This window comes from Apostichopus japonicus, chromosome 9 (genome assembly GCF_037975245.1).
Source record: "Apostichopus japonicus isolate 1M-3 chromosome 9, ASM3797524v1, whole genome shotgun sequence".
Taxonomy (NCBI): domain Eukaryota; kingdom Metazoa; phylum Echinodermata; class Holothuroidea; order Aspidochirotida; family Stichopodidae; genus Apostichopus; species Apostichopus japonicus.
Window position 1 is genome coordinate 5,820,666 of NC_092569.1, and position 267,876 is coordinate 6,088,541.

General features: G+C 37.4%; 12 protein-coding genes, 6 long non-coding RNA genes and 1 other non-coding gene across 27 annotated transcripts; 10 read left to right on the plus strand and 9 right to left on the minus strand.

Annotated features, from left to right (window-relative positions):
• The first annotated feature begins 237 nt into the window (after positions 1-237).
• LOC139973567 (2-iminobutanoate/2-iminopropanoate deaminase-like) lies at positions 238-12,431 on the plus strand. The gene is made up of 7 exons (XM_071980349.1): positions 238-396; positions 1,654-1,764; positions 6,826-6,931; positions 8,018-8,072; positions 8,493-8,561; positions 9,537-9,592; positions 10,741-12,431. Exons 2-7 carry the CDS (start codon positions 1,697-1,699, stop codon positions 10,792-10,794), a joined length of 408 nt encoding a protein of 135 aa, XP_071836450.1. The 5' UTR covers positions 238-396; positions 1,654-1,696; the 3' UTR covers positions 10,795-12,431.
• A 6,767-nt stretch (positions 12,432-19,198) lies between these two features.
• Positions 19,199-44,768, minus strand: LOC139973504 (uncharacterized). Its single transcript, XR_011795232.1, has 3 exons — positions 43,563-44,768; positions 20,260-20,290; positions 19,199-19,495 (listed from the first exon to the last, which is right to left on the minus strand). It is a non-coding gene; the product is annotated as an uncharacterized lncRNA (long non-coding RNA).
• Positions 20,189-24,265, plus strand: LOC139973503 (uncharacterized). Its single transcript, XR_011795231.1, has 3 exons — positions 20,189-20,344; positions 22,155-22,291; positions 22,985-24,265. It is a non-coding gene; the product is annotated as an uncharacterized lncRNA (long non-coding RNA).
• Positions 30,478-41,816, plus strand: LOC139973502 (uncharacterized). The gene is made up of 3 exons (XR_011795230.1): positions 30,478-30,667; positions 35,560-35,657; positions 38,775-41,816. It is a non-coding gene; the product is annotated as an uncharacterized lncRNA (long non-coding RNA).
• An 825-nt stretch (positions 44,769-45,593) lies between the features above and the next one.
• Positions 45,594-57,511, plus strand: LOC139973501 (organic cation transporter protein-like). The gene is made up of 10 exons (XM_071980234.1): positions 45,594-45,858; positions 49,108-49,653; positions 50,222-50,452; positions 52,082-52,278; positions 52,669-53,013; positions 53,516-53,650; positions 54,233-54,318; positions 54,676-54,796; positions 55,304-55,376; positions 56,167-57,511. Exons 2-10 carry the CDS (start codon positions 49,321-49,323, stop codon positions 56,392-56,394), a joined length of 1,749 nt encoding a protein of 582 aa, XP_071836335.1. The 5' UTR covers positions 45,594-45,858; positions 49,108-49,320; the 3' UTR covers positions 56,395-57,511.
• A 7,828-nt stretch (positions 57,512-65,339) lies between these two features.
• On the minus strand, positions 65,340-69,571 carry LOC139974052 (uncharacterized). Its single transcript, XR_011795376.1, has 3 exons — positions 69,200-69,571; positions 68,181-68,395; positions 65,340-66,106 (listed from the first exon to the last, which is right to left on the minus strand). It is a non-coding gene; the product is annotated as an uncharacterized lncRNA (long non-coding RNA).
• A 2,744-nt stretch (positions 69,572-72,315) lies between these two features.
• LOC139973867 (G-protein coupled receptor moody-like) lies at positions 72,316-81,159 on the plus strand. 2 transcript variants are annotated; one of them, XR_011795344.1, is made up of 5 exons: positions 72,316-74,321; positions 75,499-78,839; positions 79,287-79,366; positions 80,080-80,317; positions 81,022-81,159. XR_011795344.1 is itself a non-coding variant. In XM_071980751.1 (2 exons), exons 1-2 carry the CDS (start codon positions 73,585-73,587, stop codon positions 75,830-75,832), a joined length of 1,071 nt encoding a protein of 356 aa, XP_071836852.1. In that variant the 5' UTR covers positions 72,316-73,584; the 3' UTR covers positions 75,833-79,252. The 2 variants fall into 2 exon arrangements, 1 of the variants encoding a protein (XP_071836852.1); XM_071980751.1 differs by lacking the exons at positions 79,287-79,366; positions 80,080-80,317; positions 81,022-81,159 and having other exon boundaries at positions 75,499-79,252.
• On the minus strand, positions 80,535-84,389 carry LOC139973868 (uncharacterized). Its single transcript, XR_011795345.1, has 3 exons — positions 83,671-84,389; positions 82,751-82,944; positions 80,535-82,237 (listed from the first exon to the last, which is right to left on the minus strand). It is a non-coding gene; the product is annotated as an uncharacterized lncRNA (long non-coding RNA).
• Positions 84,390-91,920: 7,531 nt separating this feature from the next.
• On the plus strand, positions 91,921-101,404 carry LOC139974056 (G-protein coupled receptor moody-like). Its single transcript, XM_071980971.1, has 2 exons — positions 91,921-92,906; positions 94,660-101,404. The coding sequence occupies exons 1-2, from the start codon at positions 92,170-92,172 to the stop codon at positions 94,991-94,993; spliced, it is 1,071 nt and encodes a 356-aa protein (XP_071837072.1). The 5' UTR covers positions 91,921-92,169; the 3' UTR covers positions 94,994-101,404.
• Positions 101,405-103,427: 2,023 nt separating this feature from the next.
• On the plus strand, positions 103,428-113,501 carry LOC139974111 (G-protein coupled receptor moody-like). Its single transcript, XM_071981036.1, has 2 exons — positions 103,428-104,248; positions 107,199-113,501. The coding sequence occupies exons 1-2, from the start codon at positions 103,512-103,514 to the stop codon at positions 107,530-107,532; spliced, it is 1,071 nt and encodes a 356-aa protein (XP_071837137.1). The 5' UTR covers positions 103,428-103,511; the 3' UTR covers positions 107,533-113,501.
• Positions 113,502-114,632: 1,131 nt separating this feature from the next.
• Positions 114,633-120,121, plus strand: LOC139974112 (G-protein coupled receptor moody-like). Its single transcript, XM_071981037.1, has 2 exons — positions 114,633-116,676; positions 118,253-120,121. The coding sequence occupies exons 1-2, from the start codon at positions 115,940-115,942 to the stop codon at positions 118,584-118,586; spliced, it is 1,071 nt and encodes a 356-aa protein (XP_071837138.1). The 5' UTR covers positions 114,633-115,939; the 3' UTR covers positions 118,587-120,121.
• A 545-nt stretch (positions 120,122-120,666) lies between these two features.
• On the plus strand, positions 120,667-138,863 carry LOC139973853 (solute carrier family 22 member 13-like). The gene is made up of 9 exons (XM_071980727.1): positions 120,667-121,272; positions 130,354-130,688; positions 131,455-131,685; positions 133,052-133,248; positions 134,043-134,177; positions 134,774-134,859; positions 137,148-137,268; positions 137,872-137,944; positions 138,618-138,863. The coding sequence occupies exons 3-9, from the start codon at positions 131,521-131,523 to the stop codon at positions 138,861-138,863; spliced, it is 1,023 nt and encodes a 340-aa protein (XP_071836828.1). The 5' UTR covers positions 120,667-121,272; positions 130,354-130,688; positions 131,455-131,520.
• LOC139973209 (octopamine receptor beta-2R-like) lies at positions 138,650-144,587 on the minus strand. The gene is made up of 2 exons (XM_071979727.1): positions 142,937-144,587; positions 138,650-138,786 (listed from the first exon to the last, which is right to left on the minus strand). The coding sequence occupies exon 1, from the start codon at positions 144,083-144,085 to the stop codon at positions 142,979-142,981; it is 1,107 nt and encodes a 368-aa protein (XP_071835828.1). The 5' UTR covers positions 144,086-144,587; the 3' UTR covers positions 138,650-138,786; positions 142,937-142,978.
• A 6,963-nt stretch (positions 144,588-151,550) lies between these two features.
• Positions 151,551-153,071, minus strand: LOC139973211 (galanin receptor 2b-like). Its single transcript, XM_071979738.1, has one exon. It carries the CDS (start codon positions 152,816-152,818, stop codon positions 151,679-151,681), a length of 1,140 nt encoding a protein of 379 aa, XP_071835839.1. The 5' UTR covers positions 152,819-153,071; the 3' UTR covers positions 151,551-151,678.
• A 1,363-nt stretch (positions 153,072-154,434) lies between these two features.
• LOC139973210 (organic cation/carnitine transporter 2-like) lies at positions 154,435-175,415 on the minus strand. Of its 8 annotated transcripts, none has more exons than XM_071979733.1 (11): positions 174,573-175,405; positions 173,834-174,033; positions 169,595-169,948; positions 167,901-168,131; positions 167,444-167,640; positions 165,285-165,746; positions 164,205-164,339; positions 163,504-163,589; positions 158,746-158,866; positions 157,845-157,917; positions 154,436-157,002 (listed from the first exon to the last, which is right to left on the minus strand). In XM_071979733.1, the coding sequence occupies exons 3-11, from the start codon at positions 169,907-169,909 to the stop codon at positions 156,757-156,759; spliced, it is 1,866 nt and encodes a 621-aa protein (XP_071835834.1). In that variant the 5' UTR covers positions 169,910-169,948; positions 173,834-174,033; positions 174,573-175,405; the 3' UTR covers positions 154,436-156,756. The 8 variants fall into 8 exon arrangements, with proteins under 8 accessions (XP_071835836.1, XP_071835834.1, XP_071835831.1 ...); XM_071979730.1 differs by having other exon boundaries at positions 173,834-174,064; XM_071979729.1 differs by having other exon boundaries at positions 174,418-175,405.
• On the plus strand, positions 168,064-189,783 carry LOC139973212 (uncharacterized). The gene is made up of 3 exons (XR_011795161.1): positions 168,064-168,183; positions 188,689-188,784; positions 189,133-189,783. It is a non-coding gene; the product is annotated as an uncharacterized lncRNA (long non-coding RNA).
• A 19,339-nt stretch (positions 189,784-209,122) lies between these two features.
• Trnar-ucu (transfer RNA arginine (anticodon UCU)) lies at positions 209,123-209,196 on the minus strand. The gene has a single exon. It is a non-coding gene; the product is annotated as a tRNA-Arg (tRNA).
• A 1,458-nt stretch (positions 209,197-210,654) lies between these two features.
• On the minus strand, positions 210,655-214,223 carry LOC139973699 (galanin receptor 2b-like). The gene has a single exon (XM_071980533.1). The coding sequence runs from the start codon at positions 213,158-213,160 to the stop codon at positions 211,949-211,951; it is 1,212 nt and encodes a 403-aa protein (XP_071836634.1). The 5' UTR covers positions 213,161-214,223; the 3' UTR covers positions 210,655-211,948.
• A 6,592-nt stretch (positions 214,224-220,815) lies between these two features.
• On the minus strand, positions 220,816-265,368 carry LOC139973494 (voltage-dependent calcium channel subunit alpha-2/delta-3-like). The gene is made up of 21 exons (XM_071980224.1): positions 264,933-265,368; positions 263,217-263,580; positions 262,494-262,643; positions 261,466-261,632; positions 257,803-257,955; positions 255,743-255,907; positions 254,991-255,119; positions 253,964-254,092; positions 251,912-252,137; positions 250,832-251,085; positions 248,343-248,487; positions 245,442-245,651; positions 244,035-244,140; positions 241,012-241,240; positions 238,837-238,992; positions 235,423-235,628; positions 234,368-234,569; positions 233,787-233,997; positions 231,661-231,799; positions 224,960-225,122; positions 220,816-224,648 (listed from the first exon to the last, which is right to left on the minus strand). Exons 2-21 carry the CDS (start codon positions 263,424-263,426, stop codon positions 224,435-224,437), a joined length of 3,564 nt encoding a protein of 1,187 aa, XP_071836325.1. The 5' UTR covers positions 263,427-263,580; positions 264,933-265,368; the 3' UTR covers positions 220,816-224,434.
• Positions 265,369-267,876: the final 2,508 nt, after the last annotated feature.

The window sequence follows — 267,876 nt, forward strand, 5'->3', positions numbered from 1 at the left end:
TGAAAACTTCGCCATTTCTGTCTATTTCCTCCTGTCCCTTCGGTCTCAAAACATCTCGCCTCACATGGCAAAGTTTGTGCTGCTAACATTTCCCACGTGTTTTACGTAACTTACCTTTGAAACCCAGTCAACGAACCTCCGTGGCAACAATGTTGAACTTTCGCGATTATAGTTTGTCGAAATACCTTGCTTTGCTTCCTTGGAACGCTCGATTGTAACCTTTCATCAGGTTGTTATGTAACTCCCTGCTGTCATACCGATGTGGCCGGTATTAATTTTTAATCGGTCTGTCTGCCAGCTTCAACCCTGTGGGATAACCGGGCCTTGTGGGGATAGTCGTCAGCACAATTACATATTTCTCAACCCTTGACGCTGCATCTGGATTGAACTTTTAAGGTAATCTGGACGGGATTGGAGGAAATCCTTTTCTGAAAAGGAAAATTTCCGGCACAATGGGCCTTGCACGGTTGAAAAACCCAAGCTCCAACCAATTCGCTAACGCTAACAAATTAGGCCTAGCATAGGCTAGAATTATTCACATTTCAAAACTGATTAGGCCTACGGTCGATCACAACCTAAGTCAAGGTTACTTACGTAATTAACATCTATAGGTCCTACGCCATATGGTTTTGATAAAACAATTTGGCAAAATTTCTCCTGGCGTTACGGCTTCAAAACTTCAAATACGTTAGTTCTTGCGTAGAGGTGTAGGCCTCTAGGCCAAATGATCATTGACCTGAGAACTAACTAATTGGGTCATATGTGGTCATAGTTGAGAATGTGGGTACAATTGGGGAGGGGTGAGGAGGCTGATGGAAGGGAGAAAAACAAAAACAATAAATACTATCAACCTTTAGTAGAATAGACATTACTGCAAGAGCCTCTTAGTGTCCTAAAAGTAAGGTCATAAGGGATAAACACCAGCACCTGCACGATTACGTTTCAGAGATTTTTGTTTAAACTTAACTCCTTAAACTGGACACAAAATCGAGGGAAAATAAGCTGCCAATTGACGTGGATATGAAAACTTGTTCATACTCTGTGCCATTTTCAGCGTGCAGGGATTAATTGTATCCAGTATCGTTTAGCAAAGTGCAATGTAAGAGGGTCAAATTTACTATACAATTTGCTATAGCCTATATATTGATATACTGTATATAGCAATCCTATTTGTAAAAAGGAACCATATTATTCTACAAGGGACTCAACAAATTTCAGATCCTTCAAAAACTTCTACACAAAGTTGAACAATATAAATTATCAGGGTGTGAGGGTTATATATATCACGATACATATGTTATTAGTTTATTATGTGCCATGTGGAATGCGAAGACTAACACAGTATTTGTAAGTCCTATCTGCTCAATACGTACTTCAGAGGGTGGCCTTAGTTTTTAAATTAATTTGAAAGATGAATGTGGGAAATTTTCATTAATTACATATTTGAACAGAGACACTTTTTTAAACATACAACATACTGTAGATTTGAATGGAAGTGCTCTAAGAAAGTTAAAGAACCCTCAAGGCTTAACAAGTAGAAACAACATTGGTTAATCTCTCTTTGGGATATACATATATCTAAAATACAAACTACTTGTTTATAAGATATCAGATGGGTATAATTGAGATGTCAATTTCTTTTTCCAATTGCAGGTTTTACGATCCAACTTTTGACACATTTCAGAAATCAAAGATCATGGCTTCCAGGGTAGTTAGAACAATTATCAATACAGCCAAGGCTCCTAAGGCCATTGGACCATACAAGTAAGTCAAGAAATCAAGAAGTCAAAGAAAGTATCTAGAAGTATTTGCGGTAATAAAACTTAAATTTATATTAAAAATCTGCTTTCATTTCTTCACGATGAAGGGATCTTTTGATAGCTAAAGCTGTATGTATAGCACATTTGCTACATCTTTAACATTTCCTACATCTTTGAATGTAAACCACATACTCAAAGCATTTTGCCTTGTGAAGGTATATGATTTTATCCAATTTGGGTATATTTTGTGAATGTATCTGGGAATAGTCACAATAAGTTCTCAGGACAAGCCAATAGTGTCAGGATATCCCAATGACCCAAATAGCATATAATTTATAAATTTTTACACAGAATAAATTTTTTGTTTTAACACGGGAGTTTTCTACCCACACAGCTACCCACACCAAGAGTCTAAATTCTAATAATGCTCAATGGCTTGGAATAAATTTGAGGATCAGACCATCTAGAGAAAGTGCTTTTGAAAAGTGCCAGCTATATATATGGGCAAGTTGGCACAAAGCAATGCACAACATAACGCAATGTCCATGAAAAAAGCTGAAGCTTCAATTGGTACTCTTGACGATGCATGAAGTAGTTAACACTTGCACGACATTCGGAAACGCATCATTGACGATGTTTAGCATGAAAATCTCTGTTATGGAGATGTTCTTAGCTCTGTACTGAAGTATCACAACTTGCGGTTGATTTGTTGATTCTTCATTTTGCTGTATAGTACACTATACAGGGGACCTGCATCTATGACGCTTTGCGTTTGTGTACACGTGTACAGTAGTCTTTTTTAATACATTGAAATAGAACTTCTCAGTCTTGTCTTTCCTGCCCTGCATTTAGTGATATCAGCATGGTATTTACTGGCACATAATTACTGTGCCTATACAATTGCCGGTATAGTGAAGTAGTACTTCTACTAACCTTTGTTAATTTGATAGTGTACTGTAGGTAGCATAGCACCAGACGTCTTTACAGTACGTGTTGCACAGTATGTGTTGCTCAAACTTTTGGCAGGCTATAATATTAACAGTCCATTGTTATGTTGTAAAGTGCTATTAGGGTGCCTGGAGGGGCTACCTTTAGAGGTACAAGCCACGCAAATGACAATGGAAAACCATCCAAGTTGTTTAACTGCAATCTATTCCACAAATGGAAGACACACACGAACCAAGATGAACATGCAGCATACCAAAGGGTACAAGGAGCAGTAACGGAGCAGCCCCCCTAAATATGATAAAAATGAATAAGTAAACAATTAAACAATATACAATAAAACGATATACAATTTGATATCTTGCAATTTAACCCGGCTATATATTACCCAACAACACTCTGTATATGAAATAGTTAAGAAATAGCAACCAATCTTCCCAGTGAAATATTATCTCAAAACACCATATTGCATTAGAACCCCACCATTTTAACACTTGACATTCGTTTGAACTGATTTGACTGTCCACAACATTTATATGATATACTCAATTGACTAAGTGGAAACATAATAAAATAATTAAAAATAACACAGCAGATCACCACCGTTTTACTCACATCCTAATAGTCACAAATGAAGAATACAAGTACCTTTACCCGACTCGATCATACACCTTTAATATAAATTATGTCAAGTCATGATGAATACAAACATGAATACCAAATCAAATGAACAACTCTGCCTAATTCACATTAATCACTACTCATCACCAGAATTATCTTTGAATACAAGTCGGGTATCCCTTCATTTCACTTGCATCATGAGTTCACATGAAATTTTCTATACACAAATCTGTATCTTCACTGCATACTGCTTGAATGATGAGTACTAATGAGCGACCCCTATAATTACAATTAAGCTTAATGAGTTAACAAGTAGACGATAAATAAAAACCCAAATACATCAGAATATGTCCTGACATGGTACTCTCAACTCACCGGACCACAAACAAGTGAACTACTTTAATGTAGATACATTATAATGAGACGCTTCTCGTCTACGACCCTCCGAACAATCAGGAACCTACAACAAAATTATAATAATATTAACCAACAATTGTACTAGCTATTTACACCATAACACAAGTTACACAACTAGACACCAATCTGCAGCTTTGCCAAAAGTTGTAACAAGCTGTGTTGAAATCCTGACACAAATATTTACAGTAACATTAAAGAAAATAAAATAATCAATCAAAATACAATTAAAGAAGTAATTAAAGAACAAAGATGGTACATGGCAAAAGGGTCTATTCTTAATAGAAGTAGTACAGTTCAATTCCTAACACAAACTGGTAACACAGAGCCTGTATGCACTGCTCCACCTAGTCCTGGCCAAGTCGTTTGTAATACTCTTTTTCTCGCGTGTAAACTGTACATGCTTCAGAGTTTATTTCTGCCTACCACGATTGTGCTTGCCCAATGTATTTTGCATGCCCGAGGATCTGTCCGATACTAAAATTTCTCCAAAGAGGGGCTTGAACTTATGCAAACTACAAAATCTGTATTCAAATTAATGTTACAAAATTGCTTGTCATGTGAGATCATGTTTCTTCCACGGCAATTAGCAGCCGTCTCGCAGTGTACAAACCATTCTAAGGCCAAGTGATTGCTCACTGCGGGAGGCAGGGCTTGAATAAACATTTTTGGGGGATGTGGGTCCAGTTTGTAAACCTAATTGGCTTACTTCGCTTTTCCAAAGCAAATCTGCTAAAATCAAAGGGAAACATAAGATAGCTTGGGAGAACATGTGCAAGACCCTAGTATCAATCTAAAGCGTTGCCGGGGCGTTCTCTGGGCAGAACAGTAAATAGATATGGTAAAATAGCTTTGTGTAAAGGAAAGCCGGTACACTAGGCTGTACATACTAGGGTCTTAAGTTTTTCTTAACAAGACTATGCTCCATCTAGCACGAAGGGTGTTACAGAATATTTAGTTCTACTATCCTGCTTTAATGCTGGCATGATAGACCAAACACTATTGTATTGATTAACAACAACAAAGGGCCACATTGTATAGTACTAGCTTTCCACTGCAACTGCCCAGCAACCAATACCAGCATATATCTAACTCAACATAGATCCATATACAGAAATTATGAATAGAATGAAACACTGTTAAGGTCTACCTTAAAGGTACACACTTCCTTTAAACATTTTGAGATCCCCCTCACACTGAACACCACATTTTGGAAATTACTGACTCTTTAACCTCTCTATAGAATTAGGAAGTAGCATTACTGATAAAAGCCACACCATGAGTCAGCCATGCACTTAACATGGTTAAGTCAACTATAGGCCTCCAATATACACTCATAAACCCCAGAAACTAAACTCTTCTCACAAAGTAATAATATTAACAGTTTAATGAACAATTAGATGGCTGGAGGCACTCTGATCGAGTAATTGGCCTCGACATTCTTTATAAGCATATATATCACTTTAAGCCACTGTACGTGTGCCTTATCCTACACACACAATACACACTGCAATGCAGTATAGCACATGTCAGCCCTCACTTTGCAGCAAGGATAAATTAGACTTTAAATAATGACAATTTTAATTAATTAACCAAAATACTGTTCAGTAAATAAAATACAGAGTCAATTAACTCACCAGTTGGTCAACTTCTCCCACAAGGATGTAAGTTAATTTTACCTCCATGATTCAACCATGGAGGTAAAACCATGGAGGTAAAACAGACCCTCCATGATTCAACTTCTTGAACTCCTTTCACTAAGAACAATGACCTCTCAGTAGTAGCGCTAATGATGAAGTGATGAAACAAAGGAAATGGAAGCAGATCGATGTTGCCCAACCTACTCACTAGCACACTAATACTGGTCATCTTAGAGACAGTGAGCAACAAGTACAGATACATATGCATTGGGTGAGAAGTAACCAATCAAGGACAATCATTCCACCCTGGTTTACTTTACCTGGCTCAAGGACACCATACTCTAATGGGTACAGCTTAGCAATGGGAGAGCACCTGTCTTGACCAGTCACATCCTGTTATTATAGGACTTCCCTGAGAGGAGCTCTGTCTCTATGCATGGTGCTCTATGGGAGGCCGATAGGGCACTTAACTAAGGCAGGCCATATTGGGAAAATATGCAAAACTACACATTACCACAGTAAGAAGCCAAATTAAGTTGGGCACGGATGTTCAATGAAGTGTGTTTCTTCACATTAGGTAAATCTGATAGGTTTGCTGCTACAGTAGTTATTCTGTAAGTACACATGTGTATAGCATTTAGTAGATTGCAAATTTTAAAATTGGTCAACATTAAAAAGCTAAAATAAAAAAATAAAAAAATATATATATATGTTCATACTATTACGTGGGCTCTTAATATTAGCTTATAGACTGTGTACATTACACCAACCATACTGCTTCAAACGCTTCAAAGAGTTTGAGTACTTAAATATTGGGTATGTGGTCGGGGGGGGGGGAGTGGGTGGATTTGTAGCTGGAATGATTCAAGTGGAACGCTGTAAATAATTGTGTACATAGTCTGTGTACCTTGTACAGGAGGGCATTTAAAACAATTCTTTGCACCAGACCTGTACTAATTACAGACCCAGGTAATAACCCACAGTCAGAGATTGATAAAAAAAATGAAAAGTACAAACAAAACAAAAAAGTGGATAAAATATTGCAAGAAATATTGTGAAATGTCTTGTTGGTTCCTCTATATTTGACATGTGATCACCCTTGCAACAACACGCTTGTCAGTGCTTGGTGGCAGGTGTCAATCTGAGTCATGTATTTGTGGCCAGTAGTGGAGAAAAGTTTCGGACAGGGGTGTCACAAGCTTGCCTAGCATTGCCTTCGACCCTGTTAAGACTAAAGTCTATAACTTTGTGTTCTTATCTACTCATATTCGATGTTGGAGTTATTTTATTTTAGTGTTAGCCACTACAGAATTTCTATGTAGTGTTACATGGTAATTAAGTATGGTTCTATGATATGACAACCATTATCACAGTGTGGGAACACTAATGTTGTCAGCATGTTTGGGCTATTAACTCTTTGTTTTATGATTTTTTTTCATTTGTAGCCAAGCAGTAGCAGTCGGTAGTACGGTATACCTCTCAGGTCAAGTGGGAATCGATCCTGGTACAGGTACCATGGTAGAGGGCGGTATTGAGCCTGAAGCGCATCAGGTCAGTCCAAGTACCATATTTGAGATAAAGCATGAGTCACAGATTAATTATTTTTGTGTATCATATAGTAATTTTCTAGCATTATCTAGAGTTTTTGGTATTTAACCAGCAAATGAAATAATTTTGTGATTACTTGCAATAGGAATGCAAAAACTAACGCATAAAGTCAAGGTGGTGTGCATTTGTTTTGCTATCTGACCGAGGACTTGAACAAAAGAATTTCAGGCCCTCGGTAGTGTTTTCTAAAGAATCACCACGTCCTCGGATGAATTCTATTGTATGGGGTATTGTTAAGGTTAGGGTACGTGGATCTGAACAATGGAAAATACAATGGGGTCCTCAGTTGGAATGTAAAACCAACATGTGTGTGTGTGTGTGTGTGTGTTTGTTACCCGGTCTTGTAAATATGATAATGCTAAAGTACATGACTGAACTGGATACTTTGTACATGTGGATCTGTATTAGTGAATACAAGACGGCTATTAAAACTTATTGGAGATCGAAGGTCATTTACTTTTGTGTAGAGGTCAAGGGTTGTTTGATACCATTAGAGGTTTAAGTCTAACAACCTTGTAAAATACCATTTCTTTGGAAATTGAAGCTTGGACGTTCAGCTCATTTATGGTATGTGGATGCACTTTAGTGGGCTCTAGAACCATTTTGTTCTTTTAGGAGGTCAAAGTTCATATGAGGTCAACAGTGGTCAAAGTCTGAGAATCATGTTAATCTGATATAACTCAAAGCTCAAAATCTTGGATGAAGTTTATACTTGGTATGTAGATCATAAAAATACATCTTTAAAACTTAAATGAACAACATACTTACTTTGTTTGAAATTCACCAAAAGTGAGTACAAAGCCTGAAAAACCTTGTTAATGCAACAAATCAGTTTATAGTTACAGTTATTAAGATGAAATTCATACATGACTTGTAGGTTTCACATAAGTGCAGGTATCTTGCATACATGTAACAGTAGTAAAAACTTGAAAATCATATTGTTTGCAGTATCTTATTAAATGTTCTGATATAGAGCATGTGATATAGAGCATGGCAAGAAATCACGGCTTTCTGGTTAAATTTCCTCAGGTATTCAAGAACATTTCCGAGGTGTTGACTGCCGCAGGACTCACCTTCAAAGATGGTCAGTACACATGCCTTCACATAAATGATTATATATTCAACTTTCATATTCTTGTCATTGGCCAATTCACTGGGGCTAAAGGTGGGTGGGTGGGGAGGGTGGTTGGGGGAGGAAGAAGAGGTAAAATGAACCACTTATATAATCTGGTCTGTGTCACTCCCAGTGGTAATATACAGATGGAGAACAAAGTCTTTTAATGAATTAAAAAGTACAATAGAAAACTTGAATTACTGTAAGAGAATGTCATTTTTACTGACCAAAGCCTATCTTTTAGTTAGTGAGATGTATGGCAATTGTCCTTCTGGCCCCTCCCTCCCCCTCCCGTATATGGGTTTGCTACTTATACCATATAAATGGTGGGGTTTTCATAACAATGAGAGCTTTGTTATTTGACACCTCTTGATATTTTATTTCACACAGTCGTAAAGTGTACAGTTCTCTTGGCTTCGATGGATGACTATGCGACGATAAATAAAATCTACGGAACCTGTAAGTAACCTACCGTAGCTTTCTCCACCAAACTGACTTTTGGGTCGAGTCTCGGAAAACCTGTAAGGTCTGCCAGGTTTCTATTAAGTTCTGGGAATACTGAAGTGAACTTTAGCAATGATGGTTAAACACATGTTGTCAATATTGCAAGAACTGTAATTTTGGATGTACTTGCAAAAAAGAGGAAGCAGAAATTCTGCGAAGACTGCGAAAACATGTAATTAGTACCTTGATTGTAACTGTCTATTGGTAATTCACACACAAATGCAGGTTATGTCACATACGATAACTTAACTGATTATAGATGTAACAGTTGAGTAGTTAAAGGGAGATATATAACATCAATTCAGAATGTTTGGCCGTGAAATTGATTAATGACCCCATTTATTTTCAGTGTTGGTTGTATAACGCCTGGCCCATGTCATCGCTACAAACCGCCCTACTCCATCTAGGCATGCTTGCAACTTTGCTTTAGCAGGTCGCAAGGCAGATCATTAATATGGCTTTAAAATGTTCATGACATGAACCCAGCGTTGCCTTTATTTACTAACATAGCTCGAAATCAGATAAAACCTGGGGATCTTTAAAATTTCAGCTCACAATCATCTCTGTAGACTGATCTGCTAAAATTGTTCAAAGAAGAAAAACGAAAAAAAAAGAAATCATTCAAAACATTGCACAAAATTCAACCATGTGCAGTTGTTCATTCAGGCCCGTAGCCAGGTTAGTTAATCAGGGTGGGCAACCACAGAATCGGGGGGGGGGGGGGGCAGAGAAACAAAATCCTGGTAGTGTGAACTATGATATCAGGCAAAGTCTTATGAAATGCCATAGTTCTGCCACTTCATAGCTCTGTACATATTTAAACTTGGGCGAAAGTATAGGCGAAACTTGTGATAAGGCCGCAGAGTGTAATGAAATTGAACAAGTTAAACTAGAGTGCATCCTGATATATACATTTCTCCTCAATCCCAGATTTCACGGACAAGTTCCCTGCCAGAGCAGCATATCAGACAGCAGGTCTCCCAAAGGTAGGATACTTCAACTCAGGCTCTACGACTGTCATGGACGTTGAGTAGAGAGAATTTCAAATTAGAATAAAACAAAAACTGTTACCAAACTGCTTATCCACTAAAGAGCCCGTATGAGAGAATGTGTTAAAGTAAGCGGGCCTGACGTTTCGAACCTAGCAGGATCTTCTTTAGAGGCTGAATGACATGAGAGAATGAAGTTAGATTAAGTCAGATAAGACAAAAAGTTTATTCTTCATGACATTGAAAAATAACGTCAGGTCTTTGTATTTAGTATTTTAATATGAAATAAGCTTAAACCTAAAAGCAGAATCCAATTTTGTTTTTGTTTTTTGTAATTGTCACATGTCGAAACTGGTGTGAAGAGAATATGTTGACTTCAATCACCTAAGTACACTAGCATGATCAGAAGGTGTGTGTCATGTGGAATCCAGCATGACTGGGTTGATGACTCTAATCATACTAAAACATTAAATACTCAAGCTATTATGTTTGGTAATCATTTTGAATATTATTTATTGTTGTTATTCTTTACACTACGGTATGTATGTTGGATAGGTTAGGGTTACGATACACATACATAATGTATTTAGGTGAATTTGAACGTTTATATTTTATTGATGGAGAAAACAGATATTTAAGTAGAGGAAAACAGTTTCCAAAATCTCAGAAAGATTACAAAAAAAATATGAATACATACTTCGTCGCGCTTAGAAATAAAACCTTATTTCTTCTCTACGAGTAAATACATTTGAGCAAAGTGATTTTTCCCCCTGTTAAATATTCAGAGTGAGTATTTGTGTGCAACTTAAGGTAACACTATGACTGAAAGAGAGTGTGTATTGTGATGAAAAATTGTGCATCCAACATGAATCAGTTTTATGTCTTACCAGTGGCGGGATGCAAAGAAATCTTTCCTTCTATGAGTCTCAAATGAAAACTATAATATAATATAACACCTTAAAGAAATAATTCAATAAAAATGAAATATGCATTCCTATGGGGTGCCTCTTAATTTCTTGCTTTCAAATTTGCAGAGTCATGTTTGAAATATTTGAATTGCTTGATCTTTAGTTCTTTTGATCTAGGTCTAAGGTAGTGTTATCACAGATGCCAGTGAACCTTCTTCATTTTTTTGTATTCTTCAGAACGCTAGAGTGGAGATTGAATGCATCGCAGTGAAAGGTATAGAAGACCAGTGAAATGACTTGTTGCAGGATACTCTCCTAGACTGACTAGAACTACCAAAAAAATAAGAAAACTCCGCAGAGAATTTAAGCAGAATGAGATCAAGTACACCTTTCTATGGTTTTCCATCCCTGACAAGAGACGTTCCCCGATAGTCAACAATTTGGTCGCTGGCCCTGTCCCATTTTGGATGGATTTACTCTACTCTACCACGGTGCTGTAGTAGAAGTAGTTGGTTCATACACACTGCACCATTGCTTTGACCACACATTCTCCTCTTGTTCTTGAACAGTAACACATCATATGACCATTGAAATGACCTACACATCCATGGTTCCTGAATATTCATGGCCTGAATTATTCATGTTTCCTGAATATTCATGTTTCCTGAATATTCATGGATCCCTGCATAACCTACACGTGCTTGAACCTGCTGAAATATGCATGGACATACCTGAATATTACTACTAGCCCCGTACAAAGTAGCCTCAAACAGTATAAGGGCTGATAAATGTTACAGCAAATTTAAGAAATCATTGACAATCATGAATACGTCACATTGTTTTAACATGTATTATAGTGCTCAAATTTAATGATCGTCCGAAATGGCTAAAAATCACGTCAGATAAACCTAACGCCCTGCTTAGGTTTCCGACAGACGACTAGCATATTTGCCGTAAGTGTTAAACACTTCGAATAAAATCTGGAATCCTTATTTCTTTAAAATAAAAATTCGCCCCACGAAAAAAATTATAGTAGCTTGTTGGTATCGCCCTCGATTCATATTAAAAACAAAGAAAGAAATACATCAGATGTTGGTATGTTCCGTAATGAGGGGAAAATCCTACACTACAGTTCTATCCAAGATTTGTCGTTTTCCGTAAGACTAGTCACTGAGAGTAAGACTTCAGCCTCAGGCTGATAGACTAGGCCTGCATAGCCTAACGTTACAGTACTCACAGCCACAAGGCTAATTCGATACATTTTAGTATTACTTTTGCACAGCTCTCATGCAGGACGCGCCACATTAAAAGTCCAAGTGATTTCGTTTGGATAACCAAAAACTACTACAATCTATAACATGTATATACAGTACAACCTAAGCAGTGGAAAAATTCTTCAACCTTGTTACAAAAGTTGCAAAGTATATCACCATTTTTGCATCTGACCAATTACCCTCCATTTTACCAAGTATTCTCAAAGGAATGGGATAACCCCCCCCCCCGGACATCACATCTTAATCCCCCTGCTATAACAAACTTGTGGTTGCACCCCTGTGTGGCTGAGACAATTTTAACTATCATGTTTATCAAATGTTTTATGTTGAGAGCAAGGATATGCAATATTGGCAAGTAATAGTTCAGTTTCCATATTATAGTACTTCAAAAGTAACTATTATTTAAAAATCATTTGCAGCTTAATAAGATAATTACATTTGCAGCTTAATAAGATAAATATAATTCACAGAGGACAGATACAATGCTTAAATTTAAGGTAGAGAAATTATTCTCTGGTACAGAAATTATGTTCTTCTGCCCAAATGCTCTTTCAGAAATAGTTTTAACTTCCCTCTAGCAGAGATCAAAGTGACTTCTATTTATGTTTTGTCCTAGGTGTGAATCAAAATACAATTAGATAACAGAATACAAAATACTTGTTTTGACTTGTTTCATTTCTGCATGCTTCTCTCTTGACTAATTGGCTACTGGATGTTGAAGTTAGGTTTCCTTTATTATTTATTTCAACCCCCCCGTCCCCCCCCCCCCCATCCCCACTTCGTCCCTGTTCTCTCTCCCATTGCATCACAAAATAGTATTTTAAAAGGCTTGAGCTTGTTTCTTGTAATTAAAAAAGATAACAAAATAAAATGTAGCATTTAAAGATATGTTTTTTTAATCGGTTTTAGGGCATTTGGGGATACAGTAGTCGATGAAGATGCGTCAGTCGGGGTGGGGACGGGGGGGGGTGGTGGAGGGGGCATTCAATCGGGCAAGAAGGATCTTTGATTAGCACAACTTAAAACTAGGCTCCGGCAGTCTGAAGACCTTTCATGCAAAATAATCATTCCCACTGTAAAGCAATCATGAACGTTAGAGTGTATATGAATCCAATTGTCTTTCAGTGAAGTTCAGGGTTCATTTGAGGTCAAGAGGTCAACATGAAAATTTGAATTCAGCAGAGGTCAAAACTCGCCGATCTTGTCTGTTGCCGTTTTACATTACATATTCTCATATGAAATATGAGTGTCTATCTGTCTCATGGATCAGCTACATATACTGGACGCGCTTGCCGCACGACTTTGACTTCAGTTGTGCAGGCACGTATAATGTTGATCATGTGGACTATAACCGTATTTTCGTCTGGGATACAGAGATGAAAAAGAAGCCAGAAATTACCTATCACTCAGCCGTATCGCACATCCGCGGAGATCAAGAGCGGCCTTCGCAATCTATTGCACAAATAATAATTATTTCTCGTGCAGTATGATTTCATTTATTGCTCATGATGTGTGACACTTTTGGTCAACTCTAAAACCTTGCATGTTTATGCCCCTTTTGACCCACACATGAATGGATTCTCAATGATCCCGTATCATTGTTGCTCATCTGGTAATCTTTCGGCAGCCTACACTCACCCCATCCAAAAAATCGAACGGGGAAGCAGATTGAAATAAAATTACTCACATGGTTTTATGTATCTGTGGTTTGGTGATGTGGTCTTTAAGTACCCTATGCTACAAAGTAATAGTTTCACCAGCAGGGTGCCTCACTATTGCTTACCCAGCACAATCATCGACCATAGATAACCTAGCCTCGGCGCGAGGCTACTTACCGTTAGTACTTTTAGGGCCCAATTGTGGCATATAGGATTTGTAAATATTATATAAGCTAAAGATTGTTGACCCTAGTTTCCTCATTAAACCCGATTGCTTTATCTACAAGTGCGATGTGAAGCATTAATTGCAGTAGACAAGATCATCCACTAAAATTGATCTATGATGTAATTCAAATAGGACGCCCTCAAATTGTTAAAAAACGTGAGTAGTATTGCGAAAGTAGTATCATTGATGTATGTATTTTACATTTTTAGATATTTTTAGATCCTCCTGCAAGCAGAAACTCGCGAAGAAGCCTCACCGGCCTATCAAAGCCGCAAGCCGACCGAAGTCAGTCTCTTACATTCATATTTAACGTCCATGATTATGAATTGTTAATTGTCAACAGCTCTGTAACTGGACGAAATACATTAATCTGGGAGTGACTCCAACCGGGGACCTTATGATTGAAAGGCACCGGCGTTAACCACCGAGCTAACACTCCTATTGATTGATGTTGTGTTTGTTGATCCATTTGGCATTCATGTTAATTTAAATGTTCAACGTAGCCCGTGCTGATAATTCCTCCCTAAAGAAACAGAATCGATTGAAGCTGAATGAGTTTGAGAAAGTTAAGTGTTCTCGTTATAATATAATGTAATATGCGTTTGTTTGGGTGTGAATGAGCATATTTGCCAAACAGTATTGGTTCCACTGTATCTTACAAGTTACAAAAAAAAAGTGGAAAGTAATTTCATCACCCCTTCCGATTCGGCAGTCCCGGACAACCACAGTCAGGCACATCCAAACCAACGAAACTAGTTTCTTTTGGCAGCAAATGATCGTATGTATATGTGTTGCATACGAGCGTACGAGCCTTACGCGTTGATTAAAGGAGGAAGGCGGCAATGTATATATTTCGTACGAAGTATATAATAAGCTACAAGTATGACAAGGTGAATGATCGATCGTGTCCGTTTCGTACGAAAATACCACGGAGCTCACGTCACTGACGAAGAGATGACGGAATGTTTATATTTATACACACACACACGCACGCACACATATCTATATATCTATACCTATATATCTATATATATATATATATATATATATATATATATATATATATATATATATATATATATATATATATACAAGGGCGTAGGAACCGGGGGGCTGGGGGCTGGGACCGGTAAGGTCGTAATTCCACTGTAGGCGTTTGCCACCTGTATCGAACAATACTACTTCTGTTTTGGTGACATATTTGCCTTACTCTAGCGATCAAACATTTATTATTCATATTACTTCACGAATGTACATATGGTGTCATTTTAGTTACTACATACGCCCTAATTTCACACAGATATCTACACAGCGCGCTTCGCCGCTCTACGACACATGTATACACACCATACAAAACGTAACACGAACTTCATGTTTGACTCCAAAATGTCCTCCGGCTCTCTAAATGTCAATGAAACTCGTTGAAATTCGGCGTGAGCACTCCGTGTGGATATATAATACCGTGATGTAATCTCCCGTTCGATTTTTTGGATGGGGTGTAGGATACCGTAACGATATCGCTCATCTGTAGAACAAGCGTAATAGACTGAACACTAATAATCTGTTCACTAAAATGGCACTTTGCAACTACCGTAGTATTAAACGACTGTTTAGACGACTGTTTAATATACATGCAAGCACCGTACGCAACTACGAAAAACGCGAATATTTAAAGAAAAAAAAAACTTTTAAACGGCTAATATGTTAATGCCATGGTCTAATCATTATGTGACAAGGTTTAATCGCATATGTTTCATTTCGCGGAGTGGGAATGTTCGACTGCGCGTTTAGGGGCACAGGGCCCGTTGCCCTTCGTCTCATATACCCATATGCTCAATAACAGAACCCGAGCGCATTTGGCATATTTTCTTCTGAACCCACGAAGCTAGTTTACTACTTGTTTTCTTCTTTTTGTCACACTTGCTCTCCTCTCCCTCCACCTCCACCTTCACGTGTTTCTGCACTACTCATCTTGTGGCCATCCTCTTACCCCCCCCCCCCCCCCAAAGATACACAATGCCCGGCTAATTATTTAACTAGACGGGTTGTAGCAACACTAATTATGCATACAAGGTCTAATGATATTGTAATAGACTTTACGCATTGCTATATATAAACCGAAGCCCACATTATATATACAGTACGGTACAACACAAGAAACCAACACCCCCCCCCCTCACATACACACACAAACAACCATTCTATCCATCATATCCACTCGTGACATATAACCAGCAATAGAACAACAACAACAAAAACAACAACATCAATGATGGGTTCTCGACCTTGCTAGTTCTAGGGCAAATTATTTACTTTTAATGCAACCTTCTTTACACTGATAAGTATGGGCGGCCGTTTGGGAAAGAAATAAAACCACGAAACAAATAAACAAAATCAACAGGAAAGAAAAATGAAAGAGAGGAAATATGCAAAATGAACAAACATATATATAATATCAATGTTGAATGTGAAAGGCACAATTAGAAAGAGAAATAAAAATAATGAAGGGAATCAATTGTAACAAATTCAGTAGAAGGAATCTGAAAACTTAACAGTGTACGTACACCAAGGAATCCCAAGGAAAACAGTCATATGCTACGATACGTTCGGTCGCAAAACATTGGTGTCATATGGAACTGATTAAAAAGACAAACATATCAAACACATACAACCAAAGGATAAACAAGGAGCAATGGGAAGTCAAAATTGATTCACTTGTCAGAACAAAAAGAACAAGGGCCACCTTATAAACGAAGCAAAGGACGTTCGCACTAAATCAAAACGAACGTTCACGCGAAACGAAGGAGTGCTAATGAACTAAAACAACAGATGCCGCTTTTTGGTTTTCCTTGACCATGTTATAAATATGTTATTACGAAATGTAGTTACGTCATCTTGTATGCACGACAAGTCGACACTTCTGTCCAACCACGCTGCACCGTGCTTCACAAGGTCAGTGAACTGTGTGGGCTAATCGTGTTGTTATTGTGCCCACAGGGCAGTTTTTAACCGGACCAGAGACAGACGAGTGTCACATTGTCTTCAAGCAGTATAGTATGAAAAATCAAGATCGAACCGCTGCCATTGAACAGCTGCGCCAGGTATCAGCTTTGTTCAGTACTGCATTCACCAACCTAGGGCAGTCAGTTGATGTGATACAGTTAGAAGGCCCACGTTACTAATATCTACTAATACTATAGTAACGTGGGCTTTCTAGTAACGTGGGCCTTCTAACTGTATCAGATCAACTGACTGCCCTAGGGTGGTGAATACAGTACTGAGCAAAGCTGATACCTGGCGCAGCGTAACAGGCCTTCTACAAGTACAAGCTCTTCGAGCTAGTGCTTTTACCAATGCAAGTACCACTGGGCATGTTGGCCCAGCCAGCGCTTCTAATAGACCAAAGGGGCCGACGTCGATCAGTGCCCACAGGGCAGTTTTTAACCGGGCCAGTGGCAGACGAGGGACACTACCGTACTGATTATCATAGACAGGCCTAGTCACCGTGACCGAGTATATATGTGATTGATGATATGACGCCAAGAGACAAAATTGCTATGCAGCAAGATCCGGTTCGAGCTGCGCCGTTACCGTGTGCTGAAGGCATTCCTAAAATTATCAAAGAGGTGTGCTTAGTAAATCGCCCTCTGTTTGTTTTGATTTTGCCGGCTGTTCGTTTTTGCCCTCTGTTCGGTTTGGTTCTGGCCCAATGTTCATTTTGATTCTGGCCCAACGTTTGTTTTCATTTTGGGGAAACTTTCTAATGTAAGAGCGATCTTTCATTTAGTTCGCGCAGTCATGTCGTTTATCGGTGGCGTGGTGTAGTTTAATTTGGTCGTTTTTTCAGTTTCCTTTTGGTTCATCTTTTTCTTATCATGGGAATATCTAGCTTTATATTCGTTCTATCACTGTGTGGATATATATATATATATATATATATATATATATATATACTCATTACGATTTTCATTTATATATATTCATTTGCCTTTGTCGTTTACCTCCATTGCATTAACATAAAGTCTGTTCAAAGTATCTCTTTCGAGATCCGGCTTTAGGAATCACAAATGATTTTCGAGTTGGATAGCATCATGTTTGATTTCTAGAGTAGGGCAAAATATGTCACCAAAAACAGAACTAGTATTGTTCGATATAGGTGACAAACGCCTACAGTGGAATTACGATCTTCCTTACCGGTTTCGAACCTCTGGACATACAATCAGCGTCCATAGGTTGGACGGTTGGACGTTAGTTAAGGTGTCCGCGTACAAAGCGGGAGGCCCGGGTTCGAGTCCCGGTGGAGGCTGGAAGTTTTTTCACTGTTCTGGAGTTTCCTTTTCATTACTGGGGAGTGACTCTCGCTACGGGGGGGGGGGGAGGGGACTCTCGTAGTATGGTGACCGGAACTCCTTTTCTGGGAGAGGGAGTAAATACTATTCGTCTGTGTGTATGCGCGAGTGTGTGGGTGTCTGTTACATCTGTTACAATTATTTAGTTTTATCTAAATGGCCTGGCCGAGTTTCCTCAAACTCGATATGAGGTGCACGTCAAAGGTCAGAGTTAACAGGTCAAATTAAGCGAAAAGCGATTTGTTGCTATAATTCCAAGGTGAAACATTGAAATGATGTGCAACCTTCACATGCATAATAAGGATGTTAAGTAACACATTTGTTTATCATGGCAAGTGTGGTAAAAGGTCACGAGTTATACTGTCAAATGTATATTACGTTAAATGGTACAGATGACAAAAGCTACCCGAGCTAGGTCCTGGACACAAAACCTGTACCGGACTGATAACTTCTTAGCCCTAGTTCCTTTTCATCGGGGACTGTGACGACTTGACAGGTGCATTACCACGACCTATACATCATGCAAGAATGACAAGTACAGTGTTTTGATTGAAAATATTTCAAAGCAATTGATCCGCTATACGTCTATATATGTGCTTCGTCATCATTCTGTTGTATACGCTTAACGTACAAACACAATGCCTGTCACCTTTATTCGCTATCTTTATTTTGCTTACATTCTGTGCTGACGTAATCTGAGATCCTAGTTACCAAGTGCATGTACCAAGTTATTCATAACCCTCCGTGGTAAAATAAGTTTTATTTACGAGTAAAACCGTAGTCTATAACGCTATAAGCTATAATGAAAAACTTCCGCCTTCCATAAGTGAGGTAACTTTCAGTTAAAGGGGTTATACTGTGTGCTAACTAATAACTGAACCTACAGGTTATTTGATATGAACGGTATGTGTACATCTCAGGACAATCAGTGATTATAAATAACCATTGGTCGCTAATGAATGTCCTACTGAGTGCCCCAGCCCGGGTGCAGCAGATGAAAAACTGCTGGGGTGGGGTGGGGGGGGGGGGGTTAGGTGGGGTGGTTTGATACGAACTTAGATGGCCAGTGGGACGTGTGACTGTCATTTGGAGGGGTCAAGCTAGACAATTAACAAATCACTTCACACGTGAATATTCAGTGAATACCGTATAGCACAAATTCATTTGCGATTGAAGTCCAACAAAGGGCATTTTTCATGAGAGACAAAGCACTTCTTGATAATAAAAAAAAAGATGGAAGCGGGTCCTTTATGTTATCAAAGTGTGGATGGGTTAGCTGCCCCTTGTGTCCGACCAGGCCCGCGGTCTCATCCACTGGTCCCTGCCTCTCAGCGGGCCCTGCATGATGTACTTACTTCTCTAACATTAATGTTGGCTTCGACCAATCTATTGCGCGTAGCTGGCATACATGTTATAAGTGCACTTGCATCAATTTCTGTACAAACGTAACTGGAAACCGAGGGACATCTGTTGAAGATTTTGACTCTGATACGAAGAAGAAAGTAACAAAAGTAGATTGTTTGCATGAAAAGGCAAATCGACTTGTAGTAAGTCTGTATAGTGACGACAACTTTCAGCTATTGTTTGCTTTGTCTAAATATAGATGACAAACTGGGAAAGTTTCTTTAATGGTCATAAAATATAGATTAAAGTGCACAAATTGAGACATCAGTGACCGCTTGATTCAACTTGGATCGTCCACGGTTCACGATGATCATGCACGTGGAGGGGTCGTGTGGGGTGGGGTAGGGAGTGGTTGGAAGCTGTGCCCTTAGAGGTAAACATTTGTTTCATTTTCAGATCATAAATCGTCATCTTTATGCCATTTCTGTGTAACATGATTATAATGAATCAATACTAAACTCACTTGGGTTTGTTGATTTTCGTTAATATAGGTTATTATCATTGTTTCGTTAAGAGATCCATGCTTCCGTGGATCAAGTTGGGTAGATGTATGTGGGTGGGGTGGGTAAGGCATCAGAACATATTTTCATATCATAAGAATCGTTTTGAATATGGCTGTAACAAACTTGTTTGTACCTGGTCGTCCTCTTTAACCACAATTCACGCACTTACCAACAGTATCCTCACATAGACACACTGTTGTCCTGTTTGACGCATTACTCATACAATTTGACCAATTATGAATTTCCCGGATGTCAATCGTCCATGATGTCGATACGTTAACGTACAATCTCTCTCTCTCTTCATATAAATATATATAATTGTATCTATAACAACAGACTAACCTTAAATAACGTCGTTTCAAGAACAGGATTTCTTCGAAATTTAAAGTGAGGAAAATATAATCGTCTGCATGGAAACTAATATATTGTGAGTATTAACTATACTAAGTATATGTCATATAAACATTTTATTTAACTTTTTTATATGAATTGTGAGTTATAAATAGATAATGGTGTGTCTTCTTTGTTCGCGCATGGTCAAAATGTAGTATAGTTGTACGATAAAGCTACAGTAATGAATTTTTTGAGCATAGTTACTTGAATAATTCTTTATGGTTTTATTAAGATCAACATGACCCAAACTTGTGCTGTTCAAAGAAAAGAAGAGGTTTTCTTTTATTTACATATTATTATTATTTATTATAAATTTTATATATCATATAAATGGCTTATGTATGGAATGTAGAAAAGTTTTAAAGAGAAATGGTCTGGGGCTTATTAATTCTGGTAACGCCTTCGGTCACCCCCCCCCCCCCCACTAATGTGTCACTTCTGGTGTACGTCCTTCCTATATGTATATTGTAGTTTGTATTCTCTTCGGACTTGTTTTTGTTCCCAGTGTATGGAGTATTTATTTGTTGTTGTTGATGATGTTATTTATCACACATCGAATTAGTATTAGCCTATAGCTTTACGTCTATTTCTAATACTGTCTGTACTTTTGTATAGCTGTGGCATGTTTGCCACAACTTGCCATTTAAACTGTGAGTTTCCCTTCAATGATTTTCACGAAAGGTGCAAAATCACGGACAAGTTCTTTATACATGTCCTACATGATTGTACTGGCCAGATACGTAATAATGAGAACTAGGGATAATGATAACAGGGAGTGTTATGGAACAACTCCCTGGTTATAATGTGTCAGACTAGCCCTGCAAAAGGATTACTCTAGCGTGTTGTAGGGGATAAAAGAACAGTTGCAGAGTGGGGACATTTGGACTTGTATAGAAGGGGAACTTAAACTCCTAGCAGGCTGGTTTTAGTTTCAACCAACTCCTACATGCCGTTTTCAAATATGGCAACCTGTATAGTAGTAGAAATAGTCTATACATATATCTATAGATATACATAAACAAAACATGTTTGTTTCAAATTGGTTTGAAAACAAAAATGGCTTTGGAGTTCCTTCCCTGCCAATCGTAAATATACCTACGACATTTTTCCTGTAAAAACAGAAAGACGGCTATATTAATTATACACAATAAATGATTATTTAGATCTTCCAATTATATTTCTTCTTTCTCGCTTATCAATGTTATATGCTTAGAATTTGTTTGCGAGCTATACTTGGGTAAAATTTATCTTAATGTTGTTTTTTGACATATTGTGCTTGATTAAGACGAAAATAAGGAATACACAAACCTAACTATCATTATTGGTCTGTGATATAGAGATAACTCTTTTTCCATTCGGGAGATATCGCACAGTTTGTGTTTCTTCCCAAACAAGGTAGGAGACTTGATCAAGTCTAAATATGACACATGTGCTTCAAATTGTTTATATTTTCTCTTTGTTTTTAACAACAAATAATCTGTCATGGAGATGGGTTTCGCTAATGCTTAATGAAATATATTGAACCTCTAAGTTTATGCCAATGTTATTTTTTTTTGTTAAACTATAATTCCTCACTGTTTGCGTTCGTCGCAAAGATTTCTGTCACATTATTGAAAGGTGATGATGGTTCGGTCTCTTTTAAACAAATAAAAGGAATAATCAATTTGAGAACAAGATAAAAAACAAATTCACAGACATGAACGAGAGCACAAAGTATACAGAAAATTATACGTTTCGGTGAAATCGTATAATGTTGTTTTGTTGTAAACTTATTTCACTGTGTTGCTTTAAAAACGAAAGATTACTAAACGTAACTTCATTGCATTTGTTTTGTTTATTTGCAGGTTTTATTGACTTTTTGTGGACATATATGTGCACGTATTTTAAAGTTTTGATTAGCTTCCTGGTGTACGCCCAACTTTAAAGACGAAAGTTAGAGAGAAAAAATAACTTCATTGATGTCTCAAGATGATGTTTGAGAGTAAGTTCCAGGATATAAAGTTAATGTTTATAAACTTCAATATTTCGTAGAAGTCAACATCTTATTGAATGTTGATAAGCAGTTTAGCGAGACATGCAAACACATATTTGGTAAGCTTTAAATCAAGAACTCTTGGTCTCAGACGGGACGATCCTTCAAACAATCGAATTAGAAAAGGAGACTTGAAAGGCGCGGGAGGGGGAGGGGTAGGAGGATGGGGTGGGGGGGGGGAGGTAAGGTCTGGTGCGATAACTATATGTGATTCTCACAACTGCAGTCCGTAATGACAAGTACAGTAGCGGTGTTGATGGAGAGGTCGCAGGGTGCATGGGAAAGTATTCTTGTGCTTGATTTCCGTACTACACAGAAATTCTGGGATTCAGCAGACACTATTCGGCGAAAACCAACAAACAAATGGATTCAAACTTCGAGCGCGTTTATTCGTTACTTTGAGGGTCAGGGAGGAGTGCATGGAGGGGTGGGGGGGGGGGCGCCGAGGGAGTGGGAATATTCGGTACGATATTAATACAGTTGCAATAACATGGGAGCAAAGTTCTACCTTTTATAGTAGTAGATAAGGAGCAAGATCAAGAGAAATGAATCATATGAACTGAATGATTTATGTCGATTTCTCTGATTTGCATCACCATAGTAACTCTCCTTTCTCTCTCTCTCATTTCTGTTTTATTGCAGATGTGCCTGTCATAGGCAATCTAGTACCATGGCTTCTATCCGTTCTCATAGCCCTAGCCGTTATTGGTATTCTAGCGTGGATATATTGTCTCATGAAAACATGTAGCTTAGTTCGTCAAGAAGCTAGTATCCCGCTTCGAGAAGAGGAAAACTTGGACACTGGACAAGAGAATATTAGTCCTGCTAATAGGACAAACTTTACCTCTTCTCAGTCGTTTCGTGTTAAAGCACCAACCTATGCCTCATATGACTTCCACCCTCACCCACCTCCTTCATATGATGAAGTGATTTCGACTTGCGGGAGGGGGAGAATCTGGCCTCAAGAAGGAGAAATATTTCATCATCAGGTGGATTGTAGTACTCAAGCAGAAGCGATTAATTTATCTGGTACAATGGGACCCGACAACACAAAGTTAACCACAGATTAGTATGGATATATACATATATATACTCTGTTCCACTGACATTATTTTATACGGACACAACGGTTTTCTACTAACATATAAAGTGTATCACACTACCCTGTTCTGGTGGTATACTAGTGCACAGGGACGCAGGTCGGGGGTGGGGGTGGCCGAGGATGGGAGGGAACCGCGCCCCATCCGTTTTTTGGAAAACCACAAAAGTAATGAAAGTGTAATGAAAAAGTTATTTGAAAGTGATTTTTGGTTGAGAAATTTATGAAAACTCTAATTAGAAAGAGAAATTTTGTTGAAAAAAAAAGAAGAAAAGCAATAAAAAGGTGCTGTTTAAAATAAACGATTAAATACTGGAATTTATAGAGCAGGATGCCCACAGGGTTCATTGTTTTCGGGAAGATTTGAGGTGATGTTGCTGTTTTTCCTCAAATCGCATGTCCCACTGCATGCCCTTCGAAGTTTTTTTGCCCAACCCCCTCCATTCTGGACTGAACCCCTCCCGTCACCTTTAACAGCGGATAACGTTCGGAGGAAGCAACGTACTGGGCATGAGGTATATTATTTTAGTAGAAGAGTGTATGACTTATATGATGAGAAAACCTACTATAGATGAGGGTAATGATTTTCAGTAAAAAAAAATATATTAAAAAAAATACTTTACGAAAATACCTATAATCATGACATCGCAGTTAGTTTACAATACTGTTATCAGTTGCACATCAGTCACATACCAACTTGGTTATACCATAAACGATCGTAAAAGTGAAGTAGTTGAAAACATATCTCGTTTTATTTAAAGTCACCTACTTCATACCAGGAATTGTAAAATCAAGGTTAGGCAATTAATGTTTATTTCCGGGTTTTACTGGATTCGATTGGTCCAGCCAAATCTAGCCACGATCTAAGCACGGCATACTAGTTCAGTGGTAGAAAACCTGACTTGTATACCCGAGGTCCCTGGTTCGAATCCCGTTCTATCGGATACTTTTAGTTATTTTGCTCCTTTCACTATTGTATGTTTGTATGTATGTATGTATTTTAGATCCTCCGGCAAGCAGGAACTCGCGAAGAAGCCATCATTGGCTTATCAAAACCGCAAGCTGACCGAAGTCAGTCCCTTAGATTCATATTTTAACGTCCATGATTACGAATTGTCAATTGTCAACAACTCTGTAACTGGACGACATACATTAAAATCAGGGCTCGAAATAAGCGGCGGCCAGCGCGGCCATGGCCGCGGGTGCCCTCGCCACTGGCCGCGATGCCCAAGGGAAAATTACTACTATCAAGGCCAGTACTGGCCTTGCCCTTTTTACCCATTGGCCTCCGTGCCTTTTGCAGGAATAGGCATTGGACAAATGCGACTTTGAGAATGAAAAAAAAAACGAATCATATGTTCCGAAAAAGCATGGCTATTATTCGCGGAAAATGATGAAGAGCATGCTAGCGTATCGCGGTCACAGGACGTGAATAACGAACTGTGATCGAAAATTGAACATCATCACAGTACTGACCTTGGTAGTTGGTGTGAAAACGTATATGGCAAGCCATGTGGGACAAACACCGCATAATATATCCGCGTATTAATTCGAATATATACGCGTATTAATTAAATATACATGTGTTGTACATGCGTATAGTTTCGCTTTTTGAAGCGATTTCGCGAGCCCGCCAAAATGTTTATCGTTGATATATGTACACAGCAAGAGCGGAAATGTGTTTTCGTGTACATTCGAATTAATCCGTGCATAAATTGGATTTAATCCCCATATGTATTCTATTTAATACGTGTATATATTCGAATTAATACGTGTCTATATTCGAATTAATACGTGTATATATTCGAATTGATATGCGGATATATTTAAGCCATATGATTGGCGAATAATATACGCGTATATATTCCAATTAATACGAGTATAAATTCCAATTAATACGCTGATATATTATGCGGTGTTTGTCCCACATGGCTTGCCATAAACGTACCGCATTCTAACGGTACACGAATGTGAGCCTATCCAACTGATTAATATACGACCGCTCCGCGGGCTATCATTGCATTTTCGTAACGTAGTTCAGTGGGAAATTCAGTCGTAATGCAATACAGTGTTTCTAGAATCGCGAAGAAATTATTCCAGGGACAACAATGTGAACAAAATCATCATATTCCGAGAGAGAACATGTTTAGCTTCCTAACCATATCATTCACGTATATGTATGTATAACATACCTGTATTTATCGTAAATTGAAAGAAAGTTCGAAAAAGTTTACAACCAGTAGCAGCTACGGTCAAACCACACCTGCACGCAGTAGTACCATTATACAGCTTTGGCTGATTGACGTCACAGAATCGTGCTCGCTTATTGGCTTAACAACTACATGAATGCGAGGTGATTGGTAGAATCTGGGAAATTCCCAGTAGAGTCAAGTTACACAGGATTATTTCGGGAGGGTGTGTCACTATTGGCAATTACAAGTACACCCAATTTCAGGCGGGAGTCGGAAGACCGAATAATTATGTAGTGGAGAGTTGTACACTGGAAGCATATGCAGCTAAGTTGTATTATCGACAGTGTTTCGGCGTTGTGTATGAATTTCATAATAATAATGCTGTTTCATGGAGGAGTGTTACGCGGCGGTTTGAGGACCCAAACCGTAGCGGGTCCGGGTATGATCATGAAAGTTCGAGCATATTTTCGCCGATGATGTTTTTTTTGGGGGGGGATGATGCTTTTTTTGGGGGGGGGGGGCCTGCGTGTATTGGGAAAAAAATCATTCCCGGTGGTACGGGTGATATCGCCTGTGACATCGGAGTGTTATAAACTTCTGTAAAATCGAGTGGGGCTAAGTGCAAGGCGCCGATGGGAAAAAAGTACTACTGTCTATGGGTGGGGGGTGGGGGGGCACAGTGACGTTCTGTATAAACTAAAAAATTAATCGAAATCAATTTTGCTGAGGAAAATAAAACAGGTTACAAATTGAGACATTCTTCGCATCATTTTTCAAAGTGGCCTTGGTGCCCTGCTCACAATTTCAGCGTTGGCCTTGCTGCCCTCCCCACTGGCCTTGATGCCCTCCCCAAAAACATGTATTCCAAGGCCCGTTGGCCTGCCCTAGAAATTACGAAATTCGAGCCCTGATTAAAATCTTGGAGTGACTCGAACTCGGGACCTTATGATTGAAAGGCTCCGGCGTTAACCATTGAGCTAACATTAGGGAAAATATTTCCTGCTTCGGATTAAATGGTCAATAACAGCATTATAAGACAAATAGTAGAATCACGTTAAAGGTTTTGTCATGTTGACTAATATCTTTGATGTCGTCACGTGGTTGTGTTGATGAATCGAATTCTAGAGTGGTCATAAGGACACTCACTGACATCGAGGCCTTTCGGCTAAGATCATGCAGGTGTAGTTTCTATTCCCCTTTCCAAGGGATTCGTGGTACACATTTGACGTAACATCGTCGTGATCATATACTGTATACACTCTCGATGTGTGGGCACTGGGGCTGAGAGTGGATTAGGTTGTTTGGTTTAGTTTTCGTGCCCAGGCGCTAGCTTGGGTTAATTTTTCTTTAACAGTATCTGAGTACATGCATGGCTGCGCAATATAACAGCCCGAAGAAAGGAGGGCAAGGGGTTGAGGCGGGCAAGGGCAAATAGGGGGGGGGGGGGTGGTGGAAGGGTAGGAGTACTAATTCTATACTTAGACTAAAGTTTCGAGGAACATTTCCCGAAAGAAAATTGTAAAGGTCGACCTCCAGAGTTTCATTGTTCCACAACCATCTATATTACTGTTGTACTACTGAGGCATACGCCTCGTGTTTATGGACGTAACTGAAACTAAAATATGTCTTTACCTTTAATATTCTCACACATACAGAGCGGTTCATAAAGAGCCGGTGGCATGGGGCCAGTGGCGTGCGCAAGGAAGTCTTTGGAAAGCCACGCCCCCACCTTCCATCGTCATTCAACCGGAGAAAAATTAGATCACTGCTATAAGTACTTATAGTAGTATATAGTAGCACAACCTTGCATATAGACCTAATTTATAGTCTAAATATACCACATAATGTACCATTTAACGTCATCATTGTTGTTCTCCTTTTTTGTGGGGTGGGGTGGGTTGGGGGGGCGTCACCATAACTCCATATACGGGAGTCTGAATCAATGACCCAGGGCATCAGTTCCCTCTTTACAAAATCATACATTCGCATTGGGTCCTCACATCAGATCTCTACCTAAAACAGTCGGGGGGAAATTTTGATTTTTTTTTTCCCCGCTACCTACCTTTCAAATGCTGTGCACGCCACTGAAGAAAAAGGCACTTCTTTGCTCTTTCTGTACAGAATGACTTTCCCATGCATGCACTGAGCAGTTATATCTATACTTAAGTATGTGTGTGTGTGTGGGGTGGGGGGTGGGGTGGAGGAAGGACTTATTATTTTGTGTTTATATTACTACTACTGCTCTCCAAGAAGTGATTTTCACACGTCATATCCATACACATTTCCTCATACTTTGTATTTGCCTTTTGAAATGACGTTTGAACCAAAAGAAAGAAAAAAGAGAGAAAAAATAATAATAAAGTGAACCGAACCAAAAGTTTCTATGACCCGTGAAATCTACCCACAGTTCCACTCACCCTTTCTATGTTAGTTCCTGATTCTTGTTCCTGGTTCTTTGTTTTGTCACTTGAAATGACGTGCGAACCAAAATATAGAGAGAAAAAGACCCCCCCCCCAAAAAAAAAAAAACAAATACAAATACAAAGGTGAAACTGATTTGAAGAGTTGCGAATTCAAATGATTATAAGAATATCATGTAAAATTACATTAGTTGGGTCATCTTTTAGACTTGCGTATAAGCGTTACCACTGGCGGCAAATAACCTTGATTTCTATTGTCTAGAAGATTTACATACCCCACTAACTTTAACTTCCGTAATCACATTTTTTGAAGGTATACTATATTCTACCCCCCAAATAGGCTATTTTCTTTCACACTGTTTAATGTTTCTTTTTTTATACTAAATATGTAATAGGTATTAAAATTCGGGGGAATAAGTTCTCTTGGCAAAGTGTGAACTTGTCCCCCTCTGTTGGGGAAAGTTGGGAATAGTTTTATTGTTGTTGGGGATAGCTTTATGTCTCAGACGTTTCAAGAAGTTAAAGGTGATGAAGGTCACAATAACATCCGTGTTTCAAAGTCAAGTAAGCATTCATTTATCATGCAGATGCCAAATTGGGCGTATACAGGTTACAAACAATAGTTCGTGACGTCATCAGTTGTCCAGGGTTGGCGTTGCTAATACGCGTTTTCACAATTATTTTGAGGTTATTATAGCTTCCATATAGGGAAGGTGAGATATTGTAGTGCCTTTGCCAGTTAGGCCATATACAGCTATGCCAGTTGTCATGGTCATGGTTAATATTCCCAAGTAGCTATTCTCGGGGCGTCACCCATAGTGGGGTTCACCAGGGTGACCGGAAGTACATGACTGATGGAGGGGTCAAAACGTGGGTGTGTTTGTCTGTGTGTGTGTGTCCAAATTTGTGTCAAAAACATCTCCTAAGCGGCTGGGCCGATTGTCTATAAACTTGGTGGGGAAGTATCCCATGGTGAACCCTTGTGTCTCGCAAACCCTCGTAACTAAAGGCCAAAAAGGTAGAGGTTAAAGGTTAAATTGAGTGAAAATCGAGTTTATGCTGTACCTTGCAGGAGAAACATCGAATTGACATTAGACATTCACAGGTATAATGGAAATGTCAAGTACTATCAAAATATGTGATTGCCATGGGAGCCGAGGTCAAAGGTTACACATTGAACGATCTGTAGGTGAACGTCTGTAATATTATAGCATACCATAGGTTAGTAGCAACACACTTTATGAGTCTTGCTTAACCATGCACATAGTCACATATCACAGACCTCGAAATTCGGGCTATTTTACTAATCAAATGCCAATGAATTTCGCCGTTTGCCAAAAGAAGGAAAAAAGGGGAGGGGGAGGGGGAGGGGAGGGGGAGGGGGAGGGGAGGGGGAGGGGGAGGGGGAGGGGGAAGTGTCATTTGTCTGCCAGTAGACATGAATAATCACTTGTTAAGTCATTTAACAATCATCGGTATATATAAATTGGTATGATTTCCTAATCTTATTGGCCTATAAGTTCTGTGTTATTGCTTGTCATCAGCAAATATTCTTGAGCTGCTCCCATAAGCCATGTACAATATTGGAACCATGTGTGTTGTACTTCAGGAAAATGCCAATGCCAATTTGATTTTAGCCGTAGATTTTTTTGTAGCTCTGTGAAGCATTTTCTAGTAAGTGATTAAAATCAGTCAACAAAACGTCGGACATGTCCCGATTAGAGCATGAACGCTGCTTTCAGAGCATGGACACTGCTTTCAGAGCATAGACACTGCTTTTAGAGCATGGGCACTGCTTTCAGAGCATGGACACTGCTTTCAGAGTATGCACACTGCTTTCAGAGCATGGCCACTGCTTTAGAGCATGGACACTGCTTTCAGAGTATGCACACTGCTTTCAGAGCATGGGCACTGCTTTTAGAGCATGGACACTGCTTTCAGACCATGGATACTACTTTCAGAGCATGGACATTGTTTATAGAGCATGGACACTGCTTTTAGAGCATGGACACTGCTTTCAGAGCATCGCCTCCATTTAGTGTGACTCTAACATGGTATTCCAAAAATTTCTCAGTGAAAAAAAACCCTACAACTTCATCTCATGGGATCCAGATGCCTATTGTGGTGACCCAATCAGTGTTTTACAAGTTTCATTTCTAGATACTTCTTCTCCCCATATATCATTAAAAGCAAGAAGAGAAGAAATGTTGGTGAACATTGTGGAACATGTTGGCATCCATACATATCCATACATAGATGATAAGCTCGGGAGTATGCGGGTTAAATTTCCTTTTGTTCCCACTATACGTTGAATTCATTGGAACTGGGGAGGGAAGAAGAAACTAAGGCGCATATTGGCATCCGTATATAATTAATTCATTTCCTCATTTGTGTTGCTTTCACAAGTTTCCTCAATAACTATTATATTTTTTTCCCAGACGCATGCTTCATTCGCCAAAGAATACTTACTGCAGTCAGTTGAACTTGGAGTTGAGCTCTGTTCATGAAATCTAAGCTCTAAATTTGATACTGATATAGTCTGAAAGTTAAAACTAATTGACTTCGAGAGTCCATTTCTGCTCCAGTTTATCATCTTCCCGTTCATCAGATTTCCGTAAGTATGCGTATTTTATTTCACAACACGCAAAGCATGTTTTTCTACGTTACTCTGTTCGTCGCAAGGGATACGGGGTGGGGTTCGCGTGCATGGGGTGGGTAGTGAGGGAGGTGAGAATAGAATGGTCAGGTATACATGCAGGTGCCATGTTTCACTCGCTTTGCAGTGAAAGGTAATCAAGGGATATTTATCCATGTTCTACCATGTCTAACCATGCACTTTCATTGCCCTTCCTCAAGTTAGGAAGACACTTTACATAACTAATCTTTATTAAAAACAATGGAAATATATCCTCATACGTATTGCTTAATATAGTTTGAACGCCAGTCTTTTTTATTTAATCCCCCCCCCCCTATACAAGCAAAGCACCACCCCTCACCCTCCTCTGGGTCTTCCCCATGGGCTTTAAAATTAAAAGAAATTGGCCCTTCTTTAATTGTTGCTGCCCCTCCGACTCAGGCTCCGGGACTTACATCCTTACATTTGTAACGTTACAGGAAATATTTGCCTGTACAGCAGTGAACTTTCACTTACATGTTAAACATAGTGGATGTCATGTAATCGTGTCACCTTGGACTTAGTTCAAGTTCGAAGGAAATATCTCTGTTTTAGCCTCGGCCATATATTGCTTACTAGCTTAAAGTTTTCTAGTCTGACATTACGACCAATGCCTTCTCACCCGAATTGACATCTTCAAATACCACACCCTTGGTCACTTACACAATATAGACCAGGCTATGAATGAGCTAGGTATCACCTGGAAGGAGGATTTATCTCATGTGATTTTTCTAGACCAGAATTTCATAACGAATAAGAATATCTTGGGTAAAAGCCCAAAGCCTGAACGCACCCCCGAAAATGGGGTTCTTTCTTGGGAGGGGGGTCCATTTTTTTAAGGAAAAAACACCAGAGGTTACATTTACACACAAATAGGATAAAATGTGGTTTTTCTAGACCATTATTTTCATAAGGAATAAGAATAACTTGTGTTAAAAGCTCAAATCCTGAACGCACCCTCCGAAAAGCATTTTTCGGGGATGGGGGTCCACTTTTTAAAGAAAAAAATCCATAAGTTCCATTTACACACAAATAAGATAAAACAAACTCTTATTAACCTCAAAATTTAAACCCAGTTAGTAAATTAAGCCTTATATAAAGGACCCCCTGTTTAACCTTAACTGCACGGGGGGGGGGGGGGGGAGCATTATGACATATTTTGACACGGATTTGAACCGTTTGAGATATGAACTAGATTCTTTCATGACTTTTCCCCAGGTCTTGCGCACATTTTGACACCATTTTTGTCGCATATAGGACCCCTGTAGGGTGAGTTATGTACCAATTTGTGATGACGTCACAGAATTTTTTTTCAATTTTTACATTGACTTGTGTACAAAAACGTTAGTTTAAATAGGATACAAACACTCTAACTTGGGACAAATTTAAAAGTCTGTCTGCTTTGAAGTACATAACAACTATGCTTTCTTAATCTACATCCAATATATAAGGCTTAATTAACTAACTGGGTTTAAATTTAATGAGGTTAATAAGAGTTTGTTTTATCTTATTTGTGTGTAAATGTAACTTATGATATTTTTTCCTTAAAAAATGGACCCCTCCCCCCTCCCGAAAAGGTTTTTTTTTCGGTGGAGGGTCCATTTTTGCGTTCAGGATTTGGGCTTTAAACACAAGATATTCTGATTCCTTATGAAATTATGGTCTAGAAAAACCACATTTTATCCTATTTGTGTGTAAATGTAACCTCTGGTACTTTGTTTCCTAAAAATTGCCCCCCAGAATGAACCCCCCCCATTTTCGGGGGTGCGTTCAGGCTTTGGGCGTTTTACCCAAGATATTCTTATTCCTTATGAAATTCTGGTCTAGAAAAACAACATGATATAAATCCTCCTTCCAGGTGATACCTAACTCATTCATAGCCTGGTCTAATACGACAAATCATCCGACGTATCCGCTTCATGGGGAATTCCCTGCCAGGGTTCAACCACAAACCGGGCATACGATACTATATCTATATAAGTTACATTGCAGGTCCCCATATATAGGCTACACCCGGGTATAGAAAGGTAATGAAGATAACGGGCCTTTGCCCAAGGATACAGTGACCGAACCTGGCAATCATTTAGATAGTCAAGTCCATTGCCTTAACTTCTATTATTTTAGTCATGCTGAACGATCCCTTTCAATGAAAAATTATAAATTGTTAAGTTTGATCGGTGGCACATCAAAGATCTTCGAGCTTTTCCCTTATAATGTATCAATTTGAGGATTTCAGTTTTACATTTTCTGGAATGTTTCTGATTATTCTCTGACGTCATAATAACTATATTTTACTATAGGAGTTTTCGCACAAGAACTGGTGTGTAATGGTGCAGTACAGAGGCTATTTATTAGTTGTTACACGTTATATATAACCAATGTTAGATACCGGTTATATAGTATTTTTCCGTTCGAGATTTATCTTTGTAAAATTGATGACCATTAAAATAACGTCGGTGTGTATAGATTACATTCTTTCTGTCACGCGGTTAGTATAGATGAATAAACCTGTTAAATGTCATAGGCTCATCAGTGAATATATCTAGCATATCGTCCGCTTCAAAGGATCAACACAACATTTTAACAGGAAACAATATCTTGTTTCGATGGCTGTCACAATGAATGACTATATAGCCTGTTCGTCGAACATAACTGTTGCCTGTTTTGTTTATTTAAAGAGCTGTGTTGTTTATATGAAATGAAAACAAACAAACCTGTTTTTCATTGTTACCTGAGATCACTCAAACTTAAGTCGTTCGAGAAAGGTGGGGGGGGGGGGAAGGGAGTGTCCCATTCCCTTTGAGAAATTTGATAAAATCTAGTGTGCTTAGGTTCAAAATTATGCGATATAATATTTGCAAATTTTTGAACGATTTTGAAGAATTTTCGACTGTTTAGGCTGTACCGCACATACATATTATATATGTAAATGTACTGTACACAAGGAAGTTTGGTCATATTGTCTGTCGGAGGTAATTAGAGAGACTCATTTCCCTTAGTTATTTGCAGGAGGGCTCCACCCTTTAGAAGCATACATGGTTACTGGGAATTAAACCTATATGAGCTAAAGAAAACTGTGTTAAGGTGTAGACAGCCTCATAAATAATAATAATAATAAATAATAATATGATAATTATTATTATTATTATTATTACTATTATTATTATATTACTACTCCTCTTTTGTCCTCCGTTTATTTATCGATTATCATTAATGTGATCAGAAACTTGCACATGATCTGTAACATCAATTCTTCATTTTTTCAGTATATTACACGGAACAACACTTTGCGAGTACATGTACAAGTAGCAAAACAGATAGGGTTAAGGAAAGATAATCGAAAAAAGCCTAATTGAATAAATCAGGAAATAAGGAAAAGGCTTTCCACATCTGCACAAAGGTAACTTTATGGTTTCCTAATCTGCAAGTTCTTAAATAGTTGAACCTTTCAATAGTAATTATGAATTCGATAATTGGATTTCGTTCATTTTGTTTGCAATCATATATAAAGTTTGTCATATGAAGTATCAGAAAATTGTAGGGATGTCCCTTCCCGTTGTTGTAACCAATAAAGATAACCTGCTTTGAAAAAAAAAAGAATTACCATATTTTGAACATCTAAACTAAAAGAGGCAGTAACGGGACATTTCCAAAACGAGTGCTCAATATTCTCAGTTTCAATGTTACAAAAAGTACAAAGATCGGAATCACTTTTACCCATCAATGAAAGAAGCCTACAATTCATTATGTATAAATTTGAATTGAAAAAAAATAGAAGTTTAGCCTCAGAGACAGTGAAACACCGCATTTGAAAAAAAAAAAAAAAAAACGATGACAGTCTTTGAAGGTAAATTGGTGAAGGTCGCATTCCACTTTTCAATTGCGGTTGGTATGCCCGACAGACGAATTGCGCTTAAAAACTACCGTAGTTGAGAGACTGTTGAGAGAACTTCATTTAATAAAATGATGTTGTCATGATCAATATAATTTCTAACGCCAGCAGCCCCTCTCCAACTCTTCGGGATATATACTATCACTTAAAACCCCAATATAGGAGTAAAAGGAAAACGCTTAATATGGAATTTACGCTTGAAACACTCAAACGGAAGAGGTCTCCCGCCATTATCAAAAAGGTCCCCAACATAATAAAACATTCTTCATCAGTAAATTCTTATTCAAAATGATATTATTGTTAACACGTATGTGGGAATAATTTGATTTCCAAAGTTACTATTTCGGGTTCATGAAAGAAATTTCACACCACGCTCATTTCTATATATAGCGCCCACTTCTATAGAAACTATAAGCAGTGGCGCTTTACAAAAAAAAACAAAAAAACCCCCAAAATCAGTACTAGTGAATTGCAACCCGGAAAAGATGTGTTTTAAGTTGCTCCTAAAACTCGTGAAAACAAAACCCCACCTCATACAGGTAAATAAATAACAACTGTACCATACTACAAAGTCTCGGGTGGACTTCATTTATACACTTTACTTTGTAAAAACCTCTTACCAAACCAAAAGCAGAGTTTGAAGTTTTCCCTTTATTCATGTATGTCCATGTTCACCTCACTGGTAGTCCCTGGTCAAACAGAATCGTTCTGCCTTGTAGTCTAAATCAAAGTATTGTTTCTTGTTTCGACGGAGCTTCGCCCGCGTCTTTATTTATGTGGGTACCCAGGGAAAACCAGAATTGCGAGGATTTGAATTAATGAGTTAATAAACTTGATAACTTATGCAGGTCGCAGTTCTTAAATTCCATCTCTGCTCCAATTCTTTCTACATCAGACGCAAGACTGGTGTAGTTGTTTATGTCTATTATTCTTCTTACAGTGTTATCTTGTGTGGGACCAGGTATTATAACAACCCGACATTATTCTTGGTTTTGTGAATCTTGAATCTGGACTTCAGAGGTTGAAGCAAAATGGCAGGTAAGGAATCATAATACACGTCTTATAGAATATTTATATTTAATATTAGCATTCGGTCTAGTAAATATATAAAAGTATTTTATATAATATATAAAAGAAAACAAATGATATTGCTCTACCATCTTTACAATGTGTTGCTCTACTTCCATTTTGCTCTTCGAGTAAGTTTGTTTATTTCTACCCCTCAGGTGGCTTTACTAAGCTCACGATGTGGTCCCTCTATATAGTTGAGACTAGTGGAACACTATAGTAGTTGTAACTCAGAGTTTCACGCGTTGAGGGATCATCAGACAACTCTTGTTTGCGAGTAGTTTAAAAAAAAAATTGTCGAGGCCCGATGAAAATGATATATATGAAAATATAAAACAGTTGAAACATTGTTTATGACTTGCTTTGTGAAAGTGACCACAAAAATAAGCAATGGCATGGCTGACCATCTGTAACTTTCCCTGGACATGACATGAGACTACTGTATCAGTGTATGTGTTAGTATTGTTAACAAGTTAAAGGTAACGCTTGGTACTGACAGTTATTATTATTATCGATCGATTACTGAGTGTCCGACTTGCAGCTTTCACTGGTCTGGTCTCGAGAATTATCAATTTTTGGGGACTAAAAATTAATCCAATAAACTTCCTGTTGTTTATTTCAGTTTGTTGTTTTCCATTTTGGTTACACCTATCGTGTATCATTTAGTTTTAGAGATTAGTATCAAATTAGTTTCGAGCTGGTGAACAGAACTGTTCCTTAGGACATACTTGTAACAGTGCACTTGATAATTCTACTGTGATGTTTAACATTAGGCTTTTGTTGATTGGCTCACAAGTTAATAGTAAGCCTATCGTATAAAGGCAGTGAGCAAATGAGCCACTCGCCAAAATGTCGAGCGTAATGCATTTTTTGCTCGCCAGTCGCAAAAATCTTGTCGCCATTGGCGAGTTGGTGACCGTATATATATAAATCTAGATATATAAATCTATATATATCTATATATATATATGTGTATATATGTGTATATATGTGTATATATATAAATCTATATAAATCTATATAAATCTATATAAATCTATATAAATCTCTATAATTCTCTATAATTCTCTATAAATCTCTATAATTCTCTATAATTCTCTATAATTCTCTATAAATCTATATAAATCTATATAAATCTCTATAATTCTCTATAAATCTATATAAATCTATATAAATCTATATAAATCTATATAAATCTATATAAATCTATATAAATCTATATAAATCTATATAAATCTATATAAATCTATATAAATCTATATAAATCTATATAAATCTATATAAATCTATATAAATCTATATAAATCTATATAAATCTATATAAATCTATATAAATCTATATAAATCTATATAAATCTATATAAATCTATATAAATCTATATAAATCTATATAAATCTATATAAATCTATATAAATCTATATAAATCTATATAAATCTATATAAATCTATATAAATCTATATAAATCTATATAAATCTATATAAATCTATATAAATCTATATAAATCTATATAAATCTATATAAATCTATATAAATCTATATAAATCTATATATATATAAATGCAAATCGTAATGAGTTGGAAAATCAAGAACAGTGAAAAAACTTTCAGCCTCCACCGGGATTCGAACCACGGGCCTCCCGCTCTGTACGCGGACACCCTAACCACTGGGCTATGGACGCTGATTGTATGTCCAGAGGTTCGAAACCGGTAAGGAAGATCGCAATTCCACTGTAGGCGTTTGTCACCTATATCGAACAATACTAGTTCTGTTTTTGGTGACATATTTTGCACTACTCTAGAGATCAAACTGATGCTATCCAACTCGAAAATCATTTGTGATTCTTTAAAATTATATATATATATATATATATATATATATATATATCATGAGTATATATATATATATATATATATATATATATATATATATATATATATATATATATATATATATATATAGATTTATATATATAGATTTATATATATACGGTCACCAACTTTTTCCCGACTTGCATTACCAGCAATGTTTACGTACGGCACTACTTCACATGCGTGCACCATCACTGTCATAAATTTCCTGATATGCATTGTGTATACTTTAGTTTATATTTACTGCTTGGACTTCAAAGGATGCATTTTGGTTCAAAAAATATCAGGTGACATTTCAAGTCACAGCCGGTGTGTTATTACAAACGTTTCCTGCAGGTTATTAACATAGTAGTTAATATAACGTTGAGATGGAATTTCCCTCGTCATACAATATCTATGCTTACATTGTATGTAAAAGCAGGAGATGATGGCTTGTAACATTACATTCAAAGCAGGCTCTCGGTCTACGATCTTGACATGGGTTTGAGTTTGAGTTTTACTTTACTTTCGTGTCCTTATAAGGAGGTATGGGAATACTGAAACAACTACATACGACAAACAATCATGGGTGTGGAAAGAAATACAAAAATCATACTAAGAGTGACGATAAATGTTTAATCGGAAATATTAAGAAACGATTTCTTTTAGGAGGGAGGTAATTAATTACTGCCAGTATCAGCTCATAACAGGTGGTGTGCTGGGCAGGGGGGGGGGGGAGCAGGGGAGAAGTGGTAGATAAACCAAAGATGAAAGCAACACAGATATTTCAAGCAAGGTGCGATTAGGTTACCGATATTATTACATTATTAAGCAACATATAAGAAACTTATCTTCTCACTTGTGAATTAAATAAATGGATAGAATTGGGCACAAATGAGTATCTGTAGCGGGCCCTAAGTGTACCAGGTGGACATAAACGCAGTATCGAGCGGTTGTGATTGTAGTGCTCAAACAGAAGGTGCGTTGGGTCTTGCATGATTTGTTTCAATTTATTGCAGACTCTCTCATGATACAAGCACCCCAACGAAGGTAAGTGAGCACCGATTATCCGCTGAGCAACTTTCCTACATTGCTCAAGCATCTCTACATGATCTCTTTGTACATATTGTTAATGAATAGGCAATGCATTTATCTTCCGCCCTCTTTTAAGTGATTTATGCGCAAGCAGTTCATTCCACGCATGTGCGGTATGACGTCTCTTTTGTTCTCTCTACAGAAATGCTGCCCTGGTGGGTATTTCTTGTGATGATAGTCTGTTTCATATTTTTGCAGTATCTTGTCAGATGTTGCATTAAAGAATATTGTTGCAAGAACAAGAGACAGAATCAAATCATAGCTTCGACTAATGCGAGAAACGACGACGACTTAGAATCAAGCCCAGAAACGGTAGAGGCCGCCGACGCCCCACCTGCTTACACAGAGGTCATTTCAGACAAGGATAAAATCTATTTACCGTGCATAATATCCGACGAACTACCTCCGCCCTCGTATGAAGCTGCTCTTGCTTATGATTCGATGAGAAACCAACAAATTGTAGACGAAACGAGAACAGAACGTGTCATTTATACATTGCCAGATATGACGTCATTGAATGAAGGAAATATATGAACCAATTCGGTTTTGTGAATATAGATGTATGTATATATCCCAAGGACTGATGCTATACTGCGTGGGGCTATTCTGGATTTACGCCACACCAAAGACGGTGGCGAATGGATGATGCTACTTCAGATGTCTATACTTACTTTGGAGTTAGGCCAACTAACATGCAAATGTATTGCCATATATTAAGGTTACACTATATATATTTCTGTTTACTAATGGTTGTCTTATTACAATAAGATTGATAATAAGGATGGTCATATCTAGCAGATAAACGCACAGTGATTCTGTTATGTCATAAGTATGCCATAAGTACGTCAAAGTATGTCAGAAGTATAGGATCCATAGTTAAATGCATTATAGCATTAACCAATGCACAGTGCTTCTGTTATGTCATAAGTGCAGATTCCGAGTAGTTTACAGCATTACAGCATTTACGTATTACAGCATTAACCAATGCACAGTGCTTTTTGCTATGTTATAAGTACAGATTCCATAGATAAATACATTATAGCATTAACTAATGCACAGTGCTTCTGCTATGTCATCTAAATTTGACCCCTGGTGACTCCAAATGACATTTGACACCCCCCCCCCCCTTTTACTCAATGTGGTACTTCTATACACCAAATATGAGATTGCTCCAAGCTCCCTCTATGTATTGAGATATCTTGGTTACAAAGTTTTCACAATTTGACCCCTGAAGAAGATCGTTACTTTAAATAAATTCCTATTACGAGTTATGATGGAGTAATTACAAACATTAGAATGGCTCACAACAGCAGAAATAACATTTCGGTAACTTGTTATTGCAATGATTATAAACAAAACAATACATTCAATAGTAATAGATTTCCTTTATCATAAGCAAATCAATTTCTCTGTATAAGAGGTTAGTCGGATAACGTCTATAGGCTTGTTCATAAGAAGCTTACATTAATCTATTTTGTAATGTATGATTCGGTCTTAAATATGACGATTTGGCAGTGCCGCAAATTTTGATGGCATATCTTAGCTTAGAGTAAATAAAAGAATAGTAGACTTAAGATGCTTAGATTGTAAAAAATACCAATATACTTAACCAGGGATTTACAGAGATAGTTAATGTGGTTCACCCACGAAAGCTTATCATCAACAATAAATCCTAAATACTTCGTACTTGACGCTTTGCAGATTGTAACACCATTATAAATCAAATTGTCATGAAAGGAGTGACTTGTATAATTTCCATGAAAAATGATGTATTTAGTTTTCCCTATAGGTGGAGGGTAAGCTTATTGCAGTCAAACCAATTCTTAAGGTGTCTAAGGGTCTGAGTGGCAGTATCGATTAACTGTTTACAATAGTTACCAAGCATGAAAACATTAATGTTAGCTGCAAAGAAAAGAGTAGAGGGCACAGCAGTATGAATATCTTTGACATAAATTAGACAGAGCAGGGGTCCCAGTACGGATCCCTGGGGGACACCGGTATTAACGTTTAAATAATTAGAGCAAGTATTATTAACATAAATGCATTGCCTTCTGTTGTGTAAATAGCTAGCTATAGGGATCATGTGCAGTTAAACGAACACTATAGTGATATAATTTGTTTAAAAGAATAGAGTGATCGACGGTGTCAAAAGGCTTTCTTATGGTCAACATATAAACCTAACAAATAATTACCCACATCAAGCTGAGAACGAATAGTATTAACAGTTTCTAGCAAAGCATGAGTTGTTGAATGACATTTCCTAAACCAAACTGGAAGTCATAGAAAAAAATGTATTATAAGAAATTGCTTTAGTCTCTTTTCAATAGCACTCTGCAGTAGTTTGTTAACACAAGATAACAAACTTATGGGTCTGTAATTCTCAGGGAGACTATAATCGCTCTTCTTCAGTACAGGAATGACTTTGGCAACCTTTACCGCATCTGGGAAGGTTCCAGTTTGAAAAAAAAACACTGTTAAATTCATGAACAAGAGCAGGAACTAGTACGTGGTCAGCAGACTTAATAAGCTTAGAAGTAATTCCGTTGATAAGCTTGTAGACTTCGTCGGCAGAAACGGGAGATAGGAAAATAGTTGGGGAACCGAGTTTCTCAAGTACTCTAAAGGACTGACGGAGGATGACAGACTTTGGCCGCGAGTGTGCCACCAATAGAGGAAAAGTATTTATTGAAGGTATTAACAACATCATGATTATCTGAGTTTTGAAGGCCTTCGTAGCAGATATAAGTAACAGGTGAAGATTGGGTCTTCTTTTTTACCTTTCATAAGGGTGTTTATAACAGACCATGCATGCCTAGAAGAGGTTTGTCTCCTGGTTAATATACTTTAATAAATCGTGGATCGTGTTGACCTGATGATGCGATGTAAAATACGACGATATGAAAAAAGTTTAGCTTTAAGAAAAGCAGTGGGCTTCTTACAGTAATTTACGATACAGCATAGCATAGTTGAAATGGATTGCTTGATGACAGGTGTAATCCATCGCTTGCCATGGAATTTTTTTCCTAGACATTCTCACCAGAGGAAAGTGAGTCTCATGTTGAGACTGGACAATAGCAATGAAGTTATTATAAGTAATACTAACGTCAGTATTATTATAGACAGATGACATATCTAAATATTCCATTGTTTGGATAAAACTGTTGAAAATTATCTTGATTGTTAAAACGAATAAAAAGGTGTACCTAATTTGATATTTCTTAGGCCATCATCTATACAAAAACTAGGAGGATGATACAAATTCAAGGTCATAACCTGTCAGTATACTATTCAAATAGCTTGCATAAGTTTGTCCTATTTCAGATAACGTTACTACATCAAACTTGAGTGTAATGGAATCAAGATAAGCAACAAGATTTGGGTAATTCTTAGATTCTAAGGTGAAAAATTGAATTGTGAGAATTTTGGCCTTTAACTTCATCATCAAATTCATGCAGTCTCAATGTAATATTTGCTTGAAACATTGCTGGATACATAATTTTCATTTTACAAGTTTATCAAGGTATTCTTTAAAGGATATATCATCACAAGAGTATACAATCACAGTTAAAAAGATAATTAAGTTGCTTATCTGTATAAGATCATTGAAAGGGTAAGTTTAAACAATTATCGGACAAGAAGTCCATTCAAAATAGAGAGAAAGTGGAGAGAAGCAGGAAAAAGGAGTAAGAGGAAAACAATATATTAAAAGAAGAAAAAGAACGCTAAGAACAACAATACACGTATAGGAACCTTTTGTATATAAGAGTATTAACATAATTAGTTATTACGGTATTTACAGAATGGCGTGTGTGAGGAGACGACTTGGCTGACATCACTTTCGATCGAGGTCGCTTTTCTTGATTATACGCTCCGTGTGGTCAGTCAGTATTATTATTACTTTTATTTAGGTTTACAGCCTTGTTCAGGGCCAAGGCCCTCTCACACGACTTTACAATTTAACCCTGGTCATTGGTAACTTGTCACACCTATACACACCAAAGTGTGCACAATTCAACCAATCTCTCCTGGGGCAACACAGTGCACCACAACCACGTGTCCCCCGGGGGACTTCCCATAAGGTGCAGCCACAAACCGGCGCACGCGACTATATTTACAAGTTTCCCCGCAAGTCCCAATTTATCCACCTGGGTGAAGAGAGGCAATGGAGATAAAGCGCCTTGCCCAAGGACACAACGCAATGATCTGGCCAGGGATCGAAACTGCAATCCTTAGATCACAAGTCCACTGCCTTAGCCACTTGACCACAACGCTCTCATCATTTACATTCACACGTATACTAGAATTCTGCCGTCATGGGTGGATATCCAGTTGTGTGGAGCAAAGTAATGACTTATTTTGTAACTTCTGGACAGTGTGATTGCCATTCAAAGAATTTAATGCATAACACTCATTTCATGGATTATTTATGTGCAAAACATAAAAATAGATGTTATTGAGCATTCAAATTATGATGCAGTTAAGTGATGACTAGTGTTAAACTTTTTACCAACTAACATGTATCGGGAAGTCCCTTTAGTGATAGACATCATTTCCTTACAATTGAAATTCATTATATTTCTAACATTGCAATTAAGCAATGGAAATTGAGAGCTTATGATTATAAAGACATGCCCTCATTTATTTTATAATTTCTATACACCAACATATTCCATTTAACATGTGCGTATCCCTGAAGTCATGGCCAGTATAGTATCCCTACAGAGAATATGTATGCAATAACAAGTGAATATATCATCTATAATAGTAAGGCTAGCCCATTCAATAATATCTAGTCCCATCTAAACACATGTCACTAAGTTCTTACGAAAAATAATGTTTGCTATCTCTGTAATTGAGGGATATACATATAACTTGCAATTGGACAGGAAGCCTTTAGATCCGGGGTAAACTATAAAATAAATAAACGTACCTCTTTGGACTCTTAAAACAAATTTCGGCTCAGTTAAGGCGGTCTTAAATTACAGCTATTCCTTCAGCATATGAGGACATTCACTTCACTTGAATAAGGTGTGTCAAAGATATAGTAAATCGTGTCTTAACGACATGCATGGTCGGCCTATCTGCACAAAGACTGTGCAGTCTGTGAGGAATAATGCCCAGTGAGAGACGTCTCGGCCTCGTAAACAAAACAATTTAAATTAGCCATTATGCGGTACTGTAATGTGAAGAATTCCAAATCTGGGAATATTTACCATGCCGGACAGCACGAGATTGCTGCCGAGCTCAATACTTATGATTACGAACAGGTTTAAATATCAATGAATAGGTTTTACGTATATAAATTGTGAATCAACCATTTCACAAATATTTACGTCATAAAGATGCAGGTTCAAAGATCAAGGGAGTTCGCGTTCACTGTAATTAACTAACCGGACACAAACATAAGTTCAACACAGAATTGAAAGCAACAGTTACATTTACTGACCATTGACAGCTGTATTTAATGATTAAATAAATATGCACTTTCGTAGTTATGGTTTTACACCATCATTAACATTTAAACGTACGTGCATTTGCTGTTGAACACTTTATTATGATGAGCTACACACAACACGTACTGTGCTTTCGTAGTTTGGTATGTTGCATGCATGTATATGCGATGCTCATTACACTATCAGTAAGTTCAACGGTCAAAATGTGGATCAAGGTAAATACGTAGAAGCTGCACTGTAAACTTGATGTTTCAATACATCCTCATATTAAGTTTACTCCACACATTAAATCCGTCTTTTGCTTCCATCTTTGCTATTATATTAAATTTATTACAGCGCACAACACAGTCTGACTATATACAATAATTCAATACAAAAATGGGAATGGAAAATGATTTCAAAAGTTAACGGAGAATAGAACTCTGTCTTGTTACGCTCTGAGTATTAAGTAGAAACTGATGTCACTTGACACTTAAAACTTTCACTTCGAAAATGTTATTTTAAACACAAATATTGATCATCATTTGCTTCTCAAGAGTGAAACTCTCAAACTGAGATGCATAATGCATTAATGTTAACATAAACTTCAAGCCTTTCGAGTTTAACGCCTATTTATGTAATACCCCCCCCCCTCCCCCTATATCGAATCTATTGATATTCTTAAATGATAAGTGCTTCGTGGCTTCCAGGAAAGTTTTGCTATTACAGCATAAGTGAAAAGTTGGATTAATATCACGGATATCATGGTTATGCCAATAAATACAAATGCGGTTACCACAGTAACGACGGTCACAGTTCAAATGTACACTTGTATAATGTTAGTACCTTATACTATATGTCAAATCTCATTCACCAACTCAGCGGATATTCCTAAATTTGGTCGGACGTCTGCTGCAGGCCTTCAGAATAGAAGGTCAGAGGTCAAATGAATCGAAAAGTGACATTTTGCTATGAAGATATGGACATTCTTTGAACACACAAGCCACCTTCACAAAGTCAGAAGGTAAAAAAAAGGCGACTAAGGTCAATGCTAGAAGGAGTAAAAGGACAACTGTTGCAAGAGTTCATGAATGAACATTCACATGTCAAGTTTAAACATGTTTAATTCCATTGTTCTTGAATGATGTTTGCGATGACAGATGTAACTCCCTGGTCTTACGATCAGGTCTGTCTCGTATGTCAAAGCTCTCTCATGGTTACGTGCGCAATGCGGCTATATCAACATTATTATCTCGTATTAAATCAATAGGAACAAGACCAATAAACGAGTCCTTAACTAAGGACGCGAACTCGGATTCCATCATCATCTAACAGCATGTTTATTTGTCCAGTTAAGGTTGTATCTTGTTTATATTGACTTAATACTTCAAAACTAGTTCAAACTGGAACTGATGTCAAGGTGCCGGAGGACTAGAATATAAAGAAAAAGAAGATGATGAAAAACCGGTTCCCTCCAGAATCTATATAAAAAAAACCCCGTATAACTAACGATCAAAGTACACTATTTAATGCGGATTAGTCTTCCAAAATACAAATGTAATTCTTCTTTTCGATGATTGTCGATCATTATTTCTGTTCAGTAACATGAATTTGGATAATCTGAAGTCCGACACGGAGAACATGTCCAGCAGGCATTTGCCAGCCTCTCAATTCTATCTCTCTTTCACTATCTTATAGTGCTCTTGCAATTTCATCGTTCGTGGTAAATATATATATATATATGTTACCGCGACATTTCCAAGTCGACTCTTCTTTCTAAAGCGGCATTGCATGGTAAGAATAATTATGTTTCTAAGCTAAGTCAAAGCACAAGATAGAGAGTTTTATACGAATGCGTTTTGTAAAAAAATATTGTTAAGGCTGTCACAAGTACTTAGAAAAGAGATGATTAAATGTGACCAACATTGGACCCAGATTATAGCTTGTTAGAAATTGCTACAAGTTGTCAAGTGTACTTATACTGGGAAGGATATAATTCTCATTCTTCTCATTATTCCTTGATATTGGAGTGTTCAAGTCGACAATGTAGTACAATGACTTATGTATCAGTCGAGACGACCAGTAGGAGGGTAGCAGCTAAATTAATGCTGACTTTTGATCATGATTGACCATTATTTGAATAATGTTTGAGATTAATACTTAGCTACACCATGAATCTCTCTTTGCAAACGTATATATATATATATATATATATATATATATGTGTATATTAGGGTGTCTGCATATAAGCGGGAGGCCCGGGTTCGAATCCCGGTGGAGGCTGGAAGTTTTTTCACTGTTCTTGATTTTCCAAATCAGTTACATATATTCATTTGCCTTTGTCGTTAACCTCCATTTCATTAACAAAAGTCTGTTCAAATGATCTCTTTCGAAATCCGGCTTTAGGAATCACCAATGATTTTTAGTTGGATAGCATCATGTTTGACCTCTAGAGTAAGGAAAATAGTGTCACCAAAACATCTTTAAAGTAAATGTTACAAGTCCAAAGCTCAGCTCAAAGCATCTGTTACAACAAAAGAGAAGAGAAACAATGTAATAAATATTTCGAAGTTTTTTTTCATGACACGACTTGTCAATTTGCCTTCCATAAAAAAGTGCTCTCATTTTTAAGTCTTAGTATTAACCTGTGTTTTATTCTTTGTTATAGATATAGTTAAGAAATGTTTAGTTGAAAAATCATACATTTCAAATCAATCGCATTCAAATGACTCTAATTGAAGTGACAGCATCTTAATATGGTTTTTTAGTCTTGAATTTCAAACGTTTACGATGCAATTCACAGTTCTATGCACCGTGTACATGTTTGGTAATCGTGATCTTTGCACTTATCATTTACTAACTTGAAGCTATTGCCAAGAAATTCATAGCTAGAACGGGCATTCAAAGCATTGACAGGCTCAGTATATCAAGTCCCGTGCTTTACCAACTGAGCTATGTAGCCCTATGTTGGTGGCGGCACCAAGTGTAGTCATTTCTTAGTCGTGAGTGGGATTCAGAAAACACAATTTCTTGCATACTGAGTAACCAGGGATCAGCTTTCACCAACGCTAACCAAAAAGAGTCAGACACTATAGTGCACTACAGATTCACGTTTTCCATATTTTACGTAAAGTTGTAAGATATTTTTTTAAGTATAGCTTATTGCCAGCGAGATCATTGTGTGATGTAGTCATACATGTAACACACCGGTGATATTTGTCAATCATGGCATTTGGCCAGTGGCGGCGCCAAGGGGGGACTTGGGGGGGCTTTAGCCCCCCCCCACTGAAGTAGTCTGCCCCCCCATTAGCCCCCAACTGAAATAGGCCCCCCAAAAAACCTCATTGAAACAATATAGCCTACCCAAATTTTGTCAGCCATAACGCAGTGCTACAATGGTCAATGGAAATTTTGATGAATTTTGCACATGATAATAGTCACTGACTCAGTTGTGGTGCAGGAAGCCTTGTTTTGGTGACTGATAAAAACAATTCACCGACAGGTGTTCTCTCATACGGCAATGTCGTGTGCGTTTCACAAACAGCGTGTATACAGACTAAAACAGGAGTTGTGTCAGAGAGCGCGATATAATAATTGAGCAAAGGAATTGGATCTTTCACAGCAGGTAATATTTTAGTGATACGAAAACTGTGAAGTGGTATCTTCCATTCTAATTTGACTAAAGTTACTCACAAAAAAATGCATATTTTTGGAGAAATTTTCAGGTGACAAAAGCCTCGCTAAATTACCACCATTTTGCATGTAGGCCTTTCCAGGATTGGGAAAAATTTCAAAAGGGGAGGGGGCACCTCCTCCCCTTATACCCCTCCCCCAGGACGGCGATCACTCAATCTTGTAAGCCACCCCAAAAAATGGCTCAGCCCCCCCTTAGCCTCCCCAACTAAAAATTCCTGGCGCCGCCACTGCATTTGGCAATGGCTCATTAAAGTTTTATCTCTGTCTCTCACTGTGTTTCGTCGTAACAAACAGACAGTGTAAATAGTAGTCAATATAATGCACGTGAAATTACACGAGACATGATGTGGTAGTTGTTATACGTCCTTGTGACGTAGGCCTATTAATTGAAGAACTTTAAAGATTAAAATGTTATCTCTTGTCATACACCCCCAACTATACCCACATCCCCGCTAGCAAATATTCATAGGAAGTGCACTTATTTGTGGAGTACGTCTGCAAAGGAAATGCATTGTTTTCTTCATGGAAATGCATTTTCGTTCGGATAATAAGGCTTGTCATTGGAAGGCAATGACACACCTTTTTTTCACGACGATACCCTGAGACTGTTCAATAAATAAAACACTTTTGCGCAAAATATTCTCAGTTGCAGTAATATTACAAAACCCGACCACCCGCGTGAAGTTCTTTGTTGTTATTTGCTAAAGGCTAACAGCTTTGAATTGTACGCGATATGACAAAAGAAGTATTCCTTTACCCTTTAAAGCTACTCTGAAGCTGCCACAAGTTATCTTCAAATTGGCAACGTGGGTAGTAGCACACTTAAACCGCTACAATAAGTTACATTCTAATATGTTCACATTCGAATGTCATCAGAGCATAGCATTTTTCAACGGACATTGTCCAACCCACCATATGGTTTATGGTCTTACTATCATGGCACAATCAAATTCACCCGCCATGACCGTTTAGGTATTGTTTAAGCAAAGTACTCCACCAACCTATCTGCCAGCTTGACGCTGCATAATCTTCCTGTCCCCCCCCCCCCCCACGAATTTTGTAAACGTCATTCAATCCTCCTGATGTTTAGATCATAATTTTAGTTTATTTTTTTCCCCGTCAACATCCAACCACTAATAAGGATAATGATGGCAAAAAGCCATAAAAATTTACCCATGCAGTAGGTCTATTTGGGACTGTTTCTCGACATTGGGTAACGTTTCACGTGGATGCACACTACTGTTATCGTGACTTCAGTTACATCCCCTTATATTTTGTGCGTTTTATGGGGTGTTATATGTTACCATTCAGCATTCACTGATCTTGAACATTTCTGCTTTTCAATAGATTTGCGGCGGGAAGAAGCTGGACATCACACAAGTCACCTCATCCTAACAAAGACAAACGATAAAAGACAACACAAATTAAATCAAGATTTGAGACAGAAGAGTAAATCTTATATGGTCAACTTAAATTATACATAGTCTATATCTAGGCCAATATAACATACATTCGACTTAGGTTTCGCGTTAAGAGGTAGATGCCATTTCGTGATAAAACATGGAAATTGATGATATCATTCGTTCCGTGGGTGACTTCGGTCGTGGGCATATGTTCATTTTCGTCTGCATCTGTTTGATAACTCAGTTTACAGCTTCTTGGCACATATTCGCCATAACATTGATTGGAGCCAGTCCCTCACATCACTGTACAGTACACACAGCATTTGAAATTGATGAATATATTCCGGTGGATGTGGACAACGAAGGAGAAGCGATTTACTCCAGTTGTACACAATACACACAACCGGGAGGACCGAGCAACGCTACATCTGTATGTCAAAATGGGTGGACCTACTCAGAGACCCCGTATGGCACCACGATTGTGACTGAGGTAAGAAATTGAAAGAAACGCTGCAATTGCAAACTACAAATTAATATTCCTCTATATGGCGTGCCAGAAGATGACTTTTCGGGTTTCGGGTCCTTCAGTTATTGGTATACGTGATAATCAAGTTCTATTCTTCGTACATGTTCCGATCATTGACACAGCAGTATACAACTAAACCCTCTACCAAGCACACTTAATTATAAACTGTATTCTACATTTGCTGCATTATTGTCAAAACAAATTGTATGGAGAAAACAGCAACATGTATTAACATGTTTAACACTTACCTTGAGTCTATACTACTTGTTTACAGCAGGGATAAGTTGTCTATAGGTTCTCTGCATATACGAAGTTTTGGCAGACGTGTTACTGTTGTCATTGTTGTGTACTGCTAGATAACTGTAGATAATGAGAAGAAAAAATTGCACATAGTGTGAAAGAGAACGAAACACAAGTAATTGGAATGGACCTGGAAAGGGAATATGTTGCTCATTTGTAATTGCGAACTGAATACCACATGCTTTAAATTGCGAATTGATCATGTTCCTATTTCCCCCCTATATATACAAAGTGGGACCTTGTCTGCGACCGAGGACACCTATCTGCCTTCTCTCAATCCGTTATGATGTTTGGGGTCATCGTTGGTGCGTTCATCTTCGGCTACATCTCGGATAGAGTCGGCCGCAAAAGGGTGCTTACCGTTGCATTACTTTGCCAAGGCTGTCTTGGAGTACTTGAAGCTTTTTCACCAACTTACATTTTCTTCGTAATTGTTCGTTTCTTCATGGGAATATTCGATCAGGTTTGTATTCCTCACATATAATCCCGATTTGATATATAACAAAATTAAACGAATGCCGTTGTTATTTTCAATTGTACGTTTTTTAATGTTCAGGCGTGGATGGTGATATTACCAACGCATCCAGCTGGGAAAGACAAGGGAGCTATGACCACACCCACCAGTGTTCACTTAGATGGTTATTGTCTTTTATGGAAAGAGATGTTTGTCATAGATCGACGAAAAGATGCACATAGTGTTATGGAATCATTCGACTGATATCACGTTTAAATAAAATAAAATAACATTATCAATTCACGTAATAACTTAATATCGTTAGGAAGTGGATGAAATTGATTGCTAAACAAAATCACTGGATGCTTGTGTATACTTTAGGTCAAAACCACACCCTCAAAGCATCTGCAGTGGGGATGATAATTAACATCTGGCAACAGAACAATATAATATATAGTGAGGCATTTGGAGAATCTCTCCTATGATGACATCACAGAACACCTAGTAAGATCCATTACCTGGAGATAGAGATAGTTTAATTAGTCTAAACAGGTCCTGTCAATCAACCAAATTTCGAGATATGGACAGTAGATTCTGTGATGCAGTTTTCGAATAACAGTGCGGATTTTTTCTCTTTAAAAATAGTGTTATTGTGTCTGGTACACCGGAATATCCCTTTGGTAAAGCAGGTTCCCTTTTATCTTTACTCTTGGAACAAAATGCTGGCACTGGATAACCTTTGCTTATGGTATAGAAACATATCACTTTTTGCTTTTATGTTAGGGCGTTGTGAGATCAGGGCAGGATTTACCATGAGTCCTGGCCCCCATTCCCTTACCATACTGTATAAGAACTTTGCACCAAATATCTTTAAATGAACGATTATTGGTTGCTTCTTTACGTTAATTTCAAATTCCAGGGTGAAAATAATTATCAAAATTGAAGGATATGATGAGATCTTTACCACATATCCTACCGTACCTGTACTGTTCTACATACATTTAATACTCGTCTTCATTTGAATGTGAACAAATGGCCTGCTTTGGTTGCTTTACAACATTGGTTTGTCTGCCGTCAAAGAAATTTCCGGCCTAGGGCCCTAAAAAGGTAAATGCTTATGCTCTTTGTGAGGTAGATGTAAAGTGGCATATGATGCAATGCCGATAACGATATAGTGTCCTAACGGTGTTCTTCAACTTAAAGTCCATTCTTTGATTGCTGTCTATTTTCCTTCTCAGACACTTAACCTGAAAAGCAGTAATATCATACAATATGCAGAGACGACGTGGCCATGCCAAGCTGCACTGCGTTATAACTTACATGGCCTCCATCAGTTCAACAAAATATTTGAGATGGATACTAAAGATTTTCTACCCTGAAAAAACAAGTATATGGATTGATAACCAACTTCGCCGTGATTGCACAACTGCACCATCTCTCTTCATCAACCATGGAAGAAACACAACCTACTTTGCTCCGTCGACGAAATCTACATACGTATATTTTAATGTTGCAAGTAGTCACGATAACAAATTATTCTGCTCATATAAAATATTCAAAATACCGGAATTACTTCTGGAATATGATACATCAAATTCCCATTTTGAAAAATGAAGTTGTTCTTTCCTTCTTTACCAGGGGTACCAGCTACCCGGTTACACGATGACATCAGAGATGTTTACACCAAAGCGAAGGCCTTACGCGTTTACAATGCTTCTCAACTTCTGGGCTGCTGGTATCCTAACCTTTCCAATTCTGGCGTTCTTCATCCAAGATTGGCGAACGCTGCAAATTGTAATCTCCGTCCCATTTTTCCTCTTTCATCTTATTGCATGGTAAGTTCAAATCATATAATATAATATTTCAGTTTGACTTATACTTCCATTTTGGAATGTCTATAGGATAACACCACTTTATCCACATATCAAATTCAAAACTAGATGTACAATACATAGCAATATCATCGACTTTTTTTCAAATGGATAAAAAATAAACTGCATCTCAGCGGTGTCAGAGAGCGGAAGTTGGACTAAACTTGCTTTTACAGATAAGGATTAATTTTCAATAACTGCGTAAAATCTATCATTGGCATGTACTTTATCTTTTGGATTCTCTTGTTATTATTGTGGAATCACTTTTTGAGACATTTCTAGCTTGCAGAATTGCAATGCAACCCTAATATGTAATGATCATTGGTTATTCTTTCCATTTTTCTTGTTTCATAGGTTTATACCAGAATCTCCTCGTTGGCTCATATCTGTTGGTAGATATAAAGAGGCAACTAACGTCTTTGCAAAGATAGCTAGATTAAACGGACGTAAAATCGACCCTATGACGATGAAACCACAGCAATTTGTCGACAATGGAATCGATAACAAGGCATTCGACAACTGCGATGAAAATGTGACAAATGTAGGATCTGGTCGGACAATCAACACAATATCACAGGACACGAATGATGAAGAGAAAGCGCAGGAAAACCCGAAGTCCATTGCAGGAAACAATACTTTCATATATCTGTTTAGAACTCGAAGGATGACCCAAGTTACCATAGTCATGATGGTGTTGTGGTTAGTACCTTTTTGCAAGACCATTCCGATTGAGAGTCTTAAAATCGAAGGAAAGATGGTTCAAGTATACCAGGAAGGACAGGAGTAGGGGAAGAGGGCTATGCAGGGTTGGGGGTGGGTGGGTGGGGACGGACGGCAGTAGTCTTAGTTAATTTTAACCGAAATATTTGTTCCCATCTCAGTTCTATCAGTTATATGAACTTCTAGACTAACACAATATCCTCACTACGATATTTTATTCGATATTATTATATGAAAAACCATTATGCTGTATAAATATTACATGTTCATGCAGAAATATTGTTATGTTCTGTATCAGTCAGAATCATGTTGAAACCATAACCATTCTCACTGATTTCTTCAACGTACTACATCAAGATTGTCATGTTGTGGCATAAAAATGATCATTTTATTAGATTATTGTAACATAAAAGTTATCATTTTATATATAAATCATTATTTCTGTAACATTTTTGTGTTTTGATGTGACATTTGTTGGCAGGTTTGTTAGCTCGTTAGCCTATTACGGGGTATCACTTAATTCAGTCGAGTTAGCTGGAGATCCGTACCTCAACTTGTTCTTGTGTGGAGCTGTTGAGATTCCATCCCACTGGTTGAGTGCATTCCTCTCTATCTGGTATGAATGAATCTATTGGTTGGGTGCAGCCCTCTCTGTCTATGTTTATATCTTTATATCTATAGTATGTATAGATCTACTTGTTGCGTGCAGTCCTTTCTATCTGGCATGAATGGGACTATTTGGTTGGGTGCAGCCCTCTCTATCTACGGTGTGTGGTGCCTGTATTGATACTAATAACATACATCGTTAACTTAAAGCAGATCTAAGAGTTTGATAAACATTCGATTCTTGATTAGTCGCATTTTGATAACAATTAATGAAGCAAAAGTCGATTTTTCATTTGATTTCCAAAGTTGCCTTTTACGTATGAATATTTAAAACGTCGAATATATAAACGGAGTTTACAGTCAACTGCATAGTAAAAACGACTACGACGAGCTATAATAATGATTTTAAGAGTTATAAATGAATATTTAATAAGCTTCGAAATCCCTCCTACGTTAGTAGTTATTGATGAAGTTTATACCTGGTGTACAGAAATGATACTTGACGCTATTTAATATTTCCAGTACCCCACGATATAACGTTAAGAAACTAAAATACACATGAAATTCCCATAGTTGTTATCGATTTTAATAGGTTCGGACGGAGAAGGCCCATCTGTGTTCTGCTAGTCTTGGGAGGGATAGCTTGTGTCACGACTGGTTTCATACCTGAAAGAAGTGGTAAGAGATAATTGGATTTTTTCTATGCGTACGCAAGACTTACTTGAAATATAAACTGATGGCAATGAAAACAAAAAAATGTTGGATACGAAGCGCTAGTTTTGAAGTTTTTACAAAACGCGGGATAAAACTAAACAAAAGTAAAATAAACTCAATGCTTATGCTTTCCTCAATCGTCTGTGCTGAAATCCAAATATGAAAAACAGCCTTTTGAGTGAAATATGTCAGGTTCTGTGCCAGTAGACGACACATCCTCAGCCGTTAATAATTTAAATTCGCCACATTTATGAAGCAGCTTATTTGTAATAGGGAGACTTGATTTTTGTTTATGATTTTGTCTTATTCTTCTCTGTGCAGCGAATGGACTAGACCTTACACCTTTCATAGTTACAACGGCAATGGCGGCGAAGTTTTTTGTATCTTCTGCATATGCATTAGTTAGCATGTGTGCTACAGAAGTGTTCCCAACCGTGGTCAGGTGAGTTCTCACTTTTATGAAGTGGTACAACAATGCTGTCGTGAAAATGATATTCTAATATAGACTTATTAAAAACAAAAGTAGACAGATAAATGGTCAAGTTTTACACTTTTATTCCATCACAAAAAATGAGTATATTCATTTCATCCACAATGGTCCATTCAGGGTAGGTCTATAATGGCATTACGTACTTTTGCTATCGAATAAGGGCACTGTTTACCTCTCATTTTTAACTAAAGGGCTCTGGCATATCATCTTCAGCTATTTTGTGAAAATAAATTAGCATCCATCGGGAATGACGGAATGCTACCGAAATGTAATGTGAAAATGTTAGAATTCAAATTTAATGTTAGAATTACTGGAATGTTACCGAAATTAATCATTTACTTATTGGTTATGAAAAGTTACTCTTAAATATCCTTCCAGTTTTGGATGGAATTTTCTTTGTTGTTTTGTTTACCTTACATGTATTTCTTATTTATTTGTTATTAATTTCTTATTTGTTAGATCTAAAGGTATCGGTATCGTGAGTGTATCGGGCCGGATAGGAGCCCTGATTGCACCTCTAGTGCTTCTCCTTGTAAGTTAATGTTTCGGTCTGAAGTTTTAACAACATTTTCCTTGACTTATCTATTTCTCTCAGTCTCGATACCTAAGTTATTTCTACGTCATTTTGCTTCGAAATTTGAAAATCAAGCATCCTGCGATTATAATCACTTTAATTGCTGTTCTATTATTTGCACAACTTCTTTTGTATATGTAAAGTTGAAATCAATTCGATAATTCAAGATAACATTATAAATGAAAAGAAAGACGAATAACAAGAAAACCTGTATAATACAGCAAACCAAACTATATGTTTGTTTGGGTGTTACTAAATATGACCCATAGCTGTTTGCTTTTAGTTCAGATTTTTGTAAGATCTTCAACTGGTGGGACGTTTCTTATCTTTTCCCGTTTAGTTGAGGACTATGCTGGTAATTGATGCTGACGATTTCTGTTGTCAATTAAAAGGAATATTTGGCATAGCATTTCAACCGATATATCTGTATATGTACGAAAATATAACTATTACAATTGTCACGTTATCATTGGACGAAGAAGGTCAAAAAACAAATAAAGAAAGTATCTAGACAAGTCGAATGTGGCGAGCGGCGTCTTTGAATGACGTCATGTGAGTGTTTGGCTCGGAACTCGAATGCTTATACCGCAGACGATCAGAACTGTAGCCATGCATTCTTAAGTGTAAGGTTTGGTATAATGGGGAAGGAGAGGGCAACCATAATTTTAGATTGCGGTTTAAAGTTGATAACAAAACTCCCTTCTTTGTTTTTCTCATTTTGAAATGACTCATTCTGTGTTCCCTACAGGGCGAAGTACACTCCAACCTGCCGATTATTTTCTTTGGATGCATAGGGATCGTGCCCAGTTTCTTGGTGTTCCTTCTCCCTGAAATGCGTGGACGAAAACAACCACAGACTGCAGAAGATCTTGATTTTATGTATGAAGAAGACAAGATGAAAAAGAAAATTGAAAGAAAACCAGATATAAGGAATAAATCACCAATTGTTGATCGTTCAGTAACACCTGACGTGTGAAGTCGCCTTATCGTGGTTGATCGCTTCCATATGTTAAGGTTTATCGGGTGACAGAACTGCTAAAGAGAAGTCTCCGAATCACATCCGTTCTTTTCTCTGGCTTATTTGAATGACGTCATGTTTGAAATAATTTGCTGGCGTCATCAATTAATTGTTAGGGGAAGAAAAAAAAAGGATTAATTGTCCTCCATACTGTCAGCCAATGTAACTTACTCGGCTGACCTATACAGTTGTTGGTCGTGATATTTTATAGGTCGTTTTTTTGTCACATTGGTCTATACTGGAACACTGAAGTTACCAAGAAAAAGGAGAACGGCATGGTGGAATGACTAATCGTTTGCCCCAGTTCGTCTTAATATATGAACATATGCGCAGTTTTCTTAAAAACTTCAGGTGGGATATTGAAGCCAACTGTGCATTATCAATGTGTCTAATCGTATACTTGGCGAGGACAACATTTATTCGGCTACTTCTGCAGCTAGCCACATTGAGTAAATCTCCCAATTCATGACATACGGGAGTAAATAGTATGAAACTGCTTAAGTCATTGACGTTGTCAAGTATAGGGAAATGAAGTGAGACACTCACTCACGGCAAACGAAGCTGCAGAGAAATTTCCCTCAACGGTTATTTATTGAGGTACACGAGGCACAGTATGTACAAAAGTACACGTGCAACGTGTTTTCACAACTTGACCTGACTATTTTCACAACTTGACCTGACTAAGAAATAATACTACATGTACTCATGTTCAGGTATATGTCCACGAAACGGTTATTAAGAGGCAAAGAACTGAAGAGGAAAGCAACTAAAACGAAAATAAGTCCATATGGTTATGTTTATATTGTACAGAGGATGTTGTTGGGCGACAGATACGTTATGCCCAAAATGTTTGACTTTGGCGGTTCTAACGTTTCCATTTTCAGTCGCGACTATATGAACACCAGCCTAAATGTTCACTTTTCATATCTATAATTGTACCTTGTACTGCAACAATAAAGTATCTATCTTATTTAATTGTTTCGCTTATCGACTATTTACATTCCTGCCTTGACTTCAACAAAAGTCAGATTTTTCATTTTTTCTAAGCAATTCAATAAAGTTGTAACAATAAAAAGCGTATAGGGCCTTCATCTTATTGTGTAAGTATTACTACAGTTCCTTCCTTGTATTGCCTCCGAAAATTGTAACAATACCCAATAACAATATAGCTTTTGCTTCGCATCATCGAGAAAAAAAACGTTTAAATCTGAATATTTAAGGATTTCAACAATACGGAGAGCCAAACGTTCCATAAATGTCGAAAAAGAAAGTGAAGTGTCCAAGTTAATATATATATATGTCCAAATCGATATCAACATGTTACAATTCGATATCAGCATGTTACAATTCCATATGAACATGTCGAAACAAAATACAATATGCCATTGCGTCTATCAACATGTCAAATTCAACATCAGCATGTCGAAAACTTGTAACAGCATGCCATTACTACATTGGTCATGTCAACATGCTATATTTACGTCGTGCTATAATTTTGGCACTTCGGCGCGCGCCAACGTTTCGTATATGTCGAGATTTATTTCAGTATGTCCAAAACTTGTGTCAGCATGGTGAGCGAAGAGTAGTGAAGTATTGCCATGACAACGTTGCACATGGTTCGTGTCGTTCACACGGTACTATGGTTGAATATACTGTAGCGGAAAGCTACGACTTTTCCTTAGTGAGATACGTTTCGTTCCCTCAGGGGTTACATCTGTTGCGCTCCGCGGAGGTAACGAGAGATGTTTATCCGAAACAGGAACAGGAACTGATTACGTAATTTTGCTATATCGATGTATTCCCGTGACTGGCATAGGCAGGCACGGCGGTGGGTGTGTGAGTCGATCCCATTGTTTGCAACTCATCTAAAAAACTGTGACCTTCACCTGCAACAGACATACAGTTTAAGTACTGTAAAAATATTAAAGCATTCTGAGTACTCTTAACTTTCATGTAACGTTTTTTAAGGGCAAATGGCACATAACCTGCTAATTATCTTAGAATTTGTTCCTCATGTTTTTCAACAATTAATGTATCTTCCAAATTTATGTCGTCTGGAACATCCATCCTCTCAAACTCTTCAATCATCAGCTTCACCATAAATTCAACTATATCCTGTAGCATGAACATTTCTAATGTCCTCGGCGGATGCAAAGTTTTTTGGCAGCCATGTTTCGTGTTAAATTAATTTTGTTAATTTTATAACACTAGGTTCCCAATGCAATAACAAACAGCACTAACGTTATTTGCCTAACGAACGAAGAAAAGTTTTATTTCATTTATTTTAATTTTCCATTTCCTCACAATGTTTATATAATAATAGGACTGTGAAGACAATACCATGCAAAGAAAATAATAAGTAATAAATCATATAAAAGAAAAATAATGGAAATTTCGGAGAGAAAATGGTGGAAGGGCTTGGAAGCCGTAGCTTGTACAAGAAGCCCACCAAAAATAAAGATAACAAGTATAAAGTATATGGGCAAGATAGTAAAGCCCCTTACACTTGACTAAAAGTACCTATTTCGCCATTGCTTGTTCATATATTGCGATGAAATATATGCTGAGATAAACAATTAATTATTAAATACGAATCTTCGCATGATTCGGTGAGAAATGAAAGATATATTCCGATCGAAATTCTCACAGGTATGCGTAACGTAACATATATGAGTACTGTGTATACTATTTCAATTACATATACGTTAGGATCGGAGTGTCTGTTGTTATGTTGTGAGGGACGCTATATACGAAATGACCTTTGTACCAGGATTACGTAATAGCTGATGATGGCTTTACCCGTGTTTGTGCCCTGAGGCATGTTTACTTATGGCGATCAAATTTTGTCGGTTACAATGATACTTCAAAGTGGGTTTTCTCCTTCTGTTTATAGCTCCATGATTCAACCATAGTACCGTGTGAACGACACGAACCATGTGCAACGTTGTCATGGCAATACTTCACTACTCTTCGCTCACCATGCTGACACAAGTTTTGGACATACTGAAATAAATCTCGACATATACGAAACGTTGGCGCGCGCCGAAGTGCCAAAATTATAGCACGACGTAAATATAGCATGTTGACATGACCAATGTAGTAATGGCATGCTGTTACAAGTTTTCGACATGCTGATGTTGAATTTGACATGTTGATAGACGCAATGGCATATTGTATTTTGTTTCGACATGTTCATATGGAATTGTAACATGCTGATATCGAATTGTAACATGTTGATATCGATTTGGACATATATATATTAACTTGGACACTTCACTTTCTTTTTCGACATTTATGGAACGTTTGGCTCTCCGTACAACAAACTGGTTTCGTTTGTCAAAGGAATCCATTTTTCAACGGAAGCCTGTGTAGTTCATGCGATGTGCTGAATATAACGACGTCACGTCCGTCATTCGTGGTTGCCGCAAAGTCTGCCCCTATGTATAGGAGTATAGGATCGGGCTGTAGGGGTAGCTTTCCTTTATTAATGCTGGCAGAAGTACGCTTCTCTTCTTGCCTTCCCAACTGCAAATCCAAGACCTTGCTGGATCATTACGCTGGATCATTTGAATTAGCAAAGAGAGTGAAAGTTAAATTTCATATCCCCCATAGTCCGTCACAATATTGTGGTGAATGCAAAAAGCCCTCTGGACAATGTACATGAAATAACTTCCTTCTCCCCAGTCTTATGGATCAAAACCAACAAAGTGACTTTTTCAATTAAAGGTGTCCCATTTTAAGTTCGTGATCAGTACCCAATTACCAGTTTTGTAATGAAAAAGTTTTCTTTGTTGAGAAATTATGGCAACTTTCATAAGAAGATGACCTGTTATCGAAAAGTAATTTAATAGTGCCGTTTTGTTGAGAAAAAAACCCATTCACATGTGGAAATTGCAACTTGCAGTACAGAAGGCGTTTTTTCAGAAAGTTAATTGAGATAAGTTTGCAGGTCGCATCCTCAAATCAAAGTCACGTGTCCCACTGTCCCCTCTTAGATTTAACTCTCATCCGCCGCCTTTGGTTAATTTTGGTTAGAATTGTATACAAATGGATGCCATATAGTAACTACAAACATACATACTTACAAAGTGAATACTTACAATGGATAGTATACACAAATTCCTCCCAGCAAATTCATTCTCTGTTAGAGGTCAAGCGACTAGTAACCGATTTCATTTAAACATGCAGCATACATTCCTATCTAATGTCACAAATGAACGTGACAACCCAAACTTACCGAAGTATGTTGCCAGTTTGTTCCTTCGAGGAGCGTTCTTCTTCGTCTTCGTCATTTTCCGAACCAGTTAGACACATCCTCATCTTCGCTTGCTTCTGATTCTGATTCAATGTTATGGTTACATGAGGAGTCTTGGCCTAGGCTTCAGAATCGTAGATCGTGGCAACTACATTAACCCAGTGGCGGCGGAACCGGGGGGGCTTGGGGGGCTCAGCCCCCCCCAATGAAAAAGTTGAGGGGGCAAATGCATGATAAGCCCCCCAATATTTACCAAGGCTCCGAAACGTGCATCTGCCCATTTTTCAATGCATACTTGTCGATCTGTCCGATGCACACGTATACTATATAGGTGTAATAATTTTAGTACTTGCCGGGGGACCCTCGGCCCGTCCCCTGGCTTTAGACCACATTGTCACCCCAACCGCGTCTTCACGCCCCGTGAAAAATGGAAGCAGTGAATGTGAGTACCGGTAAGCGTAACACAACTTCGTCTTAGGCCAATGACTTGCCTCATTTCAGCCAGTTCTCCAACATCCCCTTACTTAGTGACGGAGCGTCCATATATACAGTCAGGGGGCGGATGCCCCCCCCCCCCTGACGGACTCAAATGGACTGCTGGCGCCCTTTTCAGCACTACTTTTTACTTATTCGCGATTATTGACTATTTTATTGCGCTCTCATATACCTATTGACATTTGTCATATTCTGTTGGTGTAATTTTCCGACAAAATGGAGACGACACCTATTTATTCACTGTTTATCTGCAAATTAGCAAGGCCCGGAAAGGGTCATTTCCTGCAATCTAGGGAGTATCTTTACTCAAAAAATTTCTGTACGCTCCGCGCCAACCTGTGGTGGCGCTCCTCTTAGATAGTGTCGAAAGCGCCCCTACAGACCATTCTTGCCCCCCCCTGACCAATACCCCTAGCTCCGCCACTGCCCTTACTAAACTCAAAAACGTCTTTGCGAGTACACTACCACGAGTAATAGCTACTCTCTTAAAACATTATCGAATATACCAATTACAATGTGTTTACAGACTTTTACGTGCAATCTGAGAAATTGCAGGCTTGAGACCCATATTTTAGGGCTAGGTATTCGCAGCATAAAACACTCGGGAAGTGCCGTTTCCGGCCATCTGGGGGTTTGAAAAACCCAAAATTTTCTTGTACGCTCCGCGCCAACCGATGGTGGCGCTCCGCTTAGATGGTCTCCACACATTAGCCCCCCCAATAATTTTTCCGTTCCGCCGCGCCTGCGATTAACCTCCATGCATTTAACCCCCACGCCAGAGGTTTATCAAATCTTTCTATTTCTCACTTCATGTTTCAAATTTATATATGCGAATTCGAAACAAAAATCACCAATATGTAAAACAACATCACAATTCGTTATCCAGTTACAGCTTACCCTGCAGTGATCATTGACTCATTTTTTTTTCTTGTGAACATTACTTTTGTAGTGCAAATGCATACTGATAGTGTATAATAGGTTACTATATTTAGATGTGCACAAAACATGGTTAGGCCAGATTCACATTTTCGTAACGATCAATAGTTCCGTGCAAATGTTTATGAACTCGAGCCATCTTTCTATTCTTTTTGTGTTGAGGTAATTCATGTGAAAGTAATTCTGGCCTTTTGATAGCGTAAATAGGAAGATAAATATATCATTTTAAAGATCGACAGCTATGCAGTGAGTCTTTTCGACACGTGCATATATCATCCAAGCAGCGCACACGCGCTATGTTTCTACCGGGGCTTTCCCGATACGGCCAACGTTTACCACCTTGGAAAAAGTCAATGCACTGGGCAGGGAAATTATTGTTCGTAACTGAAGAGCAATATTTTGAGTGGTACGACTTATCGCGGGGGGTTAAGTAAAAAACACCTTCAAGTAAAAAAAATCTTTCATAGTTTCCAAAATGAAAACAAATAAAATGGAAAACCTAAATATAATAATATTATTCTAGCAGATATGCGGACTTTGTGTGCGTACAATTGTTCCAACAACTCTGGAAAAAAAACTGTTTGCACACTTTACCCAAAAGAAATATTTAACCCCTAGCACAAAATGGTTGGTGGGCTCGAGACATGCTGAAAATGGTTTTGTTGGAATTCGATGTCCGCACCTGTTTTATACTGTACCATTGGACTTGACGTAGATGTAAAACCTTTTCTTGACAAGTTGCCAACAAGAAATTCTACTGCAGTGTATTTTGCTAGTAGTAATGCATCAAAGAAGTTAGTGCTAACCCAAACGATGGTCGCGGGAAATCTTACAAGTGTATCACGTATTTTTCTCTTGTTCACCATTATTTGTTGTTGTTTATTTCGGACCATTGTCTGAATAATGAGGAAATCATAACAAATAGAAACTACTCCAATATGTTTTTTTTTTTTTATATGAAAAATTTGTATTCACTTGTTCATAATTGATTTGAGCCAAATTTTAGACCGCATTCCGAGACGGACCTGTTTACAATGGAACAACCTATTGTTAGGCTTATTGCGACGGCTATGGATTAGAGGCATATCAGCAATTCTGCCGAAATTAAATTATTTTTGAGGGCATCGCAGCAAACATCGGAAGGTCACGGTCAGCAAAAATGTTTTATTCCCTGGAACATAAATCCGAAAAAGTCGGATTTCCCGCGCGGAACCCATTGTAGGGGGTGTCTGAGGGGGGATGTGCCCCCTCAAAAGCTGAAGCTTTTTGAAAATAGAAGATCCAATTGACGCGATTTGGTGGCCCACTTTTATAGTGATTGCCAGTGTAGGCTACTACACATGTGTTAACCATGTTACCAGTGGCGGCGGAACCGGGGGGGGGGGGCTTGGGGGGCTCAGCCCCCAATGAAAAAAGTTGAGGGGGCAAATGCATGATAAGCCCCCCCAATATTTATTTAAATAATTATTTAATTATTGCATTTAATTGCAAGTAGTAATTTACTACACTCAAAAACGTCTTTGCGAGTACCCCTCCACGAGTAATAGCTACTCTCTTAGACCACCATCGAATATACAAATTACAATGTGTTTACAGATTTTTACGTGCAATCTGAGAAATTGCAGGCTTGAGAACCATATTTAAGGGCTAGGTATTCGCAGCATAAAACACTCGGGAAGTGCCGTTTCCGGCCATCTGGGGGTTTGAAAAACCCAAAATTTTCTTGTACGCTCCGAGCCAACCGATGGTGGCGCTCCGCTTAGATAGTCTACACACATTAGCCCCCCCCCCCCCAATAATTTTCCCGTTCCGCCGCGCCTGCATGTTACGGTAGCACATGAGTCGTTTTGTTGCAACATGAATCCCGGTATCGTAACTACAACCGGTATTTTCCTCAACTTTGATCTATGGTTCAAAGCACTTAGTTACGAGCCTGTCAATGTCATACATTCAATATGCATAGCCTAGGCTAAAGTATGTACATACTCTTACACGCACGGTTATAAAAAATAAATAAATACATAACACGCTATATTAGGGCCTTTGTTTTTAACAAACACTTCCAATGAAAGCACAAACCTTGGAAAAAAGCAACCCACACCATCCTTCATTCATACTCGACATAAGATATTAGATTATCACGTTCGCACATGGATTAAACTAGTAATCCGTACACAAAAAGAAACTGGGGGTTCCCCACAATTCCATGATATTGGAATAGGGCAACCCCTTCAAGTTCAAAAGTTCACAATGAAAAGTTTTTAACTATCAACAATTCACCACGTGTTTGGAACTTCAGACAATAAGAATGTAACATAGGGGCTACGTAAATACGGGATTATAAACTACATACATAAGAATAGTACAGATTTATTCACAGGGGCGTATCCAGGGGGGGCGCAACAGGCGCGCGCCCCCCCTATTGGCCGTCACCAAAAAAAAAAGTTTAGCAAAAAAAAAAAAAAAAAAAATTGATGACGACCTTTATGTGAGATGTCGGTGATCGCTCAACCCCCCCCCCCCCTTCCAGTATGCTTTATTTTTTGTTTGCCAAAAAAAGGTTCTGGCGAAGTTCGGCGGCATAATAGTTTTAGAAACATAGATGGTAATTGTGTTTGTATTATCACTATAAACACTAAATGACATGCCAGCCATACTAAATTGTGCATTTTGTGTCCATATTTACTGGAAATGTTGCTTATTATTAAGGTCGAAAAATGGATCACATATGGCCATGGGCGGCGATCCTGGGTGGAGGGGGGATATATCCCCCCATGAAAATGGGTGGAGGGGATGTAATGCACCATATCCCCCCCCCCACCAAATGCCAGGGATAAGAATATTTTCATGCCTACATTTATGCATCTTCGTTAATGTACGGCTCTTTTTTAGCTTCATTTCTCGCCTACCATAAACGCAGTGCGATCTTTTCAAATAAAGCGTCTTTATAAAGCAAAAATAGTTGACTGTAGGCTTCATTGGCCCTATAACAACAAAATGTATTATTGCGCCCACGGTATTGATATAGTACATATATGCACCCTCATAGTATTCATATAGGCCCTATAGTAGGCCTACACACGTACATGTTCCCTCGAACAGCTGAGAATCTCATGTAACCAGGGTAATGCTTAATACACGTTTCACCTGGATGCCCTAGCAATCGGTACCTAGGAATGTAACTATGTGTAATTGTGTATTGCATGTGTATAGGCCTATACACTGAAAACTTAAATTGGTTCACCGACTAACATAACGTTAGTCCATCTGGTGCCTCTCCCGACTAACATAGCCTTGGTCAGTTGCTATACCGACTAATTTATTCCTTAGTCAGTTGGATTTCTTAGTCGGTCATCTTAGTCCGTCAGCTTAGTCGATCAACAATTTCTTAGTCGGTAAATGTATATTAGTCAGTTACATTAATTGGTGACATTAGTCGGTCTTTACCGACTAATTTATATGAGCCACCGACTAGTTTATAGCAGGTTTTACATTAGTCAGGATGGTGCCTCTCCCGACTAACCTTTCTTAGTCCGTATCGACTGACTAGTTGCACCGACTAGATTCACTGAAAGAATTAAACCCGACTATTTTCACTGACTAGCATCACTGAAAGAAAAGAGAGAAGAAGAAACACAAATAATGTGTACGTTGGCAGTATTTATTTCTGATAAAACTTCTGATGTCTACAAAAGGCTGACTTTCGACAGATAGAGAAGAAATCACTGTAAATAAAATCTGAAAATCTGATTTTTTTTTCCAACAAAGTTAAGACAAGTTAATGGATCAAACATGAATCGCAAAAGTATAGCACTGCACAATAATGCAAAGTTGAATCTTGGGCAAGGGTTCCTCATGACTTTCCTTTTAAAGTGGTACCCCAAATCGACACCAGTTAAGTCTTCACGAACAAAGAGTGTTTCTCTTAACTACCAATGGCCTCCCACTTGTCTTCAGGAAGCCAAAATCTGCACCATTATTGACCTGTGAACAGAAAATATGATATACGTGTAAGCACAGATACAGATATAGCACATGATAACTCACATTTTCATAAACATACATTTACATTAAAATTTTATAACATATTGGGAGGTATACATTTAAATCTAGGTCCCTCAAATTACAAGCCAGGAATAGCAGCTTTACCAAATTATTATTAGCTTTGCACAGCATAACACCAAGTTATTTCTCAAAGCTTAATAATTATGTTAATCATGTTAATAATGATCCCAATAGACCGGGATCCCAGAGGGTTTGGTTAGCTGGGAAGGTAACCAATTGCCTTGTACATCACAATGTTCACAGTGCATTCCTGTATATGAAACCAGACGACTGGCAAACCGACTGTGGTGGGTGTGGCTGGGAGAGCAATTTTAAAGTCACCTGATAGCTAACCTAGATCAGTTTTCATGGTAACACATCAAAGTAAGTACAATACGTCAGGTATGGCCCCAAGAGCAACAAATGGCCATTGCCAGTAACTATTGGTGGTGGGGTACCCCTGCCAGTGATCTATATTTGACCCCTCAAGGCTGACCTAGGTCAGCTCATGAGGTAACCACTTGAAACCTACTGGAAAATGTTGGTTAGGGCTTCAGATACAACTGATGGGCATTGCCAGTAATTTTTATTGGTGGGGTACCCCTGCCAGTAGACCCCCAAAATGCCCATCCCCCATTGACCTAGATGAGCTCATGATGTAACCAGTTGAAAACTACTGGAAAATGGTATCACTTCATATGTAAGGGATGGGAATTTCCAGTAATTTATATTGGGGGGGGGGGGTACCCCTGCCAGTAGACCCCCAAAATGCCCATTCCCTCATTGACCTACAGTAGGTCAGCTCATGAGATAACCAGTTGAAAAATTACTGGAAAATGATAGGTATCACTTCATATGTAAGGGATGGGCATTTCCAGTCATTTACATTGGTGGGGTAACCCTGCCAGTAGACCCCAAAATGCCCATCCCCCATTGACCTAGATTAGCTCATGAGGTAACCAGTTGAAAACTACTGTAAAATGATTGGCAGGACTCTATATATATGTAAAGGATGGGCATTTCCAGTAATTTATATTAGTGGGGTACCCCTGCCAGTAGACCCCCAAAATGCCCATCCCCCATTGACCTAGATTAGCTTATGAGGTAACCAGTTGAAAACTACTGTAAAATGATTGGCAGGACTCTATATATATGTAAGGGATGGGCATTTCCAGTAATTTATATTAGTGGGGTACCCCTGCCAGTAGACCCCCAAAAAGCCCCCCTCATTGATCTAGGTCAGCTCATGATTTAACCAGTTGAAAACTACTGGAAAATTATTAACAGGATTCTATATGTAAGGGATGGGCGGACTCTGGCAGTGGTGGCCCACCAATATAAAATACTGGAAATGCCCATCCTTACATATGAAGTGATACCTATCATTTTCCTGTAGGTTTCAACTGGTCAAATCATGAGCTCACCTAGGTCAATGAGGAGATGGGCATATTGGGGGTCTACTGGCAGGGGTACCCCACCAATAAAAATTACTGGCAATGCCCATCCCTTGTATCTGAAGTCCTAACCAACATTTTCCAGTAGGTTTCAAGTGGTTACCTCATGAGCTGACCTAGGTCAGCCGTGAGGGGTCAATTATAGATCACTGGCAGGGGTACCCCACCACCAATAATTACTGGCAATGGCCATTTGTTGCTCTTGGGGCCATACCTGACACATTGTTCTTACTTTGATGTGGTTACCATGAAAGCTGCTCTAGGTTAGCTATTAGGTGACTTTAAAATTGCTCTCCCAGCCACATCCACCACAGTCGGTTTGCCAGTCGTCAGGTTTCATATACAGGAATGCATTGTGAACATTGTGATGTACCAGGCAATTGGTTACCTTCCCAGCTAACCAAACCCTCTGGACTCCCGCTCTACAGATCAGTGAAAATTTGACCAAACTTATGAAGCTTGCACGTAAATGATAAACTAGACTGTTTTTTTTTTTTAAAACAGGTTATGAAAAGTATCTTAAATATCATTAAACAGTTGGGTACAATAGTTAAACTCACTCTTCCATCTTTTTTCTCTATGGTACTTGTTCCTTTGCTTTTTGGACTCTTGGATAAACTCTTTTGTTCTGCGAAGGGTACCAATATATCATCTTAAAACATGTCTTTAAGCCATATATAACACAGTTCTCCTCTTCTGTTGTTGCCTCCACACTGGTGTCGTACATCACAGGAAAGCTCACCCTTGACTTAGATATTTGGCTTTTCAATTCCTGCTGGAAAAAAGAAACAGCAAAGTATTCATCATTTGAAGAAAAATAAAAATAAAATTGTCACCACAAAGTTATGTGAGATTTGCTTCCACTATATAGTCTCAAAAAAACAATCCCAAAGTTTGAAGCAGACTGTATCAAGCTGAAAATTTGAACGAGAGTGTCATCACCATTGCAACCAGAATCAAATGCCCAGAATACAGAGATAATAAAACATGGGCTAAATCTTTGTTTGTTTTTATGATCTTTAAAAATATAAAATTTTAGAAACAGAAATGCACTGAGCCAACTTATTTATAGGCCTAATCGTTTTTAGTTGTTATTTTGCTTGCTCACATAACAAGCCTGTTTAGACCTAGGCTAGAGGAGAATCAGTACTTTGTTACACTAAGTTTGTCTACGGTCGTTTTGATTTAGTCTTACTAGTAGTACTAAAGTATATATAATGGACCGGCGAAGACTAGAGAATACCCAGAGTTTTAGCAACTGCGTTAAACTGTATCATCTGATCTATTATTTACGCCAATGAGTTTCATTCAATCTAGGATCAAAAAGAGAAAACTAATTAATCTTAACCTTTAAACTTTGCTACTAAACAGATATGCTTGAATTACAAATAAATGTCAAAAAAACATCATAATCTAAGAATCGATGCATATACATACACATAAACAGAATAATTTGAATTCGCGCAAGTGAACCCTGCACTACATTGGACAGTAAAAAAACGTGCAATTAGACCAAACTAAACATACTAAATTTTCCGTTACTTCTACATAAAATATCAATACAAATACAACAACTTACTCTTTTGGCAGTATACTAAAAGCACATGTTATAATAACTTCAGACTATCAAGCTTTCCTGAGAAAAAAACGGTTAATACTTCTTACAGTAAGCAAGTCGACCGTGAAGGAATGTCGCAATTGTTTCCTGGGCGTGACCGGAAATTAAATACTAAAAAATGATAAATGAAAAGGTTAAATAGAACTGAAGCGTGCATCCTGACTGCTCGCAACATATAATACCGTTGACTAGCCAACATAATGTGTTCAGCCGACTGTGACTGTACGTTTGAAGGTCTAGCCTTGCTTATTCAATATCACAAAGCCTACCCATTTAGATTCACATGGGAAATTACAGGAAATCTTTACCAAAGGAGTGTAGACTTCAAATAAACTATTGAGCCTTATAGTTCCTGCATTTGTTTGGGAATAAATTAGAAGATTATGTGCCACTGTTCAATCTAGCCCAATACACACATAACACATTGTTAATTGGTGTTTAGAATGCAGACTTTAGTGTTGAGAATGCACTGCAGTACCCAGTAGAAGCCTATAGGCTACTCACTGTCATTGCACTTGTGTATTGCGAAACGCCAACGTGACAACGGTAGCGTTACACTAACCATAATACAGTACTAGTGCCAGTGGCCTAACAATTAACTTTAATTTTACCTTCTAGTTAAAGGAATAACAGGTAGGCCGATGATGCAGTTAATACCTCCATTCTTCTAAAGACCTTCTTGGGTGATTTACGGTTGAAAGTTGCTTAGAGTGATCGTATGAAACTATGCCAAGCCCAGCAAGCTGCCGTTGCCTCTCGGTTTCCAAATTGAAGTGAATCGAATTGGGTTAAAATACATCAGTCCGTCGACACCGACTAAGCTACGATTATGGCGTAAATCGGGTGTCCGTATCGTTCTTAGTCCATGGGTTAAAATACCTTAGTCGGTCGCCACCGACTACGCTGCGATTATATTTTCTTTAGTCAGTGTAAACTAACTAAGAAGCAGCGATGAAACGAAGATTTTTGCTAGTCCGGGTGCATTGACTAACGTTAAAGACTAATTTAACGTTAGTCCGTGGCAATATTGACTTGTTTATTTTTTCAGTGTAATAGCCTGCATGAGGCCATTTTCTTCATCGAATAATATAACAGAGCTCTCGAACATTCTAACGTTGCGCCTGAAACAAGACTGACAGGGGCAATTTTCCCAAAATAACACCCGAAATTAAAAAAAAAGTATTTTGGATCCTGATTATGAGATATTTCGGACATGACATCCTTATTTTAAAGTTGGGTATATGCCGCTTGGAAACCTCGGGAAGTGCCGTTTCCGGCCATCTAGAGGGTTTGTTAATCCCAAAATTTTCTTGTACGCTTCGCGCCAACTCATGGTGGCGCTACGCTTAGATAGTCAACAAGGTCATATCCCCCCCCCCCACTCGGAAGTACGGATCGCCGCCCATGCATATGACACCATTTTGCATTTCAGCCCTTCTTTGAAAGCAAAAATTGTACACCCCTCCCCTTAGACCCATCCCCCAGGACGGCGATCATTCATGCCTGGCGCCCCCCCTATTGGAAAATCCTGGATACGCCCCTGTATTCATATCGTTAATCGGTTGTTGTTTACTCCAGAAAATATACTTTCAATACGTACAATATCAATCTTTCGTACACAAAATCTTAAAAATTAAAAAAGTGGCGAAAGATAACTATAAATGACATCGTGGAACCCCCGCATTAATAAACGATTCCATTTCATTACAGCATCAACTCTCAAGTACCGCACAGCAGTGTGTACCAGTACCGTACCCTAGGCAATAATAATATACAGTCCCGTGCGAAGATGGATTTAAATTGGATATACTCCTTGCGGTTTTGGCTTAAAATTTATTAAATCGTTATAATTATTATAACAAAATGAGGTGAAATGCATAAGGGTAAGATTTTGTACATGGGAACCTTCACAATCATCGTTTGAAGGAAAATAAATAACGAAAATTTCAGAATAACTTTGAAGTCCCGTAACATGCTGAGACCAAGTAACTTTCGATATTTGGTGTAGCCTAGGTCACGTAGTGCACGAAGGCCTATACTGACCCGCAGATAGTGTCTGACGGTAAGTCGGTAATAATAGAGTTTAATGTGCTAATTGAATGTTTCACATATGATGATTAATTGTCGGACACGTCTTATTTCATTTCATTTTTACCTTTCCATCTTTCTTTCTTTCTTCCTCCCTCTTCAAGTTTTTGCTGTCTGTTTCTTTTTAACAGGGTAGGAATTAAGATTTGGCATTGGGGGCTATTTTGGAGGGGGAAAAAATCCATTAAAAGTTTAATCGCAAAAATTTGCGATCGTTTAGCAATTAACTTCAAGCCACCGAATATATGACGAAAAACCAATAACCCATCAACTGAAATAGAAAACACAGGTTTACTTCCGCTGTAGGTGCCCTTTCCTTAAATCATGTATATTTTCGTGTGTGGATAAAATCACCCACCATCAACGAAACCATTATACCGCTGAAAACTAATCGTAGTTTATCGCTGGATGCACTCGGGCTCCGCCCTCGTGCATCGCTTGCATTATCCCCCGATCGTGCATTAATCATGTGAGTAACGCACGCTAGACCGTTGATTAACCCCGTTCATTCATACACTACCATTTGTGTGGGGGAAAAATCATAAAACAAAACATTTTTGGTTACATATAACCAAAGATTTATTAAAGTGATGCCCCGTAATTTTTACCGTGCGTTACTCACAGGATTAACCACGGTCAGCTGACCTGAATGGACCAATAGGATTTAGGAATCTTTACTAAGTATGAATGAACTTCCAATCATCGCCACAGCACGGTGTACGTTAAATACATTCCCTTTTTAGAGATAGCTCCTTCCAAACAACTGCCGATTTCCAACTGATTGAAAGTTGTAACCAAAGCTATTTTTTCTTTTTTTCTCACAAACCGATGGTTAGGCTACATTTCCTATTGACTTAGTGTGGTTGCTAGGCTAACATGTGGTCGAAGATTGCAGTGGTTCATGGATATTTTGATTTTTTAATTGCGACACAGCTTGAGCGAATTAACAGATGGCTAGGTTAGATTTCCACGGAGATTTGTGGGGATATTAGGTTATTGTCGCTGGTACTGAAATTGCTAAGTGGAGGCCGTAATTTGCCAGTAACTTTGCGAGAATTTCCCGGTGATTGTGCGCGACCCTCTCGCACTGCTTCAAATTTTATGCGGGATTGTGATTACTGTTTGCGCGATTCGCGCTTCTCCTGCAAACCCTAGCATGTCACAATGAATTTTACACAGACACCTGGTATTGCCAGGGAGATATTCTTATATTTCTCTTTTCTTTTTCGCCCTCGCAATTGTGATTTAGTATGGCCAACCATATCATTTTTTATAGTAACAGTGGTCCGATCATGGGCGAAAGTCAACTTGAAGCCAGTTCAAAATGCTAGTCACGTTTTCTCCCACGAACAGTCAGTGTGTAAATCATCTCGTTATTTGCACGTACAAAACGTATGGGTTTTGTCAGTGTGCGGACCTTGTTAACGTTGTCAATTCTTCTGTTCGAAATAAGTAAGAAAACAACCGATAGATATCAACCGGGTATTTGAAGTCACTAATATCTTGATTTAAGTAATTTTGCTGAATTATTTGATCTCAGTCATGAATTTTGGTGATCATTCATCAATCACTTTGGCAGTTACAAAAATATTCGCAGGTCACCGGGGCCTAATTAATTACCATTTAACTTGACTGTACCTACTCGATTCAACGTCCAGAGACGTTCCTATTATGTTGGTTTTGCTGAATCACGATGAGGGGAACATTCAGGTTTTATTTGTAAGGTAATATTTGAGAAATATGGCAGTGTTATGGAGTATCAAATAATATCAGTATTCGTGAAAAATATGTTGTTAATGACTCAACGGTTTTAGCATAGGGCTTAATGATCGTTTGAATCGGATACGTTTGGGTAGGTCTATAACACTCAGTACTATACAGGCATATACACGAAGCCTATACTGGCATACACCATTATATAGCCTATACAAAACTGTGTACGAAGCCGACACAATAGTCATTCATCTTACTAAGGAAGTCCATTGTCCACACCAATGATGTCATAGATGGCCCTCCTCATTAAATCTGAGTCTCAGCTGAGAGCTGATCACCCAAGTGTAACTAGGCTGAAGACGTGAACAATAGCCTTGCGAGCCAATGGTCCCTAACCGTAACGTTCCTTACAACTCTATATTTACTAAGGCAGACTACAGATGTACCATTTAATACTAGTTTGCTATGTGTTATGTTAGAAATTTCTTGAAGGTTTGATCGAATGAAGACAGACTGCCAGATAACAGCGACCAAAATAAGTTACAATGGCTCATCAGTCGACCAATGTTAGTATGGACGATTTGAGAATCGATGGTATGGAGATTCCCTACAACCATGCTGCCAAAGTATTAATATATAGTAACTACGTTGTTGCGGCCTTAGGGATCCCAGGTAACACACTTGTCATTCTTGCTGTTGTTTTGTCCAATCGAGTTCGGAATATTTCTACTGCCTTTATAGTCAACTTGGCTATAGCTGATCTACTCACGTGTTGCGTAGCGCCGATATTTTCCTGGGTTCAAGGTTACGATTTTTACGACCCGATTCTGGAACCAGTTTGTCAGGCCGTTCTTGTCGTGGTACACTCTTGCATTGGTGCTAGTATGTACACTTTAGCTGCGATCGCCGTCAACCGTTTCCTTGTGATAATTTCTTCCAGGCAACTATATGAAAAGATATATCAGTCCAAATACGTCGCCGTACAGATCGCCGTCATCTGGATTATCCCGATATCGGTAGCAGTGCTGCCTTCATTCGTCTTTGGCATTGGACAGCAGGGGTACGATTTCGTTCTTCATACATGTGCTCCAGTAAAGGACCATCCGACTACCGTCGTTTTTAACGATATTCTGAGTATCGTACTCTATCCAATTCCGTTGATGACGATCATTTTCTGCTACGTTGGAATCCTGGTTAAAGTTATAATTCACAATAGGAAACTTGCTGAGCATGGTGTAACTAGAACCTCCGGGAATCCATCGAATGAAAATACACAAACTAGGTAAATATGAAATATTTAAATTGAGTGTCTATGAAGGAATATGTCTCTACTTTAACGCATTTTCAAATTCTTATCCCCAGAATAATAGTACGTACTCCACTGGCACGTTATCTTTGATTTCTTTTGTCTATGTATGCGCTTTAATTATTTAGACCGTTCCACGTCGATTTCTTTGTCATTATAAAGTGCAGTGAACAGACGGGTGTGCAGGTGATCGGTACATTATTTCTGATCGACACAACTCATAAACGGTCACATCACGGAAGCATCACGTTGAAGATTAATAGGCTCTAAAAGTACCAACAGCTGTGTTTTCTTCTTGTGGCCACCATTGCTTGGTCTGGCACAGCCTTCCCCTCCCCACCCCACCATACTAAATACGATCAGATAATTCCAAATCAAGATAATCTCATTAGGTCCATTATAAACTCATTTTGATTAAAACACTTGAGTCTAATTTGTAAACAAATGTCATTAATGTTGTACATATTGCATTTTCCATTTCATTTCAGTGAAGTTATTCAGATATTCTCATTTAAAAGAGTTACTCCCAACTGTGGTTTTATAACATTCTTTCTCATTTGCGAGTATACATTTCTTAATAAAAAATAAAATAAGACAACATTAATTTCCTTACCAAAAGATTTGTCAAGAAAACTTTTTTATTCGATGCTACTAAATTTATACTACAGTACCTGGACAACACACTCGACTTGGGAACGAATACCCAAAGACGGAAAACTTCAAAACTAACTTTATAGTTTGCTATTTGCATCTCCTTTATGCTTCTATACGAAAGGGTTTCGGTTAGAAAATTATTTGTCCCACTAACTAATTGATGATAATGTGAAGAATGAAGCATTGAGACACAGTGTACAATCATTGGTAGAAATATGTATACATTATGTGAATCGAAATTGAAGTTAACTGGGAGAGAAGTACCAGTTCCTGAAGCCAGATCGGTACATTCTGGTGGGAGGGGACGAGGGTAACATTCTTTTGTACGTACTTACAATCATTAAATTTGAGATACATATGTGTGAGTACGTGTGTTTTAGATTGTATTGTGCAATAGCGCAACAATCTTTTTTTTTTTTAGTGAATCATAAATACGAAATGAGAAATCCCACCGTACAACAACAAATATGATTCATTTTAAGTCTTCTCTCTATTTCAGACATGAGATGGAAACAGAAAACACAGGCAGAAAGAAGTCGAGCTCTGTACGATTCACAACCATAGAGATACAGATTACAAAGAATCTATTCATCATTTTTCTCGCGTACATACTCTGCCTGACACCTCAATCCGCGTGTACGTTTTTCTCTTGCCGAATCGATGAGAATTATACGCGACATGTGGTTTTGTTCAACAGTGTGGTCAACCCAGTCATCTATGGGATAAAACATCCCCTCTTTAGACAAGTTTTCGTTTGTATCTTGAAGTGCCGTCGAGTTCCCGAACCGTCTTCGTTCCTTAAAGCGTTGATGAGGAGATTCGAGAGATATTGACATATGCACAATATGCACATGCATCGAGGGTCGTTATATTTTTCTTGTGTGCAATGTGCTATGTATATATTATTTATAGGATAACACAGTGTGCTGCTGCAGATGACCCACTCCATCGTATTTAGTTGGGTGTTAGTGCTTGGTCAGACAGCATGCTGGTAGAACGAGTACAATATCATGAGTACCGTGAGTACAAGTAGAATATATGTTGATATGAGTATGAGTACAAGTAGAATATATGTTGTTATGAGTACAAGTAGAATATATGTTGATATGAGTATGAGCACAAAAAGAATATCTGTTGTTATGAGTACAAGTAGAATATATGTTGGTATGAGTACAAGTAGAATATATGTTGATATGAGTATGAGTACAAAAAGAATATCTGTTGTTATGGGTATATATGAGTACAAGTAGAATATATGTTGATATGAGTGTAAGTACAAGTAGAATATATGTTGATATGAGTATGAGCACAAAAAGAATATCTGTTGTTATGAGTACAAGTAGAATATCTGTTGTTATGAGTACAGTTGGAATATATGTTGATATGAGTATGAGCACAAAACGAATATCTGTTGGTATGAGTATGAGTACAAGTAGAATATATGTTGGTATGAGTGCAAGTACAAGTAGTATGTTCCTTGGTATGAGTATATGTATACACGGTTCTTAGCACGAGCAGGAGGGATGTTACATTAGTTCCTATACTACTTTGGAAAATGTCCCAAATATGAGCGCGTCGGGTACAAATCCGCAACTGACAAAGTAGGAGTACATGAAACTGTACTCGAATATGAATACCATTATATGAACGCACTTCAAGTCTGATAGACAGCATGGTCACGGTTATATCACTACACAGTGTTACCATATTCTAAATCGCTTGTGTGAAAATCTCATCTAAATGCAATGTTTTTTTCGGTGCTGTTCAATGCAATTGTATGCAACTTTACCGATTTACAATAGACGAAATTTCAGATTCCCAGAAAATATAAACTACAAGAAAAACAAACGAATCCAATAAACTTTGAACCGTAATTAGCTGTATCATTTGTGACAAAGTTTGTCACGAAAAGCTTTTAAATTCTTCTTTATAGCCTCCTTTTTTGAAATATTCTTTGTATACTTTGTTCATCATACCGTGACACTTTTGAAAGATTCTACATTACCCTTGGGGTGTTCTGAGGAATAAAGAAGTTTTAGATTCTACGCGCTTTAGAATAACACAAAATATCTTTCATTTGATACTTTTTATTTGCAATTTTTGTTCTCAGTGACGTGTTGTGAAGTTTAGTACGTAACATGGTACCTCAACAATTTCATATTTTTTAAATCAAAATGTTTAGTTAGTTCAAGGTGAATGTAAAGTTAGTGGGACTTAACAAGTCAACAAATACAGTATCATTAACTTGACATATTATTAAGTCAAGGGTAACTTTTTTTTGCAAGATATCATGAGTGAGTGTAACTTGAAGGCTCGTTAAAATGTTGGTTTCGATGAAATCGTAACCTTTCAAGTCATGCAGGCGGATGAGTGAATGGATGTGTGTGTGCGTGTGGGTGTGTGTGCGTGTGTGCGCGGACGCGCGCGCGTGTGTGTGTATGTGTGGTGCCTTGCTTGTAAACACGATATCTCAAGAAGAGAAGCATTGACCAATCTCATATTTCGTGTGTAAGAGTGCCTCATTAAGTAGAAGAAACCTATTGTTTTGGTGGGGTTCAAATGTCATTTGGGGTCACCAGGGGTCAAATTGTGAAAACATTTTCCATAATCTACCGTATCTCCCACCGTTCAGCCTATTAGTTAACATATGCGTTACGCCTCATAAGAGCAGGAGAGGCTGTTGGCAAATGGAAAGTAGCTTATGGGCATCAGTAGAATTGAATCAAAACTCACGAACAAACCTCCATAGGCTGTAGTGTTTCGCTTCGCTGCATACTTCTGCTACAAACATTGTGTTCAAAAAGGTGTACTCGTTGTACATACAGCGTTGCTATTGAAACGAACGATATCACTGAATCATCGATATTAAATATTTGCCTCCGTTGTTATAATTTTCCGTCGTATTTCGCAAATGTCGAGATTCAGTGGCAAATAAAAACTTCATGTTTGGATGTAGGTACGTTGGGGAAATGGCTACGTGCCGTTTACGAAATTACTGTTGCCTATAGAGTTTATCAATGACCGATCTCAATGCAAATTAACTGTAAAATAACAATTTCGTAGAGGAAACGGTTTGGGCTTACGAAGTTTGTAATATGTTTTAAAGGCATTCATAAATATGTAGTGTTCAAATATTAATTTCTCAACCAATTTAAAAATATTTACCGTCGATATCGCGACGGCTTGGTTTGGCACAGACAACCCCTGCACAGTAGAGTATATGCAGGTACACTACTAAAAATAAGCATTGTTAAAGGTCAAGTGACACGTAACAGATTTCCTTCAAACTTACACAAATTGAAAAGATATCAAAACCCTATATTCCAAATTTGGAGTTCCACAATTGTTTCTTTGCTGTTTTAATTAAGTTAATAACCAAGCTAATTCCGAAAGATAATGACGTCACGGGGGAACCGCCAATGTTACCAAAACTAAGTATGCCTAATATGCTAACCGAGATCAAAGCCGTAAACAAAACGTCACAAACAGTAAACAAAATATCAGATGAGAATGGGTGCACAGCAGTACAAGAAAGTTTCGTGTTCGTGAACACTGTATACAGCGATAGCTTAGTACCAGTGCACTCAGCCAGCCTAGCTGCCTATAAGTAAAGATTGGCTTGGACCTTCGAGCGAATCTTATGTGTGCAGTGCGCCCTTCACCAGTTAAAGTTTCGATTCCTATCGCCTATCCGCGCAACTTGGACTTGGAACACCAACAGCTCGCCGTCTACAAGACAATGCCGTTCCTTCTCTATTTGGAGAAAGTATCTTCAAATCTCGAGGAGATATAGAAACAAGTAGGCCTAGACCAGTAGTTGCGAAGCTGGATCGGAAAAGAGTAAGTGTATTTTCTGGCCTAGGCCTACTACAACAATGACTAACTTGGTATTATTACTATCTTACAGTAGGCTAATTCTTATAATTTCGTTCAGTTAGTTAGGCCCTAAAGTAGGTACGGCGACGATAAAGTTAGGCGTAGGCTAGGGCTATATTAACTTTCATTTGTGGTACATCATGAAAAATCCAGAATAACAAGCATAAGATGTTTACATGTCATTTTGCCCAATATTATAATGTGCTCCCACCTATCTATATACTCAGAGTCATAGCTCATATGTTTCACAGTATAGGAGATCCTTATATTTTGCCATTTTTGTTGGTAGGGCTGCAATTTTTGTTGCAAGAGAAAACGCTTGTGACAGGTACTTTCAAACAAACAAACTGCTTTCTTAAATGAACTTTCATAACTTCCTTGTTATTGCCTTTCCCAATTTTCAATACTTAGATTAATCTAGAAGCTGTTCCCCAACCAACTGCAGTGAAAATAAAGGCAGGATTCTGCAGAATGTACATCTCCATCTAAAGGTAGCATGATCTTATAGACATGTGCTTGATATTACCGAAAAACAGTTGGGAAATGGGGGAGGGGAGGGTGGTGACAGGCATTAAAGATTTAAGTAGTCAGTTTTGAACGGGATACAAGGAATCTCCACCAGTAAAACATTGAGGCATGTAAATGGGGGGGGGGGGGCAAGCTTCCAGACAAAAAGGAGGCAGGGGGGTTGGGGGGAGAAAATGTGGTAGAGAAGTGTAAGCTAGGGTAATACAAGGAAGAATGGAAAACTTTCATACATCTATAGAGTATTCTATAGCAGAAGTGAGTACAGGGGCCAAAATTTTAGAAACAGTACTCGTTGAAAGCAAAATAGCAATTAAAACTGCACATCGGGCAGGCTGACTAGGGGATAATATACATTGTATTTTATCCATCATATCCGCCTGCCTGACGAGAGTGGTTGAGGATGCTATACCTGATGGCTTCACAGGAAAATATAAAGGCTACAGCTATAGTTACTGAGAGAAGGGAGATTACATTACTTACGTTATACTATATGAAACCAAGCTGAAGTCATTTGCAATGCTCATGGTGTGAGTGGCCCATATTTTTGCAGCCACATAAAGCAGGAGGATATGCTCTGCTTCAGAAAAGATAAGTGAACCATCTAGGCAGCTGACCCCTGTCCAAGAGCAGCCTACTGTATGTGTGTGGTATAATAAGCGTTTATTCTAATTTTCAGTGAATGTAACACATGTAGAAGTCCAGTGTTCACTGGTCCCCCTACCACCATTGAAGTTGCTGACTGGACCAACAGAGACAAGAACACCATCAAAGCAACCAGGGCCATCTCACAGTGGCGATGATGGTCCGTCTGCTGCTATGGCATCCACATCAGGATACACCGAAAAACCGCCAGGTAGTCCGGACTACACTCCATCAGTTAACTCATCTGAACATGACAAAGATGACCCTTCAAGGTAATTTTCAAGATTGATAGTAGATTAGTCTGGAAAATCAACTGGTGCCATAACTTTCTGGAAAGAGGATCATTATCAATTTTGACACCAACACTGTGGGGCAGTCTGGAATGTGTGGTGAGGCCATCAGTCTTTACTTCAATTAGCATATACATACTGTATCTGGTAGAGTTGTCACAGCTGTATGTGAACAAGAAATAAAGGCACAAACAAGTAGTTGGATTTTACAGAGTATATTATATCTTCACTTGGCTGGATATATGCTACTGAATACAAATGGTGAAAGTTGCATCTTATACACTCTTTTACCATGGATTACAAGGGGATGGGACAGGATGTTACTCTGTCCACATGTTTACTTTACTACATAAACAGTGGTTAAGCTACTGAGACAATGACCACACATCCTGCTGAAGATTACATAATCCATAATATTAGGTGCACAAACAGGTGTAGGGTTTTTGTTGTAATCAGTGAAAAATATATTGGAATTGTTCAGGCACAAGTTGTCAGGTAAAACCTGACCCATGTATCCACACCAATTGAGGTGTACTCAGCTGTCGCCTTAGTTGGGCATCCAAAGACTTGACCGACAACTGTGCCATGCCTATTGACCGAATGGAGTGATTGGAATGCCTCTATCTAAATGGTATGTTTTTATGAACTATTATTATATTATTCTTCATATCTTTACTATTCTACAGATTATGTATGGGAACTTCTTGACTGCTTGCAACAACTTCTGCAGAAGTGGAACTCTGGGAGAGGAGTGTCCTGTTCCTGTCAGAAAAGAGCCCCCACCCCTTGCAAGCTCCTATGTTCATCCGAACAATGAGGATGCCATAAACCAACACCGAAGCAGATTTCAAAAGCTTTGCTAAAGTACTGTAGTTGATGGCCTCCCAAGTTCTAGTTTTGTTTCATTGTGGTGGGGAGCAATCGACTCTGTGAATCGTCTGTTCACATGGTGTATGGCACAGCTGCAGAGCAGTGTTAATTAACAGATTGCTACCAGCCTTTAGGGAAGTTGCTAAAGTTTTACATTCAAGTTTTACTTACATCTGGTTTCCATTGTAACTAACTATTAGTAATGATAACATTATATTTAAAAAAAAGTTCCAATGACAAGTATTCCTTTCTAGAGAGCTTAGACTTCATAAATGTAAATTTCATGCTGACTAACTATTTGTATGCAACTTTGGTGTTTCATACATGTTGCCAATTTTTTGTTTTTCTCGAAAAGAATTGACAGAAATTTGCTGTTTGTTCCCCGCATGGGATAAAATGTGATTTTTTTTATCTCATTTATGATCAAGTAACCTTGATATTCCATGGATTAATGAACAATTTCAGATTGATTCTCATTACACTTTTATTAAAATGAAAGCCTAAGCTCTCCAGATCCCATTGACATAGTGCTTTAGGGTACTTTATTCAAACTATTCTTCTATTTTAACCTAGTATATTTGAGATTTCAATCATCCAGATTTTGTTGGCAGGCTACTAGAAGTGACAGCTTTGCTTACAAGAGAGAATACATACAAAAAATTAACTTGAGTTTTTATTATTTATTACTGTTATGTACTTCCCAAACTTGAAAATGTAAAATTTCATCCAAGATTGTAGTTAATACCATGAACCAGAAAAATGTAAGCTAGAATTCCAAAATGTTGACCATTCAGCCACAAAACAGACAGGACTGAACCCTGTTTCTATAAAATTTTGCAGAAATGATACTATGACTTGGCATAAACAGTCCACATTCTCAGTCTTGATAATTTAAATCCTTCATACTGTTCAGATGGAAAAGCTTCTCTAATCCTCCTTACTGCATAGGATGGGAGAACAACACAAATCTCCTTCCCTAAAAACTGCTAGCTCATCCGTGCAAGTTGTCTGTATACTGTGTGTCTGTATTTCCTGTAAAATATTCATATGAAAACCAGCTAAAAAAGATGAAAACACAAAAGCTTGGTAGCCATCTGAAGATGTCAATTTTAAACTTCTATATGATTTCCAGAATTTGCTTGGCCCCTAAATCTGCCTCCCATAAAGTAAGCCTAGCTATGCCATTTATACAAACTGATCATTGTATCTCGGGGACTAAAATTTGTAAATGGATCGTGCACAAGCATGGTGGACATTTTTTGTGTGGCATTTGTTTCAATGGCTCAGTGTTAATGACTACTATGTCAGTCAGCATGATAAGGGTTAACCTCAAGGGCCCAGTTTTTGGTCAAAATGACCTAATCAGAAGCAGGTTTTGAACATGGTGCACAAATTTTCTTGATCAAATCTATATCTTAATGTTATTCCTTTCACAGCGAAACAAAACTAAACTATGAATAAACGCTCTGTATTGTTACATCTTTCAACAGCAGGTCAGAGCAATGAATAAAGGTATACAACAAAAATAATGTATTCTATACTTACTCTTGGATCCTGTTTTCCTGTGCACGTCCACCATACTGTTGACGGTACATGTAGTAGGCTGTCTGAAGAAACAATGGGATCAGGCACATAGCTTCAAAACCTGGGTGTATAAGGTGATGCATGCAGCAACTTCTTCATCCATCACAGTCCTTATCTATTTCGCTGCAGCATCTACACTCCCTTGCTGTAGGCACCTGTAAACAATGCAAACCAGTTCAAATAATAAAGAGCCAATTCAATGACTTCATACCAACCTCAATTATTGGGGCATACTGTACTAACATGTCAAAATAGAAAAGGGGCACCTCTGAAGGGCAATCTACTATTGAAGCTCCTTACAAGTAACATCACTAGTAAGGAGGGGGTAGCCTCTTCTTAGAAGTCTTTCCTCTGTTGGGACAATGCTGCAAAGTTAAATAAAACAGGACGATATTGCCTCGTTTCCAACTCTTTCCCACTTCTGAATCCATTCCCTAGTTTGAGAAAATCTGGTTATGAAATTAGCTCAAGCAGAAATGACAAAAAGTTGGTGTGAGGTGCCACCTTCTCCCTCCCCCCCCACCCTTTCCATGATTTGTGGTAACTTCACTAATTTGCCACTAGGCCTACAACTGCTAGGAAATTAATAATAGGCCACCTCTGAATTTGTTGTGCACTCTTCCAATTGGCTCCTTCAATCTACTAACCAAATGAAATATGTCTGTGTGACATGTTCCTGGGGCATGTGCTGCCACAACTTTTAAGGAAAATAGTAACTTCCTTAACTTTACTCGACCGCAAATGTATTCATGTTAATTTTGCTGCCCCATCAACAAATTGGCTAGCTAAGTGTATGAGCAAAGTTAGGAAACATCGGTTTTAGGCCTAACTAGTGACACAACTATCCTATATAAAGTATAGTACGCTTGGCGTAACGTTACCGTTATATTCCGTCGAGACGATCAATTTCGACATCGCTGTCCGATCCCGCTTCCTCTTCGCTGGTCTCCGGTTCGAACATGTAGGGAAAAACTTCCCCGCGATCGTCCACCATGTCCCTTACTTCTTCGCCATTGCTATCTAAATACTGTGTGTCAATGCCACCGGTAGCCATTTCGCGATGTGTATAAGCTATGCTGTGCTGTGTATATATGCGTACTACAGTGCGTGTATATAAACTGTATTTGGTATAGCAATAGCAGTTCCAAGCGACGATATCATGCACTTTCGACTTGGTAAACAAATGACGTCATTTGTTTTCGGCTTTCCCTGAACGAGTCAATCTAGCCGATTTTTGCGCAGTTTATGTTGCTTGATAGGAAGAAAATGCAAGGAATTTATGAAAAAAGAAGTCAATGGATGTTTTGTTCGATGTCTTATGTATCAATTTGTGATTTTTTATCTTAATCCAAATCTTAACTTTCTTGTAACAGACTGCTGAAGAAGGTAATATTTTCGAGAAGTTTGAGATTTCTCCATACCCAATGCACTGCGCAGAACATATACAGTTTGCACTCTTCTGCGCTCCCCCGTGACGTCACTGAATCTATTACGTAATAGTACTTTTTACCGATTTCTACCCCTTTGGAGACGGAAAAAAATCGCGGTGTTGGGTTTTTGTTAATGTAAGAATTGTTAAGTTTAAGTAATATTATGCAAAGTCAAGTCTACGTGTCGCTTGACCTTTAACAATGTTACGTGTCAGAATACCATTACACTTAACTTGGCCAAGCATCTTCAAAATTACTTCTTAAGGCCTTTCCTACATGCCATCAGTCATAATTCGCAAAATATACAACAATTTAAGGAGTTTTGAGACAACCTTGATATTATTGCTGCTAGGATTTTTAGCTAAGATTTCACCAAACACCACTTGCGTTTGGAAGATAGATCTTTTAACTTTTGATTTTCATTGCGTAAAAAATCGCTTTGATTTATGCAGTGTAAGGGAGTAATTGCGAGATTTTTCACGCACCAATCTGCAGCTAAAAGACAAGGTAAATAACTTGGGAAATGTACGAATACCTACCGTAGCTGCTTATTCATGATTCTGTGATTGATGATTCTGTGTGTGACATGTTTTACTTTGTTCAACACTCAGTTTAAATTTCATACTGCACAGAAACTTATTATTATCCATGTGCAATTACCAAGCACCATGTATCTGCACACGTAACCTTTGTTCCCTGATGTTGTAGATCTGTACTACGGAGACTTCAACATCAATCATAGTACCGAGTGAATTTTGCGTTTTCTCGATCATATTTTTAGTCACGGTCCCCAAATCGCGAGTAAATGTAAGCAGGCAAAGAATTTCGAAGAAAAGCAAATACAAGAAACTGATGTGAAGTCTAGGTAAGCTAACAGAGTTAGTCTGAATTTCGTCTCTTACTTACTTACACGGTATTCCAAGAGCTGTATAGTGGTAAGTTTGCAAATGAGATATAATAATTGAGTAGTCTCTGATAAGGATTAAGGCCGATTAAATCATATGTACTTTGTTTGCCACTTTATTGTGGTGTATCAATAACAACGGCATGTATGCTGTAGCAGATATTGCTACCCGCCGGCTCCGTGATCGCGAAACAAGCGGCGCATTTCGAACCTCGGACAAAACTAGCACCTTCGACGCAGGCTCAGACCAAGTGCCGCAGAGGTTCCGAGCTGCTATGTTGCTAAGCCAGTTCGCCCCTGAACAACAATTACAGAGAGATGGAGGAGATAATGTGTGTATGCACCATTATTTAATTATTTCTTTAAACTCTATTTCATTGAGGATGACTCGGTAAACCAGAGCTTATCTTCCACGAGGCCTTCAGTTACAAAGACAAAGACAAATACAAATTATTATAGTAAAATCAAACAATGAAATAAAATAAAATTGAAGACTGGCAGATTCACAAATAAAAGAGTAAATGAAAGGGTAAAACAAGAACAGGTAGATATACAGACAATAAGAGGAGTGGAAGAATGAAACAACAGTAAATTTAAAACATACAAAAGGAAAGGAAAACAACGAAAATAAACAAAGCCCTGTTGGATAGTAATATTGATAAAAAGAGCATAGGAATGTTATGTAATGATTACTCTAATATATAGATTCTTATAATGCTCATGTAGATAAATATAGATTAAATGTAAGGCTGTAGAAAACGTTAAAAACAATTTAAATAAGGAACTTCTCTGATACTTTAAGGTAAAATGTTCCACTGTGTTGCCTCAAGGTTTTCTATATGAAATTCTATTCTTCCACATATATAAAGCTGACGTTGACGCAGACCTTACGCTATGATTATGGATAGAACTTGTGATAAAAGTGAACATATCTTTCATGTATGAACGGGTGTAACCATTGAGGGATTGTAATACCATCAAAAACCTTTTATATTGTACGCGTTGGTCAAATGTTTTCCATCCCAATTTGTCGAACAGGTCAGTAGATCTATCGTCATATGATGCATCTAGTATAATCCTAGCAGCACTCTTTTAAAGTGTCTCTATTCTGTTCATATTTTCTCGAGAAAATGATCCCCATATCATGTTACAATAATCGACGAAAGGTACAATGTACCCATTGAAATATAGTACTCTTGTACGAAGGTCAATTAATTATTTGATTGTTCTTAATAAAGCTATTTACTACTGTTGACAATATACAATCATAATCAAATTGTTTTTACCAAGTCAAATTTGAGTCTATACTTTAGCCCCTAGTAGTTTCTCTAATTGAGTATTCTCCAGCCGACTTCCATTCGTTTACACATTTAAGACGTTTTCATTACAGATAAACGGGTATTTCCACATCTGCTTTTAACATATAAGCAAACATTTTGTTTTGTCGGAGTTGATGATCATTTTATTATCACAACACTACTTACTTATATTCTTAGAATCTTCATTCAATTTAAAAGTGAGCTCTTCTGTGCTTTTACCGTTTACATGAACAGTAGTGTCATCGGCATATACATATCAGCAGAACAGTGGGATAGACATAAATCAGAATCATTAATGTAAATGGGAAACATTAAAGGACCAATAACTAATCCCTAAGGAACACCACTGCACATTGGCATGTGATTTGAGTTTGTCCCATGACATACACACATTGTTTTTTATTGGTTAAATACGAATGGAACCACCGGGTATAAGAAAAGGTGTTTCTTGTTTAATTTTTGCAGTAAAATGTCATAATCAACGAGATCGAATGCTCTTATAAGATAAAATAAACTGGATCCTACCATGTTTCCTTCGTCAGTAACTTTCATCCATTTATCTACCATTTTTAGCATCGCCGTTTCGCATGAGTGATAAGCCCTAAAACCAGATTATGCTACGCTTAGAATATGATATGTTTCAATATATTTATATAAGGCCTTATGTAAATGTTTTCCCAGAATTTTGGATACAACCGGTAATATGGAAATAGATCTATAATTGCTCATATCGAGAAGCGATTTTTAAAAATTGGCTAATTTCAAGCTGGATGAAATAGAAATAGCATTTTGAAAATAATTCCTGTTAGAATGTCGAACAATAGCTGATGTTTTGTTTCTCCAGAACCGATATACCTCTGGTTCTGTTTTCTTTGCATATATGTTTTCTTAATCGCTGATTCTATTTCTTCATTAAACCATTCTGTCTGGTTGGAATGTTCATTTAACTTTATGGCTATTTTTTGGTGCGTGTATATTGACTGTGCTTATTAACAATGCTGCGAGGGCCTCATCTTGGTCATTTTCTAGAAAAACGTTCTTCCAGTTGCAGCAACTAAGATCTCGTAGAAAAGCTTCTTTGTTAATGTAATTAACATTTCGGCACGTCATGAGGATGTGATTATTATAAGTTTATTACGTTCACGTGTTTGTTCATACCGGCAAGTAAAATAAACAGGTAAATGATTCTTATTTGAGGAACATTAATATTATCAATTATCTCCTTGTTTGTAGTTTACACATGATCTGTTAAGGTGGTAGAATTTTCCGTCCATTTAGTTGGGCACTTTACAAGTTGATTCAGACTAAAATGACAAAACATTATTCCAACTGGTGTTATTTCCATTTCACATGTAAATATTGAAGTCACGTAGAATAACTGTATCTTTTCAATCTGTGTACGAGTTTATCTAGTCAATGTTTGCACTAGGTGGTCGGTAAGTTACACATAACTGTATGCTCTTTCAGTTAGGTGGCTTAAAGCCTCCGGTTGCGTTTACAACTTAGTCTCTTAACCTCTTAAAAGAAAGATCAGTAACATGTGCATTCTTGTCCATGCATGCAGAACATTTTTATGTAAACTGCATACGGCTAATTACCAATAAATCGGGCATAAAATCACTTAAGGTTTCGAATCACATCCGTACTTTTGTCTGGTTTATTTTTGATTGTCGTAATGTTTGAAAGAATTTGCTGTCGTCATCGATTAGTTGTTAGGGGACGAAAAAAGAAGGATTAACCGTCCTCCATACTATCAGCCAATGTAACTTACTCGGCTGACCTATACAGTTGTCGGTCGTGATATTTTATAGGTCGTTTTGTTTTGTTACATTGGTCTATACTGGAAGACAAGTTACTAATACTAAAGAAAACGGCATGGTGGAAATGACTAATCATTTAGACCAGAACACCATAAATCTCGGCTTTATTGCAGGGAACCAGTATAACTGAATACCCAGTTCGTGTAATATATGAACATATGCGTATACTTGGCGAGGACAACCTTTCTTCGGCTACTTCTGCAGCTAGCTACACATGAGTAAGTCTCTAAATTCATGAAATACGGGAGTAAATAGTATGAAACTGCTTAAGTCATTGACGTTGTCAAGTAGAGAAACGAAGTGAGACACTCACTCACGGCAAAGGAACTGCAGAGAAACTTCCCTTACCGTTAATTTATTGAGGTATACGAGGCACAGTATGTACAAAAGTACACGTGCAACGAGTTTTCACAACTTGACCTGAATAAGAAATATGTACTCATGTTCAGGTATAGGTCCACGAAACGTTTATTAAGAGGCAAGGAACGGAAGCGGAAGAGAAAGCAACTAGACGAAAATAAGTCCATATAGTTGTATTTATATTACAGATGATGTTGTTGGACGACAGTTGGCAGACGTTATGCCCAAAATTTTTGACTTTGGTGGTTCTAACGTTTCCATTTCCAGTTATCGCGACGTATGAACATCAGCCTAAATGTTCAATTTTCATATCTATAATTGTACCTTGTACTGCAACAATAAAGATCTATCTTATTTAATTGTTTCGCTTATCGACTATTTACGTTCCTGCCTTGACTTCAACAAAAGTCAGATTTTTCATTTTTTCTAAGCAATTCAATAAAGTTGTAACAATAAAAAGCGTTAAGGGCCTTCATCTTATTGTGTTAGTATTACTGCAGTTCCTTCCTTGTATTGCCTCCGAAAATTGTAACAATACCCAATAACAATAAAGCTTTTGCTTCGCATCATCGAAAAAAAAACCGTTTAAATTTGAACATTTAAGGATTTCACCAAACTGGTTTCCTTTGTGAAAGGAATCAATTTTTCAACGGAAGCCTGTGTAGTTCATGCGATGTGCTGAATATAACGACGTCACGTCCGTCATTCATGGTTGCCGCAAAGTCTGCGTACACCTATGTATAGGAGTATAGGATCGGGCTGTAGGGGTAGTTTTCCCTTATCAATGCTTGCAGAAGTACGCTTCTCTCCTTGCCTTCCAAACTGCAATTCCAAAAAGTTGCTGGATCATTAAGCTGGATCATTTGAATTAACAAAGAGAGTGGAAGCAACCAATTTAAGTTTCATATCCCGCATAGTTCGTAAAGTATTGTGGTGAATGCATAATGCTTCTGGACAATGCACATGAAATAACTCCCTTCTCCCTCTTATGGAAAAAACCTCAAAAGGGCTTTTTTCAGCTAAAATTGTCCCATTTTAAGTTCGTGATCAGTACCCAATTACCAGTTTTGTGATGAAAAAGTTTCCTTTGTTGAGAAATTATGGCAACTTTCATAAGAAGATGACCTGTTATCGAAAAGTAATATAATAGTGCCGTTTTGTTGTAAAAACATTCGAATATGGAACTTGCAACTTGCAGTACAGAAGGCGTTTCTTCAGGAAGTTAATTGAGGTAATTTTGCAGGTCGTATGACGTCAGTTAAGGGACCATTTCAGCCAAAGCCGACTCCCCGATTTTTACTATTGCGGCGTCATACAGTTTACTACGTACAGTTTACTACACCACACACTCATCATCAACTGAAAAAGTCTTCTCCCGAATCTTCCGATGGGCCTTCACCTCTCAGAACATTCGTAAGCTTTGACGAAAATTATTTTCTTGAGGAAGAAGAGGAGGAAATAGTTTCCGAGGGTAATGAAGATATCGGTTTCTTTCCCTATCAATTTGAGCCACTTGCAGAAGGATTGTAAAACGATTCCGATGGCCGAGACGCGTCGCTGCCGATGGAAGTCCCCGAGCAGAACGGTTGGACTATCCTGAACCAAAACTGGTCGGTTGAGCATAAACAAAACCACCGTTATTAAGACAATATATGATATAAATTGACTCGAATGTTGATGATCCAGCTACTTAACGTCGTAGCAAAGCTTCTAGAATTGTTTTAATTACAGTGTGAGGAAATTTTGACATTTTGTAAAGTGCAAGTGCAACCCTATAGTACTAGTAGTGGTAACATGGGTTCTAGACCTAACTAATAGACGTTGATTAACAGGCTAGCCCATGTAATTGTATCTTCCAACTGTTACGTTAAAATCATAACACAACGCCAGTTTTACCACAAAAGTAAAATTGAAGATCTAGTATTGATTGTTCTAAATCCAACTGGCTTTAAATTTTGTGCAAAATACCAGGTAACCAATAACACAAATTGTCATTTGCTGCATCAAGGAGGCCTAGGCTGTGGTCATAAGACGTAATTTGGCAATAGTATAGGCCCACAGGCACTCGTAACGTTGTGTATGTTTAGTGTTTTGAACGAATCGTGTCCACATTCTTTGATTTCTGTTATCTTTTGGAAAAGCGAGCAGGTGAAATCCGCCTTTACGTGTGGTGGAGCAACCTGCATCCACACATCGGCTCGGCATATTGAACAGTTACGAGATAAATTTACTTGAAAAAATTCCAAACCACAAATCTCCATTACTACAGAGCACTGCATCAGTGTAATATTGTGTTTTCACAGACGTTTAAAAATGTAAACATAGCGTCCCGGAAGTGAGCTGAGTTCCTCGACTGACGTCACGCCGCATTACCGTATGTACAACAATTTTTAGACAGTTTTATTACCCTCGAATTTTTGATCGTTTATTCCTCGAGGATGCACGGTTCGTTTGACCCATTTTGGGTATCATCGGAAAGCTACGAGTGTATAGAAAACGTTGATTCATATAAATCTGTCCAATACACCCCCTCTTTAAATATAACTTTTCTGTTGTGGCCTGTTGTAAGACATTTGTTACCCTTCGTTTTCAAAAGCTTACATAGGCCTATGCGTACTGTATAGCGCAGATGACTTCATTTTCATGATGCTTGTGCGCCATTATTGTGACGCCACAAGACCAGTTGCATAATGAGGTAAAAGTTTTAATCTTACGAAATTTTTGTGAGCAAACAAGGTTAAAATAGAAGTATTCTCCTGGGTACGACAACTTTGTATATGATTGAGGGTGCTTTAGTTTTTTAATGGTGTTATGATTCTGCTAAGTTTCAAGTAATTTCGCTATTCCACTTTCAATACGAGGGAACTAAACTATGTTCGTTTACATGTCAACTATATATGATAAGGGATACATATGCTGAATTTGACAAGCGGAGGATGCAATGGGTAGAACATATATGAAATAAATATATTTCAAGCAATGGATATTTACACTAAAATATGCTGTCTGGTAACCCCTGCCCCCCCTCCACAAATCCTATAATTTACTAAAAATATAAGAATACTGCAAAACGGATCCAAATAGCCTAAACTTCTGAGAAAAGTAACCGAAAACATTGACAAAATAACTATTGATGGCGGTGTGGTGAAGGTTAATAAGAACAATTGGAATTTCATAGTTCTTGGAATAACGAATTGTTCCTACTATGAGAATACTGCCTTGCTAGTGGTTTCATTATATGAACGAGGCCATTTAAGGGACCTGTTCTCGAGAAACGGACTAAATTTAGTTGGTAGAGTCACAGTTGTATTGTTCGTATCTGGCAAATACAGTTAACCTGTATAGAAAGTATACATCAGTGTGATTGTTCAATGACCATGAAATACCTTTTAACTAACCGTAACGTTCCTTACAACTCTATATTTACTAAGGCAGACTACAGATGTACCATTTAATACTAGTTTGCTATGTGTTATGTTAGAAATTTCTTGAAGGTTTGATCGAATGAAGACAGACTGCCAGATAACAGCGACCAAAATAAGTTACAATGGCTCATCAGTTGACCAATGTTAGTATGGACGATTTGAGGATCGATGGTATGGAGATTCCCTACAACCATGCTGCCAAAGTATTAATATATAGTAACTACGTTGTTGCGGCCTTAGGGATCCCAGGTAACACACTTGTCATTCTTGCTGTTGTCTTGTCCAAACGAGTTCGGAATATTTCTACTGCCTTTATAGTCAACTTGGCTATAGCTGATCTACTCACGTGTTGCATGGCGCCGATAATTGCCTTGGTGCAAGCTTACGAGTATTACGACTCGATTCTGGAACCAGTATGTCAGGCCATTCTTGTCGTGGTACACTCTTGTATTGGTGCGAGTATATACACTTTAGCTGCGATCGCCGTCAACCGTTTCCTTGTGATAATTTCTTCCAGGCAACTATATGAAAAGATATATCAGTCCAAATACGTCGCCGTACAGATCGCCGTCATCTGGATTATCCCGATATCGGTAGCAGTACTGCCTTCATTCGTCTTTGGCATTGGACAGCAGGGGTACGATTTCGTTCTTCATACATGTGCTCCAGTAAAGGACCATCCGACCACCGTCGTTTTTAACGATATTCTGACTTTCGTACTCTATCCAATTCCATTGACGACGATCATTTTCTGCTACGTTGGAATCCTGGTTAAAGTTATAATTCACAATAGGAAACTTGCTGAGCATGGTGTAACTAGAACCTCCGGGAATCCATCGAATGAAAATACACAAACTAGGTAAATATGAATTATTTTAACTGAGTGTTTATGAAGGAATATGTCTTTTCTTTAACGCATTTTCAAATGATTATACCCAGAATAATAGTACGTACTTCACTGTCACGATATCGTTGAGCTTTTGTTTTTTTGTGTCTATTCGCTTAAATTATTTCGACCGCTCCACGTCGATTTCTTTGTCATTATAAAGTGCAGCTGTGAACAGACGGTTGTGCAGATGAGAGGTACATTATTTCTAATCGACCCAACTCTAAACGATCACATCAAGGAAGTATCACGTTGAAGAATAATGAGTTCTAATGTTCAAACTCGAAAATTCGTTCTTATATCGTTGCCTCCGCTTTATCTTGGTTATATGTCATGGAGCAATTGTCAACGGTGTGAATATGGAGGGAAAATACGAAACTGGTTGGGACCACAGTAAAACATTAAAATGCACTATTATCAACCAGACGACGCGACGCTTTGCGGTAAATACGACGATTGGAATAAGCGAACACTTTAGCATAATATTTGCCGATACATAAAGTCTAAAAATGAACTAGAAGGGTCAGGAAAATGCCGTGCATATCACAATGAATCGTGACGCTTTCCTGACGATGATCACACAGTCACAGTGTCGCTGTGTAATGGACTGGGGTTGAGAGCGGATCAGTCGTTTGGTTGTTTGGTTTGCATGTCTTGCACGGCCTTCCCCTCCCCACCCAGTTCTCTGTCTCATGTACAGAGGGAAATATTTAGTGACTGAGTAAGCGTATAAGCAGTAAGTTCATTATTAAAGAGTTAAGAACGTGTTGTATAAATACAGCTAACTATAGCTAACTACAAAATTACACAAATACTAAACATTAGGCCTAGTACATAAAATACTAATCAACAGAACAGATTTAATACCGTGCTTTAACGAGCAAATAACAAATATACTAAATACGACCAGATAATTCCGGATCAAGTCAATTTGATAAGGTCCATTATAAACTCATTTTGTTTAAAATATTAGAGTCTAATATGTAAAACAAATGTCATTAATGTTGTATTTATTGCCTTTTCCATTTCATTTTAGTGAAGTTCTTCAGGTCCTTTTTTGTAGAAGAGTTACTCCCAACTGCGGTTTTATAACATTCTTTCTCATTTGCGAGTTTATATTTCTCGCACTCTGATCAATGTTTCCTTGAGCAAAAAAGACAACATTAATTTCCTTACCAAAAAGATATGTCAAGCAAACTTTTTGATTCGGTGCTACTAAATTGATACTGCAGTACACGGACAACACAGTCGACGTGGGAACGTATAACCTAATGACGGAAAACTTCAAAACTAATTTTATATTCTGCTATTTACATCTACTTAAGTGCTTCTATATGAATGGGTTTCGGTTAGAAAATTAATTGTCAAAATCTTATGTAGTTACTCACTAACTAACTGATGATAATGTGAAGAATTTCATCTACAAGGATAAAGCATAAATATGTATACATTATGTGAATCGCAATTGAAAATAACTGGGAGAGAAGTACCAGTTCCAGAAGCCAGATCCGTACATTCCGATGGGAGGGGACGAGGGTAAAAATCTTTTTTACGTACTTACAATCATAACATTTGAAATACTTATGTGTGATTGCGTGAGTGTAAGATTGTCTGTATTGTGCAATAGCGCAACAATCACCTTATTTTTTCAGTGAATCATAAATACGATATAAGAAATCCCTACAACAACAAATATGATTCATTTTAAGTCTTCTCTCTTTTTCAGGCATGAGATGGAAACAGAAAACACAGGCAGAAACAAATCGAGCTCTGTACGATTCACAACCATAGAGATACAGATTACAAAGAATCTATTCATCATTTTTCTCGCGTACATACTCTGCCTTACACCTCAAGCCGCGTGTACGTTTTTCTCTTGCCGAATCGATGAGAATTATACGCGAAGTGCGGTTTTGTACAACAGTGTGGTCAACCCAGTCATCTATGGGTTAAAACATCCTCTCTTTAGACAAGTTTTCGTTTGTATCTTGAGGTGCCGTCGAGTTCCCGAACCGTCTTCGTTCCTTACAGCGTTGATGAGGAGATTCGAGAGATATTGACATATGCACAATATGCACATGCATCGAGGGTCGTTATATTCTTCTTGTGTGCAATGTACTATATATATATTATCTATAGGATCACACCGTGTGCTGCTGCAGATGACCCACTACATTAAATTTAGTTCGGTGTTTGTGCTTGGTCAGACAGCATACTGGTAGAACGAGTACAATATCATGAGTACCTTGAGTTCAAGTAGAATATATGTTGATATGAGTATGAGCACAAAAAGAATATCTGTTGTTATGAGTATAAGTAGAATATATGTTGATATGGGTATGAGCACAAAAAGAATATCTGTTGTTATGGGTATATATGAGTACAAGTAGAATATATGTTGATATGAGTATGAGCACAAAAAGAATATCTGTTGGTATGAGTATGAGTACAAGTAGAATATGTGTTGGTATGAGTGCAAGTACAAGTAGTATTTCTCTTGGTATGAGTACGTATAAACACGGTTCTTAGCAAGAGCAGGGGGGGGGGGGGTGCTACATTAGTTCCTATACTACTTTGGAAAATGTCCCGAATATGAGCGCGCCGGGTACAAATCCGCAACTGACAAAGTAGGAGTACATGAAACTGTACTCGAATATGAATACCATTATATGAACCCACTTCAAGTCTGATAGACAGCATGGTCACGGTTATATCACTACACAGTGTTACCATACTCTAAATCGCTTCTGTGAAAATCTCATGTAAATGCAATGTTTTTGTCGGTGCTGTTCAATACAATTGTATTCAACTTTACCGATTTACAATAGACGAGATTTCAGATTCCCAGAAAATAAAAACTACAAGAAAAACAAAGGAATTCAATTAACTTTGAACCGTAAATAGCTGTATCATTTGTGACAAAGTTTGTCACGAAAAGCTTTTGAATTCTTGTTTAGCCTCCTTTTTCATTTGAAATATTCTTTGCATACTTTGTTCATCATACCGTGACACTTTTGAAAGATTCTACATTACCCTTCGGGTGTTCTGTGGAATAAAGAAGTTTTAGATTCTACGCGCTTTAGAATAACACAAAATATCTTTCATTTGATACTTTTTATTTGCAATTTTTGTTCTCAGTGACGTGTTGTGAAGTTTAGTACGTAGCATGATACCTCAACAATTTCATATTTTTTAAATCAAAATGTTTAGTTAGTTCAAGGTGAATGTAAAGTTAGTGGGACTTAACAAGTCAACAAATACAGTATCATTAACTTGACATACTATCAAGTCAAGGGTAACTTTTTTTGCAAGATATCATGAGTGAGTGTAACTTGAAGGCTCGTTAAAATGTTGGTTTCGATGAAATCGTAACCTTTCAAGTCATGCAGGCGGATGAGTGAATGGATGTGTGTGTGCGTGTGTAGGTGTGGGTGTGTGTGCGTGTGTGCGCGGACGCGCGTGTGTATGTGTGTATGTGTGGTGCCTTGCTTGTAAACACGATATCTCAAGAAGAGAAGCATTGACCAATCTCATATTTCGTGTGTAAGAGTACCTCATTAAGTAGAAGAAACCTATTGTTTTGGTGGGGTTCAAATGTCATTTGGGGTCACCAGGGGTCAAATTGTGAAAACATTTTCCATAATCTACCGTATCTCCCACCGTTCAGCCTATTAGTTAACATATGCGTTACGCTTCATAAGAGCAGGAGAGGCTGTTGGCAAATGGAAAGTAGCTTATGGGCATCAGTAGAATTGAATCAAAACTCACGAACAAACCTCCATAGGCTGTAGTGTGTCGCTTCGCTGCATACTTCTGCTACAAACATTGTGTTCAAAAAGGTGTACTCGTTGTACATACAGCGTTGCTATTGAAACGAACGATATCACTGAATCATCGATATTAAATATTTGCCTCCGTTGTTATAATTTTCCGTCGTATTTCGCAAATGTCGAGATTCAGTGCCAAATAAAAACTTCATGTTTGGATGTAGGTACGTTGGGGAAATGGCTACGTGCCGTATACGAAATTACTGTTGCCTATAGAGTTTATCAATGACCGATCTCAATGCAAATTAACTGTAAAATAACAATTTCGTAGAGGAAACGGTTTGGGCTTACGAAGTTTGTAATATGTTTTAAAGGCATTCATAAATATGTAGTGTTCAAATATTAATTTCTCAACCAATTTAAAAATATTAACCGTCGATATCGCGACGGCTTGGTTTGGCACAGACAACCCCTGCACAGTAGAGTATATGCAGGTACACTACTAACAATAAGCATTGTTAAAAATGTTACGTGTCAGAATACCATCACACTTAACTTGGCCAAGCATCTTCAAAATTACTTCTTAAGGCCTTTCCTACATGCCATCAGTCATAATTCGCAAAATATACAACAATTTAAGGAGTTCTGAGACAACCTTGATATTATTGCTGCTAGGATTTTTAGCTAAGATTTCACCAAACACCACTTGCGATTGGAAGATAGATCTTTTAACTTTTGATTTTCATTGCGTAAAAGTTCGCTTTGATTTATGCAGTGTAAGGGAGTAATGGCGAGATTTTTCACGCACCAATCTGCAGCTAAAAGACAAGGTAAATAACTTGGGAAATGTACGAATACCTACCGTAGCTGCTTATTCATGATTCTGTGATTGATGATTCTGTGTGTGACATGTTTTACTTTGTTCAACACTCAGTTTAAATTTCATACTGCACAGAAACTTATTATTATCCATGTGCAATTACCAAGCACCATGTATCTGCACACGTAACCTTTGTTCCCTGATGTTGTAGATCTGTACTACGGAGACTTCAACATCAATCATAGTACCGAGTGAATTTTGCGTTTTCTCGATCATATTTTTAGTCACGGTCCCCAAATCGCGAGTAAATGTAAGCAGGCAAAGAATTTCGAAGAAAAGCAAATACAAGAAACTGATGTGAAGTCTAGGTAAGCTAACAGAGTTAGTCTGAATTTCGTCTCTTACTTACTTACACGGTATTCCAAGAGCTGTATAGTGGTAAGTTTGCAAATGAGATATAATAATTGAGTAGTCTCTGATAAGGATTAAGGCCGATTAAATCATATGTACTATGTTTGCCACGTTATTGTGGTGTATCAATAACAACGGCATGTATGCTGTAGCAGATATTGCTACCCGCCGGCTCCGTAATCGCGAAACAAGCGGCGCATTTCGAACCTCGGACAAAACTAGCACCTTCGACGCAGGCTCAGACCAAGTGACACAGAGGTTCCGAGCTGCTATGTTGGTAAGCCAGTTCGCCCCTGAACAACAATTACAGAGAGATGGAGGAGATAATGTTTGTATGCACCATTATTTAATTATTTCTTTAAACTCTATTTCATTGAGGATGACTCGGTAAACCAGAGCTTATCTTCCACGAGGCCTTCAGTTACAAAGACAAAGACAAATACAAATTATTATAGTAAAATCAAACAATGAAATAAAATAAAATTGAAGACTGGCAGATTCACAAATAAAAGAGTAAATGAAAGGGTAAAACAAGAACAGGTAGATATACAGACAATAAGAGGAGTGGAAGAATAAACAACAGTAAATTTAAAACATACAAAAGGAAAGGAAAACAACGAAAATAAACAAAGCCCTGCTGCATAGTAATATATAAAAGGAGCATAGGAATGTAATGTTATGATAACTCTACTATATAGATTCTTATATTGCTCATGTAGATAAATATAGATTAAATGTAAGGCTGTAGAAAACGTTAAAAACAATTTAAATAAGGAACTTCTCTGATACTTTAAGGTAAAATGTTCCACTGTGTTGCCTCAAGGTTTTCTATATGAAATTCTATTCTTCCACATATATAAAGCTGACGTTGACGCAGACCTTACGCTATGATTATAGATAGAACTTGTAATAAAAGTTAACATATCTTTCATGTATGAACGGGTGTAACCATTGAGGGATTGTAATACCATCTAAAACCTTTTGTATTTTACGCGTTTGTCAAATGTTTTCCATATAAATTTGTCGAACAGGTCAGTAGATCTATCGTCATATGATGCATCTTGTATAATTCTAGCAGCACTCTTTTAAAGTGTCTCTATTCTGTTCATATTTTGTTGAGAACATGATGCCCATATCATGTTACAATAATCGACGAAAGGTACAATGTACCCATTGAAATATAGTACTCTTGTACGAAGGTCAATTAATTTTTTGATTGTTCTTAATAAAGCTATTTACTACTGACAATATTACAAACATAATCAACTTTTTTTTCACCAAGTCAAATTTGAGTCTATACTTTAGCCCCTAGTAGTTTCTCTAATTGAGTATTCTCCAGCCGACTTCCATTCGTTCACACATTTAAGACGTTTTCATTATAGATATATGGGTATTTCCACATCTGCTTTTAACATATAAGCAAACATTTTGTTTTGTCGGAGTTGATGATCATTTTATTATCACAACACTACTTACTTATATTCTTAGAATCTTCATTCAATTTAAAAGTGAGCTCTTCTGCGCTTTTACCGTTTACATGAACAGTAGTGTCATCGGCATATACATATCAGCAGAACAGTGGAATAGACATAAATCAGAATCATTAATGTAAATGGGAAACATTAAAGGACCAATAACTAATCCCTAAGGAACACCACTGCACATTGGCATGTGATTTGAGTATGTCCCATGACATACACACATTGTTTTTTATTGGTTAAATACGAATGGAACCACCGTTTCAATATATTTATATGAGGCTTTATGTAAATGTTTTTCCAGAATTTTGGATACAACCGGTAATATGGAAATAGATCTATAATTGCTCATATCGAGAAGCGATTTTTAAAATTTGGCTAATTTCAAGCTGGATGAAATAGAAATAGCATTTTGAAAATAATTCCTGTTATAATGTCGAACAATGGCTGATGTTTTGTTTCTCCAGAACCGATATACCTCTGGTTCTGTTTTCTTTGCATATTTGTTTTCGTAATCGCTGATTCTATTTCTTCATTAAACCATACTGTCTGGTTGGAATGTTCATTTAACTTTATGGCTATTTTTTGTATATTGACTGTGCTTATTAACAATGCTGCGAGGGCCTCATCTTGGTCATTTTCTAGAAAAACGTTCTTCCAGTTGCAGCAACTAAGATCTCGTAGAAAAGCTTCTTTGTTAATGTAATTAACATTTCGGCACGTCATGAGGATGTGATTATTATTAGTTTATTACGTTCACGTTTTTGTTCATACCGGCAAGTAAAATAAACAGGTAAATGATTCTTATTTGAGGAACATTAATATTATCAATTATCTCCTTGTTTGTAGTTTAGACATGATCTGTTAAGGTGGTAGAATTTTCCGTCCCTTTAGTTGGGCACTTTACAAGTTGATTCAGACTAAAATGACAAAACATTATTCCAACTGGTGTTATCTCCATTTCACATGTAAATATTGAAGTCACGTAGAATAACTGTATCTTTTCAATCTGTGTACGAGTTTATCCAGTCAATGTTTGCACTAGGTGGTCGGTAAGTTACACATAACAGTATGCTCTTTCAGTTAGGTGGCTTAGTTAAAGCCGCCGGTTGCGTTTACAACTTAGTCTCTTAACCTCTTAAAAGAAAGATCAGTAACATGTGCATTCTTGTCCATGCATGCAGAACATTTTTATGTAAACTGCATACGGCTAATTACCAATAAATCGGGCATAAAATCACTTAAGGTTTCGAATCACATCCGTACTTTTGTCTGGTTTATTTTTGATTGTCGTAATGTTTGAAAGAATTTGCTGTCGTCATCGATTAGTTGTTAGGGGACGAAAAAAGAAGGATTAACCGTCCTCCATACTATCAGCCAATGGAACTTACTCGGCTGACCTATACAGTTGTCGGTCGTGATATTTTATAGGTCGTTTTGTTTTGTCACATTGGTCTATACTGGAAGACAAGTTACTAATACTAAAGAAAACGGCATGGTGGAAATGACTAATCATTTAGACCAGAACACCATAAATCTCGGCTTTATTGCAGGGAACCAGGATAACTGAATACCCAGTTCGTGTAATATATGAACATATGCGTATACTTGGCGAGGACAACCTTTCTTCGGCTACTTCTGCAGCTAGCTACACATGAGTAAGTCTCTAAATTCATGAAATACGGGAGTAAATAGTATGAAACTGCTTAAGTCATTGACGTTGTCAAGTAGAGAAACGAAGTGAGACACTCACTCACGGCAAACGAGGCTGCAGAGAAACTTCCCTTACCGTTAATTTATTGAGGTATACGAGGCACAGTATGTACAAAAGTACACGTGCAACGAGTTTTGACAACTTGACCTGAATAAGAAATATGTACTCATGTCTCAGGTAGAGGTCCACGAAACGTTTATTAAGAGGCAAGGAACGGAAGCGGAAGATAAAGCAACTAGACGAAAATAAGTCCATATAGTTGTATTTATATTACAGAGGATGTTGTTGGGCGACAGATGGCAGCCGTTATGCCCAAAATGTTTGACTTTGGTGGTTCTAACGTTTCCATTTTCAGTTTTTGTGATGAAAAAGTTTCCTTTTTTGAGAAATTATGGCAACTTTCAAAAGAAGATGACCTGTTATCGAAAAGTAATATAATAGTGCCATTTTGTTGAAAAAACATTCAAATATGGAACTTGCAACTTGCAGTACAGAAGGCGTTTCTTCAGGAAGTTAATTGAGGTAATTTTGCAGGTCGTATGACGTCAGTAGAGGGACCATTTCAGCCAAAGCCGACTCCCCGATTTTTACTATTGCGGCGTCATACAGTTTACTACGTACAGTTTACTACACCACACACTCCTCATCGACTGAAAAAGTCTTCTCCCGAATCTTCCGATGGGCCTACCTCTCAGAACATTCGTAAGCTTTGACGAAAATTATTTTCTTGAGGAAGAAGAGGAGGAAATAGTTTCCGAGGGTAATGAAGATATCGGTTTCTTTCCCTATCAATTTGAGCCACTTGCAGAAGGATTGTAAAACGATTCCGAAGTGACGCGTCGCTGCCGATGGAAGTCCCCGAGCAGAACGGTTGGACTATCCTGAACCAAAACTGGTCGTTTGAGCATAAACAAAACCACCGTTATTAAGACAATAAATGATATAAATTGATTCGAATGTTGATGATCCAGCTACTTAACGTCGTAGCAAAGCTTCTAGAATTGTGGTACTTACAGTGTGAGGAAATTTTGACATTTTGTAAAGTGCAAGTGCAACCCTATAGTACTAGTAGTGGTAACATGGGTTCTAGACCTAACTAATAGACGTTGTATAACAGGCTAGCCCATGTAATTGTATCTTCCAACTGTTACGTTAAAATCATAACACAACGCCAGTTTTACCACAAAAGTAAAATTGAAGATCTAGTATTGATTGTTCTAAATCCAACTGTCTTTAAATTTTGTGCAAAATACCAGGTAACCAATAACACAAATTGTCATTTGCTGCATCAAGGAGGCCTAGGCTGTGGTCATAAGAAGAAATTTGGCAATAGTATAGGCCCACAGGCACTCGTAACGTTGTGTATGTTTAGTGTTTTGAACGAATCGTGTCAACATTCTTTGATTTCTGTCATCTTTTGGAAAAGCGTGCAGGTGAAATCCGCCTTTACGTGTGGTGGAGCAACCTGCATCCACACATCGGCTCGGCATATTGAACAGTTACGAGATAAATTTACGTGAAAAAATTCCAAACAACAAATCTCCATTACTACAGAGCACTGCATCAGTGTAATATTGTGTTTTCACAGACGTTTAAAAATGAAAAAAAAAACGTCCCGGAAGTGAGCTGCGTTCCTCGACTGGCGTCACGCCGCATTACCGTATATACAACAATGTTTAGAAAGTGTTATTACCCTCGAATTTTTGATCGTTTATTCCTCGAGGATGCATGTTTCGTTTGACCCATTATGGGTATCATTGGAAAGCTACTAGTGTATAAAAAACGATGATTCATATAAATCTGTCCATTCCTCCCCCTCTTTAAAAATAACCTTCCTGTTGTGGCCTGTTGTAAGACATTCATAATTAACTAAAAATATAAGAATACTGCAAAACGGATCCAAATAGCAAAAACTTCTGGGAAAAGTAACCGAAAATTAACGTTGATAAAGTAACTGTTGATGTCGGTCTGGTGAAGGTCACCTAGAACAATAAGAATTTCATAGTTCTTGGAATTGATCCTACTATGAGAAAACTGCCTTGGCTAGTGGCTTCATTATATGAATGAGGTCATTTAAGGGACCTGTTCACGAGAAACGGACTAAATTTAGTTGATAGAGTCAAAGTTGTAGTATTGTTCGCATCTGGCAAAACAGTTACCCTGTAGAAAGAATGCATCAGTGTATTTGTTCAATGACCATGAAATACCTTTCAGCTAACCGTAACTTTCCTTTCAACCCTTTATATACTTTTACAGACTACGTATATACCATATACTAATTAGTAGTATATGCTATGTGTTACGTTAGACTTTTCTACATTAAAAATTTCTTGAAAGTCTCATCGAATGAAGAAAGATTGCCAGATATCAGCGGCCAAATAAATTACAATGGCTCATCAGTCGACCAATGTTAGTATGGACGATTTGAGGATCGATGGTATGGAGATTCCCTACAACCATGCTGCCAAAGTATTAATATATAGTAACTACGTTGTTGCGGCCTTAGGGATCCCAGGTAACACACTTGTCATTCTTGCCGTTGTCTTGTCCAAACGAGTTCGGAATATTTCTACTGCCTTTATAGTCAACTTGGCTATAGCTGATCTACTCACGTGTTGTGTAGCGCCGATAATTGCCTTGGTTCAAGATTACGTTTATTACGACTCGATTCTGGAACCAGTTTGTCAGGCCATTCTTGTCGTGGTACACTCTTGCATTGGTGCGAGTATATACACTTTAGCTGCGATCGCCGTCAACCGTTTCTTTGTGATAATTTCTTCCAGACAACTATATGAAGAGATATATCAGTCCAAATACGTCGCCGTACAGATCGTCGTTATCTGGATTATCCCGATATCGGTAGCAGCGCTGCCTTCATTCGTCTTTGGCATTGGACAGCAGGGGTACGATTTCGTTCTTCATACATGTGCTCCAGTAAAGGACCATCCGACTACCGTCGTTTTTAACGATATTCTGACTTTCGTACTCTATCCAATTCCATTGACGACGATCATTTTCTGCTACGTTGGAATCCTGGTAAAAGTTATAATTCACAATAGGAAACTTGCTGAGCATGGTGTAACTAGAACCTCCGGGAATCCATCGAATGAAAATAAACAAACTAGGTAAATATGAATTATTTTAACTGAATGTTTATGAAGGAATATGTCTTTTCTTTAACGCATTTTCAAATTATTATCCCCAGAATAATAGTACAGAATAATGGCACGATATCTTTGATTTTTGTTAGTGTCTATCCGCTTAAATTACTTAGACCGTTCCACGTCGATTTCTTTGTCATTATAAAGTGCTGTGAACAGACGGTTGTGCAGGTGAGAGGTACATTATTTCTGATCGACACAACTCATAAACGGTCACATCACGGAAGTATCACGTTGAAGATTAATAGGTTCTAACTCGAAAATTCGTTCTTATATCGTTGCCTCCGCTTTATCTTGGTTATATGTCATGGACCATTTGTCAAAGGTGTGAATATGGAGGGAAAATACGAAACTGCTTGGGACCACAGTAAAATATTGAAATGCACTGTTATCGACCAGACGACGCGACGCTGGGCGGTAAATACGACGATGGGAATATGCGAAAACTATAGCATAATATTTGCCGATATATATAAAGTCTAAATGTGCACGACAAGTGTCGGGTCAGGAAAAAGCCGTGCAGATCACAATCAATCGTGACGTACTCCTGACGATGATCACACAGTCACAGTCTCGCTGTATAAGGGGACTGGGATTGAGAGCAGATCAATCGTGTCGTTGTTTGGTTTGCATGTCCAGGTTCTTTTTTGGTTTGCGTTTGTTGAAAAAGTACAAACAGCTGTATTTTCTTCTTGTGGCCACCATTGCTTGGTCTCGCACAGCCTCCCCCCCCCCCCCTCACCCACTTCTCTGTCTCACGCACAGACGGAAATACATAGTGACTGAGTAAGCGTATAAGCAGTATGTTCATTATAAAACAGCAAAGAACGTGTTGTATAAATACAGCTAACTAAAAATACTAAACATAAGGCCTACATAAAATATTAATCAATAAAACAGATTTAATACCGCTTTTAAGAGCGAATAGAAAGTATACTAATTTGATTAGGTCCATTATAAACTCATTTTAATTAAAATACTAGAGTCTAATTTGTAAAACAATTGTCATTAAATGTTGTATTTATTGCATTTTCCATATCATTTCAGTGTTTCAGTTCTTCGGGTAATTTCTTTTAGAAGAGTTACTCCCAACTGTGGTTTTATAACATTCTTTCGCAATTGCGAGTATATATTTTTCGCATTCTGATCAATATTTCCTTGAGAAAAAAACAACAACATTAGTTTCCTTACCAAAAAGAGTGTCAAAACAAACTTTTTTTTCGATGCTACTAAACTGATACTGCAGTACCTGGACAACACAGTCGACTTGGGAACGAATAACCTAATGACGAAAAAAATCAAATCTAACTTTATATTTGCTCTTTACATCTAATTTATGCTTATATGATAGGATTTTGGAAATTAATTGTCAAAATGATAATGTGAATAATTTCATCTACAAGGATGAAGCATTTAAGACACAGAGTACAATCATTTTTAGAAATATGTATACATTATGCGAATCGCAATTGAAAATAACTGGGAGAGAAGTACCAGTTCCTGAAGCCAGATCAGTACAATTCGGGTAAGAGCGGGCAAGGGTAACAATCTTTTTTATGTACTTACAATCATTATATTTGAATTCTAGTCAAATGAAATTACAGACGGGGTTTTCTTCTAAATCGAATATTAAAATTGGCGTTCCTCAAGGGGGTCCTCTATCGGCTCTACTTTTCACCATTTACATGGATGAGATACGCTCAAGTTCCAAATGCAATGTAATTAAGTATGCAGATGATACTGCTGTTTCCTGCAGAATCAGTAAAAGCACACACAGTAAAGATCAAGACGATTATCAGTACTTTATTTCTAGAATTGTTACCTTATTTGAGCAGAAGAATCTTGTTTTTAAATCAAAGAAATCTTGTTTGAAAATATAGATGTTAAGCACAAAGGTTTAATGAATGTTAAAGTACAGAGAACTATAATTCAGGGCTCGTGCTTTGAACGTACCTCTTGTACTATATATCTAGGAGGGTGCATACACGATAAGTTAACTTTTACAAATCATATCTCGAAAATGGTAGCTAAAGTATATTATATTGTTTCGACATTAGCATTCACTGTCCCATACTTTTCCAGTGATACAATAGAAAGGGTGTTCGCGGCGTCTGTCTTGCTCATCCTTGTATATGCGGTTCCAGTTTGGTATCATTTTGTACACGTTGAAGATATGAGAAGAATAAGAAGTTTCCCTAAATTTTGCTACAAAATTTCAGGCTTAATTATGAGAATCTTGTATATAGAGTCAATGAATCTGCTAGGAATGAATTTGTAAGATTTGTCAAAAATATTCAAACTACTAACGAACACCCTCTACATTCCAAGCTCAACTCTCTGTGCAATAAAAGAAATTATAATTTGAGAAATCCAAATATCACGCCATTTTTTAGAATTATACTCTTTAAGGACCCATTTATTTACAGAATAGCCCTTTTTGTACAAAGCTGCTCCTTTATTGATCAGATCCTTTATTGTAACTATTTGATGATGTTTTAGAATTTTTACTCTTTAAGAACTCGTTAATTTCAGAGCAGCCCCTTTTTGTAAACTGGTAAAGACAGCTTCTTAGATCCTTTGTTGTAGCTTTTTGATAATTTTGATAACTTTTGTAACGCTTTTTATCGTTCATTATTATCTTAATCTCAAAAACTTTTATATGTCTTAACCTGTAGTTTTGATGTTCTGTATATTGTTATAGATTTATCCTATTTATAAATTTCTCTGTAAATTTATACTGGAATAAAGAAATGAATAAGAATGAATACATATGTGTGATTGCGTGTGTTTAAGATTGTCTGTATTGTGCAATAGCGCAACAATCACCTTATTTTTTTCAGTGATTCATAAATACGATATACGAAATCCCTTCAACAACAAATATGATTCATTTTAAGTATTCTCTCTTTTTCAGGCATGAGATGGAAACAGAAAACACAGGCAGAAAGAAGTCGAGCTCTGTACGATTCACAACCATAGAGATACAGATTACAAAGAATCTATTCATCATTTTTCTCGCTTACATACTCTGCCTGACACCTCAATCCGCGTGTACGTTTTTCTCTTGCCGAATCGATGAGAATTATACGCGACACGTGGTTTTGTACAACAGTGTGGTCAACCCAGTCATCTATGGGTTAAAACATCCTCTCTTTAGACAAGTTTTCGTTTGTATCTTGAGGTGCCGTCGAGTTCCCGAACCGTCTTCGTTCCTTACAGCGTTGATGAGGAGATTCGAGAGATATTGACATATGCACAATATGCACATGCATCAAGGGTCGTTATATTCTTCTTGTGTGCAATGTGCTATGTATATATTATCTATAGGATCACACCGTGTGCTGCTGCAGATGACCCACTCCATCATATTTAGTTGGGTGTTAGTGCTTGGTCAGACAGCATACTGGTAGAACGAGTACAATATCATGAGAACCGTGAGTACAAGTAGAATATATGTTGATATGAGTATGAGCACAAGAAGAATATCTGTTGGTATGAGTACATGTAGAATATATGTTGGTATGAATGCGAGTACAAGTAGTATGTTCCTTGGTATGAGTATATGTATACACGGTTCTTAGCAAGAGCAGGAGGGATGTTACATTAGTTCCTATACTACTTTGGAAGATGTCCCGAATATGAGCGCGCCGGGTACAAATCCGCAACTGACAAGGTAGGAGTACATGAAACTGTCATCGAATATGAATACCATTATATGAACTCGCTTCAAGTCTGATAGACAGCATGGTCACGGTTACATCACTACACAGTGTTACCATATTCTAAATCGCTTGTGTGAAAATCTCATATAAATGCAATGTTTTTGTCGGTGCTGTTCAATGCAATTGTATGCAACTTTACCGATGTACAATAGACGAAATTTCAGATTCCCAGCAAATAAAAACTTAAAAACAAAAGAATCCAATTAACTTTGAGTTTGAACCGTAAATAGCTGTATCCTTTGTGACAAAGTTTGTCACGAAAAGCTTTTGAATTCTTGTTTAGCCTCCTTTTTCATTTGAAATATTCTTTGTTCATCATACCGTGACACTTTTGAAAGATTCTACATTACCCTTGGGGTGTTCTGAGGAATAAAGAAGTTTTAGATTCTACACGCTTTAGAATAACACAAAATATCTTTCATTTGATACTTTTTATTTGCAATTTTTTCTCAGTGACGTGTTGTGAAGTTTAGTAGATAACACGGTATATCGACAATTTCACATTTTTTAAATCAAACTGTTAAGCAAGTTCAAGGTGAATGTGAAGTTAGTGGGACTTAACAAGTCAACGAATACAGTATCATTAAGTTGATATATTATCAAGTCAAGGGTTAACTATTTTGCTCCATGGAGTGCGGTAGCGCAACAACTCAAGATATCATGAGCTAGTGTAACTTGAAGGCTCGATAAAATGCTTTGTTGTTTTCGATGAAATCGTAACCTTTGAAGTCATGCAGGCGGATGAGTGAATGTATGTGTGTGCGTGGAGGTGTGCGTGGGTGCGCAGGCGCGTGTGTGCGTGTGTATGTGTGGCGCCTTGCTTGTAAACACGATATCACAAGAAGGGAAGTTTGGACCAATCTCATATTTCTTGTGTTAGAGTACCTCATTAGGTAGAAGAAACCTATTGTTTTGGTGGGGTTCAAAGGTCATTTGGGGTCACCAGGGGTAAAATTGTGACAACATTTTTCCATAATCTACCGTATCTCCCACCGACCAGCCTATTACTTAACATGTGCGTTACGCCTCATAAGAGCAGGAGAGGCTGTTGGCAAATGGAAAGTAGCTTATGGGCATCAGTAGAATTGAATCAAAACTCACGAACAAACTTCCATAGGCTATAGTGTGTCGCTTCGCTGCATACTTTTGCTACAAACATTGTGTTCAAAAAGGTGTACTCGTTGTACATACAGCGTTGCTATTGAAACGAACGATATCACTGAATCATCGATATTAAATATTTGCCTCCGTTGTTATAATTTTCCGTCGTATTTCGCAAATGTCGAGATTCAGTGCCAAATGAAAACTTCATGTTTGGATGTAGTTACGTTATGGAAATGTCTACGTGCCGTTTACGAAATTACTGTTGCCTATAGAGTTTATCAATGAACGATCTCAATGCAAATTAACTGTAAAATAACAATTTCGTAGAGGAAACGGTTTGGGCTTACGAAGTTTGTAATATGTTTTAAAGGCATTCATAAATATGTAGTGTTCAAATATTAATTTCTCAACCTTGCAATTTAAAAATATTAACCGTCGATATCGCGACGGCTTGGTTTGGCACAGACAACCCCTGCACAGTAGAGTATATGCAGGTACACTACTAACAATAAGCATTGTTAAAAATGTTACGTGTCAGAATACCATTACACTTAACTTGGCCAAACATCTTCAAAATTACTTCTTAAGGCCTTTCCTACATGCCATCAGTCATAATTCGCAAAATATACAACAATTTAAGGAGTTTTGAGACAACCTTGATATTATTGCTGCTAGGATTTTTAGCTAAGATTTCACCAAACACCATTTGCGATTGGAAGATAGATCTGATAGATTTGATTTTCATTGCGTAAAAGATCGCTTTGATTTATGCAGTGTAAGGGAGTAATGGCGAGATTTTTCACGCACCAATCTGCAGCTAAAAGACAAGGTTAATAACTTGGGAAATGTACGAATACCTACTGTAGCTGCCTATTCATGATTCTGTGATTGATGATTCTGTATGTGACATGTTTTACTTTGTTCATCACTCAGTTTAAATTTCATACTGCACAGAAACTTATTATTATCCATGTGCAATTACGAAGCACACCATGTATCTGCACACGTAACCTTTGTTCCCTGATGTTGTAGATCTGTACTTCGGAGACTTCAACATCAATCATAGTACCGAGTGAATTTTGCGTTTTCTCGATCATATTTTTAGTCACGGTCCCCAAATCGCGAGTAAATGTAAGCGGGCAAAGAATTTCGTCGAGTTGGCAACTCGAGAAAAATACACGAAACTGATGTGAAGTCTAGGTAAGCTAACAGAGTTAGTCTGAATTTCGTCTCCTACTTACTTACATGGTATTCCAAGAGTTGTATAGTGGTTAGTTTGCAAATGAAATATAATAATTGAGTAGTCTCTGATAAGGATTAAGGCCGATTTAATCATTTGTACTATGTTTGCCACTTAATTGATGCGTAACAATAACAACGGCATGTATGCTGTAGCAGATATTGCTACCCGCCGGCTCCGTGATCGCGAAACAAGCGGCGCATTTCGAACCTCGGACAAAACTAGCACCTTCGACGCAGGCTCAGACCAAGTGCCGCAGAGGTTCCGAGCTGCTATGTTGGTAAGCCAGTTCGCCCCTGAACAACAATTACAGAAAGATGGAGGACATAATGTTTGTATGCACCATTATGTAATTATTTCTTTAAACTCTATTTCATTGAGGATGACTCGGTAAACCAGAGCTTATCTTCCACGAGGCCTTCAGTTACAAAGACAAAGACAAATACAAATTATTATAGTAAAATCAAACAATGAAATAAAATAAAATTGAAGACTGGCAGATTCACAAATAAAAGACTAAATGAAAGGGTAAAACAAGAACAGGTAGATATACAGACAATAAGAGGAGTGGAAGAATAAACAACAGTAAATTTAAAACATACAAAAGGAAAGGAAAACAACGAAAATAAACAAAGCCCTGCAGCATAGTAATATATGAAAGGAGCATAGGAATGTAATGTTATGATAACTCTACTATATAGATTCTTATATTGCTCATGTAGATAAATATTGATTAAATGTAAGGCTGTAGAAAACGTTAAAAACAATTTAAATAAGGAACTTCTCTGATACTTTAAGGTAAAATGTTCCACTGTGTTGCCTCAAGGTTTTCTATATGAAATTCTATTCTTCCACATATATAAAGCTGACGTTGACGCAGACCTTACGCTATGATTATAGATAGAACTTGTAATAAAAGTTAACATATCTTTCATGTATGAACGGGTGTAACCATTGAGGGATTGTAATACCATCTAAAACCTTTTGTATTTTACGCGTTTGTCAAATGTTTTCCATACAAATTTGTCGAATAGGTCAGTAGATCTATCGTCATATGATGCATCTTGTATGATTCTAGCAGCACTCTTTTAAAGTGTCTCTATTCTGTTCATATTTTGTTGAGAACATGATGCCCATATCATGTTACAATAATCGACGAAACGTACAATGTACCCATTAAATATAGTACTCTTGTAGGAAGTTCAATGAATTTTGTTTTTCTTCTTAATAAAGCTATACTACTACTGACAATATACAATCATAATCAACTTGTTTTTACCAAGTCAAATTAGAGTCTATACTTTAGCCCCTAGTAGTTTCTCTAATTGAGTATTCTCCAGCCGACTTCCATTCGTGTACATATTTAAGACGTTTTCATAATATATGGGTATTTTCCATCTGCTTTTAACAAACGTTTTATTTTGTCGGAGTTGATGATTTAAAAGTGAGCTGTTCTGTGCTTTTACCGTTTACATGAACAGTTGTGTCATCGGCATATACATATCAGCAGAACAGTGGGATAGACATAAATCAGAATCATTAATGTAAATGGGAAACATTAAAGGACCAATAACTAATCCCTAAGGAACACTACTGCACATTGGCATGTGATTTGAGTATGTCCCATGACAGACACACATGGTTTTTTATTGGTTAAATACGAATGGAACCACCGGGTATAAGAAAAGGTGTTCCTTGTTTAATTTTTGCAGTAAAATGTCATAATCAACGAGATCGAATGCTCTTATAAGATATAATAAACTGGATCCTACCATGTTCCCTTCGTCAATAACTTTCATCCATTTATCTACCATTTTTAGCATCGCCGTTTCGCATGAGTGATAAGCCCTAAAACCAGATTATGCTACGCTTAGAATATGATATGTTTCAATATATTTATATAAGGCTTTATGTAAATGTTTTTCCAGAATTTTGGATACAACGGGTAATATGGAAATAGATCTATAATTGCTCATATCGAGAAGCGATTTTTATAAATTGGCTAATTTCAAGCTGGATGAAATAGAAATAGCATTTTGAAAATAATTCCTGTTATAATGTCGAACAATAGCTGATATTTTGTTTCTCCAGAACCGATATACCTCTGGTTCTGTTTTCTTTGCATATTTGTTTTCTTAATCGCTGATTCTATTTCTTCATTAAACCATTCTGTCTGGTTGGAATGTTCATTTAACTTTATGGCTATTTTTTGGTGCGTGTATATTGACTGTGCTTATTAACAATGCTGCGAGGGCCTCATCTTGGTCATTTTCTAGAAAAACGTTCTTCCAGTTGCAGCAACTAAGATCTCGTAGAAAAGCTTCTTTGTTAATGTAATTAACATTTCGGCACGTCATGAGGATGTGATTATTATTAGTTTATTACGTTCACGTTTTTGTTCATACCGGCAAGTAAAATAAACAGGTAAATGATTCTTATTTGAGGAACATTAATATTATCAATTATCTCCTTGTTTGTAGTTTAGACATGATCTGTTAAGGTGGTAGAATTTTCCGTCCATTTAGTTGGGCACTTTACAAGTTGATTCAGACTAAAATGACAAAACATTATTCCAACTGGTGTTATTTCCATTTCACATGTAAATATTGAAGTCACGTAGAATAACTGTATCTTTTCAATCTGTGTACGAGTTTATCCTGTCAATGTTTGCACTAGGTGGTCGGTAAGTTACACATAACAGTATGCTCTTTCAGTTAGGTGGCTTAGTTAAAGCCTCCGGTTGCGTTTACAACTTAGTCTCTTAACCTCTTAAAAGAAAGATCAGTAACATGTGCATTCTTGTCCATGCATGCAGAACATTTTTATGTAAACTGCATACGGCTAATTACCAATAAATCGGGCATAAAATCACTTAAGGTTTCGAATCACATCCGTACTTTTGTCTGGTTTATTTTTGATTGTCGTAATGTTTGAAAGAATTTGCTGTCGTCATCGATTAGTTGTTAGGGGACGAAAAAAGAAGGATTAACCGTCCTCCATACTATCAGCCAATGGAACTTACTCGGCTGACCTATACAGTTGTCGGTCGTGATATTTTATAGGTCGTTTTGTTTTGTCACATTGGTCTATACTGGAAGACAAGTTACTAATACTAAAGAAAACGGCATGGTGGAAATGACTAATCATTTAGACCAGAACACCATAAATCTCGGCTTTATTGCAGGGAACCAGGATAACTGAATACCCAGTTCGTGTCGTAATATATGAACATATGCGTATACTTGGCGAGGACAACCTTTCTTCGGCTACTTCTGCAGCTAGCTACACATGAGTAAGTCTCTAAATTCATGAAATACGGGAGTAAATAGAGACACTCACTCACGCAAACGAGGCTGCAGAGAAACTTCCCTTACCGTTAATTTATTGAGGTAAACGAGGCACAGTATGCACAAAAGTACACGTGCAACGAGTTTTCACAACTTGACCTAAATAAGAAATATGTACTCATGTCTCAGGTAGAGGTCCACGAAACGTTTATTAAGAGGCAAGGAACGGAAGAGGAAGAGAAAGCAACTAGACGAAAATAAGTCCATATAGTTGTATTTATATTACAGAGGATGTTGTTGGGCGACAGATGGCAGACGTTATGCCCAAAATGTTTGACTTTGGTGGTTCTAACGTTTCGATTTTCAGTTTTTGTGATGAAAAAGTTTCCTTTGTTGAGAAATTATGGCAACTTTCAAAAGAAGATGACCTGTTATCGAAAAGTAATATAATAGTGCCGTTTTGTTAAAAAAACATTCAAATATGGAACTTGCAACTTGCAGTACAGAAGGCGTTTCTTCAGGAAGTTAATTGAGGTAATTTTGCAGGTCGTATGACGTCAGTAGAGGGACCATTTCAGCCAAAGCCGACTCTCCGATTTTTACTATTGCGGCGTCATACAGTTTACTACGTACAGTTTACTACACCACACGCTCCTCATCGACTGAAAAAGTCTTCTCCCGAATCTTCCGATGGGCCTACCTCTCAGAACATTCGTAAGCTTTGACGAAAATTATTTTCTTGAGGAAGAAGAGGAGGAAATAGTTTCCGAGGGTAATGAAGATATCGGTTTCTTTCCCTATCAATTTGAGCCACTTGCAGAAGGATTGTAAAACGATTCCGATGTCAACATTCTTTGATTTCTGTCATCTTTTGGAAAGGCGTGCAGGTGAAATCCGCCTTTACGTGTGGTGGAGTAACCTGCATCCACACATCGGCTCGGCATATTGAACAGTTACGAGATAAATTTACGTGAAAAAATCCAAACAACAAATCTCCATTACTACAGAGCACTGCATCAGTGTAATATTGTGTTTTCACAGACGTTTAAAAATGTAAACATAGCGTCCCGGAAGTGAGCTGAGTTCCGCGACTGACGTCACGCCGCATTACCGTATGTACAACAATTTTTAGAAAGTTTTATTACCCTCGAATTTTTGATCATTTATTCCTCGAGGATGCACGGTTCGTTTGACCCATTTGGGTATCATCGGAAAGCTACGAGTGTATAGAAAACGATGATTCATATAAATCTGTCCAATACACCCCCTCTTTAAATATAACTTTTCTGTTGTGGCCTGTTGTAAGACATTTGTTACCCTTCGTTTTCAAAAGCTTACATAGGCCTATGCGTACTGTATAGCGCAGATGACTTCATTTTCATGATGCTTGTGCGCCATTATTGTGACGCCACAAGACCAGTTGCATAATGAGGTGAAAGTTTTAATCTTACGAAATTTTTGTGAGCAAACAAGGTTAAAATAGAAGTATTCTCCTGGGTACGACAACTTTGTATATGATTGAGGGTGCTTTAGTTTTTAAATGGTGTTATGATTCTGCTAAGTTTCAAGTAATTTCGCTATTCCACTTTCAATACGAGGGAACTAAACTATGTTCGTTTACATGTCAACTATATATGATAAGGGTTACATATGCTGAATTTGACAAGCGGAGGATGCAATGGGTAGAATATATATGAAATAAATATATTTCAAGCAATGGATATTTACAGTAAAATATGCTGTCTGGTAACCCCTGCCCCCCCCCCTCCACAAATCCTATAATTTACTAAAAATATAAGAATACTGCAAAACGGATCCAAATAGACCAAACTTCTGAGAAAAGTAACCGAAAACGTTGATAAAGTAACTGTTGATGGCGGTGCGGTGAAGGTCAACTAGAACAATAGGAATTTCATAGTTCTTGGAATTGATCCTACTATGAGAATACTGCCTTGCTAGTGGCTTCAATATTATGAACGAGGCCATTTAAGGGACCTGTTTTCGAGAAACGGACTAAATTTAGTTGGTAGAGTCACAGTTGTATTGTTCGCATCTGGCAAATACAACTGTGACCCTGTAGAAAGTATGCATCAGTGTAATTGTTCAATGACCATGAAATACCTTTCAGCTAACCGTAAATTTCCTTACAACCGTATATTTACTAATACAGACTACATATATACCATACAATAATTAGTAGTATATGCTACGTGTTACGTTAGGCTTTTCTACATTAGAAATTTCTTGAAAGTTTGATCGAATGAAGAAAGATTGCCAGATATCAGCGGCCAAATAAATTAAAATGGCTCATCAGTCGACCAATTTTAGTATGGACAATTTCAGAATCGATGGTATGGAGATTCCCTACAACCATGCTGCCAAAGTATTAATATATAGTAACTACGTTGTTGCGGCCCTAGGGATCCCAGGTAACACACTTGTCATTCTTGCTGTTGTCTTGTCCAAACGAGTTCGGAATATTTCTACTGCTTTTATAGTCAACTTGGCTATAGCTGATCTACTCACCTGTTGTGTAGCGCCGATATTTTCCTGGGTTCAAGGTTACGATTATTACGACCCGATTCTGGAACCAGTTTGTCAGGCCGTTCTTGTCGTGGTACACTCTTGCATTGGTGCTAGTATGTACACTTTAGCTGCGATCGCCGTCAACCGTTTCCTTGTGATAATTTCTTCCAGGCAATTATATGAAGAGATATATCAGTCCAAATACGTGGCCGTACAGATCGTCGTTATCTGGATTATCCCGATATCGGTAGCAGTACTGCCTTCATTCGTCTTTGGCATTGGACAGCAGGGGTACGATTTCGTTCTTCATACATGTGCTCCAGTAAAGGACCATCCGACTACCGTCGTTTTTAACGATATTCTGACTTTCGTACTCTATCCAATTCCGTTGACGACGATCATTTTCTGCTACATTGGAATCCTGGTAAGAGTTATAATTCACAATAGGAAACTTGCTGAGCATGGTGTAACTAGAACCTCTGGGAATCCATCGAATGAAAACACACAAACTAGGTAAATATGAATTATTTTAATTGAGTGTCTATGAAGGAATATGTCTCTACTTTAACGAATTTTCAAATTCCCATCCCCAGAATAATAGTACGTACTCCACTGGCACGTTATCTTTGGTTTCTTTTGTCTATGTATGCGCTTTAATTATTTAGACCGTTCCACGTCGATTTCTTTGTCATTATAAAGTGCTGTGAACAGACGGGTGTGCAGGTGATCGGTACATTATTTCTGATCGACACAACTCATAAACGGTCACATCACGGAAGTATCACGTTGAAGATTAATAGGCTCTAATGATCAAACTCGAAAATTCGATCTTGTATCGTTGCCTCCGCTTTATCTTGGTTATCCGACATGGACCAATTGTCAAAGGTGTGAATATGGCGGGAAAATACGAATTGGGTTGGGGACCACAGTAAAAAATTAAAATGCACTATTATCAACCAGACGACCCGACGCTTTGCGGTAAATACGACGATTGGAATAATGTGCACTACAAGTGTCGGGTCAAGAAAATGCCGTGCATATCACAATTAATCGTGACGTACGGTACTCCTGACGATGATCACACAGTCACAGTCTCGCTGTATAAGGGGACTGGGATTGAGAGCAGATCAGTCGTGTGGTTGTTTGGTTTGCATGTCCAGGTTCTTTTTTGGGTTGCGTTTGTTGAAAAAGTACCAGGGGCTGTGTTTTCTTCTTGTGGCCACCATTGTTTGGTCTGGCACAACCTTCCCCTCCCCACCCCACCATACTAAATACGATTAGATAATTCCAAATCAAGATTACCTCATTAGGTCCATTATAAACTCATTTTGATTAAAACACTGAGTCTAATTTGTAAACAAATGTCATTAATGTTGTACATATTGCATTTTCCGTTTCATTTCATTGAAGTTCTTCAGGTATTCTCGTTTAAAAGAGTTACTCCCAACTGTGGCTTTATAATATTCTTTCTCATTTGCGAGTATACAATTTCTTGCATTCTGACCAATGTTTCCTTGAGGAAATAAGACAACATTAATTTCCTTACCAAAAGATTTGTCAAGCAAACTTTTTTATTCGATGCTACCGTAATTTATACTACAGTACCTGGACAACACAGTCGACTTGGGAACGAATACCCAAAGACGGAAAACTTCAAAACTAACTTTATAGTTTGCTATTTGCATCTACTTTATGCTTCTATATGAAAGGGTTTCGGTTAGAAAATTATTTGCCCCACTAACTAATTGATGATAATGTGAAGAATGAAGCATTGAGACACAGTGTACAGTCATTGGTAGAAATATGTATACATTATGTGAATCGCAATTGAAGTTAACTGGGAGAGAAGTACCAGTTCCTGAAGCCAGATCCGTACATTCGGGTGGGAGGGGACGAGGGTAACATTCTTTTGTACGTACTTACAATCATTAAATTTGAGATACATATGTGTGATTACATGTGTTTAAGATTGTCTGTATTGTGCAATAAAGCAACAATCACCTTATTTTTTTCAGTGAATCATAAAAACGATATAAGAAATCCCTACAACAACAAATATGATTCACTTTAAGTCTTCTCTCTATTTCAGGCATGAGATGGAAACAGAAAACACAGGCAGAAAGAAGTCGAGCTCTGTACGATTCACAACCATAGAGATACAGATTACAAAGAATCTATTCATCATTTTTCTCGCTTACATACTCTGCCTGACACCTCAATCCGCGTGTACGTTTTTCTCTTGCCGAATCGATGAGAATTATACGCGACACGTGGTTTTGTACAACAGTGTGGTCAACCCAGTCATCTATGGGTTAAAACATCCTCTCTTTAGACAAGTTTTCGTTTGTATCTTGAGGTGCCGTCGAGTTCCCGAACCGTCTTCGTTCCTTACAGCGTTGATGAGGAGATTCGAGAGATATTGACATATGCACATGCATCGAGGGTCGTTATATTCTTCTTGTGTGCAATGTGATATGTATATATTATCTATAGGATCACACAGTGTGCTGCTGCAGATGACCCACTCCATCATATTTAGTTCGGTGTTAGTGCTTGGTCAGACAGCATACATATACTCAGAAGGTAGAACGAGTACAATATCATGAGAACCGTGAGTACAAGTAGAATATATGTTGATATGAGTATGAGCACAAAACGAATATCTGTTGGGATGAGTATGAGTACAAGTAGAATATATGTTGGTATGAGTGCAAGTACAAGTAGTATGTTCCTTGGTATGAGTATATGTATACACGGTTCTTAGCAAGAGCAGGAGGGATGTTACATTAGTTCCTATACTACTTTGGCAAATGTCCCGAGTACGCCGGGTACAAATCCGCAACTGAAAAAGTAGGAGTACATGAAACTGTACTCGAATATGAATACCATTATATGAACGCACTACAAGTCTGATAGACAGCATGGTCACGGTTATATCACTACACAGTGTTACCATATTCTAAATCGCTTCTGTGAAAATCTCATGTAAATGCAATTTTTTTTTGTCGGTGCTGTTCAATGCAATTGTATGCAACTTTACCAATTTACAATAGACGAGATTTCAGATTCCCAGAAAATAAAAACTACAAGAAAAACAAACGAATACAATTTGAATCGTTAATAGCTGGATCATTTGTGAAAGTAATTCCTGTTATAATGTCGAACAATAATTGCTGTTTTGTTTCTCCAGAACCGATATACCTCTGGTTCTGTTAACTTTGCATATTTTTTCTTCTTAATCGCTGATTCTACTTCTTCATTGAACCATTCTGTCTGGTTGGAATTTTCTTTTAACATTTTGGCTATTTGTTGGCGCGTGTATATTGACTGTGCTTATTAACAATGTTTTTAGGGCCTCATCTTGATATTTTCTAGAAAAACGTTCTCACAGTTGCAGCAACTAAGATCTCGTAGAAAAGCTGCTTTGTTAATGTGATTTACATCTCGGTACGTCATGAGGACGTGATTATTATTACGTTCACGTTTTTGTTCATATCGGCAAGTAAAATAAACAGGAAAATGATTCTTATTTGAGGAAAATTAATAATATCAATTATCTCCTTGTTTGTATTTGAGACATGATCTGTTAAGGTGGTAGAATTTTCCGTCACTCTAGTTGGGCATTTTACAAGTTGATTCAGGCTAAAATGACAAAAACAATATTCCAACTGGTGTTATTTCCATTCAACATGTACATATTGAAGTCACCTAGAATAAGTATATCTTTTCAAGAATCGTACGAGTTTATGAAGTCAAGTATGGCACTAGGTGGACGGTAAGTTACACATAACAGTATGCTCTTTGAGTAAGGTGGCTTAAAGCAGCCAGTTGCGTTTACAGCTTAGCCTCTTAACCTTTGAAAGAAAGATCAGTAACATGTGCATTCTTGCCCATGCATTCAGCACATTGTTATGTTAATTACATACTGATAATTACTAATAAATCGTGCATAAAATCACTTGTTTGCTTCTTTAGTCTTGTCTTGTCACCGCACTTAATATCAAAATTAAGCTTATGATTGGATCAGGGTTCCAGCTACAAAACACATTAGATTACATAACCATCTGAGCTAATTTCAGTGTTTGAACATAGACTCTACGGACTTTTGCTAGCTATAAGTATGAGTATATTCCTCTAATTGAAGTCCCTTTGCAATTTTAATATCCACAAACGCATACATGTATAATGACGACCGAAAAATGAAAGAATCACCATAGATTATCAAGTTTGAAAATTTGATCGAAAAATCTTTGGTTGGGATTAAAAATGTAGCAGGCTACCGATATACGTTTCATAGGAATTTACGACATCCTGATGTGTAACATCGTACGTACTGCAGTTATGTACCATAAACGTTTTGTGAATTAAAAGTCATCCAATACGGGACATGGACACGAACTCTCAACTCAGTCCTCTTACAACGAGACTGTAATCGTATGATCATGACGATACCCGAACTCCTCCCCACCCCCAGACTCCTTCCCCCACCCCAGCGTTTGACAGCAGTTTCAGTTGCTTCGATGGATATGTCAAAATGACTGACCAATTTAACCCAGTTTTCTACGTAGAAACGTGAATACAGTAACAGTGGTGCCAATAACAAAGTAGTGTCTACATTGACTTTAGGTCAAAGATTTACGCGAGGAGGAAATCCTGCCGGACAACGAAAACAAAAAAGAAGAAAACAAAACAGCTTCATTGCACGTGTTATGCGTTAACGTACAAAAGCGTAACAGAATTCTAGGTATCATATCTCCAGGTTCTGGTTACCAAAGATAATAGAGTCCGAGAGGAACATAGTTTCTGTTATACAAATCATCGACTCGTGAACGCTTATGTTTTAGGACTATCCAATACACGGCTATAATTACATTTACTGCTGGTGAAACCAATCAACCAACATTACCAAGTACTAGCGGAAATAAAAAGTTCAACGCCTAAGTCACGACGTAAACTATGATGGATGCGGTATAGGTCTATAATAGTCAATGATATTACTGTATCCTTGAGACAGAAATTGTACATGGATCGTGGATTGGAAATCATATCAGACTTAACCCGGTTACTGCTGTAAGAGAGCTTGTAAGACAGAACTGCTGCTAGAATTGGGTATGTAAATGATAAACAATGCTTACGATATATATCTTGGTTGGATCATCCTAGGCCTAGCAAGGAGATTTATGTATTACTGAACAACATTTGTCTCGTCTGCGGAGAGTGTCTATATGTACTGTGCAATTTTGTATATATAGTTATTTAGTATAAGTAATCTTGTTGGAACTTATTTCCGAGTTAGTTTCTGTTTATGATTTATGCAAAAGCCTACAAATGTTGGCTTATGATGACTCAAGTCATTTAATTTTTTTGTGTTGTGTTTTATTCATATTCATATTCACATTTCCTTATTCCTACTGTCCATCATATCTGACTTTTGCTGATCGCTCTCTATGCTTTACGTGTCTCTTTTTCAGAAACGAATTAATACCTAGACCTTAATCTTCGGCGTATCTAGACCGTGAGGCGGGAATGTGGGCCGGATTAGGTCCTAATTACGTTATGTTTCAGCCCCCTAGTTGTGCCCTCTACGACGTTGCGGAGGCACCCTGCCGGATCCCTTGAAGGAGCAAAGAGAGTGCCAAATCAAATGGCTTAGTGTTCCATGTAACTCATAACCCTTGATACAATATTGGAGACTATTGAACTGAAACTATTTGGACAATACACATGGAATAGCTTTACCAGAACCTTTAAAATACTGCTAAAAGTGTGTCTGCTTTAATCTCATGTTGAGCATGACCTACTACTTATGGGGAAGGTCGCCCAAACCCAGCTAAGTTTCTGCCGTACTTTTCGCGAGACCTTTATTTGTTCTTCAAATTTCCTTTGCCTGCATTGTTGATTGTTTTATACTAATCTTTGAATATCAATATCTGTCTTGATCTTTTCACGTTTCAGTTAAAGCCCATCAAAAATAGGTATTGGGCAAAAATTATCAACTGAAGGGCTATATACCTTACTCAACCTGTGCAGTGCCGTTTATACATATATATTACATTAACAATTGGGAAATCGACCTGAATGTAAAACAAAGTGCAGTGACTGACCTAATGTTTTATTTTGACATGGTTTATTATATTTTATCACAAAGGAAATACCCATTTCAATCAGAATATTGATAAGATCTATTTCAAAGTAGTCTATGGTGTATGTATTTCCTTTGTAAAGTGAGAGTATCGAAATTTTCTCACGCCTGTAGCTAGGAATTCTTAGCTTGCATTAACCATGGAGTTACAGCGTTATACGCATGTTCAGTCTTTCAATCGCTAATTGATAGGTCAAGGTGTCACTGACGTCCAGCTGTTCAAACCATCAAACAATCCACACGTGGGATGAAAGAGAGAGCCTAAATAGATTCAATTGAACCTAGGTCTCTTAAATGTTCAAAACAAGATGACTTTTGGCCACATTTTCTAACTACATGGGAGTGCCTGAGATCGACAAACCGTTGGATATCAAATACTTTTTGTCGTATCGTTAGTGTTCATGCCGTATTGTTTAACCAGTTAACCTTTTGGAGAACATTTTGTCGTCATGACATCACAGACCACCTTATACTGTGATCAACTCCAGGGAAGAATCGAAGGTTTAGTCAGTCAAAATAAGTTCCATTCAATCAACAATATCGTGAGTTAGGGACACGACAGAGAGATGAAGTTGTCAACAACCAAAGTTGATATTTTTTTTTTTCCTTTTTTCACATAAGTGCCAAATTGTCAGCCACGGGAATATCCCTATAAATGTATATCACCGTGAAATTGTAGGGCATAAAACCCGGACTTCTTGACGTTTACTCAGTTGTTGTTAATGAAGAATCATATTCACATTTTTTTGGTTTTACACAACCATTTTAGGGTATTAAAACATTGTTGTTAAGGCCGTTTTTGTCTGTGTAATAAGCGATCTTTTGCTCATAGTATAAGCACAATTAGGAAAAGCAAACCGTGAGATATGAAGGGCTTATTATGATGTTGTTGTCGTTGTCGTTGTTGTTTTACTAGTTTCTTATGTTGGTCTTGTTTGTTGTGTAATATTGACATTTACGGAAATAGAAATATTGTAGGATAACAAAATCTCATCATGGCAACAGTGTTGTGTCGTTGCAGTGTCGGCGATAACGAATCGTGAAATGATTGTAATTGCAAAGGATGTGCCAAATACATATATAGTATGATCAGAAGTTTCTTTATAGTGTCAACCACTTCATCAAACCTCTTGTTTCTCAGATTAATTCTTTCATCCATGACATTCCAGATTTTCTCAGGAAACTTGAAGATATCAAGAACTAAATCCCCAGTACAGCCATCATCGGTACTTTTGACGTCACTGCTCTTGCACTAACATCCCCCATGCTAAAGGTATCGCAGCCACATGTGCTGCCCTGTCCAAGAAGGTCCACCCTTGTCCACCAATCTCTGACAGCAAAGTTCTCATGCAACAGGTTCTCACCAAAAACAACTTCACGTTCATGGACAGCATTACCTTCAAAGACACGGGACTGCCATGGGTACCAGGATGGCACCTTCTTTTGCTTGCCTGTTTATGTCTAGCCTTGAAGAACGCATGCTCAGAAAAACTCCCTTTCGTCCTCTTATCTGGTGGCGCTACAAATGATGACATCTTCTTCTTTTGGACCAGTAATGAACAAGCCTGCTCGTCTTCATCAATCACATCATTTTCTTCCACAGCACTATTAAATTCACCTCTGATTACTCTCACCAACAGGTTAACTTCTTCGATGTGACTGTTCGCAAGAAACACGGTTATCTCTCCACTAACTTATACACCAGACCCACAGACACACTACAGTATCTCAATTCTTCTAGCTGCCATCCCCGCAACTGCAAGTCTGGAATTGCCTATAGTCAAGCACTTCGTCAGCGTTGCATTTGCACTAACAATTCCTCTTTCCTTCGTCATAAAGATGTTTTAGAAAAAAAACCTTACTGCTAGGGACCATAGTTAATACTATTGGGTATACCACCTTATCCTCGATTAAAGTTGCAATGCATTCAAATTATGGAAAAGACAAAACATAATTTATAAACAGCAAAATTAATGTTACTGTAAGTTTATTTGTGTCTCCTTACCTGAAGTTTGAGTAAATGAACATTCGCAAAATAGTTAAACTAATTCCTCAAAATTTTGAGGACATATTTTGACATTACCATCGTCACATGCCGAAGATCTGATTGCTCGACTTCAACTGTGAAATACAACAGGGAATACCAAGACCTTGTTCAGCCTTTTTGCACAATAAAACAAAATCACTTAAACAGTTTTTACTATGGAACAAGAATTGAACAAAAGTTGACTAAATTATAGGTCACGTGCTATGATTTTACTAAGGCAAATGGACCCTTTACCTGTCTCCTAAAAAACTTGATCAAAGCCTCTCTCTCAATAACCTTTATGATACGACAAAAGCCTGCCTTGTAGCAGTAGCTTCTTTTCTTTAAACTACTTAGGAAGGTCTTAAAAGATCCGAAATGTCCTTTAACATGAAATTTCAGAAACTCCGACCCAGAATGACCATCTTCATACTTACAATCATTATGATCACGTTTGCATACATCCACATGTCTGTCAGTGGACGAAGGAGCAATTCCAAAGAATTAACTAAACCGACCCCTAAATGACCTTGCACATAAACCACCTGTACACCTCCATATGTCTCTTCATCACAGGTCATATCTGTTCAAGTTTCATTGAAGTTGTAGAAGCAGGGTTTTTGTTCAAAATTAAGGACAGAAAGATGGATTGAAATGATTCCCCCCCCCCCCCTCATAAACAGCTACAATCACATTCCTGATGTGCATCGTCCCAAGCCAGACATATGCTTCTACTACTGCAAAGCTATATTACTTAGCAGTCTCTCTCAATTTTCACCTCCTCCAGGTATTTCGGCATGTTTGTATCAATCTAGGAAAAGAATGAAACAATTAAGTACTAAATGGTGTGTTAACGAACTAGGGTGAAAAAGAGGATTAATCGGGGTTTTTTTCAGTCTACAAGTTTGTGCCAATACTTTTGAAAACCTTTTTTTCATCAGTTCCGGTTGTAGAAAAGGAATAAATGGCATTAGCCTGTTTTTTTATATATATATATATTTATTATTATTATTTTATATATATATATTTTTAATATTTTTTTTTTATACCAAGTGCAGTAACAGGCTGTGTTGGCAGCCAATAAAAGATCAAGTTTCTTCACGGTGGTTTTACTCTGATATTTTCCGACCAACATGAAATTGTAGACTTTAGTACACACAGCCTGTGTTCATGAACTTGCATTAGCGAAATTTAAATGTGTAAAAGTGTAGTTCACGATAGTCGCTTGGAGCACAATGAGTCAATAGTGTTACTGAAACCACTTCAAAAACCAAAGGGTATGATATCGGTTCAAAAATTGTTTTTGTTCTTGTCATTTTAAGGCACATGAAGATAGGAGCACTGAAAGATCTCTGTCAAAGCGATTTCTCTTCATTTAAGACAAGTTTGTTTTTGCTTTGCAAAGTCCTGTCACTTCTGGCTGACACCCCAGTAAATTAATTGTTCAATTTCCTAACATATCCAAACTGCTTCCACTTTACCAATAATCAGTGGGCTAACAGCTGGTGCAATTCCATATAAAGTAAACATTAATCTAAACAATGAAACTAACTTGATTTACATCTATGAGTGATTGCAAGGAGGTTGCAATAGTGCATTCAGTGTTATGCACCCTTCGATGTTGACCTTCCCCAAAAAAGCAGAGTGACAAGACAAAATGCCAAGTTCTTCATTTCAGCTACAAGAAAATATTTGTGAAATTGCTTTAAATTTGATACAGTAAAATCAGATTCACTGAAGTTTCTCCCCCCCCCCCCTTCCGAGATCACCAATGTATATCACTGCTCTATGACTACAATTTTAACAAGGACTGACACTTACTAAGGGCAATTGTCACACTCTTTGTGTCCAACAGATGTGTAATTTCACAATTCAATTCACTTTTATGGTTTAGTTAACAGGAAAGCAGCTTGATTGACCCTCTAATTGTGGACATATTTCAGGCTTCCTGAAAGTATGGGAATCTACTGCGCTCTTGCCTGTCTGCATGCTACCTTTTTATGTACCTAGCTGACCTATTAACTGGGAACAGTTTAGAACTTCACTCCCATTGCCCCTCCTCTGGTTACATCCATCAACTCTCTCTCTCCTAAATTCACGAAATAAAGAGCGTATTTCTACTGACAAATTCCATGGTTAGGAATTACACTTTTTCACTGTTTTCAGTTGTGTTAAGCATCTCATCAACGTGAAGACAGGTAAGTATCATTGCATGTAAATACCCAAACTAGTGAGGTTTAGTCTTTTGTTGTTGTAACAATCAATATTTTGGATATTGTATCAGAAGGTGAAAGCAATATAGGAATCACATATGATGAGGAACATTTATACCGTGGAAGGTAATCAGTAGTCATTGTAAAATGGTAAGATGTTGCTACTGAATGAAGCATATGAACTCACCTTTGGAATATCCATCTATTTCCTTGCACACCTGCAATACTTCAAAATGAAGCATGTCTTTGTTGTACCAAAAACTGTTTTCGTTGCTCAACCTTTGTGGAGCCGTAGGTTCTCTCATAGCAAGTGCTCATTTTAAAGAACATTTTCAGGTTGTCCTTTGGACAAACTTGCCTTTATATTTGGTTGTCCGAAGGATTTTCGGTTGCACAATGAAAGCACAAAAAAAAAAAAAAAACTAATGGAGTTGCCTGACGTGGTACATCGCACACATCGTGTGCACTAAAATTACCTAATATATGCACAGGGACTATTATGTTATAGTTACGTACGTCCTGCGATTATCCAACACTTGGGAGTTTTAATATGGAGCGTAAGTAATACTATAATGTATAGATTTAGCCTTGTAGGTGAGTACCGTAACGTTAGGCTACGCAGGCCAGGTCTATCGGCCGAGGCTTAAGTCTTACTCTTAGTAAGTAGTCTTACGAAAATTTTTACGAACGCAGGATTCTGCATCTGAGACGCAATCTTTTAGCCAGGGACTCAAAACCCTCAAATTGCTTCCGTCCTATATTTTACGGGCAAAAAGCACAAAGAGCACACACTCACAGTTAGGCCTATGAAAAACATAACAATTTTGTTAATGAATATCTTTCTTTCTTTTCAACAAACACAACTTCTTCTCAAAAGAACCCGAATTCCAATCCTTTGCACAGATGATTGAACTTGTTTTGAAACAAATAAAGCATAACAATCAACCGCAAGTGCATAGTTAACAACAATTCCAAATACAGAGAATTTCATGCTAAAATAGCCAATGGTGTTTTCTAAATTTCTTGTAATTTGCTTGGTTAATAGCCCTTATCATTGTCTGCAAGCGTTCTTGCATTTATAGTTCTCAATGAGCACAAAGGGTGTTATTTAAATGCAACTACCTGTAACTATCTGGTAACTATCGACGGCAAACTTCGAGCTTCGGAATTTGACAATAATTTTGTTGTTGTATACTAGTTACAGCTTTCATCATTTGATTGCTAGGGTTCATTATAACTAAGTATTGTACGTTACTGTAGAGATACTTTAAAGTGCATGTTTTCATGGAGGTCTGTAGGGACGCAAGTTTTTCTGAGCGGACACAAACATTCTTAAGACGTGTTAACTCTTAAATCTTGGTAACAACAATGAGTGTAGAGTTATAGACATTTTATGTGTATGCCCCTGTTTATGATTAGTGCATATGTACAGCATCCACATTCCGTCTTTACTAAGTAACAAAACGTGGTAACTACAAGTCAGCTAAAGTGTAGGATTTTCCCCTCATTACGGACCGTACCAATATGTGATATATTTCTTACGCTGTTTCTAATATGAATAGGGGAGATACCAACAAGATACTATCACTTTTGTGGGGCAGATTTTGATTTTAAAGAATAGGGATTTTCCGAGTTTTGTTCGAAGATTTGAACACTTGCGGCAAATTGTAGTCGTCTGTCTGACAACCTAAGCAATGATATATGTTGTCCGACGTGAATTTTGGTCGTCTCGGACGATCGGACGACCGTTAATTTTGAGCCCTGATAGCTATGATCAAAATAATCTCTTTACTGTCTGCACCAGTTAGCCTGAATGACGTTAGACCGGGACTCTCTAATTACAATACAGAACCAGCAGCAGCTAGGTCACTTCTATTTCTTGCAACCATTTCATAGTCACAAAAACTGGTCACATTTGACACACCTCAAGAGCATGTTCACTTGTAGCATTTGTTTATATGAAAATAGTATATAAATTTAATCATGATTTCAAAGACATGAATGGCAAATTTTCTGTAGTTTAGCATATCAGTATGTTGGTACGGAGATATTTTACTTCTTATTAACAGTATTCAGTTGCATTACATTGAACAGTGCTTACCATCCCAGGGCTAAGTAAACTGCAGCCAGATGTTTTTTCATGTAGTTTGCAACGGTATTTGAAGGCTCAAGGTTGCGTTTCATGTATGTATGTATGTATGTATGTATAATGATCTTCCCGCAAGCAGGAACTCGCGAAAGAAGCCATGGAGGCTTATAGACTCGCAAGCTGACCGTAGCCAATCTCTCGGCACACATCCATTTAACGTCCATGTCGGGAAGTTGTTATTGAACAACACCCTTGCCAGACGACACACATTGCTGTCGGCGGGGAATCGAACCGGGGATCTCATGACTGGGAGACGCCGGCGTTAACCACTAGGCTATACACTCCGCCTGATACTCGCTATATACTCTGTCAATCTTCTATTTCTGCCAAAACAAAATGACACATAACAGCAGAAAGAGTTATTTAATTCTGCACTTTTGATGAATGTTTTGGAATGTTCAGAAAATCAATCCCATAAGGGGTCTCTGCTCTGGGCAGTTCAGTTTATTGAGTATTACACCAATTTCATGGTCTGCTGTGCCTAAATCATATTCAATCATATTCATGTCTTTTTTATATTGTAAGGCTTATAACATTAGTAGTGCAAAGCTGTGACCTATTTATGTGGTGTTTCATTTTCATATTTCTCATGTGGATCAAACTTACGTGTGACTAGGCCTAGTCTATACCTATATCCTTGCACTGATAGGCTTAGCCTAATTAACTGACATTCAGCCAAAACCTGTTAAACTATTACACACTAGTACCCCCCCCCCCCCCTCAGCACTGATTGTTGACCAATTTAGATTGAAGTATAGTCTAGATTAAGATTAACCATAAACGAGTTTCATGGTTTTTATAACTGAATATTATCGAAGTATCATTTTTCTCAATACATTTCACATTATCAATTCGTATGACATAATATAGCTTAATTGCCACAGCTTAGCCTGGGTAAGTTTTACACTAGGTTAGTCTAGGCCACTACAATAATTGCATTACATGCAAAAGCAAAATTGTCTTCTTTTGCTGTCGGCATCACTAGTATTAGCCATTCTCCCGTACATGTCGATCACCAGTGGTCTCAATATATCCACTGTTTAGCCTAGGCTTAGTCTTTTTAAAAGCGAAGGCAAGCTACGGGGTCTAAAGTGAGCTGACCCAAGCGTAACAATTGCTGCGTATGAAAGTGTTGCTTTCGTTTGGTGTGCCCTCAGAAGTTACCGTACACCACAATTACTCGCATTCGGTAGAAGTAGAAGCGCCCGTGATTTCGTGATCTGTCATAATTATCTTGTTATTTGCACATGACGAACCCTAGTTGTATATGACAGTTTAACTGGCTTGCGGTTGTCGTACGTAGGAAGCCGCAGGATCGAACGTCTTGACTCGCGACCACCAAACCAATCAGAGGCGAGGACTACAATATGCTAATAATATTTTAGTTAATTCACCAGAGTTATGGTAAGATCAGGTTTACTGCACTGGATTAACCAGGACGGATGGAGCGTACCAGGATGATGTTAACTAACATAGACAATAACCAGGATAATTTTAGCAAATTGTTTTACAGGAAATGTTCACCAGGTTGTTTTTAAAGTTTAATTGAACAATTTCATATCTTCGACATACAAATGCTTTGAGGTTTCTGACATAAAGATGCAGAAATGTTCAACATTTCAGCCACCATAATATCCTTTTAACACTTTGGTTTTCGTAGGTCAATTCAATGAGTCAAAAGATGTCCGTCCAACTAGATGATGCCTACAGTAAAATAGGAGACTACGGAAGAGGCCAGGTTCTCATCTATTTCATCATTTGTACCATCGGACAACTACCAGCTGCTTGGCATATACTTGGTATCGTCTTTTGGGTGCAACACCGAAGCACTGGTGCAAACCAGCGTCAGTCGATACAGAATGGGCGCACGTGACCGATCAAATTGGCTACGATATAGCTAAATGTGGAGAAAGTGAAGAAGGCAATTCGTCCATCTCTTGTGAAAATGGTTGGTTTTACTCAGACGATCTGTATGGTTCGACAATTGTCAGCCAGGTAAGCTGAAAGAAGTTGTTCGTCAACAGTATTGCTCGGCTGGGCCTACTGACATTTTATCTTCTAAATATCTTCTAAATACATAGATTGCACCGAAGCCAACGACATATTAATTGTCTAAGCACTCCTAACAAACCATCTTTGTAGAAAGTTTCGAAGAAAGAATTTGCCAGTTTGAAGTCCGCGTCGGCTTCCGAGTCGGGAAAAGTGAACATGTAGTGTTTTCCCGACTGGCAGCCGCCATAGTGGATAAGAATAAAACTGCACAGTCTTTAAAAATGCAGCCAAGGGGATACAACTTTGCATGTGACCAAAAACAAGTCTCCATCTGTCGCCCAATGCGCCGGGATCAGATGTAAGACCAAAAGACGACAACCAAAACCCATGTCACCATGTTAGAGCTGAATCGGGTCACGTCCAGTCGTTACAATGTACGGCGGGCTTAAAACTTATGTTTGGTTTCAATCATTCAACTCCTCTTTACTACGTTATTGACCGATTAATCCTGTAAATGTTCTTCCATAACTTCCGTTAACAATCATTTGATGTTTATTTAGGAAATTGGGGAAAATGTTTGAGCTATCACTTTGGTTCCCACTTCAGATCAATCACATGCTCCATTGCCCCTTCAAGGGTGAACACTCCCCACACCCGTCCCAAACCAGGGAGTTGTTCCATAACAACTCCCTGCCCAAACACACATCATCGAACCCTCCGCTGCTGTCCTGGTGTTACTATCGTTTTTTTTTTCTGATTTGACCTGCAGTGGGATCTTGTTTGTGATCGGGCTGGATTTGCTGAGGTTTCGCAGACTGTACTTTTAGTTGGTGTAATGGTTGACTCCTACCTGGCCGGCTATCTCGCAGATCGATTTGGTCGAAAACCAATACTTTTCATTTCGCTGTTTGCTCAAGGAATTGTTGGTACAATCCAGGCGTGTTCTTCTTCTTTCACAATGTTCATCATCGTACGCTTCTTCATAGGGATATTGGATCAGGTATAACAAAGGATGTATATATGTATGTATGTATGTATATATATATATATATATATATATATATATATATATATATATATATATATATTGTTTTATTCAATCAGTACTACGAACGACTTGAACAGCGATAAAGTACCTTTCGATTTACTTTCGTGAACTATGTTCATGATTGCTAGAAGTAAAACTTACTTATATGTATTCTGTTTCAGGGATCATCAACTAGTTGTTTTAAATGACAAAAGAACAAGAACAAGAATTTTAAGTTTAATCGGGATTATAGTAGGGCACTGGCACTCTGTATGGTGTGTTGACTAATCAGAGCATACAAGATGGCAAAACCATTAATATAAATAAATTTTACAAAATTGAGATAAGTGAAGTTGACTTTCAACGATGACTTAAGACAGAATTTCAGTCTTTATGTGTTATAGCCCCCAAAAAAAGCAAAACAAAAAAGCAATGAATGCTAGTAATGTTACATAACTTTCCCGGTTTTCAAGATATTCACCTGTAACATATGCTAAATCACTGGAACGATCCTTTAAGGCTACACTGACGATGGTAACGTCGGCCGATCGGTGTAGACCGTGATGTTAATGATAGTCCATTATGTTATAAATTCTAATAACTCAAGTCAAACACTCCTTTAACTTCCTACAAACATTACACCCATTGAGTTTTGTGTTGCATCTGAGGGACAGACTTAACAGTCTGCTTATTAGAAATTAAACTGCAGTCACTTTAATTGATGAACCTCGGCTGTTTTGAAAAGGTCATTTGTCAAAAAATACGTACATGATTTATTTATTTTTCTTTTTCCCCTACATTTTTCTGTTCATAAACTATCAAATTCAGGAATTCACAACTATATGCACTTAAATTTTCATCATATAAAATACAAATGATATATAGCCGAAAGTTTGTATATATTCTTAATCTTTGATATAATTAACTGACGTGTTTCAACAGGTTACTCGGTAAGATCATATGCAGGCAACGTATCACGGTATATATCATAACCAGACTTAGTACATTTCCTGTCCTCATCCACTACCTGTCTTCTCTCTACAATTGCACTGTCCCCATCTATCTGGTCTACAAATTTGATGGTAATTAACCTTTTTTTAGCACAGACCCCCCCCCCCCCACACCTCCATTGTCCAACTTCCAGGTCAACGCTCACATATTCTTGCTCAGGAAAACCCACAATTCCACAACGTTAACAAAGAAACTGCCGAATTACTACTACATATCACATTATTGAGTTTGATTAACTGTTTTATTTTTCAAAGACAAATGTAACCCATGCTTTCAGACAAAACCGGAAATAAATCCCCATATTTCCAACTTGACTGTTTTATTACAGGGTTATGAGCTTCCTGTCTACAGTATGGTTTCTGAACTGTTTACACCTCGATGGCGACCGTATTCTTTCATCTGTATGATGAATTTTTGGGCCGGTGGAATCCTTTCGCTACCTATAATTGCATATTTCATCCGTGACTGGCGGTACCTTCAGCTAACAATATCCATTCCGTATTTATTTCTTCCGATATTTTATTGGTAAGACCATAAATACTATTAAAGATTATAAAGCATAACACACCTGTCTTTCTATGATGTAGACTGGCTGAGGAACGAAAATTACCATTTCATTGTTCTAATTTCGATTAGCCTTATGCACGTGAATAAATAATAATACTCTGCAAAGTGACTGGCCGACGAAATTTTTAGGAAACAAAAGAGAAAAGGTTAATCAACTTACGTATACATAATGTTTGTTATTATGGGTAATAAAATGGATTTCTAGGAATGGTCATATGATATCATATGAGCCAATCATAGCCAAGAATGCAAGCAACGGATAGACAGGGAGTGGTAACATAGTAGACATAGCCCTAAAGACCTGAGGAATGTTGACCAAAGCGAAACGAGTTTTGAATGCAGTTTGGACATTATTTGATATATATATTAAATGATAACGGCATGCTGCTTTACACATATATGCTAACTCCAATCGACTTTTTAATATCTCTTCAAAATCATGCGTGGATCGGGTTGCGCTCTTCTGATTAACAGCCAGTCTATCATTATCTCAAAATTCTTACCTAAGTTTCTTTTGAAAGATGTATACATAAAGTTTATGACAAGATATTAAATATCGATTTAATATTTATAGGTGTAATACTTATAAACTTCCACAGCCTGCCACTTTTTGAAATTTCAAGGAAAACGGCTTTGGAATCCAAAATAATGCATCCTTACTGAAAATTGAGCCCTGAGATCTGAATATGAGTATTTGTAGATTGTGTCATATCGTGTATATATTTCATAAGTATGTTGTACGTTTCCTACAGGTTTGTGAGCTCTTTCTGCTATTATGGATTGTCTCTTAACGCCAATCGCATCGCCGGGGATCCATACTTGAACGTTTTCCTGTTCGGGGCCATAGAAATTCCATCTCACTTTCTCGCCACGGGGATCGTAGTTTGGTAAGTCTACTTATGAACACATCCTACATAAAAGAAGGACATACCCCTTGAACGGATGGGGGGGGGAGGGGTGGCTGGTGAAAGGAGGGTAGATGGGGCTCTTCGACTATAGTAATTAGTAGCAGAAGAACATTACCACGAAGAGGAAATAAAATAAATAAAATAAAATTTGTCCTTTGTGTTAACACGTTCAGGTTTGTATCCAAATTTCCAATAAAATTGCAATTATTTTGTCAATATTTTTTCGGAAGATTAAACATCATTCACAACCACGTTGCCTTTTCTCTTTACATGAAAGCTTTTTATGTGATGAAGTTAGAAATTAATAATTTTTTTTTTAACCTTTGTCCTCCTAAATTAATTTGTAGTAAAATACTGTCAGCTCTCCAGTTGTTCTCTCTTCTGTTTTTTTCCTTCAAGTTTAAGTTTTTTATGATTGTTATATCATAATTAATATAAGTTCTAGTTTGACGTGTTCAGTGTGTTTAGTGCTCGTCTAAGGGTGACTCAATGTAGCTGAATGATTGTCTGATATTTTTTTGTCTTATATAGTATTAATATTACCCAAGACATTCTCCTATATGATGATCCTACAGGTTTGGAAGACGTTGGCCGATATGCATATTTCTTTTGGTAACTGGTATGGCTAGTGTCGGTGTGTCCTTCATACCTGAACAAACAGGTGAGTTCAAGCGGAATGATTGTAGGTACAAACCTGACTTTTTACATATAAATGCTGAAATACTAGTACGCAGACCATTGGGTCAGTCAGTCATTCAAACACAACGAGCAAACAACAACAAATTAATGGGAAATTATGGAAACGTTAAGATGCCGTCCAAAATGTTTTAGATCTTTTTCTGCAATTCATCATAATGCTGCAAATTGTTGAAAGATCACATTCTGATGCGAGCGTGATAAATCATTTTGTTGCAGAAAGTTGATATTTTTGAGTGATGAAGTTCATGTTTTGAGCGTAATTCATCATTTTGTTGCCAATTGTGAAATGGATTAAATTTGAGAAAAAGGCCTAATAATGTTGTCATTTTTACAGCAAAATATTGATTCTTCACTTATTATATTGACGTATCTTATCACTTTGTTGTGATATTTAAACATATTATCTAATTGTAAATATATCGACAGAACACGCCTTATCTTTACAGAAAGATCATTAATCTAGATGGTTCCTTAAAGTTTCCGTAGGAAACGATATACATTTTATCCATATCTACGATGTTCTTAACTGAAACATTTGTTTTTGGTGAGTTATTGGAATTCGTGATGAACATAAATTAACAACAATTAAGATGAGGATTGAGGACCCGACGTGATTATTTAATAAGCCGGCAAGGATCATTGCAAATATTTAACATTATTTACAAATCCTAATAGGAATAGTTATAGAAATCTTATTTTTGTAATCAAACATTTTTCATGATGTTGAACTGTGACGTATGAACATGACACATCCATATAAAGTGATGCTTGAAAGGGACTATACAAGTAAAACAAACATTGCTAGCTTTGCTAAAGTAACCACACAGATTTACAACCGTTTGGTTTTCAATAACTGTCAAATTAATTGCTTTCCATTCAGTACTGATGTGTTTTTTTTTATTTCAAATAATCCTTTTGTTCACCAGTTTTCCCTGTGAAATAACCTCAAGCAAGTCAGTCTTCACCAAAGTTTGCTCTAATTCAATATCCCTTTTAAGTATGGACGTCAATTGCAATTGAAAATAATTGGTAATTCCAGAAATGTCATAACCTCTTTGGGACCACATGTGAAAAGACTACTGCTGACCTGTGCACATATAAGATTAACTTCACTCGTCTTATACCTGTCTCCTCTCAAATCATGCACTTTCCCATCTACCTAATCTGACACCGCTGACACTCACTTTCGTGTAATCACTAAATATTCACTTCCGTGTCATCACAATATATTCACCAGATTCCTTCCAAATCTACCGTTCTGAAGTAAAAACATGCATAACACTAAATCATACTTTAGGCTAGTTCCACGAAAATTATAAAATAATCGGTAATCGGCATCGGCCCGATTGTCACAGGAACTAATCGGTAAAGCCGATTATCATATAATTGGTCGAACACTAGACTAAAAAAGACATGCAAGGTATACTTGAACTTCTTTGTGTAAAGCATGATGTCTCACCCGTCAACCATTTTGCCTATGTACAGCTACATTCCGTTACACTCCAATAACGGGGTCTTAGTAATGTATAAGACATATTTCTTGCGAATTGTGCGCAATAAGATGGGGCTATTGATATTCCTCAATGTCCGATAGCATTAACCAAGTACCAAAAAAACGATAGAAGTTACGCACCACAAATCAATTCTGCTATTCTAATTCTGCACATTACATCCGTCACCCATTCGAGGTCCAGAGAGCGTAGATTTTTTGTGTTCAACTGACATGCCCTACCCAACATATGATACCTGATGGTTTGAACTTTGAACTTTCATGGCCCTTGTACCGTGACTTCCAAACCAGGTCAAATTTAAGCATTTGAACTGAATGAATAATTATGTTAGTATTATAAGGATATTATAGGGGGGGGGGGGACATGCTATCCAGTAAACTTTCGGTATTTATCCTGTATGTTCTAATCCAGTCTTAAATGCATTGGAGAGACATTCCAAATTCACTTTACCATTTGTTTCGAAATATTCTTGGAAACTGCAAAGACGAAGAAGGGTATTTGCTTACGGGGTTAGGTTACACGGAGCTGCCAAAAGGGTAGAGCCCTGGTTCTCCCGAATGCTGAAACATTATCAGACTGTTTCAGTCTATTTCTTCCTTCCAAAGTCAAAACTCTTCTTGAATGTTAAGGGGAAATAATTAAGGGGGGGGGGTAATACCCCTCACCCGGCTCCACAGCACTTCTCTATTGCACCGCTGGCTTATATTAACACTTCCCGTTTCATTCTAACATTCAACAGCCACAGGGGAGGATTTGACGGTAGCAATAGTCACTACGGCCTTGATCGGAAAGTTTTCAATAGCGCTAGTTTTTGCCATTGTTTGCCTTTATGCTTCTGAAATATTTCCAACCGTCTTGAGGTAAGTTCGTGTCACATGACTCTCCGTACAAACTCCAACGGGTTACTTATGACCCGTGAACTATGAACCAGAGTTATGTATGATTTACAGGTGACGTTAAATTACAACATTACGAGACCCATTCAATATGCTGAAAGGTTTAAAGGATGACTTTAGGTACAAAATTAATTTAGAAAACACTAATAATATCAGTTCCATGTTGTAATTTTATAACACTTTTTAGCTTTTGATTTTTTAGAAAATTATGTTTAATTTTTTTTTTACCTATATAAGCATATACAATTTTAGGCCAGTATCGTGATGGACCTAAATATGATGAAATATGAAGTAAATATGATGAAATTGTTCCGAAACATCGATCTCTTTTCAAATGAGGCAATGTAGTTTCTGAGTGACACACATGACCACAGCTTGGTTACGTTATGTATCCGATATTGAGGTTAGTAGAAAATCAAGTTCCTACCACCATTAAAACTGTGGACAATATAGCCAACTGATAAGGCCAAATGTTACCTTATTTAACATAGGGAAATAAAAAGGAAATTTCAAATCATATCTGACATATATATGTATATAATTATTATTGTATATTTTTTGAAACAGAAACAAAGGGATGGGATTGGTTGGCATTGCGTCCCGTGTTGGTGCTTTACTTGCCCCCTTTGTACTACTCATGGTAAGTTTTTGTTATATTTAGTTACAGGACAGCGAAGCAAAATAATGTGCAATCTGACTTATCGATTGATGCCATTAACGGTCACTCCTCGTCACTGTTGTCATTCTTCATTTTTTTTTCCATTCTGGTGTAGGTTGTTTTCTCTTGTTTACCCTTACGGTATAAAACATCACAATATACTCAAATTTAAGGAAAATAAAACCCATCAAATGAGTTTGGTGGGTCGCTAGCATGGGCAACGGACAACAGAAACATGAAAAACAAATGGAATGTGAAAGTACACTTGCTTCCTGTCAGGCGGTGATTTTATTGCCAATGTTTGGATAAATTTATGAGCCTGTGTTTTATGCGTCTGTGTGCTGTTGTTGTTTACTAACTTTCAATCAACGTGCAATCAACTCTAATCAACATCATGCAATGTTCATTTAAATCATCAAACATCAGAGAGGAGTATATGTAGATGTTGAAAAATACAAAAAACATCCCCTACCTATGGATAATTATGTTTCTTTTAAAATTAATCGCTATGTCTTTGGTTCTTACTGTCCTAATTTTTTTTTTTTTTAGTTTGGGTGTATTAGCTGATCATATTGTATTTATTATCATTTGGATGCGAGAACGAACTGAACCAGCTCACGCAAAAAAAAAACGATTCTTCTCATTTCTTACACAGGAAAACAGTCTTCCACAAGTACCAATGATATTGTTCGGTGCCGTCGCAATTGTGCCCAGTTTGCTAGTACTGGTATTGCCAGAAATGAAAGGACGCCATCAACCTCAAACCATATCTGATCTCGAGGCCCTTTTTACTGAAGATAAAGAACGTAGAGCGTCTATCAAATCTGAGAGAGAAAGGAAACTGAAGTTAACTTCGACTACAAATAAAGCTTTTACTGCAGAAGAAGAACCAGTAGTATGAGTTGCATGCTTTTGTTTTGCTTTCATGTTTTTATTTCGAAACAGTGACTCGAGGAACTACTACAAATCTACAAAGTTTTGTACCACAGTAAAAACTGGATTTTACTTTAAATCGGTAGCATGTGCTATTAGGATGACAGTAAGAACTACATATATATGTAATCCCAACAAATCCGGTTTGATGCATTTGTTGGGATTACACATATCCTCAGTTCTTACTGTAATCCTAATAGCACATGCAACCGATGTATCAGATTTGTCAGCACGATCTAGTTTTACTGTGGTACAAAACATTAAAATTTAGAGAGTAGTAACTGTAATCTCTGTGTGAATCGGTTGTGAGCATCGTGATGAACGTCATCCTATTTGGATTGCGAACGGCATGTTGTAAAGTACCTTACTGAAATACTGCATTGTCCAACAATTCCTGCAGTGATTACCGTCCTATACATGTTTAGCTACTCAGGTGTATATTTGCTCTTTTGACAAATTTCCGGTGAAACCGGGTTTTGTTAGAAGTTAGCTTATTAACAAATTTTCGTGCTGGTCATAAACGTGCACAACAGTACTATTATCAGATTAACTTTTCGATAGCAGCTGGATTTTCTTCGCAGACTTCTTTTATCACATTGTCCTTTTATTCAACAATCTAGTGTACTTTCATGTTAGCGTGATATTACTTTCATGAGAGCGTGGTGGCCAATTGGCTAAGTCGTCGGACTCGTGATCCAAGGATTGCTGGTTCGATTCCTGCCTATACTTCATTAAGTTGTGTCCTTGGGCAAGAATACTTTATCTCACTTGCCTCTCTCCACCCAGGGGTTAAATGTGTACCCGTAAGGTAACTTGTCATTGGGCGCAGTATATAACTGCTGCCGACTGGAGGGATTGTCTCTGGGACAGGTTATCATTGACCAGGGGTAATATTACGTCTGTAAAGCGCTTTGAGACCTATCGCTGGTATAAAAGTAAATATTAAATATTACATAAAATGCTGTAAGATAGATTGATAAGAATAGGGCAACATGTATGTTTATATACATAAAATATTCAGCAAGAAGTGACATCTTCCAAGTATGTAATTGACATCCGGGGTAGTACAATTCGAAATTGATAATACGCTATATCAAAAGTTAACTTTAAAGTTAACAAGTGTAATGTTGTAGTTTGACTTTGACGATTTTTTTGTTTTAAATTTATACAATTTTATACAATATGAATGTACAGTTTTCTTAATTTTGTTGACTCACTCCTTTAGAATTAAGTTGTAATAAAGTTTTAGTTCAAAGCAAGGGACAATTTGAGTGAAAGAAAGAAAACAAAATATGCGATTTCACTTGATTGCTTCCAGCTCACTTTTGGAAGCGCACAAAATGTGATAATTTCAGCTGCTTATAATCTTGAAAACGGCACGTATCCGAATTAAATGAAAATTACACCAGAAGTCTTATCTAATGTAATGCTTAGATTAAGAAAGAAAGCAATATAACTTTAACATGATGATTTTTATATCTTTAATGCAGCAAATATACCCAAAAAGTTGAGGATTTTATCTCTCTTTACTGAAATTATGTGTACTGCAATAGGTTTCAATATAACTGCAAGAACGTTATGTTTTACACCAAATTAGCTGGAAACCATAACGTACCATCAACATGTCAACAATCGACAAAAAAAGCGACGTATGCCGTGAATATAATAAATGAGGAATTCAACCTTTTGCTGTGAAATGCAAAAAGATTATTATATCAACTTTAACAGTTCACTTCAAGCGATAACATTGATAACTTAATATTTTCATTAATTCAACAGATTGCAACACAATGCCGATGAATTACGCTCAGAAAGTCATAATTTCAACAATCGTAGCAAATGATAAAGTAATCACATAAAGATCTCGTCAATTCAATATCGTGCAACAAAATTTAATTCATTACGCTCGCATCGGAATGCCATCATTTCCAACATTTTGCGGCAAACTTATGAATTGCAGCAAATTGAAGAAAAACATCTTAACATTTTTAAGGCATTTTCATGTTTCCATACATTATTATAAAAAAAAAACTAGTTATAATTTACTAAACAAGTGATCCATTTGCATATAAAAATCAACTACCCCGTAGTAATTATAATTAATAACTGAATGTGTTCATATATACCTCACTATAATATACCAGTTCATTTTAATCAGATTAGACATTTTCTCGTCAACTTGAATCCTATGGTGTGCCTAGTGTGCCATAAATCCTGCAAACGACATTTGTTGAATTAAATTGCATATGTCGGTTTCTCATGCTCTCATTTGACGACGAGTGTCACATGTTGTTTTCTAGTGCTCTGATCGGAAAAAATCGACATATGTAATGTTAAATTGAAATCAAATATTTGGCATGTGTCTTTGTTATAGTGAATACAAGAAGCCCATTACTTTGGGTGGGTGTCTACGGTCATTTGGGGTCAGCAGCGGCCCAAATGTCAAATGGATCTTACCAGGTTAACTATTAAATATGCGAAATCAGCGCTTTGTTGTTAGAGTGAGCATGAAAAATAAATTACCAACAGCAACCAATGTTCTTTCTTTCACCGTTGTGGTATAATGTCTCAAGATTCCCAGTCATCAAACCATGTAAGCACTGGCCCTTTAAATTTATTCTCTCTCCATCTGCAATATTCTTTAACTTTAGTTGGAGTTATCAGCTTGCAAAATATTATTGCATATGTAATGTACTCAAAGGCAAGTAACCTCGGGGGGGGGGGGGGCTTTCCTCCGATAACTTGCATATGTATCATATGAAAGCTAAAGAAGCATTTTGTGGAGGTTGAAGGGTCATGTTGTGGTCACCAGAGGTAACAATATGAAACTTGATTCAAATTGTGTAAAAAGTGTACACTACATAAGTCTATCCTACCATGCATACATAAGCTCTTTTGATGTTCAAGTTTTGGACAAAAGCGTCTTTGAGATTTCCACATTTTGCCCTCTGCTAAACCAAAATGACCGTTGACCTCCAGCAAAAAGCAAAAGGGTTCTTGTACTAATTATGGGGAAGCCACATTCCAATTATGAGAACTGCAAAGGGTACTTATCTTGAGATATCGTGTTTACAAGCCTACAACACACGCACCTACACGGACACACACATACGCCAAGTTGACTACATAGAATATTTGCTTGTCTATGGCAAGTTACCAGAAAGACATTCACACGTCAATGTTATGAGTACTTTGAAAGCCAAATGTCAGCATTACACACAGCAGTAAACGGTGCCCACATATATACAAGTATATACCATTTCAATTATGGCAAATTACAACCTTCCACTCCTCACCCCTAACCCCTAGAAACCCAAACTTAATGAACAATATTTGATCAAAGAAAATACACCTGCAACTTTTGATAAGGGTCAACAACATCGGGTAGAAAAAAAAAACGAGAAAAGTTGAAATATTTTCATAAAATATGTGATGCAATGTTGTGTGATGTGGGGATGGGTAGTCAATACACGAGGAATGTCAAGATATTATGAACTTATCAATTTTTCTCTGAACTGTGCCCATTAATCATAAATTGTTGATTATACGTTAGTTGTTTTCTCGTTAGTTATCTTTTAAGTGGAAAGGCTCACAAGGCATGATGTTTGTCCCTAAATTATGGGCACATGCATACGTGCCAATAAACGTAGGGAAAGCGATAAATAGAATCAATCCATATGGCGTTAGTATATAGTATTTTCTATCCTGTGTACCTTACCTGTATCAACAAGTATCTGTCCCATACGAAGAATAAATTACTATAACAGTACTTTAATAAAACAAAAGAACACGTTTGTATATTTGCTGGAAGCGTGAAAGCACGTCAGAGATAAAACGCAAATAACCATCTTGGCTACGGTATCTTCTCTACCCCCCCCCCCCACCCCATCCACCCACCCCAAAAAATAAAAATAAAACGTAAATGTGACAATGTATACCTTAATTGTAGGTACTGTATCAACACAACGGAATTGTCATTTACACAGGATTAGTGAATGAAACAATACTGATATCTAAGAAAAGCTGGAGAGTCTTTCTTACCATTTAAAATAATGAATCTCTCTTTATGATATTGGAAAATTGTTATCTTTTGAAGACTTTCATCAGTCCACTTTGGAAGCTCTTGTATCGCAATGTGTATATGACTGGATTTGTACAGACATTACTGAATGCTAACAGAATGGTAAAGGTATTGAGTGGTTCGGACCAATCCAGTTTTTCAACAAAATGGTGGCGAAAATAGAGCACCTGGTTGGGAGTCCAGCAGATGACGTATGTGACACAAACGGAAAACATAGTCACTAACAGATTCCTCATCAATCTCTCACTGGCAGTTGTTGCTCGTTTATTCTTTCCCAACTGTTTCCCCTTCCTTGGTGTCTTACAGTTATCGCGACCTTCGGACGAACCGCCTAAAGTTTTTCCCAAAACTCTGGAGGATACGGTTGCCGAGCCGACAGTTTCTAGTTCATTATCAACAGAGACTGCCGTAGATATATCGTTCGACGGTTTACCGATCCGCTCGGATAGCTTTTTCTTTGCGGATGTGACGGTTATGATTATGGAAGTGTAAACAAAGATAATTACACTTAACGGTATTATCAGAGTAGTTAAGAGCTCCATAAAGGCTATCGCAGGTTTGGTGGATTTGAAAGCACGACTGGAGCAGTCACCGTCTTCAAAAACGCGATGAATGATTGGGAAATAGATCTCAATTAACGCTCCAATTATCCAGGCAAATAAACTCAGGATAAAAGCGACTCTTGGTCGAGCGTTCCGCCGGTATGTAAGCGGGAAAACAACAGCAACGTATCGTTCCACCGTCAGAAATATTAAGTTGACCGTAGACGCTTTGGTAACTGCCCAATACAGATATTCACTAAACCATAATCGACATACAAATCCAGCAAGAATTCTGTTCTTTTGATCCAATCCGATAAGATTGGGCTCCTCGGGAACGAAGGTAAGAATATGAAGGCACGAAGCACAAAGGTCAAGAAGTGATTGGTTACCGATGAAAACGTTAGTAGTAACTCGGAGTTGTGGAACTTTGTAGAAAATGTAGAGGACCAAGCCGTTACCGACTATACCAATGATAGCCAGCATGAGTGAAATGACTCTCTCTGGCTTTCTCTCTTCTCCTGAAACATTTCCACCCTCGGTAGAGTTGTAGGATAAGTGAGTATCCATAGCGTTCTCTGGATTAGCTACGTCAACTGTTTTAACGAACCAAACTGTCGCAATGACAAGATCCTTCTACAACATGTTAGTTTTATCTTACATCGTCATAATAGATGTAACCATATACAAAGTGAGTGATCGTGTAAATAAATATCCTTTCTATATTTAATGCCGTATAGTGTTAAGCTTTACTGGGAACTAGATCTTCACTAGGCTTTAATGTATGAATGTGGTGCACGATACGGTGTATCCGTTCAGTGTTACAAAGTTGAGCACACAAGCACTTCCTGATTATCAACATCCGATACCAAGTTAGTTGTGACGTCATTAGTAGATAAATAGTACTGCGGTTAATTGAAAGCATATCCCAACCAGAGTGGGTGGGGGTCCTTTAGAAACAGTTCTGTCAGTCTAATGTATCAAGGTACAACGTACTATACGTTTCATCCTCAGATCTAGGCTAATTACCCTTTGTCAATAAAACGCGTTAACTATTCCTTATCATGTTTAACCTTTTAACTTGTTATGCACGATTCTGTGTTAGTATTCTTGTGGTCCCCGTGGAACTAAAGCTGCGATGGTGGCGGGGGGGGGGGCGGTGGGGGAGAAGGATACACTAGCCGGTCTTTTCTGGGTTTTTTTATGCAGATGGCTTCATGTATGCCGCTGTTCAATGGAATGACGAATTCAACTGGATGCTAATATGTTCCTCATTTATATATCAGTGACAAAAAAAAAACAATCTCTCTGGTATATGTATTCTCTCTGGAAAGCGGTGCGACCATGAGACAAAGAAGATATAAAAAGCACCACCAAACATCCTATTTCACTTAAAGGATTGGTTCAGTTGTCATACATGTTTATGTTATATAAAAAAGGACAATAAAAGAAACACAATGGTGAAAAAACTGTTCAAATATCTATTTCGGTTAAAGAGATATCCAAGTGTAAAGTTTTATCAGATTGTGTAGAAACTGCTGAAATCTGACTAGCTCTGATGTCACATCCTCACATTCCTGAAAAGTCTTTGTTTTTTTCTCTAAATATTTTGTGAGATTTCATGACTTTCAACCAAAAGATATGTCAGGAGATCTCATATTTGTCAAAGGAAGTATTTGAGATTTAACATCTGAAGAATTTTTTATTATATTATTTTCAAATGTGTTAAAACTGTTAATAATTTTTAAAGAATTATATTCACAAATGTTAAGGAAGTGAGTATATGACGTCACACCCTTTACAGTAAGTCTTTCTACACCAGTCGTTTTCAAAGAAATTTTGATATCTTCAAAGTGTCATATCTTGTTAACAGAGCATGCTATCATGGTAGTTTCTTCCCTGTTCTTCTTGTCTTTTTGTGCTCTTTCATACAAAATAGACATGTCAAACACCTGAACCAATCCTTAAATTATTAAAATTAATTTTCCTAACACTCTGTAAATAGTTCCCATATTTGAGTCTTAACGAATAATAAACCGAACCATCATCGTTGGTCCGTGTGGTAGAAACAACTGTGATAAACAACTTCCCTAAAACAGCCACGACAACAAAATCCATATGGAAGATACCACAGGTTTAAACAACAAGGCTAAAGACTTGAGCAAGTCGAAGAATTACATCATCGCCCCACATGTACCCATTTATTGATAATGGTATTCTTTACTTATTAGAATGTTTATTTCCTGTAATTGAGATGGATTTTTTTAGTGCCGTAAGTAGGCCTACAATATTAATGTAAAATATGACCCAATACTGGCGTTGGTTTTGTTGTCAACACTGATAACATTCTACCTTTGAGAATATGAAAGTAGAAACAAAAAAAGTTAACGATTCTTATTCTAGTGGCCATATGACATTACAGATTTTCAAAATGACAGTCGCTAGAGCGACACCATTACAGGATTTTTTTTCTAAACTGTACCGACCAAACTTAAGATGCTGCTTTATAAGCATATATTTTGTATAGGCTACATACTTAGGAACTTACTAGTAACAAGTTTTAACCAAATAGAAAAATCTAAGTCAGAAATAAATTACACAATACAAGTTCACCTCTTTACAGTATTGTAACGCTGACTCAGTCTAAGATTCTGGGGCGTCCAAATATTCCCTCCTACAGGACTGGTGGTGGTATGGAAACAAATGCGGCTTGGATGGTTGTGTGTTAGTAACGACGAGCCTTAAATCTCGCTATTACATGCAAAAGATATAACACATAGATAAACGAGTAAAGAACAAGCGCTGCGTAGATTACGTTATCTATTACTATAACCAGCCACGGTACAAACAATACATCGACACGAAGCCCTCAATAATAGGTAGAAAACATACACTTAACGATATTGGTCACAAACGAGGTCTCAATACCGAAGTAGAGTCCTATAACGATACGTACAAAAGTGTATTATAAAAGACGAATACAAGACAGATACAAGTACGACCACAATGGTCGGAGCCAGGGCTACTACCGAACCAAACGATTCAGATCGGGAGCGAAGAGTGGTGGCAGGTCTCGAGGTCTGCTTCAGCTGAGCTGGTGAGCAGACATCACGTGACCTGTAATAATTACGTAATGTAGCCTACGGCAAAATAGAGGGCGACAGATATGATGACCACGGCATCACAGTATTTATCAATGTTTTTCGTCATTCTGTTACAAAAATTACCCTACATTTTTCTATTTTATATGCCTTTGTTACGCCCAATTTCTGAACAGCATATTTTCACTAAACCCTCAGTTGATTTGTTCCAATTGTTGGCGAACAAAGAAGTTGGATAGAAACATTATAGAGCAAGAAAAGTATTCGACAAGATGCTTCAAATTGTCAAGGCAGCTGAGCGATCACAGTTTGCCTCAAATCGGCTGGATTTGATTCTGCTTGGTTAGCAATTTAATACGCTTGATCAGGAACTTGCTGAAGATATTTATTAATTAATTATTTAAAAAATAAAAATTGCTTAAAACTCTACTGACTCCGTTCTTAAACATTTTCACCAAATTAAGGTTTACGAAGTGAATTTGGTTGGATCTGCCGCATTTTGGAAAAGTTTCGAAAAAGTATTTGAGTAAATTTACTGAATTATTTGAAACAAAATCTGGACTTATCGGTTTTGAGACTTGTTCTGTGATTTTTGTATCAAACGTCATAAAAAATGACTGTTTCACCGAATTTCACCCAAATAAAAGGTGACCTCAGAGAGACATGCTTTGTCTGTTCGGCCAAGCAACCTCTCCCCTAATTACCCAACCTACCCATTTTGCTTACTTCTTTTTTCCTTCTCTTCTATATATCTTTTTATCTGAGATCCTGGGCTCGAAACGAGATCAAAATCAACATACAAACATTTCTTAAAAATGAACAAAAATGAACTGGTCAACCTCGTTCCTTCCTCTTTGTACTGTTTTATTTGATGATAAGTTTTGAAGATGGATGTTTATAGTTTTCTTCAAGGGTTCGTGACATGCGGCAAGACTGAGGTACAAGAGAGACCCCCACCCCCCCCCCCCAATTCACTTTTGCTTGCAAAATCTACATCATGTTACTTTCTAAGACCACTAAATCTCGGACGGAAATGAAGAGACAGAAAACCTCGACAGAATTAAATAGTCTTATGCTTTAACTTTTCTTCAAATATGTAAAACTGTCGAGTTTTAAACAATGAATTTTATAAACTTAATTGACCTTTGAAACGTGTTGGATACACCGTTAGAATCGTTTTAGTGGACAGACATGATGATAGATTGAACAAACATATTAAATGGTTTATGAAACCGACTCACGCCAGGAACCAAAATGAAAAGATATATGAAACTTCGAGGAAGGCGCAATCTCCCCGCCCCCCCCCCCCAATCTTCACCTAACCAGTCAAAATAGGTGAACGAAGTACATTTTGCTTTGGATGAATTTTGGAGGCCCATCGACTTTGATCCCTCTGCACTTACGCTAGGCTCCACCACACCCCCCCCCCCGCCCCTCTAGACATATATATGGAATAAACCTGTCAACTGACACATCAATCAATGTGTTCCGTGATAAGTCCAGCTAGAAACCACCTTCATACCGAAAAATGTTACGTATAAATATTAAAACGGCTGTCAAGTTACCGTATGTGATTCAAGATTGGGGAGCACCCATAGAATGGTTCTTGCCAACTAAGTCAGGTATACCGATGGTGAAATTGTACGGTATGATACAATGTAAATTCCCTCAGATTTTGTTTCCGGAGAATTCAACAGAGTACACAGCCAGCTTATATTCCAACAGCTGGTTGGATGACTATAATGAAAAGTTATCGATCATAATCTCTTCATAGATCCATTGATCCTTGACTTGCCAGGGTCTACCGGAAAGCGAGTACACATATCACCCAATGTACGTGGCTTGATCAGTATGTAATGTGGATAGGAGACATCCGTTAATCAGTATATGAAGTGTTTTGTTACACCGTAATTACACATGTTAGACCTATCAGCAGATGCGACTGTGCACCCAATGCACATGACCTGATCAGTTTGTACTGTGAAAAAGAACAAGTATAAACTGAAGTGTGTCGTTACACCGAGTATAAGACATTCTAGACCTGTCAGCAAATGCTACTGTGGAAATCTGCTAACAGACGAATTTATTACACAGAGGTTGTTTCAACTAATGATTGGATAGGAGTCTAAACATCTGTCCCTATGTTTGACTAATAAGCATGCCTTGTAAAGATGGTTCAAATTGCATATTATTAAGCGTTTTGCAGTAAAGTGTCATCCACCATCTGTTAAAATGTTTACGAAACTTTTGGCGAAACCTTTTGAGTAGTCCGGTTAGTCCAGTTAATCATTATGCACATGATTGTATGTTGAGTATTTTCAGTTTGAAAATCCTTCTCAGTAGCAACTGGTCATAAATGTAACACATGTAAAGAAATGATAACATCAGTTTTAACTGACCGGTGCTTTGGCCGAGTGGATAAAGGCGGCGGCATTTGAAGCAATGTGGTTTGCAATCGGGAGGTTCCGGGTTCGATACCCGGCCGGGCCCGGGTCATAGTAAGGTGGGTTTTTCATCCAAGGGCAATCTACGGTTTCCCCATCTGAAATGACTTTCTAAATAATATTCCAAATTTGAGTTAAAATGTTAAATTGGAAGCCACCCGACGTGAAATTATTATCATTATTATTGACGGGTACCCACCTTTACCAGTTTTAATTCCTATAACAATCTACATATTTTTAATACATTGTTTAACACGAGCCTTTTGTCGGGAAATGCTAATATGTTTATAGATTAACGAAATCATTGTGTTAATCATTGACATTATATAGGCACATATGGCATATTAACATATATAACAGACTTCAGACACCTCTCAAATGTCACCCTTTTTTTGTTGTTGGTAAAACCTCACCATAACGAGGTCTGTCATTTTTGCTTCCACCTTCATCCTTGGCGACGTCGAAATTTGCTTCTTAGGTACTTGTTACACTATAAGTGTCATTCTGTATTTTTCAAAGTTCATTAATAAGGGAGGTACAAAATCTGCTCGAAGGGTCCTCAAAGTAGGTAATATTTTAAATAGTCTCTACAAAAATGAAATGATTGTTTTATAATGATACACAGGACAATTTATTAATTTGTCAGTACTTGATATTGGTATAGGAATACTGAAATACATGATTTGCGCAAGCGGAAGATAAAAAAGCTAGAAAGAGGAAGATAAAATAGTCAAGAATACTACAAAACGTGAGAAATTATAAACATTTAGATACAATAATAGATCGAGATTGCCAAAACTTGCAGACGGGAAATTCCCAAGTAAGACACCAACCATTGCTATCGCAAATCAAGTAACCAGTAGACTGCTAAGTTACCATTTTTTTTGGTTTTTCTTTAGAAAAGTCACCCAAGACAAAGCTTAGGAACGAAAACCAAACAATTTGATTTATTTTCAACCCCAGTCCTTTAAGTATATCGTTTGCAGTGATGTCATGACAACGTGGGTGCAAACACTTGCTAAGAGCCTAAAAACATAAAACATTTTCTCTCTGTTTGTCGAAATCTGTTAATGGCGTCATTCCTTGAGTGTCGAATCAGTCAGTGACGTCATTGTCGTTTATCTAACGATAAGATTTGTTTACGTCACCGTGAACTAATCACTAAACTATTCTTCAGCCACAAAGATTCCTACGTACGGCAAGTATACAGGTATTAGTAACAATTGATACATATAGGTAAGAAATTGCTTGCAATTCACTACTTTTCACAGTTTAAAACGTGACGTTTTACCAAGCACGATCGGTACCCGTTGTATTCAAATGACAGAGGAAACAATAGATATAATACTTACAATAGGTATATCAAAAGATTTAGAAGTAAACTAAGTGTTTGTGCGAAGGTTACGAAGGCCTTCGCCGAATATATTACGCTTTTGTAAAGCAGTCACCCATAGCTATTCTATTAGTTCATCAATTACCGCAAAGTATAATACAGATTATACCGTATTCATTCACGTTAACAGGTGAAATCAGGTTCACCACCGGGTGTGTAAATATTAAACAATTAATTTATTATTCCAGTAGCCTTAAAATACACAACTTTGGAGCAGGGAAAATTCCAACTACATCGCTAGTGAATTTACTTTGATAAAATTGTACTGTAGTCAATAGCGTCCAATGGCCTACGTGTTTGATCATCAAAAGAAATGACTGTAGTGAATATTATACAACGTGTGATAAGTTGGTATCCAAAAATCCAAGGGTCTCGGTTTGGTCTGCGGATTAAAATACAAAACTTGTACTTTGTATAATTTACACAGTTTTGTTATAATACAAAGGAAACCTTTCGTTATTGACTGTTATTTAGGGTGTGACAGTGGTAGTGTACACAGCCTTTCTCAATATTTTATTTCACCTGATTTTATTGGGGTTTTTTTCATTATTTTCTCTCTCTTCTACTCTATATCTCCTTTAGTTCTTATTACTAATCTATATAACATTGCCAATTTTGTATTATACAATTTTTTAAATGTTTCCAGTCTCTACAATCACATCTATGAGGATATACAGAGAATAAAACTTAAACTTGATACTGAAGATTTGATTCTGGGAATTTGGCGCCGTTCCTCCATCTATGTGTATATCTATGTATATATATATATAAACCTTATTCCCGACTCGTCCATGAAAAAATAGTGACCCAATAAAAGAGAATGTTACTTTAAAGCTGTGCATATGAGTGAATAAGACATTACTTGAAATTTGTGGGACACAAACTTCTCAGTGGTGGACAAATCCTTAGTCTCTCGTTAGCAGCAAAATTGTTGTATCTACAGTTTGGAATAAGCAACACAAAGTTAAATTACATCCCAACGCAACAGTAGCTTTAACTTACTGTAAGTGACCCAGTGGAGTCAAAGTCACGAGTTTATGTGTTGCCATCCCAAGAAAAAACAACAACAGTTATTATTCAAATCGTTTTATCCTTCAAAGATGTAAAGATACTACGAAACGCAACTCGTTCTGTCCAACCGGCGTGATACGGCTTACAGTTCACCTACATATATAAATATACATATATTTATTGACGGAAGAAGTCCGGAAACTTCTTCTGTAGCTCATCCTTTCCGGAAAACCTTCTTCAATCCATGCTGAAAACTTCTATACTTCAACGCGTAAATGAAAGGATTGGTAGCGACATTACCAGATGCGAGTAAAATAGAGAATCGGTGAAATGGATTCGACCAGTCATGTCTTTCGACGACGTTATGATGGAAATATAAGATCTGGTTTGGCGTCCAACAAATCAGATAAGTTACGCATACTATAAACATTGTTACCAGTATGTTTCTTTTAGCTCTTTCCGTGATAGTTTTTTCCCTTTTTGCTTTACTTGGTGTAGCTGTCCTCACTTTCTCTGTTGGGTTTCCATCTGATTCTAGATTGACTGGTGAAGATGATGGGCCGTTGTTAGGGTTAGGACCTTCTGGCGTCAAATCTGAGTCAACATCTGGTTGATCATGTGTTTTATAAGCCACCAATGTGACATCGGTGGACGCCTCAGCTGACGTATCATGGTTCTTTTTGATGTAAGAACCTTTGACCGGCCGAAGAGCTCTTATGATAGAGGTATAGGCGAAAATCATAACGGTCAATGGTATTATGATGGTGGTAATTAAGGATGTGTAACCAATTACCTGCCTCCAATTTGAACGACTGGAGCAAACTCCATCCTCATCGATGGTATGGAGGATGGGAATATACACCTTTGCGAGAGCTCCAATGACCCAGGCGAGCACACAAACCGCCCGAGTAATACGAGCGTTGGCTCTCTTACGGTAAAGATGGGGGAATACCACAGCGAAGTACCTTTCAAGTGTCAGGAATATTAAGTTGGTCGTTGATATGGTAGCGAAAGCCCAATATGAGTAATCACTATGCCATAATTTACAGATTAATTCAGCCAGAGTCGGATTTGACACTTCCAAACTGCTAAGGTTTTTCTCTGGTGGAACAAAGTTTAACAGTAGACACACCGATGCGATAAAGTCAACCAACGACTGGTTCCCAATCAAGATGTTAGTATTGATTCGGAGAGACCGAACTTTAAAGAATACATAGAGAACCAGACCGTTTCCAATAATCCCCAGTGCAGCGATGAAGGAGAAAAATACTTCAGTGAAAATCGGAACACTTTGAAAAGTTTCTTCGGTAGTGGAAACCATTAATTCTGTCGTATTGATCGCTTGACTAGCCATCTTGCTTTCCACAGGAGTGCTAAAAACCAGAAGTACAAGTTCAGCGTACAGAAGTAAGTGTAACTTTACAGTGCAATGCTTCAAAAGCTTAAGAAGGTGTCCTGAGTTCACCTTGTAAAACAAATTCACTCTTTGTATAATTGTTCACTGAAGCGTGGTGAGTGGTTCGGCATCTCATACAGTAGTCAAAAGGCGATACGAAACTTGTATGCTACTACTTGGCAAATTTAGTACTTATTACTACCTTATAGTGTAATGCGAAAATGATTCATTTGCTATTCCCAAACGGAAGTGCAGTATATATATATATCCGGTTTATACACAAATTGGGTATTCCCTTGTCAGCTTAAAGCAAAAAAGGTCAAATTAAACTAACATTTCCTTATCATCAATTCGTAAATTCGATGTTCGGATTGGGGAGGGTTTGCGAACGAGTAAAAGGTTGTGTTAAAAAAAAAGAACCCAGTTGTATCAGCTATAATTTGGACGTGGCAAGGGTGTTCAAACGTTGGCCTAAAAAAATGTTTAGACTCGGTTTACAAAGGAAATGATAATCCAATGTAAACTATCTATTCAAATTGATGTCAACCGTGAGTCTTGCATAGGTCTGCAATGAGTCTTGAACAGGCATGTGGAGAGTGTGGGAACAATCTGCAGTTAACCTTGAACAAGTGTGCGATGAGACTGGATCAAGTTTGTGGAGTCTTAAACAAGCCTGATGTGAGCCTTGGCATATCTGCGGTAGGTATTGAACAAGTTCGGCAATAATCCTTGAACAAGTTTTCAGTGACCATTGAACAAATGTGCAGTAGCTCTTGAAAACGTCTGCGTTGAGTCTTGAACCACTGATAAATGACATCAATATGAAAAACCCCAACCCTCTCCTTCCATTAAAATGGAGTGTATATGAAAGCTCATTACAACCAATTCTTTGTTATATCACAAATTGTCGCGCCATTTTTGATTATACTTTCAATTTAAATTTCATTATGAAAAGATAAATTAAATATGATTTAACACAGCAAAGTAGAGGCACACGACTCCCCCGACCCACCTCCCCTCTCCCCATCCTTCTGAGCTGTTAGGCACTAAGATTTTGAACAGAACAAGCAAAACTTAAGCGCACTTACGCTGGAACAGTCCTTGAATTTATTTAAATCCTCTTATGCAGAGCTATTAACACCCACCCCCCCCCCCCCAGCCCAACAATTTAAACTGCATTGCGTGTGTCTCAAAGTAAGCGAATAGCGAACTTAGATGCGACGAACTCGAGGATGGCACACTCCATATATAGTGTCTGTTGCAATCCGCTCGAGTGTGCTCTGGAAAAGTGAAAAAAAAATGGACTACAGGAGAACATCTTTTTGATGTTATAAATAAAAAATCTTTTTGGCTTTGGAGTCAGAGTACACAATTGGAAGTACATGTGGTGCAAACATTGGGTCAATTGAGGCAATTATGTTGGTTCCAAAGGTAAAAGAAATACATTTTGTTATAACAATCTCAATAAGTCACTTTAAAGCGGAAATGTCATAGAAATCCTTTCCTTTCATTTTCTGGGTAATTCATGTCAAGAGAGGGAACAAAAACGGCAAAGAGAAACAGGAAAATAATCACGTTCGGCTAATTCTTTGTTTTGTTTGATAAAGCTTTATAAACTGTCAAGTTTTGATAGATTTCAAACTACATCTTCCATTGTCAATGAACTCATATATGCGCTTCATGACTATTAATGCAATAATCTACTAAAGTTTTCCGCCCAAGTGTGTTAACTGATGCTACAAATGATTCTGTAATAAAACAGCCAGTATTCTACTATCTCAATAAGCCACTCTAAAGCGGAAATATCATAGAAATCCATCCTTTCATTTTCTGGGTTATTTATGTCAAGAGAGGGGAACAAAAACGGCAAAGAGAAACAGGAAAATAACCACTATCGGTTAATTCCTTTCAGTTTTGATAGATTTCAAACTGCATCTTACTCATATATGCGCTACAGACTCTTAATGCAATAATCTACTGAAGGTTCAAGCGTGCTCAATGATGCTACACAATTATACTGTAATTAATACGGCAAGTAAGCTTTTAATTTCAATGGATTGTCGTTATTGTCGTATATATATATATATATATATATATATATATTTGACCTTTGGTGACCTCAATGTTCTTTGACCGTCTCGGAAAAAACCTTTATTACCCGATGAGGCGCATAAGTGGACTTAGTCTGGACTTTCTGGCGATATCGTGTGTCCCTTGTTTACAATATCCTTGTTTACAAACAAGGATTCACAAACACACACACACCCACCCACGTACACGCATACGTCATCATGATTTCCAGGTTACGATTATTATCGCAATCAAAACAATGTAACATGATAGATCTCATAAAATAAAGAAATACCAGCAAGTAATACGAGTAAGCCAATAGTACAAGCAAATAATAGAAGTACAACTAAACCAGAGGGAAGTTCAACACAGCGGTTGCTTGCCTTTAAAAACATCACATATGCAGCACACGAGTAGTATGCTAGCTAATAACGCTGGCTGATGTTCATACTGCAGATGGAGAGCAGTATAAATCTAAACCGAGTCAGTGCTTACATGGTTTGGTGACTGGGAGTCGTGTCATAATACCACAACGATGAAAGAAAGAGGGACATTGTTTGTTGTTGGTAATTTATTTTGCATGCTCACTCTATTAACAAAAAGCTGAATTGGCATTTGTAATATTTGACCTGATGATATTAATCTTTGCATCATGTTTATGTAAGACTTCTGGTGTAATTTTCATTTAATTCGGATACGTGCCGTTTTCAAGATTATAAGCAGCTGAAATTATCACACTTTGAACGCCACCAAAAGTGAGCTGGAAGCAATCAAGTGAAATCGCAAATTTTTTTTTTCTTTCTTTCACTCAAATTGTCCCTGGCTTTGAACTAAAACTTTATTACAACTTAATTCTAAAGGTGTTAGTCAACAAAAATATGAAAACTAAACATTCAAACTGTATAAATGAATGCAATTTAAAACAAAAATCGTCAGTGTGAAACTATAACATTACACTTGTTAACTTTTAATTAAGTTAACTTTTAATATAGCGTATTATCAATTTCGAATTGTATTACCCCGAACCCTCACCTCACCTCACATCACATGGATATCAATTACATACTTGGAAGATGCTACTTCTTGCTGAATATTATATGTATATAAACTATGCATCTTGCATCATGTATATAAACTATGCATCATGTATGTAAACTATGCATCATGTATGTAAACTATGCATCATGTATATAAACTATGCATCATGTATGTAAACTATGCATCTATATATGTATATAAACTATGCATCTTGCCGTATTCTTTTCAAGATATCTTACAGCCTTCTATATAATATGAGCGTAGATTGTTTTAGTTAACAGACAACGTCAAAAAGAAGTCCCGCTAAGACCATGCAGCTGCTATCGATAATAGTACTGTTGTGTATGTTTATGACCAGCACGAAAAAGTTGTAAATAAGCTTACCTCTAACAACCCGGTTTAACCGGAAATTGTTCAATAGAGCCAAAATACTGAGTAGTTAAACATGTATAGGACGGTAATCACCGTATGAATTGTTTTACTCTTTTTTAGTTATTTGACTGTCAAATTTAGCCCGTCTCTATTCCAGGGACTGATTAGGAGATTCACCACCTTCAGAATAGTATACTCTTAGCACGCCACCTGTGGGGGCAATACTTACGACCTTTAATATACATGCTTGGGATTTTAAAGCATACCGTGAAATCCCCGGATCGTCTCCACATCGAAATGGTTCATAACAAGTTTAATATAAAATGATAGTGCTTTGGACTTGTACAAGTTTTAAGGATGACGCTTTCCTCAACACGTTGTATCTCTTTCCTCGAGTAAAAAAAAAGTTATGCCACTCATACTACTGGTTCTTCTTCTGCAGTAAAAGCTTTATTTGTAGTCGAAGTTAACTTTCGTTTCCTTTCTCTCTCAGATTTGATAGACGCTCTACGTACTTTATCTTCAGTAAAAAGGGCCTCGAGATCAGATATGGTTTGAGGTTGATGGCGTCCTTTCATTTCTGGCAATACCAGTACTAGCAAACTGGGCACAATTGCGACGGTACCAAACAATATCATTGGTACTTGTGGAAGACTGTTCTCCTGTGCAAGAAACCAAGAAGAATCGTTTTTTCTTTGCGTTAGCTTGTTCAGTTCGTTCTTGCATCCAAATGATAATAAATACAATATGATCAGCAAATAAATCCAAACTATAAAAAAAAAATAGGACAGTAAGAACCAAAGACAATGCGATTCATTTTAAAAGAAACATATCCATGAGTAGAGAATGTTTTTGTACTTTTTAACATCTACATATACTCCTTTGTGATGTTTGATGATTTAACTAAACATTGACTGATTTTGATTAGATTTGATTGCACCTTGGTTGAATGTTAGTAAACACAACAGCACGCAAACACACAAAAGACATACATTTATCCAAACGTTGGAAACAAAATCACCGCCTGACAGGAAGCAAGTTTACTTTCACATTCCATTTGTTTTTCATGTTTTTGTTTCCCGTTGCCCATGCCAGCGACCCACCAACTTCTTGGCAACTCATTTTATTGGGTTGCGGCCCATGGTTTATAGAGCAGTCCCGAAAGTGATTTAGCTTTATACCGTACTCATTCAACAGCTTCACGTTTTGTGAAAGACAAGAGAATTGACCTTGGGGAAAAATCAAATTTCACAAAGCTATAACTATTCGACATTTTTTTTCTCTTTTTATAAGTCATTTCTCAAATGAATATTGGTATTTCATTTTTTGGTAATTTGAGTCTATTGTGATGTTTAAATAGGAGTAAACAACCTAAACCAGCATGGAAAAAAATGAAGCATGAGAGCAGTGACAAGGAGTGACCGTTAATGGTATCAATCGATAAGTCAGATTGCACATTATTTTGCCCAGCTGTCATGTATCTAAAACATATGAAAAAACTTACCAAGAGTACTGCAAAGGGGGCAAGTAAAGCACCAACACGGGCCGCAATGGCGACCATTCCGATCCCTTTGTTTCTGTTTTCGAAAGTATACAGAAAATAATTATAATGATATACATAATATATATATATATATATATATATATATATATATATATATGTCAGATATGATTTGAAACTTCCTTTTAATTTCGCTATGTTAAAGAAGGTAACTTTGATCACCTACTTCCAATATTTGGCTTTATCAGTTGGTTATATTGTCCACAGTTTTATTGGTGGTAGGAACATGATTTTCTACTAACCTCAATATTGAATGCATACCGTAAACCAAGCTGTGGTCGTGTGTGTCACTCAGAAACTACATTGCCTCATTTAAAAAGAGCTCGATGTTTCGGAACAATTTCATCATATTTATTTTAAGTCCATCACGATAGCGGCCTCAAATTTTAATATGCTGATATATTATTGCTAACAGTTTTTATACATAATTTTCTGAAACTTTTTTCCAGTGTACTACATTATAAATGTGTCATTTGAGGCCATGCAAGCTATATATATTTCCCATTAAGTTCTGTGTTGCATGTGAGGATCTGACCTGATAATCTCCGTATTAGAGTTAATAGTCCAGTCACTCCAATTAACGAACGTCACCCTGTTCAAAAAGGTCATATCTCAAAAAATTCATCAAGTGAAAATGAATTACAAACATGGAACTGATATTATTAGAGTTATCCAAAATAATTTTGTACCTAGAGTCATCCTTTAAACTTTTCAGCACATTGAATGGGTCTCGTAATTTTGTAATTTAACGTCACCTGTAAATATACATAACTCCGGTTCGAAGTTCACGGCTCATAAGTAACTTGCTGGAGTTTGTACGGAGAGTCATGTGACAGGAACTTACCTCACGACAGTTGGAAATATTTCAGAAGCATAAAGGCAAACGATGGCGTAAGCTACCGCTATTGAAAACTTTCCGAACGTGGCTGTAGTGACTATTGCTACTGTCAAATCATTCCCTGTGGCTGTTGAATGTTAGAATAAAACGGGAAGTGTAAATATACGCCAGCGGTGCAATACGTAAGGGCTGTGGAGCCGGGTGCAGCGACGTAGCTAGGAATTTGAAAGGGGGGAGCACTTTTTGCGATTGATATGGATTTTCAAAGTTGTAGGCACGACTATCTGAGCGGAGCGCCACCATCGCTTGGCGCGGAGCGTACAAGAGAATTTTTGGTTTTACAAACCCCCCAGATGGCCGGAAACGGCCCTTCCCGAATGTTCATTCTGGTTCCCTGGCCTCTTGCTAACTTGAGACACCTCATTCAATATCACTTTTAAACCCCAAAAACAAACGAGTTAAAATAGTACGTAATTCAATAATACATAAGCAAGGTACACAAGGGCGGCGGAAGCACTTTTAATCTGGGGGGGGGGGCACCGACGTCAAGGGCACTTTGCAGAAATTCGATTGGACTGATATTTAGTACCCTTTATAAATTTTATTGTATTATCTTATTTGCGTATACACATCACTCCATCAACGCCCCCCCCCCCCGTCTTAGTAGTCTTACTTTTCAACTTCTGATACTTGTAGATACAAAGATAGGCCAGAAATGTCTTTGATACAACCATAGCCAGTAATTGTCTTTGATACAACTGTAGCTAGTAAATGTTTATCGAAAAGGCTGTTTTGGAACTTGGAACGCCGATCGTGACAACAGCAGGCAACAAAGTGCTCCAGCTCTACACTATAAAGTCTGTTAATCAACGATAGGCTTATTTGACTGTGGAATGTTCTCAACTGAAATTTTATCTGCGTAAACGGGTTCTTAAGTAGATGTTAAAAAACTGACAAGATCGTATACTAGTCTTTTTCGGCGGGTATAGAGTATTGAATGAAACGGCACGCGATATGAATGACAGCCTAGATGACAGAAGAATAGGTCACCTAATTTAGCCATAATCTTGCTACGTTCATTTCAATAGTTTTTCCTGTCTAGGCTCTTAAACTCGTCCAGCAAGCTTATGGATTTGAATTATGGGTGTTTTAATAAAAAAGATAACTTGGCCAAAAAAGTGTAGGCCCGGGCCTACAGTGCTACATACTGGCTACGCCCCTGATAGTTCTAAATTAGGATTAGATCTCTTACTGAAATATCGCTGACCTAATAAGGTGATCAAGAGTACAAGTTTTATGTAGAAAAAGGGCACATTTTTAACCTGAGGAAAAGTGGGGGGCACTTGCCCCCTGTGCCCCCCGGTTCCGCCGCCCTTGAAGGTACATGTACAGAGTAGTCTTACTTTTCAACTTCTGATACTTGTAGATACAAAGATAGTCCAGAAATGTCTTTGATACAACTGTATAACTGTTTAAGTTAGCCTAATAAGAGAAGGCGAGAGCTATCCGACGATTGCCATCTGATGCAAATTTCTCAATTGTTTTCTCAACTGAAAAATTATCTGCGTAAACGGGTTCTTAACTACATGTTAAAAAACTGACAAGATCGGATACTATATAGTCTTTTTCGGCGGTTAGAGTGTTGAATGAAACTATCGTGCTACATACTGGTTACGCCCTGATCATATGATATCATTATCAGCAGATTTTGTTTCCTGTTTAAATTCTTTTACATATTCTTTTACATAATATATCAGAAAGACAAACATAGTGCTCTTTTACAAGTTTTCCAGTAGGATGATTCTTGTTTATTGTCCAATGTCTGGACTTTAATACATTTGACGAACTTAACTGATGGACAAAATAAACTTTCATATTTTGTAATACAGCCACATATGCAGTGGCCTAAAAACAAATATCGTTATCGCAGTGTATTAGCAGTGTAATAATTATTTATAGGAAGTGCGTATCACGTACGATTGCTAGCTTAGCTTCATAACATGCTGTTCGTGCAACAACTTAGGACGACTCATTGAACGAACGTTGTCGACGTTGTTGTGCATACAGTTCGTGACATTCCATAGAGTGCGGTTAGGTAGGCAATATGTATTTTATTACGCAGAGGCCAACTGTAGGCTTGTAATTGGCTATAAGCTAAACTTAGCTAATTGCATCTGCCAAACTAAGTAAGTAGTTGAATCAGTAGGCGTGAATGTTACTACGATTACAATCGAGTTAACGGAGCTGACGAGTATTCAAGATCAAAAGAGCACTGACAAAATACCATGCTAAAAAAACGACAGTTTAAAAAAAAAAAATCGACACTGAAAGGGGGGAGCGGTCGCTCCCCCTGCTCCCCCCTGGCTACGTCCCTGGCCGGGTGAGGGGGTTTTAATCCCGCCCCCCTAACATTCAAGAAGAAGAAGAAGAAAGAGAGGAGGAGATATACTTCAAAGACATTTCAGAGTTTTGACTTTGGAAAGAAGAAATAGACTGAAACACTCTGATAATGTTTCAACATTCGGGAGAACCAGGGCTCTACCCTTTTGTCAGCTCCGTGTAACCTAACCCCGTAAGCAAATACCCTCCTTCGTCTCTGCATTTTCCAAGAATCTTTCGAAACGAGTGGTAAAGTGAAGTTGGAATATCTCTCCAATGCATGTAAGACTGGATTATAACATACAGGATTAATACCGAAAGTGATCTGGATGGCATGTCCCCCCCCCCCCCCCTATTATATCCTTATAATACTAACATATTTATTCATTCAGTACAAAAGCATAACTTTGACCTCCGGGTTTGAATGTCACGGTACAAGGGCCATGAAAGTTCAAACCATCAGTTTGCGTATGTTCGATAGGGTATGTCAGCCGACAAAAAAAAAATCCATGCTCTCTGGACCTCGGATTGGTGACGGATTTTGTGATACGTAAATTCTATCATTTTATTGGAAAAACATCAATAGCGCCATCTAATTTGCGCACACTTCGCAAGCTCAATGTCCTGATATATAATTAACTACGACCCCATTATTGGAGTCTTATTACAAGTCATGTCACACTCTTCACTCTTTCCCTGTGTACATATATACAGTTCTCTCTCATACTTAAAGGGACGTTGCAGTAGAGCAAATTCGGAGAAGGCTGCTTTGCTCAAGTTTACTTCACAGGGAACCTGGTAAACGCAAAGATTATATGTAAAAAAAATCAATGAATGAATGTAAAGCTAACTGAAAGAGATCGAAAAACAAACGGTTGTAAATCTGTGCAGTTCAGGGGCGTAGGAGGGTATTTTTGAGTGGGGGGGGGGGGGCTGAAGACTGATGGCCGGCCTGGGAGGGGTCTAAGGGGAGGTGGTGTCCCTCTCCCCTTTGGAATTCTTTGCATTTCCAGGTGGCCTCAGATGCAATTTGGTGCAATATAGCACACTTCATCACCCACTTCATTTTGTAAACTTAATTTTGTATTTTTACCTGGCCTTAGATGCAATTTGGTGCTCCAAATGAGATTTTTTCTCATTTGGAAATAAATAAGGGGTTTTCTGACTTGCGAAGCGGGGGGAGGGGGGCGGAATGATACTTCCGCCCCTCCACATTTTTCACTGGGGGGGGCTGGCGCCCCCAGCCCCCGGTTCCTACGCCCTTGGTGCAGTTACTTCAGCAAAGCTATCAATGTTTTGTGATATTTGTTTATATGTCATATTTGAACATCATACAAAAATAAGATTTCTATAAATACTCCGGTTTAGGAATTTTTCCCCTTTAAATAATGTTAAGTATCTGCAATAATCCTTGACGGCTTATTAAATAATCACGTCGGGTCCTAAATCCTCATCTTAATTGTTGTTCATTTATCTTCATCATGAATTCCAATAACACACCAAAAACAAATGTTTCGTAAGTTGAGACCAGCGTGGACAAGGATAAAATGAACACTATTTCCTACGGAAACTTTAAAGAACCATCTAAATGTTTGTATCTTTCTGTAAAGATAGGTAGGGTTCTGTCGATATATTTACAATTAGTTAATATTTTTAAACTTTACAACAAAGTGATAAATTACTTCAATATCATAATTGAAGAATTCAACATATTGCTGTAAAATGACAAAATTATTAGGCCTATTTCTCAAATGTCATCTTTTTAACAATTGGCAATAAAATGAGGAATTATGCTCAGAGAGTCAACATTTCAACAATTTGTAGCTGAAACATAAACTTGATCACACAAAAATATCAACATTATGTAACAAAATGATTAATCACACTCGAATCAGAATGTAATCTTTCAACAATTTGCAGCATTACGATGAATTGCAGAGAAAGATCTAAATCATTTTAACGGCATCTTAATGTTCCTTGGCAAATTTGTAGTTAATAATGATAATAATTTATTTTGTAAAGCGTAAAATCCACAAAAGTGCTTTAAAACGCTATGTAACAGCAATTATGGAAATATAAAAATATGAGACAAAATATGTATTAAAAATGCAGAATTAAATACAATATAAATGAGTATGAAAAATAAAAAGCATGCACGTTTGAGTATTGCACATGAAAGAAATTTAAATACACAGTTTAAATATTGCAGTAATGCTGTCAGTAGTTGCATTGTAAACATGTGATATGAACTCATTGGATTGTTACTTTTCCCAATAATTTGTTGCTTTTGAATGACTGTCTGACGCAATGGTCTGCGTACTAGTGTCTCAGTATTTATATGTAAAACGTTAGGTTTGTACCTACAATCGTTCCGCTTAAACTCACCTGTTTCCTCGGGTATGAAGGACACACCTACACAAGCCATACCAGTTACCAAAAGAAATATGAATATCGGCCAACGTCTTCCAAACCTGTAGGATCATCATATAGGAGAATGTCTTGGGTAATATTAATACTATTTAAGAAAAAATTATCAGACAATCATTCAGCTACATTGAATCACCCTTAGACGAGTACTAAAAGCACTGACAAATCAAACTAGAACTTATATTAATTATGATAGTAAAACAATCATAAACAAAATTAAACTTGAAAACAAAAACAGAAGAGAGAACAACTGGAAAGCTGACAGTATTATACTACAAATTAATTTAGGAAGGCAAAGTTAAAAAAAAAAAAAATTCTAGCTTCATCACAAGCAAACCATTCATATAAAGAGCAAATGCAACAAGGTTGTTAATGATGTTTAATCTTCCGAAAGAAAAATATTGACAATATAATTGCAATTTGGATGCAAACCTGTAACGTGTTAACACAAAGGATGAATTTTATTTTATTTCAGTATATTATTTTCTAGACTGCTTTCATTATTCCTCTTTGTAAACATTTTCTTCTGCTACTAATTACTATAGTTGAAGAGCCTCATCTACTCTCCTACCATCAGCCACCCTTCGCCCCTCCCCATCCACACCCGGTCAGGGGGCATGTCCTTCTTCTATGTAAGATGTGTCTATAAGTAGACTTACCAAACTACGATCCCCGTAGCGAGAAAGTGAGATGGAATTTCTACGGCCCCGGACAAGAAAACGTTCAAGTATGGATCCCCGGCGATGTGACCGGCGTTAAGAGACAATCCATAATAGGAGAAAGCGGTTACAAACCTGTAGGAAACGTGCAACATACTTATGAAATATAAAATCAATATGATACAATCTACAAATCCTCATGATCAATTTCCAGTACTCAATTTTCATTTAGCATGCTTTCATTTTGGATTCAAAGAGCCCGTAAGTGGTTATCCTTGATGTTCAAAAAACAGTGGCATTCTGTGGAATTTTAAGCCTATAAATATTAAATTGATATTAAAAATCTTGTCATAAACTTTATGTATCTTGCATAAGTAGGTCAGAATTTTGAGATAATGATACACTGGCTGTTAATCAGAAGAGCGCCACCGATCCACGCATGATTTTGGAGAGATATTAACAAGTCGATTGAAGCTAGTATATGTGTAAAGCAGCATGTTATACCAAATAATGTCCAAACTGCATTCAAAACTCGTTACGCGTTGGTCAACATTCTCCAGGCCTTTAGCTAATGTGGTTTGTTACCACTCCTGACTATCCGCTGCTTGCATTCTTGGCTATGATTGGCTCATATGATGTCATATGACCATCCCTAAAAATCCGTTTATCACCCATAATAACAAATATGATGTATACGTAAGTTGACTAAACCTTATCTCTTTCTTCTGAAAATTTCGTCGCCCGGTCACTTTTCATGGATTATATATTCACGGGCAAAAAGGTAATCGAAATGGTTCTTTCAAAATATGATTTTGAAGGGTTAAGCCGGCCGCACAATACACAACTGATCATTATCCGATGCAACTCTACTGACGTTACGTTGAAAATCGTGGATATTTTATGATTGAAAACGATTTTGCTAGCTTAAAGACTCGTCCGCTTCAGTCTGGAAAAATCATGAACATGTAGCGATTTCCCGACTGGCAGTCGTGCAGTGTGCGTTGATTCACGACTGAAAACTGTACAGCAACAAATATAAGCAACCACCCGAGCAAAACTTAGTCATATATCTCGACTTACCACAACATAGATAGTACCAGCGATACCAATGACATCTTACAACCGTTGAATAATTCCAAATAGGAATTTGGTGTTGCCTTGCTTTGTCCATCTTTTTGTCGAACTTGCTTGGTGTCGACTGCGTCCTTTTCGCTATCACAAATGACCGCAGTGTTCGTCACCTCATTGACACCGTCACTGTCGCATCTGAGACTCGATGTAACAATCACCTTGTGGTCATGTTTCTCTGTTGTAGATGATGACTGTCTTTGATCTACACCGTTAATATCTTCTTCCATTACTACGTTTCTCTCATACTGAAACACTGATTCTTTTGCTTCCGTCTTCCCTGATGTATCTTCTGGAACGAAATTGATTTCCACATTCCCTTTACCATTGAAGTGAGCAATCTTCTTCACAATCGCAGTAGCCTCTTCATAGCGACCATTTGATAGTAACCACCGTGGAGATTCCGGAACCACCCTTTGCAAAAGAATTACAGGAAGGCAAGTTAGAATTTCGTAAAAGTTAACCGTGGGGCAAAATGTAAAGAATGTCCATTAAAAGCCTTACATAATTATAAGAAATATTTGACAAACTGAAGACTCCTGAATCAGACATAACGTTCGCAACAGTTCCAACTGGGCCTAAACATATGAGCAATGTAGAATATATAGTTGTATAAGGAGTTATTAGAGAACATATACACAATTCAACTGTTATAAGAAACAGAAACAGTGGTACCTTCCAACAAAAAAGGATGTAGAAAATATGGCTCATTTCTTCTTTTTTCTTCGTTGACTTAATTGACTAATTTACGTTTATATTCGAAAAAAAAACCTTCTGCCACAACCCTTCCCTTTCCACCTTGAACATGACTTGCCCTAATGCTCTGATAAACGGATCATAATCATTCAGCACAATCCAAATGAAGGCAATATGACGTAAAGTTAATCCCTTCCTCACTCGCAAAACGTGTAATAACAAGTGTAAACCCTATATGAATACGTTTGGTAATTTTTAATCTATTGTTTCCATTTATCTATACATTTGGGTGGGTGCGTAGTTTCTTGATGGGTGTGTGAGAACTAGTGATTTGTAACGGTACTACACCGAAGGCGCAAGACACCAGTCTTCTTACTGCGAGTGAAGTCGATCTATAAATTGTTTGCCACATTAGGTATGTATGTTTTATGCATAACAGAAAAGGTTCATCGCAACTGAAAACATGGGTTATTCTGATATATATGATTGTTCCACCATTTTCCTGCCTAAATCCCAATATCTCGTTTTAAAAACTCACTAGTTCCCTGGGACTAAATCCAAATTAACATCTAACTTGTGACCGAGTTCTCGTTTTATCTACCCGATACTCATAGCTAGTACAGTAACTACTGTTCATGTTCCACAACCGTGCATCAGTAACTACTGCGCTGTGTTCGCAACACGGTAACATGTGTTACAGTTGGCACAGTAATTACTGGAAAGTTGAACACGTTGAACTACGAGTCCGACAGGTAAAAATTTGCAGTAAAATATTTAATTTTTTTTTTAATTTTGTAAAATTTTAAATTTAAATTTTTTTTTTTTTTTAATTTGCAGTAAGAAAAAACTTGCAGTAATAACTGTGCCACCTGTTACACATTTTACCGTGTTACGAACGCAGTGCAGTAGTTACTGATGCACGGTTGTGGAACATTAACAGTATATAGTTACTCTACTAGCTATGAGTATTGGCTGTTTTATCCTGAATTTGTTACGGTTCCTTATATGTACTTTAAATTCCAAACATATTGATTACGTATCTACCTTACAACACGCTTACGAGATTGACTATAGTAATAATAGGAATGTGTCTTCGCAGAGCAGAGTGTGTTCCATTGCTGTAAGACTATACGTGCATTTATTCATCGACAAACTACCCGTTTAAATTCATGTTAAGCGGCGGTGTTTCGCATTTAAGTCACTCTGTACCTCAACGATATTGTGTAATTCAAGCAGTCTCCAAATTAAGGACTTTCTTTTAAATATATATATATTATATATATATAATATATAGATATAATATATTTAATATATAGATATATTTAATATATGTATATATGTGTATATTTGTATGTATGTATATATATGTATGTATATATGTGTATGTATATGTATTAGTATATGTGTTGTCTTACCAATAAAATATCGGAAGAAATAAGAAAGGAATGGATATTGCTAGCTGAAGGTACCGCCAGTCACGGATGAAATATGCAATTATAGGTAGCGAAAGGATTCCACCGGCCCAAAAATTCATCATACAGATGAAAGAATACGGTCGCCATCGAGGTGTAAACAGTTCAGAAACCATTGTGTAGACAGGAAGCTCATAACCCTGTAATAAAACAATCAAGTTGGCAATCTGGGTTTCGTTTTTAAATAAAAACAGTTCATCGAACTCAATAATGTGAAAATAGCAGCAATTTGGCTGTTTGATGACTATGGAAATAGAATACATCGTTTGGTTTTACTTCTTGCAATCATAAACATAGCTCACAAAAATAAATCGATATAAATAATAAATAATTTAAATGATCAATTGGTTACTAGTACTGATTTGATCAAACAAAAGAAACGGTATAGCCTTTATTATACCTGATCCAATACTCCTATAAAGAAGCGCACGATGATGAACATTGTGAAAGATGATGAAAATGCCTGGATTGTACCAACAATTCCTTGAACAAACAGCGAAATGAATAGTATTGGTTTTCGACCAAATCGATCGGCGAGATAGCCGGCGAGGTAGGAGCCAACCATTACACCAACCATAAGTACAGTCTGCGAAATCTCAGCAAATCCAGCCTGATCACAAACAAGATCCCACTGCAGGTCAAATCAGAAGAAACGGATATCAGAACAGCAGCGAAGGGTTCAGGTGCGTAGCCAAGGGGGCGAAGGGGGCAGCCGCCCCCCCCCCTTGAGCCTATTTTATATTTATTTTTTTAATGTTTTTATGATATCGCTAGTAATTTCAAAAGAGAAAATGCTAAGATGCAACTTACAAGGCCTGGGAAGTGCCATTTCCAGCGATCTGGGAGGCATTTTCAGCCAAAATTTTATTGTACGCTTCGCGCCAACTCATGGTGGCGCTACGCTTAGATAGTATGCAATGCCGTATCTACGGCTCTGAATTTTTTTCTACATTTTCGCCCCTCCGTAGGCAAATTCCTGGCTACGCGCCAGGAAGGGTTCGATGATGTGTGTTTGGGCAGGGAGTTGTTATGGAACAACTCCCTGGTTTGGGGCTGAGTGTTCAAACTTGGAGGGGCAAGTGATTGATCTGACCAAACTGATACCTCAAGAATTTTCCCCTAATAAAACGGGTTCACTGTTCATAATATGTTTTATCATGTCATATATCTCCAGAACAATACATTTTAAACACAGGGTTATTAAACGATTAATAAGTTACTAATAAAGAGAAGCTGCGGGATTAAAACAAACAATATATATTAAGCCCGACGTACATTGCCACGACTGGAAGTTACCCGATTCAACTCCAAGATCGTGACGTAGGTTTTGGTAGTCGTCTTTCGGTCTTGCATCTGATCCCGGCGCATCGGACGACTTATTTTTGGTCATATGCAAAGTTGCATCCCTGCATGTGTTAAGACTGTGCAGTTTTATTCGTATCCACTACGGCGGCTGCCGGTCGGGAAAACACTGCATGTTCACTTTTCCCGACTCGGACTTCACACTGGCAAATTCTTAGTCAGTCGTATAGTCTTAAGTACACGCACACTGTCCAGACTTTCTATGTTTTTACACATATATAACATTGTCGAGGTGAGTTGGGTCGCGATCAGTCGTCTAGCGGTGTGCGGTGTACGGTCTGCGATGTGCGGTGGGCGTTGTTATACTGAAACGGTACTCTGTGATAATTTGGAAATATTACCTCTCCTACACAGGGTCACGTATAATTCAATGAAATTTAAAGCTTAACAGCAAATCTTTGCCACGGCAACTTAAAATACAAAGGCAGTACATTATGTCAATGTTTGGATAAACATATATTTGATATATCTAAAAAAATGTTTTTTACAAGGAACCAATAGACATCATTACACCGGTTACCTGTAACGACTGGTTCACAATATTCAGCACCTATTTCTCCTTCGACACTTTGAACAAAGGTGGTTTGTAAGGAGTGCTTTGACAATTAATCTGTCTTTGGCTTCGGTGTAATCTTTAAAAAGAGAAGACTTCGAAACATCACATTTCAAGATGAAATGTCGGTAGGCACCAGCCGTGCAATACGGTTGACGAACAACTTCTTCTCCACTTACCTGGCTGACAATTGTCGAACCATACAGATCGTCTGAGTAAAACCAACCATTTTCACAAGAGATGGACGAATTGCCTTCTTCACTTTCTCCACATTTAGCTATATCGTAGCCAATTTGATCGGTTACGTGCGCCCATTCTGTATCGACTGACGCTGGTTTGCACCAGTGGTTCGGGGTTGCACCCAAAAAGACAATAGCAAATATATGCCAAGAAGCTGGTAGTTGTCCGATAGAACAAATGATGAAGAAGATGAGAACCTGGCCTCTTCCGTAGTCTCCTATTCTACTGTAGGCATCATCTAGTTGGACGGACATCTTTTGACTGGATCAGGATGCTGCCGTAATTGAATTTACCTACGAAAACCAAAAGTGTTAAAGGGATATTATGGGTGGCTGAAATGTTGAACATTTCTGCATCTTTATGTCAAAATCCTCACACTCATATAACTTTTTGTATGGCGAAGATATGAAATTGTCCAATATGGTGATATATATTTCAATTCAACCATAGTTAGGAACAAGATCATTAGATCGAGGTTATCCAGTAACAGTTTGGAATTTTTTTGTGTCAGTTGAGCGAAGTGTTTTATCTCTAATTTACCTTTACTAACCTCATAGCGGTTCCATGCGCACTGCAGGGAAACAAACCATATTTTGGTGAACGTTCACGAATGGACGAGTTGACTACACCAATATTTCGAGGGGTCACGATAACGTATAAGTTTCGTTACTCATTTCAAAATAAAACTGACCTACGAGGTGAAACAGGAGTCGTGTTAAGTTTCCATAAAATTGGTTATGTATTTGATTATGAAGGTTTATCTCAAAGAAATTTTCTTTTGAAATTCATGTTCCAGTTTTCTGTTTAGCGGGCAAGATTCAAATTTTCGTGACAGAAATCGACAAAAAGTTGCGAGATCACGGGGTCAGACTCCCAACTGATAAACCTCTCGTTACAAGAGACCGGTCAGCGGTAGAGGGTTCAATCAGTGTGACGCGCTTCTTTGATTTGAGAGGACAAGCTACCTCAAACAAACTTTCAAACCAAATGAAACAACTGTGCATTCTGTACTAATAAATCCAGTATTCACATGTCTTTCCAGAAAAGGGCACGTTTTGATTTCATTTTTTTCTCGATATTGTGTTTTCTAACTACAACTTTATTTTCAAAAGAGAGAATTTTCCACATAACAAAAGAACGCCATCACCCCCCCCCCCCCTGAATGTATACCAGCATTATTGGAGTTATGTGCATACATGGTAGTGCAAAAGATGGAGCAGTCTACACGTTCGTAATGATCATACTTCCTGTACAAAAATCTCAAACCATTTAAAAAACCCGACATATTCAGAAAATCAGTTAGGGCGGATCCAGAAGGGGCTCAGACCTCTTTATCTAATGTTACGTTTTTGGGGAGGGGGCGGGGAGGAGAGTGGGGCAATGAAAATTAGCTGCAAACATAATTTTGTTCAAAGTAACATTTAGTACGCATTCCTCGTGGGTATGTCTTTCGTTTTCTGATATTTTCTTATGCACCGCTTTTTATGCAATTTCTAGACCTACCGTTGCTTGCCTCTTGTAACTACCAGCCCCCCCCCCCCCCTTATACCTATACCTCTCCCCGACTTCCCTTCAGCCAAATCATGGAGCTGCCACTGCCAATCGGTTAGTCTTACAGTTTTGCATTACCAGATGAAATAGATAAAAGGGCGGTCCCGTAGGTTGCACATCACCAACATAAGAAACTATAGTGACAACAGCAAGGACACCATAATAAGCCTTTCGTATCCCTCGATTTGGGATATATCATAGAATGAAACTAAAGAATTCTAGAAATAAAATAGAAAACGAAGGAAACAATAGGAAACAAGAAAACCAACATACGACACCATAAGAAACTTCTGATACTCTTCATAAATTTGGCACATATCCTATGTAATTACAATCAGATCACGATTGGCTATTGCCGACACTGCAACGACACAACAATAGTAACATGACGAGCTTTTTTGTTATCCTACCATTTTCCTATTGCCGTAATTTACATTATTACACAACAAACAAGACCAACATAAGAAACTAGTAACAGCAACAACGACAACAATATCATCATAAACCCTTCATATCTCACGGTTATGACTCTCCATATTGTGCTTATACCATGAGCAAATATTGCTTATCGTAATAGCTAACAACGGCCTTAACAACAGCAACGTTTAACTACCCCCAAACTGGTTTGTGTAAACCAATAAAATGTGAACAAGATTCGTCATTCACAACAACCGAGTAAACGTCAACAAGTCCGGTTTTGATATCCCACAATTTCACGGTGATATATATTTATAGGGATATTCCCGTGGCTGACAATGTGGAACTTATGTGCAAAGGAAAAAGAAAAATATTCCATACTGCTAGTTGACAACTTAATCTCCAGTCTGTCTTGTCCCTTAGTCACGATAATGTTGATTGAATGGAGTTTATTTTGACTGACTAAACCTTCGATTCTTCCCTGGAGTTAATCACAGTATAGGTGGTCTGTGACGTCATGACGACAACATGTCCTACAAAAGGTTAACTATTTTACTACAATAACATTGTCGATTTGTCCTTGAAAAATTTTGGAATGCTTGATTAGCCGTCAAGATTCTTTGTATTAAGAGTTTGATTAATATGCGAATTATTTGTAGAAATATTCTTTTCCGCCGTGAATAAGTGAGTTAATTACAACAATAAACATCACAAAAGCATTTTCAGTTGAATTTGTCGTAATTACACGCGCACAAACAACAAGAACAATAAATAGTAACTACAAGCTTCTGCTAACTTATTGTTTCGAAAATCCCAAACATGTAATTAAAACGAGACCTTTACATTCATTAAAACACAAACAATACAACAGGAACACAAAAACGAGACGACAAAAGGTATAATCAGTGATATTTAACGGTTTGTCGATCCCAGGCACTCCCATGAGTTAGAAAATGTCCCCAAAAGTCATTTTGTTTTGTAAATTTAAGAGACCTGTTCAATTGAATCCCATGATGATCTAGGCTGTCTCTTTCATCCCACCTGTGGATTAGTTGATGGTTTGAACAGCTGGACGACAGTGACACCTTGACCTTTCAGTTGGCGTATGAAAGACTGAACATGCGTATAACGCTGTAACTCCATGGTATGACCTTAGACTGGAATATTGGAGTCTTGGTTCAGCTATGTACTTATTGATGAAAGGACATGCAGGCCCGCATAGCTAGACTCGGGCACGGGAAGTGGGAGCTCCCCCGAAATGTGCCCTCCTCATTGGTCTCACGTTATACAGGTCACGAATATTGTCCCTCGCCTTAAATTGTTGCCTTCGCCATCAATCCGCTCAAAGTTGGAATTCCTGGCTACGGGCGTGAGGAAATTCCGATACTCCTACCTTACCAATGTAATACATAAACATGGACTACTTTGAAATAGATCTTATTTATATTGTCATTGAAATGAATAATTCCTAAGTGATAAGAGAAAATAAACCAAGTCAAAAATAAATAAATAGGTCCGTCACTACCAGGGACGTAGCCAGATGGGGGGAGGGGGCAATGGGAGAAATCGCTCCCCCCCCCCGCCTTGAGTACCCCGAAAATTAAATTTAACTAAAAGCAGTGATTTTCAGTGAAGTGAAGTTCACCGTCTGCTACGTAATACAATTCTCTTATTATTGTTTATTTCCTGCAAGCGTGGGAGGCTTTTTTGTGGCAAAACAACTTCTTTGTACATCATGGCGCTCCGTTAAGTGTAACAATGCATCCTTTGTGACAAGTGCCCCTTTTAAAACTCTGCCCCTCCCCCTCTTTTAAGTTTCTGGCAACGTCCATGGTTACTGTACTTTGTTTTACATTCAGGCCGATTTCCCAAATATGTACAAACGGCACTGCACAAGTTGAGGACAGTATATAACCCTGCAGTTCATTTTGTCAATACCTACTTCAACTGAAATATGAAAAGATCAAGACATATATTGATATACAAGGATAAGTAGGGGAAAAATCAACAATACAAGCAACAAGTTTGAAAAATAAGGTCCCGTGAAAGGTGACGTCAGAAACTTAGCTGGGTTTTGGCGACCTTTCCCAGAAGAATTACATTTTTGTGGTAGGGTCATGCTCAACATGAGATTTAAGCCTACAAACTTTTAGCAGTATTTTGAAGGTTCTAGTAAAGCTATTATATGTGTATATAGTCCATATAGTTACCGTTTAGTATTCTCCGATAGACTATGTATCAAGGATTATTAGTTACATGGAACTATAACACTAAGCCATTTGATTGCTTGGTACTCTAGCTCTTAGCAGAGAGCCTCAGCAACGTTGTAGAGATCACACCTAGGTTGACCAGTGAAGGGGTAGAAACATAATCCGGTTCACATCCCCGCGTTGCCCAGCTGTTGCTACGTCTAAGATTCAGATCAAGATTTTATTTCGTTTCTGATAAAGACACGTACAACACAGAGAACGGACAGTAAAAGTCAGATATATGATGAACAGTACGTAGGAATAAGGAAATGTGAATATCAATAAAGCAAAAAAATTAAAACTTAAAATAATTTTGAGTCCTCATAAGCCAAGACTGTAGGCTTTTGCACAAATCATAAACAGAAATTAACTCGGAATTAAATACCCAAAAATTACTGATACTTAATAACCATAATAAACGCATGCACAGTATGTAAACTTATGTAGACAAATGTTTTTTTCAATAATATAAGTGGTAGGCCTAGTCTCCTATAGGTTAATTCAACCAAAATATATAGCGTAAGCAATGTATATTATATACATACCAAATTCTGGCAGCAGTTCTGTCTTACAAGCTCTCTTACAGTATATTAACCGGGTAAAATCTGATACGATTTCCAATCCACGATCCATGTACAATTTCTGTCTCTACGATACAGTAATATTATTGAGTAGCCTAGTATGAGCTTATACCGCATACCTCATAGTTTACGCCGTGACTGGCGTTGAACTTTTATTTCCGCTAGTCCTTGAATGACCCGCTAGTCCTTGAATGTTGAATGACTGGTTTCACCAGCAGTAAATGTAGCCGTGTATTGGATTAAGCCTAAGCGTTCACGAGTCGATGACTTGTATAGCAGAACAAACGAAACGACCAGCTCCGACTCAGAGATCTATTCTCTTTGGTATGCAGCACCTGGGAGGATCACGATGCCTAGTATTTCGCTGCACTTTGTACGCTAACGCATAGTTCAATAACAAGTTCAATGAGTTTCTGTTTTGTTTTCTATTGTTATGCTTTTATTGGACCGGAAGGATTTCTTCATAACGTTTGAACTAAAACCAATGTAAACACCACTCCTTAACTTGCACCACTGCTACTGTATTCGCGTTTCTACGTGAAAATCAGGGTTTAAACCGGTCAGTCATTTCAAGTTGACACCTACATTTTGACATCTATATAGATATAACTGAAATTGTTGTCCAAGGTTGGGATTATGTAGAAGTTTCGGGCTGAAAGTATAATGGTGTCAGAACCTTCACTTTGTCTATAGTTCAAAGTCGTATAAGGCAGGTCTTCAGCTTGTATCTGTATTCATGCTTCAGAAGTTAACTAGTACTGCAGGTCACGCTAATCGCTATCATAGTTAGGCTTCTTCTCTCGGAGACACTATCCGAGCAATAGATCGCCCACCGACTAATGGGTAGTATCTAGTATTCCATCTTCAAGGTGGTACTGAATTGACGCCCTGGTAGCGTCATGTTCATACGGTTACAGTCGCACTGTAAGGGGACTGTAGTACGTACAGCTGTTACACATCAAGGGTTTTCATTAGCCTACTGCTGGCTCTAACCAGGGAGTTGTTATAACAACTCCCTGTTATAACTGGATAGTCGCATTGAAAATGGTTATAAGGTTAAGGACAAATGCAGCTTTTCATTTGATACTGTTCGTTCTCTGCGACCTTTTGACGTAAGGACACCAGGGAATTGCTGGTATAATGAAACAGTGAAGCTCAGTGAAACGTGAATTTATGGTATGCAGCGTGAATCTATACAGAACCAGGTGTTCAATGATGCGAGTTTGTACATATGTAAAGGTAGACTATGAGTAATGGTTTCCATAATGAAACCAGCAGTCAGTCACATCAAGTTTGAAAAGCAGATCGACGTATCTATGGATCTATAGAAGGTAAAAGTGAAACTGGCCACTTGTTTGCAGGGTCGTCGCTAGAGGGGGTGTGGGGGGGGGGGTCTCACTCCCCAAACTTGGTAAAACTGACGATAGTTGGGAAATTTGAGTGCGACAGTCAGAATTTCCGGCTGTCGCACTCTTATATACCTAACCCTATTCATATATTTCTGTGATTGTGAATGACCTAAAATTGAACAATTTCGGTTAAATTTTAGCTTTATTGAGTCATATTTCCACGTTTTCCTAGCCACTTTGTTAAATTGTATCACGCGATGCTTATACTCCACCATACAAAACTTCGTATGATTTTGAATATTCTAAAACTAAAAAATGCCTAATAGAACTACTGTACAAGGTTCGCCAGCTTCAATTCGGTTTATTCATGTACTAATTTTGCTATTGTGTGGGTTGACCCTGTTCGCCAGTTTCAAGTAAGTTCAGGATATATATTATCTCTATGATATATAATAAAAAAAGGTCAGCTAATCTACGGAAGCTTAAAAGTGCCATCAACATAACAAAAACTTTGCCCCATAAGTTGACATTTTTCAGTAAATTGTTTAGATAACAAGATAAAATCTTATAAGAAATCTGCAAAATGTTGGATTGCTCAGTTGCTTAACTGAGCAATTGAAAAATTTTCTGCAAAGTGTTTAATTGACAACTAATCGTTCAACATTTTTCATGTGAGTGATACATACCCCCCCCCTATTAATATTAAGCGCGCTAGGAAAAAGCACTGTAATTTTGGTAATTCACTATGTCGTCGAATATAATAAGTTGGAAAAAAAGTTTTCCCGTTCGTTACATTAAGCTTTGTAGTTAGTAGTCTATGTAGCCTTCAAGCAGATAACTTATACTCAGCTGCTTACTTGCTTAACCAGAGTGATTAATAAGTTTGTGAAGTGGAGGCCAGTGGGTACAAATGTATCGAAAAAAGTTCGGAACAAAAGTGCAGTCGCGAAATATGGGGTGTCTGACTGACAGTGACCTCATCGTTTACGGGTAGCGTGGGGGGGGGGTACAAGGTAGCAGTCGGAATTTTCTGGCTTCAAACCCATCCAGTTCGAATTTCAGCAACTACACTCCCCCCCCCCTCCCCCAAATCATCAGGCTTTAGCTACGTCCCTGCATTTATGTATTTGTTACAAGTCTTAGTACCCACTCCATTTATTTACGTTTGACAATGCTTACAAGGGAAAACGGGGGAAGGGGAGGGAAGGGGAGATGAAAGGTGGATATTGAATTTCTTGTAAGTTTAACGCGGAAATCAGGAACCGTTTCTATATATTTTCTGTCGTTGTTGCTGCTGGGACGAAACTGTTGCAGCTCACGCGTGTCTAACAAATATAGTTACCTTTGATGCTTATACTACAGCATAGGCGTAGGAGGCGGGGTGGGGTGGAGGCTGGGGGCAGCCCCCAACCAAATAATGTTGTGAAAATTCGGGCAATATGCTGAGAATTTTTTCGGGTACCTACTGAAAGAAAAAGGAGTTTCAATGTGTTTTTCGATGGTTCAACTTATATTATTATTATCATTATTATTGTAACGACTTCCCCAATAATTATAACCAATATGAAAGGGTGATAACACAGTAAATGATTGTATGTTATTGGCATACGATGTAATAACCGATGCATGCCTATATGATTAGCACATTAACATGTTGAACGCTGGCGAAAAATTGTGGTTATATTTTTCGGGCAAGTTGTTACAGACCCCCCCCCCCCCCCCAAATCAAATTTGGCTCCTATGTACTACAGTAAATGAAGCAAATGGATGGCGTATAAAAAAAATCACAAAGGAAACTAGTTAAGATTGGGAATAGGTACTTTACAGCAGTTGGTGATGTTACTAAGCCTACATAACGATCATTTGATTTGATTCGATTCAATATCATGGTTCTAACTTAGTTACAGGATTATAAATGGTATCGACAAAAAAAGAGGAGATAATCAGTTTTGGAACATTACAGTGGTGGAAGCTGAATGTATTACATACCAGTAGAATATGTAGAAGTCGTATATGAAGGACTATTATCTTCCATAGATATGTTCTTATCATTAATGGTGATATAGAGAAGTTATTAATGTGTATATTATTATATATATCTTCAAGCGCGAATCAAGGAATGCAGGGTAGTTTCCGGCCCCTCCCCATCGCCTTTCAACTCCACAAGAGAATTAAAATGTTGTTATTTACACACCCTCGCGTATTGACCAATATTTATATACTTAATTTGTAGCTGCAATATGTGATGTAATGTGATGTAAATAAAATCTTATACAGCGCACTACGCGCGATGCATCTGTGCGCTTTACAAACAATCTAGAATATACAATGACATAAAATAGTAAATACATTAAACAGTAAATACATATACCATATACAGATATATACAGAAATATGGGACCAAAAAACGATTAAAAGCACTGGTGAATAGTAAAGCGATAAAACAGATTGACAACAAATCTACAGATTGCACTATTTCACGTCTAAATTTTGTTTCTGGGAGAGACTCTACGCCATACATTAGGTGAGCTGGGGTGGGGGGAACCCATATATCCCCTACATGGGAGTTCGCATCAACGATCCCGGGCTATATTCCCTTCTTTGTAAAATCATTGATCCACCTTTGGTCCACTCCAGAAAGTGTTATGCCTGTACCTCAGTCAGTCATGGGAATTTAGAACTTGACTTGAAACCTTTCGAAATCTTGTGAACTGCCCCACAGTGTGCAATGGACAAGTTAACAAAACATTTTCGAACGGAGAAAACCACATACAGAAACATTAATCATTTTCTCCGTCAAACAAGAGTTGTATTGAACGTGACTCTGATTTTTAGCGATCCTGTTTTCCTCACTGTCTGCCATATTTGATTTTGGGGGTGGGGTGGGAGTGGAGGGGGAGACCGAACTACAACAGACAAACGTAGCACCAAAGTAAAACACATCCCTTGGACAGTGACATGCGCAAAAAGGCAAGGACAGGGGGCGATGCTCCCCCTCACAACCCCCTCACAACCCCCCCCCCCCGACCTGAGTACTTTTTATATACAAGTATAGGTGAATATTATATAACTCTGAAGGGTCTACACCTTCTTTCAAGCCAATCCACACACAAAATAAACAGCATTTATGAGCACAACCTTGCGTTTAGACCTAACAATACAAACCTGAGCATACTCAAAATGCATCATTGCGTCTAAACTTTTATGTTTTATGTCATTTATTGGGGGGGGGGGCACAGGGCCACACTTCTCCCATAGAAAAAAAAAGCTTGATTGATCCCTGGCCCTTCCATAAAAGTTTTTCATACTCCTATGCCTAAATCAATCTGGGGAATTTATTACCCCCCCCCCCTCCCACTCTGCGATTCTTGTGCACGTCACTGCCCTCGGATATGCATGCTACAATACAGACAGACGAAAATGAACCTCTAGTTTTATACCTTCTGTTCCCTACCAACTGGATACAAGTCGATCATTTAACACATCGGTTGTACTTGAAAGGGAACCGATAATGACAGCCATACAGTAAGTCATCCGTACAGTTAAATATTGAACCTTCTTTTACTGCTACCATTAGACCTTTGGTCTCATCATAACGTGTTATTGCTTTTATAATATCTCTCCATGTATATGACTCTCGTGGATTATAGTTACTACAAAATCAGTATTACAATAGAATGATGGAACGCCAACTGATACTAAAAACATATGTAACGAATTAGTGGACTTGAAGATTACCGGTATTGGCACCAAGTTTTAGCATGCTACGATTTGCAAAAAAATTTGAAACACACTTTCGCGGCATCGTAGCACATCAAGTCTAGAGCAAAGGGACAGTGGCGAAGCAAAGACCCAGGGGTCCCGGTGCAGGGATACAAATGGACCGGCAAACGGAGAATCCATACAGGGAAAGTGATTTCTTTATACTTGACAATTCCCAGACGCGCTGATATGGCAATATCCGGCCCTAAAGAGCTAACTGTGCCCCTTTGATATTCTGACTACACGCTTAGTATCAACACTACTGCTGCTACAACGAATGAGTGGTTAGTTTGTTCGGTACGTGTCAACGGGCTCCTCTGTGGACCGGGGACCGGGGACTGGGCTCCGGGCGACAGCCCAGTTTGCCCCCACTGACCTATAATAACGCCGCTGGTATAAGGAAGAGGAAATTGAAATGGGTTTTTCAAATAACTTTGTAAAAAAAGTCATTCTCTTTGATATAAATATTGCAGCATGTCTGCCATCGGAATATCACGTGATTCCGCAAAAAAAAAAAATTGCAATCGTCACACATCACAACGTCTTAATTCGCTTCTTTACAAAGAAGATCATGTTGAGGGCTGTCTACCAGCTCCCTACAGGATCATGTATAGCAGCACCAGATACTCATAGCTGGTACATTAGCTATACTGTTGATGTCCTGTAACACATGTTACTGTGTAAAGAACACAAAGTAGTAAATACTGATGCACGGCTGTGGGACATGAACAGTAATTGATGTAGCAGCTCAGGGAAATCAAGTTAAACTTTTAGTACCTACACAAACTATCCTGCAGGGTGACTTCTTATAAAAAACAGAAAAGGATAAGTTTATAAATACTTGGCTGGTTGAGCTGCCTCTTGGATAGCGCTGAGGGTGAAAGCTGTGGTGAGTCAGAGAGGGCAGCAAGGCAGCAATGAAACCATGGTTTACGGGAAAAATAGTACTTCTTTTCATTTGTTTTGAGAATCCATAAAAGGATGACTACTCCTCTCCTCTCCTCCCCCACCACCCCCAACCCACCACTCCTCTCCCTCTTGCGCACATTCCTGGGTAGGCATTCTAATTTGCATGATTAGCTAGATCTTACAGTATTTACATATCCCGGTCATTTTCTGTGATGTTATTATTGCTGCATAGCTGAGTCTAAGAATCAGTGAACATATCTTACTTTCTATGAATACTTATGGCTTAGAATACATACGAACCATATTTATTTATGAATATGTATGGCCTAAATTACAGAATAATCTATCAATAACGGTGGCTTAGCGTAATTACGAATATGATGAATCTATGAATTTCTGTGGCTTACAAAACTAACATAATTCACTTATTTATGAATTTAAATAATATATTTATCTATAAATATCTGTGGCTTGGAATACATATGAGTTGAATTAATTTATCGATATGAGTGGCTTAAAACACTTACATAGCCTACTTTTTATGAATATTTGTGGCTTACATCACATACGTAATATATTTATCAATACGTCTTACACTATCTAAATTATCAATTAATCTATGGATATTTAGGGCTTACACGACTTTTTCTGTTAATATGTGGCTTACATTGCATACATAATGATTAATCTATGAATACATGCATGTGTCTTAGAATACCTTCGAAACAGACTCTGAGGTTATGAAACAGATTTATCTATGGATAGTTGTGGATTAGAAAACTAAAATAGTTTAACTTACTTTTGCATATCTGTGGCTTACACCACTTTATGTTATGGATCTATTTATGCATATCTGTGAATTAGAATACCAACGAATCATATATTTATCTATGAATATGTATGGCTTACATGGCATCATGATCTATGAATATATGTGGCATACAAACTAACATAGTTCACTTATTTATGAATATCGGTGAATATCTGTGGAATACATCACTTACATGAAGTATAATTCTATGACTATTTGTGGCTTAGAATTCATAATTATATCGATGAATATTATGGCCTACATAGCAGATTAATCTATGAATATCTGTAACATACATGAATATCTGTGGCTTACACCACTTTACAGTATGGATTTATCAATGAATATATGTGACTTATAATACATACCAATCATATTTATCTATGAATATGCGTTGCCTAAATAGCAGATTAATCTATGAATATCTGTGGCTTAGAATACATACGAATCATATTTATCTATGAATATATGTGGCTAACAAAGCTAAACTTACTTATGAATATATGTGGCTAACACCACTATACAGTATGGATTTATCTAAGAATATAAGTTAATTAGAATACATACGAATCATATTTATCTATGAATATTTGTGGCCTAAATAAGGGGTTAATCAACGGTCTAGCGTGCGTTACTCACAGGATTAATGCACGATCGGGGGATAATGCAAGCGATGCACGAGGGCGGAGCCCGAGTGCATCCAGCGATAGCATTAACACCCGGAGTGCATTAATCATGTGAGTAACGCACGCTAGACCGTTGATTAACCCCGTTCATTCATACACTACCATTTGTGTGGGGGAAAAATCATAAAACAAAACATTTTTGGTTACATATAACCAAAGATTTATTAAAGTGATGCCCCGTAATTTTACCGTGCGTTACTCACAGGATTAACCACGGTCAGCTGACCTGAATGGACCAATAGGATTTAGGAATCTTTACTAAGTATGAATGAATAGCAGATTAATCTATGAATATCTGTGGCTTAGAATACCCACATAGCTAATTGACTTATCTGTGACTTACATCACATACTTAATGGATTTATCTATGAATATGTTTGGCCTAATCTATTGAATATCTGTTGCTTACAACTATTACCTAGCTAACTTATTTATGAATATCTCTTGCTTACTACACTTACATATGTTTATCTATGAATATTGGTAGCTTACAAGATGTATATTTCAGATCTATCTATATATGAATATTTGGCCTATAACCCCTAGCCCATATAACACGTGTATTTATGAATTTCAGTAGCCTACAACAATAGCATAACATATGTATCTAAAAATATCTGTGGCCTACAACACGTAAATAACAGATGTACCTATGAATATATGTGGCCTGCAACACTCACTAACATAACATATTCTATGAATATATTTGGCCTACAACACTCACTAACATAACATATGTATCTATGAATATATGTGGCCTACAACACTTACATAACAGATATATCTATGAATATCAGCGGCCTCTAACACTAACATAACATATATATGTATGAGCATCTGTGGCCTATAACACAAACGTAACATAAATATCTAAAAATATCTGTGGCCTACAACACTAACATAACAGATGTATCTATGAATATCTGTGGCCTGCAACACTCACTAACATAACAGATGTATCTATATGAATATCTGTGGCCTGCAACACTCACTAACATAACAGATGTATCTATGAATATCTGTGGCCTGCAACACTCACTAACATAACATATGTATCTATGAATATATTTGGCCTACAACAGTAACATAACAGATGTATCTATGAATATCAGCGGCCTCTAACACTAACACAACAGGTATATCTATGAATATCAGCGGCCTCTAACACTAACACAACAGGTATATCTGTGAGCATCTGTGGCCTATAACACTAACGTAACATAAATATCTCAAAATATCTGTGGCCTACAACACTAACATAACAGATGTATCTATGAATATCAGTGGCCCATATAACACTAACATAACATATATATCTAAAAATATCTGTGGCCTACAACACTAACATAACAGCTGTATCTACGAATATCTGTGGCTTACAACACATACATATAACAGGTGTATACATAAATATATATAGCCTACTACAACAATAGAACATGAATAAGCCTACATTTTTTACATAAATTCAAAACTTGTGATAAGAATAAAAAAATGTCGTGATAATTAGACCACTTACTTCATATTGACATAGTTAATTGACCTTGACGCGGTTTTATTTTCAGAATCGGTTGTAGCTGTTATAACCGGTTCCAGAATGCCTCGGTATTGTTTCTCTTTGGCGAGACCGTCAATACCTCCTCGAGAATGGAATCGACATCGGCAGGTATGGAACTGCCTTCGGTAAAAGGCGTTTGTACATATAAATACACTGGCTGTATTATCCCTTTCGTGGGCTTCCCGTTCGTTCGCAAATATTTTGCATTTGATGCACAAGTTCAAAAGTTAAATCTAAGCCATACTTCTTTTCGGGAAGGAAAGATAAGGTGTGGTGGAATGGGTAACGTCTGTGGTTGAAAAGCAAAACGGCTGGGTCTTAAAACCTGCCCGGGCATTTTTCACCTAGACCGGGCCATTATTCATTGATATATTATTTACAAGTGAACGTCGTCCTGGGGGAAGGGTCTTAGGGGAGGGGGTTCCCCCTCCCCATTGAGATTTTTTGAAGTTAAGGAATGCCTAGATACAAAATGGTGCCATACTTCTTAGCTCTGTAGGTTACAATAATCCTTTAAAAAGATCCCAAAACAATTTCCAGAAGCAACACTTCATTAAACTGAGGAAAGTTAAAAACGTAAACAAAATTATACAAAAATATATGCTTTAGACTGGAATTTAATTAGTTTTTCAAGCATTTTATTGTGACAAATGCTTGATTTTTTGTAATAAACCTAAATAAAATTCACTTAAACATATATGTTCAATAACACGAGCACATGTCATGTCTAAGAGAGTAGGAGCCTACGCAGTTTGCTGCTTCTGGCAGCCACACCATCAATGATATTTTTAGTGTCAAGTTTGGCCAAGATACTTTTTTTCACAGATATCAACATGAACGCCTCAAGATGTTCTTGTGTCATTGTACTTCTCAAACGGTTTTTGATTCTCTTCAAGGCAGAGAAAGAACGTTCACATGCAACTTGTGACACAGGTAGCGTTAGCAGCAGCTTGTAGGCAGCTCGATGCTCTCGTGAGCATCTGTGAAAAGGTTCAACTTGAGGAGCACCTTGCAGCAGAGAGGACAGTCTTTATACATGACTGATTCCCACAGTTAAAAATATATTTGTACACAGGCCGTCTGTATTCTATTAACTACTGTGAAAGTGGGCTGTAATTTTCACCAGGCTCCTCAGCTTACAGGCCCATCGGGCCACCGGCCCACCGGGCATTGCCCAAATGCACGTGTGGCCAGTCCGCCACTATTGAAAAGGTAAAACCAAACGAGCTGAGGTCTAGAACATTTCTTTGAGATATTTCCTAGCGAAGCACGGTGTGGATAATTGGGTGAAACGCTTGTGTCTCAAGCGACATACTTTCATGAAAGCAACACTATGGACCGTTTCGCTGAAAACTACGTCTCTTAATGAAATAGATATTTCAAAACAAAATTTATTACTGAACTTAAAATGTAAGTGTTATGTCATAGTAGCGCCTTCAGCTACATCATAATGTTCCCCAAAACAAATTCTTTACAAACGTGCGGTTGCTGTAAAAAAAAAAAAAAAAAGTGGTGTACAGCAAAACCCTAAATTTGTTCTTTTCGCCAAGTGAGCTACGAGGAAAAAGAAATAATGAATGCTCTCGTGCGGTATTCAAATTTGAAGAACGTGGAGAGATTGAAATCAAGGTGTAGGTGCATCCGATAAATATTTATTCTCTGTTAAAGGAGAACGAAATGTCAGATGTCTTACATTCGCTGGTTTAAGTAGATCCACTTATCCGAGAGATAATTTAATGGGGAATTGTAATGGGAGTAGAATTAGGCCTAAGTCAATTACGGACGTTTGGCATTGTTTAAATTTGTTTAATTTCATATTTTTAATTAGTTAGATACTTAACAAATTGTTTAGATTTTTTTAAATTGAGTCCGAGTTTTAAGCACACTTTTTTATCGATAGCATGAATGGCTTATCTAGCCCACACGTAGCTAGTTGGAATTACAAGAATTATTTATAATTACGTTGGGATTTGTAATGTATTAAGCTTTGTTGCGTATCCGTTGAATAAATTATTTATATGGGTCTCAAATGCGGTCTCATGTACTCAAAACAATTGTTCGAGTGCGACTTCTTGCAGTGTTAGTAAGACGATCCGGAATATTTAGTATTGAAAAAGTGTACTCACGGTTTTTCTTCTTCATCTGTTCCCTTCCTTCCCTTGGTCCCCTTACTGTCCCTAGATACTTACCACGGACCAGCGGAGTAAAAAACCAGTCGATCGCCACGATTGACAAATAGAATCCGACACAACTTAAGAGTGGAAATAAAGGCATCCCTTGAAAGTATCCAGGGCAAGGGAATTCAAAATATTATATAGGGCGCCGTTTGATTGTTTGTGTTCGGTACGGCACATGGGCAGAGAGCCTCCTTATCCGGGGCAGAGGGTTGCCATACATAAGCAGTTTATTGATATACGTAGGTTCCTTTATGAATCCAATGACTCCGAGAAGGCAAGAAAATCCTGTAGTTATTTTCCCTTATGAATCCAATCAGCTTCCGAGAAAGCAAGAAAATCCTGTGTTTTGTTCCGAAACTCCTGCAAATAATACGAAAAACAATTGTCTATGAATATATGTGGCTTACATCCCTTCCATAATAGATGTGTCTATGAATATCAGTGGCTAAAATACAAACGAAACATTTTAATTTAGCCTATCTATGAATATCTGTGGCTGAGACAACTGATATCTATTGATGAATGTGTGTGTTACATCACTTACATAATAGTTTTATCTATGAATATATATGGTTAGAATACTTTTAGAGTGCACTTATTATGAATATCTGTGGTTTGCATCACTTACATATATACTAGATTTATCATTGAATATGTGTAGAATACATATATACGAAACAGACTAGGCCTAATCTAGCTTGTAAAAAAAATCTACTTACAAAATGGGCAGAGAGCCTCCTTATCTGGACAAAGGGTTGCCCTAGCAGCTCTATGTAGGTTTCTTTTATGAATTCAATCACACCGGGAACGCAATGAAATCTTGAATTTAGTTCCAAAAATCCTGAATTTAGTTCCGAATATCATGTATTTAGTTCCGAATATCCTGTATTTAGTTCCGAAAATCCTGAATAGTTCCGAAAATCCTGAATATAGTTCCTCAATTCCTGTATTTAGTTCCAAAAATCCTGAATGTTGTTCCAAAAATCCTGAATTTAGTTCCAAAAATCCCGTATTTAGTTCCGAAAATCCTGAATTTAGTTCCGAAAATCCTGTATTTAGTTCCGAAAATCTTGTATTTAGTACCGAAATCTTGTATTTAATTCCGAAAATTATGCATTCAGTTCCAAAAATCATGTATTTATAGTTCCGAAAGTTCTTATTTTTAGTTCCGAAAATCCTGTTTTTAATTCCGAATTACGATAATGTGGGTATCAAAAGTATATAAAGATTCATTTTTCACTTCGAGACCAATTGTTATGTTACAATGACAAATTACATTACGGATATATTGTTGCCAAAATATTTGGTATAAATGAAACCATAATATTGCCGAAATATCCGGTATGTCGAATTTTTAGTATAATGCACTCCATATTGTTACACGAGTTGGAATTGTTCGCATTGACTTATACCAGACTAAATTCTCCAGCAGCTTGTTCATGTGGAATAAACGCGAGATTTCTTCCGGTTATATTATCTGTCAATGATAAGACATGTAATATTGTTCTATTGGAAACCGCGATAAGGAACATTTGTCCATAAATATTATTGGTACTAACATTAAGATAATCCAGTACCAAATCTGTGGAGAATATAATCCATTCCGAAGTGTGCAAATTAAGTTACTATTTAAGAAAAGTAACCCAAAATAGAGCCTGTGTAACAACCAACTTGTTCCACTCTCAACCCCAGTCCCTTTGGAGGTATAGTGGTGAAGTTAACGTCTGCTATATAATGAAAGCCCACGTACAGTGTACACAGACAGGAATGCACGTGTACGCCAATACAGTGCATCAATAGATCAGATACACCAGTCTTTTATCCTTCTCCGGATGTGAGTATAGCTGTTAATTTAAATAACAATATAGCAGTTAAAATCCTGCATACTCTGATGAATAGCTGATGAACACACACGATGGTAACGACATTCGTGATTATCTGAATCAAGAACACCTGCCTGATCTTGCTTTGATGCGCATAATCCGACCACTGAAAAACAAAAAGAGAAAAGCCTTTTACAACAGTTTAAATGGAAGCATCATTAACAGACTGAACGAATACCCAAGTTCCGCCGCCAAGAAAAACAGGACAATAGAAAACACAAAACAACATGATTTAGTTTTATATTGGTAATATTGTATTAGGCCCAAGGGCGTAGGAACCGGGGGGCTGGGGGGGGGGGGCGCCAGCCCCCCCCCAGTGAAAAATGTGGAGGGGCGGAAGTATCATTCCGCCTCCCCCCCCCCGCTTTGCAAGTCAGAAAACCCCTTTTTCATTTCCAAATGAGAAAAAAATCTCATTTGGAGCACCAAATTGCATCTAAGGCCAGGTGAAAATGCAAAATTATATACAAAATGGAGTGGGTGGGTTGAAGTGTGCTATATTGAACCAAATTGCATCTGAGGCCCCCTGGAAATGCAAAAAAAATCCAAAAGGGGAGGGGGACACGGAGGGGGACACCCCTCCCCTTAGACCCCTCCCCCAGGCCGGCCATCAGTCTTCAGCCCCCCCACTCAAAAGTACCTTCCTACGCCACTGATTAGGCCTACATGAATTAATTGTGATCGAAAAAACCCAACATTCTCGTACCATTCTGAATATCCCGGCATACTTCATTTATTTCGCACCATAACGATTAAGTTATATATCCTGAAATTCTTGCACAGATTTGAATAGATTAGTCTTATATACATACCTTTGATCCGATTTTATTTAGCTGGACTTTCCTCTGACGTCACGACAGATAACGGCGAATTATGGTAAAGTTACTGTGAGACCTACAATACCTGTATGGTGACGTCACACATTTTTCATGTGAAATATTTTTACTTCGAAATTTAATGGAAACCAATCAAATATATTTATCAAAACTATTGAGATCGGTTTATACTTAATGAAAGTTAAATTTAAACATACAGATGCGGTTAAACTAGAATAGATTAATTCCCATATAAACATTTTTGTTTTTGTTTTCTCCTTTCAGGGAAAAGGATTTCAGAAGACATTTTGGCTACTATGTCATGTTTGGGAAGCAGACAACAAACTGCAACTGAATTATTTTGATGAATATACATACACGGTACACAAAAAGTCTTTTAGTTTACCTCTAATTTCTCTCTCCTTTGGATGACGGATTTCGGATTTCGTCACAATGACGTCATTAGTCATTTTCGTATACTAATGTTCTAATCGTGTGTAGTGTCAAATACATACCACTATATTGGCTTATGTTTTTTATATGTGGATTTTTTTCCATTAAATAAGAGAACGGTTGAGAGTTTATCATTTGAACAAATCTGGAGTACCCTTCCTCAAATCAAATTTGTTTTTTCTTTGTCATTTATGCAAATGTTTTACTAAACTGTGTTTACTAGTCTGTACCATACAAAAAATAACATATTAATTTGACTGTTTCTTGGTCCCAAAGGTTTGTGATTATCCGGCAGTCTTAATCATTTTATTGATGATCGCAACGGTCCTGATGACTGCCAGGATTTATAATAATATTTTTGAAAATCGTGGTCATTCCTCTATACGTGATGTGTGTGTCTACCGTGAAAGTAGTACAGGCTTATTGGCAGTACCGGATTACCCGATAAGAATATGAGGCGAGGACCAAAGCGACCGGAGTTTCCCAGGCCAATTGTCACAAGGTCAAGAGGGCCCCATAGGTCATCTAGGGTTCTTCGTGAATAATACTTCACAAGATATACCAAGTTTCCATTTTTTTTTGTGACTGCCAAAGCGGTGTATGGGACAAGCATATGTGGTATGTTGGATATAGAAGGATCAAACGTTTGTTCTAATTAGGTAACAGCTGTAAATTTATCATAGAAGGGCAAATATCGCTTAACATGTATTGTTGTTATGTCATAGGGATACAACTTCAACTCTTATCATCTGTGTTGCTAAGAAGCATTTAGATCCTCTATGACAATGACAATACGAAGCATGTGACCAATTACTGTGAAATAAATCATCGAACCTACCTGGGCCTTACTACTCGTGTCCATTTAATTTGTGGACTCGGACTTGAATCTGCTGGAATCCACTACAGTCGCAGAAAAGTTTAGTAGGGTGTAATGTTTAAAAGTTTTTCATGGCTTATAGATAACTATTTGGTGTTTCATTTGAAAAGATTGATCCTTTTAAAACAATAGTCAAACGACTTTCTCGAGATATTAAAAATGCAAGAATCTAACAAAATAATTTAAACTTTATTATTTTCGTGCAGAGAATGTTAAAGTTACAAATGCAGCAATTTTGTTCTTAATTATTTTAGTTTCTTAATTAATTGAGTGGCACCTGTGAAAGGTCTGCATTACTCGTATTACTTACATGTCTACAAATTATGCGAAATAAAGTACGATATTGGAAAAGAAAAATTTAATTTCACTTAATCTTAAATTAAAATATTGCTGTACAGTAGATTGCCAGATAGGGAGAAGCCGGTCCTACCGGATAGCACGTTGAGTATATTTATGGCTTCCATGTTTAAAAAACGAAAAATTACATGAAAGAATTTTTTAAATATTTTAAGAAGTGTAAGTATACTTTCAGTCACTTCTTGTGCTTTGCCAAACAGTCTTTTCATGATATGACCTATAAACAGAAAAGCATATACGTTAATTGTTCCTTTTTATATCTGTTCTTTCTTTGCATATGATTGTTTTAATTGTTACCCGCCCCCCCCCCCCCCCATGGCGACAGCTATAAATAGATAAAAAAAATATAGAAGGCAAATTCTTCATATATTCATATACCAATATATCGAACTTTCGGAGGCTCTTGTTCTTTATTTATAAGTTTTAGATGCGGTATATTTGTTTATTTAAAAGAATTCGATTTTCATTTAATCTCGATGCATGGAAAATTGATATCGGGGACCCGTGTGAATCTTTAGGGGGAAAATGAAAACTTGAGTGACTGGTGTTAGCTGAAGCGATGACCGCGGTTATGAAGTCTTCAAGTATATACATATATTTCTCAACACACTTGCATGCTGTAATTTTAAAAACCATATCAAGCGCCTTACGTGGAAAAGAAACATTTCTATGTACAATGTTCCTCTAAGACTCTTGAGGTGTCACCTACTGGCAAACTGGGGTGCCTACTCAAGTCCTCTATAGTTGATGTAACGTTCATCTGTTAATGCGCTTGGGTGGTGACTTGTTCAGTCGAATGAAAATTTGGGTGCATGCGTACCTGAACTTACCCGCAGAAGTATTCATGTGTATGAATATATATATATATATATATATATATATATATATAATGAAAATCGTAATGAGTTGGAAAATCCAGAACAGTGAAAAAACTTTCAGCCTCAACCGGGATTCGAACCACGGGCCTTCCGCTCTGTACGCGGACACCCTAACCACTAGGCTATGGACGCTGATTGTATGTCCAGAGGTTCGAAACCGGTAAGGAAGATCATAATATATATATATATATATATATATATATATATATATATATAAATATATATATAGGGGTAGTGGGGACTCATCAGGCGAATTCCTTCCTTTTGTTCTTTGTCTATATATCTTTTACCCGACACGTTTGTGGGGTATAATATTTGAACGAAATCAATGGGTAAGTATACACGGGGTAAGTGGGAGAATTGTGGCTTCACAACACATACTGTAGTATAAAACGCTGAATATAACTAATATAAAAGTAACCATGGATGCAATTTTATGTTGCTTTAAAGTTGTTTCCGCATGTAATATTATGTTTTATACGGTAGATATTTGGCTTGTAGACTAATTATGCGCCTAATTTATACAGTCTAAATATGCCTCAGAAAGCACCAGAAGACGTCAACAATTTTAACAAACCCACACAACCTGTAGTTTGTTCATTCTAACTGTGCAAGCGTGCCGTTGTTTCCAGCTGGGTCACGTGATACACACGAAGAAACATACAGCATTTGACGCACTTTATTTGTACAAATATGAAGTAAGATGTAACGTATAAGACAGAAGCCTATATTCTATATTCTAGCATTTTTTTTATGTAATTGGTGAGATTGTCTTAATTATAATAATTTTATGAGTTTGAAGCAAAACGTTGAATTCCTCATTTGTCAGATTCAATGAGTTTGTCATTTCGCTGCAAATTGATAACATATTAATTGAACGATTAATCATTTCGTTGAAAATTGCGACTAAGTTTACATAAAGATGTTGACGGTACCTTGACGTGTCCATACTATACACTAACATAATACAACAGAATTCGAACGTGTTGTAGGCTATCACTCAGACACTGTGTATGCATATAGTGTGGAACACGAATCGCGTGCTTGTGGCATAGCCAAATGAGTCAGTTTGGACAGCGCATGCGGTACAAATCCATCATTCATGTACAGAAATCACAAAGTTCTTGTCCACTGACTGAACTCGCGATTTATCAGAATTTTACATATAGGGAGGAATAAAAGAGTTGTAACAAATTATGACCCAGTATAGGTAAGTGGTTTAAAACTTTGCACAAGTAGGGGGACATTTGATAATGTGTCCCCCTATCTCAAAAAGTGAGGGGACATGCCCCCCCCCCCAGGATTGACGTCCATGCTTTGAAGAATCATACGAAAGTAGTCTAACTACTATATCTACAGCTTGTTACATAGTTGGTAACGAATGACTTTATTGAGTATAGTAGAGATAACATATTAAATTTTCTTTAGATTTGCCTTTCACTATTCTGTTGCATATATATTAATTCATTATATTTTTTGAAAAAATAACTTAAGTATGCATATTTATGATCTCAGTAAGTGCATCCGCTCGAAAGGTAAACCATTGTCGGTGACAAGGCATATAGAATAATCAATTGCAGTGATTTTTTGGTCATACATTTAGATATTTCTAAGACTTTATTGTGGCTATTTTGTTACACAGAATTTATCCGATTAAAAAATTTAATGCAAAACTATATCCAACTTTCATTTCCTCATCCATTCTAATAGGGGTAATGGTAGGGAATATGGTGCCCTTCAGTACATTTATCCGATTTAAATATTGAATGCAAAACTATATCCAACTTTCATTTCCTCATCCATTTTAATAGGGGTAATGGTAGGGAATATGGTGGCCTTCAGTACATTTATCCGATTTAAATATTGAATGCAAAACTATATCCAACTTTCATTTCCTCATCCATTTTAATAGGGGTAATGGTAGGGAATATGGTGCCCTTCAGTACATTTATCCGATTTAAATATTGAATGCAAAACTATATCCAACTTTCATTTCCTCATCCATTTTAATAGGGGTAATGGTAGGGAATATGGTGCCCTTCAGTACATTTATCCGATTTAAATATTGAATGCAAAACTATATCCAACTTTCATTTCCTCATCCATTTTAATAGGGGTAATGATAGGGAATATGGTGCCCTTCAGTACATTTATCCGATTTAAATATTGAATGCAAAACTATATCCAACTTTCATTTCCTCATCCATTTTAATAGGGGTAATGGTAGGGAATATGGTGCCCTTCAGTACATTTATCCGATTTAAATATTGAATGCAAAACTATATCCAACTTTCATTTCCTCATCCATTTTAATAGGGGTAATGGTAGGGAATATGGTGCCCTTCAGTACATTTATCCGATTTAAATATTGAATGCAAAACTATATCCAACTTTCATTTCCTCATCCATTTTAATAGGGGTAATGGTAGGGAATATGGTGGCCTTCAGTACATTTATCCGATTTAAATATTGAATGCAAAACTATATCCAACTTTCATTTCCTCATCCATTTTAATAGGGGTAATGGTAGGGAATATGGTGGCCTTCAGTACATTTATCCGATTTAAATATTGAATGCAAAACTATATCCAACTTTCATTTCCTCATCCATTTTAATAGGGGTAATGATAGGGAATATGGTGCCCTTCAGTACATTTATCCGATTTAAATATTGAATGCAAAACTATATCCAACTTTCATTTCCTCATCCATTTTAATAGGGGTAATGGTAGGGAATATGGTGGCCTTCAGTACATTTATCCGATTTAAATATTGAATGCAAAACTATATCCAACTTTCATTTCCTCATCCATTTTAATAGGGGTAATGGTAGGGAATATGGTGCCCTTCAGTACATTTATCCGATTTAAATATTGAATGCAAATCTATATCCAACTTTCATTTCCTCATCCATTTTAATAGGGGTAATGATAGGGAATATGGTGGCCTTCAGTACATTTATCCGATTTAAATATTGAATGCAAAACTATATCCAACTTTCATTTCCTCATCCATTTTAATAGGGGTAATGATAGGGAATATGGTGCCCTTCAGTACATTTATCCGATTTAAATATTGAATGCAAAACTATATCCAACTTTCATTTCCTCATCCATTTTAATAGGGGTAATGGTAGGGAATATGGTGCCCTTCAGTACATTTATCCGATTTAAATATTGAATGCAAAACTATATCCAACTTTCATTTCCTCATCCATTTTAATAGGGGTAATGGTAGGGAATATGGTGGCCTTCAGTACATTTATCCGATTTAAATATTGAATGCAAAACTATATCCAACTTTCATTTCCTCATCCATTTTAATAGGGGTAATGGTAGGGAATATGGTGGCCTTCAGTACATTTATCCGATTTAAATATTGAATGCAAAACTATATCCAACTTTCATTTCCTCATCCATTTTAATAGGGGAAATGGTAGGGAATATGGTGCCCTTCAGTACATTTATCCGATTTAAATATTGAATGCAAAACTATATCCAACTTTCATTTCCTCATCCATTTTAATAGGGGTAATGGTAGGGAATATGGTGCCCTTCAGTACATTTATCCGATTTAAATATTGAATGCAAAACTATATCCAACTTTCATTTCCTCATCCATTTTAATAGGGGAAATTATAGGGAATATGGTGCCCTTCAGTACATTTATCCGATTTAAATATTGAATGCAAAACTATATCCAACTTTCATTTCCTCATCCATTTTAATAGGGGTAATGGTAGGGAATATGGTGCCCTTCAGTACATTTATCCGATTTAAATATTGAATGCAAAACTATATCCAACTTTCATTTCCTCATCCATTTTAATAGGGGTAATGGTAGGGAATATGGTGCCCTTCAGTACATTTATCCGATTTAAATATTGAATGCAAAACTATATCCAACTTTCATTTCCTCATCCATTTTAATAGGGGTAATGATAGGGAATATGGTGGCCTTCAGTACATTTATCCGATTTAAATATTGAATGCAAAACTATATCCAACTTTCATTTCCTCATCCATTTTAATAGGGGTAATGATAGGGAATATGGTGGCCTTCAGTACATTTATCCGATTTAAATATTGAATGCAAAACTATATCCAACTTTCATTTCCTCATCCATTTTAATAGGGGTAATGGTAGGGAATATGGTGCCCTTCAGTACATTTATCCGATTTAAATATTGAATGCAAAACTATATCCAACTTTCATTTCCTCATCCATTTTAATAGGGGTAATGATAGGGAATATGGTGCCCTTCAGTACATTTATCCGATTTAAATATTGAATGCAAAACTATATCCAACTTTCATTTCCTCATCCATTTTAATAGGGGTAATGATAGGGAATATGGTGCCCTTCAGTACATTTATCCGATTTAAATATTGAATGCAAAACTATATCCAACTTTCATTTCCTCATCCATTTTAATAGGGGTAATGGTAGGGAATATGGTGCCCTTCAGTACATTTATCCGATTTAAATATTGAATGCAAAACTATATCCAACTTTCATTTCCTCATCCATTTTAATAGGGGTAATGATAGGGAATATGGTGCCCTTCAGTACATTTATCCGATTTAAATATTGAATGCAAAACTATATCCAACTTTCATTTCCTCATCCATTTTAATAGGGGTAATGGTAGGGAATATGGTGCCCTTCAGTACATTTATCCGATTTAAATATTGAATGCAAAACTATATCCAACTTTCATTTCCTCATCCATTTTAATAGGGGAAATTATAGGGAATATGGTGCCCTTCAGTACATTTATCCGATTTAAATATTGAATGCAAAACTATATCCAACTTTCATTTCCTCATCCATTTTAATAGGGGTAATGGTAGGGAATATGGTGGCCTTCAGTACATTTATCCGATTTAAATATTGAATGCAAAACTATATCCAACTTTCATTTCCTCATCCATTTTAATGGGGTAATGATAGGGAATATGGTGGCCTTCAGTACATTTATCCGATTTAAATATTGAATGCAAAACTATATCCAACTTTCATTTCCTCATCCATTTTAATAGGGGTAATGATAGGGAATATGGTGGCCTTCAGTACATTTATCCGATTTAAATATTGAATGCAAAACTATATCCAACTTTCATTTCCTCATCCATTTTAATAGGGGTAATGGTAGGGAATATGTTGCCCTTCAGTACATTTATCCGATTTAAATATTGAATGCAAAACTATATCCAACTTTCATTTCCTCATCCATTTTAATAGGGGTAATGGTAGGGAATATGGTGGCCTTCAGTACATTTATCCGATTTAAATATTGAATGCAAAACTATATCCAACTTTCATTTCCTCATCCATTTTAATAGGGGTAATGATAGGGAATATGGTGCCCTTCAGTACATTTATCCGATTTAAATATTGAATGCAAAACTATATCCAACTTTCATTTCCTCATCCATTTTAATAGGGGTAATGGTAGGGAATATGGTGCCCTTCAGTACATTTATCCGATTTAAATATTGAATGCAAAACTATATCCAACTTTCATTTCCTCATCCATTTTAATAGGGGTAATGATAGGGAATATGGTGCCCTTCAGTACATTTATCCGATTTAAATATTGAATGCAAAACTATATCCAACTTTCATTTCCTCATCCATTTTAATAGGGGTAATGATAGGGAATATGGTGCCCTTCAGTACATTTATCCGATTTAAATATTGAATGCAAAACTATATCCAACTTTCATTTCCTCATCCATTTTAATAGGGGTAATGGTAGGGAATATGGTGGCCTTCAGCACATTTTGGAAGGTTGCTAAAATACTGAAATGAATATCAGGCAAAAGCCTATGTCAAAGGAAACATCTATCAGTCTTACACAATTTCAGCTAAAGTATGTTTTTCATACGATTCAGATACAGGTTGCCATGGCAACAAATTAAAAATTAAATATTGAAAGTAAGAATGTGGTAAGTAGTAACTTGCAACAGCTGCAATGCAGAAATAACAAAAAACACTTATGAAGCTTCATAATATATTAATTGAAAATGAAATTCATGAAAAAATCACACAGCCAACATCTGTTAAGAATAAAGACTGAACAATTCAGCACACGGCTGTAAGGAATCATACAATGTCTGCAATGAGATGATATAAAACTCTTGAGCACTCATCAGAAGTAAAGTTGAATTTTCCAAATAGCCCCACCACAATCTTCATGAAACCAAAAACCCACACAACTGATACTCCACCCATTCTACCTGCAAGTCTTTGTCTTCATAAAGAAAAATTCCACAGTAATTGAAAGGATCATCGCCGGCTCCCATTGGAACCTTGGAATGTGAGGCCTTTTTTCACTCTTTCTTTTTATCTTTCGTTGGCTTTGATTGAGCCTTTCCTAGTGTAAGCATCTTTTGCTTGAGCTTTTGCTTCCATTTGTTTCACTTCTTCCAAGTACACTGCTGTTGTCAACTCTCCAGACTTGTGCTGATGCATGCGTGGTGTTGTTCTTTCTCGGCTGACCTAAGAACTGGTGAAACTTCAATGAAAGCTAATCTGAATTTCACTTTCCCAATATTCATGCTGTTTATAAGACCTATCTGATTGGACTGTAGTTGACTAGGTCCTGTCTTGAAATGGGGAATCTAAATTTAATCTATGACGAGGCCCAGATGACCCTCCATTTGAATTATAAGACCTATCTGAGTAGACTGTAGTTGACTGGGCCCTGTCTTGACATGGGAATCTAAATATAAGCTATCAGCAGACCCACATGAGTCTCCATTTGAATTATAAGACCTATCTGAGTAGACTGCAGTTGACTGGGCCCTGTCTTGACATGGGGAATCTAAATAAATATCAGCAGACCCAGATGACTCTCCATTTGAATTATAAGACCTATCTGACTGGTCTGTAGTTTAGTAGTATGGTAGTTTAGTTCTTGCTGCTAGGGTTATAGCATGTCATCGGTAGTCTATTTTTCTTTAAAAAAAGAGTATTAATATGCAATAACTCGCTAATTGATACCAAAGATTATACAAACAAAAAAACAAAATTCTGAATGATACGCCACACAGTGAACAGTTACATGTAAAGAGTTAATTTAATAGAAATATGTCATACCACTTGCTACGCATTCATTTCTTATTAATGGCTTGGTTTGGGTGCACTCGGGGTGCACTCTGTACGATCATAACACCTGGCCCTTATTGACAGTTATACAAAGCCAGTTTATACGCATTCACACATCAGTAGAATCACTGTGGTCGAGTGGTACGGACTTTGGTCTTGTGACACAAAGGTCAGGGGTTCTATTTCTGCCTTCGCCGGAGTGAGTCCTAAAAGGATGAAACCGGTCGTGAAGTGAAATTTTTCTGGTGTGTTGATCTTTATTGGTTTAATATATATGTATACATCTCTACATTTGTATATATTTATATTGCGTCTGCGTGTGTATATACATATTAATGATGATATTTTATTTGACGTATATGGTTATGACATTTTTGGGGTAAACAATGAGAAGGGTGTCCTCCTCACATATAGTGATTTGTATTATACCTCAGCGAAAAATTGGATCAGAAAGCTAAAACCTATTTCGTTAGATATGTTATGGACTATATCGATTACCCATTGACCCGATGGAGCACCCTTGGAGTGTCGTCTTCAAGTGGTATCTTATTTACCCAGGTACATGCAGGTAAATATATATGATGAAAAATATATATACTGGTATAAAAGATCAGTATCTGGTTACCACGAAGCTAGCTTGCCCCATATTTCGAAGGGTTGAAGCAGTAATGTCTGAGTATAGACGACGGTATGCCTCGAGGCTATTTGAAATACTTTCTTAACTTCTTAAGTCCGTGGCCATCCCTGTTGTTGAATTAGCGTGTACGAATGAGCAATGAAAATACACATGCAAATCCAACCATCCTCATAGGCCTGTGAAAATGAGATTCATGCGATGAGACTAAATCTCTGCCAAACAGCTATAAGTAAATCATGTTTCAATTTGTGAGATATCACAGTTTATACGGTTCCCTTAAACAATTGATGAAGATTTGAGAAATATCACAACATTGAGTCACACTTGCCTGATCTTTTTACCATTGTAATTTATTGTTGCAATGTTAATCTTCTGTAACAGGGAGGATATTCGCAAAATACTGAATCTAAAATGTGGAAGGTCTTACAATATCACCTAATTATGCATGGCACTGGTTTTATTGTCAACATTGTTATCGTTCTACCTTGAATAAGGAAAATCAATGGGGAAAGTACCGGGTTTTTTTCCCTGCAAGTGGCACTAAATATGTGACATTACACAGATTAACAAAATGTCAACCACTAACACGTAGCAAAATCCCTATAAAATCTCTCAACAGGAAAAATATATGCTTTAAATATTTTAGTGTTCACCGCAAATATCTCTAAAATATAAGTTAGTTAGAAGCGATGGCAATGTTGTCTCTCCTTGAAAAGAATTGTCTGGTGGGCCTTGGAAGTTACCTTAACAAAGAATAAATAATTTTCTAAACATTTTTTCAAACTATGAGAACGCCTGATGTTGCGTTTGACAGAGAAACGATTTTTTAATCGTTAAGGATGGATATTTCAAATATACTTTTAACAGTAACGAACGTGACGTCATCTTCGCAAATGCAGATTGCGACATAACCCACACTCCATACAGTATGATATACATATGAATACAGATTAATTTCTTCCTTAATTTTCGGTGAAATTTCTTGTAAATTATATATAAAAAACCTTTAAGACTTCATATATGAAGTGCATCGGTGATTTTGTGATTTTTGTGTAACATAAGATCAGTTTGGACAGCAGACTCTTCGTTGTTTATTCATTGCGCTGTCCATCTCCGATGCGAAGAATGTTCGCATGTAGGAAACTCTAACTTTTACAATCGGCCAGTTCTGCGTAGCATAACTTCTTGGTACTACATTCTGGTCTGACATCGATTCCGCCGATACAGTTTAAAGCTTCCTTTTACTGTAAAGTTGATCCGTGAATTTTATTACAGCGATTTCGAAAAACGGTTTAATTAAGAACTGTGGTTGAGTGTGAGAGTGTATTATGTGCAACGTTATATATGTACCAAGTGGGCATGATAGGCTGTATACGTACGTTCGCGAGGTGTACGTAATATAATAGGCAATCACCTGTACATGTAAACGCGAGAGTGTATGTGCTGCGGAAATGGGAGTGCTAACTTCAAGTCGCTCGATTAGCCTATTTGCCTGCACTACGTCATTCACCCAAATTGATGCGTTCGTTTTGTTGAGAAACTGGTGAATTTGGAAACCAGATTTCTAGAAGAAGAAAACGTTCAACGGGGACAGTTGTCAGTTGTCACATATTAAGAAGAAAAAAAAATACGAACTACGAGGACAATTTATCCAAAGCTTCCACAAGACAATTCTTTTAATATCTAACACATTCTTCGCCAGAAAGCTAAGACAATGTTTGTAATTCAAGCTGTCCCGAAAGCAAAGTATTTCTCGAAACATGATATCTTGGACCCCGGATGATGTAATGTGAACTCATTATCTTAACGTGGAGGTCCTCAAATAATTTCAACACGTCTCTGATGAGAAGTAAACAAAACAGACTTGACTTATACCGTGAAATGAATGAAATGAGGGGAGTGGGGGGGGGGGGGGCAACACTATTCTCCTTCCTGCATAGTGTTAGTTGATTACTAAGGATTAATCCAACAGGGAGTTTCTAAGGCTTTTTAATTTCTCTCATAAATTAAGCATTTATTACAGAGAGTTGTCGGCGTGTTTTTGAAGCTGAATATATTGAAAACAGGAATAGGTATCGAGACATTACTAAATCCTGTTTTTTTAGACTATGATATATCAAGACAATCATATATATATTGAGAATTGGACTAGGAATAGAAACATTGCTAATCCTGTTTTGTATTTTAGACTATGACATATCAAGACCATAATATATATTGAAAACAGGACTAAAGGTATAGAAACATTACTAATCCTGTTCTTTTTTTAGACTATGATATATCAAGACCATAATATATATGGAAAACTGGAATAGGTATAGAAACATTACTAATCCTGTTTTGTTTTTAGGACTATGACATATCAAGACCATAATATATATGGAAAACTAGACTATAGGCATAGAAACATCACTAATCCTGTTTATTTTGTAGACTATGATATATCAAGACCATAATATATGTTGAAAACTAGACTAAAGGTTTAGAAACATTACTAATCCTGTTCTTTTTTTAGACTATGATATATCAAGACCATAATATATATGGAAAACTGGACTAGGGATAGAAACATTACTAATCCTGTTTTTTTTTAGACTATGATATATCAAGACCATAATATATATGGAAAACTGGACTAGGTATAGAAACATTACTAATCCTGTTTTTTTTTAGACTATGATATATCAAGACCATAATATTTATGGAAAACTGGACTAGGTATAGCAACATTACTAATCCTGTTTTTTTTAGACTATGATATATCAAGACCATAATATATATGGAAAACTGGACTAGGTATAGAAACATTACTAATCCTGTTTTTTTTTAGACTATGATATATCAAGACCATAATATTTATGGAAAACTGGACTAGGTATAGCAACATTACTAATCCTGTTTTGTTTTTAGGACTATGACATATCAAGACATAATATAAATTGAAAACTAGACTATAGGCATAGAAACATCACTAATCCTGTTTATTTTGTAGACTATGATATATCAAGACCATAATATATATGGAAAACTGGACTAAAGGTATAGAAACATTACTAATCCTGTTCTTTTTTTAGACTATGATATATCAAGACCATAATATATATGGAAAACTGGACTAGGGATAGAAACATTACTAATCCTGTTTTGTATTTTAGACTATGACATATCAAGACCATAATATATATTGAAAACAGGACTAAAGGTATAGAAACATTACTAATCCTGTTCTTTTTTTAGACTATGATATATCAAGACCATAATATATATGGAAAACTGGAATAGGTATAGAAACATTACTAATCCTGTTTTGTTTTTAGGACTATGACATATCAAGACCATAATATATATGGAAAACTAGACTATAGGCATAGAAACATCACTAATCCTGTTTATTTTGTAGACTATGATATATCAAGACCATAATATATGTTGAAAACTAGACTAAAGGTTTAGAAACATTACTAATCCTGTTCTTTTTTTAGACTATGATATATCAAGACCATAATATATATGGAAAACTGGACTAGGGATAGAAACATTACTAATCCTGTTTTTTTTTAGACTATGATATATCAAGACCATAATATATATTGAAAACAGGACTAAAGGTATAGAAACATTACTAATCCTGTTCTTTTTTTAGACTATGATATATCAAGACCATAATATATATGGAAAACTGGAATAGGTATAGAAACATTACTAATCCTGTTTTGTTTTTAGGACTATGACATATCAAGACCATAATATATATGGAAAACTAGACTATAGGCATAGAAACATCACTAATCCTGTTTATTTTGTAGACTATGATATATCAAGACCATAATATATATGGAAAACTGGACTAGGTATAGAAACATTACTAATCCTGTTCTTTTTTTAGACTATGATATATCAAGACCATAATATATATGGAAAACTGGACTAGGGATAGAAACATTACTAATCCTGTTTTTTTTTAGACTATGATATATCAAGACCATAATATATATGGAAAACTGGACTAGGTATAGAAACATTACTAATCCTGTTTTTTTTTAGACTATGATATATCAAGACCATAATATTTATGGAAAACTGGACTAGGTATAGCAACATTACTAATCCTGTTTTTTTTAGACTATGATATATCAAGACCATAATATATATGGAAAACTGGACTAGGTATAGAAACATTACTAATCCTGTTTTTTTTTAGACTATGATATATCAAGACCATAATATTTATGGAAAACTGGACTAGGTATAGCAACATTACTAATCCTGTTTTGTTTTTAGGACTATGACATATCAAGACATAATATAAATTGAAAACTAGACTATAGGCATAGAAACATCACTAATCCTGTTTATTTTGTAGACTATGATATATCAAGACCATAATATATATGGAAAACTGGACTAAAGGTATAGAAACATTACTAATCCTGTTCTTTTTTTAGACTATGATATATCAAGACCAAATATATATGGAAAACTGGAATAGGTATAGAAACATTACTAATCCTGTTTTTTTTAGACTATGATATATCAAGACCATAATATATATGGAAAACTGGACTAAAGGTATAGAAACATTACTAATCCTGTTCTTTTTTTTAGACTATGATATATCAAGACCATAATATATATGGAAAACTGGACTAGGTATAGAAACATTTACTTATCCTGTTTTTTTTTAGACTATGATATATCAAGCCCATAATATATATGGAAAACTGGACTAGGTATAGAAACATTACTAATCCTTTTTTTTTTTAGACTATGATATATCAAGACCATAATATATATGGAAAACTGGACTAGGTATAGAAACATTACTAATCCTGTTTTTTTTAGACTATGATATATCAAGACCATAATATATATGAAAAACTGGACTAAAGGTATAGAAACATTACTAATCCTGTTTGGTATTTTAGACTATGACATATCAAGCCCATAATATATATGGAAAACTGGACTAGGTATAGCAACATTACTAATCCTGTTTTGTTTTTTAGACTATGACATTATCGCCCCATGGAATTGTAAAAAGTGGAGTATAGGAATGCGTTGAAATCTTGATCGGGCCACATGCATGTGTAGATTATTGTGTTTACATTTGTGTAATGAACATGCTGACATTGGCGGTTGCAGTGATTTGACGTTAAATCGTTCGCGCCATAAGAGCAGCAGAAAATAGATTTCTTTCTTTCGATTTCGACAGCTTTTCACCATTAAACTCACTTGGTCAGAGTGCATTTCGGATAAGAAACATTGAATCTACTTCGGAATTTTGTTTTCCGATATTCATCAGCAAACACGTATTGAGACTTTAAAGTCTGTACTTTGTGTTTAGGTTGTCACTATGGTAACCTGAATGTATTATCTGTTACCTTAGCAAACGAAAAATTGTACTAGGAATGATAAAACTGAGTAGAAACTCAAGCATGTTTGAAAATGAGAAGTATATATGTTATACGCTACAGTTAAATTCGTAGGATACAATATTTTAGGTAGAGTTTTCTTAAACGGTTAATAACTCGCTTATTTTTAATATCCAAACACTTGAAACGGCATTGGTCACTTACCTTGGGAGCTGTGCAAATACGTGTTAATATTATAAGGTTCGGTATAAAAACAAACTACAGCTGTTTAGTAGGTAATATAAATACAAATATCGGTCCTATTACTCCCTCAACAGTTTCCTCGAATACACACCAGATGTTTTTGTTTGAATAAATTCATATCAATTGGAGGTAAATTGTCTATTTTGTCAAATTAATATTCGCTGAATTCACATCAAAGGTGAAACACATCAAGCCATTTGGGTGCGAGTGTGCGTATTCTTGTGGGTAAGTGATTTTCCTATACTGCGGGCAAGGTATTTAAACTTTAAACGACAAGGTCGCGGAGCAAGTTGATATCTTTGGTTTATATATTTTTGCTGTTTTTTTTATATTAAATATTTGCCAAGATGTGGACTACCCATAATACCCTTCTGCGACTACAAAAAGGGAAGGTCAGCCTAGTTGATGGGCGGGGGAGGATGGAAGCGGGGATGGTGCTGAGGTTTTAGTTTGTGATGCATGGCTTTATGCATACTAGGAGAACAGCAATACTATGACTACACGAAACTCTGCCCTTCAAAGCATCCGTTACTTGCCATCGATAATTGTGTTACATCCTCCACTGCAGGCTTAGTTCTAAGAAAGTCCAACTAAGAGATTTATAATGCAGTGAGCTCGATCTCGTTACCCATGATGCTCCAGTAATACAACATGTTTCCTTTCCAAACTGTGCCATCTGTTGCTCTTTCTGGTCCGATGTTGCGCACTCACTAATAATATTTCAAGCTTCTGTATCTCAAGTTCTATCCCTGTAATGGTCAAGTACGGAAGCGTGGAAAGGACATCACGTTGTCGACTTATACAAAACATCAGATTCTTTTTTACCGTTTTACAAACTTAGTACATGTCGTCAATACGGTAATTATCAGATATTTTGACGAAGTAAGTGTGCAAAACGGTTTCGTATATTTTACGTTTTGACGAGAAACATTAATTGTGCAAAATGGGTACTTTAAGATTTTTGACATTTTGCAATGTGTGTAAGTCGTCAATGTGCATGTCAGTTCTACGCTTCCGTAGTAAAGTATCCTAACAACAGATATAAAAGTCGCAAAATACAACTTGGAAGGAACTAGGCCTACATATGATTTTACGAAATTAAAGGCACGTAGCAAGTTAGAGGGGAAGCATTGTGGGACAACTATGCTGTCTCTCTAATGCATTGGTTACAAATCAATCAATTCAGTTCAATCAAACGTATCATTCTAATAGCCTCGATCACCAGTAACAGATTAGATCATTTCTAGTTGCTCGTTTGTGGTAATCTGGAATTCACTATATATGCTACTAGGAACGACTACAATACTGTATTGTTATATACAGTAATATATCCCAAATTTTCGCACACGTTAATTTCCACGAATTAATGCAGGGACAACCATTTTGTTGAAAATAACTCGGTGATTATACGGTAAATATCACGATAAGTGATCATTTTAGTTCCAGTTTGCTGTTTAGATTTCTTGCAACTTCAGTAACATGTTACATATACGGCCTTCTACACTCAACCTTTCTCAGATGTCCTACATTTGATATTTACATCGAAATAGAAACAGCAACATCATTCAGTACATAATTCCGTACGTAGTAAGATGATAGGAATGTGCTGCGAAGAACCAACTCACTGGTTTGAAGCCAATACCAACGTTAATTAATTTAATTTCAAGATACCATTAAGCATTACTGGGACTATTCTACTGTAGTGAAAGGGTATGGAACAAGACCAGGAAACACATCCGTTTTACATAAATGTAGATTAAAAATATATAGATCCAGTTTGGATTGACCTGTGACGTACAACGACAGCGATTGCAGCATGCATGCTCCAGTTGTCAACCGTGCGTAGTCGCGACAGACGTTATAATCTTCGAATTTGACTTTCGGGTCCTGGCTCCGCGCACGTGGGTTCCGCATGACCTGATGTAGGGTGGCAGGCGTTCGTTTCGACCACCTTACTATCTCAACTATTGGGATGTAGTACTCCACGGCACTGCTAAACCATTCCAGTAAAGTAAATCAGACTAGTTTGCTGAGTGGGCAGCTGTAAAATTTGTTGCCCATGCAGTGGTTATTTTCTAATTTACTTGGTGGGCAACATTGGACTTTCCATGCAGAATACAATTTTAAAATAGTCATTTAAACATCGTTCAGCAATTCACTACGGTATCTATCGGCTACTTACATGGGAAACCCATTGTTGGGCGCAACATTTCCCTTCATTTCCGAGTGTGAGAAAGCAGGGCAGGGTGATTGTAAGATGTTTCGTCGGAAGTATCTGGGAAGTATAATGATATGGGCCTTTCTTCTCTCCAGTGTGCTATTTACGTATGACGTCACTATAATAGAGACTAAGCAAATATTGATTTGACTTCGAATTGCAAATAATTTTCACTTTGTAGTACTTGACATGATATGCTAGCCTGATCGTGCTAATGGATTGGATTGTTAATGGATTGCAATTAATGGAAGTTAGTATACAAAGGATCAATCGTCTTCCAAGATTAAGACAATATACCTTGCTTTCGGAGCCCTTTATCCTTTATATAGTCTTGTAATTGACTGTATTCTGCAAACTAAATACACCTGCAGCAACTGCTCGTAACAACAAATATTCCGCATGTGCCTTGTAGAACTGTTTTATGTTTCCTAGCGTTGTTGGTGAAACACAATTTTAGGTATGGTTAACATATATACGACACTATATTGTTTTATATAAACACATGTTTATTGTTTTATAACACCAGATTGTTTAATAATTCGTGTTATATAAACACGCGTTATAAATAAACCAATCAATGATTAACGCAAGGTGGAGGACTATAAAGACAATATTATAACGGTGTATCTTCGCAAGCAACAGAGACGTCACGTAGATAGACTCATGTTCAGAGGCGTTTTTCCTTTTCCGTTTAATAGTGGTCGTTCCGGTAGTAGCGAAAGGAAGCAATCGAGTCTTTTCGACAAACAAAATAATGCTTGTCATATCCCTGATATATGTTTGGCATTTAATACGGTACCGAGAGATCAAAATGATTACTACACACAATAATATAAGTCCGACCTATACATTAGCAAACATTCGTAAACTCGCGATGTGTGTAACTTATCTTTGTACCTCTCTCTTTAATTGGCAAAAAATAATATGATGTTTATATGTATTTATAGGTGTAACATCTATGCCATACTAAACGAATAACATGTATAGTCGGTGGTCACGTTATACTCCTTACCAAAACCATTCAAGGACACAGAAATCATTGGCATTACCATGTAGTACAACATAGTTGTGCCCACTTTCGAAAGGGGTAGCAAAAGCCAACTCCACGCCTCCATCCAGCCCCCCCCCCCATCTCTCCCTTGATACGTCTATGTTTTAGTATTGCGTCCAGCAAAAGAGGAAAGTTTGAAGACTGTTCCAGCTTGCTCCTCAGGACAGGCTCAATTTTTAATATTAAGCAATGTTTTATACTTATATCGATGAACTCCAAACAAGCTGCCAAACCAGTGATCCGTTGTTCATTCATACTTAGTAAAGATTCCTAAATCCTATTGGTCCATTCAGGTCAGCTGACCGTGGTTAATCCTGTGAGTAACGCACGGTAAAATTACGGGGCATCACTTGTTTTGTTTTATGATTTTTCCCCCACACAAATGGTAGTGTATCCGGGTGTTAATGCTATCGCTGGATGCACTCGGGCTCCGCCCTCGTGCATCGCTTGCGTTATCCCCCGATCGTGCATTAATCCTGTGAGTAACGCACGCTAGACCGTTGATTAACCCCTTATTAAAGGATGTCTTTAGCCACAAAATTAAGTTTGATATGTTGTAGGCTGTTAAAAGCCACTGTTATCAGGTTGCACTTCTATAACATTTGTAATTTGTTTTAGAAATGACCCTTTAGACCAGGGTTGTCCAACCTACGGCCCGCGGGCCACAGTCCGGCCCGCCGCAGGGTTGCGTCCGGCCCGCCAGAGATGCTCTACGGTGCGAAATTCTGGTGTCCAGATTTATTGATAACAGTTTGAAGCTATATAATCAATCAATCAAACCTTCTGGGTAAAAAAAAAATGCATACAGGTCAGTTTGTGTGACACTCTCAGCGGACGGGGGGGGGGGGGGGCGGCTAGACTTTATTCATCTGTTTTATCAGGAAGGAAATAAATCAGTGCGCTACGCGCGCAATGCTCATATTTTGTTGCCTTGGGTTTCGGGCAAAAATTCGAAAAATCGAGCGTAGGGTTCATGCGGCCCCCTCCTTCATCATAATCATTCCATGTGGCCCTCCTCTGCAAAAGGTTGGACAACCCTGCTTTAGACAGCTGAGGCTCATCAATTAAAGTTACTGGACTACTAGTCTAACGCACAGACCCGTTAGGTCAGTTCCTGAGATGCAACACAAATCTCAACGAGAAGAGAGTTTGGAGTCCTCCAAATTAATGTATTATAAATTATTTTGTCAAAGACAAATGGTGTTGAATGCCATGCAATGGTGCTCTCTTATTGATATGTAGATAAGATAACATGTTTTGGAGAAGTTAATTTGAATATATTTAAACAATGGATCAACATTAACATTTGAGAGATTTAGCTTATTTATAGGTGAATATCTTAAAACCGAGCAGCTATACAGAAACGTTTCCAGCTCTTACCTTTTTCTGCCTAAAGTCATGGCATACTCATCAAGAGTCGATATGAATCCGTGAGCTCTCTCATGAAAAGTTCCAAAGAAAGTAAACAATTCGACACATAACTTCCTGCACACGTGAGCGACCCAAGTATAAAACAAAAGTACCCCTGACGGGACTCGAACCCGCAACCTTTGAATTAGAAGTCCAATGCGCTTTCCGATTGCGCCACAGGGGCGTTGTATTTAATAGGCAATCCATTGAAATATACCATATAATGACGTTCCCAGTTTGACACTAAAATTGAAGAGGCGTTATAGCGTTCTACAAGTTAGGCCAATCTTTGAATAATATCAACAATCTTTGAATAATACTTAATTTAATGTGTTATGTTGATTATATAAGATAAATTTAACATGATTTGATTGAGTTATTCATATTTGTAAAATAATGTTTTAATATTAACATTTAAGCCGGCACTTAGGAGCAAGGGCGGCGGAACCGGGGGACACAGGGGGCACGTGCCCCGTCCCCCACTTTTCCTCAGGTTAAAAATGTGCCCTTTTTCTACATAAAACTTGTACTCTTGATCACCTTATTAGGTCAGCGATATTTCAGTAAGAGATCTAATCCTAATTTAGAACAAGTAATGAATTTCTGTGGGTCAAAATCAAAGCTATTTCATTTGCTTTCATGCATGTATCCATCGCATTTGCAGGGACTTGGACTTTATAATGATTTCACCTCATTTTGTCTCGAAAGAAAACTTGTTCCTTCTTTCCCAATTTGCACATTGGATATTGCAGTGCTAGTATGCATTTTTCCTTGGGGGGGGGGGGGGGTGGGGGCAAGTTGATGGAGTGACGTGTATTCGCAAATAAGATAATACAATAGAGTTATAAAGGGTACTAAATATCAGGCTGCATCAGTCCAATCGAATTTCTGCAAAGTGCCCCTCGACGTCGGTGCCCCCAGATTAAAAGTGCTTCCGCCACCCTTGCTTAGGAGCCGACGCCATCATCGATTTAGCCTTCAAGGAGCATTGTAAAGATATCGCAAATTATACAAGGTGAAGATCAGGAAACCCGAACAGCTACAGCTAGGGGACACACACCCAACCAACATCTGTGGTCTATGTGACATCTTTGTGAAGAAGAACTCCCCGAAACAGCTAAGAAAATATCGCTAAACTTGAGAGATAGCATATATAGTTTAACAGTGTTGTTTGCGGGCTATCATTTTTTAAATCTGTGACGTCATAGTGTCACTAGGATCTTAACTTTTTTTCATTCTCTCTGTTTTCGAGGAGCGTTACAAGTGTTGCCACAGAAACCATTGCCATCATTTAATCATGTTAAGGGGTTCAATACTTTAGATTCAGCATCTGTAAAACCCATCTCCATCACGCCCAAACAAACATTGCAATATTAAAATAATGAATAGCATAAAGAATTGAAACATAAGTGGCTGAATGATGATGTCATATTAATTCTTTGATCAAGTATTCAGCTTTCAGTATGAAAGAAAAACACGTTATAATGGAATCAGATTTGTCTTAGCTTTTTGTGGAAGTTGTTCATCACTGTTATCTATATCAAATAGACTAATAATGAAGGGTTTGTCTCTACTTTATAGCCTGGGGTGGGGGGGGGGGTTGAGAGTTCACAGGCTGTAAGAGGATAGATTTTGTTAGTGAGAGAGAAAGCGAGGTAGGCATCAATTTCATATTAAGGCAAAGGTGATGTATGTAAACCAAAATGGAGCCCAAGTTTACTATCATCAAGTAGTCAATGAACTTGAAGGAAACCCAGACTATAATGAAACCGTTTAAAGACCTTTCGTTTTGAAGTTTATTGTTGATAAAACCTGTTAATGACGAACTTTATAGTTACTTATCATCGACTGTTGGGATAGCAGTCATACTATAATAGGAAAAGAAAGTGAAAATGGAAAAGTTGGTGATGCAAGTGATATCGTGAGGGTTGTAATAATTAAGTAATTTAATATAAACATGCCAATTAACAAGTTGTATACATCCAATAAAGAACACATTTGGTTAATGTGATAATCAGTTTCACGATAAAATGTTCGCACGTTGTAACTCAACCCTACGGCCCTACCGTGCTTGCGTCTGCATGTAATTTTACTATACTCCAATGACAACTTCCCACAAAACTACGAACTTTCATCAGAATATATTGTAACAGTTGTGAGTTAACCATGATGTGCTACACAACTCATATTGAATTAGATTTACTCTTTACAATAGCGATGGTCAACGAGGGCCTTTCATGAAAGGATCCGTCATTTTGACATTAGAAATAAATTATGAAAAGATTGACAGCAATTGATTTAATTTCGCTGAACTAGTTTCATTCATTAGAACAATGAGAGTAACATCTCACAAGGTGACAAACACATGTCTCGGAAGAAACAATTTTAACCAGTTTTTGTTTCAAGATAAGTGCTACACAACTCATATTGAATTAGATTCACTCTTAACAATAGCCAATAGTAGTCATATAGAGGGGTCGTTTTTGATTGTCATACGTTTGAAAGTGTCCGTCATTTTGTCATTATAAATGAATTTGTCAGCAAATTATTTCATTGCGCTGAATTAGTTTCCTTCATTAAAATAATGAGGGTAACATTTACATAGATGGAAACACATTTTACGTAAGAAACAATTGAATCCGCTTTTATTTCAAGATCTGACTCTGTAAGGATTTTGAAATTGTCTTATTGTGACAGGAAAAGTCGGACCATGTTTTAAGTTTCCTTTTATAAGCGTCCTCTCATATTCTGCATTTGATGTTTTACTAATTCCAAGCGAGTAGCCAGGACGAGCAGGTGACCGAGTCTCTCCGAGCATACTGGTGTGTCCACCCACCCCAACCCACCCCCTTCTGTGACACCATCATGTTTGCAAGTATTGTGCCCCTCCGTAACTTATTGGTGCCCCTGCTCAAGTTGTCATTGCACCTCCAACTCTATGGGCTATTGGCCCGTCTAACCCAGAGGTCGTCTGTGGCATTCTCTCTTTTAAAAACCTTTTTTAATCCATTCTGGAAGCTTCTGTATTTGAGTGTATATATGATAGGGTTAGTACAGACATTACTGGCGGCTAAAAGGATCGTAAGTTGGTGGAATGCTCCATTCCAATCATGCCTCACCGCAACATTGTGGTGAAAATATAGAATTTGATTGGGTGTCCAGCAGGTGATGTAAGTCATACAAACAATAAACATCGTTACCAAAACGTTTCTTCTTGCTCGTTCTTTGGCAGCCCTCTTCCTTTTCCTAGTTTGACGTTGAGTCAACTTATAATTAGAAACTGTCTCATCAACATCATCATCATCATCATCACCAGCAGCAACAGCATTATCATCAGTTCGACAAACATCTGATACCGGTTGTGTTGTCACTTGGAGGACGTAATCAAAATTGGAAGAGGCAGGGCCATATGTGGCTGATGTCGCCAATGCCACTGATCCTTGCACATCTTGATCAAGTCCGTGCCCATGTTTGCTTGGCTTTGGTCGTAGTGCTTGGAAAATGGAACTGTAAACGAACGTCATCAAAGCTACAGGAATGATCAAAGTAGAAAACAGAGTAATATATCCAACGACAGGCACATTTTTAACGCTGCAGCCACCGAAACTTTCCTGACTTATAAAAAGGAAATAAATCCTTTGAAGGAACCCAATCACCCAAGCAAATGCGCAGACGATCCGAGCTTTGCTTCTGCTGGCTCGTTTCCGGTACACGTGCGGAAATACCACAGCCAAATATCTTTCAATCGTAAGGAATACTAAGTTAGTGGTAGACGTGGAAGCTACAGCCCAATAGAGAAACTCATTGAACCATATTTTACACAGAAACTTTGCTGCCATTGGGTTCCTCGGCATCCGCTCAAGTTGGTTTGGGTCACTTCCAGGAAAAACAAAAATGAGAAAGATTAGGACAGATCCAATGAAATCAACGATGGATTGGTTTCCAATCAAAATGTTTGTAGTAATCCGGAGTTGCGGAATCTTATAAAAGACGAAGAGAACAGTACCGTTATCAATTATGCCAAGAAGAGCAATGATAACGAAGAAGAACTTGATAGGGGAAGGCCCTGTCGAAGACGACGCATCTTGATTTTCTTCCGTGACATTAGCAAGACATATTGTCCCACTCGTTACTAGTGCATCCATCATTATTTACTAGCTCAACCAAACGTAACCGTTATATTACAATATGTATGAAAAGCGAAGGTTCTTTGTGGTCTAACTGAGTTGATCATAGACGAATCCCTTGCAGGAAATGCTTGGCTAGGTTACAACGTTTATGTCGTATACAGTTTCATTTCCCCGATTGAAAGCAATCATTAACTTATCACTGAAGTATACCTTGTGTATAACTCCCATAAATGTTAAATGTCGGTCAGCATTGAATGGCTGCATGATAATAAAGTGAGCCTATGCATTGCTAATGATGGAGATTATCCACAGCTTTTCCCCCAGATATGTTATTTTAACGAACGACGTTAGATTGCGAGATCAGAATGCATGCCAGTCACACTTCCGATATGTAACAATTCATCAGTCAGAAAGCCAGTTTCATTTCACTTTAAGTTTCCACATTAGAATATAACGTCAATAAACTGCATGGGGAATTCCCCACTGTTGTTATCAGAATAGACGGATAGTGGCCTTCGAAGCCTGAGAACTGCAGGTTACAGTGGCGTAGGAAGATACTTTTGAGTGGGGGGCTGAAGACTGATGGCCGGCCTGGGGGAGGGGTCTAAGGGGAGGGGGTGTCCCCCTCCCCTTTGGATTTTTTTTGCATTTCCAGGTGGCCTCAGATGCAATTTGGAGCAATATAGCACACTTCAACACCCACTCCATTTTGTAAACTTAATTTTGTATTTTCACCTGGTCTTAGATGCAATTTGGTGCTCCAAATGAGATTTTTTTTCTCATTTGGAAATGAAAAAGGGGTTTTCTGACTTGCGAAGCGGGGGGGGGGGCGGAATGATACTTCCGCCCCTCCACATTTTTCACTGGGGGGCTGGCGCCCCCAGCCCCCCCGGTTCCTACGCCCTTGGCAGGTTATAACGGCCACCAAATCGACTGTATTAATAAGTGTAGCGTGGGTCGTACCACATAATCAAGACAGTCCTTCATTGCATCCAGAAAATCTTGCGAAATTTAAATAGTGGCTTCCGGTAGGTGTTTTTGTTTTATGTTAATCCACATTATGAGTTATACCATGATAAACCACAATTTATAAAAAATAGACAAGTTAAAGCAATTCAATGGTCGTAACGAAGAGTATACATGAATGTGTGCACCGTCCACGATTCGAGAGTATTAATTTAGCACATTCTTGCGTTTAGAGCTAATTATAGAAATAATTGATAGTTTATATATACCCCAGAATGCACCATTGGACGTCTTAATGTTCAAGTTTTGTACCCCCCCCCCCCCTACGTCCTACATCGAAGTCGCCTTCGAGGGTTAAACCCCTCCTATATTAAATTCCTTCATTTCCTCTGGCCCTTCCATAAAAGTTAATCCCTTACATAAATCAGTCAGGGATTTTCCCCCTCCCAACCCCCCCCCCCCCTTGATTGAATAATGAACAATGAGGTAAACGATATACTTCTGAATCATCGTTTGTGGAAAGAGAAATGTACTGCGGAGGACTTGATGCATAAATTGAGTGCCATCCAAAGTAATATGAAGTCGTGAGTTTTGTCCCATGAACTTTCGACACCACCAATTGACTAATGATCACGACTTAGGTTAATGGGAATGATACTTTACTTTCTAAACCAGTGAAATTACTTTTTTTAAGAACGGAACGGGGTGCTAACCAGTGACCTCAATGACACATATTTGACAATCATAGTTGATACACATTTGACAAATTCTTTGAATGGGGTTGGGAGGTGGAGATGGTGGGGAGGTTGGAGAGGGTGGGGGTTGGGGTGGAGAGAGACAGGGTGCCGGTAAGGTTGTCAGTGCTTTTTTTATAAATATGTAAAGAGGCTTTCCTCTGGCTGAGCGGCAGGACACACAAGAGTTTCGTTTATCTTAAAACAGTATACACGCGCGCCTACAGTATATATGATGATAACCTGTACGGTACTGATAGCGTCGCACTCATTTGTCGTAGGTACTTTGTGTTATAGCATATCAGACATCTGTTTATGATGCCTGTATTATAAATGTGAATGGCAAGTCTTCTAACCTTATCAGCAGGTTTCACTCAATGCAGATAGAATGTCAGGAAAACGGTAAACATATAATAAATGAAAGGTTTAGGAACAGCTTAGGACAAACATATATTTATATTAGCTTCATTTCGTTCATTATTTACATTACGGATAATGTTAAAGGAATTGATTTAATTTAAGCTTAGTTTAACCAATGCAAATAATATATTATCGAATTCAAGATTTACAGACATCTGGTTACAGTCAATACATTTTATGTAACTAGATATTCTTTCATAAAGCCGCATATCCATATATAATGTAAGAATCTTACTGAAAATAATAACTTGTTATCTATTAATGGATGCTTGACCTATCTAACAGTTATGATATACATAATATTGTAAAGCCTGTACATTACATAAAATAACTTCAAATTATATTTGTGTACATCATGAAATAATTATCAAAACTGAAACAAACAAAATTATTTGGTTGTACATGAGAAATGCATGTAAATTATAACTGGTTTCTTTTTCGTTAACCGAAAATCGGTAACGCATAGCGAATCATTTTGGTCGCTTCAGTTGTTCAGACTAGTGTGTTTATGCAAACATCATACCATGGCGCGCTGTTTATGCCACCTTATTTACATGTATACCTACATAACATTTTACGAATATTTCGTGTTGTTGTAACTCATCATTGATACGTCCATGTTACTCTTGATGCAAGTTGATGGAAGGACCCAGCTGATGAATTACAAAGCGTTATACTAATGTGTTCGCTGAACAATGCGTTTTATATAATGTCTCTTCCACGGCGTAGCATCATCCCCACCCCCCCCCTCCCCCTTCATTGCAGGCTCGATTGAGATTGGTCTAGAGGAGACGTTACGACCATGAATCAGTTGATTTACGTAAAATGGCTATAGGTCGCAAAAGTAAAATGACCACTATAGAGTTTATACAGTGAAAGTACTTTACGCTGCATAATAACATTTGACACAGCAAACTGACTTCTTCTTGTAGAATAATGATTAATTGTTGCCATGGATCTAAATGGTGCGTAAGCAGGTAAGTGTTTTCCATCATATAATAAGATTACATGGAGATATAATGAGTTTACACCATCGAATAATGCTTTTACATGGACGAATAATGCATGGACATGGAGGTATCATAAAGTTAAAAATAGTTGATTTTATTACAATATCTTATGCGGTTACAAGTTACAAGGTGGCTTAAAAACGCGCCATAAAAATCATATAAAAAAGTACATGTAAGGGAAATATAACCTACAATGGTGAAGCCTATGTCTAAGCCCTTTCGTTATACTTATGTGTTGGACCCTCTACAGTCTGTCCACATTATAATCACAATTAGGTTGGATTGTAAGGGTACTGCTACAGTGGCGCAACCGCATAGACTTTTCGGGGGCTTTAGACCCTAGAATAAAGTCAATGGCTTAGCCCGCTCTCCCCTCCCCTACCCCATTTGCAGACATAATTTTGTGTGTTTCAACGCTTCAAATCTTAACGCAGGTGGTTTTGGTTTGCAACGTTAGCATCTCTACACAGTAGTACATTTGTCACAAACCAGCTGTATTATCAAGATGTATGTTGCATTGACGTCATACCTTTATAGCATGATAGCATCACTATAGCATCACTATAGCATCATTATAGCATCATTATAGCATCATTATAGCATCATTATAGCATCACAGGACATCCATGTTGCCACCAAATATGCTAGAAAACCTAGTAATGGTCACTTATGTTCATAGTTTTCATAAGCACCCTCAAAGCATTTTGTCTCAGTGGGAGGTTTTAAATGTCTCACTGAACAATCCAGAATGTTTAGGAATAACTTGAAGAGTCATTACCTCAAGGAAAGTACTTTCAAAAACTGTTTTGCAAGTTCTAACTTTGAGGACAATACCATTGACCTTCACAACCTCCAGAAGTCATTGACTTCTCTCAACAAACAGAAAAGGTGATACCATAGGCCTTACTATACAGCCATATCCGACTTTTACAAACCTATATACATGGCAGTTAGCATAGTGTACAAGACTCGGGCGGAAGTTATCACTGTAATCTTGCAATGCTAGGCACTACTGCAACACGGTGGATTGTGCAGAAATATAAATATATATTAAGTAAAACTGCTTATGGTACGAAAATACACATAGTTATCTTACTTAACAAAATGCAGCCAACTGGCCTTAAAAAAGCCAATTTTGCGTTATGAAAACAATTTCATCGAAACTGCAGAGAATTGCTCAATGTCATCTTGCAATGGATCAGACTAAAGCACCCTGATTCTTGGATTTTCTTTTTCTTTTTATGTTGGTCACAATTAAAAGTGAGGTTTACTAGGTGGGAAATTTAATCAATTTGAATCGAATGTTAAAATATCGTGACATGTAAACAGGGAATAGGAAAGCAATAACATTTTGACTTTTATTCCATCAGCTACGATGAGACTTTGATGAGCAAAGGCGTAGCAATTGGCGTTCACAATAGGTACGACATTTTGAGCCAACTGACCACAACTGCCAATCAAGAAAAAGTGTGAGACGGAGTATCTTTATCTCACACCACCCCTCCCCCTCCCACTCCCCTTTTCTTTTTTACATTTAGGCTAAGGGATTTTGTCAAGTGTAGTTTCGAAGAAGCAAGATTGAGGGGTCACAGTTCTCACTGTTGAACCGGGGACCCTGACTGAACCTTAGTAACACCACTATTGAGGAGCTTATGAACTATATTGTTATGGGATTGTAATATATATATATATATATATATATATATATATATATATAAATCTTCTTTTAATATGAACTCAAAGCAGCTGCTTCAACTTCGAGAATTTGAAGTGTTCCGTTTCAACACACTATATCTGCCGATCGTGTCCGTTACTTCGAGTTCAGACTCCCGATAAACTGGAAAGCCCTGTTGAACTGGGAGCGTCAGACCTAAACACTTTCCTCAATCCACTTTGGAAACTTCTGTATTTGAGCGTATATATGATTGGGTTAGTACACACATTACTGGCGGCTAAGAGGATCGTGAAGCGATGAAACGGTTCGGTCCAGTTATGTCTATGGACCACGTTATGGTGAAAATATAGAACTTGGTTTGGAGTCCAACAAACAAGATACGTGACGCATACGATAAACATCGTACTTAGTACGTTCCTCCTTGCACGTTCTTTCGCAGTTGGCTTCGACTTTTTCAAATGAGCTTGAGTTTGGGGCTGCTCGGTCTCTTGTGGGTCAGACACATATTTCTTTGCTGGGCCAGCAGCAACACTTTGAGAAACGGTGTGCACTGCCGTCTGGGTGTCACTCGATGGCAAGTTTGGGGGTCGGTCATTACTATCATGCTTTTGTGGTTTCAGTGCTTGGATGATTGAGGTATATGAGAACAACATTATTCCTAAAGGAATCACAATGGTAGTTACCAGTGTTAAGTATCCGATCACTTGCTTCCTTTGCTGGGGTAGTCCACGGCTAGAACAGTCGCCTCCTGGTATAACCCGGCGTGTGAAGAGAAAGTATACTTTGATTAGTGCCCCAAGCAGCCAAGCGAATCCACATACTATGAAAGTGTTCCTTTGATTCGCACGTTCTCGGTACGCGTGTGGAAATTTCACGGCAAAGTACCTTTCCAGGGTAATGAAAACTAAATTGGTAGTTGATACAGCAGTCAATGCCCAATAGATATATTCGCTGAACCAGATTTTACAAATAAAGTTTGCCAGGGTGTGGTTAGTCGAGTCCAAATCGGCCAAGTTAACGTACGGTAGGACAAAAGTCAGAAAAAGAAGTAGGGATGAATTGAAATCCACCACGGATTGATTTGCTATCAAAATGTTAGTAGTGACACGAAGCTGCCGAACTTTATAAAATACAAATAACACTAACCCGTTACCGGTCATTCCTAAAATTGCAATCAGGGTGAAGAAAACTTCCATAAAAATAGGTTTCCTCTCAATACTAGCTTCAGTTGGATCCTGTTGAATTGATCCATTCGTAGATGCTGTTGTCCATGGTGCGATAGCATCCATTCTAATCTGTCGGTATAGCATAAACTTAAAACGTTTTCGATTCAACGACTCAACACGACCGTATTCCGCAACGAACGGTTTGACAATGAAGTGCCTGTTGGTTTATACAGCATCGTTATACCTCGAGTTATACTGGTAGACCTATATACGCTCGCAAAATTTGGCAGTGTTATAGTTTAGTCAATAAATTCGCAAGGTGAGAATAATCGGTGTCACGTCCGTTTTGAAGACCTTGCAAGGAAAGCAAGTGTTTATAAAGAGTGATTACGTAATGTTTGTTTGTTTATTTCCATTATTATTATTAGCACATTTTCATCCATTTAAAATTCCAGTTTTGACTAAAATAGTTAACAGTATAACGTTGAACTGGCAGAGCTTAATAAAATCCTTGTTAGTATTTTCTCACCGCTAAGCTCGGTCGGTTTAATATAAAACTGGTCTCTAGTGGAATGTGTGGTTGTGTCACGTCAAGATTCATTAATCAAATATAGGCTACGTGTGCCTTCAGGGAACCTGAGATGAAACACGGAGTAATACTGTATAACTGAATTTGTTAATTGTGAATACAAGTAGTTCAAGAAGATGTTTGAATGATCAGAATACTTATTTTCAGATCGATTCTTGTCAACTGACACTCATGTTGCTAAGCAGATAAGATATCACGCTATGTATGGTAGTCGTGATGAAACGAACTTCCTTCAAGTTTGACCGAAACTTCAATCATTATTTATTAATGTAACAAAGGTATTAATGCCAACCCCCCCCCCACCCCTCTCCCCAGCCATCGCCATTTCACGGGTATTATAAACAGATCCATACCAAAAAAAAAAATGTAAAAAAAGAAAATTGGTTCGAACTGCGATGTCTATGTAGATTTGGAGGTCAATACAACACTCCATTTAGTCCAGTGTGTGATGTCATATCATCATTAGAATATTTCATTGTTCTTTAATAAAACGTCCATTATCAAGTTTAAAATCGTTTTTACAAAAAGCGATGTGGGAATCAGTTTTGCCTAAGATATCGATGACCGATATACTACGTAAGCCCCTCCCGACAATATACAACTCCTTCCCCTCGACACATGCACATATACAGAGAAATGAGTGTTCATTGGTAAGTACTGTGTACCTTCATCCTACAATGGAGGGTGTGGGAAGCAAAGGATATTCTTGTAGTCTACAAATCCCTGTTGTGCACTACCAAAACTGACAGGAAATTAAACCACATGTATAATTAAAAGCAATCAATCCGTCTCTCCAGCTGAAATGACAAAAGTGGGTTGCAACCGGCCAAAGGTTGCGACAAAGTACATCGTTTTCACATTTCCAGACGTATTCGTGGCGCAGACGCTCTGCTTTCGTCAAAATCGTTCTTTTCAGTTGAGAAGACATCAAACGCTGCAGCAAACGGACGGAGATTGTGACAAAATTAATCGTTTATAAATTTGATGCCATTAAGTCCACAAAACATCAAAACGTGTACGAAAATTGTGAAAGTGAGAACGCATATTTCAGGGTTATGATAATTACGCTGAAAGCTAAAAATAAATTTATAAGAGAAACCAGAACAATTGTCATATTGTTTTTAGCTTTATTTCAAACTCTGGAGTATAGAATTCAACTATTGCACAATTAGTCACTCACCATAAAAAAACAAACTCAAAATGAAAGTGGAAATTACAGAGCATAAAGAATTAAGTTAAAGCTATATCTTGAAAGGTGATACCATTTATTCTTCTGCAATATCATAAACTATAAAAAATCCATATATAGCCGTTTATAAATATAACATAAATTGCACACCTTGAATATTGCACAAATACTGTATACTTACTGAAAGCGAAAATTCCCAAAGTCATTGCACAGACCGGAAATAATGAAATAATGTGAATAAAAATAACAGGATGTCATTTTTCACTTGGCTAAATGTAGTGACTTATTTATTTCTCATTCTGCTTTCCTATCCTGGATTCAAGTTTGAACAGGCCCGGATCAAGACTTCTGTTTTTTTCCTTAGCCTTGTTCAAACCAAATTTTGATGTTGTACCTCAGGTCTTACATTAGATTTTTAAGAAAAAAATAAACACGTTTAAATTGTAAAGAATAGGTATAACATTGTAACACATTTAAACACAATATATACTTTTTAAATGATGCAAGCAAATAGTATGTTGTTATAACCAATCTTCACCGTGTTGCTGAGTAAGTTTACCTGTTCGACAAATTAATCATGTTTGAGGGTATGTTAATACAAAGATCCGACCTCAATGATGTACAGTAATTTAAAAGCATTAATACTGAAATTATTAATTGAGCAAAATTATTGTTGCAATAACCTTGGCGCAGAGCAGTGAACGGAAATCCATGCTTTTCTCCCACCATCACAAATTTGATCTTCAAAGAAGCTTTTGTTGACTCAAATTTGCAGCCTTTAAAATCATTTCCGTTTATTAATATAAGACATTTTATTACTTCAGGAATCATCCTATTAAGCCTTTGGTGTTTTTGCTTATGTGTATAAATTATCTGTGACATTTTTTTACATCAAAAGAAAGTAAATCAACAAAAACAACAAGGTAAACACTCCACCTACTCTACAGAAAGACATCCAAAGACCTAAATAAATCAAATTAAATTTAAAAAAAGATAACTTTCCTTAAAAAATGAATAAACCTATTTCACTCAAGATGGAACAAAATCAAGCAAGCAACACAATCAAGTACTATGGTATTATATATAGAATACTAAAGATAAAAACTTCTGTAATCATTTGGCACATAACACACTGTAGAAAGTATGCAAATTCGATATCAAGGAACATTTAAAAAATATTGCATTTTTCTTAAAATCTTCTCTCATTGCTTTGAGCTATCTAAACCTATAACGACTGCTTTTTATTTACTTTCTAATTCTGGTACTGGTTGAAATCACTACCCTCACATACAACCTCCACATTCCCAACCCCCCCCCCCCACCATCCTTCCACACATATGAGACTTAAGCCCTGAAATTCCTGGCGAGATATTCAGTAAATGTAAACACAGATCTTGAAGAATTGACATTATAAATTCAACACTAAGAAGGCATCGCATTCCCAATTAATCTTGGCCCCTTCTGAGGTTTTAAGGCAGTCAAATGGTGTCTCCAGTCATTTTGTTTCTTCATTTTGTTTCTTCCTTCATTTTGTTTGGTAGCTGTTGTTGGTTACGGACATGGCCTACATAAGAATTGTGAACTACATAAGTACAAGCATGAGACTAACTTCACAGTAATTTATTAATTGTCGTCGAATTAGTTAATATCAGAAAACGTAAATCAAGACACGATAGAGGTATACATTTATAGAACACATTGATTTAACAAGAAATTAAAATACATTTCTAAAATCATACCATTTATAATATGGCTCTGTTTGTAACATGGGTCTGTTTGTAAAATGGCATTATTTGTATCACAAAGCTTGTTTCTTAACATGATACTTTTGTAACATGATGCTGTTTGTAACATGACTCTTCTTGTAACATGATGCTGATTTTAACGTTTCACTGCTTGTAACATGCTACTCTGTTAACACCATTCTGCTTAAGTTATCGTGACCACAAAGAGAATTAGGTGGCTTTTAACACCACAATGCCTCACCCCACGACATGGCAACATTCAACCCCTGGTCATTAGTAAATTGTCACAATTAATTGTTTGTTTTAATTTGGATACTGAAAAATAGTACTTTTTTTCTTTAAGTACAACCACAAGAATTGAGAGACACATTTAGTGTCAAAGTGGTTAAATCCAGTAACATGATGTATATATTGACCTAATTCAACCCAAATACAGAAAGTGCATTGACTTACCATTACGTCAATTGCTTAAAAATTGTTAATAAAGAATAAGAAACATAAATCATATATTTGTGTAAATTTTGTATACAGAGTTGCAAATGGCAAGTATTATGAAAATTTTTGAAGGTAAGTAGAACGGATTTAAGTTTAACTCCTTCTAAACACAAACAGATCTTTAAGAAAAATTCAACCGTCATCATGGCAATAAACGATAGTCAGGACTGGGTTAACTTAAAGTGACGTATTCAGTCTACAATTTAATTCACAGTAACATTACAGTACATAACATTACAAGTTTAATTGCAGTGTCAGAAAGATACAATAATTTTGTAACTTGTGTCACACATCACACAAAGTAACGACAACTTTTTTAACTGCCGCTTGAATTGTGCCCCTTGTGGAGGAGAAAGTGTTTTGATTCAACCTTTTAACAGAGTGTTCAGACAACCTATGGATCAGCTCACTATTCACAATTTTATGGTAATATTTATCATTCCAAGACAATATGAACCTTTAGTTGGTATTTGCTGAAGAGCCAGTAACAACTTCGCAAACAGACTGTCCCACTAAATTGAATAGCCAGCCTCAGATTTCTCCAAGTGTGTACATTAATAATCTTTATTTCTAAATCCTACTACCATAAGATAACATTATCTTCTGAATGTTCTACAGAAATGGAAATTAAACCTATTGTTGGACGGGACAGACTCATATTTAAATTGTGATAAATCTCTTTTTAATCTCTAAGTCTTTCAAAAGCAGACCAATAAATGACAGGAATTTATTGTTTGGGCAATAAGGATTGTCACACCACAAGGATGTGAAACAGCTGGGCCCTACGAAAAAAATGAAATGTAAAATAAACAAAACAATACACTGCATATGCTAGAACTACTACCTTCTATGCTAAAACCAGAAAACTGATATGGATATTACCAAATATGACAATAATCAATTCAGCCATAAAATTTATAGTCAATGAAAATTTTTAAGATAAATATACCCTGTACAAATGAGTCACAAGGTGACTTGATAACTGGCCACACCTAGAAGATGAACTGCACAAACCCTCATGTTAAACACCTCAACTCTTCACAGTAGCCAATCTGCAGAAAAAGGTATCCTTTTCAGAACAGTAATTATGTCAGATGTTTTAGAAGAATAAACGTTTTTTTTTTTTCGATGGCATTAGTGTTGCTCAGACTTTCAGGTCACCCTGCTGCAAATATATATATATATATATATATATATATATATATATATAGACACAATAAGATGGAACCGTTGTTTAATTTTAAGGGTTAATAGATAGCGTGGTACGTAGGGTAAGAATGTCATCCCACTTTTTCATAAAACGCTAAATATACCCGATACCCGATATGAAGATGACACCGAGTAGCAGCAGTAGTAGGAGGAGGAGAGATGGTGGGTGGTCAGATGCAGCGGTGTACATACAGGGCATCTTAATCTCCTCCACCTTGGGACATTTGCCTCTATCCTTCATTGGTACTGTATCATCGGTGTGGGCACAGGTACCATTGATGATTCGGAATGCTCCTGTGGCAGCCACTCTGAAATTAAAACAAACGGAAACCCTCATTATTATTCACTCGCTGTAAGATTTCTGGAGGGGTGAGGGTGAGGTGGGGGTGGGGGATTGTGTTATCATCACACATCAAACATAGGCATATTTGGAGTCAATCTTGTAATATGCAAATTAGGGTGGGTCCAGGTGCAGTCAATTCCTAGTGAATATATGCTGATATGCTGTTTGTTTTGAACATGGCAGAACCATTCCAGTAATAATATGCTGATGCAATGAAACATTACTAAACTTGAGACTAGTCTGCATAACTCTGCAGCTATTACATAATAGACTTACCTGTTCGTTATCTTGCAATTGAAGTTAAACATTGAGCTCTCTTTGATATTTCTCCAGTTCTCGATGACCAATAAATACAAGTTTGTCTTCGGGAGGGCAGTTATGTAGTAATAACCGGACTTACAAGGCCCCGATACGTTGCCAACGAGAAGACCGTTTGGACCTGTAGAAGGAAGTCACAAACATTTATTCTTTCAAAAAGGTATTTTCTGTTTAATAGGTTGCAAGGCTTAAAGGGACATTCCAGTGGCTAAAGTTGATTGCTTTATAAAAGTGTTGGAAATTTTCTTCACCTAAAGGTCAACACCATATCCTCATTGTAATGTAAATGTAATGTAAATTAAATCTTCTATAGCGCACTACGCGCGAGGCATCTGTGCGCTTTACAAACAATCTAGAATATACAATGACATAAAACAGTAAATACAAAAAACAATAAATGCATATACTATATACAGATATACACACGAATATGAGATCGAAAAACGATTAAAAGCACTGGTGAAGAGTAAAGCGATAAAACAGATTGACTACAAAATCTACAATTTGAATGCTAAAAAGTGAAAATTACAATTGAAGCTTGAACCTAAAAACCAACACGTTTTTTCATTGCAGTTTCTAAGGCAAATATATGCATTTTTCTCAAATTTGATCGCATTTTGTGAATGCATCGGGCAACGTAGCAGAGTGAATGATGTCATCATCGCAGCAATTCAGCAGAAAATATGTTGATTTTTCTTTATAATATTCAACTTCAAATAATATTCAAAAAGCAAAATAATATTCCTACCAAAGAAAAGGTTGAATTTGGATGAAATTCTACATACAGAGAACGATGACAGTTATGCAAACATTGTAAACGTAACAGGTTTCAAGGATGAATCGACTCAAAGGCTATGATAGGAAAATAAAATATTATGAAGAACGATTGTCATTAAGACATCACAGACGCCCCTACAGTGATCCACTCCAGGGAAGAATCAACCGTATCTTGAATGTGTTAAAGTAAGTTGGCCTGACGTTTCCATCCTAGCAGGATCTTCTTCAAAGGCTAAATGACAAGTAACAGTAACAGAAGGGACAAAAACATGCACAGAATACAGACAGGTTAATGAGCATGGTGTACACAAAGTCTTAGATGTAAAGGGGATTAGTAGACAAGGGATGGAGAGAAGAAAGCAACAGGGGAAGAGGAGAGGTAGGAGATAAACAGTGGAGGGACAAAGAGAGGATTAAGGGAATGGGGTAGGGAATAAACTGCAGAATTATATTTTGTCAGTCATTCCACTGAGTAAGGTAACCGAAACCTTAATAGCAAAATATGACTAATTCATCACAATGACGTAATCACCATAATCATCTGCAAATGTTTATAGCAACCTTGTAACTAAATGGTATATACTTATTGTATTAATATAAGTAAAACATGTAATAAAAGTAGCTACTAATGGTTAATGTAATATAATTAAGTAAGCCTAAAAAATATAAAAACATGTTTAAATATAAACCTTGGCCATTTAAGGAAACATTGCAGAAATTAAAAAAAAAAGAAAATTTTGGTTTGTTCCAAATTATTCCTAGTTAGAAGACCGTACTGTAATGTTAGACATCCCAGCTGGGCGATCGTATGCGTTGAAGAACCACTTATCAACACTATATTATAGTTCATACTGTCAGAAGTTACACGTAATTTCAAGATCCCAACACTTTTCAAGTTCTGTTTCGTTGATGTTTTTCGCATGGTAAGTAATTAAGCAATAAAGAACAAAAATGTGAATCTAACAGATAAAACCGTTTCTTGAGTTAGCAAAATGATAATGAGATAGTTTTCAGTTAGTAGTGAAAAATGTATCTTTTCTATACATGAGTCATATCTTCTGCCACGGGACAATCCCTTTAATTATATATCCGACAAAAAGTATTTGAAACAAGCGGTTTCCCTATAATGTAATCAAGAAAGAGACCTAAAGTGGACACAATCAGATGCTCCCATTAAGGAAGTTGTTAACCTGTTTAATCTGTTTGCTTGGTGTCCCCAAGCTTTAATTTTGATGTTTTTGAAACTGTTTCGCCTGCGAATCTTTGAACGACATGGGCAGGTTTGGATGATCTGCAGTGTAATATTACGACTGTTATACGTTGCAAATTGTTGCTCAGGAAAACTTTATCTTTCATTTGAAGGCCAAGTATGACACCAATCAATGTATCTCAGTATATATGACTTATTACCCATGAATAGACTAGATATAGCCAATCAATGTTTCATATTTTTTTTGACTATTTTTACTTCACTTGAAACTTCCAAGAAGTGACCTTAGGTCAAAACTGTCTTTATGCCACCATCCAATATCTATGATTTATTTCCTTTATATCTTTACAATTTCCTGTATTAGTCTGCAGTCTTGCATTTCATCCATCCAAACCATTGCCGGACAAAAAGTCTTAGGTAGAAATCTGATATTTGAGGTGAATTTTGTTATTTGTACCTTATAGTGAAAAATGGCTCTTCAAACTGCCTGCCCATGGTCAATCCAGTAATACAATATCTTCAGGGTACCACTTCAAATAACAGATGGCATAAATAGCTACGTAAACTGGAAAATGAAGATACCCTTCATCGCATAATAATAATCAAAGGAAGGAACGAGTAGGTCCTAGCAGGCGCGTAGTGAGGAATTTGCCAAGGGCGAACCTGTAGACAAACTATCAGAGCCGTAGATTCAGCATTGAAAACTATCTAAGTGTAGCGCCACGATGGGTCGGCGCGAAGCGTACAAGAAAATTTTGGCTGAAAATGCCTCCCAGATCGCTGAAAATGGCACTTCCCAGGCCTTGTAAGTTGCATCTAAGCCTTTTCTATTTTGAATATACTAGCGATATCATGAAAACGTACAAACAAATATGCTCAAGGGGGGGTGGTCGCCCCTTCGTCCCCCCCTTGGCTACGCGCCCGGATCCTAGCCAGTGGTAGGTCATGTGACCGTTCGACATTGCATCTTGTGAAGCATGCAATCGTGCATTCTTTGTGAGGGGATTGACCCAATAGTATGGTCCCCGAATAGTTTTGTCGGTTTTGAAGATATCTTAATGATACATATCTTTGTAGTATTAAAATTAGAGATTATTTTTAGTTGACTAATGCTTGTATTTTCAAAGTAAAGATAAATATAAACCATAAGAACACTTTGGCATGATACATGCATTATACATGGAAAACCCTGTCCAGACCAGTTTTCCTGTTCAAGAGCTAAATATAGCTGCAGGTTGAGTAATTTCAATGTTGAACATGGTATTCCATTATTATATTTGATCGACACATGAGGAGAATCTGTTAGACATTGTCATAATCTTACACAATAGGAACAAACAAACATTCCAAATACCATGAATTGATCATTACATTGTGTCCCTAGGAAAGGCACATTATCTCCATTGCCATCCCTTCACCCAGGTGTATAAATGGGCACCTGTGAGATCAACTGTCAGTTGGGAGCTGTATAGCTGCTGTCAAGTGGAGGGATTGTCTCTATGTTTGACAGGTTATCGTTGACCAGGGTAATATTGTGATGCGCCTTGAGCACCATTATCGGTGGATATGTCTGCGCTTTATAAATCCTCAATATTATTATAATAAAATAATAAAAAATAAATAATAAACAAATCAACAAAATAAAATGAAATGAAATAAAATAAAATAAATAATAAAAAAATAAATAAAAAATAAAAAATTATTGAAATAAGTTGGTTTTAGTGATGTCCATGGTCATTAAGGGGGGAGGGGGTGTAGGGAGGGACCAGTCTGCACCAGAGTAACCTGTTTGTCGCTGAACGGTCAAAATGCCTATGTACAGTAATATGTCCAATCAATTTGCATCGGTTTTGTGCACCATCATTCCTTCTGAAGATCCATTGTTCAACCACAGTAATATGATATGGTTTCTATTCCATCTGTGGGAGGTTATGTAGAAGAATAATTTTTTCTTTCCTGTGTTTGTGTGCTTTATTTTGCAACAATGGCATTTCATCACAAACAGAACATTTGTATATAAAGAGTTGTTCACAAACATTAACCAAACAAGAGCAAAGTTCACAATACATAAGAATGCATCATCACCTGAACTAAATCTATTTTTAAACAGATGAACTGTACCAATGAAACAGAACACCTTTTTAGATGGTTTGAGCCAAACTAAATCTATTTTTAAACAGATGAACTGAACCATTGAAACAGAAAACCTCTTTAGCTGGTTTTTAGCCGAACTAAATCTAGTTTTAAACAGATGAACTGTACCATTGAAACAGAACACCTCTTTAGATGGTTTGAGCTGTATAAATCGGTCAAAGGTAGAACGACAGCTCACAATGGTCAGGGTAGACAAGACTACGATATTCCGGACATTTGAAGACCTACACTGAATAAGATCAGACCATCACAAGGAAACTAATACCTTTAAAATGCCATCAATTAACTGTTCTGATGGGCAGTCATGGTCAATTAAGTCAACTAGACATGGTTGTCATCTAATGTGAATGAAATCAGCTGACTGTTTCTCTTCAAATACAAAATAGTTTGGAAATAAAAGAGAGAAGTTGATCAGCAAACCGCTTGTAATTTTTCACTGTGGGATCTGTTAGAGATATTTACCTACTTGTTGCTAATTGGAGAGAGTCAATGTTAGCATCAGCCTGTTTGTTTATATGTTTGTTTATCTGTTTGTTATCTCATTTCTCTATTCATTAACAAGTCCTGGTAGTCTTATTATGGTTCTTATTACTATCTAGTAGTTTATTGCAACTTTCATTAAATAATCAGGCTTAAATTTAAAGGTTGTCCGATCCTCCATGACGACCAAAAATCAGGTCGGACAACCTAAAACCCGGCCTAGGTCGTTCGACGAACGACTTGCCTATTTGCAGTAAGTATTCAACATTTGAACAAACTTGGAAAATCCCTATTCTTTAAAATGCTGCAATGTACATGCTGTATTCTGGGCTTACCCTCTGTCTCTGGAAATGATCGCAAACAATTATAGAAATCATTTTTCACTACCAGAGAATTCCCGCAACCCAACATAATTAATCATGAGCAGTGTCATATGACACTATAGACACCACATAAAATGTCTAGAACTCTACACTACAGTTCTGTCCAAGATTTGTCGATCTTCGTAAGACTAGTCACTGAGAGTAAGACTTAATGGCATTGAAGACTCGCCCCAAACCGCGTGCCGTGCTCTGCAAAAGTTAACTTTCCATTGCTTGCAAGTGAAGTTTTCTGCTTGTATCTACAAAATGCAGACAGTAATGAAACGTGATACCTTGTTATCTTTTACCTATAACTGAGATGTCCATCGCTGCTATGTACACTGTGTTGTGGGTATTGACGGTAGCTGTATGTATTGACTGTACACTAGAGTCTAATTACCGACGGTAGCAAGCTGTGTGTGTATTTTCTGGGATCGATGGTGGTGTCTAACACTTCTGTTACACCTCATTCAAAACTAGGTCAGATTACCGGCATGAGACGTTTCTTTGTGCGCGAGTCTTCACACCCTTTAAGCCTCAGGCGGATAGACTAGGCCTGCATAGCCTAACATCACATTACTTACCTAGAAGGCTACATCAATACATTTTAGTATTACTTTAGGGCTCTCGCAAGGCGGCCATTTTATTAATCCAGGTACTTTCATTCGGACAACCAAACAATCCTTGGGACAACCAAATTATGAAGGCAGAGTTGTCCGAAGGACAACTTTAAAATTTTCCTAGAAATGAGCCCTAATAATGTACTTTAGTTTGTTTGCAAAACACATTTGCATACCAGTTCTCTTAGTATCATCTCATGTCTGTGGTTTTTTATCATACCGTGTTGCTGGGATCATCTGTCGTGCCACATGATATGGATTCAGTATTTAGACATATCACAAAACTATCGAGTTGTGTTGTAGTTTGGTACTGCAAAATACCCTGATATGGTTGGTGTATAGACACTTCACAACAAGTACGAGTAACTGTATCCCTCTCTTCCTGTTGAATTATATTCCATACCTGGCACCTCTATGTGTTTCTTGGCTAGTATATAACTGCATTTACTTCAGTCACATTTATAATATGATTAGACGTTACATTGTGTTACAACAACTTTTTAACTTTTGTTAGAATATATTTTCAGAAATTTATCTGACCCGATAAAATCAAGTCTCACACCCTGATTGACCCTAAGAGATCTTCCTACATATCCACATCAAAATGACTGTTAAGTACTGAGTACGCAACCATCCAATTTCAAACGCATCCAATTTCAAGGTAGAAAACTGGAATTGAAAATTTTTTAAAAATTAAAAAAAAGGAAGAAAAACAGGATTTTGTGCTGTGGTAAGTTTCAAGAAAAGTCACCCAAGATAAAAGCCTAGGGATGCAAACCAGACAACTGAACTGATTCAATCTAATCCCCAGTCCCCCCCCCCCTTACATTGAGACTTTGATCGTATGATCATGATGATATCACATTAAATGTGTGTCACGAGTCCCTTGTAAAGGGAAGAGATACTGTATGCCGTGTTTCCTTGAAAATTCATTTGTGGCTGCTTTGTTTCGGAGAGCAAATGGGCCGGCTCACTTCACGAGATCTATCACATTCAAATTGTAACTTTGGTATAAACAGAACCACAAAATGAATAATTACAAACAGAATAATTTACCGAGGGCACTTTCGTTGACGCTGTAGACCACAATGTCCTGGATACAGCTAAACTTGCTGGAGAAGGAAGGAATGGGTCCCTTGGTCCTCAAGAAATTATCAGATTCTTCGGGATTCTTGGGAAGTCCTTCCAGAGAGACCTGAGAAACAAACAGAAGGGTCATTGGTTAAGGGAGGTGAGGAAGACAGAAGTTTCTCGGTAATCGTGTGTGATCATCTTTCCATTCTCCAGCACATTGGTTCCCGGACAACTCCCCCCGGACGAACTCTCCCCTGGACGATTTCCCCCCGGACGATTCCCACCCGGACAATTGCCAACCCTGAAAATTGCCCCACTATTGCCCTCCAATAGTGCATTGTTTGAAAGAAAAAAATATGAAAAACAAAATATGGCATATTTATTCTCTCTCACAAGGTGGCTGACATAACCCAGTCAGCAACAGGACAACTTTTGCTGTACAATGCCAAGTAGGGCAGAGGAAAACTGGCTATAAAAATACTACTGACCTATGTTGAGTATTTAAGGTGTGATTAAAAACAGAAAAACTTTTATAACTTCTGTAGCAAATCAGTACAAAACTAATTTGGGCATTTTCTTGTTTGTTTTAATCTCAAGCATAAATATTTCTGTATGAAGAAAATAAAACTGCAGACACAACCAACTCTCTGTAATATTGGATAATATCAAACAAATTTGAAGAAATAGTACTTACTATTATACTGTGGTAAAATACCTGAACACATCTTGTAATGTAAATACACCAGCTATGTGGTTAATCATACTCTTACAAACTGTTAGTACTTTAACAGGAGTGGTGTAAACATTGACAGAGAACACAGTTCTCAGAATCTCTTAAATAAATCAAAACCAGTGACTTGCACATACCTTACCAACATGAAAACAACCCCAGACGGCTTCACGATTAGCTACGTATGTTCATTGTATGTATTGTACAAAAGTCATCAATGCTAGTCTCATTAACTAATCATTCAAAATACAGATTTAGAAGGTGTTTCTGGTGGCTCTAAATTTTGATTGCTTAGCAATGTTGCTGAAAATTGTCTGTAGGGGGAGACCCAAACCTTCATAGCATTTTGTATCACAAAGGTATAAATTTTTCAACCTTTTTTTTTTATATTTTGAAAATGCATCTGGCAATAGCAGAATGACTGTTGTCATCAGGCAAACATTCCAAATATTTCAGGTTTCAAGGATAACTCAAAAAGAAGATGATAATATCCTTAGTAAAGCTTTTGAAGAGCATTTGCCCAGATGACATCACAGACCCCCTACTGTGATCAAACTTCCTGGAGTAGTTGAAGGTTTAGCCAGTTAAAATAGAGTTACATTCAATCAAACATCTCTTGAGTTAGGGACCAGATATTAAACTTGGGGTTTTCAAATAGCAGTTTGAAATAGTTTCCTTTTCAGTATATAAGTTTCACATTGTCACCAGAAACATCCTTGAAAATATCAGCATAACAAGGACAACTAGACCAATGGTACCTGATCAATCATAAAAGACAGTGGCGTAGGAAGGTACTTTTGAGTGGGGGGGGGGGCTGAAGACTGATGGCCGGCCTGGGGGAGGGGTCTACGGGGAGGGGGTGTCCCCCTCCCCTTTGGATTTTTTTTGCATTTCCAGGTGGCCTCAGATGCAATTTGGTGCAATATAGCACACTTCAACAACCACTCCATTTTGTAAATAATTTTGCATTTTCACCTGGCCTTAGATGCAATTTGGTGCTCCAAATGAGATTTTTTTCTCATTTGGAAATGAAAAAGGGGATTTCTGACTTGCGAATCGGGGGGGGGGGGGCAGAATGATACTTCCGCCCCCCCCATATTTTTCACTGGGGGGGCTGGGACCCCCCAGCCCCCCCGGTTCCTACGCCCTTGATAAAAGATAGTCACTCTCCATAACAGAAAACTAACTGAGTGAGTTCATTATTACAGTTTATTAAACTGCACTCAGTTGTTTCTGCTGGCAGTGGAGTGTGTAATTTTATACAGTCCTCCAGAGCCGTGATATTTTGAGATTATCAGTCAAACCCTATGCCTGCATATTCTTATCTCTCAATTACGATACTCCGCTAAATGTTGTGTTCAACAAATCTGATACCTACCCTTGGTGCAGGCTTTGTGATACTGCAGGTGCCCTGGAAATCTATCTGTTCCTTTCGGACAAAGAAGTTATGTTTGTAGATCAGCTCGTGCATGATTTCTCCCTCCCTGGTTCCGAGAGCGACTCCGTTATAAGCGGCAGTGTTGAGGTCGCTGACATTCAGGAACACTGGGTCTGTGATGACATTGCCCGAAACATCGAAGAGGTAGCATCTAACAAACGGGAACAAGAGAGAGAAACTATGAAAATAGCTGGTTTTTTTAAGCAGCAGAATAACTACTTCCCTTATTTTCATCCGATTTAAATGATATTGGTGATACACATTTAACATGCAGGAATCAAGGTTGTAGCTCCCTTCATAAAGTAATAAGCACAGTGGCAGTAATGTCGACCAGAAGCAAATTCTGCATTTCAGTGCAGACGATGTTGCAAAATTAATCAAAACTTGGTGCAAATGCAGCAAAAGAGATGACAGCATATCACATTATCTGTTTTATAAAATACTTAATTACGTTTGGCTACCTCCACCCCTAGGATATACCAACTGTTTGGAGCGTAATGAAGTTAGCAAACGACACTGACCTAGTCTGACAACCTGGTTCACCACTGGGACAGTTGTAATGCTGTCCGCAGGAATAGGGCACATCGGGGTCTTGCATGATGTTGTAAATCTTCTGATGGAAGTCGGTGTAGAGCAGATCAAGTGAAGTGACCGCCTCGACCTTGACCGATGAACATCTGGTGTGAGTTGTGTCGCCCGGGGCAACACTCTTGTAGCAGTAACCTAAACAGAATTAAAGCAATATGTAGGGGTTAACTGTGATATAAGAACGATGTTATATTAACACTGAAGAATCAGATAAAAGTGAAATCATCAAGAAACAGCATATTCTAAGCTCCTATAAAGCGTCCCTTCAGTGTCCCCCGGAGAATATTACACTACTGACACAAACAGCTGCTAACTTCAATCTGTTTATGTCTCACATTGGAAGCTGTTATCAATTTTAAAGGGACAAGAGTATTACACTACTGACACAAACAACTGCTAGCTTCAATCTCATTATGTCTCACATAAGAAGCTGTTATCAATGTTAAAGTGACAAGAGATGTTACATAGTACACACAAGCAGCTGCTAGCTTCAATCTCATTATGTCTCACATAAGAAGCTGTTATCAATGTTAAAGTGACAAGAGATGTTACACTGCAGACACAAACAGCTGCTAGCTTCAATCTTATTATGTCTCACATAAGAAGCTGTTATCAATGTTAAAGTGACAAGAGATGTTACATAGTACACACAAGCAGCTGCTAGCTTTAATCTCATTATGTCTCACATAAGAAGCTGTTATCAATGTTAAAGTGACAAGAGATGTTACATAGTACACACAAGCAGCTGCTAGCTTCAATCTCATTATGTCTCACATAAGAAGCTGTTATCAATGTTAAAGTGACAAGAGATGTTACATTGCAGACACAAGCAGCTGCTAGCTGCAATCTCTTCATGACTTACATCAACAGCTGTTATTACCGTTTTCAAGTGTCTATTCTATAGCTGCCTATTCTTGGATTAGGTTGACTAAATATCTCTAAATAAAAGTCAACCCATTTTTAAGTAACCAGCATATATGCTACCCACCTGATTGGCAGTCCTTTGAACTGTGACATTTGCACCCTGGTGGCTTTTTCCCGCTACCCTGGCATTCTTCTTGGGTCACATTTGGCATGCCTTCATACACAGCTTGTGATATGCTGATGATCTTTCCCACACCAGCGGCGTCCATGTAGGCCATTGACATACTGGTACGATCAGGATTTTTTATCACTCTCTTGTACCATGGTCGTCTGGGGTAGGGTTAAATAATTAGGGAAAGAAGAGTTCCTCATGATATTGTTTAGTTTGTATTTTTTGAATCATTTGACAGGCAACCAAACTGACGTTTCCTAGTGATAAAACCTTATCATTCTTAATCTTGAGGAGGAAAGTTTTCTTAAAATCTTCATAGCATTAAAAAGAAATTATTACTATGCATATGTTTTATTTATATAGAATAATCTGATAGGATCCAAACACGAGAAAATATGAAAAAGGCAATACTTGACAACAGCACAGACAATTCTGAATAATTCTTAATAATAATCCTTGATAATATGCCTCCTGCCAATCTCAATTACAATCTATTTAGAATTGCTAACATTGCAAAAAGTTACAAATATCAATTCCAAATCGATTAATGTATTCAGCACCCTCTGCTGAATATGGTCCATCCTCCCTCCCAAGCCACACCCTACCTCTCCAGTGCCCCCCCCTCACCTTCCATTCTCCATCTCCAGTACCCATTCACTCTTTCTAGTCCCAACCTCCCTTCCATCTTCAGCTCTCCTTTTAGACAAACTCCTCCGCACCCACATGTCCCCTGCCCAGTCACATATTCCCTGCCCAGTCACACCCTCCCTCCCACCCTCAGTAGATACTACTGCATGACCTATGACATCTTACTTTGTGGGGTCATACACCCCACCCTCAGAAAATACAACTGCACGACCAATGACATCTTACTTTGTAGGGTCATACACCCCACCCTCAGTAGATACTACTGCATGACCTATGACATCTTACTTTGTAGGGTCATACACCCCACCCTCAGTAGATACTACTGCATGACCGATGACATCTTACTTTGTAGGGTCATACACCCCACCCTCAGTAGATACTACTGCATGACCGATGACATATTACTTTGTAGGGTCATACACCCCACCCTCAGTAGATACTACTGCATGACCGATGACATATTACTTTGTAGGGTCATACACCCCACCCTCAGTAGATACTACTGCATGACCGATGACATCTTACTTTGTAGGGTCATACACCCCACCCTCAGTAGATACTACTGCATGACCAATGACATCTTACTTTGTAGGGTCATACACCCCACCCTCAGTAGATACTACTGAATGACCGATGACATCTTACTTTGTAGGGTCATACACCCCACCCTCAGTAGATACTACTGCATGACCAATGACATCTTACTTTGTAGGGTCATACACCCCACCCTCAGTAGATACTACTGCATGACCAATGACATCTTACTTTGTAGGGTCATACACCCCACCCTCAGTAGATACTACTGCATGACCAATGACATCTTACTTTGTAGGGTCATACACCCCACCCTCAGTAGATACTACTGCATGACCGATGACATCTTACTTTGTAGGGTCATACACCCCACCCTCAGTAGATACTACTGCATGACCAATGACATCTTACTTTGTAGGGTCATACACCCCACCCTCAGTAGATACTACTGCATGACCAATGACATCTTACTTTGTAGGGTCATACACCCCACCCTCAGTAGATACTACTGCATGACCGATGACATCTTACTTTGTAGGGTCATACACCCCACCCTCAGTAGATACTACTGCATGACCAATGACATATTACTTTGTAGGGTCATACACCCCACCCTCAGTAGATACTACTGCATGACCAATGACATCTTACTTTGTAGGGTCATACACCCCACCCTCAGTAGATACTACTGCATGACCAATGACATCTTACTTTGTAGGGTCATACACCCCACCCTCAGTAGATACTACTGCATGACCTACGACATCTTACTTTGTAGGGTCATACACCCCACCCTCAGTAGATACTACTGCATGACCTATGACATCTTACTTTGTAGGGTCATACACCCCACCCTCAGTAGATACTACTGCATGACCGATGACATCTTACTTTGTAGGGTCATACACCCCACCCTCAGTAGATACTACTGCATGACCAATGACATCTTACTTTGTAGGGTCATACACCCCACCCTCAGTAGAACTACTGCATGACCGATGACATCTTACTATGTAGGGTCATACACCCCACCCTCAGTAGATACTACTGCATGACCCATGACATCTTACTTTGTAGGGTCAAACACCCCACCCTCAGTAGATACTACTGCATGACCGATGACATCTTACTTTGTAGGGTCATACACCCCACCCTCAGTAGATACTACTGCATGACCAATGACATCTTACTTTGTAGGGTCATACACCCCACCCTCAGTAGATACTACTGCATGACCTATGACATCTTATTTTGTAGGGTCATACACCCCACCCTCAGTAGATACTACTGCATGACCAATGACATCTTATTTTGTAGAGTCATACACCCCACCCTCAGTAGATACTACTGCATGACCAATGACATCTTACTTTGTAGGGTCATACACCCCACCCTCAGTAGATACTACTGCATGACCAATGACATCTTATTTTGTAGAGTCATACACCCCACCCTCAGTAGATACTACTGCATGACCGATGACATCTTACTTTGTAGGGTCATACACCCCACCCTCAGTAGATACTACTGCATGACCGATGACATCTTACTTTGTAGGGTCATACACCCCACCCTCAGTAGATACTACTGCATGACCGATGACATCTTACTTTGTAGGGTCATACACCCCACCCTCAGTAGATACTACTGCATGACCGATGACATCTTACTTTGTAGGGTCATACACCCCACCCTCAGTAGATACTACTGCATGACCGATGACATCTTACTTTGTAGGGTCAAACACCCCACCCTCAGTAGATATAATACAACACCTAATTATATTCCAGCCATTTGATTGGTCAATTGCTCGTCGATTGCACGCAAAATCCACTCTATTGCATGCTATGATGATAGAACCATGCGTTATACTATTTTGATAGCACTTTTTTCAATGGTAAGAGAGCAGAGAAACCTGTCTGTTCAAAACAATCTGTTGCATGAGTGCATTTTACATCCAATTATATCCAAATTTGAAGGTGTTGTATAAAACAAATAATGAATGGTTTCCATTCGTGCAATAGTGCAAATATTTCATTCGTTGAAAGATGTAATTTGTTCCATTCAACTCGGCTGCGCCTCATTGAATGGAACATTCCATCTTTCAACTCATGAAATATTTGCACTATTGCACTCATAACCATTCATTATTTGTATACTACTGCATGACCGATGACATCTTACTTTGTAGGGTCATAAGCTCTGGAGGACCTATGTCCGGGATATGTCCGGAATACTCCACTCCTACATCCGATGTATGTCCACTTCACTTCCTTCAAGAGAGGTGAGTTTCTGTTCCTCCAGACCTCCTCGATTTGAGACGTTATCAAAACATCGGCCCTGAGGGAACAAAGAAATTAAAGTTTCAAGTTAGCACTTTTCACATTTAAACTGTGCAAATATGACAAACTAGAGAAATGTTCACTACTGCAACTTGGTTTTTATTGCCTCAAATGTACCCTTTTTTTTTTTCTTTTACTCTCTCTCCATCACCAAGCATCATAATATAATATTTGCATATATTCTGTGACAAAGCAAGCACTAAACAGATTGAAAAAAAACTTTCTGGGGCTTTCACAAGAAGTTCTTTAATAGAGGTAAGCAGCCACATTTGGATATGTTGAAAGACTAATAGCTACTAGGACTTATTTCCACCTTGGGTAGCAATCCAATTAACAATTTAAGCTCCTAATAAAATTGACCGACCAACTCAGAAGAGCATTTCAGGTGAGAAAAGTTACAGTATGTTGATGGCACATTACTTTTAGATGGAAAGAACTTGTACTGTTTAAAACTTATTTCTATAAGAGCTTTCTAGCTTTGTCTTCAAGCTTGGCTCTGATTGGCTGATATGGTATCATATGACCATACTTGTTATTCTGGCTATAACTTACGGTAGATTTCATTAACATGATAAAATCCCTGGTAAGGTAACATTTGTGGAGGGTAAAATGAAGATTGATTGTTGCTTGGTGACTAGATTTGGGTCTAGATTGCTAATACATCACAAACAGATAGCCTATAATGACAAATCCTTTCAAAGTTGTCTGATGCAAATTGCCTTTATTCGCTCAACAATAGCACTTGCTCGATTAGATGATACATCATAACGTTACTTCAACAAGGAGAAGCGATACTGTTGTTTCCTCTCTAAAATACTTCTGAACATTGTCATTGGGTCCTAATATTACAGGTGATATTTTTAAGTTTCTTACAACCTTAACAGTAACCACACTCGACAAGAGGGCCCAATGAAATCACTGAGGGCAATATAGCAGAACCTTTAAGATCAGTCATCATTGGGCTGGCCAGCCTAACCAGTTACAGCCAGATACAAAAGGTGGCAAAATAATTGCCTTCTCCTGCTGATTATTATAAATAAGCACCAGAAAACCAATGCTGCCAACTGGTTCTCCAGTGTGTGTGAAGATTCATTCGATTACCTGTCGGATAATTTATTTAACCCCCTTCCCTTAATCCTCTCTTTGTCTTGCCACTGTGTATCTCCTACCTCTCCTCTTACCCTGTTGGTTTCTTTCTTTCTTCTCTCCATCCCTTGTCTACTAATCCCCTTACATCTATCTCTTTGTGTTCACCGTGCTCATTAACCTGTCTGTATTCTGTGTATGTTTTTGTCCCTTCTGTTACTGTTACTTGTCATTTAGCCTCTGAAGAAGATCCTGCTAGGATCGAAACATCAGGCCAACTTACTTTTACACATTCTCTTACACAGGCTCTCTAATGGATAAGCAGTTTGCTAACAGTTTTATTTTATTTAGATATATTATTAGTATACTGTAAACATACAGCATACATACAATGCATATATATCGTAGAAATAATGATGACTGCATCAAACACTGAAGATGGATTCTTGTAGTGTGGTTTGCAGGTATGCAAAATCGTTATAAACCTGGAAACTTCTTTACGATATATGATTGAAGAGCAAAGTTATCTACACCACAAGCTGACTTACTTTAATTTAATGAACTTGATACTGTCGTTAACTGGTAAGACCTAATTACCGAGCAATTCTGACTTTTGTTTTACAGAAATAGCTCTTGTACCCATAATGCACTAGCTACCTCTGAGACTTCCGAACCAGTTTCATTACGACACACACAATTGCCGTCTGCTATATAAGATCTTCTTGCTATCAAGAATCTTTTGTTTTTTTATAATAGAGCCTGTCAGCTTAGGGTTCAACAAACGTTCACTTTAATCAATCTCTCCAGGAATCAGAACGAGTTAGATCCAGTTTCAGATCTCGCTAGCACTAGAAAGTTATTAAGTGATCAGGTTAAGTTATCGGCACCAGACTCGCTGGTAGGACGAATAGCTTAGGATGATGAGACTTGCCTCGTGTTTTTCTCAAACCATCCTCCATTATTGCATCCGAGGTCAGGGTCGTCTTCGTTCATAAATTTGTGAGCTCGGATCGTCTTGTTGGTGAGATCGGCGTCGAACAGAAACTGGTTTGGGTTACAGTAACATTTCGGCGCCAGACGAAACGAGGACCACAGGTACGAGACCCGGAGATTCGGGTACTTGGGCTCGTCAAACTTCACGTCGAGTTTATCAAATTCACCTACAAAAATGAAGATACACGGAGTGGTCCCAATTGTTTGGCAGACGAAATGCAGGAAGACATGAATGAAAGATTAAAAATGGAAAATGTTCAGAAGAATTGTCAGATTTAGTAAAAAAACAATTTGTTGGAAATGTCAAAGTTTAAAGGGGACACAGACCAAAACCATCATTTTAAGGTTATATGGAATAGAATTTATTTGTGGACATCCCCCCCCCCCCCCCAAAAAAAAAAACAACTAGAGAAAAATCTTCCCCCGTTTGGGAGATATCCATGTGATACGCAAGTCACGTCTACGAACTGTCATTTTATAAATCTGTGACATCAAAGGGCCAGAAAATCTGGAACCATTTACTTTAATTTTCGCTGTTTTTCTTTATCATAATTTCAGGGTGAAATTTTAACACAATGACACTGAAATTAGGTCAGATTGAGAGGTTCAATATTTGAGATTCAGCATTTGCAAAAGCCATCTCCATCACAGCAAACAAACACTGTAATAAATAAAGGAAAGCAAAGAGAAATGAATCCATGTGGCTTAATAATGTCACATTTAATATTTTAGTATCAGCATTTGCAAAAAGCGATCTTCATTACAGTAAGCAAACACTGTAATAAATATTAATAAATAAAGTAAAGCAAAGAGAAATGAATCCATGTGACTTAATAATGTCACATTTAATATTTTAGTATCAGCATTTGCAAAAAGCGATCTTCATTACAGTAAGCAAACACTGTAATAAATATTAATAAATAAAGGAAAGCAAAGAGAAATGAATCCATGTGGCTTAATGATGTCACATTTAATATTTTAGTACCAGCATTTGCAAAAAGCGATCTTCATTACAGTAAGCAAACACTGTAATAAATATTAATAAATAAAGTAAAGCAAAGAGAAATGAATCCATGTGGCTTAATGATGTCACATATAATATTTTAGTACCAGCATTTGCAAAAAGCGATCTTCATTACAGTAAGCAAACACTGTAATAAATATTAATAAATAAAGGAAAGCAAAGAGAAATGAATCCATGTGGCTTAATTATGTCACATTTAATATTTTAGTACCAGCACTTGCTAAAAGCGATCTTCATTACAGTTAGCAAGCACTGTAATAAATATTAATAAATAAAGGAAAGCCAAACGAAATGAATCCATGTGGCTTAATAATGTCACATTTAATATTTTAGTACCAGCATTTGCAAAAAGCGATCTTCATTACAGTAAGCAAACACTGTAATAAATATTAATAATAAGGAAAGCAAAACGAAATGAATCCATGTGGCTTAATAATGTCACCTTTAGACTTGATCAAGTCTCAGACTTGTGTCTTAAGGAGTATTCAATCTATGATATCTCCTGATTGGAATGAGTTTTTTCTCAGCTGTTTGGGGAAGTTGTTCATGACAGTTACCTCTATCACATAGATAAATAATGATAGTTGGGTCTGTTTTTCCTTTAAGGAGATTCATATACTTATTGTATTATTATATGATGTGGCTGGCTAGATTAAAAATATACACAAAATGTGGACGACAGGTACTGCATCTTCCAAATGCAGGATGAACTGGTTGATATTTTTTTTACAGATTCTTCCTCAACATATTTTGTTCTTATTCCTTCTGTTTCCTGTGCAAGAAAGTTCTGCATTCCTACATTTAGCTTCAGGATTCTCAAGGGTAATATGAGGGGTAGCAGGAGATGGGTGGGAAGGCGCTCCTGGTCACCCTCACTGTTTATCCATTGTAGTCAAATGAGGGTCATAAAATTTCTTTACCATCCAAGACTTAACTTGGATCATGCAAAAACCCAAATTCATACCTTTTTTTCTAACTCATCAATGGTGCCATTTTAATTGAATAAAAAAAGTTGACTTAGTGCAGAACTTAAGTCTTGATATATCATAGTCTTAGAAAAAAGACAAAAATTGGGCGCAATCAATGTATCTCTAGCTATTCCAGTTTTTCAAGATATTCACTTTCAAAAGACTAACTCTTTGGAATTGAATTTTCCTTTAAGTCTACAAATGATGATGATGATGATGATGATGATGATGATGATGATGATGATGATGATGATGATGATGGTGATGGTGATGGTGATGATGATGATGATGATGATGATGATGATGATGATGGTGGTGGTGGTGGTGATGGTGGTGGTGATGATGATGATGGTGGCTACTCAGTGACAGGTTTAATTATTATTCATGTTAATACATTGTTTAATAAATTCTAATACCTCAACCGAAAGACGTTCTTGTAACTTCATATCAACAACAGAGCATCCTTGTGTGATATTCAATTCTACTTGTCATTTGTAGCCATAAGAGTTTTACGTTTGCCCGTTGAATTCTCTTGTGTTGCATCTGAGGAACTGACCTAATTGGTCTGTGTGTTAGACTAGCATGTCCAGTCACTTTAATTGATGAGCCTCAGCTGTCTAAAGGGTCTTTTCTCAAAATTGGAAAATGTCACAGAAATACAACCCTGGACTGATGGAAGTGGTTTAAACAGGTCTACATCAAATCAAAATTAATTGTGTTTGTCAAGTCATCCTGTAGTGAACTTAAACTGTCAGTAAAAGTAGAAAACTTTCTTTTTTTTGGAGGGGGCGGGGAGCCAAAAAAGGAACTATGATATCATTCACATTATGCGCATCCAATTTACAGAAACAAAATAAGGATCCATAAAATAAGAGATAACTTGGCAAGAACAGGACAATATTTGCAAATGGCGGTCATAGTCATTTTGACCACTTTCATAAATCGTTGTCATAGAAACGTTTTACTCACCTGGCAGAGCTTTTTTGGCTGCGTCTCTGCTATATTCGATCAATAAATTGAAATAGGATGTCGGAAATTTCTCTTTCGTCTCCGGTTCGACTACTATTCTTAAGATCTGGCGGCCGAGAAAGTCGAGAGAGAAGATTAATGAAAACAGTATTTAGAAAAGATGATAGCAACTTTGTATAGTGGTACAGTGCCTTGTGTAATTGACAGCCATTTGTCTTTTAACCTGAGCATTGGCGCTGGAGATGATCAGATTTAAAAGGCACTTATTTTAACAATTTTATTGCAGTGAAAGCAATATTGGGGATAAACCCCCCATGGCATGTTCTCAACACTTCAATATAACAATATTTTATTAGGTTGTTTGTAGTTGGAATGTCAGTTCACATGCAAACATTGTTAAAACAAGACTACCTTAAATGAGCCTGAGAGTGTGACTAGGACTTCTCAGACACTGCTTGGCCAAAAACTAGGTAAAGGGGTTCCTTCTGCAAAGGGGACAGGGTCCCACTTTCCCTTTGAAAACTCATATGTGTATGTCAAGTGGTGTCACATGTTTCAGCTTTTCCAACAGATGCATCAACCCATAGCTAATCAGGGATGTGCCCAGGATTTCCTGAGTGCCAGGGTATACTGATCGCCGTCCTGGGGGAAGGGTCTAAGGGGAGGTGTGACATTTTTTTGATTTTGAAGTTGTGTACAGAGCTAGTGAAGTGTGATACTGCATGCTGCAGATTAAAGCCACGCCTACTCCATATCTCAGCACCTGTGTTTACGTGAATTTGACAAATGGGGGTAAACGAGGATACATGTGGCCCAATTTATGTTGAATATAATGTTATGAATGTCGGTATTTTATCCTGGCAATCCTCCATAGTTATTGTAATGTGCAACTTACTTGTCAGAGAAAAAATATATTCGCACAGAAAATTTGGAATGTGAAAAAGTTAGTTAACTAGCGTAGAAGTGAAAAAAAAACATATATAAAATATAACAAATAAAACACTTGTTGGTATCCTCAAACCTGTTCAAGGATTACTTTACACTGATGGCCACTGACTAAAAAGTGCAACAATTATTTGACATACAACTCGCCTTTTTCTCCTGTTAGACCATTTATTTTTCAAAGCTCAATATTTCATAGAAATGCTCTTTAGAGTAAACCACTGTCACGATGTTTTAACTGCCTTGAACGTTTTCCTTCATTGTTTTCTTTTAACGTTTTTATTACTTTATTAATTGATTTTGCTATTCAGTCTTTTTGCTCCCTGTTTGTACTTTTACATATTAACTTTTCATTCTTTTAGGATATTGATATTTTTAACTTCGTGTTTGCTTGCATCGATAAATTTGTTTGTTAACTTTTAATGGAATAAAACTAAGATGAAAGTAAATAGAGTTAGAAATTACCTCGTCGGATGGTTTCAGAACAAATGCAAACGAGTAGACGGAATCTTTTACTCTGTCGTAGAAATATGTCACGGACACGCCGTTTTTATTCAGAGTTTTAGAACCCTTCTTCCCTTCCTTCATATTTCTCTCGACCTCTGAGAATTCTTCCGGTTTTCCGGCCGTCTGCTCAAGTTTTGAGATCGGGATGAACATTGGATCATCCATGAGCTATGAGGGAAGAGGCAAAGAACAGCATTAATGTTCTCATATTTAAAAGAGGCCACACAGCGAAACATCATTATTAATCTATGTGATCGAGACAACTTCACCAAACAGTTAAGAAACAAATGATTCCATTTGGGGAGATACCAGAGATTAAATGTCATTTTTCACACGCGAGGCCAAAGACTTGATCAAGTTTATATATGACATCATTGAGCCACATGTGCTTATAAAGGTTTTTCGATGTCTTTCATTTCTCCTGTACATGATTTATTTTCAGTAATAGAGATTAACTATGCAAATGCTGAATTTAAATATTGAAGCTCTTAACATGACCTACTTATGGCAATTGTTTCATTTCATTATTAACCCTGTTAAAATTTAATCATTTTATAATATAAACGTATAAAAACCAAGAGAAGGGTTTCACTTCACTTCAGATTTGAATGGCACTGTGACATCATAGTTTTACAAAATTACAGCTCCCAGACCTGCCTTTTAATAACAGATATCATCCAAAATGGAGCAAGATTTTTTTCTTAGGTGTATTGGGGGCAGTAGTTGTACTTCACAAGGATCTCTGTCACATAAACTAAAGATGATTAAAGGGTTTTGTGTCTCCTTCTAACTTTCTTTGGTTTTTACTTCAAACATCAATCACGGTCCAACTCTATCGTTCTGAGTATCATCTAAGGCAAGTCAAACAAGATAGAAGAGCCTACAGTTTAGGTACAAAAAATAACCCCATTATTTCATGAGGACTACATCATATCATCAAACTAATGTTTATCTAGCCCCAGTCCACTCATATCAGGACTACAATGATATAATTATTAGGTTGAGTTGTTCAGTATGGTAACACAATTCTATCGTAAAAGAACAGATCATACATGTGACATATAGTAAAAATGTGCTGTGCAGCCATGTCTGATGCTTACTAACATTAGGCATGAACCTGTTACAAATATTACCCCTTCGAAACCCTAGATTCTATCTAAGAATGGTAAGAAGCCTTCCCTGTTTCTTTCAAACTATTTCAAGCAGCATTTGGTCACCACTTGCAATAGTTTTTTTTACTACACAAATCAACCATTAATATTGGATATGACAGCACTTGATCAACTTAAACATCCTCCTTGTTTAGATATGTAAGTATGATCAATATGCTTCAGTACAAATGGAAAGCAGTAAGTGAGGAGAGGGGGAGGAGGAGAGGGGGAGGAGGAGAGGGGGAGGAGGAGAGGGGGAGGAGGAGAGGGGGAGGAGGAGAGGGGGAGAGGGGGAGGAGGAGAGGGGGAGGAGGAGAGGGGGAGGAGGAGAGGGGGAGGAGGAGAGGGGGAGAGGGGGAGGGGGAGAGGGGGAGGAGGAGAGGGGGAGGAGGAGAGGGGGAGGAGGAGAGGGGGAGGAGAGGGGGAGGAGGAGAGGGGGAGGAGGAGAGGGGGAGGAGGAGAGGGGGAGGAGGAGAGGGGGAGGAGGAGAGGGGGAGGAGGAGAGGGGGAGGAGGAAGAGAGGGGGAGGAGGAGGAGAGGGGGAGGAGGAAGAGAGGGGGAGGAGGAGGAGGAGAGGGGGAGGAGGAGGAGAGGGGGAGGAGGAGAGGGGGAGGAGGAGAGGGGGAGGAGGAGAGGGGGAGGAGGAGAGGGGGAGGAGGAGAGGGGGAGGAGGAGAGGGGGAGGAGGAGAGGGGGAGGAGGAGAGGGGGAGGAGGAGAGGGGGAGGAGGAGAGGGGGAGGAGGAGAGGGGGAGGAGGAGAGGGGGAGAAGGAGAGGGGTTGAAGTTAAGTGTGGCTTTAAGTTTTTCCTTCTTTTAAAGGCATACAGCAAGAACAAGAAAACCATGACCATGGTAAAGGAATTATAAGCATATTTGAAAGAGAATTTTTTTTTTGACTAGCAGGAATCTATGAATATATTACCTAGCCTCTATGGAATAAATCCAGCCCTTTTGGCTATTTTTTTGCTTTCAAGAACCCCAAATTGCAAATTGTCTCCTCTTTAAGAGTAGACCAACCTACCACAGGACAAAGAGCTCAACCATTAAGCTAAGCTTGCCAATAGTCACTTCATGGTTGGGTTCTACATTTTCTACATACCATGGATACAATTACATATCAAATCGTTCATACAACATGTTAGCTAAGTACTGTTAAAAAATAAAGTAAACAAGGAGGAAAATATAACTCATGTCATATGGAAGTAGAAAAACCTGGAATGAGTACTTGCAATGAGTACAAATTTATATATATAGATAGAGAAAGATAGACAGACAGACACATAGAAAGTCCCTGTGGAGGCTGGAGGTTGTTTTTCACTGTTCTGGATTTTGCAACTCACTACAGTTTCAACTGACTACAGTTGCAATATATATATAAATAAATATATAAATAAATATATATATATATATGTATATATATATATGTATATGTATACGTATACATATACTATCTCTCTGTCTATCTGTCTGTCTGTCTATCTTTCTCTCTCTATATATATAAATATATCTATATACATACATACATATATATATACATTCATACATACATACATACACGCATACATACATACATACATACATACATACATACATACATACATACATACATACATACATACATACATACATACATACATACATACATACATACACACATACATACATACATATACGGTACCATATATTTGACTAATAATGATGCATTTACCTTGCTACTGGCCTTCATTCTTGGGTGAAATATCGTAGCTCCTTCATTGTCAATCAGGAAGGCATACACGCTGCCCCACTGTTCATTATTGATGATCTGCTCAATTTCGTCCAAGGTTGCATCTACACCGACCACACCGATGACACTGTATAGAATGTCAAAGATATAATGTGGTTTGCCTTTAGACATTCGTTACGAAGATTTGAAGTTCAATATTGAAGTTCAATGATCGAGATCATTACTGGAAGGCAATTTGACTGAAGGGGGCACAGTAATTGTTTATGAGGGTTCCGCAATTTTGAAGGGTATTGTTCTATGACAAGTGGTGGGGAAACCAATGTCATAAGTGGCGTCTATAACATCAGTTTATACAGAACCCTGAGTACAGGATATTACAGTTTAATGATGCTTGCTTTATAAGTCTGCTACAGAGATAAAAGGTTGGCAGGATTCACTAAAACAGCAAGGGAATAACATCATATGGATACTACCTTAGGTAAGTTCAAAAAGTAGCTGTGATGTGAATTGTGAGAGTGGGCAGTTTCTGATACGATCATGTCTTCATTGTTATAATTCACACTTAAACATACGATCACTAAGATGGAGCCTCTACAGCCATTGACACACAATCGAACTATCATAAAAATAATATACCAAAATGAATATTGCGTTCAAGATCTCTTTCACAAATATTTCTAATAAATAAATAATATATATTTGCATAGCTCTTTTACATAAAAGAATATCTGAACATTTGTGCACTTTACACGAAAATAGAGAATTCTTTGTTTGAAAAGCAAATAATATGATATATATCAAATGCCAATCAAAACACAAACAATTAGCTGGACTTTGCTGACTTTCCTGTTACATATTAATTAAGATGTTTTGGTTACGTACTACACTCAGCCGATCAACCAATCACCACTCTTCAAGTGACGGGTCAGTCCACGATCACGTTAATGTATTTGCAGTCTGGCGAAACCTTTAATGTCCAGAGACATTTTTGTATGTCATTACATACAACATGTTAACTATGTATTTTACATATAGGTACTGTATCGTTGCATTAACAGTCCAGCATGATATCACCAGATTCCTGGCAAGTTCTATGCAAAACTTACTTACACCTGTTACTTACACACTTCTGACCTTGTTTACATTGACCAGGGCAATAAAAATTCAATCCTAGCCAGACCAGTACTATCTGTCAAGAAATACTCTTTGGCAAAATGGCAACTTGCAAGAAACAAAGAAATCTCCCCTAAGTTAACCAAGTTGGTAGTATTCCATATCTTCCGGTCAATCCCAGTCCCCAAGCATCTAAATACGGTTTCATACCTTCCATTCACTTTACTGATAACAGGTTTAGCTACTGTCACCATCAATCCCAGTCCCCAAGTATCTAAATACGGTTTCATACCTTCCATTCACTTAACTGATAGCCGGTTTAGCTACCGTCACCATCAATCCCAGTTCCCAAGCATCTAAATACGGTTTCATACCTTCTGTTCACTTTACTGATAACAGGTTTAGCTACTGTCACCATCAATCCCAGTCCCCAAGCATCTAAATACGGTTTCATACCTTCCGGTTACTTTACTGATAGCCAGTTTAGCTACGGTCACCATCAATCCCAGTCCCCAAGCATCTAAATACGGTTCCATACCTTCCGGTTACTTTACTGATAGCCGGTTTTGCTACCGTCACCATCAATCCCAGTCCCCAAGCATCTAAATACGGTTTCATACCTTCCGGATACTTTACTGATAGCCGGTTTAGTTACTGTCACCATCAATCCCAGTCTCCAAGCATCTAAATTTGGTTTCATACCTTCCGGTCACTTTACTGATAGCCGGTTTTGCTACCGTCACCATCAATCCCAGTCCCCAAGCATCTAAATACCATTCCATACCTTCCATTCACTTAACTGATAGCCGGTTTAGCTACCGTGACCATCAATCCCAGTCCCCAAGCATCTAAATACGGTTTCATACCTTCCGGTTACTTTACTGATAGCCGGTTTTGCTACCGTCACCATCAATCCCAGTCCCCAAGCATCTAAATACGGTTTCATACCTTCCGGTTACTTTACTGATAGCCAGTTTAGCTACCGTCACCATCAATCCCAGTCCCCAAGCATCTAAATACGTTTTCATACCTTCCGGTTACTTTACTGATAGCCGGTTTTGCTACCGTCACCATCAATCCCAGTCCCCAAGCATCTAAATACGGTTTCATACCTTCCGGATACTTTACTGATAGCTGGTTTAGCTACTGTCACCATTAAAACCAATTCCCAGGCATCTAAATACGGTTTCATACCTTCCGGTTACTTTACTGATAGCCGGTTTAGCTACCGTCACCATCAATCCCAATCCCCAAGCATCTAAATACGGTTTCATACCTTCCGGATACTTTACTGATAGCTGGTTTAGCTACTGTCACCATTAAAACCAATTCCCAGGCATCTAAATACGGTTCCATACCTTCCGGTTACTTTACTGATAGCCGGTTTAGCTACCGTCACCATCAATCCCAGTCCCCAAGCATCTAAATAGGGGGCAGTCCACAGGATGTCTTTGTTGAATGTGTTCATTGACAGAAACTCAAAGTAATTGCTCATCTGAGATATCAGATTTTCACCATCGTAGAGCTTGAGCAGAGAGCCGTTGTTGTTGCATGCCAGCTTGCCGGGGAACTGTTCACCATCGTCAACGGTCAGATAGCTGAAGATCCTGGCCTATTTGGAGATAAAAAGCATATGAAAATTAACAAATTTGAGTGAAACATTATCATATGTGGACTTTAATTCCAGTAGTTATTGAATTGCATTTATACACTGTTTTTTATCTTTAACTGGTGGGAGCGAGAATGATGAGGGTATGGCAGTAAATTTTCTTATTCAAGAAGGAAGAATGCTATAACAGAAGATCTTTTCTAAATGTAGTTAAACTACACAAGTAATTGTTCCTATTGTGATGACTATATAATGAAACAAACACTGCTAAATATGCTTAAATGGAAAACAGACAACGACACAAACAACAAATGGGTTCTTCTATGCAGCAATGGCTAGGTTAGCTACATCTAACATGTCCTTAACATGACAAAAAAATAAAAAATAAAAATATATATATATATATATATATCTTAATAAAAGTGAATGGAAGGAGACTTTTATTTCAAATATAATCAGTGGCTCTAAGCCTCCTTCATTTGGCTAATAAGTTTACAAACCAGGCAGTACTCCAATAATTAAAAATAAATTACAAAGTTAACTTCTATTAAACAATGCTATGTAAAACGCATTTGGAAGCGTCCAAAACTATTGATATTTACTTCAATGTTTGACATGACCCTTGACTCAGTAGAGCTAATAACCGAGATTGTTGGACAAAAGATTTTGATTGAGCATCATCGAAAAGAATTATCAAGATCAGCTTCAAAATCTGCCCTAAAATATTCAAATCTATTTTCCTGAAGTTGCCTTATAATTTAATGTATTGACTGCTTCCCTCAATAGTCTTAAAGCTTGGTTCAAACAATCCTTAATACAGAACTCTTACCCTTGGTTCGGCCTTGGCATTCAGTTTATCGACTGTATCCCATATTTTCTTCCAGTCATATTTGCATATAGGTCCAGGCACGTAACCACTCCTGGTGTAGTAACCCGGGTCACACCTCACCCTGTCCCCATCTGTATCTTTACCATCCGTCACCAAGATGATCAGGGCCTGGCACCCTGTGCGTGTCTTACCTCGCAACAGTTCAAACGCTTTCTCAAAGCCTGCCCTGTGGAACAAGAAATTAAATATATTGATTGATCAATCTCCTAAAATGGTCTTCAGTTTCAAATCTGCCTTTCTCTCAAATGTCATCTAACAATATCTGACAGTCACCTTAATGAGGAAGAAACCAAGCTTTTATCATTCAGCTTGACAAACTGGAAATGTTACAAAACAGCACCACTGCTGTTAGTGATATGGATGAGTATATAAAGCCATGCCATCAGTACAATAGTAACCTAGCAACCGGGAAGCATGGGTTCCACCCCTGTCGCGCAAAAGTAAGGTGGGTTTTCCACCTGGAGATATCCATGGTTCAGTCATCTCAAATGGTTTTCCAAATCGTAACAAATCCAAACTGACGTTTTAGTTTCCAGTAGGACCGAGGCATCTTTGAATATATTCATACTACAGAACGTTCTCACAAACACATGCTCAAGAAATAACACAGAGGTACCATTCTGTAACACTTCAGTGTTGTTCTAACATTACCAGTGCTCACTCTACAGATGGATAAATTAAGTCCAATAAAACATTTTCTTAAAAATATGGACATACTTTGAGGATAAATGCTGTAAGCAAAAGTTCCATGAATGTTTGATTATAGCTGGAGTGCATTGTGAGATAGAATGAGTAAGCTGTCTTGCTAGAGATGTGAAAATTACCATAGTTTAAATGCCTTCATCTCCATTGGCTCTTCAGCAGTACAATTCAGCAGTCCAATTAAGCATTATATTTTCAACAATAACTCTTCAGCAGTATATGCTCTAATTCAAAATGTCTATTTTTTTCAATTACACAAGCATTTAATCACGTAAACAAATTGCAATTTGTTTCGATATTTTAGTATCAAATATTATTAAGCATAACTTAACAAACAAAAAAACAAAAAATCTTCTTAAAGTAAAACTAAAGCACTGCAGAATCTCACACCTTTGCACAGTGATAGGGATGATGGCTGATAGTGGCTGATATATACAGTACTGCTTATAACAACCAGAAAGTCAACCGGATTATTGATTTCTTGCCAAATTTCACACAAGAACACTTTAAATGTAGACTGTAGACAAGGTTCTTGTAGTTAATAAGATGTATCCACATACCAAGTATGAAGTGCATCCAAGTTGGGAGTTATTCTGATAACAAGGTTTTCAGACTGACAGAGCTGTCCACCTCGAGTAACCTTTGTTGACTTTAAATGCTGTTGTACTCAATAGAGTGAACCCACATATGAGGTATCGAACATTGTTGTTATGAATAACTTAGTATCAAATATTATCCAGAATCTATCAACCATATTCAACAAACAAGAAATCTTCTCAATGTAAAATAAGTCAACGTTTAACACTAGTAAAATATGGAGTTGGCACATCTGTGTGGTTTGGTAAGTGACACATACACTAGCATACACTTTACAGCAATGTTCTTTTGGTCACCAAAATTTGCCAAATCTGCTGAGTATTCCTAAAGATAAGATTGCAAGCGATCAAACTAAGTTCACCCTCATTTACACAATGATCGGCTACGATTATTTAAGCCAATAATCTGGATTCTATTCCATATAACTGCTAAAAACTTTTGTCGCCAGAATTGTAATTCTGATTATATATAATTATATACATGCAAAAAGATAGATCAGAAATTTTCAAAATTTTGAACATTTTTGTCATTATCTGACATTAAATTTGCCTAGAGAATCCAGTTGCAAACTGCATTTTTTAATGGAATTTTAAAATCTTGTCCTATTGCAAAAATCCATGCCAAATAAAAAAAAGTGCTTTTGTAGAGAAATAATCTACGACTGGATAAAACCAAGCGCCATCCATGACCTACTTGAGTTCACTGGTTCCACCGGCTTCCAGCTGATTGGTCTTGGCCATTAGATCTTTGCGATGAGCAGCGGAGGCTGGAACCAATGAGTCATTCTTACAGCTCATAACCTCGGTGTTGTAGTAATGCCATCTAAACAAGACCAAAGTGAGAGTGATTGAAGAGATACTACCGTGGCAAGAAATTGTCAAACACATATCAAAGAGAGAAAATGATTCCACACATTGTTCTTTGCAGACCCCTTCTTAACATCTTGTGGAATATCTTACCACAATCTCTATCGTGCACTTGATAAGTTTAAAACTTTCAGGTCTCATCTCAAAACCTTCCTCTTTGCTAAGTACTTTAATTAGCAGTGGTTTTTTTCTGTAAAGCGCTTTGAGATATTCTTTATGTAAAGCGCTATAAAAATGTTTATTATGATTATTATATGATTATTATGATTATGATTATAATATTATTATTATTATTATTATCTTGCCCCTCACTTACTTGAGATGAGGTTGATTGATAGTGATTTATCTTTCTGTAGCTATACCTTCAACTACTCTTGGAAGTTTGATCAAAGTGTGTGGTCTGTGATATCCTCAATTCAATAATATCCTTCAAAAGCTCTACTTTAAAATTATAATCTTCTTGTTGATTTATCCTTGAAACCTGAGTACATGTGAAATATTTGTTTTAGTAGCAGTTAATGTTATATATATACTTTGAAGAAATTCATCAAAATGCAAAAAATGAAGAGTACAAGTTCAAAGACAGTCACCAAAAACAAGCTCTAAGGAATCGATAAATACTTTTTGATCCGGAACAACAGTTGAACTTAAAAAATTCCCAATCTCTGGTATTTTTGTAATGTAAAGATTTACAGACCTCAGCATGAGCAGTATAAACTATATTCTAATCATTTTGAATAATGAAAGCTTCAAAGAATTGATAAATAAGTTCCTTCCATAATAACCTGGCATCTGTTAGATAATAATTGTTCTATGAAATGACAGAGAAGGTCAAACCATAAAAAAAAACATACTTTCCCTCGCCATCCCAATGGCTAGCTCGGGCACAGATGATATTGACATAGTCCTGCTTGGTCAGTGTGTTGAGGATGGTTCTGGCCACAGCTGTAGCAATCTCAAACTTCTTACCCATCATGGAGTAGCTGATAATACAGAGAGATTTAAGAACAAGAATATAATTTTATGAAAATTATTGCTTCTGGAAATCTACATATTACTCATTTCATTTCTTGGTATTACATTCACTACATTACACTACTTTCAATACTGAGGTTATATTATTTTATCCCCAAATGTCTGACGATTAAACTTACAACTAATGAAGTAAGAACAATCTAAACCCAACAACATGAGGGAATTGTGGGTGTGAGGGGGGGGGGGGGTGAGTGGTTGCTGTGTAGCAATGTAAGCTTTTCAGGTTTCCATACCTACGAGAAACAACAAAAAATTAAAATGAGCTGAGGTTTTGAAAAGTTGGTCACTGCGAAACCAAATTATCTTTACTGTTCCAAAAACTTTGTTTGATGTAATCTACAGACCATTAGCAATGAGCACGACGATATTGGGGGGGGGGGGGAGGCAGGTTATTTGGGACAAAAATGAATATCAGAAGTGACCAAAGTAATGTAGCTCTCACTGTTCTGCTCATCTTGACTTTCTTCAAACATTTTGACTTCTGTTGAAACAATGAAACTGTAACAAAGATGTAAAGTAAGCAAAATAGGCTCACTTATATGACACATACATATCAAAGTTTCCTACATACCTGCAATCTAGCACAATGACTACATCTTTCGGACCACTCGTTGCTCCTATGTACCACGGACGTATCCTTGGGTCATAGTCGGTGTAGAAACCCACAAAGTTGGTCGACCACTCTCTGCCAGGGAAGAATCTTGTGACGCCATCAATGGATCCAAAATACTGCCATCTGCGAGAGACGACAACGACCACATTCAAATAACGCTGACGAATAATTACTGTACTGACAATGCACAATTATCTATTTGATATAAGTTACTGTATTTCTATGTGTTTACTTACATATTCTACATGTACACATGCTATTTAATTCTATGTAATTACTTAATATATTCTACATGTGCACATGTTATTGTATTTCTATGTATTTATTCATATTCTACATGTCAAATGTATTGTATTTCTATGTATTTATTCATATTCTACATGTACACATGTTATTGTATTTCTATGTATTTATTCATATTCTACATGTACACATGTTATTGTATTTCTATGTATTTATTCATATTTTCTACATGTACACGTTATTGTATTTCTATGTATTTATTCATATTCTACATGTACACATGTTATTGTATTTCTATGTATTTATTCATATTCTACATGTCAAATGTATTGTATTTCTATGTATTTATTCATATTCTACATGTACACGTTTTTGTATTTCTATGTATTTATTCATATTCTACATGTACACATGTTATTGTAATTCTATGTAATTACTTAATATATTCTACATGTACACATGTTTTTGTATTTCTATGTATTTATTCATATTCTACATGTACACATATTATTGTATTTCTATGTATTTATTCATATTCTACATGTACACATGTTATTGTATTTCTATGTATTTACTTATATATTCTACATGAACACATGTTATTGTATTTCTATGTATTTACTTATATATTCTACATGTACACATGTTATTGTATTTCTATGTATTTATTCATATTCTACTTGTCAATGTATTGTATTTCTATGTATTTAATCATATTCTACATGTACACATGTTATTGTATTTCTATGTATTGACTTATATATTCTATATGTACACATGTTATTGTATTTCTATGTATTTATTCATATTCTACATGTACACATGTTATTGTATTTCTATGTATTTATTCATATTCTACATGTACACATGTTATTGTAATTCTATGTAATTACTTAATATATTCTACATGTACACATGTTATTGTATTTCTATGTATTTATTCATATTCTACATGTACACATGTTATTGTATTTCTATGTATTTATTCATATTCTACATGTACACATGTTATTGTATTTCTATGTATTTATTCATATTCTACATGTACACATGTTATTGTATTTCTATGTATTGACTTATATATTCTACATGTACACATGTTATTGTATTTCTATGTATTTATTCATATTTTACATGTCAAATGTATTGTTTTTCTATGTATTTATTCATATTCTACATGAACACATGTTATTGTATTTCTATAATTTACTTATATATTCTACATGTGCACATGTTATTGTATTTCTATGTATTTATTCATATTCTACATGAACACATGTTTTTGTATTTCTATATATTTATTCATATATCTACATGAACACATGTTGTTGTATTTCTGTGTATTTACTCATATATTTACATGGGTTAGACCCCAGGTGGTGCAATATATAGTGCCAGTTTTTCTGAATTTTTGGCCAAATTGCATAGAATAATGCCAAATACAAGTTTGATGACAGGTGAACCTGTATATATGTGAGTAGGGGAAATGCTGGTGTGAGAAATCATGAAATCCACTATTATCCCCACTGGAAATGGTCATTCAAAGTTTAAACAAAACTTCAAGAACAAGGGTAACCTGTAATGGGACAGGCACCCACATATACATACATAAGTTGTAAGCCATTAGGCTTCTCCAACAGCAAATGCGGCTGTTTAGCGATACAAAATATAAACTACCTTCCAGGCAGATTAATATTAACTTATTATTATTATTATTATCACAAGAAATGACAAAATTTACACATGATCAAGTAACATAATTCTGTCTGTCTCACCTTAGTTGTGAGTCGTTATTGAAGTTTTCAATAAATAGCTTTTGAAGGTCATAGCTGTATAGGGTTGTGTTGATAAGGCTTGGCTGGTCGCGTGGAACTTCGTCAGATATCTTGACCACAGAAGATTCATTAGAAACTTTCTGTTTAAAGTATCTACAAGCAGAATAACAAAATAATACAAACAAACTATTGATTGGTTAAGGTTGCAAACCACAGGTAATGAAATTTTCCTGAACTATTCCTACACCATTGTCAAAACATAAGTATAAAGTATAAAGTTATAAATGAGCAGCAATATTGGCATCCATCGAAATAGTTTTCCATTTTATCCTTTTTTTCTGCAGTCCAAATAGACATTTGATAATCTCACTGAATTCTCCTCTCATTTAGATATTTGATAATCTCACTGAATTCTCCTCTAATTAGACATTTGATAATCTCACTGAATTCTCCTCTAATTAGACATTTGATAATCTCACTGAATTCTACTCTAATTAGACATTTGATAATCTCACTGAATTCTCCACTCCTTAGACATTTGATAATCTCACTGAATTCTCCTCTCATTAGACATTTAATAATCTCACTGAATTCTCCTCTAATTAGACATTTGATAATCTCACTGAATACTCCACTCCTTAGACATTTGATAATCTCACTGAATTCTCCTCTCATTTAGACATTTGATAATCTCACTGAATACTCCTCTCATTAGACATTTAATAATCTCACTGAATTCTCCTCTCATTTAGATATTTGATAATCTCACTGAATACTCCTCTCATTAGACATTTAATAATCTCACTGAATTCTCCTCTCATTTAGACATTTGATAATCTCACTGAATTCTCCTCTCATTTAGACATTTGATAATCTCACTGAATTCTCCTCTAATTAGACATTTGATAATCTCACTGAATTCTCCACTCCTTAGACATTTGATAATCTCACTGAATTCTCCTCTCATTTAGACATTTGATAATCTCACTGAATTCTCCTCTAATTAGACATTTGATAATCTCACTGAATTCTCCTCTAATTAGACATTTGATAATCTCACTGAATACTCCTCTCATTAGACATTTAATAATCTCACTGAATTCTCCTCTCATTTAGACATTTGATAATCTCAATGAATTCTCCTCTCATTTAGACATTTGATAATCTCACTGAATTCTCCTCTAATTAGACATTGGATAATCTCACTGAATTCTCCACTCCTTAGACATTTCATAATCTCACTGAATTCTCCTCTCATTTAGACATTTGATAATCTCACTGAATTCTCCTCTAATTAGACATTTGATAATCTCACTGAATTCTCCTCTAATTAGACATTTGATAATCTCACTGAATTCTCCTCTAATTAGATATTTGATAATCTCACTGAATTCTCCTCTCATTAGACATTTGATAATCTCACTGAATTCTCCTCTCATTTAGACATTTGATAATCTCACTGAGTTCTCCTCTCATTAGACATTTGATAATCTCACTGAATTCTCCTCTCATTTAGACATTTGATAATCTCACTGAATTCTACTCTAATTAGACATTTGATAATCTCACTGAATTCTCCACTCCTTAGACATTTGATAATCTTACTGAATTCTCCTCTCATTTAAACATTTGATAATCTCACTGAATTCTCCTCTAATTAGACATTTGATAATCTCACTGAATACTCCACTCCTTAGACATTTGATAATCTCACTGAATTCTCCTCTCATTTAGACATTTGATAATCTCACTGAATACTCCTCTCATTTAGACATTTGATAATCTCACTGAATTCTCCTCTCATTTAGACATTTGATAATCTCACTGAATTCTCCTCTAATTAGACATTTGATAATCTCACTGAATTCTCCTCTCATTTAGACATTTGATAATCTCACTGAATTCTCCTCTCATTAGACATTTGATAATCTCACTGAATTCTCCTCTCATTTAGACATTTGATAATCTCACTGAATTCTCCTCTAATTAAATATTTGATAATCTCACTGAATTCTCCTCTCATTAGACATTTGATAATCTCACTGAATTCTCCTCTCATTAGACATTTGATAATCTCACTGAATTCTCCTCTAATTAGATATTTGATAATCTCAATGAATTCTCCTCTCATTTAGACATTTGATAATCTCACTGAATTCTCCTCTCATTTAGACATTTGATAATCTCACTGAATTCTCCTCTCATTAGACATTGGATAATCGCACTGAATACTCCACTCCTTAGACATTTGATAATCTCACTGAATTCTCCTCTCTTTAGACATTGGATAATCTCACTGAATTCTCCTCTCATTTAGACATTTGATAATCTCACTGAATTCTCCTCTCATTTAGACATTTGATAATCTCACTGAATTCTCCTCTCATTAGACATTGGATAATCTCACTGAATACTCCACTCCTTAGACATTTGATAATCTCACTGAATTCTCCTCTCATTAGACATTGGATAATCTCACTGAATTCTCCTCTCATTTAGACATTTGATAATCTCACTGAATTCTCCTCTCATTTAGACATTTGATAATCTCACTGAATTCTCCTCTCATTAGACATTTGATAATCTCACTGAATTCTCCTCTCATTTAGACATTTGATAATCTCACTGAATTCTCCTCTCATGTAGACATTTGATAATCTCACTGAATTCTCCTCTCATTCAGACATTTGATAATCTCACTGAATACTCCTCTAATTAGACATATGATAATCTCACTGAATTCTCCTCCCATTTAGACATTTGATAATCTCACTAAATTCTCCTCTCATTAGACATTTGATAATCTCACTGAATTCTCCTCCCATTTAGACATTTGATAGTCTCACTGAATTCTCCTCTCATTAGACATTTGATAATCTCACTGAATTCTCCTCCCATTTAGACATTTGATAATCTCACTGAATTCTCCTCTCATTTAGACATTTGATAATCTCACTGAATTCTCCTCTCATTAGACATTTGATAATCTCACTGAATTCTCCTCTCATTTAGACATTTGATAGTTTCACTGAATTCTCCTCTAATTAGACATTTGATAATCTCACTGAATTCTCCTCTAATTAGACATTTGATAATCTCACTGAATTCTCCTCTCATTCAGACATTTGATAATCTCACTGAATACTCCTCTAATTAGACATATGATAATCTCACTGAATACTCCTCTAATTAGACATATGATAATCTCACTGAATTCTCCTCCCATTTAGACATTTGAAAATCTCACTGAATTCTCCTCTCATTAGACATTTGATAATCTCACTGAATTCTCCTCTCATTTAGACATTTGATAATCTCACTGAATTCTCCTCTCATTTAGACATTTGATAGTTTCACTGAATCCTCCTCTGTGTCTAATAATTTTGAGAATCAGAACCTCCTACAAAGAACTTTTGAAGAAACTTTTGGCAGTTGTACGAGCAAGCTAGATATGGGGGCAATACTACACACCTTTAAAAATATATCAAAAACAAACTTGGGGAGGGATCTTCCATCAATTGGTGCAAAAGAAATAAATAGATACATTATGAAATAATTATAGACAATTAGCTATGAAAGCAACACCTTCCACAGTCTCTCCTGACGTGGTTACTGTTCACAATTCTTTCCCCAATTAAGAGAGGCGAAGGTGAGATTACTTACGGATGGAAGTTCATTTTGTCAGGTAACCTCCACGGCAGATCTGCATCTTGATAGTACTGTTGAGGGATATCTAAAAGTGTACTCTTTTTTTTGATGTACTTTTTAAATTCTGGCTTGGGATTCCTGACAAAGTCATCGTGAAGCCGGACAATTTCATCCGCCAATCTCTGGAAGACACAATGTAACGATCTTCGCTCATTAGTATATGTACAGGTTTTTTAGTTTCTCACAGACATATGTGATAGATGTATTACCATACGCATTGGACTGCAATGAATAAAAAATTATGCCCGCAGTGTTCACACACTTTACTCATGACAAACGTCATAAAGATGGGGCACAAAATTGTAACAACTGCACGTGAAATACCTCCCCCCCCCTCATTAATGTGGTTTTGCGGTTTAGAAACAAATAACCTGCTATGATAGATATTAAAGTAATACAAGTTGTCACTGTTCACATAGACTTTGAATGCTCTCACCTATATATGGGCTGACACACACAAGTCAAGTTATTTCCTGCCATGATTGCAGTTAAATTTCTCAATGAAACTTCAATCTAATATTAGTACCAAACATATAGAGCTCTATACAAACTTTTACTTTTGCTCAACCCTTGCTTACTATCTGGCTGTATTTTCTGTTATCAATTTGTATTACAGAGACGAGTTCATGGGCACCTGCTTACTGCATTCTCATGGACTCACAAATTTCTAGAGAAGCGACTGGTTTTTGCACCAGATGGGAACAAACACAGAAGATAGGCAAACTCTTCTCCGATCACTTAACACATCTAATTTCACAATTATTCCGTCGAATAATATGCAGCATATCCCATTTCAATCGTTCAGCTTCAACAATAATTTGGGTCATTTCATTTACCTTTATTCTTAATGAGTTTTTTTTTTATATTTAGGTAGCATATCCACTGTTTAACTTTGTTCATGTATATAGTAACATAATACACAACATGATAACATCGTGAAAACTAAAGACTTTTTCTTCACTAATATCACAAACAATAATTACCTGAGATGCTTTTTGTTTCTTGATAAAATAGTCACCAAGATAATTTTTGACAGTTGCAACGGTCTCGTCGCCATCTTTGTGTTCAAAAGTATAATCAGCGAGGTCATAGAACGACTGGGTACGTTCTGTTCTCAAACCATCGCTGGCCAGCTACAGAATGAAGACGAAACAAATGATAAAACCTGATATACAATGAATTAAAATAACCCTCTCACCAAGACCGAGGTAGGCTAGCACCTTTTGAAGCAAAAAAAGCCAGCAAGCATTCTGCTTCCAGGGATAGCAAGTTTGCAACAATCCCTTCTGGTCTGAAAGTGTTAACACTAAACATGCTACCATTTGCATACATATCATACACAAATGCCTGGCTGGTTATTATTTTGACATTTGCTTATAATTTTTTTAATCTATCTGGGAAGGTAAAATAGTTTTTTGGGAAAGAGTACTGTTGTAAGGATTCGATATCCAAGCTACTCACCGACTGTACTTTAGCAGTACTGAAGGGTTTTAGTTAGGTCAGGGATGAATCGGATGTGGAATAATTTTTTCTGTGTTTGAAGTGGAATATCCTATAATGTTTTACATCTTCAAACTGAAACATACCAACATGATGTTGACTCCTTCCTCAGAAGTATAAATGACGTCAAATGGTGATCACAATTCTCACAGGAAATTCATATTAAGACAGATCTCATAGAGTAGATCTATATACCAGCAACTCACCTGCAAGATGTAGTTTTGTACCAATGTCGCCCAGTTTTGGACATGCCCTGTAAGCCTCGGCTCTTGATCCCCCTCATTGGAAAAAGTGTAACGAACAGAGTTGAAATCCCAGTTAGCGCAGCTAATTTTTGCGAATATTAATAGGCATATGATTTTGGCCACCATCCTGTTGGAATTTGAAAAATGTCCTTCTGCACTTCTTCCAATCATATTTTTAGGTTGTATATAACACAATAAAGCAGTATGCAATGGAAAAACATTAGGCAACTTTATGCAGTACTGAAGTGATTCATGGTGAATTTACAGGGTGTTAAAACTTTCCTGATAACATACACAGATTGTTCGTAGTTTTCCACTTGACGATCTGTTGGAAATAAAAACAAAGGAGAATCTCAAAACTTACTAATTGCCCTATTTTGGGTACACTTTATTTTTGCAAGACAACATTATCATGCTTTTTAAGGACCAAATTACATCAATTTGACATTTCAATCACAGATTCATGGAAAGGGTTATCATTAATGTAAAAAACTCTACATTTGATAGTTGGCATTTTTTACTAATTTAGCCTATAGGCTTGGTTTAAACATACACAAGGTACAGTATGCAAACATTATTTTACCTTTTTTCTTGCAAAAGAGTAACCTACTTCAAGCTATATGTTGGACCTAGGGGAAAGTGTTACAGCTATAAGCAAAATTCATAACTGAAACAGACCCATTCACCCTTCCTGAACCAAATAGAACACAGGTGGACTGGCTTGCATTAACCAATTGTATTGTATTAAAATGGTTGCTACAATCCAAGAACATACTGTCCTCATTTACATGATCCAAACAAAATGCATTGAATAAGGTATTTAAATAGCAAAAGTATTGTTTGGCAGAAGCCATTTCCATTTAATCATGATTAATTGTGGACTGTATAAGTTCCTTAACTGGATAGATATTCCTTTTATTTTTCAGATTATGCAGTCCCTGACCAATGGCTCTGTTTGTCTGCAATATCTCACCAAGTTAAATGACAGATTCAATGATGTAAAAACATTGTTTGGATGTGCAAGAACAGTTTCATTTTCTGTGATGGTGGAAGGTCATTTGAGGTCAACTGATGTCAAAGTCTGAAAACTTTGTAATCATGATGACTCAAAAGATGCATTTTGGTTGAAGTTTAAACTTTGTATATAGATCCCCTTAGGTGGGTGGAAAAACAGGTATCAAAATTTAATACAATTTCATTAAGTCCTGGTCTGGGGATCTCCTAACTTTGATAAACACAACATGCATCCAAGACTGACACTGACCTATCTTAACTAGAGCCTAATGGCTACCCAGCCCACAGCGATGGCCAAGCAGTAAACTAAATATATATTACTGTGTGGATATCACTGGGAGAGCCTGTGACCTAGCCTAGGGAAGCCTAAGTTTGGTAGCCTATTGTAGAATACTGGACCACCCTGGGCATTACAGTTTATAATAATTAATAGCACTAGACCTAACGGTATACATACTAACACTGGAGAAGTGTAGAGCCTGCCCTTGCTAGAGTTAATTTAATATAAAATTGCGACCTCCGTAGGATCTTTCCTTGCCCTAACGAACATGAAAAGCTATGGCTAGCTGCGAAAGTTTAAAGACTTCTGTAGAATAACGTTAGGTTATATAAAAATGCATTAAGCCCATCTAATATACTGTTAGCAAAGATTATCTACTGTACCTTCGGTGTTTTTGCAGAAAGTGTTAAACCTAACGTTAGGCTACCGTCACTCGTTAGGCCAACTGATGCCTAATGTAACATATATGGTCATTGAACATTTAATCCAGATACATGCACCGCCACTCCGTTACTGAATCGTTCTTAAGTTGACTAGTAAGTGAATAATTCCCTTGGAAGTAAATAATGTCCTCTAACTTCAAAGATTAACCCTCGTAGACTGCCTGAGATACCACTTCCACTACATTGTGCAGAGTTATCACGGTATAGTTGCCTTAGTTTGACTGGACCCATCAGTACATACAGTAAGGGTACAATACGACTATTCACAAATTTACTGTACACTTTATCTCGAGCTGCTCGTATGTCGTTCGCGTTATATAACCATACGAGCAACCGAATCGTGTAGTGAAAGCCATTTCTAATCGATAATACCAGCCGGTCGAACTTGAAAATATTTCAATTTACAGAGCGCTGTGACAAAAACCCTATGGTGGTAGCCAGTTCTTTTCTAAAACCAAATTTAATTAGCGTCATGTATCGACTTGGTGGTCTGCAGTACATACGCGACCTACTTGAATGTGTTGTTGTGAAAGAAAAGGCCGAATAGTTTCAGTGAAGTAATGTTAGACGAAATTTCATGATTATTATTATTAAGAAGGTTACTCTCTTCGGTAGAAATAAGAACAAGAAATTTGAAGACGAACATTGGAAGAACACATATTTAAATAAAAGGCATGATATTATTGAGGTAATTGTTTGTGGTATTATTATGTAAAATCTCACATTGTTCGCGTTTCTGGGAGCAGCTAGCATGATAGCCTGGAATATGTTGTTGACAGTTCGTTTGTATGCTTGTTGTTATTCAAACCTATATGAACCATTAATGCAATCGATAGTAAGGTTCATCCAAGGAAATAATAAACTAGAAACTTTGCATCTAGAAGGTAAAACATGTATGCACACGTAAATAAATGGGTTAGGTCGGACACGATTGTCATACAATTTGGTCATACAATTTGCACCAAATCAGTGCCCAATAGCCTATAACATTGCCATAGTCTTGTGGTATCAAACTTGACCATGGCAGAAACAGACTGGTGTCGCCAGCCAGGTATTCTGGCCGTCGGGGACAACTAAAGTATGTCACCAGGCCACCCTTTTACATTCTTCTTTTACTAAAGTAGTATGAAAATGAGAATGCACTATTCGTTAACCATACATATTTTCCATATTTTCCTCCCTCCAAAAAATTCCGAAGTCCAGCCCTAATTGACCCCTGGCCCAAGGGTTGTAGCCCACACTGCATATGGTGTAGTGGCGGCGCCAGGAATTTTTAGTTGGGGAGGCTAAGGGGGGGGGGCTGAGCCAATTTTTTGGGTGGTTATAAGATTGAGTGATCGCCGTCTTGGGGGAGGGGTATAAGGGGAGGGGGTGCCCCCTCCCCTTTTGAAATTTTTCCCAATCCTGGAAAGGCCTACATGCAAAATGGTGGCATTTAGCGAGGCTTTTGTCACCTGAAAATTTCTCCAAAAATATGCATTTTTTGTGAGTAACTTTAGTCAAATTAGAATGGAAGATACCAATTCACAGTTTTCGTATCACTAAAATAATTGAGAAACAACTCATCAACACCTGGCGGATAAAGCTGGATTCTGAATTGTTTTTATCAGTCACCAAAACAAGGCTTCCTGCACCACAACTGAGTCACTGACTATTATCATGTGAAAAATTCATCAAAATTTCCATTGACCATTTTAGCACTGCGTTATGGCTGATAAAATTTGGGTAGGCTATATTGTTTCAATGAGGTTTTTTTTTTCCTATTTCAGTTGGGGGCTAATGGGGGGCTGACTACTTCAGTGGGGGGCTAAAGCCCCCCAAGCCCCCCCCCCCCCCCCCTTGGCGCCGCCACTGATATGGTGGCAGTCTAGTCAGGCCTGAAGTGAAGATGAAATACCCAAAACTCCAGCGGTTAACCAACGAAACTGCACCAGGAATGATATGGGATAAAATTTTGGAGTTTCTCGAAGACATGAACAATGTCTTAATTCTGGCTATGATGAAATGGTAATATATGGCCCGGCATGGTTCGCTATAGGGGCGGTTAATTAGGCCTACAATAGATCTCGAATACAGGAAGAGACATAGCCAGCTATAGGCCAATTATGTAATTGCCCAATGGTAGAACTTAATCATGGGTGAGCATGGCTTCGGTTGATGTGTGTCGGGAATGGGGCCCGGGAGAGGAGTTGTGATATTTCGTAATCGACATATGATTTCACGAAGATATCAGTTGCAACATATAATTGTTTTGTCTGCAGAACCGAATGTGAAAAGCTTAAGTAAGAGAACAGTCGAGAACCATAGCCATATACAAAAATTGTTATAAAAAAGCATAAAGCCATTAAACGTATTTAGACAACCAATTGTAGTGTTTATCATAAAGGCTAAACCATTTGTCAATTGTTATACATATATAGATCCAAAGATTTTCGATTAATAATAGCGTAAACAATAAATTTACTATGAATAGCATATTTAGAAGTAATTTAAAGTTAAAGGAGATCAACTCGCCCCTGGCATCTTTAGCTATTACGATCGATAAGTTTTGCAAAACAACTGCACCAAACAGCTAAGAAAGTTCTTGCTTCGTATGGCAGATGCCCTTCATTAAAGTCGTTTATATGTGAGATGCCATTTTGCAAATCTGTGTGGTGCCGTATATAAGTGTCACGTACATTTTGACACCCTTTACTTTATCTATATTTTTCTTTTCTGGTTCCATTTTAAATGTTATCAGTCTTTACGCTGAAAGCCCTACCATATTAAAGAGCTTAACATTTTCAGATTAGCGTAAAATAAAGTAAGAACTGTAATAAAAATAAAATAAAACATAAGTAAAGTGAAGCACATGTTGTTCAAATATGTCATGTTTAGATCAAAT

Bases quoted from the DNA above. Each gene is read 5' to 3' on its own strand.
- LOC139973567 (XM_071980349.1), top strand. From the start codon at position 1,697: ATGGCTTCCAGGGTAGTTAGAACAATTATCAATACAGCCAAGGCTCCT. The intron at 1,765-6,825 runs GTAAGTCAAGAA...TTTCATTTGTAG, and splicing joins AAGGCCATTGGACCATACAA to CCAAGCAGTAGCAGTCGGTA. The intron at 8,562-9,536 runs GTAAGTAACCTA...CCTCAATCCCAG, and splicing joins AAATAAAATCTACGGAACCT to ATTTCACGGACAAGTTCCCT.
- LOC139973501 (XM_071980234.1), top strand. From the start codon at position 49,321: ATGGAAATTGATGATATCATTCGTTCCGTGGGTGACTTCGGTCGTGGG. The intron at 52,279-52,668 runs GTAAGTTCAAAT...CTTGTTTCATAG, and splicing joins CTCTTTCATCTTATTGCATG to GTTTATACCAGAATCTCCTC. The intron at 54,319-54,675 runs GTAAGAGATAAT...TTCTCTGTGCAG, and splicing joins TTTCATACCTGAAAGAAGTG to CGAATGGACTAGACCTTACA.
- LOC139973867 (XM_071980751.1), top strand. From the start codon at position 73,585: ATGGCTCATCAGTCGACCAATGTTAGTATGGACGATTTGAGAATCGAT. The intron at 74,322-75,498 runs GTAAATATGAAA...TCTCTATTTCAG, and splicing joins AATGAAAATACACAAACTAG to ACATGAGATGGAAACAGAAA.
- LOC139974056 (XM_071980971.1), top strand. From the start codon at position 92,170: ATGGCTCATCAGTTGACCAATGTTAGTATGGACGATTTGAGGATCGAT. The intron at 92,907-94,659 runs GTAAATATGAAT...TCTCTTTTTCAG, and splicing joins AATGAAAATACACAAACTAG to GCATGAGATGGAAACAGAAA.
- LOC139974111 (XM_071981036.1), top strand. From the start codon at position 103,512: ATGGCTCATCAGTCGACCAATGTTAGTATGGACGATTTGAGGATCGAT. The intron at 104,249-107,198 runs GTAAATATGAAT...TCTCTTTTTCAG, and splicing joins AATGAAAATAAACAAACTAG to GCATGAGATGGAAACAGAAA.
- LOC139974112 (XM_071981037.1), top strand. From the start codon at position 115,940: ATGGCTCATCAGTCGACCAATTTTAGTATGGACAATTTCAGAATCGAT. The intron at 116,677-118,252 runs GTAAATATGAAT...TCTCTATTTCAG, and splicing joins AATGAAAACACACAAACTAG to GCATGAGATGGAAACAGAAA.
- LOC139973853 (XM_071980727.1), top strand. From the start codon at position 131,521: ATGGTTGACTCCTACCTGGCCGGCTATCTCGCAGATCGATTTGGTCGA. The intron at 133,249-134,042 runs GTAAGACCATAA...CGTTTCCTACAG, and splicing joins TTTCTTCCGATATTTTATTG to GTTTGTGAGCTCTTTCTGCT. The intron at 134,860-137,147 runs GTGAGTTCAAGC...AACATTCAACAG, and splicing joins CTTCATACCTGAACAAACAG to CCACAGGGGAGGATTTGACG.
- LOC139973209 (XM_071979727.1), bottom strand. From the start codon at position 144,085: ATGGATACTCACTTATCCTACAACTCTACCGAGGGTGGAAATGTTTCA.
- LOC139973211 (XM_071979738.1), bottom strand. From the start codon at position 152,818: ATGGCTAGTCAAGCGATCAATACGACAGAATTAATGGTTTCCACTACC.
- LOC139973210 (XM_071979735.1), bottom strand. From the start codon at position 169,909: ATGTCCGTCCAACTAGATGATGCCTACAGTAGAATAGGAGACTACGGA. The intron at 168,132-169,594 runs GTAAGTGGAGAA...TTTGACCTGCAG, and splicing joins GTTCGACAATTGTCAGCCAG to TGGGATCTTGTTTGTGATCA. The intron at 157,003-157,844 runs GTAAGTTTTTTC...TTTCTTGCACAG, and splicing joins CCCCCTTTGCAGTACTCTTG to GAGAACAGTCTTCCACAAGT.
- LOC139973699 (XM_071980533.1), bottom strand. From the start codon at position 213,160: ATGATGGATGCACTAGTAACGAGTGGGACAATATGTCTTGCTAATGTC.
- LOC139973494 (XM_071980224.1), bottom strand. From the start codon at position 263,426: ATGATTGGAAGAAGTGCAGAAGGACATTTTTCAAATTCCAACAGGATG. The intron at 261,633-262,493 runs GTAATTATTGTT...TGTGTCTTCCAG, and splicing joins AGAAACAAAAAGCATCTCAG to AGATTGGCGGATGAAATTGT. The intron at 244,141-245,441 runs GTAATTTCTAAC...CTCGGCCGCCAG, and splicing joins TTCTGAAACCATCCGACGAG to ATCTTAAGAATAGTAGTCGA.